Raw genomic sequence first — 288,358 nt, 5'->3', positions numbered from 1 at the left:
ATTGAATTCACTTCCCAAATGGATATCCTCCGTGGTTGACCTCCGGGGAGCTTCACGAGCTGGGCTTGGAGCATCAGTGGCTGCTCAGAGAGACAGTGCCTGAGCGGAAGGATGGCACACTGTCATGCAAAGCAACCACTACTTTAGAATGTGATATGGAGACAGAAAATGGAAGAGGAGATGGTTTTCCTTGGGAGATAGGACCAGGAGATCTTGGTTTCTGGCCTGGCAGGTGATTACCATCCCCAGAGGATTCTGCAAAGCGAAGCACCCTCAAGAGCCTCCTGCCATCGAGTGGCACCACAAACCCTCCTTCTCTTCCAAGGAGATAAAACCAGTCTGCGGACACCATTCGTTTAATCTGATTTAGATACAGCTGGTGTGCTGGGAGCTGAAGGTAATTTATTTCTCTTGGCTGACGATCCGCTCCCTTCCAGGGCTGCGTTTTCCAAGTGCTCTCTGCTTGGCCGCAACGTTTGTACCTCTGACAATTACTGTTATTTTAATATTAAGCTTAGAGCTAATGTATTAGGCTAATATATTAAGCTGGTAGACTCTTTAGGCAGCCTTTTTTGGTGACACATGAAGGAGATTTTATAGATAGGCTGTTCAAACCCAGTTCAACCCTAGTCTGGCATTTAACTGCGGCTTGCAGAATATAATGGCTGAATGCATTTAGCCCATGCCCACAATAACTCTCTTTGACTGCAAAAGAAGTTCCAATAAACATGTCATTCAAATGCGAATGTATTCCAGTAAAAATTAGTGAGCTGATGCTATGAATAACCTGCAGAGCCATAGTGTAGTTTCAATTGCCCTCCCATCAGACGGGACGAAGATGATTAACACCAGATCAGCCATGATATTTATATTGCTTGGATCGTGGTGTGTCATAAGCAAATGCAAAATTGCATACTGTATTGTAACAGCAGGGATGGGAAGAGCCACGTAATGAGCTGGTTTTACAGTGAGAAACAAATGGGATTGTAACACAACCCTGGAAACAAGGGAATGCTTCCAAGCAGGGTGAGGAAAAAGGACAGCGGTGTGTGAGAGCAGTGCTGGGAATTATTCTTGGGTTAAATGAAGTGATTTATAGAAACGCAAGTGTTGCATGAGTGTTTTTTCTTGCAGCAGCTTCGTATGATACAGCAGGCATTTGAATAAACACCGCGAGCAACATACTCCCAGACCTGGCCAGCTTGGGAGAGCATTTCATAAGGTGAGCGATTCCTGTTTGTTTCTACTAAAATCAATGACCACAAGTTTTTCTTTTATTCTCTTTCTATCACCCCCCCCCCCCCGCCCCATTTTATTAATAACAGGGTTCCCTCCTGTGAATCTGCCCCTCTAATGAGTCCCTCCCCCACCTGCGGCCCCTTTCCACCCAGTGCCCTTTTGTAAGATCTCTTGTCACCAGGGCTCTGCGAAGACTTAGGCGTATAATGGGAAACATGTGTCTTTCCCTGGCGCTTGCAATCTTACCCCGAGGAGCTCCAGCGAGGGCTGAAATGGGAGTGCTCTCTGCGGAGCCAGGGAGCTGATGGGGAAGAGCTCAGATCCAGAGGCAGCAACTTGGGTGTTTTTTTTGTTTGCTCTCAGAAGTGCAGGGTCTCACACAAGAACCATAGCAGCAAACGGCGGTTTCTGCTGCGGAGGTGGGGGGCACATTGGGAAATAGTGCTTGTGGCAAGCAGCCTGGAGCAAGGGGGAAATAAATGGGTTTTTAGATGATGGCAACCCCGAAACTGGAGCCTCAGCCTGACAGCTTTGCACATTTTCATGAGCAAGAAGAGAAAAAGAGGAAAAAGCTGAGGGAGACACAGAGAAGCTGGGTAATCACTGGGGCTTTTAGATTATTTTTCATGTCTCAACACCATCAAAAAGAAAAGTGTTTATCATAATACTGCATGCACGATATGTGATATAGAATATACATATATATAGGATAACAGGCCTCATCCCTCACTGTGATTCATTCAGAGTGTTTTAATCCGTAGGTTTCTAGACAAAGGAGACACAGCAAAGAAATCAGTGCACTGCACAAGGACACCAGGCTCAGAGCATGGGTAAAGTTTACTCCAGCGATAAAACCTGCTCATCACCTTGGCTACCTCCTTATATCTTCTAGGGTACCTGGTAGCCAGAAATACAGTCCAGAGCAATGAGGACCCAGACCCGATTGCCATGTCTAAAATCTGAACGTGCCTTGGCCTCATCTGGCTTTGAACACTGAAATAACAAAGCGCAAGGGATCTGGCCGGGGTCTGACAGCCAGAGCTTCTGGGTTTCCAACAGCCAACTTCAGAATAATAAAGTATCAGGCTAAGGCTGAGGCACGTTGTTGTTTCCTTGCGAGTTCACTTGCAAAGGTCACTGCTCCTCTCTCCCCACCCCACTGTCTCTCCCTCTCTGCAAGTCTTTTGTTTGTGCAAGGCTTCAGGAATTAAAACCTCATTTCAAGGGTTATAAGTAGACCACAGCAGCGATACATTGCACTGATTATCAGCAGCAGGCGAGCTTTCCCCTGTCAGCTCTTTAGCTGCAGCAGTGTGCAAGATCTATATGGCTTACACTGATTTTTCCTGCCTGTAAAAGTTTCTTTTCCAGCTAACAGGGACCCCATTGCATTAGCAGAAAAGTCTTACCATGATAAATTACATAGGATTATATTGTTACAGGGAATTGCCATCACCTCAGCAGTAATAGAAAGAAGAGTAAAAAAAGATAAATAGATAAAAACCCTGCAAGAAGAGAAATGGCCCTGGTAGGAAAGCAGATAGATGTCTTCCTCAGGTGAAAAGATTCATTTATGGCGAGAGTGCACTGGGAAATCTTTGTCTGAAAGAGCCAAGTTATAGGAAAGTAGTTGTCTTTGTGGAAAAGGTGGGGGTTTAGGGGTTCCTAGGGGTTTAAGTTTTCAAAATCTGGAGTTCATTTGTTGGTGCAGTGATGGGAACAGCATTTTCAGATGTGGACAGCAATTGGAAATGGCCTCATTTTTGGGTAGATAGATGGAGATACCTTGGAAGATGCTGGATTTCCCAAAAGCAGATGATACCTCTCCATGGAAAGCCAGGCATCTTATAGCAGGACCCCTGAAAACTGACAGAGACCCGAATCACTCAGTGCCTTTGCAAACAGGCACATCACCGATTAAAGGCCTGACAGGAATGTTATCTTTCCTGGCCTCTTGCATAACAGAAGCTAGATAATTAAATTGTATAATCTTTGCATCAAGCCTGTAATTCCCTGATTGCATTACAGTACATCTTTGAGAAAAAGACATCTAAATGCCCTGAGAAGCATCCCGCCTCCCTGAGCAGTCTTCACAGTTGCCCATTAGAAAGGGTTATGATTAGAAATGGTTTAACATTTCCACCTCCCATTCAGCCTGATGTTGTCTGGGTTGAGATTCCAGCCCTGGCATCATTTCTGCTGGCTCAGTGAAAGACTGGTTTGCCATCAGTAACCCTTTCCTTGCTGTAGGGACCATCCAGCTGTGATGGAGCCACCTCTTGCTCTTCCCCTTGGTTGAACCAAGGAGGTGCTCACCCCAGCCAGGTTTTCAAGCATCGTTTTTCACGCGTGCTTCCCTAAACCCCCAATAATTCACCAGTATCCTCTCCAAAGTCCAGCCTCCACGCCAAGCCTGAGCCAGGCACGTTCCCAGCAGTGCTACACACAGTAGCAGCAACACTCGCCTGCTCGTAACGCCAGCCTCTGCCTCTCTTCTGTTTCTCTGTATCATTATGTTGATGTAATAAATATGCAGAGGAGCTCCAGGCACCGGCTGTTTCCTTTGTTTGAAATGTTCTACCACGTTCTCCCAACTGGATATTATGGTATGATTATATACATGCCAGAGAAATAGCTCCCGATGTCAGTGCTGCTTTTATACTGCATCTCCATCCTTCCCTCTGCGTTTCCCATCCCACATTCACACGCTCCCATTACATGGCTAGCCTATATTTTACTCCCTCTGTTCTTGCTGTAGCTCCTCTCGGTAAGGGAAGTTTTGATTATATGTTACAGCCAAATGACTTAAATCATAGAAAAAAAAATGAACACAGAGGAGCATTGCTTTGAGGTCAAAATGAAGTCAGAGCTCCCTGGTCAGGGGCAGGTCCTTGCTGAGAGCTGCTGGGCACTTCTTTTTGCTTTGCCAAGCCTCTGCGTGCCCATAAGGACTTAGCCTCCATCTGGGAATCTCCAACCCCTCCAAGCCAGCCCGGTGTGACCTGGGTGGAGAGCAAACTCGTATACATGGGCTGCAAACTTCGTGCACTGGGAAAATTCCTGCCTATTTCCAGCAGTGGGAAAATGTATGAGTGGGGAAGTCATATTTACTTAAGTCAAGGAAAACGCTGTTTCCTTCTTCGGCAGGAAACTGAAGTTATTCTCAGAGCTTCAGCAAAAGAACAAGATATTAAATAAAGCGCTGGCAGCCGAAACTTGTTTTATTCCTGTGGTTTTACAATCTCCGAGTCAAAATAAACACATTTTCGATCTCAGGAGAATTATTAGGGTATTAAGGGAGGGGGGGAGGTAGGTTATTTACAGGCTCCAGTGGAGTTGTTCAATGAATCATGTGAACTGAAACAACAGATTCAAGGCAAGAAAATTCATATTTATGCAACTGTCTGGTTTGAGTCTTGTGTTATCAGGTGCAGCAGTACAGGACTGGGCAAACCTCTGTGTGTTCCCAGCAGTTTTGCCTGAGAGGGGGACAAATATTATAACGCTGAATGTATTTCAGTTAAGAGTTTTAATGATTTTGATGCTGTTGTCTTTCTTTAAGCCTGGGGTGGACTCTTATGGGTACCAAAGCAGATCCATTGGATGAGGGCTCCCATCCCAGGCATAATAGGGTGTTAATTTTCATTACCCTGTGATATCCAACGAATAAATGCAAATGGGAAATGTAAACCCTCATACCTTGATGTGCTTACCATCTCAGCTACTAAAGTATAACCCAATTTGGCATTGTTTTTTCTCAGGACAAGAGGTCAACAGACCATTGCTAATCACAGTTCTTCTGCACACCTCTTCCAATTCATGCCTTTCCTGTGAACAAACTTAACAGTCTTGCAAATGCAGTTCTTTTGGGGTTGGATCCCTGTCTACCACTATGTATGTCTACATGCCTAAACCATGCAGTGTAAATGAGTGGAAGGGTTAGATGTACATACATATATACATATAAAAGCCTATTCCAGGCTTAAGGAGGGACAGCACCATTGAAATTCATATATACACACATGCATTTCTCATATATGTATTTGATAAATACCTACCCTGCCACTGATTTACACTGCATAGTTTAGGCATTTAGACACATATATTTATCATAGGCATCACATAGTTCTTGGAAGCTGTGCCTACAGCCAGCAAGAGCTGCAGGTACAAAGGCAACCAATGTAATTACAAGAAATAACTACAGGCAGTAGTTACAAGGAGAAGTACAAGAGGTAGTTACAAGAAACAGCTACAAGAGGTAGTTAAAAGGAAAACTAGAAGAGGTAGCTACAAGGGTAAGTGCCAGAGGTAGGTACAAGGCTCTTGCCACTGGAAGTGTGAAGGGTACAGAAGAGGAGCCGGTGTGTGGGTGCCAAGATGGGAATGATGCAATCACAGCAAGGCCTGAAGCTCTTTGCAAAGCTTTTGCCTTTCACTGGGATCCTGGGAGACAAAAGCAGGCAGCAGATAGGTGAGAAAATCTAGAATTGCTTACTCCTTTCAAACCCAAATTGGGCCAGAGGAACGGTTTGCCCTGCACAAAGCAATTCCTAGACTGCTGTTTTAAGGGTAAACTCGGAAGCAAGCCTGTAATTTTTATAAACAAGGCTCATATTTCCCTTCTGGAAATATATATATGGGAATCCACGTCCACACGACGTCTAAGAAACGCACGAGAAGACCACTGAAGCCTCGCTATCTTCCCTTTTGTTCTGCTTTCCTGGTGCTTTTTTAACCCCCCCCCCACCGGTACTGCCTTGGGATTGACTCCCTTTTCCAGGACAAGCTTTTCACAGGGCTGAAGGGCTCTTTGTTCTCGCCCCCACCGCCCCTCGGCGTTGTTTGTTGTGCTGTCCCTGGGGTGTGCTTCTGCTCTTCCAGGGGGCCAGCGGCAGAGAGGAAGAGGCAGAGGATGTGAACTCCCATGTTTGAACACAAAGAGAGGGAGAGGAGGACCTGTTTACTCCTCTGCTAAATGCTCCCCAGCAGACAGGGAGATTTCCTTGTGTTCAGGAATAAAACACTTTATAATAGGAATAGGGGATAGGGGGATGTAACCTGTTGCTGTGCTACGGCGGTTTCTCTCCATGGAGCAACACGGTGCCAGTGATTGCAGACCTTGCTGGTGTTATCACCATCTTGGTGTTTAGGTGAATTCCTTAGATTCACGTGGGAGTCACTTACGGGACTTCCAGGTATAAAACCTGTTGGCTCCAGCGAAGCTGCTTCACATACCATAGCAAGGAACGTAAATACATTAGTGCCGACGGCGCCTGGGAGGGAGCCACGGCCATTCCCCGGCACGTAGGGCTGGAAGGGACCACCTACATCACGGGGCTCAGTCACCAGCTCCTCACAAACACCTTCCACAAGCTGGTCAAGCACCGGCTACTCAGTTATTTCCTGGTTAGTCCTGCAGCTGCTACCCCTCACCTATTAAAAGCTTGGCATAAATATTGGAGTCATTCAGTTTGCCTCCACCGCTTTTTCAGCTAAAGGTTCTTGGAGCCCATTTGAGGAAGACCTAGAGTCCACCCTAAGCATGTTCCATCACATTTCCCTTATTTTTAGAAGACCAGCAATAAAATGCAGCTACGATGCGTATTCATTTGTTGCACGGTTTTCCCAAAACACTATTTGGCTTTCCTTTCTGCTTTCACTCTTGAGAGGGTGGATGTGTTTGGTTGTCCAGCACAAGGAGGAAAGTCAGCAATCACTTCACAGCCCTTGTCTACACGTCTTACGGCCCTGGTGGTCCACAGCTGAAGCCTGAGGACCCCTGGGTTGGCGGTTAGCACGACCAGACAAGGGATTTTGCCTTCTGCTGTCACCCCGGCAGGTTGTTGTGAATGATTGACTCATTAAAGTGAATAATTTGTTGTAATACAAGATCAGCTTAAACACCTGCATCTTCACAATGGTGTTGCCTCCACCATCCCCCTTGCCCAAATCGTACAGCCAAGGTGTGAGCCAGATCTTGGAAATGATCTGAGCTATAATCGATGTTTTTAGGGGGAGACAGAGAGAGTTCATTTGAATGAGGGCAATTTCGCCACAGCCTGACACGCAGTTGTGAAGAACAGGCAAGTCCTAGGCACTGGGAAAGGGCAGGAAGGAGTTTCTTATTTTGTTTCTATTTGCAAGCAAGGCCACCATGAAACCATACTCAAAAGCAGGTATTTCAATGGCCTGTTGTGAGGTTAACATAGTCATAGGATTGAGCTTGAGTGGGTCTCCAGTGTGGGAGCCCTGCCCCAGTGATGGTCCTGGGGTAACAGTGATGAGACCTGGGGGTCCCCATGTCTCAATCTGGAGATTAAGGGGGGTCCTCATCACTCAGGCTGGATGCGATGAGGATGAGGGGGTCCTCATCACTCAAACTGGAATGAATTAACTTGCATTTCTTATGGACTGAGATAAGGACGTGGACAATTCTGCAGAGCAGCCACCACTCAAGCAGACCACTGCCTCTGCCTGGTGGGAACCTGCTTGAGAGGCCATACCCATAGAGAGAGTGGATGGTGGTTATCTCAAGGTCACGCTTGCAGGAAGCAACGAGAACAGCATGAATACTGTGTGAGTGGGAGCTGCTGGCAAGGCTATCGGTGCTTCCCAGGTCAGGCAGGACATACAGGGAGTCACCCAGCGCCAGAATGAAGCAGGAAGAAATTAAGATGGCTCCAAAATTCCTGGTGAGAAGGTTCAAAGTCTGGCCAGAGCAACCAGTCGTTGTCAACAGAAGGAGACCCAAGCTGTGGCAATGCCTTTCTGGAGCTTGCTTCCTCTTAACACAGGCTCACCCCACCTACCCCTACACTCCTGTACCTTCAGCTGCCTAGGTTAGAACTTACTGTTCCATGTGGAAGAGCCCAAGGACAGGTATACAACTAATGGTCCATGGGTGGCTTTTTCCAGTATGTTGCAGGATTGTCCCTGCCCTGTAGAACTTGCCCTGCTGAGGCTGGAATTACAAAGGCCTATGGTGTATTTTTGCTTAATGTTTATGTATTTCTTCATCTGAGAGCATCCTGGTCCACGGAGGAGCTCACAAGCAAATAGTGTCAGCAACTGTAATAAAATCACCATCAGCAGCCTGGATCTTCCTAAGGGTGAAAACAAACGATGATGTGGTTGCACAGCCATAAAATCAACAGCAGCTTTCCAACAAAAGCCAGAGGCCAATGACTTCGCTGGAGCACCAGCCACCATCTTTAAGGGTTAAAGTAGCAAGCTGACAAACGCCTTAATGTTTTAACAGCACAGACATGTAACATACAATACAGGACAATTTGTTCTATTGATGTCTAAAAATGTTTAATGGAGAAACAGGCTGTTAAAATACAGGATACTTTATAGGTTAGCTCTTCTCCATACTTCATCCTCAGGTATTTGCCAAGTTAGCAGAGGATCAGACTTCAAGTCACATTTAGGCTTCTTTAGAGCACTTTTTTCCACTAAAAGCATAGCTAAAAGACATATTAATGAAAAAGAGCCATTTATTCTTGTCACACATTTATCCTCAGAACAGTTGCAAATCAGGCATATCATTTTTTTTTCTAACTGGGGCAAAATAACCAGCTTTTATATAGTTACACAATTGTCCACAGTCCTTCTCAATAATGGAAAAATGTGCTAAAAATGAAAAGCAGGTGGGCTTTCTGCACACCAAGTTGCTTCTTCTGCACAAGAAGAAATAGGCAATATCCCTGTTTTCCATTTGAAAAAGCAATAATCAGTGCATCGTCTAAAAGAGTCCCGTGAGCTGGAGATCTGTTGGAAGTGGTTTTGGTGCCTGTGTTAGCCGTATGTGTCTACAGTTTCTTCTAACCAGACTGACACAATTTTCCTACTTTCATACTGTACCACAGCAGCCTTGGCATCCCACCTTCCCTTTCCATTGCTGCTAACTTAGGAAGTTCAGCAGGTTTCTTTGATGTTGCTGTTGGCTTCGGAGTGGCAAAGCTGAAGAAGAAAACAGAGGACATCTTCAGATGGGGATGGAGGAGAAAAAGTGGAGTTTGTTGTTCAATTAAAAGACACCTGAGGAATGCAGAATACAAGAGGAAGGGGAAAACACTCAATAAAATAATCCCCACTGCAGGACTTGGAGCCTGAATCTCCCTGGTATTTCACTGAGGATTTGCTTCATTACTTCTGAACGTCTTCATTACCTCAGAAGCCTCTTTAGTAGGAATATAGCTGTCAAATTTGGACCACTCTTGCAAGTCCTATTTTTACACCCAGGTGGATCCCAACCAAGCACACGGTCTCACCATTCTTTCAGACATGGGTTATCAGCAACGCACACAAAAATGCAGGGTTAGAGGAGCAGCTTCCAGAAGAAATGTTGCTGATAAACCTGGAAATACTCCTGGACCTCCCGTGGCACAGGAACAGCCAGAAACAGTTGAGCCAAAGCAAAACCCTTGACCTGAACTGCAAATTTCAGACTCATTTAAAACAAAATCTCAGGCTGACCTCAGAGGCATGAGAACAGGATATAAAATTAGGCTGATATTAATGAGGCACCAAATGGGTTTGAGTTTAGTTGAGGGTCACTTTGGAACCTTCCTGGGTTGTCTGTATTTGTTTTTTTTAGGGGGAAGTGCTCTAACTCAGTGAGAAGTACTCAGTGAGCACCTTCAGCTTGTTCTCCACTCAGCAGCATAGCATCCCCCTTAGATAAACTAGTCTGCACCACCCTTATTTACTATGTCAGCTAATGGAGGGATAAAAGCAGATGGGATGGTTCCATTTTGCTGTTTTTTCCCTCCTACCTTTCTTCTTCACGGTCTGTCATCAATTCCTCCCCTATTCCTCTCCCCCATTAAAGCAAAACATCTGCTGCAGTTTTAAGATGCTTTGGGCTTTCACAGGCAGTTTCCAGCAAAGATAGCACTTGGAGGGGAGGGAAGCTGAGCGAAAGCCACAGCAGGTGAAGGGTTTTAATCCCCCTGTTACTGTAATCAGCTGCCATGACCACAGAGCCATCCACGGGAGGCAGCAGTAATGATTTCCAAACCAAAAAGAGAGCTCTGGCAGGCTGGACTGGGGCTTGGCCCCCATCCGTCAGAGCTCTGCAGAGCTCAGCTGGTGACTAGTCGCTGCGTCACTCCTTTCTGATTAAATTCCCATTAAGTTTAAAATAATAATACATCCTTAGTGGAATAAGAAACTATGGAAGAAGAAAGAAAAAAAAAAACAACCACCCTTTGTGGGGTTTTTTGGCCAGCAGTGAAGTAAGAGCCAGCCCTAAAGGAGCAGATGGGAACAAAATGGCTCTAAGGCCATGCTTTTCTTCTGTTAAAGTGCAGGGCTTATCCTTGCATTTGCTATGACCACAAAATTCAGATTCACCAGTGATCTAAGACCCTTTATGTGATTATGACAATAAAAAATGCTGGACAACATACATAAATTATTATGTGCGAACTATAAAGTACAGAAGCGCCCAAGTCTTTCAGCAGACAATTCCTCAAAGGGGTTGATCAAAACAACCTGCACGTTTCTGGCCAAGATCTTAGGTCTGACATTCTATTCTCCCAGCTACCTGAGCCTTTTTTTCATTATCTGTCTGCTCACCACCCTGTGCAGGAGCCAAGCAGACAGAGCAGAAGGGGCCACCAGGTATTTTGGCATCCTCAGTCAAACCCACTCTGAAGGATAAAATAGAAATCAGGCCATGCCACTGCATCCCAGGCCAGGGAGGTACCATTGCCTTTACCACCAAGGTTTGCCCATAAATTCAAGTTACTACAGCAACGATATTAATAATTATACTACACTTACATTAGATGTAAAAATACATCTCAGCTTAATGTTTCTTCTCCTTTAGTCCTTACAGTTCAGTGATCACTGGAGAGAGAATACTGGTTTGTGTCTAGCCCAATGATCATATCTTACTTGTTTTAACACTGAATTGGAGAAACAATGCTAGAAAATTTCATTAGTGGGACAATCTGAAACTGTTGGCTAAATGTGAGATAAATATTTTTACTTCATTTGGGGGCTATATAATCTTTTTGGATAACCTTTTCCTTTGGTTCAAGTTAATTTTTGAAACTGAAGCACTATGAAAAGCAGATCTGAAACATGTGGATGTTCGGAAAACAACAAAATGGAACATTGCAGCCTTTCCATGGCCAAGCTTTGCGTTTAAGAACCACTGATAAAAAAAGTAGGGATATTTCCCAGGGCCAGCGTTCCCTCTTTTCACAGAAACTATTCACCACATTTGAATTCATTTACAGTCCTTCTTTTCCCAAAGCCTCATTTTGAGGGATGAACTTATGGTAGAAATCCCCCCCACCAACCTCTGCAGTTATAACTACCCCAGATGGGGAAAAGATGTGGCTGAACCACTTAAGTCTGCCCTACTAACCCTCCATGAAGCAGCACCTCATCCAGACCCCCCTACATTTTACCTGGTGGGTAGCCATGTGAAGTACATCATAGTCCTGGGGGAAAGTGGAGGAGCTGCTGAAATTGCAGAGGTCATATGAATAGTAACAAGATGGCCCGATAATAACACCAGGCTACCTGATGCTTGAATCCAAGCTGTGTAAATAAGTTGTGGAAGTGTGAACACTCTGGCAAATACCCACTTTTGCTTGTGGTTGCTCATTTGGCTTGCCTATTCAAAGCAAATTCACATCAAAGTCAGGTTACCTGGGAAAGGCTTAAATAAAAGAAAAAGAAAAGGCTGTAAATCATCTGGAGATCAGGTTGAATTCCTTAAGACCACAAGGTTGGGGCCAAAGGCAGGAATGCATCGTGTAATGGCCTTGCTTATCACCCCAGTGCTGTATCCAGCGTTATTAATGGCCTCTGGTGTGCAGTGACAATAACACCAGCTTGAGAAACTACCTAATAAAAGAAGATCCCTGCTCCAGGCAGTGCAACCAGGTCACTTGTAGGCATCATGGCCTCATTCCGGCCTCTCAAAGACACGATGCTGTTCATCTGCTGTTTCACCATATGTTTCCCCATTGATATGCCTAGAAGGACACTAACAGCTCCCATGATGACTTAGCTGAGATTATCAAGGTATTAGAGAGTAAAAGAAAGTTCCTTAAAGTCCTGGGAAACTCTACCTGGCACACACCAAGAAGCTGATAACACCACCCTCTGCAACACGCTGGCAGGGGGTAGAAGGAGCCCAGCTATTAATCTTCTGTAATCTAGCTGGAATTAAGTGACAGTGATGGAGTACTTTGTAATGGACTTCCTGAATCCTCATACAAATGAAGGAAGTGACCACCCTTGACCAGATTTCTGCTCATGCTGCCTGTTTCCCTGCCTGCATTACACACTTTTCCCTTCTGCAGTCAGCTCCGACCCCGCTTTAGCAGGGCTTGTGAATTAGTACTCAGCCAGCCTGTGAGAACGGTGGTCTGGAGGAGCCAGGGAACTCCCTGGAGAGTGGTTTGCAGGGTATCAACAAGCCGAATTCCTCAGTGTAAAAAGGTGTCCAATGTAGCAGGAAGGCCGGCCCCAAGTCCACATTACCTAAGGAAATCTGGCCTGTGGTGTCCCAAAGCGCTGGGTTTTCCTGGGCACACCAAGAAATGTCCTTGGGCTGTTCTGATGACATGGACGGTGCCTGGCATTCCTGGTCCCTCCTCGGCAGCAGAGACATGTTGTTCCACAGAGCCAGCAGCAGCGCAGGAGGCACTGGACCCTTTCAAGTCTTGCAAGTCTTCCCAGCTGTGCTGGGAACAGGGTGGCTTTATTTTTGGAAAGCACCAGTTGAGTTCTATTGTCCCAGCGTCCCCATGTTACAAAACCATGTTGGGAACCCATCCCTGCCTCATGATGGACTTGTGTAACCCTCCAGCAGCATCGGTGTTGAAAAGGGACCATGACCTTCCCTTTGTGGAGCAGTGTTGCATTGCCAGCTGGGAGCTAGCAGACAAGCCCCAGCAAGCTTATGAGCTCCCACCCATCAAGCTGGCCATGAACAGACCCCGAAGGCTCATGTTGAAGAGACAGTGTGAAACAAAAAAGAGACCACAGATTACGGCCCATGGGAGCTTCAAACCACGCCAAAGGCAAGAGCCAATGGACACTATACCCATAGAAGGGAATATTTAGAGGCAGTTCCCAGCACCCCAACCTTGGTTTCAAGCACTGGCTTTAGAAATGGAGTCAGTCTGGCAGCCTGTGTGGGCTCTGCCTCTGGCATTGGGGCTGGCAGGAGGAGGGAACTGCAGGAAAAATGAAGCTCAGAGAAATCCCTTTGCTAATCTGGCGCTGGGAATCTCACAAACACAGGGACAAAGACCCAAGCTGCAATGAGGTGGCAGCAGAGGTGACCTCATGAGGACTTCAAGCAGCATAGTGAGATGTCTCACTGGCCAACCCAGCCCTCATTAATATCTCCAACAAGAACGATATCCAGCCCATCAGGCTCAGCTCAGGTATGGGCTTTGGTTCTTGTATCTTTTCCTGTATGAAACTCCCAGGCACTCTGAGCAGCAGTGGATGTGAAAGGTACACCCCTTGACACTGCTCCGGATTTGGCCACTTGGCCCTGACATGTTTTTAAACAAAAATCACATTACCAGTGTTCTTTTGTTTCCCTCTTGCATCCTGGAGCCCATCACTCAGCAAAGAGCCACCTCTGGTCTTCACAGATGTGGATTCACTCACGCCGCAGGGGAGGGTCAGAGTCAGGCACTAGGATTTGTGCTATCCAATAGTCCCTTGCTATCTTTTTTCATCCTCTTCCAGGCTTCCCTCAGCTGATTAAACCCCCATTTGCTTGTTGCCTGAATCAGAAAGGTCTAAAGCTTTAGTAAAGATGCCCCAGTGCAGTGCTCTTTTGTCACTGACTTGTCTAAACTACACAGGAAAAGCTCCTGCATTGCAAGCCAGGCTCTCCACGGAACGTGTAGAACAGGAGAGGTGCGAATGGAAACCTTGGTGGCATTAGGTGTTGTTTTTCTAAACATTCCCCATCAGTAACCACGCAGGCTCTCAGCACCGCACGGTCCCACCGAGGTCTTTAAATCTTATTTCTAGGATTTCTCTAAAACAGGGGCCTCAAGCTTTTAAACACAAAGGGAGCTGGGGAATGGTTTCTTTAGTGAGAGATTTGAGCAAATCAGTGCTTTTTGTCTCACTCTTTTTTTTTATGGACATCTGCTGGGGTTTGTATTTTTTGAGTCGTGGGGGTGAAGGGGGTTGAGGGGGAAAGAGAGGTTTGCAGACGGGGTGAGCACAACTTATACTGGAAAAAATCCCGGATGCTATAAATGGGAGCCCCCTAACAGTGCAGCTCATCTGAAGCAAAATGAAAATATCAGGCATCCAAGAAACATATGTGCAGATGGCTTAAAGCCCAGTCTCCTTACTAGGGCTCTGCATTAAATAAAATGCACCGGGTCGTGTTGCTATAGATATAAGAGATTACTAGGTGCAATGTGCGCTCCTCTGCGAAACTGCAGGTTTTTAAACAATTGGAAATACAGACCCTGTTTATGGATCAAGCAAATGGCTTCAGTCAAGCAGAACAGCCCCTTTTTGTGCCTTTTTTTTTTGCCTAGGGCCGGGGTCAGGAGGCTCCTACTCTGTGAGGTTTCATTGCAGACACTGCTCCGAAGGAGAGAAGTCTCAACATCGACATGAGAAGCAGAGTCCAAGAGGGCTATTGACTATGACCTGTATTTTTGAAGGCTGATATGAATCAATCCAGAGCCTTGGCAAGACCTCGCGGTTGGGGCTTGTGCTTTCAGCCAATGTCAATTATGTCATTACTGAGCCTGCAGAAGCTATTACTAATGTTACTTTTACAGTTCACTGCTGACCAGAGAAAAGAGTTTTTCACACTGTTGTCGTTTTGTTGGAGCAAGACTATACGAATCGCAGATGGCTTCCTTGCCAGATGTAGCCTCGCAGGACGGCAGTTTGGGGTTTACAAGAGGTTTAATGAAAACTTGGCCTTTTCCCAACTTTTGGCAAATACTCTTGGGCTGTCAACTCACGCAAGCAAGTCAGGATCCTAAAAACGGCTAATGACTTGTTCTCACCGAATAAGGAGGTGAAAAGTTTTACCTGAGAAACAAAACCCAAATGAGCAAGCCAATGCTCTATCGCACCGGGCCTGAGCTCATGATCACTGTGGTTATTGCAAGCTCTCACTGCACGCTGGATCTGCTCCCAAGTCTTTGCTATTGCTCTTGAGGGGTCCGATGTATTTCTGCTGACATGGAACACTGACGATGAGCAGGGGGAAGATGTGACATCCAGGTGTGTGAAAATCACATCATCCTTACTTTGATGTCTACTGCTCTTCTTTTTCAGTTATGACTTGGCTGCTTTGCCCTGGGCTGAGAGTTCATTTGCTGGCCTTTCTGCTTTGTTTTTTTTCTTCCTTGATGATATAAGCAGTTCATTAAAATGGTACTGAAAGAGATTCTCAGGTGTGTGACTTCAGATGTAGGACATCTCCTGTACTCAGCATTCCCAAACGGCATATATATAACCAGCATCTCCAGCTGCAAGCTAGAAACTCTTCACATTATTTCGGTTTTCAGGTATACCATTTCCTTTTCTCCATGAATATGTGCTCAGGGAGACTGGGCACAGAACAGGGACATTTTAAGCATAACTCTTCTTAGTTTATCAGTGTCCCCATTTCCCATTCCCAGCACCCTGGGCTGATACTCATCCTGGTCTAAATTGTCAAATGGAGTCCGCTGCAGTGATTTGGCAGTGAAGTTCCTCAGTTATGGTTTGGATAAGAAATGAGTTCCTATGCCCCAGTAGCCTCAAATGCTGCCTCCTGGGTGCAATGTGTGCACCAGTGGGATGGAGCACAAGAGTGCACGTCCATACAAAATATGCATTTGAGCTGTTCAAAAAATCAACTCCAACAAACAAACCCTGAATCATTATTCACACCATGTCTCAAGGCAATGAGCCTCTCTCATCTGGGGGTCTTTAGCAATCTTCCATAACCAACTGCCTTTGCCTTAACTTGTCTGTCTTTAAATACCTTCATCCTGAATCTAACTTGAATGGAACATTTTTTATCACTGTTGGTGCACAAACCATATGACTGAATTCTCTGGAGGAAGGAGGAAGTAGTGCTTTACATCCATGTGGCAAAGGGATTAATAAAATGGCTGGAGCAGTGTAATCATGGAAATGTCATACTTTTGTCACTGAGGTTTGGATGTAAACTCAATATCTAACCCTCCTTCACACCCCTGTGGGTCTGCTTTCTTCAGAATCACTCTTAAACAGGGTTATTCTGACTCTTTGTGCGTGAAGTGCTCAGAGACTTTACAGAAATTAAGTTCATTTCCCAAGGTGCAGATTGAGTCAACATCCCTGAAACAAAGCACATGCACCATGGGTCTCCCTCATTTTACTTTGGAGGTTGCATGATGGAGTTGCAGATCACATTAAGGAAGATCTAATGGACTGTAAATCTGCCTCCCTCTCCCCCCATCCAAAGATAAACTGCAAGTTTCAGGCTTTTTTAAGTGAGGGTTTTAATTATCTTGAGTTTTATAGAAGGACTTAGGATAAGATCAGAACAAATCAAGTGGTTTGTGATGAGCAGACTTTCCATAGGACATGGGCTTGCTGGCCTGGGAGGGCTATTGCTAATGAAAGATCACAAAGCTGAGTAACACTTCTTACTGTATGCAACACAAAAGTCTAAGTATAACGATATCCTTAATAATAATCACCCCTAATATATGTTCAGGTTGAAATTATATTTCTTTTCTTGGATAACTGTTTTTTTTTCTCTCCAGTCAAATCTTTTCCTTATTGACACAATTATTCCCACAATGTGTAACACCTCAGTCTCTGTTCTGCAAATGTGTCTCTGTAGATGGCTCAGAGATCTGGTCTTACTGAGTTTGGTTAGGGCTGAGCAAGTGCTAGGACTCTGAAGAAGTGGACATGAAGCTCAGACATGTGAGAGAGGAAGACTTAATTCCTTTGTATCCCATAAACTTTAAATGTGGGCCCTCAGCTAAGGCAGTGAGGGCAAATTTCACCTCACTATGCCCAAACTACATCTGTAGTCCATGAAGAGAGGATGAAGTCTCTAGAGCTGCGTGTGGACGTCCACAGCCTGTACCATGGAGGTGCTAGTGCCTCTTCATTGACTGAAATAGGAGGCAGCTCATATGGGTAGCTATGAATAGGTGAGGTGACTCCTATCCCTATAACAAATTCTACTTTCTTCCTTCCTTCCATAAAATAGAAATTAATCTATAACCACCTGACAGAACTGCTCTAAGGGCCCAGACCTTACAGAGAGGGAAGTGCTTAAATGAGCCAGCAAAGCGGTCGTGGTAAATACCTACATTCAAGAGTGCATCGTTGGTAATGTATAACATTCCCTAGTAAAATCACAGAGTTATTAATTTTTCTGCCTTATATACCTCTGGAACGGTAAAAGCAAGAGAAGAAATCTAGCCCAGTGATCCATCATCCAAGTCTTTGACATAGAGCCAACTTCAGTGAAATCTGAGTTAGAAACCCAAGAAGGACTAAAGCAACAAGTGCATTTCACTGAGCAATGATATCACCCTGTATTCGTTTCTAGAGCGGAAGCTGTTTATCGGATATGGAGGGGAGAAGAAAGAAGCAGAAAAGCACACACATATATTTAAATATTCAAAGCTGCCCCAGGAAAGAACTTAAAATCTGAAGTCATTTCCTCGATGAGCTTAAAACATTATTTGTCATCCACACTGAACCAGGAGAAAAAGGGAAATAAAAGGACAGGAAAACTCCGTTGCACCCTTGCCATCTGTGGTTTGAAGGAGAAGGTGCTTAGTTACAATGGCCAGCAGCCAGCTGAGGGTGCCCTTTTGATCTGCTCCTGGCTTGGCTCTAAGCACCAAAGTGGCAAAATTCATGGAGGGGAACAGAGAGACTTGGCAAAGCCATGGTTCCACCTGGGACTGTTTTACATTTCCTTACCATCACAGGCATTTGTCAAAGCCTCCAGCCAAGTGGCCTCAAAGAAATGAACTTTGCTGTGCTCTGCCTGATCTAGGCTGTTTATATTTGGAGGGAAGTATTAAATTCACCCCAGAGAAGGTAGAAAGAGCAGATCCAGCTGACACCTCCAGGAGACTGCTTTAGCAGCACATTAAGTGGTATCTTATTGGGTTTGGGCTTTATTTAACAGATTCCCCTGCTTATCAGCGCAAAGTGGGTGTAATAAGGTGTCAATATAGAGTGTAAATAAGTGGAAAGTGTGAATGTGCCCCTTTGTGATCATTATCCCGGTGTTGATCAGGAAGGTCACAGCTGCCAAGACTTAAATTGGGGTCCAGTCTGCAGGCAGACAGGAACCTGCCCTGTCCATGGAAACAAGAAGCATTTAGGTTGAAGACCTTTAAGATCATCAACGTAAACCCAGCACTTCCAAGCCTACCATTAAGCCATGTCCCTAAGTGCCACATCTAGGTATCTTTTAAATACCTCCAGGTATGGTGACTCCACCCTGGACAATCCTTTTGGTGAAGAAATGTTTCCTAATCTCCAATTTAAATCTTTCCTGGAGCAATCTGAGGCAATTTCCTCTTGTCCTATCACTTGTTGCTTGAGAGAAGAGACCGACCCCCACCTCAATCCATCCTCCTTTCAGGTAGTTGTAGAGAAAGATAAGTTCCCACCCTGAGCCTCCTTTTCTCCAGGCTAACCCTCTCCCCAGGTCCCTCAGCCTTCCTCAATCAGACCTATGCTCCAGTTTGGCTGCCCTTCTTTGGAATGGAATAATCACATCCTGGCCCTGCTGGCCACACTATTGTTGATACAGGTCAGGATGCTCTTGGCCACCTGGGCACAAGCTGGTTCACATTCAGCATCTGTTGTCCAACACCCTCAGGTCCTTTTCTGTGAGCAGCTTTCCAGCCACTCTTCCTCCAGCCTGTAACATTGCAGGGAATTGTTGTGACCCAAGTGCAGGACCCAGCACTGAGCCTTGGTGAACCTCATAAAACTGGCCCATTGTTCCAGCCTGTGCAGATCCCTCTGTAGAGCCTTTGATCCCTCAAGCACTTCAATATTCCCACCCACCCTGGTGTCATCTGCAGACTTACTGAGGGTGCGCTTGATCCCTTTGTCCAGGTCATTGATTATTAAAGAGAAGTGGTCCTGGGCCTTGAGGAGCATCACTTGTGACTGCCCACCAACTCCATTCACCACCACTCTTTGGGCTCAGTCATCCAGCCAGTGTTTTACCCAGCAAAGACTATGCCCGTTCAAGCCATGAGCAACCAGGGTCTCCAGGAGAATGCTGTGGGAAATGGTGTCAAAGGCTTTACTAAAGTCCAGGTAGACAACATCCACAGCTTCCATGATTTGTGTTTTCTTCTGCTCGTGCTGAAATCCCCGGAGGAGCTGTGGAATGTAGAACAGCAGCATGTAAGCAACTGAAAAGTACAGACTAGTGCAGGCATCTGTAGGATGTTCAGCTCTGGTCCTGTTTCATGTATTAGCATGGGTGCAGCTAAGATGTCCTGGAGATGATGAAGCCATAGAAAAGGCATCTTCCTCCCAGCATCCATCCTTTCTAGACTGTCTCCTTGGAAGCCTTTTGCTTCTATTTGAGTTGGCCCTGAGCAAGATGATGAGACTTGCTCTGCAGTGAACTTGGGGTCTGCCTAGAAGCACTGAACTGGCCTTTGGTCTGCAGCTGCTCTTTAGCCTCTGGATTGCACAGCTCCAAACATATTATTGGTTCCCTGTTATCAAGGCCTCTGATTCAGGGCTCAGGAAAACACTGCCATTCCAGACTGTGGAAGCTGTATATTTTTTGCCCAGCATATTTGACTTGAGCCCCACCAGTGTTGTAAAAGATTAGAACAACTAAGAAAAGACAAGAGTGCTGGTTTTTGCATATTTGCCTATTAGAAAAGCTGCATTCCAGCACCTTGTGACTCTGCTGAGGGAAGCTCTGGTGTTTCTTCTTACTCTGTAAAAGAAAATTATAATGATGATAACAACCAGTATTTGAGGTATTTCTCTTTGCTGACACTTGGACCAAGGACCAAAAGATGCTGCACACAAGATGATGTGAGGAGCAGCAAATGGCATCCTTCCCCTTCTTCTGCTGCAGGAGAGCCCAACACATGCTGCAGTTCAGTGGCACAGCTGAATGAATACGCTGGCATCATGAGTCCCAGGAATTTGGAGCGGTCTCTTGTCAGCAGTGCTCTGAATGAGTACATCACAGCCCGATGTTAGGTGACACAGCATGTTAGTGTTTTTGACAGCCTCACCATACTCTAAGCAAGAGCTGCCCTGCCAGGGAAGCACTCAGGCCCTTCCTGCACTGCTGGTGCTGCACAAACAGAGGCTCCCCTTGCTAACATACAGCAGAGGTGGTTTTTGAGTGGCTCCACAGCCTTTCCACACCATGGGAATAGCGCACAGCCATCGGTCCTTGCTGGCAAGTGAGCTGAGAGCAAGTAGTTTCTGCTTGTCTGACTGCCATGTGCACCAGATGGGAAAACAGCAGGGAAGCACTGGCCAGCAAGTGGTCTATAGCATGTCAGCACCAGGAGGTCTGCAGACGTTGTTGTAAACCAATAAATGCTGCCAGTTTAATACTGGCAGTGAGATGAACTGACTGCATAAAGCCATAAGGATGTCAATACTCCCTGGGTGCTCCCCAAGTTCATTTTAGTTCTAATATGCAGCGGAAAAAAGGAAATAATTTCCTTAAAGGGTTATTAATCCATTTTAGGGCCAGAAGGACCCTCCAGTGCAGCCACCTGCCTTACACGGACCATCCAGCTTCACTCAGCAGCATCAGCATCGTTCCATAACTGCTGGTAGAGCAAGCGTCTCATTTTCATCAAATGTGGAAAAGATTTACTTCCTCTATTGGCTTCATCCCTGCTCTAAAATACCATGCCTAATGCTTCTGTGTGTGTGTATGTATTACGATTTTAAAATAACAAAGTGGAATTGCTCAGTAGGGCAAACTTCATCACTAACCACAAACACAGGCCTGGCTGCAGGAAGCAGTGAGCTGTGAGGCATTATCAGGTTGTAAGTGTGAAAAGCAAGAAACGGTGAGGAAAAGTCTGTTTCCCACTCCGTCTGAGTGTGCCAGCCTCTGGTCAACCTTCCCCACCAGATGCTTTGACCAGCAGCATGATCAGCAATGCCCAGCCAGCTATTTGAGTATAAAGAGATAAGGGTGGAGGGGGAATTTTCCACAGCTCATCACTAGTGCTGATTGCATTGCCATAATCAAAACCTGCTGAGGCATCTATCGATGTTCAAAGCCAAATGAAGATTGATTGTGGCAGGCATGACGGGGTCATGAAGTAGACTTGTCACGACAGATGAGCGTATGTTTCTGTATCGGAATGGTATGCTCCTCTTTGCATGCTGCTTTGTTGTCTTCTTTGTACCCCAAGGAAGGTGTTAGAGTCACTCAGGGCGTGATGTACCTTGAGGAATCCCTGCGTTGCACCCTGTGCCACTTCTAAAGGACATAAGGACTCAGCTCACCCAACTCTTGCCCAGCACTGTGGCAAGATGCTTTGCCAATAGCACCCGTAGGGGAAGCATACTCCAAAGAAGACAAAGCCTGCTCAGTAGCTTCCACTTAACATTTCCCTTTGCTTCCCTTGATTACCATGTTGTTATTAACATTTTTTCTTTCTTGGCAACCTCTTTGCTTCTGCAAAAGGGCAAAAGGCTAAATCAGCTGTTTATTTCTCCAGCAGCCTTTCACTCAAAGTAAGTGACACTCACTGCAACACGTCTCAGTCCCTGCCCTGGAGCTGAGTGGGCTTGTCATAGTCCAGAGGAAGCAATTTTAGTTGCCATCTTAAATTAAGTCTTGCAGCCCTGGTAAATGGAGGAGGAGGACTGCATGGCTTTCTCCATCACTCGGAACACAGAGCCCAGGGGAACAAACAGGACATCCGAGAGGCCGATGTCTGCCTCCAGATTTCCCCTGTGCCTCTTCCTTCTTTCTTTTCACCCTTAGCACCCTTTCTCACCGGATATTATACCCTAACACCACACAGACACGTGCTTTCCTTGACTCCAGCAGATCTTCAGCGAGGCAAGGCTTTTGCAGGCAGTTTCCTCCCCCGCCATTTATTTTTCCTGAGACCTGGATGCAAACTTGGTTTTTTAAGCTGACTTTAAGTTTTCCTCTTGTTCTTTCTGTGAGGACAAGTTCCCTGATTATCCTTCATTGAGCCGGTCTTCAGCCAGCCTATGGCCATGTGTTTCCTCCTCTCACTGAGCCCCATGGTGTTTTACTGTGCCTGAGACACCCCCATGCAACATGGCCCATGCTTTGGTTTGACTTTTCTGTCAATAACCTTGGCAGGCTGGTTCTGGGATTTGTCAGGAGAAGGCCATTTTCCTCATACACAGCTTAATACTCTACTTGGACCATTTGTGGTTCATCTCAGCCTGATATTTCATGCACTTTGAGAAACCCAGATGGCCTCTAGTGGAATTAGATAACCCTTTAATGGTGGTATGGGCAGAAGTGCAATGGGGTCAGGGTGAAAAATGTCCAAAGTCAATTTAAACAATAAAACCAACTGTTTTGAACCAACACAGAACTTGTCTGTAGCGTAACACAAGGTTCATCCAGGTTAGGTGTGGTAGCGGATGGAGCACCACGCTCTTCCTCAACTTATCGAGATGATTTTATGCATTCCTCACACAAGGCCTTGGACCCAGTCAGTGCTGCCAAGAGGAGAGATTCCCCAGACTAAATCAGATTTCAGAAAGGCACAACAACCTTGCTTCCCAGATACTAATACTGCAGAAATGATGCTGCGTGCATTTTTCAAGGCAGAAGGCAGCAGCCTGGAGTTCAGTTACATTGTCTGGGTGATTAATGTGTTATTTAGGGAGCAGACAGGAGCAAGGAGCCTGAGAGAGACCTCCTCCTCTCTGTGCCTGCTGTCTACTGCTGCAAAACAAAAGGAGAAAAGGGCAAGTTTAGCTTGTGTGGACGTTGTGTGATTTCTGACTATCTAAGGAGCGCTTGAGGTACACCACGTTCACGATAGGAATGACCCAAACAGTGATTTGTGAAAGCTGAAGACAAGCACTCATGTTAGCTGCTTCATGGCCACATCTTATCAGGGTAAGCATTCCAATGACAAGGAAAACAATGCAAACAAGACCCCAAAGAAACAACAACAAAAAAAGAAAAGATATGTCTGGTTTATCCTTATAGATGCACAAAAAGCAGGATCCAAAGTGGTGCAGGTTTTGTACCATAGACATCAAATTTCCATCCCTATCTCTTCCCCTTTGTATGGCAGAAGTGGCAGAAAGGAGAATGAAATTTATCCCAAATATGAGTGTTTTTTTGATGGTAGAGACCCAGCTTGGGGTTGCAGGGGATAGTCTTGTGTAGTTCATACGTGGGTGCGCTGAATGATGGTGGGTGCAGGAGGAAGCTTTATGATTCATGTCCACATCCAGCACTGGGGATGGGAAGACCATGTGGGGAGTGCCTACTGCCCATTTTCCCCTGGGTACCAGATGTAATACATATTATCTGCACCAACCCTCAGTACTGCCAGCCTCTGATTCCTAAGCAAGAAGTACGGACCTCTGGGTGTCCTTTGGGAGATGTTTTCCCTGGAAATCAGTGCCCTGGTCTCAGACATGCAACCATAGTATGTGTGTTTTAGAAAGTATAGCTATTATCACACAGTTCCCCCTCACTTCATCCACCCTCCTCTCCCCTCAAAGAGTACAGCACAGTGTATGCATTTGGTGTAGGCTGAAATGTATAAATAAACCAACGTTTTGCTGGCTCAGCCCTCTGTTGGCAGCCTCCTTGTACTTTGTCACTGGAGGCCACAACTCCACTCAAAGTGACTATTTTGTCTTGGCAGGACTTGTTTGCTTATTCACTCACTCCTCAGCTCTGGCGTTTGGTGCCAAAGCACAACAAGAGCTCCTCAATTGCCCTTGGCTTCCTCTCTGTAAATGAGCACTGACTGGGGGGCAGGCCATGCCCTAGAAAAGGAAAGGGACAAAATGCTGCTTGCCAGCACCCAAGAAAAGAGAGGAGGTGATATACTCTGTCAAGTCCTATTCGACCATGGCCCATAGGAAGAACTTCAAGGGGTGTTTATAGCTCCCACCATTGGCTTCCACATGGGCTTTAAGATGCCCTTACACAGTAATAGAGATAAATATCTGTTGGCCCTAATGAAGAGAAGCATCTCATGGGACAGGCCAGACTAGTGACACTTTTTGTGTTCAGAAACTGAACGAGCTGATCCCTTCTGCATTCAGAAGTAGAATTGCTTTTTCTCATCGTAACTCTACATCAGGTATATGGGGTTGATCTTTTTCAGTGCTGCATTGTTTCTAAAAAGTGAAAAGTGTCTGCAAATGGAAAAGAAAGAAGTCACAGGTATACGGCTGCTTCCTAGACAAGGGCAACAGGCTCCCCATCACTAGAAGGGTGCTGCTTTGGGCACAGACTCAGCATCCCTAAACATGAGGTCTCTGTGTTTCAAGAGGGAGGTTGAAATTTGGGAAGCAGACTGGCAATTTCAGATGTGTAGGCTTGGAAAGTCTTATTCCCTGAGGATAGTGCTCTCAAAAAACCTCATTCTGATCCCAAGCTGGACATTGCTCTGGAAAGCATCAAAAATCTTGCGTGACATTTCAGAGTGATGTCCAAAACGTTTGCATTTTGTAAACAGGAAGTCACATTGTCTGCAGAGGATATTTTCCCCCTTCAATAGCTGCATGCAGCCTTTTTACATAACCCCTTTTTACAGTATTTCGGGACTGAAAAGTTCATTTCCCTCTCATAAGCACATAGGAGAATGCAGCTGCCACCCAGACATCCTTTAAATGGGACCACATGTAAGCCACTTAGTCTCCAAAAATGAAAGCAAAACACAGTGCTGTCATCACTGCACGGCACCGTCAATCAGAGGCGTTCATAATATGCTGCACCATGAATGTCTCATACCATGTTCATTATAAGCTTAAGCTAATGCATAGTAATAAAGCAGAACATTACAAATGTCAGAAACTCTGGATTAGTAAGTGAGAGATAAGTGGAAACAAAGAAGCCCAGATCCAGTCTCTCTTCTGGCCATAAATGCTGGTGAATGCAAATTATTGTAATACTTAACTGAGGTGCTTCACCCTGACACTGTGTGTGCTGTGTGCCACCTCCAGAAAAGGAGTTTATGGGCATTTTTGTTCGTGTTACTCCACTGAACAATCCCCATCCAATTATTTTACTTGTAAGTTCAGCAAACTGAGTTTGCCAAGGACACTCCCCCATGGTGTGGATGGGAGACACGAAGGTGGGTCATGCCCAGCTGTTTTCATCTCCTCCTTTGTCCCCATCATGTGAAGCAGACAGGCCACAATGGGTTGTTCTGAGGACCAAGTGGACAGGGAGTGTCCACAGTCAGGCCTGGGGCTTCAGGCTGCTAAAAATAGTTCTTCCAGAACAAATCCCCAGATCTTACAGCTGCCGCAAGTTGTAAAGGCAATATAGTCTATATAGCAGATTGGAAAAAGGGGATGGCATCAAGACTCTTCTCTCATTTAGAGGCATGGAAGACTGAGAAGAAAAAAGGATGTGCCCTTCCACAGGTAGAAAGAACACAAAGCAGTCAAGTGTAGATGCATAAGGGGCCAATAAGAGTAAAAGTTACTCATAATTGCACCTTCCCCTTGCTTGCTTAAAGCCTGTCTCATAAGACATAAGGCTTCTTAAAGGCCAAATATTAAAAGCCATTATATTTTCCAGCATAACATCATTACTAGGATACAGGACTTGGCATTGGAAAAGAAAGATCTGGAGAGGGCAAATGATGGGATCATGCTGTCTTGGGAGAGATGCAGAGCATAGGAGGAAGAGGAGGAGGAGATGAGTCCTGCTGAATGCTTGGTGCAGTGGAAAGAAATATGCAAGAAAGGAGAAAAACCCTGGGAAAAACCCAGTTCAGTTCATATCATGGTAGATCTATTGGAAGCATTTTAAAAGAAAATACAAGGAAATTATGAAAATAATTTGGTCATTTGTGTAAAATCCTTTCAATACCTTAACATCATCTGTAGAGCACTTAGAAGAGAGGAGAGAGTTCATTAAGAAACAAGGTTAGGGTAAGAGGGGCCAAGACTCTCAGACGGTGACTGGTGGGTGGGTTGGTTTCTTCATGGGAAGGCATTTCCACTCCTTTCAACAAGTGCTGGGTATAAAAGTAGTCAGAGTCTTAAACAAACCAGCTGGCACAGGCTTCAAATTTTGTTGTTATTCATATGCATCCAAGTATAAAACAAGGACTGTATAAGCTGAATAAACAAACAGACTCACTCGGCTCTGGTGAGGAGGTCTGTGTCGTTTAATTCACACCGGGGTCATTTGCCAGACTGGGAATAAATGGCATCTGCGAAGACTCTGATGCTCTTGGTTTCGTTTACATTCAACGAGAAAGTAGTGAGATATTTGCTATATGTTTGCTGAACCTCAACAGAAGTAATTTAGCTTCATCAGCAGCTCTTAAGCACGCAGTACTTCTATTCTTAAACACCAAGCACATTACAATGGGAGGTTTTAACGCAAGTGATTTTAGAGAAGGCAAAATGCCTTTTGCAAACCACCCATTTCAAAAGTCAATTTGTTTGACAGTCTCACAGAATTCACACCAATTTACCACAATCTGACTTCGCTTAAGTTCCTCTGTGTTGCACTGAGGAAGGCACATCAGCCCTGAGCAGCTGCCTTTGTGGAAACTGTTGGGCTCTATTCTTTCAACAAACCCATTTCGTTATTTCATAAGGGTGTTTCGAATGGAAGAATAATTTGGCTCTTGCTGCAGCTGTCCAGTTCCCCCCACTGCCTGCAGTGGATGACCATGATTATGAGAATGGTTTTGCTCATTAAACTCAATCCTACAAATATTAATAATCTGGGGGAAAAAAAAGCTTAGAGAAGATCACAAATGATCTTATGTGCCCTTATGTGCCAGGGCATCAGGTCACAGCAAAGTGGTTTGGATTGAGACGCAAGTGCCTGAAGGCTACGATCAGGGCTTTGATTGTCTTCCCTTGCTTCCTCCTGAAGCCAGCAAGATTCCTCAGAATACATAACATGGATAAGGGAAGGGGAGCTGGGTGAATGGGACTGCTTGGTAGTGCTGTATTGCTGCGGTAAATGTGCAGCAGCACTTGGGGCAAGAGGGAGAAACTGTGGGCACACTGATCACCCACATCAAAGCAGAGGTGGCAAAGTTTGGGCTCAGGCTGGTTTTCTGCAGAGTAGGGAAGGCACATCACTGGAAAATGTGGCATGCTTCTGGGTCCACGCAAAACCTTTCCCATGTTATTAATTTTGGAATCCCCTTATTATGCTTTCATTAAATGATACTGCTCTTCAAATGCCCTTTAAGCGTTTTTCACGCTGGGGGTTATGCATGGCTTATGCACCGCTCTGGGTGGCATTTCAGGTGCAATGGTGTTGGACTCCTAGAGCTTCTGGCAGGGAAGGGAGAAGAGCAAAACCAGAGAGAGAGAAGCTTTAACTCCCTTGCGTGTGGAAGGTCAGGTGAAGGCAGATGTTTGTGGTCCAATCCTGCTGTTATTGAAATAAATAGCAGGTTTGCCATTAATGTCTGGAGGAGTAGGCTTAGGCTTGGACTGTGATGCAGGCATGGAATTAGAGCAGTGCCTGACTGCATTAATTAGGGGGTGGTTAATGGAAAGGCGAATCCCCAGCAGTGCAGGAGATCATTTAGTGGTGGAGCAATGTGGGTTCGTGCCTTCTGTTATTGGACTGCTCTCATCCCATGTTCAGTCCTTGGCCGTGCTCCTGGCCTCCCAAAAATGCTTGTCTCCAGTGTAAGAAGACAGCGTGCAAACACATTCCTGGCAAATACATCGAGGCTGGCTTAATGCAGCAGCATGACTGGGGGGGGGGTTTCATGCATGGTGACAGGGGAAAAAAGAATTCTGTGGTCCACAGATGTATCTTTGAAGGTAGAACATGGGTCATGTCTTGGAATTTAGGGACTGTCAGATGGGAAGAGTTTAGTGGGCTTTTAGGGTTTCTTTACTACACTGTTTAATAGCAAGATAGATCCTCATCTGCTACCTATCACACATACCTAATTGCACAATAATATACCCCAGGGAGGTAGATTTTTTCTTGATCTTGGCTCTTGGCCTTGCATTTTTCACCTGTCTGATGTAACTGCAGGTATATTCTTCTGCATGCTTCCATGTGTAGATCAGGTTTTCATATCAGTTTTCTCGTATCAGTTTTTCATACCCTAAAAGCATCTCACTCTGATGAATCCCAGAGCTTCACTCTTAGCATTTGCATTTACCTTGACTGTTTGCACTGCCACACAGAGAAGCCCAGACAGTGGCTGATGCAGTTGAGGACCCAGTGCACGTGCACTTGAGTGGCTCAGCAGGGGTTTCCCTCCCATGTATATATTTCCAGGTCTCAGAGTCTTCTTTCTTTTATAGGGTCTATAAAAGGTAGCATCCAGGAGAAACTGCAGCTGCACATTAATCAGCTGCTGAGATTAATGTCCTTTCACATATGTGCATGGAACTAATGAAGATAACCTTGTGGTGTTGTTTTCTGGAAGCATTGTTTTTAGCAATGGAATATAGTATTACTGCACAAAAGGATTAAAAAAACAAATAACAAGGCTGAGTTTTTTCAGGTGATACAGACTGAAGCTGTCAAAGCAGATTAGTGCTATTGCTGGGTGGTGGGAAACATGAGACTCATCCCAGTTCGGCTAGGAGTTCACTCACATCTGCAAGTCAGGCAAACCTGGGTTATGGCTGTACATCAAAACCATGGTAAGTGCTTGTTAAGCTTTGGCTGGTCCTCATGCGCAGCCAGGAAAGCAGGACAGTTTGGCTGGGATCCACTCTGGTTTGGGTTAATAACTCGCATAGATGCTGAGGCATATATGCTGCGACTCAGCGCTGTGGATATAGAAGACACAGCTCAGTGAAGCTGAGTTGCAACCCACCAGCTCTGACAGAGCCTTTTGTTTCAGAAGATTTGATTTCAATATTGTGCAATAAGTGTATTTACTCCTCTGTGTATTTCCCCCCCACAGTGTGGCAGTGATTCACAGGAGTAGTACCATATTATTTACCTTTTTCCTTCCTTTTTTCTCACCAAATGCTGCTTTAGCGTTGCTTCTGCCTGATGGATGGATCACAAGGCTGAAACGCCCATCACATGCTTGCACTTTCAGAAATGATTGCCCTTGTTGTGAGGCTCTTCCCAATTTTAGTGCCCTCCTGGTTGCAGGACAGCTAAATGAAATTGATTCAGAGCCCCATATGGTTTGAGATCCCCTTTGGCGGTTCACATGAGGTGTTTGATCGGGGTTTGGAAACTCTCAGGGGTTTGGGTGGTTTTTGTTGTCAGCCAAGGGCTATTGTCTTTTGGGGTACACATGGGGCCCGTTTGTCCCAGCAGTGGGTGAGTCCTTCATCCTGCTGATGCTCACCAAGAGAGTAGGGCCCTGTTGCAACAGCCCAAAGTCCTCAGGGTTTGTCCAGGCTTGAAATAAGGCACATTTTCCTATTGTCAGATCTAATCATTCAGAGAAGGATCAGAGCAAGCCAAAGCCTGAAGGTGCTGGATAAGTCTTGAGAGAATCTGCCCTTGTCACTGATATATTGGCATTGAGCACTAGGGGTGGTTTGGAGAGACAAAAGGTGTTTGCTTGGTTTTTCTCTTTGCTGGTTTATTAAAAAAAAAACCCCAAACCAATACAATAACACAGAGGAAAATAGATTTCCCTTGTGCTAGAATAATTTGAAAGGACGATGCTCAGGTGATGACAAGGCAAGAGGTGTTGCAAACCCTTTCATGGACAAAATCAGAGCCCCAAATGATCTCGGCAAGGTGAAGCTCTATTTGAAATACAATTCAGTGTGGAAAAAAGCAAACCCTGGTAATTCCCTAGGATAGATGGGGAGAAAAGGCAGAGAACTGGAACTCTAATGCAGAAAAGGGCTGAAGTGGGCTGCAGACTGGGATGACTGCCCCGGAAATGCCACACAGACAGTCCAATACGCCAAACAACTTGTATAAAATGCTGAAAGCTGTCTGGAGAGTGCAAACCAGGGTGCCATATGTCATGCATGTGTCTATCCATCACATGCAGATGTGTACCCCTTCTGTTCTGCTCGGGGCTGGCAAAGCCTCAGGTGCAGTGAACAGTCCAGAGTCTGCAACCCACACTTCATGGAAGGTCTGAAGATTGCTCAGCAAAGACTGATGAGAGGTCTAGAAAATGTGATTTCTGCAAGAAGATGGCAAGAATCAAGCTGAGCAGGGAGAATGGAGGGTAAAGACCTACAATGATGATGGACTCTTCATGAGGGACTGTAGTGATAGAACAAGGGACAACGGTTTCAGACTTAAAAAGGGAAGATTTAGGTTAGATATAGGGAAGAAATTCCTCATAGTGAGGGTGGTGAGGCATTGGCACAGGCTGCCCAAAGAAGTTGTGAATGCTTCATCCCTGACAGTCAGTGTTCAAGACCAGGTTGGAAGGGGCTTTGAGCAACCTGAACTTTTTGAGTCTATTGGGAGGCTATCCTAAGATCCTTTCCAACCCTAACCATTCTATGATTCTACATTGTAACACAAATATTTAAATAGGGAGGAAAATTCATAAACTGGTTTTGTGTTCACTAAGGAACAAGAATAGAAACCACAGGCTTAAATCAGTAGCGGAAGAGATTTAGGTTAAAGGTAGGGAAGTTCTGGTGTGAGTTTTGAGGGCAAGCTGTTGATTTGCCACTGCAGCTTGATGTGAAGGCAGCTGCACAGGGCATCTCCATCTCCAGTGTATGGTTTGGAGATCTTCTGGCACCCAGTCATGCTGTGTGACCTTGTGAGCTTCCTGCCAGCTCCATTTTCTGTGATTTTAAAGTAACAGGAAAATTACACTCTGACAACATAAGAGATGGGATTATTTGTTTTAAGATTAATATAATTAGGCTAAGTATGAATCAGATGTTTCAGCTATTTGCAATTAGAGCACACAGGAGAGATGTGATGCTGTCTCTGCATCAGCAAAAAATCTCTGTGCAAGCACTACAGAGCAAGTGCTGACAGAAACCTTCGTTTCACCCCAATCAAACACAGAAGGTAAGACTACGTGAAGGATTAGGCATCATGACTTTTAAGTCTGTTGGATGGTGCCAGGATGAGTTTTAGTTGTAAAACCATAGCGTTTCTGCAGCCATATATTCAATGTCTTAATTAACATCAATAAATGTTAACACTTGCTGGATTTACTGGGGAGATTTGAATGCCAGCTTAATTGAGTGCTGACCTATCAACACATGAACTCTGAGATGTGATCCCTTCTTGAGCTGTCTATTTTAAGATCACAAGCTCTTTGCTCCCTGCATCTCCTGCAGTGCTGTGTCAAGCCCACTTGCAGGAGTGTAATGATGCTCTGGGACCAACACCCAAACTTGATTGGAAGTCTTCAAGTGATGAAGAGTCAGCCACATCCCCTGGGAGAGCCCCAGTGGATAATTGCACTCATGCCTCAAAACATGTCTGTTTTCTGGCTGGAAGTGTGTTAACTCCAACTGCTGGATGTACCTGGGGTTCTCTTTATCCGATAGATGCCTACATCAGCTAGCAGGTGAGGAAATAGCTGCTTGTTCCCCATGGGTGCACATAGCATGCAACAACCAAGCCAGGAAATTTCAGATGGGCGGATCTGTCACAGAGATTATTCCAGCCCGTTTATTACAGACAAACCATGTAGGCTTTTCTGGTTTTCCCCAGTTTTCCTTCTGGAAGCAGGCTGTTTGGTCATACACCTTGGCACTGGCAGAGAGTTTAGCACAGGGAAACTCCATCGTTGCCATGCAGTGGTCATGTCAGAAGCAAGGAAATAACCTTTGGTTCTGGCCGAGGGTTTTAGTTTGGTTTTGTGACCATTTGAGTGCATGTGAACTGGCAGTGCATTGCCAGCTGTGGGGAGAGCTGCTGGTGCAGTGTGGCAGCCCTGGTGGGACTTGAATGGAAGACTGGTTAAAACCCAGACATGTGCCTGTCACGGTTTTGCCCCTGTTTTGAAATCAGCATCACCCTTCATGTCTATGGTAGTGGATATGCAACAGTATAGACTTAGGAGAGAAGACCAACGCCGTGTTAAGGATGTATATTAAAAGCAGCTTGCTTTACCCATCTCCCCAGCCTATGCACACATGGGTCCTGGAACGCGGCCGATAACACTATGCTAAGTGTTTGGTCTTTCCTCCCCTGAATCTCAGCACTAAAAGTTCAGAGGGCTCTATTTTATCCCTTCCTTCCCACTTCTGGCACAATTCTTACACAGGAGGGGATACCATGCAGCAGACTCCGCCATAACAAGTGTCAGAGGAGGTTTTTGGAGGACTATATTTGAACGCACCAGCCTTCAGCTCAATAACATCATTGGTTTACTGGGAAGCCCAGCACAGCTCAAACTTTGATCAGCACCATTTACACAAAGATCTGGAGACATGCATTTCTCTGACAAAGGCTTCGTTTATTTAAAGAAGAAGCTCCCAAAGAAGTTGTGAAATTGGGTATATGGACCCTGGAAGTCCCTAAAGTGAAAGACAAAAAGGAATGGCCAGGCATCAAACTCATCTGACAATCCTGGCTGGAGATAAGGACATGCGATCCCAGTATCCAGGTTGTTGTTTGCAGATCAATTTAGCAGCCCACCTGCTCAGCCCCTGGTTACAGTGGCATCATTTGTGGTCTATTACCGGGGGTATCATACCAGCTGGGCAACAGAAGCTCATCTGAAATCCACTCTAGCTCAGGAGCTGATGAGCTATTTAGCTAGTGCTTGTATTTGTAATATAAAAGTAGTAATACTGTGGTCTGTTGCCATTAAGGTCTGACATTAAATGCATTAATTTCCTAATAGATCTAAAGCAAGAGTTAGGAAGGCCTTTTATTTTTAATGAACTGAAGACTGCTGTGATCTCATTCATCCACCCATGAAATCCACTGACTGACAAGGTCCCATTTCTGGGCAGCGGGGTTAAATGTGCTTCAGACAAAAGCCAGATTTTCCTTTCTTCTGCATGCCATGGGCAGGATCAAAGGAGTGGGGAAATGGACATTAAAGCACTGGTAATCAGGGACACAGACTCTGACCCAGCATGGGCCAGCCCCCTTGCAGGCTTATGGAAATACCGCTGTGCGTTATTGCATGGGAAGCCTGGGAGCTTCGGGGGGCAAACTGGGCAAGCAAATAAGGTTGGAGGCGAGAGCTGCATGGACCAGGCTCATCTGTCTTCACCAGGAGTTTCTCCTTGGAGATGCTGTGGGAGCAAATATCCCTCGCACCTTTGGTGCTTCCTCTGTCGAAGACTTTCCTAAGGAGCATGTAATATCTCTGGGACTCACCAGATGGTGCTAGTATAGATAACCCCAGAAACAGAGCATGGCAGAATTTGGGCAAGCAGATCTTGGGGGGGGGGGGGGGCGGAAATCAAGAATAACCATTTTATTACAGTCCTTTTTTAGGAGCAGTGGTAATGCACCAGGAATGCTCTTCTCATTAATCACATTTATCTGCAATTGGAACAAGCTGCGGTGGGGCAGCTGGGAATTCATACAGTGTGTGTGATGGAGACCCAGGTGGGTAGTAAGGTTATTCTTGGTTTGCTGTGCAAGCTACATGGACCTGGTTTGGAGGTGACCTTCAGCGAAGGTAAGCATTCCCCTCTTGCATTTTCTTTTGGTCTTGTATTTTAAAATGCCTTGTTCAACCCTCTAAAATAGTCTTGAAAGGAACAGGTAAGGAAGACTGCTGATGTCTCCCCAAAGAGAAAAGTGGGAACAGTTGGTTTTTCCAAGCATATCTGAGTTCATTTTCTTTCCAAAATTTCCATTTATTTTTAACTGGATTAACATCCAGCTAATGTAGATGTCAACTAGTTGGAATGCAATTTTGGGAATTATGGAGGAATTTAGCACTGCTGATATAAACCAAATGTGATGAAGTTGGAAAGCATATGATATTTATCTACACGGGCTTAGTGTCATCACTATGCTCTGCCTTTCTCCTAGGTTAGCTCTTAGGCAATCCAAATGGAAAGAAATACTTGGAATATAAGTCCCATATGACTAATATGATACAGTGTATTCCTTAGCTTAGGTTTAAAAGAAATAATAGGGAGGTTATTACTCAGACCTTCCTTCTAATAAGAATAGCCAATGACACTACATACATATAAAGTGGTTATTTACTTAGTATGCTATTTTGTTTCATTTGTCAGTGTTTGAATTGCAAAGGTTATTGTAGTGCATAATGTTTTGTAAGTACATACATACTAGCATAAGCATGCTAGCTGTCCTTATTCTGCATCTATTTGAAGCATGTTCGATGTAGTTGTTATGGCACGTGATGAGACTCCATGTTGGTAAGTCAGGAAAGGACCTAAACATCTTTAATTTTATACCAACCAAGAAAGGAAAGCTTTTAAATAGCTGCTTCATTGCTTTTAGGGTGTTTTCCTCAACTCAAGCCACAAAGAGAGACCATCATGCCTTGAAATGAACAAGGTCCAATGGCCTTCTCCGTGTTGAAATCCTTCCTCAAGGAAACACAGACAAGGAAGCATCAAAGCTGAGAGGATGATTTGCTCCTTAATCAAAATACTGTGAAACTGTGGTTCTGACAATGTTTTGCTGTTCGGGGTTTGTAGATATGTAGAATGATTGGGAAGCTTAAAGAAAGATGTCAACCAAATGTTTTTCAGAATCACATGCAAGGCAGAAGGAAATGTGCTTCCTAAAGGTCCTGCTGGCAGATTAATATCTTTCTGCAATCATTAAAGTTGTAAAGCCACCTCCCCCCCACACCCAACACACACATGAAAGATGATGGGATTTGCATGCCAGCCAAACCCAGAGTTGAGAATCGGACATTTCCCTTCCAGGGAGCAGCATGCTGATCTTGCAGCAAATACGCTGAGGAAAACCATGCCTTGGACCTGCTCATGTTGAGCAACTTCTTATCCTCTGCCATTGTGCTGCTGTGCCCCAGCACCTGCTAAGCATCTTTGTGCAGGGTCTCCACCACAGAGACAGGGCTGCCCTGAGAGCCAGGTCATTGCTTGTAGCCACTGCCTCTGCTGTGCTGCCTCTTCCCACACAAGTAATAGGAAAATTAATGGAAGAGAGCTTTGGTTGCAATTGTCTCTAAAGATCTACATTTACTGTGTAGAAATGGATTTCTAGACCTGTCCCTCCAGCAGAGAGGGCTCATTACACCACAGAATTGCTGGTATCCATCCTGTTGCAATGCCCTTTCTCTAGATGCTCTGGAGTACCTGAGCAGAGAAAGGTCCCCACCTGCTAAAGGTGGGAGGATTACTCTGTGCCAACATTGTTCCCCACTTCTGGAGCACAACCTCTCCCGCAGGACGTGATCCTGAATCCCACTTCCACAAAGGACCGCTGCCTACTTTACCGCTCCATCATCCATCTATATCTTACATGGAGGAAAATACATCTGGGGATGGTGAGGCTGATGGAGGCTTTTCACATCTTTATTGCCACAGCTGAGTTCATCCAACAGTGTTTTCTCATCCACAAAAATGCCAAACTTTACCTGTGAGGAACCCCTTTCAACAGACGACAGCAACATGAGCGACAATTCATGGGCACCTCCAGCAAGAAGCTAAGGGGATGATAACAGTGGTCTTTGGACTCATTCATCTCACAAGTAGGGCTTGTAGTAACTATAGCAGGTTGTTTTGCCTGACAAAGTAAAAACTTTGATTAATATGAATTTGACTCCCAGTTTCTCAATTCAGACTAAATTTTAGTTCTAATCAGTGGTCCTCAGGAATGCAGAAGGGTGATCTATGGATGATGGTACTGGGAAAATGGTTCAAAATCATCATCCTCCGTATGATAACTCCTAACCTGCTTGAATTTGCAGGAAGCTTGAGTCATTATGGTATTATAATATGTTTAGCATAAGGTTAAATTTGAGGTCACTGTTATCTTTATTAATGTCTAAAAGGCTCCTTGGAATTGCAGGCCTTTGGAGAGAGATGGCTTCTGCAACACAGACTGGCTGAACTGTGGTGGTGGCACTCTCCATGCTTCATATCTGACATGGAGTGCTTACTCTTGTCTTGCAATTAACTGAGCCATTCCCTATTAAGTCCCATGAATGGCTTAAGGGCATTAAAAAGTCTCTTATCACTGACTAATTCCATAATTTTTGGAAACAGAAACCCCATGTGTTTTTGCAATAAGCACTTCTCCTTCTGACAGCGCTACAACTTTCACAAACAGCAAGAATAACCTCTGGACTTTGCCTGCAGCAGTGAAGTATGAAATTTTGAATTCCATGGGTCACTGTTTTTTGCTGCAGCCAGATGTGGATAAAAGGCAAAGGGTGTTTTATTGTTGTTGTTTCAAGAAACAGAGGAAGGTTTGTACTAAGGTACACCCTCTATCCTGAAAACAAGTGGCTAACATGTGGCTTGAATATCACCAATTGCCATTTCAAAAGACGAAACTTTGAAAAAGAAATATTTTGAATTTAAATATTCTGTCTGCAGCTAATAAAGTGCGTTACGACTTTAAATTGGATTTGGGAAAACATACAGGAAAGCTACAACCTTGATGTTGATCTGCGCATTAGCAATGTGGCTCGTTGGTGGTTTTGTTGGCATTGCGGGTACCAACGAGTTATGATGGCGTTAAAGGGAAGCGCTCAAAGGCTGGGAAAAACAGGACATTGAGACCTCTTTGTTCTAAACAGATTGGGTTATTCACTGGAAACAAATTAACAGATGAATCCAATCCCTGTTTACAATGATGGATGAGTCTATAAAGCATTCATTATTGGTATGCAATATTTGCAAACTCTTTTGGCAGCTGAGGCGTGTTTAAAAACTGCTTAGTTTAATTTCTCTGAAGTCCCAATGTGCCACTGACAATTTAAACCCACTGTTTCTTGCTTGGGGAACTGGCTATCAAGTAACCAGGAATGAATATCTCACTTTTGGAATGTTATGAGGAGAGTCATCTTCATGGTAAGTTTTGGTGGACCTCATCACTGGGGAGCACTGCCAGAGCACAGCTGAAGGTATGAAACCCATAAATAACAAACTGAGAACTTCACTGTTTATTTGTTGAGGGGGGAAAAAGGAATTTTTGGGGGTATTACTTAATCCAGTCCTCCCTGCTGCACACACACTGGACAATGTTTGGGTTCCCAGCCACTGTCTGTACAGCCCACCACTACGACATGATTTTGGCTTCCAGCAGTTTCCCCACTGTCTCCTTAAATGTTGTGTTACAAAACCATAGATAAAATTGAGCACACAATAGAAATCATTCCATCATCCTGTAGCTTTGATTGCTGCTGCTTTTAGCCTGGTGCTTGACAGCACGCTTGCCAGATACACTAGTAGCCAAGTTGAACAAACCAGTAGGTTTACTGCTTCAATGGGGATCACTACGCTTAAGGACGATGGATTCTAAATGCTGATAGCTGTGTGTCATGTATAGCAAGGTTTCTCAATGTGGCAAGGGAAATTCTGTAGAAAGTTTGACTTTTCTTTGTCTTGCTGTGGCTGCCTAAGTTCCCCTTGTCAGTAAGATCACAGGGATGGAACACCTTTCCCTTGAAGATGGGCTGAGAGAGCTGGCTAATTGTGGCCTTGCAGTACCTGATGGGGGCTTATAAGAAAGATGGGGACAAACCTTTTAGCAGAGCATGTTGCAATACAACAAGAGGTTATGGTTTTAAACTAAAAGAGGGTAGATTCTGAGTAGTCATAAGGAAGAATTCTTTCACGATGAGGGTGGTGGAACAAGGGAGTAGATTGCCCAGAATGGTGGTAGATCCCATCCCTGGAAGTGTTCAAGACCAGGCTGGACAGGGCTTTGAGCAACCTGGTCTAGTTCAAAGTGTCCTGGCTTATTGCAAAGGGGGGGTTGGATTATATGACCTTTAAAGGTCTTCTCGAACCCAAATTATTCTATGATCACCAGCACTATTAAAACAGGAATCAGAAAAATGCACGCTGGCTCTCAGGCACCACCAGCAGACTTTACCTAAAATTCCTTAAGGTGTCTTTGTGAACACTTACAGATTTGCACTAATTTTATAATGCAGCCAACTGTTGAATGGGAAAAAATGCTTCAGAAAAGGGAAAGAAAAATATTTACTTGTCCATTTGTATGTGTTGAGTGCAACCATCTCTTCTCCAAATTAAGGGATTCCTTCACATGTGCTGTTAGAAGACTTTCCACATCTGTGTATTGCACACACTAAGAAAGCTGATAAATGGGCAGATAAGCATGAAAACAGAGCGTGGGCTATCACAGATGGGAGCATAGGAGGAAAAAGGATTTGTAGGGAAGAGCAATGGGGTTAGGAAACCTTCCCCTTTCAATGGCAGTAGGAGAGGAGACTCCCACAGCCATCTGTGGGGACACAGGTGGGCTACTGCGTGTCTCCGCTCCCCACATGCAAGAGACAAGTAAAAGAATGCCGTTTTTCACCTCCCTTCTCCTTAATCACTCTTTTAGGCTTACTACCATGAGTACTGCACAGGCTGGTCCTGCTCCAAGCAAAGCCTTCAGAGCAGGAACTGCACCACAAAGGATCATGGAAACTCAGGCCCAGCCAAGGTAGTTTAGTGATCTCAATAATTGGAGCACTTTGAGGAGCAGGTATTTTCATCCCTTTCTAATTTGCAACTGAGACCTAGGGCGATTTTTGTTCCTAGAACTTTGGAGTTACTTCAACATTCTAAGCCACAGAACAATTGCTCATGTTCTCGCTCCAGTCATTTGAAGTCTCCCTGTGAAACTGCTGGCCTCTGATGTGCGAGATACCTGCTTCCCACCATTTGGCTTCCACAGCAAGAAGATGACTTACGGCCATGAACTATCCCTTAATTTAACACATCAAAACCGAGTGAAAATAAACAAAGCAGAGTGAAGAACACATGTAGATCATGAACTCACATTCTGCACCTTGCACTTTTGCCCAGAGCACATGTTTTTGCAGCTTATCTCCCTAGGTATCTGTGATGGTGCCTTCTTGTGTGTTTGTTTTCTTTGTGTGGGGATACTTGGCAAGAAACTGCTTCTCCGGGAGAAAAAGCAGTTTTTGCTTCTCCCTGGCCATGAACCAAACAAAGACCATAACTGACACTTAACCACCAGCTTGCTGCAAAACCTCTCCCTATAAGTGAAATGGCTGGCACAGATTTCAGTGGGTATTGAGGAAGGTTATGTCCAGACTATTTTGTCCTTTTGAGCCAAGTTTCCTACCTTCATTTAAATCAGTTTCCTTCCATTTGTCTCTGTAATCTTAGGAAGCCCTTTTACAGCCCCAAATGTGACATAATGTTACAGCAACACCATAGCTTGAGTCTTGCCTCTGTATCTGAGATGGGGACAAGAAGCTTTTGGCAGTTGGGATTTACCCTGGAGTGTGACAGGCAGTGATCTTCACTTCCCTCTGCTGAGTAAGCATAAAAGGCTAATCAGATGTTTCCTACCAAAAATGATCTATTAATTCTTATTTTTATTTTCACTGACTGCTTTCTTTTCTGCTGCTTTTAAGTGAAGGGCAGTCAGCCATTAAGTGAAGGGCTGTCAGTCATGGGCACCTTACAACGTATGGTAATGTCGGTACTTCCCTCTTTGCAAATAGCAGTCAATTTTTCCAAGAATCACATAATCCCAAGTTGGAAGGGACCTCAAGAATCATCTGGTCCAACCTTTCTTGACAAAGCATGGCCTAGACTAGTTGTCCCAACACCCTGTCCAGTTGAATCTTAAAGTGTCCAACATTGCGGAATCCATCACTGTCCTGGGGAGACTATTCCACTGGCTGATTGCTCTCACAGTGAAAAATTTCCCTCTCGTGTCCAATTGAAATGTCCCCAGGAGTAACTTGTACTCATTACCCCTGTCTTTTTCATGTGACTCCTTGTAAAAAAGGGCTCTCCATCGTCTTTGTAGCCACCCTTCAAATACTGGACCATGGTGCTAAGGTCTCTCCTGAGCCTTCTTTTCTCAAGGATGAACAAACCCGGTTCTCTCAAAGGCATAGTTCAGAAATGCTTTAGACCTGCTATGAACTCCAAAACTTGCTGCATCCAGTGACACCCTGATTTTGCAGTCGGAAAGAAGATTTGGTGAAGCTCAGCTTCAAGTTAACTGAACGAGCTTATAGCATCTCCTGAAAGCACTTTTAACTCATTTCTAAATTCATACTCTTCTTTGTACGAGAATAAACAGCATTTTAAGAAGATAGATGGTAAAGAAATCATTCCCCATTTCTGCTGGCTATAGAATAGGAATAGTCCTTCCCATTGAAGCTGGCTTGTATTACAACCCGTCAGTGTCTGAGCAGCTACGTCCCTCACCAAGCAGAAACATCCGGGTCTTCAGCTGGATTTGAAAGTCCCTGAAACCCTCTTTAGAAACTCATTCATTGTCAGCAGAGATCTGCCTAAATGGATCTTCTGGTTATAAGACCATGTGTGTACAGCCAAGAAGAAGGTGTTACAGCCAGTACATTCCCACTGCTGGTAATGAATGAAAATACAGCCTTTTCTGTGTTACTCATGATGAATACAGAATGAAAAGGTCAAACCCAAGAGCTAATGGCTGGTCAGAGATCCAGTTTGGTGAGGGTTAAGATCAAGTCTCATGGAGTCAGGAAAGAGAAAGGCCCCAAGTGTCCTCCAAATTTCCATATGACATTTAGGTATCAATAACAGCATTGTTCAGGAGCAAGAGCTCAGTTTCTAAGAAAGGCAGCGTGCTCTATGCAAACTGTGCTCCCTGCAGCTGATGATGCCAGGCTGCTCCTTGACAAGAAGCTTGGTCGTTCACTTAAATTATGCCCAAGTTGGGAGAGGTATAAATCAACGTCATTCCACTCGCATTAAGATGCACCAATTTAATCCTGTCGAGGACACTGACCTGAAAATGTTTAGTGATGTCAACATTTCTAGGGAAAATTTTTTCTTATGGGCAATTTCCAAAGTTTTCATAGTTTATTTTTCTTTTTAAAAAGCCATTTGCTATATTTTTTTTTTTTTTAGGATTATCTGTTAATCTTATCCTGTTACAAAATGTATTCATAATCCTAGTGGCAGTTACTTAGCAAGTCTTAAACCTGTCATTAAAATACCTCCTCTTGTTACTACAATCAGCAGTCTTAATCCACTGCAAGGCTTTTCTTTTTCCCTTTTTCTCACTTTGTTCCCAAATGGCTTAAACCAAGGTATGACAGGTAGCAAACAACCCCCTCATCTAACTACTTTGAAGAAACAAATAAAGGGAAGGAACATGTTTGTGTGGCAAATTCCTGAGTTTGGAAACTAGAGGAGGCAGGAATGTGCCCTGGGAAATTTTAAACCCACTCCAAAGTTGTGGGTTAGAACAGTGGTGGATTTAGTCCCTGGAAGGCATCAATGGGGAGAGGTACTGCCAAAAGAGGGGGAGGATGCCCTGGGGCAAGGATGGGGTAAGCGTGGTCCTGTGTGGGAGGATGCTCATGGGCTGGATCCAACAAAATACGTGTTGAGCTTTACCTGGAAGTGCTCAGCAGCCCGGTGTGGCTCAGCAGTGCCTCAATCCCTCCCGGCACTGAATCCCCTGGGAAAGCTTAATCTTGGGAGCTGCGGGTGCAGTTGGACACTGGTGAGTAGGAAAACAAGTGGTGGGAAGCAGAAAGGACCACATTTCTGTAGAAGTGGGTGTGAGTATCAGGGAAAAAAAGGGCTGGTAGCAGGATGTCTGATTCATGGGAAAAGCCTGAATTAGAGATGAGTAGAGGAAATGTGCCAGCTCTGCACTACACGTTACTGGAAAGGGAAGAAATAAGGTGTCATTCAGTCACTGCTTTAGCAGGCTGCAGCACTAAGTGCAGGTTAGATGCATCAAACAGCTCCCACCCGTTTGAAGCTCAGAGCTTGTTCTGTACCCGATCCCATCCCAAAAGTGCATCTCTGGCAGGGGAGTATCCACAACTGCTCCTAGATTGTGCTTTCTGTGAAGGATTTTAGGGGAAAACAAGAGCTCACTTTCATACTCCTCAGAGACCTCACACTGTCCTGGGAGCTGCCGGGTAAACACAGTGCTGATTTGAAATCAGATATTGCCTGTTCAAAAGTCTTCAGAAGATAATTAGTCCATGAACTTTTCAATCTAAAACAATGACCACGTTGGGAATAAGGCATTGTGGCCCTTCTTGGAGATCGTGTGTTGAAGCTGTCTTCTTAGCAGGGAGACGTTCATGCAATAAAGGAAAGCATTGTGGCTTGGAACAGCTGGCCTTTTCTAACTGCTTGCCTAAATGTGGGTGATTAATGACCAAAATGCATCCTTGCTGAATGGCATTGAGAGTCTGGAGGTATTTAATGGTATTTTCCTTTTCCCATTTTTGTAAGAGATTTGTTGCGAACAAAGATCCATTGATGTAGGTCCATTGCAGATATGCAAAGTGAATACCGTATTATTGCCTATCTGATGGGTGACAATAATGTTACTTTGTTGTCGCATGTTGTATGCTGCAGGATCCAAAGATGCTCAAAAACCCACTTGATGCTCTTGGAGCCATTCAAATATTTTAATGAGATTTGTTGTCATTGTTGGAAAACACTGCTTCATCCAACCCAAAACATCTTGCAGTGAAATAGTCCCATTAATAACATTTCCATGGGAAAGTTTTCAGAGTTTCTGGGGTCAATTTATAAGCAAGGAAGGATCTAAGTAAAAACCCTGATTTTCTCAATCTGAAAACAGATGTTCCAATGGCAACAACATACCAAAAAATAAACCCATTTGGGGGAATCAGGAGTGCATGGGAAAGCCAAAGTTGATGGCTAAAAGACTACAAGAGATGTCCTCATTTCCTATCAGCCACTTTCAACATCATCCCATGCTCACCAACGTTAAGATTTATGTTTCATCCATCATTAATGCATCAGCAGCGACTTGGGGGCTCTTGGCTGATAGGAGATACATGGACAGGGCAGGTGGATGGATCCATACTGGGGGCTCCAAGTGTCTTTGGGATGGGTTTTAGTTTCTTGTTGTCACTGTGTGCATGATTGCAGGTATCCAATCCATTTGGTGGGAAATAAAGAGCAGCATTTTGACACCAGTCCTGGTCATTGACCCTTCTCTGCCCGCTAGCAACGTATGTGCATTATTGCTGGGTTATTGCTGTGACTAGGGAAGGTATACCTTGGATTTATTCAATAGCCTCACTTACAGGGAAACTTCTTTTCCCAGCCAACATGTTGGCTTTTATCATTCCACAGGCCATGGAATTGTTTTCCCTAACATCCCCTTAAGAAGGATGTATTTTTCAAAATACTGCCATTCCCTTCTCTAAAACAGGTTTTGATGTGGCTACTTCAAATCAAAACCATGAGCTTTCCTCTCCTCACGCCCACCGACTTAAAACCTGCCCCCAATGCCAGTGGTTCAGAACTATCCAAATAAAGCAGTTGCTTTAAGGACTGTTTGCTTTTCCTCTCAGGCTCCTTCTCCCGACGCTATATTGTTTGTGGAAAAAGAGTTCTCTGGGTGGGTCATTTAAGCTGTCGTGGTTAAGAAGCTGTATTTGAAGTCTGGTTTTGTGTAGAAGAAAAACATGTCAAAACAGCCTTGAAAATACAGTTAACTTCTTCCCCCCCCCCCCCCCCCTTGTCAGGATGTTACCTTTTTCCCTCCGTGAAACAGCTCTTTCCCATGAAAAACAGCTTCATGAGGACATGTGCTGGGTGGCTCCAAAAGGCAGTGAACATAACCCTCTTTCCATACCGGGAAAACAAATTACTCCTGGAATAAAGCCGTGCCTATGCAGCTCTGCATTTTATCTTCACTTAAAACTTACTCCTGAATATCTTTATATCAGGGAAACATGCTTAATTATTCCTGAGTAATTTTGGCTGCTGGGCTGCAATCCCTCAAATTAATGCTATGCAGGGTTTTGTTGATGATGATGTCTCTTTCATTTGAAATTGTGCCAAGGAGCAGGTTTCCCTCTTCCATCTTCCCCCTCTACCTTTTGACTTTGAAGCAGATCCTCTGTGTTCCTTAAACAAACACTCCTCCGAGATACTTCTTACAGAGAGTGGCATGTACCCCATGAGCCAAAAACGGCATTAATGCATTTTTCTTCTGTGGCTTTGGAATGACACGCATCTAACGTGAATGTGTGTTGCCTCAGAGAATGCTCTGTTTTCTATTCTTGCATTTGATTTTGTGCAGCTGGGAAGCCACGTTTCACAGGTGGTTGGGAAGCTTATTAGATTATTCATAAATGGGTTTCTTTCTTTTCCTTTTTTTCCCCTAACAATTAAAAACATGTGTCAAAAGAGGCCTGCAATGATTAGAAGCACTGCTGACATCTCCTTCCCAGTTACCTTTTGTTGTTTTCACTCGGGTTCTACAGAGCCTGGAGCTGGTACTTGTATGCTGCTTACACATAGACACAGCTCCAAGCCCCCACTGGTCAAAGGAGCAAGAAGTGCATGATCTTCCTGTTGGAAAGAATTGATATATACAAATATATGGTTTATCAGCTACTGCTGTGTGAGAAATTTCTGTTGCTTTCCTGGGAATGAGCAGTAATCACGGTAATAATTATCATAACGATGATGAATGTTTTGAGCTATTTTTCTGCTGATGATCCCAATGCTGTGACAAACTCTGGGCAAACAACAATTCATCTGAAGATGAATTTCCAATCTATGGCAGTCTCAAAAGAGGCACATGCAGCAGGAAGGGGAAAAGTACTGAGGGAGTCACTGATGGTGAGAAGTTGAGCCAGCAGAATAGGTCAGCTCCAGACCCCGTTAGCATGAATCCCCAGTTGAAATTCAGTCTGGATTACGAGGCTTTGCAAGCCTCCATCAGGATGGTCCCAGCCATGTGTGAGCCAGATAGCAGCTCTGCATCTCCTCCAGAGGATGACTCTGGTAGCTCTCATGTGGCCTGTTCAGCTTCTGGTTCCCAGAGGAGCCAAGGCTGACTTTTCAGAGGTGTTGAGCTTTGACTGGCTCAGATTCAGGCTGTGTGTTACCCCTTGTGAATAGTCAGACACTGACAATCTGAGCTGATTTTCAGAGAGGAACTTATAGCAAAGGAAATTAATTCAGTGTTGCATATTGCACACAGGCTTTTAAAAGTGCTTTTGTTCAAAAAAGAAATAGAATTCATATTTGGTTAAAACTGCTGGAATTTTAAAGGATTCATACATGCAATGGAAGGAGAAGGGGTAAAAAGATCATTATCAGAAATAGTAGCGCTGACAGATGGCAACCACAGCAAGAAGGTCTTGTGGATATACTGCTTTGCTCATAGCAAAGACATCAGTATTCTAGAGTCTTCAAAACTCTTGAACTCCTTCCTGTCTTCAGGGCTGACTCCAGGAGCAAACTCCTAAACCCTGGTATGAGTCCAGCCCTGTTCAAACCTACAGGCAGAGCAGAGAAGCACTGCAAAGGGACTTGGGAGACGTGCCCAGCATACACACAGGCTGCAGTGATGGGACATCTTTTGCCTTTATCAGGTACAGAAGCAGCTACTCATATGCATAATCCTGTGGTCCCAAGTAAAGCTGCTCACCCTGCTCCAGAACATCACTCATCCCCAGAGCCATGCACACTCGAGGCAGAAAGAATTGTCTTTGTCTTCTTCATTCCAAGTGACAACTACATCTCCTTATTGGCTCCCACAGCCACTCAGTAACCCCCTCCTTTTCTTGAACTCTTCTGCTGCTAAATTATTCAGATGCTGAAAAGCTTCCTTTTGAACTGCTCCTGGCTTCTTAGTACCCTTCATGCATCGCAATTGTCTGCATTGTCTCCTCCTCTGCCTTGGGGTCATTTCTTATACACAGGAAACAAGAACAGGATGGCAAAGTTTGCATGAAATATCTATTCTTGCCTGGGAGAAAACGCAGACTGCTGACTCAGGCTATGCTCACAAACAGTCCAAACGCTGCGAAACATATAGCCCCACCGCTCCTCCAGCTGTGCGTTTTCCCACTCTAACCATCTGCCACGACTTGTTTGCACAGCCAGCCTCTTTGGAAATCACCCACCTTGAGGAGCTGCTCTCTGAAAATACCAAGGGGAAAAGACTTTGAAAACGCTTTGGAAGGCAGCGGGTGTCTGAGGTTGGGTACGTACTTACACCTAACATCACCCGAATGCATGCTGGAGTTGTGAAATGTGCTGTCTGCATGGGAAAAAATGGCTCAGATAGCAGCCTTTTGTCATGTGTGGTGGGGACATATGCACTGGTGGAGGCTGCCATGAGCTGTGCTCCTCGGTGACCTTCTCCTCACAGACGGAAATGAACTTCTTCTCTTCATCCTGACATCTGCAAGCAATCTGAGGCCACTCCATACCACACAGCTTGGTTTCCTAATGGTGAGGAAAGATCATGGGGGATGAGTCAAATGGTATTTTCCAGTTTGCCCACAGGTCTCACCTCTGGTTCCAACCGCTTTGTGGAAACCAACAGCATGTCCAGGGGACTGGAGCACCTCCTGTATGAAGACAGGCTGAGGAAGTTGGGGCTGTTCAGCCTGGAGAAGAGAAGGCTGCGTGGAGACCTCAGAGCAGCCTTCCAGTGTCTGAAGGGGGCCTATAGGGATGCTGGGGAGGGACTATTCCTTAGGGAGCGTAGTGATAAGACAAGGGGTAATGGGTTAAAACTTAAACAGGGGAAGTTTAGATTGGATATAAGGAAGAAGTTCTTTCCTGTTAGGGTGGTGAAGCACTGGAATGGGTTGCCCAGGGAGGTTGTGAATGCTCCATCCCTGGCAGTGTTCAAGACCAGGTTGGACAAAGCCTTGGGTGAAATGGTTTAGTGTGAGGTGTCCCTGCCCATGGCAGGGCGGTTGGAACTGGATGATCTTAAGGTCCTTTCCAACCCTAACTATTCTATGATTCTATGTCTATGGTGTATGATCAGAGGAGAAGCCAGATTCACTCAGTGTTTTTTCCCCTAAAGGCTCTTCAAACTTGTGTGAATTCCTACTTTTCAAGTGTGGAGTTAGTGAGAGGGCTTAGGTAAGTAGTCATGGGAACACCTATGGAAAAGAAGCAATTTAACAGCTGACTTACATGGAAGTGAAGGAACAAACCTGGCCACAATCAGGGGAATCTGGAGTAATTCTGGAATTTGATTGTGCAAATACCAGTCTTCTTACCCCTGAAGACACCAGCTTTCCTCTCTGAATGTCTGCTCCTACTGTCTCAGGCACTTTTCAGCTTTTCCATTCGAGTTTTGTCTTCTGAGACATTTCCCAGAGGCTGAGGAGAGGTGGACTATGCTCACAGGTCTGTCTCTGATGGCCCATGTATCCATTGCAGGTCACCAGCAATGTCACTGCCAAGAATACACTTTGTTGGCTTAATCAAGGCCAGATTCCTTGGGAAGACTGGGATGCAGGAGAGAGATGTCAGCTGCATCCATTCAGCACACTTTGCACAGCTTCCATCTCTGCCCTGCCTGGGACTATCCCCGGTAATGATGCTCCTACAGATACTGGGAATAAAGCTCCAATTAACCTCAGTGAGATCAGACCTTGTGCAGCCCAGGGTGATTTTGAATATCCCATTGGTCTCATCTTCTCTGTCCATGGGTTCCCCCAGGATGATATCACTTCCTTTGCCTGCAATGGAGGTGGAAATGCCTTACTGCTTCCTTGTGGTCCTGTAGGATCGCTCCTCAGCACCGGGAGGCACAAATAAATAACAGTGAATGTGCTGTTTATCAGAGTTAAGACTGGTGTTTTAATTAGCTAATGTAAGGAGAAATATGTTAGGGTTTTGTGGGTGGCTGGATTCCTGTTGGTGAAGTGAGAAGAACACCCTTCTGCCAGCAGCTGTGCCAGGGCTTATCTCCTTTCCTCCACTTCTGGTTTATTAATGTTAGATCCTGCTTGATTAGCTGAGCTGCCAGCATTGCGTGTGCTTCCCTGCTCATCCGCACGGATTGCTTTCACAAATGGTGCAATCTCTTCCTTCTCTGGTTATACTCTGCAAATATCATTTTATAGGAGCATGTTTTCCAGTCCTCCCAGCTGCACTGAAGTGGCTTTTCCTGTAGCAAGAAGTTAGTCTAAGGTTTTGCTGAAGCCTTGATGATTACATTGGAGCTACAGGGAGCTCTCAGGCAGACTATATACTTCTCTCATGTTTCACTCCTAGATCGCTCTTTTTGTGCAACTTGAGCTCTTTATTTTCCTCCTGCGGGACCTCCAGTCTCCAATGCTATCCATGCACATCCCAGTTCGCCCCTAGGGCTCAGCAAAGCTCCCCTCACTGGGGAAAAGAGCTGGGAAAAGATGGGACTCTCCTATTAAACCTAAGGAGAGCAGTTTGTGGTAGAAACTGCAGGAAAAAAGCTTTCTCCCCCATTCTCCTCCCCCCCCCCATCCTCCCTGTGGGCTCTGCTGCTCACCCACATCTTCCCAAGTGCTTTCTTGACTTTATTTTCATGTAGTCAAGGAAGCAACCCGCTCTTTGGGATTTACATGCCTTTGAGGTAAAGGCAGAGCAGCTTTGAGAGGTGAATCCTTCTCTCTGCTGCCTGCTTTGTGGCTAGCCTTACAAACCATGGGAGAGGGATTTTGCAGCTTGAACCTTACAGCCTTTTCGTGTCTCTGTTTGAGCTGACACCTTTCCTTTGAAACGGAGAACGTGGTAAGCGGGTTTTGCCCAGTGTCTTGAGTCTTAATCCAACTTTTGCAAGGGATTCAAGGTTTTTGTGGGCAGTTTCTTTTTTATTCCTCCCCTGACCCACTTTGTTGCTGTGCTTGGATAAATAATTTCTGCAGGGTAGGAAGTGCAGCCAAAGTAAGGAGATTAATGTCTTTTCTCAGTATCAGATTCACTCCGACACTAACTTAAAACTATGCTCAGACACATTGGAAGAATATCATAAACAAAAACTGCATGAAGAACCTGGCTCCAAAGTGGTTCCCCAGTTACTTATGCTTATGGAGTAAAGTTGTCCTTTCATTTGGAGTATAAAGGGAAAGCTGGTATTAAATCTGGAAGCACTTTTCACCCAGACTTCACCTGGTGGCCTCATCAATCTTGTATGATCGATTTCTCCCATGTTGTTCTTGTAGAGCTGCAAGCAAAATGGAGCAGCAGATTATTGTTTTGATACCATATCACATTATTCCTGAGGGAGTCCTGCAAGGGAAAAGGATATTATTCCTTGCTGCAATAGCATCCTGGGCTGCTTGCAGGATGGAATATCTCAGGGTTTGCCTTTGACAGACCTGCAGTGAGGGCGGCTCTTGCACACCCAGAGACACCCATCAGTCAGCTCCTGAGACCTCAAGATTTCCCTTATACCTTTTAATGCAAGATTGAGAAATGAAGCCCAAGACCTCCTAGGAGATCTCGGTGGGTTTTGGCTACTATGTAGGCTAGCAATGGGATTCCTGTTCTGATACACAGCATCTCCCCACGTTCCTGCCTAAGGACTTTGCAAAGAGAAAATTAACAAGAAACAGCCGTATCTGAACCAGTATGAAACATGGAGGCACCCAGTGTTTCTCTTCTCTTTTGAGCCCTCTGTCTTTTTTTCCACTTGGTCCTTGGGTGTTGCCATTGCAGTTGAAATTGTTGGGTTTTCTCTTGTCAATGATATACACTGCCAGCATACCGAAGTAGCCCATCTGTAGATCTTAAGCAGCTGAAGTTGTGTCTTTCTTTGCTGACTCCAGATAATCACTTAAAACTTTGCCCATGCCCCAAGGACAGATAATAAAATAAATAGAGAAATTCAGATAAACTGGAGGCAAAACACAACCTCAAACTCATGTTGGGTTGATGTAAATAGAGATGCCATTTTCACGTGTCATTACATTTCAGCCGGTTCAATGTGTTGTCCCACCTTGCCTGTACAGCATTAATAACCATTACAGGTGGTTTTCTAGTGCCTTAAACCAATCTGGTAAGGCAATTTTATTTCTTCTCAGCAGCACCTGTGATTAAAATACTCTCTTCCACAGTGGAAAAGACTGTGAAGCATTTACTCATCTTCCATAATAAAAGCCTTTCTGGGGATGAAGGGAAAACGGTAAAAGTAAAGTTTTCCAGTACTCAGCAAAGATAGAATTTCATATGAAATTTTAATTCATCATATATTTTTAATCCTCGAGATCTGATCTGAGTAGCATGGTGTTTATATATCGTGTATCACACACATACAAAATGCTGCTCAGAAAAACAGGCTTGCCAGGGATTATTTTGCACTTGGCAACTTACTGCATCCACATATTGACATATTAATATACTTATATATTGAATTAGTAGGATGGAATCCTGCCAGGAGGGCACAGCATAGTGGATTGGTATGCTCTGCTGCCATTCAGGCTCCCCTGCGTAGTCCCTCCACCTTGGATTGCACACAGATAGCAGCATCCTACCTGATAAAGCACCAATGCTGGGTTAGGTGAGACATCACATGCCTCCTTTGGGTTTTGCATCCCCTCTATTGAGTCCAGCATGTTTTGTTTCCTTGAGGACGAGAGTTTGGCAGTTCCCTGTGTGAAGATGATGCCTGGTGAACTGAGCCCAGGCAGGTGCACAGCTTGGTGGACTTAAGCCCAGCGCCACCTCTTCTTCCCACGGCTGAGTGCTCACTGCTCTGTCAGCACAGATTTATTTCCGTGCTCCATTTGTAGGAATAAAAGAGCCAGATAAGAAATATGTTTTTAATAGCAATGTCACCAATGAATGCCGAGGACCTTGATAGCAGCCATTAAGTAAAAGCAGGGGTGGAATGAGCATCATTTGTCTGTTGCCAGCTTCTCTCAACTGGCTTTCATTTAGAGGAGGAAACCCCCCCCACCAGTCATTGCCATCCAGGTAATAGTGAAATATATTCGTTGTCAGCAACAGGTCAAAATGCAGAGATATGTTATTCACAGCAAGCTGACTTCACATTTTCTGAGCTAAATGCTGGATCCCTTGCCTCAATTATTCACATATGTTTTCTGGTTTAATAATAACCCACATGCTGTCCCCTAAAGAAAGCTTGCAGCTCACAGGCTTCATGATGTTCAACTAGAATACATAGGTCTGCTCAGCTATTTCTTGTTCGAGAAGCCAAACCAGTGAATCTCAGGATAAAACCAAGAAAGGTGCCATATATATACATACATACATATATATATATAAACAAACAATTTACCCACCACCAAGATCTGATGATGGAGCAACTTACATGAGAAACTAAGCGAGCCTAATGGCCACACCATAATAGCTTCCGCCCTGCACAAAAACACTTGATCATTCAGCATCTTTGGAGGCGGCTGCTACTGTGTTCCAGCATAACACGCTGCATTCCATGGTGAAACAGCATGTATGTAACGTTACATGATAGATGGCTATGCTTGCTGTTTAGCAAGTGCTTGGTAACTTTGATGTATGGTTTTGTCTGGTGTGCAGCATGTGACAGCAGAATTGTCCGGGTAAATGAGGGTGTGCTCTGGTCTGAACAAACACGTTTCTGTTACAAGTGCTGGAGCTGTATGGCAGATGTCTGTCCTTCTTGCTCTCTTTCTTCCTTCCACCCTCTCTGCTTCAGGCCTTCTGCAAAGCAAATCACTTTTCTGCCCACATAGATTTGGACTGCTTTTCTATCAGCTTGGTTGTTGCATTTTCTTACCCCTTCAATTCTGTGTGGGTGGAAGATTTCCTTCACCTTCAGAAGAGCAAAGGCAAAATTAAACTTGCAAGCATGACCTGGCCTTGTGTAATAACACCTCTTTGCTCACTGCTTCAGAGTTACCATACAAATAAATGATCAGATTCATAAGCAGGCTCCACAGATGATCAGAAATAGAGAAATTACGGTCTGTTACACCATACAAAAGCATAAGGATGCTGAGAGTGAAATACATCTAGGAAAAAGGGAGCTCAGTGGCAGTAGGCATAATTGGAGGTAGGTAAGGAGTAATTTATGCAGTTAGGGATGTGCCAGGCAAGAAATGAGGGGTGGGAATGGCCGTGGCCAGAAAGTCCCATTCCTGAACTCTCCTGCTCACATCATCATTCATGTCTCATTCTCAGCTCTGTGACAGCAGGGAGGTGCTAGCTCGGGAGACATCACCACGATGGGTGACACTGTGCTCATCATCATTCCAAATCCTCTTGTCAGGTGCTGGATCCAGTGAACTGGGCTGCTCACCAGTGGGGGTTTCAGTTTCTGATGGGAAAAGCAAACACTGTGAGAACACAGATGGTGTTGATGTAACCAAACCCCATGCTCTCCCTGGAAAACAGTTCGGTGGGAGATTACTGACCAGCACCAAATACACTTTCAACCCAGATAGCTCAGTGATCCCTCCAAGATGAAAGACCAAGGAGTTTCAGATTCCGTCCTCCCATGCGTCACCTCTGGGTGATGCCTCAGCAGTCAGGCATCAGACAGTGTCCTGTGCCTCGTGAGCCCTCCGCCTTCTTAAAGAGATCACTTTCAAGTGTAATGCAGTAAAGCCTCATATGATTTCCATATGTCCTGCTGCCTGAATATTTTGCAACTGAATCACAATGAAAAAAACCTTTATAAACACATTATCTTGACAGGGCCAATTCTAGAAGTGGCAGGAGATACCAGAGCAGAGACTTTGAAAGGAGTTCGTTATTATCCAGTAGCTTTTTTCACTGCATGTCTATGAAATTTATGTCAGTGAGTCACATCCTTTCAAAAGAAAGAATGAAAAGTGCCCTGCAGGACAGGTGAGCTCCTCCCCAAGCCACCCCAGGACTATTTAGCTCCGGAGCTGCTTGCAGCCCTGCCAGCAAGGCTATTAGCTGAACAAGCCACAGATCCAGATGCCTCGGCTGGGAAAGAAAACGATCCAAGCTTTGACATATGGGTTTTGCTACAGCTGTAGCCGCAAGCGCTGACTCCTTTGCTGGAGGACATAGAAGGGCCAGATGGAAAGAAAAGCAATGCCACCGCTGCTGCCCACAAAACCGGACGATTCGAGGCAGGCAGCGATGAAACAGCACGCATACTTCTGACAGCACGTAACGGGCCCTTGGAGCATGGTTTCGGGGGTGACACGGCTCTTGGGAGCTCCAAGTGTTGTGCACAGGATGCAAAAGCTTCAAGATCTGCCGGCCTGAGACTCACAAGCATTCCCTACTGGAAGGCTCAAGTTGTTCTGTTTAAGTTGGGGCATCTCCCTGCTCTGCGCTAAACGACTGATATTGATGCTCAAGATTTTTTTTTCCCCCAAAAGCAATCTGTATTTTTGGTGTCTATTCTGATACTCCTTAGAAGAGCCTACTTTCTGGAGAAGGTTGAACACATGCTTCTCTGCAAACCCCTGCCTGGAGCCCTGGAGCAACTATTACTGCATCACAGACTGTAACTGGGACCCTATCTCTGGAGCCGTTCCTAGACCGGTCCATCAGCAGAGTAACAGAGTTGTGTGCATCTGCCACACCTCAGAGGTGTGGGACAACCTGTGTGGCACAGGGAGCTTGTGAAGCAGCCCAAGTAGAGGAGAACCTGGAGCAGCAGCACCAGGATGAGCAGCTCTGCCCTGCTCATGAAGGCTCTGGCTCCTCTTGCTTCATTCAGTACAGAGTTGACAACCTCAGCTGTAAACAAAACTGATGGTTTATGGCCTCATCTCAAACACAGCATGGATTTCTGCTGCGTGATCCAATCCTGGCTGGACCTGTCTGCCTAATAATGCTTTGCAGATTCTTTTAACTCCTCCTGACTTCGTGCCCCGCTTTCTTCTTATGAAAAGCAGCAAATATTCCTCTCTGCACCTGAATTCAAATGTAAGAAGTGCTCAACCTCTCCAGAACAAGATATTTCAAATACAAATTCTGCGGTGCCCAATCCAGAATTATCCCCAGTAGTGTCCCTAGAATTAAGAGTAATTGCAAAGCTGATGAGCACCTGAATGATGGAGCTAGTGATACCACTTTTGCAGGTGGTATCAGGCTTGGTGATTTAGATAGAGGACTTCAAAAGCTGAAGAACAGCAGACCCTTGGCTTTAGTCACTGGCCCATGGGACACCAATGGATGTGGCTCTTGTACAGAGCTGATCTGCTTGAGTCCAGGTGGGATTTAGTATTGCATTGAGACAGAGCACAGGAGATCAGTTTTCCTTTATCTCTCTCTTTCCTATGTGTTTGCTTCCCATCCGATTGAAGTGCATCCCTACCTTTGACTGCAAATTGGAAAGATAGCTAATGCTATGGCAGGAGTCATTATGCATTAACTGCTCAAAGCACCTGGGAGAAGCTGGTTAGATTGCAACGCTTTAAGTGTGAAGGCTGGTTCAGCTCTTTGTGAATTTGTAGTAAATCAGCACTTAATAATAAGAACAAACGTTTCATTCTCACTTGAAAATTACTACGGTTAGAGGCTTGTAATGTGTAGTTTTCATGCAGGGGTTACATGACGGGAACTTAAATCTGGTCCATTTTCATCTATAATTTAAAATGTGTCATTTTGATCGATGAATTAGTAGAGAAACCCGGGATAATTTCGAAACTACCAGCTTAGTAAAGTTGTCTGACCTTGCAAATAACCTTTCCAGTTTAGAAACCTTTAATAGCTTAACTATTAGCTAATCTCCTGGGAAGCTTTTTCCCTGGGCAAAACTAGTATGGAAATACAACACCAGTAATAAGGTTTCCATCTTTCTTCTATCTTGATCTTTTTAATTAATTGCCGTTCAGTAAAAACACAAGACTGGGAGGCAGGGGATAAAAATCGTTGCAAGAGGAGGGCAGGAGTTAACCGTAGGCTGTTTCTATCCTTTACCTGCCTTTTTTGCATAGATTCATTAGGTGCTGAAATATATTAGCAATTCTTAAGGCATAACTGCTGCCTGATTGCTTGACACTTTTGGCTGAAAGCTGTGAAACAGATCACTTTGTAATGGAAAAAAGCTGCTCCTGCTTATAATGAGCAAACACTTAGAAACCCTGAGTGCTTTGCAGGGCACCTCAACAAGCCCCTGAGAGCCTTTGTGCTGCAGTTGGGTCGTAGGTGATTCCTGGGTTTTGTGGGCTCTTTCTTTCTGGGGATGGGCAGTGGTTTTTCCAAGGGTAACCATGGATTGCAAGTAAGTGATTTGTTAGAGAAGAAAGAAAGAGTGGTGTGTAAGTGAAGAGGATAGGGTGGAAGTTCATGGCCCAGGTGAAATGTGGGCTAACATCTAAAACAGGTCTCAGGTTCCTAAGGGTCCTACTTATTCTCCCAAAGTTCCTAGCGCCATTTATCTAATAGCCCTCAAATACAAGCATTATGTTGAATTGATGAGAGGTTCTCCCTATAGCTTTACCTGGCTGATAAAGGGGTTCTCATTTTACCTTATATGCGTTTTGCACTATGTTTTTCCATGCTCTCTGGGGGGGAAAGAAGAAAATCTGTTTTCTAGGCTAGAAAAGTGTGATCTTTCAATTGCTCAGCTCCCTGGCAGCCCACTTCCAGGTTCAGCTGATGGCGTTCCCCTTGCAGTAAGGACAGGGGCACCCAGGGAGGGCTTGGGTGTCTGCTATGCCTCAGGTGCTGCTATCCCCGCTGTGTTTCACCCTTTTAACCCTATTAACTATTGCTGTTCCAGTAATAAGAAACCAGAGGCATGCAACTGAAATGAAAGCTCCTTTCAAACCACAAATATGAATGCTTCCATTTAAAAAAAGTCCTTTTTGTGTGTGTGTGTGTGTGAGTGAAGAGCTTAGTAAAAAATACATTTATTTGCAAGCATTGTGCATCTTTTGCTGGAACAAAAGTATCCACCACACAGGTCATGGTGCTGTTTATGTAGTAATAAATGACTCCTGGATAAAGGAATATGGAGTTTTGGGGCTTCCTTCAGGCTCATCCGTAGCTGCTGAGGTTTATTTTGCACGTCTACACTTAAGCTTTTTGGCTACATCAGCCAAGTCCCTATCTCAGCACAGTGACACAACCAATATCTACCCTGGCACTACCTATCTGGGTTATTGATCTCCAAACATCTCCTTCCCTGCTGAGACTGTGCAGATTCCAACTGCATAGGATGGAGTAGGCACAGGGCCCCACTCTGTGGGCTCTGTTTATAGTGAAAACGAGCTTCATCCTTGCTTGGTGACTGGTGTTGCCTGGTGACCTTTGAACTAACACTTAAGCCCCCGGAGCACAGAAATTAGACTTCAGTCTGGAAGAGCCCCTGCTCCAACAGATGACCTGTTATTTTATCTTGAGCAGCGGCAGCCGCGCAGGAGCGTTGGCACATAGCTTTTAGAGCTAATCACTCACGCTCTTAGAGGAGAGCAGGAATTTCGCTCCCTCCCCCTCCTGCAACCTGGGACTTTAATGTGTGTCTGGATCATTTCAGGCTGATCCTTCCTTAACTTCTTCTGTTTATTTCCTCCCCGGCTCAAAGTTCTGATACAGTCCCTGGATACGGAGGTTGCTCGCTTCAAACCCTTCCCTACTGCAGGTCCCCATCATCCCCCTCCATGAGCCACCTGCAGTATTCTTCATCCTTCTAGGATCTCCCCATTGAATCCTGAGTCTCCCATCTTCTTGCCTTTTCCACTACTACAATTCATCCCTGATGATGCACAGGCATCAAGCCAAGTGAGAGAAGAAGCATCTTCCCCACTCCCTTTCTCTCCTATGAAGCCTATAGGGAAAGCCTGAGGCTACAACCAAAATACAGAAGGGAATCTCCACTTTTTTCATGCCCTTAGGCTCCTGAATATTTGTTGTTTGACCAGTTCTGCTCTACCTAACAAGGGCTTCCTACAGGGACTGAAGCGGGGGGTAGCAACACACAAGCTTGTGTCATGAGAAAATGACAAATGGCATTGCTAGCTAAGAGCAACTGAGATTGAAACTAAGAGCCCTTGTGGTTGAACTGTGGAAAGCCATGAATAATGTGCCAAATTGGCCTCCCTCCTCTCCCATTAGGTCTAAATCAAGTGTGGGGCCTCTCCGGGGCTTCTGGTCACCACCTCCATCCATCAGGAGGTCTAGTGGGTCAGACCTTAAATTGGTTCCTCCAAGCAAGTGTTGATATCAGGCTCGTTCCAGTACTCTTGATACTGCCATGGGGGCAGAGCTCATAGGCTTCCAGTGGGCAGGATGACACCCCCATGATAAGAGAAGCAGGTGCTGGTATGACCTCCTTGTCTTGATGGCTGTGATAATCAGATGGGATTACTGTTAGAAATATATTCAGAGATGCTCAGCATCACCGGAGACAGAAGAAATGAACCTGTTTTCTGTCCAGAGAGTCTCACATCAGTGTATGGCCAGTATGGTGGCTGTCACCTCCTTTTGACCTTGCATCTCTGGTCTTCATCAGGTTATCCCTGGATCATTTGTATCCAATGGTGTTCAGCAAGTCCAAACACTGGATACACACACAGAGCTTTCGGGGGGGTCCCTGACTTAATGGGACTGTACCTGTCCTGCCAGCAAACTACCCTGCAACCCACAGAAAAGCCGGGTAATGGAAATGGGGGACTGTAAAGCTCTTGTCTGGTTTGGGCCATTGCAACTGCAGAGGAGAATTCACGGCCTCTCGCAGAGGACTGCGCTCAAAGTAAATAATATTTCAGAAAACAAAATTCATTTTCCAGCCTGAACCCAACTGCAACACGATACGAAGTGGAGGGGGGGGGAAGTAAAAACACCTTGCCCCCAGGGCTATTTATTATTTATACACCCCCGTGCCTAGATAAACTCCTCCTTGAAAGAGTAGGACGAAAATAATTCTGCAACGTGGAAACAAGCTACCTATTTAAAGTGATTTTTTATGCCTGAATGGCCTCATTATAAAAACAGTCTGCGCGCAATAAGTTTGTACCTTTTTCTACATTATCCAATGAACTGCTTTTTGTCACTCTCACCAGTTTCAGGGCTTTCATGCAACCACCTTGGTGGAAAGCCTCCGTGGTTTCCTTAGAAACGTCTTCCTTCCTGGATGTTGACCCATGGTGGTTGAGGCAGCTAAAACCCTGGAGAGGTCCTGTTCAAACAGGAAGGAGCAGACAGTTTAATGGCCAGCTTTGCAGCTCTGTTCCTCCACAGTTTACAGTAGTTGGGAGCTATAAAAGAAAAAAATCATAACCAATGTTTCTTTACTGTACAGTCAGCTTTGTGTTGGTGTTCGCTGAATCCGTAGCTCACGGGTTGTTGTCGGGCAGCAGTGGAGTGGAGATGGTTTGCTTGCGAAGTGCTGGTGCTTGGGAGACAGCCCCCTCGTGTGCAAATTGACTTTGTCCTTTGGGAAAATAGATGTTGTTGAGCTTATAGGTGCATTCATAATTCAGTAAGCACAAGGGGGGCAGTCTGAGAAGCTGTAAATACCATCACCTTTCAGGTGTTTTGCAGTGCTTGCACATGAATGCTCTGCAATGTCTCGGCAGAAAGAAGAGGCCAGAGTCCTGTAGTCTATGAGAAAGCTGGGATGTTATTAAACCAGGTTTATCTCCAGCTCTGCTCATGGCCAAACACTCATCCCCAAGGACAGGTATCCATGACTGCCATTGGTATTACTGAACATGATGCTAGCAAAGCTGAAGGAGGCTTCAGAGTGTCCCTCAGGTGAAGGGATCTGGTGAGGCCTTTCTACCATGCACCTCCCACAGAATCATCCCCTCTCATCTAAGACATCAGGAAGAGCAAGCTCACGGGCACGTTATGCAGGTGTTTCACACTTGCTGCTTCCATTTGCTGTTTCCTTGTATTTTTATTCACTTCCAGAGTAGCTTTTGAATTCGATCAGCTATGCTAAGACCTGGGCACTTGGGCTGCCTAAATACTGATAGCATCTTCTAAATGCTGCCTGTTCTCCAGGTTTTGTGGCCTTAACACGAAGAATGAAATAACAAGTGGCAGTTAAATTACCAGCTCTAAGCTGCTTAACACTCCGGTGTGCACTCTCCAACCAGCATAGAACAGGCACAGGCTTGGGAAATCCATTGTATGAAGAAGAGCAAAATACCTCCTATGGTGAGCATGGCACACCTCCTGTCCCCATCCAAAGCAGGAGAAATGTTTGTTAACTTCAGTTCAGAGCTTGGAGTGACCCAGGACCACCTGCAAAACCCATGCAGATCTGGCCCAAGGCAGATGGCAGGGGGTGCTACTCATGTGTCTGCCTCTTTTTTGTGCCCTCATGGGTGCACGTTCATGTGCAGAAAGCCTCTATGACTTAGGTCTCTCTTGTGCTTGCTTAGCTGCTAAATCGATAGAGAAATCTGGGTCGTGAGGCCATAAGCAAAGAGAATCAACCTAAAGAGGCAGAAAAGGGAGAGCTGTAATTAACAACAAAACCAAATTACACCAGAGCATTTCTCTTAAGGTTTTTAATAGCAAACATTGCAGAGAGCAGGTTTTTCAAGCCAAACAGGAAGGAAAACAAATAAACAACTACAGCCAGCTAAGTCACAGGCTTTTCGAAGTCAGGCTATCAACCAGGGACCCACAGACAGGAACTGATGAAGCCCAAATCTCTAGGGAAACAGATGAGGTTTTCAAAGAACACAAACACATAAACCCTAAGATGTATGTGCATTTATACATAAGCCCAGGGAAGAGGCAGGCACCTGATTCCCAGGCTGAGGGTTATGAGCTGGAAGAAGAGTCTGGTGACTTGATCCACACTGTTAAAATCTGGCTGGGGAGGTAATTCGGGTATGTGCAGATCTTAGCTAAGACAGTTACTATTAGTGACAGTGACTGCTGCTGGCCTGGATGTGACAGCAGGAGAGGAGGGAAAAGAAAAGCTGAAGAATGCCTACAAATGTGGAAGCCAAGCATTAGGCAGCTTCACCCTCCCTAAAGGACAGTGATGGATATGGAAGAGCGCTCTGCAGCGCTACACACAGTCTTTAGGGCAGAAACACTGCAATTTAGTCACATCAGAAGCTATAAGGCTCTTGAGGGATCCTGAGCTCTGCTTCAGGATGACCTGTCGTGGGCTGAGCTGCTCTTACTCCTTTCCAAACATCTCTCAACCTCCAGGCAGTTTGACACAGTAATGGATAGGGTTTAATACCTACAGGCAAGAGTTCACAGGCCTCTTGGCGATGTGTAAATTAGCAAGTGGACAGTTGCCCCAGAGCAAAATGGCAAACAAATATTTATTAGTTGTTTCAAAGAGCCCCAGCAGTAAAACTTTGTCATTTGACTGCAGAAGTGTTTGTGTTTTTACTGAAACCAGTGCTAAAGGTGATGGCTTTATTTCTGACTGAGGTAACATCTGTAACACTGTGATTTACTTCCTCCAGGTAACAGAAAAAACCCACCAGAATGTGTTTCAACATACATCGCTCTTGCAGTATGCTAGGAAGATGCCAAGGGGGAAATTAAATATCATTTTACATGAGCAAAATTACTGTTGGTTTCACTAAAACACTGGATTTTGTGACTCCTGGGCAAAGGGCTCCAGCTAAATGATAATGTAGTAGGACAAAATGGTGTGACAAGGAAGGTGACAGGAAGGGCATGAACATTTCTAAACCTACATATAGGTTGCTAGATTGGAACATGGATAGGAAGACACTTATGAAGGATAAGGAAATGATGAAGGCACCTGGGCGTGTGCCATAGCTGAAACTTCTGAGTTTACTCCAGTACATCTTCACTAAGTACTTGAATGAATGAATGGCCTGAGCATATGCAATGGGAGTTAGTGCGTGCACAAATGTAAGCTTAGTGCTGCAAAAAGTTATGGAAACACCCCCAAATCCATTAGTCTCACTGTGTGCCATTCTTATTCCCCCTCAGACACAACAGTAACTGAGGGCTGTAGTTCAGTATGAATTTAAAGATCACAACACATAAACTTTGGTCCAGCCTTTGAAATAACTCTCATCTCGGTGACCCCAGCATCCTGAGTCAACTTGGTTAAGGAAATATGCACTGAGAGGTCATAAAAGAGGCTAGGCGCTCTATAACTCTGTAGAGACTCATCAGTGCCTGGAGACGGGCATCCTTCAGGCTCTGGCTTCCTATGGTTTCTTTATCTCCAGGGATAGTAGAGTCACCCTGCACTCCTTGAAATAGATGGTCTCCAAATGTTTGGCTTGAGGATTAAAACAAAACTCAGGGGGAATATTCTGATGATTTCAAAACACAAAGGACAGTTTGGTGATGACTGCTCTTTGAAAGAATTCCCCAGGTCTGCTGGGAAGCTGGTTTTTAGCTTTTTTGATGGGAAGAGATGTAATTATTGGTCTGTTTACGGTGGGGAAAATACATTCTTTTCAGTACTCATGAGTGAATAGTGGCTGAAGTATTTCACTGTTCTGCTCTTGCTAATGCACCTTTCAGCTGAGACTATGACAAAAAAGAAATGCCATTCCCCAAGGAAAACTTAATTTTTCTGGGAAGACATGAATTAGCACAAATTAAAGTTCTATCTGCATAATTCACTTGGAATTCCACTTGAAAGGCTTTTGCAATCTTAATTACACCATTTGTTCCTCATTTAATTGCGTAACACTATGGAATTGAGTTAAAAAGGAAAAGCTGCTGTATGACTTTCTTATGAGACACCTAAGGCTGGGTAGCTGTTCAGGGGAAGGTTGGAGTATGTGTCATCAGGCAGCTGGTCCCAGCCTCCTAAGGCTATGTTCTTCCTTAGGATACATGAGTATTAACTTGAAGAAGCCTTCCATGCCCCACCAAAAGCCAAGGTGCCTCCAAGGAAGATTTTACAAAATCAGAAGCAATAGAAAGGGAGGAAGAAAAATAACTCCAGGATGATTTTAGATGAGCAGTTATTAATGCTGAAAATTCCTTTATTAACCCCTCCAAACCTGCTCTGCAGGGAGGGGAAACTTCTAAAGATAACTGAAATACATTAAAGGGACAAACTCCACAGTTTGTGTGGAAAGCTGTGACACGTCAGATAAATCCCTATGGACTATCTGCATGTTTACACTGCTTTTATGTGAAGTAAGTGGACTGTCCCCCACAGAGCAGCTCTGCTTTCTAGGAGTGCTGAATCTGGAGCTGAGTGACTCAGTCTGAAAGCTGGATCAGTTTTATGTGTCCTCTAATCCCCCTCAGACTACTTGTGTCCATGAAGACTACTGCTTCGTTAATGCAGAAGGTGAATTTTATGGCAACACCGAAGTCCGCTCTGGTATGTTATCTTTGCCTAGAGAATAGGACTTTTGACATAAACCTGGAAGGTAGTTCAAAGCCTTGCTGCATAAACACACATCCATTTTTTGTACTTTAGGAATAGGTAATGTAAGAGTTGAAAGGTGAAGGTTATGGCAGTTCGTGTTTATTTCACCAAGAGCCAAGAGATGGGAAACATCTGGCACTTACACACCATGCAAGTCTTAAAAACAAAGAGACGTAGACTTTAGTCCGGCTGAGCAAGCACTGGGATAAAAGCTAATGACAGGCTGCTTATTTAAAGGGATCATAATACAGGACAGCCATGTAGGGTACCAGGGAGGATTCAGGAGGGGGAAAAGGAGGGGAAAATTTAGCTTTGTATTTCCAAGTTAAGGGTCAAAGCCTGACTCCAGTTACACTCCAGTGTCAATCCTGACCTGCAGGCCTTATACAGTATGTAGGACCCTCCAGATCTCACCCTTTTCTGGTTTCCAACATGACCAAATACCCAAATCAGTGCTTGAATTGCTGCTGGTGTGTTTCATATGTGACGATGTAGAAGTCCTCAGGACCGACTGCTTTCATGAAGGTGGGAGGAGAGCCTGTGCACACAAGTGAATCACAGTGACTTGAGTTAGTGTGAAAGGTTCATCAGCATATCTTGGGAAGGACAGAGGTGCTCAAGCACATTGCTATGGCTTCCCTGGAGCAGATCTTCACCTGCTTTGCATCTCGTGCTGAAGAAACTGCTTTGCAGAGTGTTTTTTTGGAACAAGCCCAGAGGAGGCCACAAGGATGATCAGGGGACTGGAGCACCTCCCGTATGAAGATAGGCTGAGAAAGCTGGGGCTGTTCAGCCTGAAGAAGAGAAGGCTGCGTGGAGACCTCATAGCAGCCTTCCAGTATCTGAAGGGGGCCTATAGGGATGCTGGAGAGGGACCCTTCATTAGGGACTGTAGTGACAGGACAAGGGGTAATGGGTTAAAACTTAAACAGGGGAAGTTTAGATTGGATATAAGGAGGAAATTCTTTGCTGTAAGGGTGGTGAGGCACTGAAATGGGTTGCCCAGGGAAGTTGTGAATGCTCCATCCCTGGCAGTGTTCAAGACCAGGTTGGACGAAGCCTTGGGTGAGATGGTTTAGTGTGAGGTGTCCCTGCCCATGGCAGGGCGGTTGGAACTGGATGATCTTAAGGTCCTTTCCAGCCCTAACTATTCTATGATTCTATGATTCTCCTTTAGAAAAACTCCAGACTGAACACGTTCATTTATTGTGGCAGCTCCTCTTCCAAACCCATCACTTCTGATCTCCCATCTTCTCTATTCAACCCCCAGAATAAGTTCCTCTCTTCAGCAAGATCCATTTTGACAAGCAAAGTTTTACCCAGAAATTGAAGTGTGATGATTCTTTGACCCTTTCCCCACTGCCCATTGATATTCTACAGGCCATGGTCCTACATCTGCTTGTCCAATGTAGACAGGCTGCATGGTCAACCCTTGCCTCCCCAGCCTCCTGACTTCGCCTGATATCCTATCCACACCCTAGTTACGTGAGAGCTTCACCTCCCACCACTAAAAAAATGCATGTAAAAGCAAAACACGGGATTATTTGTTCATGATGTGTTATCCATGTGTCACTTCTCAGCCAAGAACATGTATGTTCCAGCCATGCTGTTTCATTCACAGTCTCCTACCCGCTGCTTTGACAGCACTGCTAGAACCTTAGAGCTAAGGAGAGCTTCAGTTTTTGCTTTTGGTAAGTTAAGTTTCCAATCCCAGCCCTTCAGCAACACCAAGAATTAATATTTAACCTATCTCCAGGAGAATGAGGAAAAATGGGCCCCTCCTTCTAAGATTTTAAAACCAACTATTGAAAACTGAGCATTCTCTGTAGCAAGCATGCATGCGAGTCCTCCATAATATGTTAGCTTTTCAAGAGGAAAGACCTGTCATACAACTAAGTAGCATAAACCCTCTTGATCCCATAACACGTGATAAGGGAACAATGGTTACTGCCCTAAAAAGTGATTTCCAAGGGCAACTACATGACAGCAGCTCAAGTGCTAATTCTTAATGTTGTGGTTTGCACCCAACTGTAAGATGCGTGGTATCATACCACCAGTGCCGTGTGCCAGATGAGCAACATGCTGCTAGAGCAAACTCCAACTAATGGTTCACATTTGTAAAAGAGAAAAAAACCCAACCAAGAACCCAAAAGCCCCCCTTTATAACAGCAGGTTTTTTAGCATATCAATATCGTCTTAACTTCATGTTGGACCAGCTATCTTCTGCCTTTCCGCACCAGGGGTGCAGCTAGCACGGGAGTATAAAGCTGGTATAAATTCCATATCATGTCCCTTGGCTAATTTGACAAAACACAATCATGTGTCCATGCCTGATCCACATTAGATTTACAGTCCTGGGTGAGCTGGCAGTGCACAGATCTGGTATTAATAAGCCTGGAACCACAGCCTAAATCTATTAGCTGGAAGCAGTTATATGATTCTATTTTGTGTCAGAGCAGATGACTGCAACCAGGACACAGCAGAAATTACATGGTTTTTGCCTGGCTAAACTTGTCCTGAGTCAGAGCTTTTGGAGAGTTCCAGCCACTCCAGGTACTAATATTGAAACTGATGTTTTGGGGGTACTTTATGGGAATTGACCCTAAAAATCTGAGATCCCAAAGGATGAAGCTTTGTCCCATGAGAAATAGCCTCCTTTTACTTGAAAGATGCTTATATCCCATGCAAAGAAATGTCATCTATGCTTGAGAACCCACCATTGGAGCAGGATGAAAGCTTACGTGCTTAACATAATGTGCAAGCATGGTAAAGATTTGGAGCAGTATTCCCTGAGAACTTAATGAGACCCGTATTGCAAGAGTCTGCCATAAAAACACAGCTCCCTTCCTTAGAATGATTTGTTCATACTAAATATCTGAAAATCATTGTCAGGCTGTTTCCTCAGCAATTAGATATTTTTATACGCTACATTTCTTTAATAATACTAAAACTTATTTTTTATTATTTAAAAAAAAAAAAAGCTGTCTCCTTACAAACACATTATTAAATTACAGTTTATAGCTCTTGCAGTGGGGTAAATTATGGGGGTTTTATTAAAGTATTTTAAAGACTGGAGTTTTGCCGACGTGTTGCTCATTGCCAATAGCTGGCCAGGCCCATGAAGGCTGCAAGGCTGCAAGTTGCATCTCACAGAGTCCTGCACACCAGGGGGGAATTGATGTTTGGTTTTCCAAATAAAGGGATATCACAGAAAGCACATCCCAGCTGACTCCGAATCTCTGATGTTTAACACCCATTCTCTATGTTGGGGGTGTCGTATTTTCTCTCTCGCACGCATTGAGGGGTTGTTAGACCCCAGGAGGAGGAGGATGTACCCTGTCACTGTTCTTTTGTTTATTCTTGGTGCATTAGTTTGTTTGCTTCTTTGTAAATGACCCTGCTTCTCCACAGCTGCTGGCCCACCGGGAGCTCCTCAACTTGAAGTGTTCCACATGCTCGCCAAACTGAACATCACAAAGTATGGGCAACATCCAGCCTGCATAAAGATGCAATGAAAATGCAAGCTCATGCCACTAGTCCAGCCATGCCAAAGGACACGTAGGCCTTCAGGACCCGCTTCTCTTCTGTGTTTCCCTCCCTGGGGTTATGCTGATGTCGAATTGACATCAGGTAAAGGAAAATCACATCCCAGGTATTAAACAAACATTTGGGCCTTATTTGGAGTCAATATCACGTTACTTAGAATCATAGAATAGTTAGGGTTGGAAAGGACCTTAAGATCATCAAGTTCCAACCCCCTGCCATGGGCAGGGACACCTCACACTAAACCAGGCCACCAAGGCTCTGTTCAACCTGGTCTTGAACACCGCCAGGGATGGAGCATTCACAACTTCCCTGGGCAACCCATTCCAGTGTCTCACCACCCTAACTTCCATAGGCTTGTATCTGCAACTGATAACTGTGCTTCTGTCATTGTGCTTTCTGATGTTAAACTGCAGTGCAAGAACAGGCTCGCATGTGTATGTGGTCACAGAGCTGAAGCCCCAACAGCCTCGCTGGGGGCTGATCCTGCGGGAGAGCTCCCTCGTCTTCTGCTCCCAGCAATATCTACGCACAGCATTTGGCACTGAAACAGGAAATTAAGGGCTGTAGGAAAGCAACCTTTGCCCTTTAATTCACTTTTTAATAAAATCATTAAAAGAAACCTACTCCCTGCCAGACATTATGGGAAACTGCTTTAATGATACTTTCAAGGCAAACACATTCTCTCGGCTGCATGTAGGGCTTGCTCAGTAGCTTTGTCTCACTTATTTGTGTGGATGCAAGATGAAAATGGTTTGAATTATAAAGCCAGGCTAGAAAATTTTATATGAAGCAGGCCATGATAACAACAAGGGGCCAGGTTCTGTCCATTATACACTGATGTGTAAACAACAGTTACAAGGGTTTGCTAGAAAAGATCAGCAAGTTTGAGCCAAAGATGAGCATCAAAACCACAAAACGACAAAGAAAGCAGAGGGATTTTGTGTCCTCCCAGTCTTTACTGGGAACAAAATGAATGCCATTAACTGCACAAGCGATGAGCACACAATAAACATGCAGTTTGTAGGAGCACAAATTCATCTGTCCACAGCTAAAAGCCTCAGGCTGTATCTCTTAATCAGGCTGCTTTCCCATAGACTTCAGAGTTTGCCATTGCATGTTTGTGTAGGCTTTCGTGAACAAATTCACAGCATTTTTGTACTAGAGAAGAGGCAAATCTTGCTTTATGATTGTTAAATTCATAACTTACCATTTAGGCATATATAAATCTATTTAAGAAATCTTATTAATTGAACCTACCTACAATGGTTACTGAGGACACCTTAAAAATTACAGGAGGGACCTGCACTAAACCAATTTCAGTATTTAGTTACAGCAGCGAGATTTCAAAAGACTGAATTATTTCTATCTAGTGCAAAGTTTGCCCTCATGTACTTTGATTTTGTCTTGCATTTTTCCCATTGCATAGAAAAAATGTTAACCAACAAACCTGGTAGTCAGTTTTCTACAATCAATAAATTCTAAGTCCAAGCCACAGTAGCTTTTATGTCTGTGTGTTGTAAAAGTAAATTTACATCATATGTCAAACATTACACATGAAGACAAAAACAATGCTGATTTCTAGTCCTAAAAGATATATGTGTATCCATAAAATCAGCAAGCTGTGTCCTGAATGCAGCTGGATGATCATACTCTGACCAAATGGCTTTTTGTCTAAGGCTGGAGATCTGTCAGCCTCAACTGTTTTCCAGAGCCGCATCTGTTTCAGGGAGCGTTGGGAAAACACAGGAGAAGCCCCTGCTTTTCTATCAGTCCTGGGGGATCCCGGATTTTCCTGTTTACAGGGATGTGGAGAAGCCAAGGGGTGATACCAGGTTGCCAGAAGTTCCGGAATGGCAAGAACTGAGCCCAGACTGGAGCTGTGCCCTTCTACAGCAGAGAACCAGGCGAAGTTGGGTCACTGGAGGGAAATGGCAAAGGGGGAAAGACTCATCTGTGCTAATTAACACAGGATGACTTAATAGCACCAGTATGATCTTAAAGAAAGCAGATCTGATCCTGGCAAGAGGGACTGAGCGGGTGCAAGGGAGCAGAGAAGCCTTTGCAAGAGGCATTGATAAGACCCCATCGGGGATCCCGTGTACATTGCTGTGCACCTTCCAGGCAAATCCCAGCCAGAAGAAAAGCAGGAAAAGGGCAACTAGAGAGACCAGGGAATATACAGTTTTTCTTACAAGATGAAGCTTAAAACCTATGGTACCTGTAGCCTACTAAAATTAAAATCTAATGAATAAATGAAAAATAAAATGAAATCTAAGAGCGCAATACCTAAGATAGAGGACAAGAGCAGCAGAAAGAAAGAAAACATTGTTTTAAGGAGCAAATGTGGCACAAGAAGGATGGAGTGTAATTTCTGCCCACAATTACATAAACAGACAAGGAGCTCCACCAACTAAAGAATGGTCAGCACAGCTTTAAGGTCCATGGGTTTACCCCAACATGCTGGAAGTAGGAAAATCTTCTTGCAGTGGCCATGGTTTTATTTATCTTTCTTCCAAAAATGAAGATACATTGCTATTCATCTTTCTGTCTCCGGGAGCCCACACCTTGGTGGCCAGGGAATACAGCAGAAAGGGAAAAGAAGGAACCAGAAAAGACCTGTTCATAGGCTCTTTAGCAGTGATAACATCCTCTGTGAAAAAGCACTGCTTCTGGACAATACATGAGAGCACTTCCAGAACATTTTCCACTGTTTTCCAATGACATGACGTTAGTTTATTTGGGTGGACTCCTTTCCTTGGCTTCTTGTGTCCCGGTTCTTGGCTGGAAACCTCCATGGATGAGTAAGGAAAGGAACGCCACCTATTCCCAAAAGTAAAGAGGCTTTTTGAGCTACAGTCTTTAACAAAAAAAGCTCGTTTACCTTCCTCATGGAAGGAATTTATTAGAAAATCCGTAATGAAAATTAATATATCTCTGAAATGAGCTCTTTATCTAATCCCTCACCAACTTTCTGGGAAGTGACTATGTGGAAGCAATCGGATTTCAGGCTGGATCTGGTTAATAGAAACTGCCACCTGGTGAATGCTAAAGATTATTTTTGCCTTCACTAGGTGTGGTCTGGTTTACACTTAGGAGGAGACCTGATCCTCAGATATTGATGTTGTACAATTAGGGGTTGCAACACAAATAGGGATATCATGAAATCACTGCATGACTTTCTGCCAGCCACATTGCACGGAGGTTATGCTAACACAACGGTTCCTTCTAGAGCCCCCGGGCCACAGCACCCTAAAATCAGGCATTCACAGTTCCTGCTAATCCAACTGCTTTTTAATCTGAGGCGCCCTAAGAAGCCATCCTGCTAAACCTGTGCTACCTGTTGGTAACACAGAAATGACAATACTTCCTTACGGGGATGATGAAGGTTGCTAAGGGCAATGCATGAAGTGTCCAAACCCTGTGGTGAGGAAGCCACAGTGGTGTCTAGGGGAGATTTGGGATCCCAGGCTGCAGAAGCTCCTCTCAGACAGCTTGTGGCACCACAGACCTGTTCTCAAGCTTATTGACACTGAAGGACTCCCACTGGCTTTTATCAGCTTTGGCTCACATCCTTGGCATCTGGTTCATGCCTCTTTACTTATAATGTCATGCATATCAGAAGCAGCCTCCCAGGGAAAATACGCCAACTCATCTTCTTGCTCAAAGAAGCCATTTAGCTGTGATCATAATCTGTGATTTCATTGCTAGCCCCTATTTGCCTTCACAGTTCGACTCTCCAGGGATAGAATTTTATTTCTTTGGCACAGCTTAAACATTGTGCTGTGCAAATCTATCTATTTATCTCATGCATGCCTATATAATAAGCATGTGGAAGATGAATAATAAGTACATAGGTGCTATGAGCCTCCTTTGCATTTCTTTGGCACTACTAATAGAATTTAGGACTGGGAACAGCTCTCATTTGTGCCAGCTCTAAGCTGTCTTGATACAGTCCAAGCACTGTAAGGGAGTTTTATTATAAACAGAACATTTCTGAATAATTAATCATTCCGATATAAGACACACATCCTGATTCCAAATGCGTTCTTGGTTGAAAGGGGCAAGTGAAAGATGGGGACAATGGAGTCAAAATAAGGAGCTAAGACACAGAATCCAGCCAGGAAAGCACAGAGTTGGGTTTTATTTTTCCCTTCCTTACTCATACAATTCAGAGCATATTTTCCCTATAAGGCAAACGGGTAGGATATATCCAAGTGTATCTCTTGCAGTATCTCAGCTACATGTGCAACAGTAGGGCATAAAGATGGGGTGCTGGACAATATCATCTGCTATTAACCACCAAGCATGGTCCCAAACAGTAAGCGCCAAGCTCTTGGCACTGCAGTAGTAGACGTGCAACCTGTTAGGCTGCCCAGAGGCATCTGTGTGTATGAGCTGGTGCAGCCAGTCACTTGTTCACTTTTAAGAAACCCAGACAGTTATAAATACATGCACTTTTCATCTTTAGCAGCTGTGGAAGAATTCACCAGGCTGAGATGGTCAAGAAACTCGTGCAAGGCAGGAAGTTTGGTGGTTGCTCATAATTTCAATGGATGTTTCACGGCATTGCATTACTTTTGGGGGAAACATAATGAATCGGTACGCGGCACACCCAGCCTGAAGAGGCTATAGTCCATCAAGACACATCCTACAGTATTACTCACTGCTTGTTGTTCACTGTCCAGCTCATGTTGCTGTTCCTGTCAGTCAATTTGAGTCAATCTGCCTCAAATGAGTGGTTCATTATCATGTAGAAATGGAGTTATGGGATAGTCTCTGTATGGCAAGGTAAGACATAAAATGACCCCAACTCTTTAAACATGAAGCACAGCTCTGATGAACAGGGAAGTGTTATTTTTGCTGGTTTAATTTTACAGTAGGATCATCTTAACAACGAGAGCTAATTTCTGTTTTTTTTCCAGTCACCTCATCTGTTTCCTCTCATGCCACCCGCAGTCTCTCAAATCCAGCCAAACACATCTTTAGTAAAATAAAGGTTGAAAGAGCTTTGTTTTGCAGTCACGTAATGTGAAATTATATGTAATAAATGAAGGTAAAACCAAACAAAAATCAGAGATGGTTTGCAGGAATAATGCATTTCTTCTCTGACTTATACAAAAAGCATTGTCAGTGCACTCCCAGAACCAGCACCTATAAGCGGCCTCAACCTTTGAAATCCTACTGCCATGTATTTCTAAAACGACCATGAGCTGGCAGACCTTGGGCATCATCTTCCATGCCATAAGACGTGGGCTGAAGGTCTGGAGGAAATTTAACTTCTCCTTCCTTCAGAACTCTACCAGATGATGTAATCCCCTCTGTGCTATGGCAGTGTCAGTACGGAGGGAGAGATGGCAGAGATTTACTGTAGTACAATTGTCCGTGGCCAGAATAACACTGTTCTAGTAATGGATTGCCCAGCCTTGCAATTGAAATCCAGATCCAGGATGGGCTCACAACCAGCCATTTGGTAGTGTGATTTGGATTATCCATGCTGATTTGTGCTCTTTGAATTACAGAAGATTGTGTTGCTGGCGGCTGCAGCCTTACTGAGCTGCAAGGAGACATAAATAGTCTAACTATAGCTGAATCTGTCAGAGGAACCACATGAAAATCCCAAGAAACTGGAGTTTGGACAGCACTTCCTTAGACTTTAGTAGCAGTTGTGTGGTATCTAGCAAAAGTTGCTTTTTCTTTTCTAATTCTTTATGATGACTTAAAAGGGAGAGGAAACTTGAGACCCTGACTTTGCAGCTTTCTTTTGGGATTTGGAAGGATTTTTTCCATACTAGCGATCAGAACTTTTACTACAAACCACTCCCAAACCCCACCAAACTCCCACTGTCACAGAGCTGCCATGCCTGAATCATGTTGTGTGCACCCTCAGGGCCCTTTTAGATCTTAACACCTTGGTCCCTGGTGCTAAACAACTGGCAAGCAAAAAACTTGTGTGTTTAATGCCATTATAGCAGGGCAGTTTATTACCACAAGAAAACCACACAAAGCTGTCTGTATTGCAAAGTTATAAATCAGTTATAAATCATCCCCATTTACATAAGTGGATAAGTTCAAGTTGAAGTTATCAAGTATGACGGCCCAAGTGGCATCCTGTACGTCAGACCCATAACTGACTGACCCCTCTTTTCCTTTTGCCAAAGAGACAAATGGTGAGAACGTGTCAAACTTTATCTCTGATTCACGTTTTTAGCTGGGGACATAGGAAATTTTAAGCTGAAAAAAAAAATGCCTTCCTAGGGGTGTGTTAGAACCTCTTCCTGACAAAGTCTTTATTTTTAAAAACAGGGCAATAAACAGAACAACACCCAAATAATGACAAGATTGAACTGTACAGGCACTTTAAGGCATTTGTCATCAAAGAGATACTGAGCTGCTTGTCTCCAAAGGCCAATTCATGAATGGCTTTCCTTGCAGCAGGACAGCATAGCATGCCTTGGCCTACGCTGCTACCCTGGCTGAGATAAGCTCCTGCCAGATCTTTCATCTCTGTCCCACTGACAGAAGGTCCCTGGTGATCCGCCGTTGAAATATCAAAGCACTAATGACATACCACACTCATTCTCCCACCATGAGGTTCCCCAGACCCATGATCTGGTCATGACATCTTATAGAAACCAGCAGTTGCTCTTGCATCAACATGGATGATCTGTGGCTGGGTTAGAGCAGTTCCGTATGCCGAAGTGCCATAAATAGGATGCAGCCTGGTGGAAGATGGGGTCTTCAGTCTTTATGCTCCCCTTAGCCAAGCAAAACTCCCCCTCACTAAAGAAAATAACTACAAAATCAGGAAAACAGCCTGGTCCTTCACTGCAGAGCAGTCAGGTCATGTAATGTTAGTACACATCTCAAGCAGAGATGCATTGCCCTTTCCCTTTGAGTTGGATAAACAGCAGCTTTCCCTTTTTCTTTCTTAAGGAAATTGTAACCGTGTAGTTTGCTGAGTTACTAACACCATTCAGAATCTTTTCCATTAGGAAGCAACCAAACAAACTTGACAGATTGAATGCATGTATTCAATCACTTTTACCAAATTGTGTTTATGTTATTTTTAAAGTGGCTTTAGCATTCACAAAACTGTATCACTTTGAAAACAAAGGCAACAAAAGCTCTTGTTATTCACAGGAAAGGGACAGAAGAAGCACTTTACACATCCTTGAAAGCTCTTTGCTGCTCTTCTGGCTCCTGAGCCAAAAGGGCAGTGAGGCCTCACATGTGGCCATGTGAGTTCTGCTGACATTGCCAAAACCACACTCAGAATCGATCCTTTTCTGTCCCTGAGAAAGTGAGTGGGAAGGTCAATCCCACTGACTCACTCAACAAGCAAAGTTTGGCAGCCTTGTGGTGATGACTGCCAGCACCACCAAACTGGATGTGATTCAGACCAGTACTTGCTCTTCCTGCAGTAGAGATTTAACCAGTGGCTTCAGTGGTCCAGCCTTTACAGGGCCAAAAAGACAATCATAAGCCTCACACCCATCCATTTTAAAGCCTGCATCAACAGCAAACAAGGCGGGGATGTATTTGGTTTCCCATCTGCACCTGGACCCACCACAACAGCTCATGACAGCCATGCGTTTCATCTCATCTTTGGGTTATCCTTCACAAAGCGAGTGGGATTTTATCCAAAGAAATTCCCTAAAGTGTGATGAGTAGTAGCAGTAGCTTTTTGTAAAACATTTCATTTCACACAATTAGGTTCTCAGTCTGCAAAAGTACATTACAGAGAGAATTCCCATTTGCCTCCTGTGCAATAAAGCTAATTAATTTCACTTGACAATATTGCACTTTAAAGTTGGAAATATCCCCTTTTTTAAAGGAAACCTTTCTGATCAGCCAGGCCTCTGGCGAGGCAGCGCCTACTGTTCCTTGGTTGGAAGAGACTTTGTGCCACATGCAGACAAAAACGTGATTATTAACCCTAATCCCTCCACTGAACATTGCACCAACTGCTCTCTCATCCAGATAAGGAAGGAAAAAATTAATGCAAAATACACTGGCCATCAGGCAGCTTATTGTGGCTGGAATTTTCCAACAAGTTCAGCGTCTTTAGCAGGGGCCAAACATTCAAAAGAAGCTCTTCATAGTCCAAAATAAATGTCTACGATTGCAGAAGACAGGCAGAGATTAGGCACTGTCTGGGAAGAGATTCCAGGTTTTATCACTTCCAAGTTTTATTTCTGCACGTGAGTTTTGTCCTTGGGTCAGGCTGAGCTGGAAGAGGAACATGATGCTCTTTCTTCTCTAAAGGGCCAGCCAAGCACGGGTACCACTGATGGCCATATACTCCATGTCTGGTCCAGCCAAAGAGTGATGCAAAGTCAGTATAACCTTAAATCTGAAAGATTCATTAGCTTTGCCCTCTGGAGCATAAAAGAAAAGCCTTGCAAATGCTCACACCCCAGAAAAACTCACACACAGATCGTATCATATTGCCTACTGTAATGCAAGAGAAAATGAGAAATCAAAGACACTGCACACTTTTATTGTTCTTTTTAAGTTCTCTCCCAGCAAATACGGTGCCCATATTTTACAAGGCTACGACACAATAATCCACCACCACCACTTTAACGACCAAGCAGTTGCAGAGTTGATCTATAAACTGATGTTGCCATTTAATGTGGTTTCCAGTGAACTGTAAAATTTATAGCTGCAACTAACACTCCCCCTGCCCCTCTCTCTTTTATGTCCTCCTCAGAAAACAAGCTGCTTCACAGCTCCAAAAGGCAGTGCACAGAAAATCAATGTGTAACCTGAAGTAAGCTAATTAGAATCATATTCACATACCATGTGTCTAGTCAATTAAGCGGAGATTAATGTCTGACACTGAATGGATGAATACCACCAAGAGGAAGGCACAGAAATATTCAGATCCATCCTCTTTGCACAACTCCTTTCATGAACAGTGGCAAAACTGCTGTGCAGAGCAGGGACCCTCGGTGCGCTTTCTTCCATGGGCTTCCCCACCATCCCACTTACAACCTTCTCAGTTCTTTATGGGCAGCCTCACCGCTCCTGTCTCCTCAGCATGATGCCACCACCACCCCTTCTTTGGCAGCTGCCTGGCACGGGCATCCTTCCCCTCATCCATGTGGGTAAGAGCGGGTGTAAGATGAAATCCACTCCTCCTCAGCTGGCCTGGCCCTTCCCACATCCCCTTTCAAGTGACTGATGTGATTTACGTGGGTTCCACCGCATGGGGGGAACTTTGTCCCAAATGAATGTAATGTTGGAAAATCTTCCTGGGCGCGCACGGACCGATTTAAGCTCACTGTTGTGAACGCTTGGAATAAAACCCAGGGGCCTGATCCCAAAGCCCATTAGCCTTTGGAAAGGCTCCCTATGATGTCAGTGGATTTTGGAACAAGCTTTTGATGCTTTTTGGTAAGGGCTGATGGAAAAATGTCTCCAAGCTTAATTGGGATTGGGGGGGAGGTGGTAAGGAAAATGTTTTCAGATGAACACCACCTTTGCAGGGGATGCATTTGCTTGCTCGAGATCCATCGATACTTTCTGTAGAAAGCTCCCATACTGCTTTTGACTATTTCTTTATAAGGTGTAATATTTTTTAGGGGGGGGGGATTAACTTTCTGACCTCATGTGAGATCACATTTAATGTTTTAATCTTCTCAACAGCTTCCTAATGGGAAGGAGGATCCATTTCAAGACTGTATATTCAATCAAAACATCGGCCTCTGCTCCCCTGACACTGCCTTACCGCCACAAGGACGGCTGTCTGCAAGCCCCAGGAGGGGTGATGATGCCATGAGGTATTGAGTAATAGATGCACACTGCCTTCATGGGAGGTTTCTCAGGGGAATGGGGAAACCAGTCCAAAGGGACACAAAGACTTCCTTGGGACATACTGGGAGCTCCTGGAACTGCAGTGTGAGTATATTGGTTGATGAGAGAACACTGAGATCATAGAATCATAGAATAGTTAGGGTTGGAAAGGACCTTAAGATCATCAAGTTCCAACCGCCCTGCCATGGGCAGGGACACCTCACACTAAACCATGTCACCCAAGGCCTCGTTCAACCTGGTTTTGAACACAGGGATGGAGCATTCACAGCCTCCCTGGGCAACCCATTCCAGTGCCTCACCACCCTAACAGGAAAGAATTTCCTCTTTATATCCAATCTAAACTTCCCCTGTTTAAGTTTTAACCCATTACCCCTTGTCCTATCACTACAGTCCCTAATGAAGAGTCCCTCCCCAGCATCCCTATAGGCCCCCTTCAGATACTGGAAGGCTGCTCTGAGGTCTCCACGCAGCCTTCTCTTCTCCAGGCTGAACAGCCACAACTTTCTCAGCCTATCTTCATATGTTCTTCAGCATCATGATTGCAGCACTTATTTAACCACAGCCTTGCTTTAAGGTGGCTTTGTCTGGAGCCAGGGTGTGAGTGGAGATTTGGGGTAAAGTGACCTTGTGATGGTTTTTGGAGAATCATCATGCTAAGCTCATGTCAATGTTGCCATGCTTTTTATTAAACAACAGAGCAAAACCAAAGCAGAGGGCCAGATTCTGATGTCATTTTTGCTAGTAAAGCCAGGCATAAGTCAGTGGGTGATAAACTTGCCACTGAAGAACCATGATGCTGTGCCATGTAACTATGGTCGGCCTCATATAAGTCATTGGAGGTGGGAATGGAAGAGAGCTGACATTTTAGGGAAAAAGAAATTAGGAACTCTAATAGTAGAGGAAAATGAGATGGACAACAAAAAACTGGATCCAAATCCCTGGTTTAGGATGTTCAAAGGTGCTAGATTAATTCCACCCCCCTTCTTTAACTCAATACCTCACTCGCTGTCTACGTTTGCCAAGGGGGACTATCCATGGGAAGTCTCCCCGCTCGACATGGTGCGGTTATACCAGGATACTGTTGAGCAAGGGTGCAGACACAAGGACCCATTGTTTCCTGACAGAGCTGAACGTGAAAATACTGAACCACTTGCAAACCTCTTAGCAGAACTACAGGATATTGATGCAGTCCCACATTGAGTAGCCAGTGTGTAACCGAAGAGCCCATAAAGCAGAAAGAACAAAAGAGCGATTACAAATAGCAACCGATATTATCTCTGTGAATCTGCTCTGCACACTTTACAGCAGGGAGAGCTCAACTCTCCCTTTACTAAACAGCCTGGCAGCTGTGCTATTTATATGTTCACTACCAAGCTTTCATTAATTTTAACACGTGTTAATGGACACCCTGTATTATTTTGGGAGACTCAATGTGAGATTTATTTAATTTCCTTAAATATCAAATATGGGTCAAGCAAAATAAACCACGGATTGTATTTTTTTAAGGGAAAAAAAAAGAAGTGTCAGTTTAACAGAATTCAGACAGAGCAATGTCTGATCATATTTACAGCATTTATAGGTTTGGAAATCTCCAAAGAAATCTGAGGAAACCTAAAGCCAGTCTGAGTATATTGAGTGAAATTCCTTTTGGTAACGTATAAATACTCCACAGGTCTTTACAAGAAAACCCCTTTAACTACATGTAAATATTCCACAATCTTTTAGAAAATCTCCAATTTAAAGGTGATGCTTAAAACAGGCTCTTTTTTAAATTTTAATTTTTAAATGTCGTTTTACAGATCCTATCATTTCCTTTGGATTTCTCCCTTTTCCTGAAAACATCAGTGTTTCCAAACAGCCGTACAAAGGCTTTCAAAACAGAGTCCTTGTGTCGTTTGAAAAAACGCTTTCAAATATGAACTGCATGTAGCTAAATCAAATTGCAGCTACAAGCAAACTTACTTCTCACCTCATCTGGTTCCTTCGGATTTAATGGAAAACTGGCATAAAGCGTGGCAACAGCAAAAACTACCTGCCACAAAAAATAAATCTGTCATACTCGGGAAAATCCATTCATCAAAGGAGGGAAAAATACAATGAAATTGTGAGAAGTTTATGGAATAAATCTGTAACTGATTTGGCTCGAATATTTAATCTCCTCCTGCTACCTTGTAGTGTGATATTGTGTTCACCCTGCAAAACTTGAACATGACAATGGGGTTTTAGTAGCAAATTTATAACTTAATCATGGTATTATTGGTGTGGCAGGACAAAGCCAGCACATTCCCAGTGTTTCTGATTCTAGCCAGAGGGACAGATGCTCAGGGCGGTAAATCAGACATAGCTTGACTGGTAACATATGACTTTGTAGAAGTGCCATTGATTTACACCACTGGTGAACCTGGCTCTGATCTGCACTGGAAAAGGCACCATCAAAGCAAACCCACCCCTGTGCACACCGGTTCCAGTTAAACACAATCCTGTTTTGTCCTGGGAGTCAGGATCTGGAATCTGAGGTTTGTAGTGAACAGGAAAAAGTGCCAGGAGAAACGCTCTCAGCTTCGGTCCTTTAACACAAGAAAAACCTTCACCCTTGCACACCGTGACAGCGATGCTGAGCTTTCTGACACACCAGGCTTCAAAGGAGGGCGAGGGGCAGCTGTAAAGGAGCTGACCTTGCAAAGAGGTTTGTTTTTCAGCACGAACTGGTGCCCTCCTCCAGCCAAGCGGCCAATGGAGTCAAACAGCTTCTGTTCAAGCCTATGGACCGGGGGAAACTGGAGAGCCCATGGGAGGGCTACAGTGCCTGTCTGGAGATTTGACTTTCTTGAGTGACAGCTTGATGAACTCAGGCGTGAGGAGTTGGCCCTCTGAAGAAGTAATTGTGCTGCTGGTCAAGAAAAAAGTAGCTCCGGATTGTGCTGTGCATGTTTATGCAATGCCAAAGAGTTGAGCAGGCGCTCCTTGGGATGGGTGCCACAACAGGGAAGGCATATTTCAAAGAGTTATTTATTCACCGGAGATCCTGAAAGGATGTTTGTTGGATCATGTAGAAGAGTGGAAGCTCCTGAAATCCAGGATGCCGTAACTTCAAGTAGGAGCAGGCAGCAGAAGATTTATCTCTCAAGGCTACTGGGAGCTTGTCACTGCTTCAAGTGCCATAATTACCATTTGGTTTCCTCCCATCGTGACTCCCCAGTGGCAGTCTCCTTTGCGACAACCCTGATGGTGGTTATTTATGTCGTATAAACAACATATGTTGGCATAATCGTCTTTCCCCACTTCCTAATTCATCAGTTTCTCGATGAGCTTTCAAATGCAAAGGGAATGGGAAGGAAAATGATCAGCACTGAGCAAGATAAGGGATTTGTTTGAGATGTGGTCATCCTCATCCTCCTCACTGAGGAAGAGGGAGAGTCTCTGCATGCCACCGTACTGCTGGGTATTTAGGGAAGCACTCTCCTGGCCTTGTCCCTTAGGATGCTGTTGGCTCTCAGCGCTTCTCAGGACATGATTTAGCACAAAAGCAGCAAAAAGGTGCATGTGTGGCTGCTTTTATAACAAAGCATCCAACTTCTACCTTCCTGTGCTGCGTGCTTGCCCTGAGATGGATCCCTCCCCTGTGCCAGTCCCTTGCCTGAATCTTGTTCCACTCTCCCTCTTGTTTTGTCTGCTTTTTCTGGGATAATCTCCTGTATCTGTACACTGCATAGTTTTAATTCCAGCCATTGGCAAGATAACACTATCAGTGTATCACAACTTTTGCATAGGGTAATATGCTCTGTGCTCTTGTGAAAGGCATGCAAGACTGGGGGGGCAGTGCTGGATGTACCAAAGGGATGCTCAGCAGCCATGGCATTGCTGTACAACCTGAAGAAAATAGTCTCAACTATTTCTCCATCTGACACCATCTGTCTGCTTATTTTTGAGAGTAAAGCTGACTTTTAATACAGATAAATAGAGTGCTAAGCATGGGGGTGGACCTTGACTGAATCTCTGCCATCTACTGTAATATAAATCTATGCAATGTACAATACGTTGTCTTACATCCAAGTTGTAGGCAAGTATTTGTTTATAGATAAACTGACATTTTGTTTAGAACATGCACTCTAATTTCCAACAAAGCCTCTAATAAAGAATTATAAAGTGAATTTATTGCTTCACTTCAAAGCAAGGACAAGGTGCCACTTTGAAGGGGTATTTGAAGTGTTAAATCCATTTCAATGATGCTTTAATATATTTTCTGTACCTTTTTTTTCTTCAGTGTTATTTTAATATTATTGTGCCACTCTGTTAAAAAGCCATAAAATATTTTAAAGAGCAATAAAAGTAAACACAAATGCTAAAAAGCCCATTCTTCTCTCTCTGACCCACTGAGAGAGGAAGAGACAGAGGACTTAGGCATAACAGAATTCGTGGCAGCTGTGTAAATAAAATAAAAGAGCACACTGTTTTTCTGTTGATGATGATTCTTAACATCTTGCTATCTAGCAGGAGCCCAAGGCAAGTTATGGGAAGGAAGCAGAAACACCGAAGGAGAGCACGCAATGGAGGGCAGGCTTTGCATCCTTCCTGAAAATGGGAATCAAAAGAACAACAGAGGAAGATTTCCAAGGCAAAGAGCCTTTGTCCAGCAGACTTCACCTGCTGCAGGCATGAACCAGCTGAACCTCATAGCAGCCTTCCAGTATCTGAAGGGGGCCTACAGGGATGCTGGGGAGGGATTCTTCCTTAGGGACTGTAGTGACAGGACAAGGGGTAATGGGTTCAGACTTAAACAGGGGAAGTTTAGATTGGATATAAGGAGGAAATTCTTTCCTGTTAGGGTGGTGAGGCACTGGAATGGGTTGCCCAGGGAAGTTGTGAATGCTCCATCCCTGGCAGTGTTCAAGGCCAGGTTGGACAGAGCCTTGGGTGAGATGGTTTAGTGTGAGGTGTCCCTGCCCATGACAGGGGGGTTGGAACTTGATGATCTTAAGGTCCTTTCCAACCCTAACTATTCTATGATTCTGTGATTCTAAGGGTTTATTACCACCAGTGTTAATAAGGATGTACTCCTTGCCAAGCGAGAGAAGGCTCTGGTAGAACCTCCCCCACCCACCAGAGATAACCTCCCTTCTCCTCCCTGGCTTTCATTTACTTTCTGCAAACACAGTGTTTAGCTCTGTGCTTGGTACCTGCTTATGGTTCACTGAAGATTTAGAAAAGAGGGCTTAAAGAAGATATAACCTGATACACTACATGGCTCTTCTCAGCCCACCCACGAATTTTACTCTGTGTAGGAAGAGCAAGGTCTAATCTAGCTGCAAAACCGAAGCTTAAGCAGGGATGAAAACAGTCAGAGAGAGTCTTTCAAAAACCTGAACAATGAATGCTGATGCTACCAAAAATAGAGACAAACCTCCCTGCCAAAATGGGTTTATCTCAGGGAAATTGGATTCTCAACATCGATGCTCTCTGCAGAAATTCACAGCAGTTCTCATAAAAGAGAATGATCGATTTTTAGCCAACATCTCTCCTTTCTGTAAAATATTCCTCACAAATGTGTTTGGGGTTATTTTCCCTCAGCCTGAGCCAGTGCAGGGAGCACAACACATTCCCACGCTGCATCTGACTGCGAGCGATGGCAGCTCTCACTGGCTCTCTGGGTCCAGGGCACCAGGGAGCTGGCACTGTCAGTTCTTAGCTGTCCTGCCTTATTAATAAATAAGAAAGCAGCATGGGTTATTCTATTTGTGGCAGCTTAAAAGCTGAATTGGCAGCTAGGTCTATAGGTACAAGCTCAGGCCCTGGTTTACTGCTTGGGATGAACGTGAAGCCCTGTAATACAGCTTGTGTTTAGGGTTCAGCAGTAATTATACAACAAAACCTCCCAAACTGCCGTGTCTGTTGCAGTTTTTGAAGACATCACAGTGCAGTTCTGGGGTCCTCAACACAAAAAGGACATGGAACTGTTGGAACAAGTCCAGAGGATGATCAGGGGACGGGAGCACCTCCCATATGAAGACAGGCTGAGAAAGTTGGGGCTGTTCAGCCTGGAGAAGAGAAGGCTGCGTGGAGACTCCAGAGCAGCCTTCCAGTATCTGAAGGGGGCCTATAGGGTTGCTGGGGATGCACTATTCTTTAGGGACTCTATTGACAGGACAGGGGGTAACGGGTTAAAACTTAAACAGGGGAAGTTTAGATTGGATATGAGGAAGAAGTTCTTTCTTGTTAGGGTGGTGAGTCACTGGAATGGGTTGCCCAAGGAAGCTGTGAATGCTCCATCCCTGGCGGTGTTCAAGGCCAGGTTGGACAGAGCCTTGGGTGGCATGGTGTAGTGTGAGGTGTCCCTGCCCATGACAGGTGGTTGGAACCGGATGATCTTAAGGTCCTTTCCAACCCAAACCTTTCTATGATTCTATGATCCTGTGACACTGCTGGTACTAACTTTATTTGCCTTGAAGACTGTTTCACCAGTGAGCTCTTAGAAATGCAGTGCTTCACAGATGACAGCTACTGAGGTGATGGCAGAAGTGAAAAGATATTTACCTTCAAAAGCCAAGGTGTGAAAGGAGGGTACAATAAATGTGGGAGAACCGGGGTTAGGGAAAGCACAGTGAGAACAAAAACTGACTAATGATCTAGTTGGTCCAACAGGTGATGAGCATCATAGAGCTGGAGACCTCCTGGCTTATGTTAGAAAGGTTTCCCAGGTAGAGAAAGGTAGCAGGATCCTGCTCTCAGCATAAGCAGTGAGCAGCACAAGTCCTGATCAGCCTTGGGTATCTGAAAGGACTGCTTTGCAGGATCTCCACCACCCCACTGCACCCCAACCTGCCCCATACTGGGCAGGGCATATGGCTCTCCTGACTCCTGATGAGTCCTCTTCAGTCTGTAACTGCAGCAGACACACACAGAGACCCATGTGTTCCATGAGCAAAGCACTCGACAATGTTTTTCTGGAAGTGACTTCATTTGGTTTGAGACCTTAATGCAGGATTTGGTTGTATTTATTTATTTTCCCCTCTGTTTTCTTGTCCTAGACAACATATTTGCAGCTGGGAAGGGCTGATGACTCCCTTTGCTAAGCAGACTTTCTCCTGAGAGCCTTCTTTCAATGGTCTCCATTATAGTGATCTGGATTTTGCATTTCCGCCGTCGTACTGACGAATGAAGCCCCAGGTCCTGGAGTCACTACAGTGAGATTGGGGCAGAAATCACAGCCAAATTCACCAGCACAGCTCGCTAGCCCCTGATTTATTTCCCTCTGTGACCTCCCCATGGCTGCGATCCAGACGTGAGCCCACGTACCTCTGGAATCCTACACATCATTTCTGGGTCTTTACTCATCATTTACTAGACCATGATCTCTGAGTTGTCAGTACGGTTTCCAGGAGTGAGAGGCTCTCATTGTGCTCAGTGGGGATTTGGACACAGCTTTCCGGAAAGACAGGAATACTGAAAATACTAATGTCCTCCAAGTTACTCACTTCAGTGTGTCTGTAAGTCCTGCATGTGGAAAATTATTTGTCATTTCCTTGCAGGCACTATTTTCAAAGGAGAGATATATCATTCTTCAACAGCACAGCACTGTGATTTAATAGTTTGTTTATCTCTCAGCCCAGCTCTGCTGCTTAAGTTCAGGAATCTAGCCCTGTTTTCCTATCCTTTTTTGTTAAGAGTCACACAGTTCTGGTCTAATAAGCCTTGTTCGTTGTACAAGATCTCCTGACATGAATGAACCCTGGCTACCAAGGGAAATAAGGATTTGCAGTGCTCAGAGGTTCATCCAGCGGGATGCGGTTGTTTGAAAGAGCGATCCTACAGCTGAAGAGATTTAGAGATGGGAATTCATCATACGATTTCATTAGTGAGACATAGTCGTAAGTAACATTGGGGTATAAGGGTGCTGGAGAGAATATGACTGTGGGAGAAGCCTTCTGGGGTAAAGAACCCATGAAAATGGTTCTCCTCACTCCAGTCAGCAGTGTAAGTGGAAGAAGGGATAGAAGTAGCATTTCTTTGTGAAACACCAGCACTTCTCCTACCACCGGCAGCCTTGGGTACCATTAATATCCATGTTTTAATTCCTTTCAGGTCTGGCACACCACTGAGCTACCTAAGAAGGGCAGGTTGCAAACCAGCCCTGGACCTTACCACCCATCCTGATGATGGGCATGCCTTGACACACCTTATGCCCGGTTTCAACCTCTGGGAGAACAAGCACACTTAGATTTATACACAGTTTTAGGATGTACTGAAGCAGAAAGGGCTTTCTGTCATTTTGCTCTTGTTTTTTAAAAGGCAGAATGCTTTCTTTTCTATATTTATCAGTGTCAGTGTTACAGGGAACCTGGTATTGTGACGGCTTGAGGGCACTTTGCTTTGACAGAGTTCAGCCCCAGCATGTTTATTGAGCCCCTGATTTGCTTTGAAGAGAAGCTGAAGTTTTGGCTGCAGAAAAACCATGGATGTAGTCAGACCTCTTACAGGAGAAGTCAAATTACATCTTTGGAATGGGAACCAGACACTGAAAGCTGAGACAGAAATTAATTAGAAATAAAGACAGAAGACCATAAAGTCCAGGCCTGTGAATGGAAGAAGTTAAATAACCTCCCGAAGCACTGACAGGCCAACAGCCCCCTCCAGCAAAGCATTAAAGATGTCTTTTCAAAAAAGATATAAAAAAGTGCATTTTGGGGCTTGAGAGAGGTCTGCCTTCAGGAATCCCTTTGTCCATTTGCCCAAAAGTCTCAGTATCAGTTACAGCCTGTGAAACACTCAAAGCTTTCTGGGGTCCCTTAGCCAGCAGATTCCCTCTTTCTGCTTCCAAGGATTATTCTTTCCCCATAGAGTACAAATTTTGGACTATTTCCCTCTCATCGTGCACAAGTGTAACAGATGATCTCTCACTGAATTATGTTAGAAATGCATTTATGGAGTCTGTTGTCTGGGATAGAGAAGCTCCATCTTTCCTATGCTGTATATTATCAGATATCATTAGCAAGGTCCAAAGCATGAAAGATTGACTTTGCAACTGAGAAAATCCTTCCACCAGTCAACCCAGACACTCTGTTATGCACCCACACTGTGCTCTTAATCCACTTTGTATCCCTCTCAAGTGCATATTGCACATGGAGATATTATTGATACCAGCTAGAGGAGCTGCTACCCCATCTCAGGTGAGAAGAGCTTGTACCTTTTGGTACAAGGACACAACCCTGGCTATGAGCAGCAGTAGACCTCAAGCTGTTGGTGCCATATACTGTTGGGATGCTGCTTGCTGACCTGGTGACACCTTTGTAAAAGTGATGGCTTTCTGTATAGACTGTGATGGAGGAGAAGGGCCCTCACCACATGCGTGCTCACCTTCCTGGTCTCTGGATAGACAGGCTGGTTGTGTCCTGGATCCTTGCTTGGAAGTGACCTGAGCATGGTCTGTATGGTGTTTCTCCTACATGTGCTTGTTTCCTTGGGAAAAGAGGGGGCCATGGGACATTTAATGAGATCCTTTGATGTAGACAAGCTTCAGACATGGAGTAGGGACTCCACCATGCTGAATCATTAGTGTTATCTATGCTTCCACAGTTGTATTGGAGTCAGACTAGGGAAAGTCCATTGTAAGGATTTATTTACAGAGAAAACAGAGAGAAATCACAAACCCACAGATGATGCTGTACAATGGGTATAATAGAAAATACATTGCCCTGAGCCAACTGAATGCTTAAGCTGTAACTTAATGTTCTGTTTGTGTTTGAAATTGTGCATATTCAGGGGTCTGGCCCTAGATGTGGACATCTTAGGCAATTCAGCAGCCCCCCAGCTGCTGCTCGGGACATTCTTTTTGGTTTACAAGAGATCTTTATTGAAGCAGTACATGATGATAAGGATTAATGGAAAGGACATTCCTCTCCCATAACTTTAAAGAGAAGCCATGAATTCCCTTTGCAGAAATGTGTGCAATGTGAATTCCTGAAAGGGTGGGGCAGGAGGCAGAAAGGACTGAGAGATGAAAACCTGGGGGAATGGCATCAAAAATAAAATGTAAGCTGTATATTGCATTATGTAGCTTTAGAGAAGCAATGTATCTTGGTGAAAAAAAAGCACCAATCTGCCACTGTTAGCAGTGTGTCCAACATCATCACCCTATCCTCACCTAAGGTCCCATGTGCTGAACACCATGGATGGTCACCCATTCCTTTTCCCGCTTGTTGTCCTCTGTCTTGTCCCAGCTCTGTGCCTGTTTGTCTCAGATCTGTCTTTCATGCTGCTGCCCTCTCCTGTTGGATGGGCTGAGCATAACCATCCTTCAGTAGGCAGAAAGTGGAGGGCAAGGACCAGAAACGCTTGCAAACATGGCATGGTGGGAATGGGAACATCGCCCCTGCATCAGTTTGCTGCTGTTTCAAGGAAAACCATTTCTATGGGTCATGATGTGAGTGCCAGTCATGAAGCGTAAAGGTGTTGCTATCCACAGGACTAACCCCAGGCTGTAGACACAAGGACAAGAGCTGCAAGACTCTTTACCATGTGTCATCACACATTTCCCTCTACAATTACCTGAAAGGAGGATGGAGCCAGGAGGTGGCTGGTCTCTTCTCCCAAGTGACAAATGACAGGACAAGAGGAAATGGCCTCAAGGTTTAGGCTGGATATTAGGAAAAACTTCTTCATCAAAAATGTGCTCAGGCACTGGAACAGGCTGCACCAGGGAAGTGGTGGAATCACCATCCCTGGAAGTGTCCAAGAACCATGTAGATGAAACCCTTAGTGACACGGTTTGGTGGTGGACTTGGCAGTGCTGGGGTAACAGTTGGATTTGATGATTTAAAGGGTCTTTTCCAACCTAGTTGATTCTATGATCACACTGCGACAGCCAGCCCACTGGTGCATTGAGCCCAGTGCCAAGACCAGGAAGGGAAGAGACAGAGATGTGAGGAATCAGAAAGGCAATTAACCACAGCCTCAGATAAGAGTAAGATATTCCGTCTGTCTTTGTTTTAATGTCATTGATCTAAACCAGAGACGCAACGATTTCCAGTGCAAAAGTTTACGCGCCTAATCTCTGTTTGCTGGTGGAAATGTCTCTCTGTACTTCAGAGTGGGAGCATGCCATGTTGGTGCAGTTTATCTTGTGGTGAGCTAAAGACTTCAAGGAGATCACTTTAACAAGGGGTTAGTAAACTTCACAGTTGTCTGCAATATTTTATTGGAGGTTGGAGAGGCTGTTCAAACATCTGTTGGGAAGAATAAACAAACAGCCTTGCCACGTTGGTTATAGCTGACTCAAGGCTTTTGTGAAGGAGGCGATCAGTGGACTTCAATCACAGCTAGCTCCTACGCTGTGACTTTTAAAGCAAATAAGAGCATAAGGAGGGTGCAGAGCCTCGGTGAGATCGATTTCTGGCCTTCTCCACTGCATTCATACTTGAATATCGCATCCCAGAAGGGAGATGTGGTGGTGGTTGTTTTTCAGACAGGATTCTGTGCAGGACCAATGATTAATACAGCAGAGACCGGGGAAAACATACCTCTGTAAACAACCATGTTTTATAGCTGTGAAAGGACCTGTGTGTACCAAGAACCCTCCGCCTGTATCCGAGTATGGCCCACTCACAGAAACAAACCAACAGGGAGCTCCCTCACTTGGAGGAAAATATTTGGAAGATTTCGTTTCTACAATACATTTCACCTAATCCATATTTCCTTGGGATGAAGAGATAGAATATAGACTTTGGTAGGAAATTAAACAGAAGAGGAACCAAAGGAGGGGTCAGTGAGATTTATATGGTTAACATAATGAAATACATTAGAAAACCTTAACCTCGCTACCACTCACCAAAGAGGAAGTTTAAAATACAGATCCTGCCTGCCACAAATTTCCAATGTAATGTTAGTTATTGTAAGAATGTTGCACATACATATATATTTAGATACATTTTTTATATATATATATATGTATATACACATATATACATCTCCAGAGAAACATAGACTTTGAACACTGGAAAAAATATGTTTCACTTAAATGAAACAGTGAACTATGCAGGGTGCAAAGGTGTTGGTGATATTATCTCTTACCCAAGTGCCAGCCCTGCCAGCAGCTGGGAACACAAGCTCCAGGAGAGGTTGAGGTCAACAGAAGAAGCCCTTATGGGTAACCTAATAGCGCAGTATAGGCAGGAACGATTTTTCACTGTACAAAGGGCAATTTCATGGCCATTTCCCTTGGAAAGCTGGTGGGAGTTGGAAACTGAGCTGCTATTTGTGTCTTTGAAAAGCTGTCCTGTAATATTTAGACAGAATGGTTAAAAAACACCCCAAAACAGGCAAAGGTAAAACCTGCTTTAATTTAATGCTGTCCGAGGATAGGAAAGTGTCATCTGACATGGTTTAGTGGTGGACTTGGCAGTGCTGGGTTAACAACTGGACTTGATGATCTTCAAGATCTTTTCCAATCTAAATGCTGATCCTGTGATTTGAAGAAGAGAAAGCTCTTAAATGTTCACACATGGGCCAATGACTGATTAAACTGACCTTACCCATGATCAGGGCTGCAGGGGAGTCCCTTTAATGTTTGGTGAACCCTCAAGCAAGCTTTCTCTGTTTCAGGATACTCCAGAAGCCACTGACATGGTGCCGGGTGATACATGTAGCTGTGTCATTCATATAGAGACTACTGAAACCAGCAAACTTAGCCCTGAACTTCAGAGGTTTAGCATCCTTCTTGTGTTGAAGAACAAATGGTGTTACCAGAAGAAAACCTCCATTTCTCTTGGCAAGGGTGACTTTGCTCCCTGCCCTAAAAGAAGCAAAGCAGGCAAAGTCCTTTTTCACTGTAAATATTCAACAGACTTCATAACATGCAGTAATCTTATTATGCTTGGTATCTTGTTTTTGCTAAGAAAACAGGCCTTTCCCTCTAAAAGACTTCTTTCAGAGGAAGACTGCTTTGTTCTAAGGAAAAAACGCAAGGCTTGCTTGCACGGCAGCAGCAAACCCTCTAGGAAATTCTGGGTCTGATTCATTCTTCTGGTTGTCTTTGGTGCCAGAAGACATGGTGCCTCATGTCTTCTGTGTCTCCCCATTGTACATCTACATCACCTCATTGTCCCTAGCAGAAGGCTCTCCCCAGGGCTCAAAGACATGGAGGTGTCCCTTGTATCATGGCTTTCCACACTGCTGCAGGAGAAGAGGAAGAGGAGGAAGAGGTGGCAATCATCCATGCTGGGTGAATGTCAGCCACTGGGTTTTAGATTAGTATCTCAAATCTTTCTGCAAATTGAACAACTGGCTTAATAACAGGAAGTGGGGAGCTGGCAAATGGCTGTTCTCATAATCAGAGCAGGAGCCTGAGAGAAGGAGCTGTGTTTTGGCAGTGATACCTAATTTCCACGTCTCATTAAAACAACATGGCTTATTCATTTATTTGTTAAGGCTGTTTTTCATTTAAAGGATAACGGGGCAGGTGTCCCCTTTCTAAGGCAATAATCCACTTTGGCTAAGTGGTTTGTATTGACGGGAGAAGCGGATTTATTCAAGGTGCCTGGGTAAACACAGTACCAGTCATGTATCCCTCTGATACCAGGTCCTTACGGGAAAAGACACGGAACACGTCACGTCCATGGTGTGTCTCCGGGCTCAGCTCCTAACGGCACAGCGGGTGTCCCGGGAGCCCTTTCATCATGCACGTCCCTGCATTGTTTTTTTCCCAGAAGAGGCCCAAGGTTTTGATGTGAGTGTGACTGAAAAGTCACCCAAAGGAAAAATATGGGTTTAGGTTATCAGGGTCCAGGCATGTACACCGCCGTTGTGCAGTGCAGTGGCGGCTGGACCTGGCCCCATCGCCAGCCCACATCCCATCTGTGCGAGAGTGATGTTTCATGACCGAACCCTGAAATAACATCATCAGTCAAAGCCTTTCCTACATTTAGGGCAGTTTAAGCGTAATTCCAGTCTACAGAGACCTTTCTCCCTTCCTTGTTGGTAAATGCCCTACCCATGATGACAAAAGAATTGCTCTTGCAAAAAGAAAATGTATAATAAAGGAGAATTCCTGGGGATATGGTGACTTTTCCCAGCAACAATCCTCCCTCGTAGAAGCACATTCTCCTTCCTACCTGCCTGCAGCCTTTCCAAGCAGCAGGGTGAGAGGTGTGGTGGGCAGCAAAAGTGGTGCACGACTCACAGGGTGTTTTGCAAAGCCAGCTCAAAGGTCTGCACAGAGACACAACGGTGGTAAGATAGAAGTAAGAGTGACCGAAAGCCTGCGTTACCAAAGGTGTGGGTCATAACAGCACTTAAATAGAGTTTCTGGAACGCAGTCTTTGAAGGGATAAGGCTGTATTTTGACTGAATTTGAGCCGAAGATTGTTGTGCTGAGTTCCTTTGCTACTGCCTTAGAATCAGTGGTTCAGCCAGAAGCCTCTTGCTGCAAAAATAGCAGGACTCAAGGCAGCACAATAAGAAACACCAAAAAAATCTGTCATAATGCTTATCCAAATAGGGAATTTATCCTTTGAGTTATGTCTAAAGATAAGTAGAGACCAAGCATGTGTCTTCATAAGGCACTGAAACAAAAAAGTTTGGGCTGAAAGTCCTGAAAAATCAAACTTCTCCAGTTTTATATATGAGTAAACAGCTTAGCCTAGAAGGGAACTTGGTTTCTGAGGTCCAGCACCTTCTGGTAGACGATATATTGACTCTACAATGTTGTAAAATATCCTGTCTGCTTTATCTGGGTGGAACAATAAAGGAAGGAAAGTCACAATAGCTCTCCTCCCTTTATCAAAATAGTCTGTGCCTATCTAAGAATCAAGGATAAATTAATAATAGGAATCCTTTGGGATTTGGGCTGCTGCTAGAAGCCAACAGGCGACACGGTGAATATGCATACTTGAATATCATCCAAGCATTTAACACCCTCTGGTTTGGACAACATGTCTGTGCAGCATCCCTCCAACCAGTTCCTGCGTAGCCTCATAAAATATGTAAACACAGTGCTCTTTTCTTGAAAGCCTCTCCTTCCTTTCATATTCATTTTTTATATCCCTCACATCCTCCACCGCTCTCCTCCCATAGGAGATCCAGCACCTTCCAGCCCTGCAGCCTCCCACAGTCCCCACTGCAGATGGTGATTAGCACGTGTCTTCTATGCAATGTGCTGTGGCCCAGCAGCACAACGTCAGGTTATACCAGCAGAGAATCTGGCCCTTTGTAGCCTGCACTGATTTTTTTCATCAGCTGAAAGATATCCCTGGTGAATGCCTCATTTGCACTTGCTCACATAGTTACTCACGTTTATCTTGCCAGCAGTAAATATTTTTGCATTTCCTGAATTTAAAAATAACACTGCAAGGATTTTCCTTGCCCAAGGAAACAGGAAAAATAAGGATTTGACTTTCTATCAGATTCCTAAGCAAAATAGAGAGAAAAACCTGGAGATGATTCTGTGTTTAGAGGAAGGACCTTAGGAGTGATTGACCATGCCCAAAACAGAGGTGTGTGCACACCACAGGCACACTTCACACCTGCACCAGGACTGGTTGTGCTTTGCCAGGGGCAGACACACCTAAACATGTTTTGTCCTCAGGATGGTTCAGCCAAGCCCTTGGGATGGGTTGAGGAAGGCACGCCAGGTGATGGGTGAAACAGGGAGGGAAAGCTGCTGCAGAACAAGACCATGTAGTAGCTAAGTAACATCTAATTATATTGGACGGTGCCTTTTATGTAGGCCAGTCTGGTTTATTTTATACAGCCAACTTGTTCTTTTGTGTGTGTGTGTGTGTGTGTGTGTGTGTGTGTGTGTGTGCATAAGAGGACCTTTTCTTGAAGGTCTTGGCTGAAGTGAAGCTGATGAGCGAGGCAGGGGAGCGAGGTGGCTGGCAGGGCAAGTTCACAAACGATGTGTTAGCAAAGAGGGAAAAGCTTTTTGTGCAAGTGAGACATAAAACCAGGCTCTTCAGGTAAGTCGTAGGGGCACCAATACTCTTATGAATAGGATGTCAAGCGCTCAGTGGTGGAATATATCATCCAGTTTAAACGATACTGGTTCTGTCTAAATTACAGCAACTCAAGCCCCAGAAACCCCTGGACAAACCTCAGGTGATCTGTAAGCAGGTCAGATGCTTGCTCCACTGAGGGTTAATACTGGTTTAACCCAAATTCTTTGTCATTGCTTGTGGTGTGATGGGAGAAGATCAAATATAAGGATGCTCCTGACCTCATGAAACACAGCCCAGAAGAGAGGTTTGCTCTGCTGAGGACAGTGGGTCTGATATTAACGGATAGTGCTCCACACATTTCCTGGGCACAGAGAGGAATGCAGGGAAGACCCATGCCCCAAAGGAGTGACCCTTCATGCCATCTCCCCTGGCACAGTGCTCTTTTTTACTCCCCACCCCCTTCTTTTGCAACTGATACCATCCGATTCTAATCCACTATGAAGCTGTAACTTGCCCATCGTTTTCTCCAGGTTGCCAGGCAAAAGGGTATAGATGACTGAGCCCTGCATTTAGACAGCAATAGCCACATATGGCTGTTAGTGTTTTAAGGGGGACAGTATCCCAAGAAGGAGAGAGGAAAATATAAGGCCCATTTTCTCATGATTTATGCAACTGATATGAAATATTTGTTATACATTTCCTTTGGGATGTATTTTGGTTCAAAACCTGTGATACCAGCTGATAATGAGTTACACATTTAGTCTGAAACAGTGCAGACCAACACTAATTGGAAGCACGTTCTGTTTGACGAAGCAGGTACAGTAACTCTAAAATATTCACTGTCATTTAACAGGCTTCTGCAATGATATTAATCTGAGCATTATTTCTAAGCTAAGAAAAAGTCAATGCAGCAGTGATCAGGTATGATCCAGAGTACAGCAGCAATCAACCAGGAGCAGCCAAGGAGATTTCTTTTCTAGGACCCTTATGTTTTCATTAAGAAAAACCCAAAAAGCTTTCAACTGGGGCTAGTGAATTTTTCATAGCTAGATGAAAACTTCCAGTGATTGCAGGAAATGTCAATTTCTGCCCCCCCCAAAAAGCAAGTTTTTCTGTAAAAAATAGGTGTTTTAAGTTAGGAGCCTGGCTGGAAATTTGTGACTGGTTTTTATACATGCTCTCTCTGTGCTCTCTGGCGATTGTGTGGCATCTACATTAACTCGCTGTGCTGTGGTCCAACCACACCTATGTGAGATGGAAGGAAAGTACTGCATCCCTTAGAGCAATGAAGAAATGGAGATATGGAGATGCAATGAGGTTATGGCAGCTGCTGTTGCAAAGCCAGAGTAGCTGAAAGCCTGACAATGCTCTTCATCACGATCATTTGCATTATATTATCCTGCACAATCATGTGAGCAGCGTTGAGGCTACAGATTGCAACGGGTGTACAAAGACACACAAGGAGGCTATTATATCTCTTGGGACAGGATTTCATATTACATATAACAGGTCTGTGGTGAAAGTCATTATTCAGAAGAATAATTGACATTCATGGTCAGGAAAGTGACGCACAAGGATAACCCTTGAGATGGCAAACAAAGTGTAGAAAACCACGACAGCACGATGCTAAAAGTACACTCAGCCTTGAAATTTATATCAACAATCTAGATTTTTTCAGATAGCAGAGGGATCTGCCTTTTATCCCTCCTCTGTTTGTATAGATAAATGGATAGAAACTATATATATGAATGTGGATGATGTAGGAATCTTTTCCATGGGTGGAAATGGATTCAGAAAACCACTCAAGAAGCATTACTGAATGCAGTAACAGCTGCACTGAAAATCAGGTTGGTATAATGAAGGTGAAAAAATGACCAGAATAAGATTTTTTGGTGTCAGATCTTACAATCACAGCCCCAAGCTGTTTGTGTCCACTAAAGTTTCCCATCCCTGTCACAGAAATGTGGTTTTCATGATGGCATTTGATGTAGGGAATCATCTGCTAAGTTCAAAGCTACAGCTGGGTTTTTCCTACTGCCACATCTTGCCAAATACTTGGGGAAAAAAAGTAAAAGGGTGCTCTCAAACAGATTTATCTTCATTTTTCAGGTGCTAGACACTGTTTCCTTCTCCAAATATAAGAAAAAATGTGGTCAATTTTTATGTACCTGGCAATCATTGCTTTGCTATCTAATAAGTTGCTGTTGAGTGCTCACAATTGGCTGGAAGCATTTCAGTCATTTCAGTCATTTCAGTCTTCTGGAGAAGAGGAGTTCAGCAAAGTTTCACTCAGGTACCCCAACAGAAAACTTTCCTACCTGGCTATGTTACAAAAAGGGCTTTTCCCCCATAACTAAGAGGAGATTTAATAAACCAGTGAAACTTCTAACCACACAGGTTGAAGGATGAAGACAACGCAGATGGACTTAAGGGGGAGTCAGGGCAGAATGTCCAGGCACAAACACACATGCAGAGAAATTAAGTAAATAGGGGAAAAACTACTTAGAGATATAATTAGATCCTGCGTGAATCTATGACGAGGAATCCAGTGACTGCAAACACCAACCAGGTTGCTTGGTAGTGCTGCACTGGCTCAATGCCTTGGAGAAACACACTGCGATCTCCAGCAAAGGAAATTTCCACGAAACAGAGCCGTGAGGACATCCTGCACTCACTACACCATGGCTTTTTCCAAGGAAAACAGCCAGCAGCCCAAACCAAACCCCAACCAACATAGACCTCAGACACGTAAACAAAAAACGAGCAGGAGAAAGGAGCCTTCGGAAATCTGGGAAAGCAAGGGAAAGGGACAGCCCAGCTGAAGGCACCACAGGATTTGAAGAAGTCCAGCCTGCTATTTGTTCATTGCACCAGAGTAAATGTGATAAAGCTGTCCCTGGGAGCAAGAGATTTGTCTGGCTAGAGCACAGCAACACGCCTGTTCCCTGAAACAGGAGGTATCGTGTGGACTTCATCACCAGAGAGTAGTAATTTTCCATTTGAAAGCCAATGAAGACATTGACCATGATGGTGTAAGTCCTTCCCAAAGAAGAAAGGCATTGTGCACTCCTGGTCCTTTGGACAGCAGATGCAAGTCCATGGGTTATAGTGTCTATATCCAGACGCTACAAAAAGCCACTCCAAACAAAGGGCCCTCTCAATGTGACACAAGCAGTGGTGAGAGTCCGACTGTAAGTGCAGCTGACATCAGAAAAAAGCAGCCTCCAAGAAAAACAGCACAAGCTCAAGTACTGCGCCTTTAAATAATAAGCTCTTCTCTTCCAGATGATTTTAATAAGCCCAGGCACATGTGTTGTAACCCCTTGATGCAGTACAATATGAATAACCAAATAAAAGATCTCTCCAGATTTTAAGATTTACTGTTTGCGATGGGAAAAGGCCAACCAGATGACATCATTATACTTCAAATGTGAATTACTGCCAAGTTGGGTAATACTAAACTAGAGAAATTGATCCTCTATGTTTTTGCAAAAAGCCCCTGATTTTTGGCTTTGGGGGTGATTTTTTCTCTTGTTATTTATGTAACTATAACGTTCATGTTTAGCAAACTCGGATTTTACTTAAAACTGGGGCCAGAGTACCTTATCTTACAGGTTGGTTGTTTCCAGCCATCTGCTTCGCTGGAAATGATGCAGTTTGACAATTTATGGGTTAAAAAGTCAATGGATTCAGTTGGATAATTCACAAAAAGCCAAATCCTAGTTCAGGCAAAACCTTCCTTGGCTTGGGTGGGAGTCTGCCTGATGAGGATGTCAGTATCTTGGTCCCTGTCTGGAAGATATTGCTTTGTTTGCCACTAAGGAACACAAATCCACTCCTATGTAGCAATAACACCCTTTTCATGTAAGACATCTGGATTTCTGGAAGTATAAAGCCATGATACTCCAGCAAGCATGACAATACTATATGACACTTACATGCCATCTTTCTTCAGGGACTTTGCATCTTCTCATGTCTCATGGCTATTTCAAACACCCCCTTAAATGAGGTCCACTAAATACTGCTCAGCCCACTGCAGAGCTAAATAGATGGAGCCCCCAGGAGGCTAAGCCACTTGCCCAAGACTGCAAAGTGATTCACAGGCAGAGCTGAAACCGAAAACCACAAAGCTCTTTTCCCACACCCCTGCACACCACTTCTTTTAGCCTGTTTGTTGATGATGTGAATAACAACAGTGGCAAAGTTCTGCACTGCAGACAACTCCGGTGATTGTTATTGTTTTTAAATCAAGTGCTTACTAAAAACCTTTTTGTTTTCCATGGAAGAAAAAAATTCCGAAATTCCATGTTATGGCAACATTTGCAGACAAATCCATACCCTTAGGGCCAGGAAAATGTTCTATTTTTACAGCATACATAAGTACATTTATTAAAGCAGCCATATGCATATATATGGAATTACATCTATTTTCTTCAGAGAGGAAGCTCCAAGCTGTACAACTGCTATTATACTTAAAAATGTGCAGCATGGCACCCACGTAATGCACTTGGTTCACCGATTATGACAGAACAGGTCTTATTTGAAGTTCAGTGCTGTGATTGCTTCAGAGTATTACATGCTGTGTTCAACCTTTAAATCCCGATCCCCCATCCTTGCTGCTAATGCATGGTGCCGTGACTTGCTCTACCCTCGGGCTGGCACCAGGCAGTGAGACACAGCAGTCCTGCTTTTATTGAAAGCCTGCAGACCACAAGCAGTGCTGCACAGTTGTCTTTTCTTGTTGACATGTGTTGGCAACGGGTAAATCTCTTTGTTCTGGACAAGGGTTTTCTCCACCCTGAGGAAGGGTTGGTCTGAGATGACCTCCTTTGGTAGGACCATGAACTCCATCTCTTCATGGAGGTGATGGTAAGTCTCTGGTGGATGTGGCAGTGGGAAATGTGCCTGGGGCATGCCCACATCCCAGGAACAGCGGCAAGAAACAGAAGACGAGGCCAGAATAAGCACAGGAACGGAGAAACTCCAAAGGGAAGTTTCTGAGGCCAAGAGCTGTTTGGGAATGGCACTTGGCTCTATGAGCTAGAAGAGCCTTTCCGGCTCTTTGATTCCTGGTGTGCTGGGGGAAGTGGGACTTCATAGCTTCCCATGGAAGAAACAGCCCACATCACCACCAGCTCTCAAACTCTAGCCAGGCATTCCTTTTTCCACCAGCCAAAAAGGAAAAGAAAAGAGGGGGGTAGAAAAAGAAAAAGTGCTAAGCGAGCACAGAATTTTGGCGAGCTGCTTCAGCCAGAGGTTGAAAGCCTCTTTGGTTACAGTGAAAACCACTGCTTGAACTGCGGCGAGTTCAAACCTTGTGAGGTTTTTGTAGGACCAGTTGTGAGGAGGATTGGGGTGGAGCAGTTCACACACCTCATCAGGGACCAGTGCCTGGGCAGGAGCTGGGGCCAGTTTTAGTCACACCAGCTAGCACGGAGACACCCAGGGCAGCTGCGTGTGATGCAGCATCACGCTCTTAGACCTTTTCCTTAGAGGTTGGTTTGCCCGAAGATCAAGACTTGAAGAGTTTTGGGTGGCCCAAAAAGCTTTCTGTTGTCAAAACCAAGCCTGGGGGAAAGGTTCAGGGATGACCAACTCTTGGGCATGGAAAGAACTACAGATATTCATTCCTTTTTTTTTTAAATTGACCTTTTTCTGCCCAGTGACACAGACACGCTCCACAGGTCTCATAGAGGATGGAGATCTGGGGTAGGGGAAGCAGAAGATCTCTGCTCCTGCACTGCTTGTTACAATCCTAGGTGTTCTGCTAGTAAACTGTTGATAGATACGGGAATCTGGCAAGCTAACTAACAGCCACAAGCTTTAACCAGAGTGTGAATGCAATTTGTTATTTCACAGCACGGGAATCTACTGTGGGCTTGGCAGAAACGTCCCCATGAGTCAAAAGAGCAAGGAATATATAAAATCCTGAATTCATGCATCCAAATGAAAGGGAACACAACCTCAGAAAACAGAAACTAAAGAATTAAAACAAAACATTTAGTAAAAGGTCCCTGCATTAAGAGATATCAGGGACATGTTTCCACCCACGTTTTGTTTTTAACTTGGTACATGGAAGAAGGAGGCCAGGTTTGCTATCATCGCACACCATATTGGGAAAGGCCATCACAGAAGAGAATCATAGAACCATAGAATAGTTAGGGCTGGAAAGGACCTTAAGATCATCACTTTCCAACCCCCCTGCCATGGGCAGGGACACCTCACACTAAACCATCTCACCCAAGGCTCTGTCCAACCTGGCCTTGAACACCACCAAGGATGGAGCATTCACAACTTCCCTGGGCAACCCATTCCAGTGCCTCACCATCCTTACAGTAAAGAACTTCCTCCTTATATCCAATCTAAACTTTTTCTGTTTAAGTTTTTACAAAGGAGCCAAGGACCAAGACCCTCCCAATGAGGAGGAGATGAAGGAGCTACAACAGAGCTTTCAGAGTAAAGCACTGTTCCGTTCCAATAGCAATATCTTTTATTCATCCTCCTTCTACCCAGAGCAGAAGGGGTCCTCCATGAAAACCATGACATTGCCTTCAAGTACTGCCCAAACCAAAACACGGCAGGGAAGATGAAGGAAGGAAAGGCAGGACAACCCAATATCCCAAGCCAAAGTCCTCACGCACCTAAATTCTGGCTGTGTCACAAAGGGAGGGCACATCTTCGGATAAATGAGTCATGGACCACCATGGGAGGGTGTTTACAAGCAGGAGGATGCTCCAAGTTCCCATTGCATTTGTGCTTATGACAGCTTTTGGATTAATTTTATTTTACAAATAATCATGGCTGGTTGCCCAGCTTTGAACTTCAGTCTGGTGGCATTCTGCATTTCAGCAGAAGCCTTGCATTTAGTGGTGTCCAACTAAAACATGTAATGTGGTCAGAAATGTGTTTTCCCTGTTTTAAGAGTAGCAGCAGAAGGAAACTTGGAGGAGCTTCTGGTCCTTCCCCCCCCCCCCCAATTGGATGACTTGAGAAATGAAAACGAATCTGTTTCTTGTGTGAATGTATCCCTTTAGAGTATTTTTGAAACACATTATTTAGAGCTGTGCAAAGAATGGATTTTTATTTTTTTTTTCCTTTTTTAAAATTTGGCTGCCAAACCAGAAAAATCAGGAAAAAAAAGTTAATTTCAGATTGACTAATCCACTTTGTGTGACTACAAGTGAACGATTCTGTTTCATTTTCGCATTTGGATTGCTGTTTTCTTAGCCTTTAGAAAAGACTTGGAGTTGTCTCTTCAAGCAGGAAAAAAACCCATCGCCAAACTGAACAGGGAAAAGTGTGTATTTAAAAGGGGCAAATAAGATATATTAAAGTTTTTCCATTTTCTCCCTGTTTTGCAGGTGAAACTCTCCAGAAGTTGCCTAATTTATCACCTCAAAAGGTTACTTTAGCAAATTTTCTTTTGAAAGCAAATGTCTAACAATTGCTCAATGTGAGGAGATTGATGGGCTATTGTTTCTCAAATGGATGCACTATTTTAGAATTAAACAAATAATGCAACACAAGTTTTCAGTGTTGCCTTAACTAACGATGGCAAAATACTGAAACCACACAACATTCAGGGCTGGGGGGTGAACCTCCAGCAAAATCTCACCAGCTTGAAATCAAATCATGGCCTGAGTGCAAACCCCTCCTGCAATACAATTTCCTTTTCAGGGCACACACAAATCAGATGCAGATGCAGCAATGTCTCTTTGCCTTTCGGTCTGCAACATGTATTCATAGTCCACCTTGACTGCAAAAAAGGTCAATACTTGAGCCTCAGCATGATCACCTCACGCCATCTGCCTCTCTCATAGCTGTTGTCCAAGCAGTGCATTTGGGAGGAATACAGGGAAAGTCATATAAATCCTCCTAGCATTCTTGAAATCAAATAATGACGTGCACTGAACTGCTACCAGCTTGCCAAAGAGGGTTTTCTTGGAGGTTCCAGACACAAGTCATGACCCAGATGCCTCTTACTTTCTGGAGGCATCGTAGCCCACAGTGGACTGCTCTATATCCTTCCCATCATGGTACTGAAGAGAAAGAATGAGTCCTTTAGACATTTTGAAGATGCTAGAATAGGATTTGGGGAAGAGAGGCAGGTTTCTGATGCAGCCCAGTCATTGCAACCCCGGTCATCAGGGAATTGCGTTTGAGGAATGGAAATACCAGCAACCTCTATCCAAATTGTCTCCATACACGTGACAGCGTCCAGAGCCCTGTCAAAGTACTGATGCTCTGAAACATCATTCGCTCGTGTGAGGTTAGAGTTAAATCTTTCTAACACATTTTTCCTGTCAGCAGTTGCACACAGCCAGAAATGAATATCTAGAGAGAGTGCATATGAAGAAACTAACCGCAATTGGTGTTAATTTGGAAGTGTTAGATTCAAAGGTCCATGAGATTAAACTTCTCCGAATGGATCTCAGTTGTGGCACTGAGTCAAGACAGTGTTTTGTGTGAGCAGTGTGAGCTTGAGGAATTTGAACTAAGAATCACGATGACACTAAGACACCAAAACCCACATAAATGGCTACAAAACTAAAACCCTCCCCTTTTTCCACATCATTTCAGTATGCATTTTAATGGAATTTTGGATGAAATTCAGCTAATGCTTGGAAAGGTTTTGGGTGTTTTACTATCTTAGCCATATGTCAGTACTTCAGTCCTTCCCCTTAGATTTAGGGTGCCTACAAACCAGTAAAGAAGTCTAATCAAGTGTGTCCGGAAAGGGACAAACCCAGCAGCGAGTGACCAACACAGTCCCTTTTTCGTTTTAACTTCCTGGTGTGCTAACACAATTATTGTCCATGGACACGGAGTCTTTATTTCAGGGAGCTCTTGGAGCGGATTGAAAACACATTCCTCATCTTCTCCCTGAGAAAACATTTATGCTTATTTTATGGTTGGGTAGTTGCTCAAATGCCCATGCAATGTGTGGTGTGGGAGAAGAGCAAGCTCAGCTGCTCAAGGAAAGTCTCCCTGAGGGCAAGCTTGGCACTTCTCCCAGTACCATTCTGGGGGGTCCAATGGAGCACCTGACAAGCAGCTCCCATGCCAGCCGGCTGGACCAGCCAGCAGTGGCTGCAGCAGAGACTAGTGGGTGATGCTGGTGGTGCAAGGTGCTCTGGGTACCCATGGCTGACTATAGGTGGCTGGTACCACCCCTGCTTTGGCCATAGGCTGTGCAAATGGAGCCGACAGGGTGCACAGCCCTCACCTCTCCCAGGGTGGCTTTCCAATTTTGGGAAGAAGAGGCTCCTCTGATTTCTTGTGTCTTCCTGGCACAGCTTCCCTTTGCTTTAATTCTCCTTTTCAATTTACCATAAATTAATATTGCTACTATTATTATTAAAATAACATTTGAGCAGCCCAGGGAGGCTATTTACAAGTTGCTGGCAACAACCTGAATCTCACACAACCTTTTACCCTCACATCTGTGCGTGTTCATCAGCCGAAATATGAGTGAGTAGAAATACACGATTTCAAGCTTTTATGTGTGAAAGGACTGGTTGGATACCCATGTTCCTGGGTCCTGTGCCAATTAGGTGAGGACTAGCAGAGTGTTTGCAGCTCATCCATGCAGTACGTGGCATTTCACTGTCTCAGCCTTTCCCCTCTTATAAGGAGTTGTGATTTGGTTGTATAGTTCAGTCTCTGTAAACAGAACGCATGCAAAGTGAAAGCCTGGTTGTAATCTTCCCACTTGATACAGGGCATGACATTCCACTCCTGAGCAAGGAGACAAGGAGAAATTTTTCTGGCAGGTCATGCACATCTTCTAAACACCTTTGTGAGAAACAGCTGAGTGATGACCTGGTGCTCACAGCAATGTGCTGGGGAGGACCTCAGCCCATCCACCTTCATTGGGGTCAATGGCAAAGAGTTACTGGGTCAATGCATCCAAGTTTTAACTAAAGCACATGCAGACTGCTTTGCTACTCCACACAGAGCAGTTGGCATCTGCATTGCAAAGGATCAAAGGGTCCTGCCCAGCACAGCCTCTGTTCCCTCTACCCCATGTGTTGCAATTAAGTCTCTCATTAAGAAAAATACATGGATCCTCTAGACCTCCACAGGATCTATGTCACCTAATTGCCCCCTCATTGTTACTGTTCATCTAACACTTTCTTGTGCACTTGAGGTCACTTAACAAGCACCTTAACCTTGTCATTTCCTATCCTCAGACACACTGTCTCCAAGGATGATGCCATCAGGATGCTCAGACTTGGCTGCTCTAAGTGCTGGGAAGGGCTCAGCTGCTTCCAGCACAGTGATCACTACATCAGCAGTAAGTGTGCTATGAAACATGCTTTAGAGCAACTGCTTGACTCCAGGAGACAACAGAACATCTTCCAGTCTGCAAAGCACAATGCAATCCATCTGCTGTCTTTGACATCACTTTGCTTCCTCTTGTTAAGATGTATTCCCCACTGTCCCTGCACTTGCCAGATACGCTGTGACTCATGTTCTTCCCAGGTACAGCAGTTGTGAATTCCCCACGGACATTACAGTGGTTCTCATATTTTGATGGTCTTCTGCTTCAGTAGCTTTAGCAGAGCTTGATGAATGCAGTTATTGATGTGAAGAGTAAAACAGATGGTTTATTTTGTTATGTGGGGTTGTTGTTTTTTTTCTTCCCAGCAAACAATGATGTTATTTCTACAGAATAAAACAATAAGAAAGCAAAATCCTTCCAAATCTCAGAGCACTGACCTGCACCTTTAGCAGTGTGTGGCTTTCCCTTTAACCCATTAGTAGCCAGGAGGTTAAATATGTGTACAAAACACAGGTAAAACTGGCAGATGTGATGCCAGAGTGAGCCAGATCTTTGTCAATGGATTCACCTCCCTGCACTTCAACCATACATGAGGAAGACTTGCACATGGAGAGATTCACGGGGTCTCTCATAAATCAGTGGAGAGGAAAAGGAGTACTTAAGGTGTGATAACTACTGCAGGGGAAGCGGTTGAGGTCCTTTAGGTGCCTGTGTCTACTCACTCTATGGATGACCAACTCAGGTTTTGACATCAGCATATGGTGGGTGAGATGAAACATGCTGTTTTCAGCTCAAAGGGCAGATTGTGTGCTGGAGTAAGTTTTCTCCCTGACCAATCCAAATTTTGCTGGAAGAAAGCTTATGACCTTTTCCAAACCACAGAAAATGATATGAGGACATAGTGGCATCTCTCCATGATGACTGAGCTACTAACATAGAATATGGCAAAAAAAGAATGAATTGTGAGCTTTGGTGGGAATAAAATATAATAAACCACTAATTCTTGCTGTTCTTTGTGTGCAGCTATACCTTGTGTGTGTGATTATACAGGTGACAGAAGATGTATTGGTTTCAGATTGCTAAACTGATTTAATGCATGAATCTGTAGCAACATTGCTTAAATTCATGACATCAAAGTAGAATGGAGCCTCTGAGATGTTTCAGGTGTCATTTTACTTTGCTCTACTGCAGCACTTCAATACTTATCACTCCAAATGGGTCTAAACCAAGGAAATCTGAGCTGGAATCAGGGCTTCCTAAAACACTTGAAAGATTCTATTTAACTGGTTTGGGGAGGCCCAAGTAGTGATGATTTCTTAATTTTAGTGTCCTTGTTTTAGCATGAAATGAAGATAAATTGCATATCCCATCAGAACAGATACTGAAGCTGCCACACAGACATCACTTGATGATGAGAGAAGGGGAATGGACTGATGTCTCAGGAGCATGAAGGGACACCAGCGTCTTGCAGCAAAGATGTGATCCCTCCAATAAAAAGTCTGAGCTTTCTTTGCCTTCCTTCATTTTCCTCTGCAAACAGAGGAAAGAGTCCTTCTTTTCAATTTGTCTCAAGTTTCTTTTATCAGACGGATGGATATGAAAATACAGGGCTTAGCACCAAGAAGAGATCTACTTAAGCTCTCTCAAATAAGCAATCATCTCAGATTTCCAAAAGAACACAGATAGCTGAGCCTTGCTGTTTGAAAAGGGCCACATTTTCAAACAAAATTGCTTCCAATCCTCTTCTCAACCAGCTGCTTATTTCCATGCTTCAAAACTCAGACAAGGTTTCTCAGATAAACCAAGCAACTGAGTTATATTCCCAGGCAGGGAAGATGCTGTTATTGAATTATGTCTTGCCAAACAGTGTCCAGTCTTGCAGTCTCGGGGCTAAATGAACAAGGATTTCCATGGAAAATGACCTCGGTTCCTTTTCTCCCTGAGCTTTCTGTGTAGAGCTGTCCATTGGAAGATGTGCTGCTGGGAAAATACTACAAAAAGGGTTCCCAGGAATCCTCATTTTAATGCCGTATTGAATGCACTGTAACTGGTCTTACGTTCTTTTTAAGTTTCTCTTTCCAGTAATGAACACATTTACTGACAAGAACAATTACAGAAGCAACAAATTAATGGAAAGAAAATTTAGAATGCAAGTATTCATGTTGGAAACTTGGCACGGAATAGTGAGGCCTTTGATCATGGAATGAAGTTCTATAATGCTCTCCTGTAAAGCTAATGGCTAATAAATAGAAAGAAATTGTATTTGAATACTGGCAAGAAAAAATGACAGATGATCGATTATTTGTGAAGAATTAAGGGGCCTGATGATGTTCTTAGATTATTTCAGATAAGAAACAAATGGGTAAAATTCAGTAACTAATTTGATTGGTGTTATTTCTACCTGATGAAGAGACTTCTGGGGGCAAGAACAGAGTATATTGTGCATCCTCTGTGACACCACCACAGCTAAAGCAAGCAGACATGGGCAACAGTGTGTAGCTGTGCTAAATACAAAGTGATGGGAGCTTTAACCCACGGTGAATGCTGGTTATCCAACACTGCTATCAGACACACGAGGAGAGCCCAGCTTCTGCTCTATAAGCACTCCTGCAGTGCTCCCGTCTCTACCTATTCAGATGGAGATACGGCTATTTGTGGTCTTTATGACTAATCATATGAATAAGGAAAAATCCCACTAAACTAACCAAAAAAGCCAGCAGTGCAATCCACTTACCATCATCATCATAAGGAATAAAAATGGAGACTTAACACCTTAGAAACATTCTTAAGGGCAATCCAGGCAATTTTGTTCATATGAACACAGGGATGACTTCTCAAAAAAACCCAAAACAGGCTCTATAATTAAATTTCAATAGGGTTAAAGTATTTTAAATCTGCTCCATCTATGCAGCCCCATTAAAAGCCTAGCAAAAACACCCCTTAAACCAGCTTGGGTGTTGGAGAATGTCAGTAATTACTGAACTCAACTGGTTAACCTTTATTCCTGCGAGAGTAATAAGTAAGAGAGACACCTATTTGTATTGATAGGAAACACCTCAGTTAGAGGTTTTCTAATTTAAGCTTTCTTTTGCAGGGCCAGTCAGATCTCTGTACTAAATCAAAGACAGAAATTGGGAGTGAGGGGGAGCCTAAGACTTTCTGCAGTTAAAATGTCATTGCAATTTAGTTGGGCAGATGGAAATCATCCATAGCAAAAATTGTTTGGTCTCCAATGGTAGGAGAAGAAATCTAGCAATAAGTAATAGGGGGATGGGTGTTCCTGACTCATCTTGAGACGAATCGAACTCCTCTTTGCTCAGCAGCAAGAAATGGTCCAGATCTAAAGTAACAAATTCCACCTGAAACATAGCATGTCTCTTGATTGTATGTGAAGAGATGGTGATAGAGTGCAGTGTTTGAGAGGGAGGATAAGTATTCACTAAAGCAATTTAAGCTTTCCTCCTTTTCCTATTTGAAAACTGATTCTCTTCAGACACAACAAACCTGAAGAGAGGTTAAGTCTATTAATTTCAAAGGCCATGTGTGCAAAGACATACCGAGAATGCATAACTCTAACTTGTGAGCTACACTTCATACTTACAGTCTGCTATTTTTCCTGAAGGATTCGTGAAATATGTTGAGATTTTTCAAGTGCTTCATTTTTTTTTGCCACTGAGTGGAAAATAATTCTTCAGTTTAATAGATGAGCTTCTCAAACACTTACGCGTAATCTGAAAACCTGCCGGTATTTTCTCTTTTAGCAGATAAGTAGATACTTTTCCTCACAACTTATCTTCCCTATCTTTCCCCTGACCTGGTGGCATATGAAGTAGTGTGCAGAAAAACGTGACGCTAAAGGGAAACAAAAACACTTTGGTGTCAAACCAAAGGCGTTATGTGCCCACGTTTCATTTGCTGACAAGTGAGGGTGCAATTCCTTTCCTGCTATTCCTTGTCCAGAACCTTCCCCCTGCACTCCTAAAATGACCGGCAAGGAAAACCTCACTAAACTGGTTTTCCAGTCTCTTTTTGTAATGTAAATCTGGGACTGCCAGTTAATTCCTAGGGACTGTACACAAAGCCTTTAACCTTTTTACCTCTATCAGATGCCTTTAAATTGCTTTAGAATGCTCTTAAAATGTCACTGCAGCACATGGAAGAGGAAAAGGGGACAATCCTGAAGAAGAAATCATGCATGATCCCGCTGTTTTCTCCACAGGGAGTTGCATATATGGTGCACAAAGCCTAACATCATTGACTCACTACTTGATTTCCTCAGATTTCCCTAAGATTACCTGAGGTTTGAGCTGTAAGTCTTTCACTTCCCCCATCTCCTTCACTAGAGTATCTTTTTCTCCAGACTTTGGGGCTTTTTGGCAGTGAGAACAGGGGAAGTTTAGATTGGATATAAGGAGGATATTCTTTACTGTAAAGGTGGTGAGGCACTGGAATGGGTTGCTCGGGGAGGTTGTGAATGCTCCATCCCTGGCAGTGTTCAAGACCAGGTCGGACGAGGCCTTGGGTGATATGGTTTAGTGTGAGGTGTCCCTGCCCATGGCAAGGGGGTTGGAACTTGATGATCTCAAGGTCCTTTCCAACCCTAACTATTCTATGATTCTATGATTCTGTGATTCTAATTTCCCACGAAGAACCCAACAGCTAACAGGCTGATGTGGACGGCTACGTTTCTTTTCAATATTTGGATAAACTCTGATTCAACTTACTTCTTCAGCATTTTTACAACGTCGTTATTTGGAAAACAGAACAATGTACATTACCAGGAGCATTTGCAAACAGAGATTGAGCAATAAGGACATTACAGGACTTGATTTCAAAAGAATGCATGCAGCAATTATTCCAGACTGCATTAAATTACAAAAATTGAGAAAAGCTGTGACCTAGATATTTCTTCTCTTGAAATATTTTTCATTTCATGCCTCTACCTCTTTTTTTTCCAGGGTCCGTTTTGTAATGAAAGGAGTATTATTCTGTTGGTAAGGTTTTTATCTCTGCAAACCCATTATGCTTTATTAACAGGTTGCAGGGGATAGTTAAACACAACAGAGACATATGTAGTCCCAGCAGAGCAGACCAACAGATTTGGAAACAAAGATATCCTGCAAACCACTGGAAGTTATACAAAACAGACAGGGGAGCTATTTAAAAGAGGAAACCTGATATGGACCCAGTGCTGGGATTGAAAGGCTGAAAAGCTCAAAGAGCAAAATTTGAGTATAAAATGTTATCTGTGCAGGAGGGGATTAACTATGAGTTGAATTATAGTAAAACACACTCTATATTAAGGAGAAGTTCTGATACACATCTTTTCGAAGGAAAATACAGTCAGTTTTCATTGATTCAGTGCTCAGAAAGTGGTATACACAACAAATACAGGAATAACACCTTACACTGAGAAATGAATGAACTTTTTGGTGCAACTGAGTGCTTCAGAAAGGTAGAAAAGGCTCAGACAACATTTAGTATCCTGTCACGAGGTTTCAAAATAGTGTGGAAAACTGAATGAAAGATATCAAACACAAGGACATTGTAATTAGAATAATTGCTCTGATTCAGGATCCATACTGGCTGGGAAAATTATGTGGTGAGTCATTATGGTTTTTTAAACCTGCTCCTAAACAGTGTTTAGCAGCATAGGCACGAGCTCATCTATGAAAGTCTTACAGGATTAATGACTGCTGACTAAAATACTTCAGTAAGTTGCAATTTACTGTAACATTACTCATGTCCACAGTAGTCAAGCGATTACGTCTATACACAAAGAGCTTTACCTGAAGTGGCTTATCAGCTACCATTAATAGTTCCCTTATATGCTCTCCTGCAAATCCTGTTAAAACAGTTTTGCAAATCCTTAATTGCATTGTCATGGGTCAAAAGCAATTTTCCCTGGGACTTTATTGTCCCTTTGAAGTATTAACTGGTAGAAACACTACCCTCTGCATCACACCTAGCAAGATCAAGGTCCAGCAGAAATATTGCCGTATATTTTAGATGAAGACATTCAGATGGGGGCTCTGATGGAGGTTTCAGCACTGCTTTCCTAGAGTTAGATGTGTTCTTGGCTACTGCCACTGTGACTCAGGGTACCCCACATTGCAGGTACTACGTGCCAGTGATGGCACTATTGCAGGTACTATCTCCAGTGATGTAGGGAGCTTCCCCGCCTGCCTCTATAGGCAAGGGGAGAAGAATGTAGAACTAATCCCTGAAGAATTAACCCCTAAACTGAATGCACTGATTTCTTTACAGCCTACCCCAGCCTAAGGAAACCCTTATTAGTGACAGCGAGAGCAACTGATTGCAAAAAGCAGATTAGTGCAGGACACATTTATGATTTACACTAAAATCCAGCCATTAAAAACACTTGTCTTTACTAGAAATCACACATAAAAGGAGAAAGATGCTAAAGGACAAACATTTCCTAGAGAAAGCATCATCCTGATGGCACCAGGATTATACCAAAGGTAGCACATCCGCAAGCTGATCGTGACCTACTTGTGGCAAGCAGAAACCCATCATGATTTTCACTGGAAGAAGAAATAAAATCACCCTATTGAGTCAATTTCTTGTGATCAGAAAATCCAAGCCCTGTGCCTACAGCTCCCCCACAGTTTGACCACCGTAGGTAGGAAATATTTTCCTACATGATGAATAATGGCTTTACCCACTCAAAATAGATTTTCAATATAAATATGTCCTACACGAACTGAAAGCACTTAGATTTGAAAGAGCTATTCATGTCTATTAAGTCAGACAAATGATTGAAATTGAACATTAGAAGTGCTACTCCACACCTTGTACCATTTATCGACAGGAAATTAGGAACAATTAGATCTCTGTAAAACAAGGCAAAGCCATGATTGCTGAAGGTCAGACTTCAGGAAAACCCTGCAGAAAGCTCTACAACAGAAATTCTTTATAGGCATGCGTCTTTACACTTACATTGTACATATGGTTTCAGCAACAATCAGGTAAAACGGACAAAACCAGATTTCCCCCACCAGCTGTAACAAATTCAACCTTTCTTTTACCCCCCTCCTGTTATAAACAAGCAGGACTGTTGCACAGAGCAGACACTCTGGTCTTTTATGGGTGTGATTGTGCTCTGGAATAGAAAGAGGACTGGCAAGGATTGCTTGCAAGTACAAAAATGAAAGGAAGAGAATTAGTTTTTTGCAGCTCGCTACGTGTATTTCTGGAGTTTTAATACTTTCACATTCAGAAAGTTCACAATGAAACACCTTGTGTAAATACTGCAAGCCCCTACCTGGAATTCTCGCAACGAGCTGCCAGCAGATAGAGTTCTGCCTGTTACTTTCCGTAAATGGATATCCTTAAAAACACACACAAAATCACCCACTCAGATCTCATGAGTTCTTTTCTTCCAAATGGACTGACATACTGATTTGCAATGGGTATGTGCACGTTCGGTTAGAAATTAAGGACCATTTCCAAAACCTATGTCTGATTGAAACCAATTCTGAATTGGTTCATTAGGGTTCTGAGGGTTTAAAGTTTTTACACACATGCATTATATAAAGTACATTAGATATATAGGTAGGTAAGTAGATAGATAGAGAGATAGAGAGATAGATAGGCAGGCAAACAGAGAGATAGAGATCTTTTTCTTCTAACTTCCAGTTCTGGCTAGGGCTGGAGCCAAACATGCCAGAACACAGCAAAGAGGACTGTTCTCTTGATACTCCCAGCTGTGGCCAGAAGAAATTATGCCTGAAATCGTGTGAGAAAATTTCAAGACAAATGAGCTTTGGCTAGCTCAACTGTGAACGTTTGGATGCTTATTTAAAGTGAAGTGACCCCAAACTGCAAAGCACTGGATGTTCACTCGTCACTAATTTCTAACAGTCACTCTGAAACAGGGTGAAACAGCCAAGAAAGGGCTATGGGCTCCTTGCTTGCACAGAGGATTTAAGAAGTAAAGGAGGAAAGGAAAAGTACCTGGGATTCGTAGGCAATGTTAATTGGAGAATTTGTGGGGTTTTGGTGTTATGCAGGAGTTTTAATGTTTGAACAGTGCCCAATGCACAAAGGCAGAGAGTGATGGCAGCCATAGCCATCACGGTGGCAAAGTATCTTTATAGGCAAGTTAACAGACATCACTATGGTCTGGCCCTGCTTCACCTCTGTGTATGGAGAAGGGGCTATTTGTGGAGAAAGAGCTGGAAAAGACATCCTTCCATCATCTACAGGATAGAGAGGACAATCCCACTCCCTCTCCTCTGCCACCAGCTTGCCCTTGAGGCACTTCCTCTGCTATGTGTTGGGCCACCTTCATACTCCCAAATGAAGCTGAAGGAGTAGAGGAAATCCCTTGGGAAGCTTATTTGGAGGACTGGGAGTGAAGAAGGGTGAGTGCAAGGAAGGAGGATAAGGAGAATTTGTGGTCTGGGGAGCCTTTTCTGTCGCTGGGCCCTCCAATGAGTGCAGCTGAGATGAGTATGTGCTTTTACAAGCAATTATTTTAAAGTGTGCCCAGAGGACGCAATAGTCAGGCTTTATTGGATATGTAATACACACTGTGACAGTATATGGTGCTTTTGCAGGCCAAAATTACAATTCTGGGACCTTGCAGCTTGCAGCTGCTCAGTAAAACAAAGGAAATCCCACTGAAAGAAAAAAGGGAGGGGGGTTAATATGCTTTTAAGCAAAATCCAAACATAGATTATATGACTTCCCTCATTTCAGAGCTTTTCTGTGCCTTCTGGGGCAGCTGGAGGAAATATGAAAGAGCATCTTCCCTAGAGCTTTCCCTACTGAAGGCTGGGGAAAGCAGGGAAGGGGGGGCACAGCCACTGCAGGCACAGCTCACATTCACACATCTCATACCCAGGAGGGACACTGGCATTAGAGGGGCCAGAGCTGGTGGTGACCCTTGTACTGATAATGCAAGGACTGTGACATCCCTGTTGGTTCCTCAGGGTAGATCTCCAGGATCACCCATGCAGTGCTTCATAGAATCACAGGATCACAGAACGGTTTGTGTTGGAAGGAACCTTAAAGATCTTCTAGTTTCAACTCCCTGCTATAGGTAGTCCATTAAAACATGGTTGGTCAAGAAACCAAAGGGGAAGCATCCAATAGGTTAAATGTCTGCCTAATTGGAAGCAAATAAGATCATGTTTTGGGAGAGGCTTGCAACTAGTCCTGGAAGTTGACTGGAGCAGGACAATGCTTTGGGAACAGAGGCAGCCGAGGACAGAGATTGTGGGAGCTCTCTCCTACCACAGAAACCACACAGCGGATTTTCTCTTTCATGCTGCTTATTACGCCACTGACCCCAACCTGTTTAGTAAATGACATATTGTTCTGCACTCGAAATCATTTCCCATGAATAACTGTTTTGGTAGTTTCTTTTCTTCTCTAGAAGTTACGTTGGTTTGGAGGAACTTTGTTGGTGTATTCCAGAAAGCAGGCTGAGAGCTTCCCTTCTAGAACAGAGTGTGCACAGATGTTGGCAAGACGCATTAGGATCGCACCAAGCACTCCTCTTGCAACCCAATTGATCAACGCAACGGGAAGTAGGATATGGATACAGATCTCAGATAAGGCATGCAAAATATAAGAACAGACAGGGGATGGTTAAGTATTCTTGGATGCTTTGGGCAGGGGCAGCAGCTGCTTTGCATGATATACGGTGTTAATAAAGCCTCAAGAAGCCATGCCATTGCTTTAATGGCAAAACTAAGCGTGGCACAGACCAGACGAAGTTTGTGCTTTATTTCACCACTGCAGTTCTGCTGGGAGCATATTTCCAGGTGGTAAATGCTGCTCAACTGCTAGGGTTCAACTATTCCTTACCTTGAAGCCTTTCTTGTCAGCTAACACCTCATTTGGGTTGCCATGGCCAACTCCACATTGTACACTCAAGAGGATTTGCAGAACAGTAGGTGATGGCACCTATTTGCGCAGAGCTGCTGCAGTGCATGGACCCAGTATGTTCACAGGAGGCAACAGACATGGAAAGGGGATTTGGGGACCAGGTGAGTTGGTCTGTCACTGGGCCCATACACCTGACCACACTGGGCAGCACTGTGGAGGCACCAAAAGGGACTTGTTAGGGCATAGCACACTCAGACTTCACCCAGAGCTGGAACATGGGTATTGTACCCTGCAGTCCAGAAAGGCACCTAAGGACTAATGAAAGCAAAGGCTTTTCAGACCTGTTAACTCAGATGCTGGACACAGAGTTAGGAAGCCTGAAGTATTATATTAGGCAAAAAACCTCCATTAACTCAAGCTGAGTCAAAATATCACTGTTAACCACTATCCAAGTTTAACACAAACCCCCTTCGGCTCCCTGGTTCTAGCAATTTTATCAACATTTGATCTCGTTTGACATCAGAGCTGGCTTCTGTCTCTAGCTCATTTGGTCTAGACTCGGTGTTTACATTAGACTTACCCAGATTGGCACTGTTTGCTTGGCAACCTCCTTGTGAGCGCGTGTATATGCTTATAGCAGCTTTGTTTACGCAGTTTCCCACTGAGTTTGTGACCAAAAATAAACACAGAATTAAACGCGAGCAATACTCAGTGGGACACTAAATGCATTTTATAGGCTTTGCCTCTGAAGCAAAGGATATGAACCGATTTTCAGACATCGACAAAGAGCCATAATCAAACCCAGATCATCAGACAAGAGCGATTGTTTGGGTGAGCTAAATTTCTTCTGCTTTTCACCATTGGAACAATTACTGAAACCTCAGTCATGTTCAATATGTAAAGTGGCAGCAAAACCCAAGCCTCAAAAAAATCTTCAAGGCAGCTTTTTCTGTGTACAAATGCACCAGCCCAGGACCAGCAAGAATCAGTGAAGAGCTGCAGAATCTAGTGGACTTTGAATTAAAGCTGTACAGATGTCAGGTGTTCCATAGCTCATGATGGCTGGAGGCAGTTACACCACCTAGGAAACAGCAGCTTAGGTTTAACTTAGGTTGGAACTAGATGATCTTAAGGTCCTTTCCAACCCTAGCTATTCTATGATTCTATGATTCTAACTTCTTAAACTATGTAGACTCATAGAATCATAGAATGGCTTGGATTGGAAAGGACCTTAAGATCATCCAGTTCCAACCCTCTGCCATTAGCAGGGATACCTCACACTAAATCATGTCATCCAAGGCTCTGTTCAACCTGGCCTTGAACACGGCCAGGGATGAAGCATTCATCACTTCCTTGGGCAACCCATTCCAGTGCCTCATCACCCTCACAGTAAAGAACTTCCTCCTTATATCCAACCTGAACTTCTCCTGTTTAAGTTTGAACCAGTAATAATGGTTAGGGTTGGAAAGGACCTGAAAGTCCTTCCCCATATCGAAGAAAAGGTATGAGGATGTATAGAGTCTTGGATCTGAAAGGCAGAAAACACTTTTATAACTACCCATCTACCCTCCCGCAAAAGCCTTGACTGTAGTATTTCCAAAGGTAATTCCAATGGGCATGTCCAAGTCAGTGTCCTCTAGAGAAACATCTCTCCTTGATTCAAAGGGCCTACGTGACTTTAGCCAGACTTCTCCTCTGTTGTTGCTCTTTGTTATTTGTCCTGGGCAAGAAGAACAAAAAATTAATCATAACTATAAACCCAATATTTGGTCAATGTGACTATCCAGGTCTTGAAAAGAGGAAGTGATGTGAACATTTGGGATATGAGCAAAACTCAGTCAGGGAGCAAAGGAGTTCATGGGAAAAGGCAATGTTTGCTTTCACCCAACAGCTTATGAAACTTTGCATTTTGTTCTGGGTTGTTAGTATTATTTGTTCTAATCAAGTTAGCTATCAAGATATTGGGCAGCCCTGGGTTCTTCTAAGCGCTTCTTCCTGGTCATGTTCCCATGACACACGCTGGCTGCAGCTTGGCTGTTCATGTCTCAAAAATGAGACTTCATTTGTGTGGAAGTTTGTCCAGTCAGAAGGAAACAGCCCAGTGAACAGGTTTTCTGCTGAATCTGATATTGTCTTGAATGGATTTCGCTTTCAGAACACAGGAAAAATACAAAAGAATCCTTTCATTTACTTAGTAAAGCAGTTGTTTTCCCTGGAGCTGAGCTTTCTACGATAGATAGCACCAAATGCTTTGAAAGGTAGGGTTTGCAGCAGATCATCATCATTCCTGGGCTGCTCTGTAGAGCTCTTATTCCTTTCTCAGACTCATTTGTCCTAGCCATCAGTCGCACATGACTTTCCTGCCTGATTGCAGATCTCCAGCAAGACAGCTTGAATGGCACGCACAAGTTACGTATGTATTCGTGGCTGCAAAAAAGCATCTCCTGAGCCAATATAATGAGTACAAGACACAGCTGAGCTGATATGAAGTAATGTGTGGATGTCAATTTTCAGCCAATAGTGAAGTGTCAGGACACAATTGTTTGGCAAGCCCTTTGCCCTCTATGTGTCCAAACCAGCGTGTCAATGCCTTTGTACAGCAAAGGGCTCTGGATGTTACAGGAAGCATTCCACGTTGCTTTTTCTTAGCTCCAAAAAACCCCTTGCAAAACCCTTAGAAATTAGAAGTGAATCACAGGTCATTTCTATTGCAAAATCTCAGCGATAACCCTTGATCATTCAAATCTTCTCTTTCACATGTAACCACATCTTACGAGCTGTGGTGTGATGTTCCACTTCTGTGCATGGAGTAAGAAACGATGACTCACACCTTTTCCCACTTGTACAGCCAGCCTTTCCTATGTAACACTGTGATAGATATCTGATTACGATGATAAGAGGTTCATGTATGTTTTACCTCCCTGTGTAATTTCCAGCCTGTATTCTGGAAATAAAGCGACTAGAAACCCCCAGCTTGTCCAGTTGGTCATAAAATAAAGCATATTATGGGCATCAGTGGATAATGTATAAGCCAAGTTTGTTAGGAGCATAAACTTAGAAGCCCATAAAAGAAATTTAACGTCAAAATTAATGTGCAGACCCTGGAGAGAACCTTGCTGGTGTCCAGATATGCAGAATAACTGAATACATTTGCTCAGATCTTCATGCAGTCTTACATCTAGAGCTGCCTGAAGCAGAATCTGTTAATGCAGACACGGAAATCTCAGGCTCCTGAGGGGACAGGCAGCTGACCCTCACACTGCTTGTGAGCTTATGGACTGCTTTCCCATGGCACTACAGTATTTACTTCACAGGCACCAATTAAGACACAAAATAAGGTGGGAAAATAATTCTTCTTCACCATCAGATTGGAAGCAGGTAGAGCTGATGAGTGATTTGACAATGGAAACCTGACAGCTGTTGCACACAGAAAGCCTCCTCTATTCACCTGACCCCTAATTTGAGGGACTTAGAGGGAGCTTAGGGGAAATGAGGAAGTATGGCAGATTAAGCATGATGATTCCAAGAACAACTGTTCCCAAGGTTACCTATTTTAGGCTAGCTGGGCTTCCCAGGAAGCCCTGAGAGAGTTTCCTAGCCGTGATGACCAGTCACCTTGCCTGCACAGCAAAGCATGGAGCTATTCATGTCCCACCTTACCGCTACAACAAGCTCTTCCAGAAACCTGCCTTGGAGATTTCTGATGGAGATAAGCAGCAGTATTTCTTGAGTAAGGGCCACGGCTTTTGTACAAGAGCAATCATCACACCGATCTCCTGTGGCAATGAAGTCCACAAGCTAACTATAGGATGCCTGAGGAGCTATTTCCTGGTATTCTTTCACTTTCCACCAGCTGCTGTTGTTATTATTTAACTCATTATTAGTTTCAAGTACGATGCAGCATCAAGCGGTTGTTGTTCTTATTAAGGGAAAATAATTGGCTGTCTGGCCTCTACTTGGACGAAAGCTCATTTCTCCCTGGGGAGTTTTCAGCATTAGCCCATCTCCAGCAGCAAAAGCTGTGATATTAGCAGCCTCCAAAGCACTGGATTACTGTAACAGTGGAAATTGGGTAGTGAAGCAAAACTCACTGGGTTTCCCATGAGGGCTTCTTCATACCGATAGCCAGCAGGATGGTCACTGCTGAGTGCAAGAAACACTAGTAAAATAAACACACCCTCCGAACTCGCTGGGCTCTAAATCTTCCTGCTAAATTTGATTACTACTTAAGTGATTTAGAAAGCGAGATCTTCCCTGCCTTATGAGAGTTTATTCACAATGTCAGCTAAAAGTGATAGACACTGCAATAATTCAAACCAGAGGGTGGGGGGAAAAGGAGTTATGAAAGCTTGGCTTAGGCTGGAGACCAGAGAAGTTGATGGAAGAGCAGCATTTTTGAGGGAAAAGTGAATTGAAGGAATGAAGTTTTGAAATTCCTGTCTTTCCTGCCTGCCCAGCAAGCAGGAGGATCCAACGTTCACTGGCTTCACATGGAACAAAGCAGAGCTTGAAGGTTTAAGCTTCACTGCTCCCACTGGCTGTGCCTAGATGGCTGCTTAGCATGAGCTCCTGCTTTTGGTACAGCCCAAAAAGGCTCTGGCTTGCTCAGAGCTGAGCCTGGTTTGTAAAATAAGGCTCTCCAAAAGCACTGGACCATGTCGATGGATTCAACGTTCAGTAGCAGAAGGAGCAAGGCTTGAGTGCTGAGAAGAGCATCTCCTGCTCATGGGAAAGGCAAATAGCTGCTGCACACTGGTTCTCACAAGCAGTGAGTTAAACCACCTGCGGATCCGCTCAGCATTGCCCCTTCTGCTGACCTTGCTCCCTGATGCAATCTCTCTTCCAAAACATGCACATCCTGTGCCTACTGCACATGGCTAAATTATGAATGGGAATGAATTTTCCAAGCAGACACTGACGTCCCAGCTGATATGACCCAGCCTGTAAGCAACCATCACAACAAAGAAGTGAGAGGAAAAGACACCATCCCTCCCGCATGGGATCTGCTGAGCCACACAGCTCTGCACCAAATCCCACATAAGACTTCCAGAAAGCCTCAAATAATTAACAGCATGAAGTTAACTGTATGTCAAACATTTCACGGCATATATCCAAACTGAAAATGAGTATCTGTTAGAATTTTACTTGGAGAAGAAAAACAATAGAGAAAGATATATCTTTTTTTTTCTTTTCATTAATGTTCTAACATATTTCCTTACCTATCTCTCTGCCCAAGAACTTTGGCAGTTCAGTATCCCAGTGTGGGCTCGGCACCATCCCATGTATATCCCCTTTGCCCATCCTTAGCGTCAAATAAACTTTGAAACAAGAAAAAGTGGGGGAAGCTTTCAGCATATCACATAGATGGAATAGAAGTGGGAACGATCATCTTATGATTTCCTTCCATCTGGTAAAATATAAGAGAGTAAGAGTATATACCTAGAGACGTGCTCTGCCATGCAGGAGGCACAGAAATGTCTGCAAAAGCCTGTGCAGCACTAAGCCTGTGCCTTGTTGCCCTTAGATTTCCAAGAGAAGCTCCAACAACTCCAACCAAAGAGTAACAAGAACCTCATGCCACAGCATGGAAAAAGAAGCCTGTTGGACATAAGCATCCATCAATATTAACTAATAATCTTAAGCGAGTTGGGTCAAGATTTCAATCACAATCCCAGGAAATGGGTGAGCTGGGGATCCTAGGCCTCCATGTGAAGGCGTTGCATGGAGGTCTTAGACCTTCAGTGTCAAGATTGGAGATTCACACTGATCCAGAACAAGATCTGTGGGTTCAATGTGAGCAGCCTCAGATATTTAACAACCTCAGATGTAAACTGGGAATTTGTGTCTTGGTCAGCAAAAGGATTCATGCTTTTGGAACGCTTCTTCCAATTTTCTGTCTGGGACAAGAAAACGGGCAACCTGATTAATCTGCCATCAGAAATGTCTTAATAAAGACACTCTGGAATGGTACACATCTACAAAACCAGGACATGCTGCGTTTAACCTGTCAGCCCTGGCATCAGCCCAGCCCTGACATCACATTTCAACTGCTCTTCAGCATGTGAACTGCAGGACCTAAAGGCTGGCACTCACATACACAGCTTCATGTCTTTCATTGGAAAGGTCTGACTCCTTTTCCTGCAGCTTTTAAGTATGGCCCTTTGAGCATAATTAAATAAGACAGAAGCAAAAATCAAGAGGCCTCTGCTTTGAAAAGAGACGTGACACTCGCTGATTGTTAACCACAAAACACGGGCCTCTTTCCTTTCTTCTTTTTTTAGTTTTTCCTTAGTGCTAACTTCTCATTTTCATTTCTTTTGAAGTACCTTGATGTTACCAGAGCCTAAAAACCCAAAATGTCTTCAGCAGCATGTTGGGGCATCACTCCTTCAGGGAGTGGAGCTACCAAGTAGCCCCTGGGATAACGCCTGCATCCTGACAGTTTTACTGTCATCACAGCACCACCAGGCAAGCAGAAGGCCTGTTTTTACCTGCACTAAACACCTTGGTTACATTTCCACTTCCTATAATTCCCATCCACCTGCCATACCACACTGTTACCCACAGGCTGCAGCAGAATTTCCCTCAACCATACGTGTAGAACATCTCCTACAGTCTTATAGCAATGAAAACGAGCCTGGTCAGCCCCATCTACAACAACTGCAACAGACTTTTCAGACCATAACTGCAAAAGTCTTTGGGGGTTACATGTCTCTGCAGATGGACTCTTCTATCACCTATATGAGAACTGAGTTTTGCAGTGCTTATTGTCAATAGTTACCTACTTAATGCAGATCTGTGATTATAAGGACAAGGTGGACTGTAATGACTGGCCTTTGTCATCTCCTCCCCAGCCCAAGCATGAACCTCCTGTTGCATCCTCCTGCCCAACCCAGGCATGACCCTTGTCCTAAACTAGTTTCTCTACCCAGTCCCTGGGGTGTCTCTGAGTCATGCTAGAAGAAAACAACCCAACCATGGCTTCTGTGACGGAGAATTCTACAGTCCCATCCATAAATCAAACCCTTATTAGGTATCTTGTGCTTAAGTACATTCACCATTAAAATCTGTAATTGTGTTTCAAGCACAGATCTGTCTGGACACTGTTACAGCCACTGTAACTTGTTACAGCTCCTTTAGGCATACAAAGAAGATCCCATTCCCAAATTAATTTTGTTCAAATTTTCAATTTCATCAGAAGTTGTTTTTTAATTAAAATTTAAGAAGATTGGGTAGTCTTTAATGAGAACGGGGAAAAAGCACATTTCCATACTACTGCTTTGTCCTCAGCAATGCCCAATCCTGAGGCGAAGAGTGATGCTGTAGCAGCATAGGAATTGTACTATAGCGTGAACCAGAATCCATCTACTCTTCTCACTCAAAGAATCACCATTTCCTTAACTCTGAAAGCATCATAAAATAAAACATTTCTTGGATATTCTCTGACACATGAGCAACAGTTTCTCAAAGTCAGTGGGAGCTTCTCCACCTCCATTAGTGGGCATTCTATCAAGTTCTGCTTTCTTAAGTGCTTTTTAGCTGGGTTGAAATCTCCAAATCCTACAATAATTTGAACTTTACTGCCTGTGCGAGAGAAAAAGCAGCCAAAAAAATCCCACAAATAAATGTATGGAAAAGAAATAGCAAAGCAAGGTTTCCCCAAACGGTATTTACTGATAACAATGCAGCTTTGTGATTGCTTTCATATTTTTTTTTATGTATTTCCAAGACAAAACCAAAGGGAAATATATGATTTCTCCAAATTTCTGCCAAAAAGGCAGTTCCCAGAGTATACATTTAACGACAGCACCACAGGAAAACAATTTTTCCCACCCTAAGTTCCCTGCCCGCTGCAAAAAGGACATCAACAGGAAGAAATCCCACACAAGGGGCGGGTGTAAGGACACGTCTGGTTAAAGTGAAATAATTCTTTCTAGCTGAGATGGTTTGAAAGGACTCTGGTGAACAGCGTGTCATCTACTGGAGAGTGCCCAAATCCGAGGTCTCAATGGGGCTCACTGAAATAGGCTGTTCCCTCATTAGGCTGATAGGAGAGGGCCAAATATCTGTCCCCAGAGGAGTTTCTCATACCTGATGAGATCATTGTCTTCTGGGGGGTTTGGGGGATGATTTCCCCTTTCCAGGTTAGAAATGGAGAGTTTTATTTCTTTGGAAGGAGAATTTGCAGAAGAGCAGGTTATCTGGGCCCCTGGCCATCATGCAAAGCCAAGCTCAAGCTCCATGGAAAGCAGCAGTGATCCCTGCCACAATGGGAGATTAAGAGGTGATCTAAAGTGAAGGAAGGACCACCCCTGATGCAGCACTTCCAGTTAAACTAAAGGAGAAATGCATGCTATAAGCAATGTAATACGTGTAAACTTCATTTGTACTTAAAACCAGGCTTGAAAAAATTACTGGTGGAGAAGAAACACCAACAAATTAAATGTGGCAGAGGATAAAGGGAGGATTTCAGAGGGGTCTGAACAAGAACGCAGGCTCCTATAGAAGCCCAGACATAGCACAGCCATCCATGAGCTCACAGGAACATCGCCCCAGCAAGGGAGGATTTAAAGAGCCAAATAAGTCCATGAAATTCAAACAGGGCCTTAAGGGATGGAAGAAATATTATGCTTGAAGAGACACATTCCCCATTCAAGACCACAAAAACCCTTAAAATTATCAGGCGAGTTGGTTCAGATTCTCTGGCAGGATTTCTGCAGAGCAGCAAGATGTACGGTGTGGTGGGCTCTGATAAATCACAAGCCACTGGGTGCGTTGCTGATGCAAAGGAACGAGATCCATCAGGCACCAGTCAGCATCTTTCCAGGACAGCATCAGGTTGAGATGTGATGCTGGGACACCAAGTGTCTGACCGAGGCTTGACTTTGGCAGTGACCTCTGCATGGTGTTGGAGAGAGGGAAGCTACCGGGAATTGTGCTCTTGATGGAGACTTCCTGGGGGGAAACTGGAGAAATCACTCTATTATCTTGGTGGAGCCCAGTTATTCCTGGATGGGCTTCCTCACTAGTCGCTATTTCTGACCTGCTTTTGGCTAAGCACTGCAAGACTGCTGTCTAAGTCAGAGCAAATAGCCTTAAAATGAGTGATCACAACTTGACTCACTTTTAATATCAAAAGGGAAGTAGAGCTGGAGGAGTCAGGGAGGCTGGAGGGCTCAGTGACTGCTATGATAAAGGGGGTTGGAATTTCTATTAGGAAACACACAAAAAGATGCCTTCAAATATATCTTGCTGAAAGAGGAAGGTCTCCTCACTGACCTACATGGATATCTTCAGGTGGCAAAATAGGAGTCTTATCAACTGTGCAAGAAAGGATGCAAATGCAACAAAGGAAGCATCTTAGAGGCCGAGGAGAGGAGAGATAAAATAAGAACTATTAAAGTGAACTTAGCTGGGCTTTTTAATAAGGAAAAAACCCTCAGATATTTTCCAGCCCCAAATATGGAGAGGGGAAAAGTGTTGTGGTGCACTAAAAATGGAGCAGAAATAGAACTGAGGATTACTTCAACCATCCTGCCATCCTCCCTTTGGTGCTCAGTGAAGAGCTGCTGCAGAGTGTGGGGCAAAGGCAGGGTGGCAAGTAAGAAGGTGATGTGGAAAGGATGGAGCTGGGAGGGCGTCACAGCCATAGCATCACATGGGGAAGTCTGGAGAGACAGGGAAATCTCCATTCTGGAGAAACTGCAAGTCAGAAGCATGGATCTGTAACCCAACAACTGCATTAAGGGAAAGGAGCAAGGATTAAAACACAGTTTGGGCACTGGGAGGCCACTGATCCTGAACTGACAACATGGGGAGGTTCCAAGACCTGTTTGTGCAAGAAAAAGTTAGACATTGTGAATCAGGCTCTGCCTCCACTCTTGTTTCTTCCAAGGAATGGGTCCCAGCTCTCGTCTGGCAGTACATGAGTCATTTTGACCACCCTCAGTGAAAGTCAATCGTGTCCATGTGGTAAGAAGAAAGCCCCTGGCACATACTACAGATGTTGCATTCCTGGGCATCGTCTGGGTAACGTACTTCAAGATGGAGCTGCCATTCATTTTTTGGCAAATGACTAATAATGACTTGCAAAACTTGCTACTGTGCTTTTCATCACAGCTGCTCTGGGGATATGTTTCTGGCACACAAAGCACTGCTACCATTGTGACAAAAGCAATTATACTAGTAAAAAAAGCAGGCCAAGAAGATATAAGGTTATAGTCAGGGTGAGGGCAGGGGAATTACTGAGATGACTTGTCTACAAAATAGCTTAAGAGAGTTGATTTCTTATCATGACATCATGAGTTATGCTGGCTCGGTTATGATGAGTGATAATCACGACAAGAACTGCTTTAGCTATGGCCTTGGGAGATGAAAATTGAGGGGAGGAATTAGCAGGGGGTGGGGAAAAAGAAGAAGAAATAATATTAAGTCACAGGCAACAGAATGAAAAGCTTCAGTACACACTAAGCTACTAGAGATTGGTTTAAGTTATAGTGTCTGAGTGGAGTAGAAGGAAAAATAACTCCACAAGAGCAGGACAAGGATTGTTTTATAGTGTGTACCTATATAAAGGCAGGCTCCCTGGGGGAGGATTAGGGCTCAGAGGAGTCCTGACAGGGCAAACAACCCAGAAAAGGTGCATGGTCTGCAGGTGGAGGGGGCATTTAGGTTGGATTTAGCATCCTCAAGGATGAGGATTGAGGATCCTCAAGATGCTGTGCATCTTCATCGCATAGCACTTTTTGTAATGCCACCTAATATCCCTATAAAACCAGAGGATTTTTATACCTCCTGAAGTGCTCAGAATTGCACAGTTCTGGATGTCAGAAATCTGTCCTTTTTCTCCTAAATCTCCTTATTGTAAAGCTATATCTGGACATTGGGTGTTCTCCCTGCATGATCCACTCTTAGGATGCTGCAGAGCTGTAATACCCCTGGGACCTCCCTTTTCTATGGATAACCAAGCCAGCGTCTCTCAGTTCCTTCACATCAAATGGTCCTTCCTCTCCCTGGGGCTTTGGGGGCTGCTGAGCATATTCCAGGTGGGAAACCTGATCCCCCAAGGCTATCTCTGCCCTGGAAGTTGGGGGTAGCTGGGTGCTGAGAAACCCATCTCTGAGGAAAGGGCTAAAAACAAATAAAGCCGTATGAGAGCCAAGGAAAGCTGAAAGTAAGGAGATGGTTTGTGTAAACTAAATTGAGCAAGTTCCATGCAGAAGGCTCAAGTTACATTCTGAGGGCAGGGAGAGGTAAACTCAGGCACAACAGCAGCGGCTTCAAAGCAATACAAAGACGATTTCTTCCCCACTGCCCCCATGCCACCCTCCACCATCAGGAAAAGCCGGGCAAACAGATCCTTTCAGGTACACTAAAGTGAAGAAAAAGAGTCAAAATATCTAAGCTGTCAATTATGGGCTGTTGGAAACAGCAGAGTATTGGTGCCCGGCGCACCAGTGGATGCCTTCTGCCTGAGCATATGTACAAGGCTAAGGCACCGGCTGTGCTCCCCTACAGACCACCCAGCACTGCAGGTCAGCGCTCACATCCCATGCTTATTCTCCCTCCGGTATCTTTGGGACACCCCAGCGTGGCGAGGGACCAAGAGCAATTATTTGAAGGCCAGACAAACATAAACAGAGGCAGGTTTAGAAAACAGGAGATAGAGATTTGTGCGATAGAGCTGTCGCTCTCGAGAGCAAGACATAACTATAAAGTCCAAGTGAAAAACCTGTCTGGCTCAGGAGCACGGAAAATGTGCTGAGGGCAGGAGTTATGGAACATGGCAAGATGTTTATCAGCTCTGGGGTTTGCACTTTTTAAAGCGAAACTGGAACTGAGAGCTGGGAAGGGGGAGAGAAAACAGGGGCTCCTCGCTCCTTGGGTTTCAAAAGCATGACACAGAGACAGCAATAGTGGCAGAGATTTAAAAGGAGCCTGGTTTGCTCATCTGACTACCCCCAAGGAAGATTCAGATGTGATAATGGTGAGGGAAAAAGGGATAGACCCTCTCCCAGCCAAAAGCTCTTATGGCAGGGGGGCTGGAACTGGGTGATGTCAGGGTCCTTTCCGACCCTAACTTATGATTCTAATATTAAGCCTAACATAGTCAGGGCTCAGCCTGAGAACAGGGTGCTCAAGCGCATCTCTGCCGCACTTGGAGGAATGGGATATTGCTCCTGTCTCTGAGCTCAGCAACACCTTAAGAAAACGCCTTTTGTGTGGGATTAAAACTAAACCCAAACGCTGCTGCCTGTCCAAAGCCAGAGGAGATGACAGCCGAGAGGTTCGGGTGAAGTCGGGAAAAGTTCGCATACAACACTTGTGGGTGGTAGAGTGATGTAACCCCTTAGGTAGCTCCCAGCGTTCTGAGGTTAGCTGGCCATTTACTTTTCCATTAAAAACCTGGCAGGCTTCACACAAGCATTGCAACACCTGATTTCCGTCAGGCAGAGAGGATGCTGACCCACAGGCTGCCCCTGCGCCCTGCTCCCTTGGGTGCACAGGCGTTGCTCTGAATGTCAAGAGCCAGAAGCCGCTTCGCTCCTGGAAGAAATGACTCAACACCAGGATCAGAGACATTCCAGCGTGCAGGAAAATAGCTGAAATGCGGAGTGGTCTTGCAACATCCAGCCACTTGACAGAGTGAAGCAATCACCCACATGAGCTGGTTCTCAGCTCAATTAAACCCATGTCTGTCTGCAAAGCACAAGAGTAACCAGGATCGGATTTGTTTCTCCGTGGTTTATGGAGAACCCAAACCCAGAGTGGACATCAGTGCCCCTTTCCACCCGTCATCTCAGTGCTGGCTGTGTGTTGGGCATCCCTAAAACAGAAAGAGCCTCCTGTGGCTCTTGGTTTGGGTAGAGAGAAGCATCAAAGCTTCCCTTCGCAGGGATGCAAAACTGCTACCCTGGGAGGATGAAGCACCTCCTTCTCCTACATCCTTTATACTCAGAAACAATGGCATGGAGATGCTTGCATTTTTGGCACCTTAACAGTTCTGTTACATCTGGATGGATTGCTTTTCTTTAGCAAGCCTGGGAAATGTTTATGCTCTAGGGAAAATATTAAAGAATACAAAAGAAAATCAACCAAAAAACCCCAAACAGCAGAATTGAGTGTATGTTTTCAGTGGCAACAAGGGTACTTTATCAAAGTTTCTAAAGCAAAACCTCTGTAGTTACAATTCAAGCAAAACCTCTGTAGTTACAATACATTCGTATTACAGAAAGAGTTATGAGAAACCACCGTTTCAGAGCTAAAATAAGCTCAGCCCCAGCAGGTGTTTAATGATGTTAACAGAGCCAAGCGAGGAAAACATCTACCCATTACAGATGCAATTATCTGTTTGAACCAAAAACAGGAACCTTGGAGAAAACAGCAAAATGTTCAACTTCCAAAATATTTAAGTTATTTTGAGCGTTTGACCAGTAGGAGGGAGTAAAGCAGGGACAAAACTACTCGTGTGTGCTTCAAATGTACATATACTATCCACGCTTTTCATAGCTGAATGGTTAACAACAAAGACAATTACATTCTTGCTACAGCTGATTAAACAGTTGATCCCACGGACCCCAGGCTTCTCAGGCACGGTGGTTTGCCGTAAGCATAACCAACAAAACAAAAACAAGGCTGAAGCGGAGATGTTCATCTGCGATGGCTCGCATTCAGGACAGCAATCCCAGCCAGAGTCATGCATGAATAAGAAAACACGTCCTGTTTATACTAAAATTAATGCAATTTAACCAGAACTTTATAGGGTTGGGATTGCGGGGGTGTGCTGAATGAGCTACGGTCTCAATCGTCCCTCTTCTGCTGTCACCAAAGAGCTGAAGTTGCCAAACCTCATGTACAGGTGTCCTGGATCCTTCTTTTGTTTAGGGGTTGACATCCCAGTGTTCTTGGCTGTACCTAGAGTGTCTCTCCAGCCCAGCTGGGCAACTCTAGATGATGTCTCAATCACACAAACAGCTCTCGATTTGGAAAAGCTTTGATTCCTGTTGAACCTGTGCCACAAACACATCACCCGAGTGCATTCCCCACCTACAGCTGCTCCACCAGCTCATCGTGGGTTATGTTACACTGAATACCTGACTTCTAGAGAAAGAAGTCTCATTGAATTTCAATGATCTATCATTTCAGCAGGCTTAGACTCAGTCCTTGTTACATTCCTCAAATGCCTCTTAAAATGATTTTACATTCAGCTTTGCTTGTCTTTTCTGGAAGCATTGCATATTGTCTCCTTACTGTGCCTTCGCAAGAAACAATTGCATTTGTATTGGCAATCCTTTTTTAAAGATATTACTAGATCTCCAGCCCTTTCCCTGTGGGATGACAGCAGTTGGATAAATAAGAAAGCTGGCTTCTGACCACTTTTTGCAAAAGAGGAAAAAAATGTGCTTTACTATGTGGCATAATAGACAGTATTTCCACATAGTGAACCTTTTCTGCAGAAAAAAAATCACTGCAAGTCTTTCACATTTTAGCCTAAGTGGAGTACTCTTTCCAAAACAAAAATGCTCAAAATGTTCTAGAAGTGAGCCCACATTTGATATTCAACATTCATCAATCACTTCGGTCTCTGTATCATTTTTATTACAGCAAATCTTAGACCCTGACTTATCTGACCTTTTTGGTACCTCTCGGTGCTCTGTGGGCTATAAGAAAACACTTCCCTACATTTCCATAGTGATAAAGGAGCTCCAGTCCTGAGAAGTTTACAAACAAAGGAAACAGAAGCAGCTGTCACCACTAAAGAGCTGGAGACCTGGAGCACAAGAACTGAGACAATGTCCCATTGCAGGAAGCATGTATCAGAATGAAGAGGACCATCACAAGCATGAGCCTATAGATGGTGCTCCTATTGAGATATCTGATGTCTTACTGTAGAGCAATGTTTTAACCTCTGAAGAAATGCCATGTTTCTTGGTGGTTTTGGTGAGGGAACTCTAGCTAGGCTGAAGAGTTTTGTTGTTGACCCTGTACTCCCTAAACAGAGTTGGTCCCTACAAGGCTTGCTCTTAACCCTGAGAGAGGAGACAGCCTATTCCAGAAATGGCAAAACCCAGTATTTCACAAATATATCTGCACTAAGGATGTGCAAGCTTTTTTTCCAAGCTATCTCCACACCCCTGGTGCAGTGGACCTGTTTTGGTACATAAAACACTGCGTAAGGCACGATGAGAAGACACACGAGCATCCTTTAACGTCAGTACAGACCGTGGAGCTGGCAGTCCACCCAGGCCTGCTGCATGACGTGAAGCTGAGAGTTACAGCCAAAGCAGCTAATAGGCACCCGCCACCCAGGGACGTGATCTGCAAGGTCTTGTGTACTGGTGTTTCTCCATCACTAAGTACCTCTGAAGCTGTAACTCCGTTTTATATTTAGTTAATGGAAACCAACTGGAAGGATTCCCACTGACTCCAAAGAGCCATGCCTCAACACATCATGTATTAATGGAATAAACCGCCCTGTTAAATCATCACAAGTCATGGACAGACTCGTTCCTCAACCCTAAACCCCTGTCCAGATGATACAGCTTCTCTTTAAGGGAGGAACAAGAGGAGTTAATCCCAGGACTAAAGACTGGGCTGCTGAAAATGCAAATTACACACTCCCTCCCTCAAAACACCTCTGAACATGCAAAAAGGGAAAATCAGAGCTCAGTCCCCAGGGCCAGACCAGAATGAGCCACCCTGATCCTGTGACCATCCCTTAGCAGCCAAATCCTCCCCTATGTACCCCAGGGGGATCTGGCTACATAGGTAGTAAGGAATGTGCGAGAAAAGGCTGCTGTTGCTCATGAGAGGGCGAGGATGAAAGTGAGAAAATAGAATCATAGAATCATTTAGGTTGGAAAAGACCTTTAACATCATCGAGTCCAACCATTAATCCAGCACTGCCAAGTCCACCATTAAACCATGTCACCAAGTGCCACATCTACACAGCTTTTAAATAGGCTTACTCTGGAAGGCTGGATTTTGCTGCCTGGGATACATCTCCATACACTCAGCCCGGCTCGGAGCTAGCGAGCCCTGCAGCTCTTGGAACCTTCTGCTGCAACTTTCCATCCAAAAACTCCACGTGGACTCACTTGTAAATGGCAGGAGATTAGAGAACTTCCTGTCGTCATCACTTATCCACGAAAAGTTTGGAAAAATCTTGCTTTCCGCAGGAAAAAAAAAGAAGGATCGGATCCTGGGGGGAGGGGGAATAAAATGTTTATAGTGTGCATTACCTAAAAAAATAATTCATATGATGAATCTTTATCTTAAAATCTCTGGCCTAAAAACAAATAAATGAATCATTCAAATTATCGTGGAAACAGCCATGTTTCGTGTTATTTATGTGTTTAATGCTCCTTTTAGGCTTAGGGGTTTTTCTTCTTACAAAGAAAGGCAGTTTTATTAGCATTGCCGTGAATACCAATGTCAAATTCTATTTTAAAATTCTATTTTAACATGCTCAGTGATGCATGAACATCCCAAAGGCAGAGTTTTTAAAACCCTCAACCCATTTGTTAAAGAGTAACTGGACAAGTGGAACAGTTTTCCTTTTCTTCTCCTGCAGACTTTACAAAGACAGGACAAAATACGGCTTCACACGGATGGTGTCTGTGCCAATCCCCTTTAAAATTAACAGGCATCTTTTCACTGACTTCATCTGAACTTTGGATAGGAACCATAAAAGTCTTTTCCTACTGGCAATCAGTCTGTGTGACCAAAACTATTGGTAAGATTGCAGGGAGCCAAAGTATTTGTTCAATTCAATTCCAACCAGATGGTACGGTACATTCCAGTTATACTCCAGAGACCATTAAGCTGCCACCTATGGTGCGAGATGCTATTGGCAGAGGAGCAGGGATGGGACTCCAGTAGTTGCTCCCAAGCAAAGGCAGAAGATGTATCTTCTTTTGGAAAAGGAAGAAATGAAGGGAACCCTGCTATGCAAAGGAGAAGCACTGTCTCAAGTCCAGTCATCTTTGGGGAATAGCAGGTTTTGTTTCACCAAGACAGCAGACTCATATTTGCTGGGTCTTTCCTCAAACACATTACCCAATGCGAGTCTGTTCCAAAGGTATTCCTGCTCATCCTCTGCTGCGGTATTTCTAGTTTCATCCTTCCACATTTAGTTCTCAAGGCAGGAATTCACCTCCTTATTACACACCACCTCACCTCTGTTTTTCTTTTCCATACCCATACCATGGGTGCAATACTAGCTCTGCTAATTTGGGCTGGGTTTAGCTACAGGGTTTTTTTTTCCAGCCTACAATAAAATATGAACAAAATTATAATGTTCATTTAAAACCCCCAATCTGCTCGCTGGCCCTCACATCTACCACTTGCAGAGGGAGCTGGGGACACCAGTTTGGTTACATTGCCACCCTATGCCTCATTGTAAGGACTGGTGGGCTGAACCCAGGACATGGGGACAAGGTGAGCAGCAACGTGGGGAAGGGGTTGTCTAAGCCAGCAGTGACCTGGGGGCTGCTGGGGCCAGCAGGTCCTAGTCCAGCATGTAAGGAGCATTGCTTTCAAAGGCAATTGAGTGTGAAGGATGGATGGAGGGTCAAGCACCTGAGGAGAACAGAGGTAAAGTGCTGTGAGAGCACTTAGTTTTGCTCTTAATACCTCTGAGGTACAACAGCATCTTTTCTTTAAATGATTCCCCAAAATACTCAGTTTATGGAGTACCAGTGCAAAAAGGTATGATGCTGACTGCTTAATCCTGGGAGGAGAGAGGCTCTCTACAGGATGCTTGGCCAGTGTCAGTGGACTAACATCAGCTAAAGACACAGCCCCCCCATTTCTTTGCATAGATTCAGGCTGCTCATTTGAACAAACCCTTTGAATGAGCAGGTGCAGGTCCAATTAGCATCATTAACCAGCTGTGAAACAAATGAGTAGCGTGCTAAAATCCTCTCTTCAGATGCATACCAAAAAGATTACACATATGTGAATAAGCATGTGCTGAGGATCTCTGGGAAACCATGTGTTATGGAGCTGTGGTCTTTGGGATTTGGCCATTTATTTGTATCAAGGGTACACTTTAATACTGAGTGTGGGTAATGACAACACAAGAGATCTGCCAGTCTCTACCAGTGCTCTTCTGACTTTCCTAAAGCCTCAGGATGTGAGTGGGAATTACATTATTATTATTATGAATAATCATAAAAGAGGAACACCAATGGCAACGACAAGAATAACCCAAACCGTGTCAGACTTGTTAAAGCAGTTTGGGACCTAATTTGTTGAGAATAAAATGTCAACAGCGTTTAGACCTGTGCCTCACCTGGCCTCAAGCTCAGCGAGGGACTTACGTATAGGCCTAATTTTAAACACATAATTCATGTATGTGATTTAATGGGTGCATTTTGTGAGTTTAAAATTACACCTATTTAAGAGCACTGCTGACTCAGGGGATATATTCTTGTATTTATGTTGTAGCTTCAAATTCTTCATAATTACATTACCCCTCCTGCTCTCTTCAGATATTTCCATCTATCCTCTGTGTCAGGAAAAGTCTCTCTTTCACAGTTTGTTAATCAGTTTATGATAACACAATCTTCATCGTGTTTTCCTTGGCAGCATGCCTTGGACTGAAATTATTTAGTGATCTGAGCAGTAATTGAAGATTAAGGTTTGTGGTTATGTGCACTTGGGTCTCCCCCTGAATATGAACCCAACAGAGCGGGAGACATCCATCCTTTTCTAGGATCAAGAGCCAAATTACTAAGAAATAGTGAAATCCAGCAGGTGGGTGTCATTGTGGTGCTGCTTTGTACAGGTTTCACATGGCATCTAGGTTTGTATAAACATCGTCCCAAGGAAATCAGGCAAGTTTAGTCCCACTGCCCTATTCTCACATGCACGTACGCAAGGCTGGTGCAGAGAGCCTATAACATAGCCTGAAGTCACTTCTTGCCTGAGGTTGCCCAGTATCTGAAGGGGGCCTATAGGGATGCTGGGGAGGGACTCTTCATTAGGGACTGTAGTGATAGGACAAGGGATAACGGGTTCAAACTTAAACAGGGGAAGTTTAGATTGGATATAAGGAGGAAATTCTTTCCTGTTAGGGTGGTGAGGCACTGGAATGGGTTGCCCAGGGAGGTTGTGAATGCTCCATCCCTGGCAGTGCTCAAGACCAGGTTGGATGAGGTCTTGGGTGATATGGTTTAGTGTGAGGTGTCCGTGCCCATGGCAGGGGGGTTGGAACTAAATGATCTTAAGGTCCTTTCCAACCCTAACTATTCTATGGTTCTATGATTCTATGATTTGCCCTGCAAGTCCCAGACTGAGCTGTGGGCCTGTATCCCCAGCAACAAATGGTCCTGAAGGAGGACACACTTATTCCCCACTGTTGTTGTGATTAACCTGTGACGGTCCTCCAAGTAAAACCTAATGGGACCTAGCAGGATTTTCCCACCATAAGCTACACCTTTCCCCTAGAGTTATTAGAAGAATTCTTTATTCTTTTACTACACTTTTTGGTTGACAATCTTTAAAGGCAACCACAGCTTTTCAAAAATCCATTTAATATTAATAAAAGAAAGAAAATCAGCAGTAAAAGTGCTTTAGGAAGTGGAGGTGATGGCTTACTGATTCTTTTCCATAGAGCAGGAAGACACGTGGTTCCAAAGCAAATGAAAATATAGACCAAGGCAAAAAAAAAAAAAAAAAAAAAAGCTTCAGGAAAATTGTAAAAAGAAAATAAATGAAACAAAAATCCCAGTCTCCCCAATTAGTTAAAGGAGGGAAATGAATGCCACCTGGACTGCAGCAGATATTAAACTGTTTGGGTTTTCCAGGAGAGGAAAAGAAATTCACTTTTCTCTCCCCCTGTGTCCCCACTTTTCATCTGTCTTAATTCCTTCACGTTATTTTGTCAGACGTCTGCCCAGCTCCAAGTCAAATAACCTTCTCCTCCTGCCTTCTGCAGGATAAAACAGACCCAAGCAAGGGAATACAAGGTGCGTATCTGAGCAATCTTGGCACTTGGGGTGTATAAACCCAAGCTTAAGCCTCGCTCTCAGTTCTAGTTTGTAGGTCATCCCTTTAAAAACCTGCTGAAATACTTTGCATAGCCGAAATTAGCCTTGTAAATAGCCAGCTCACTGTGCCCAAAAAAAACCCAGCTACGGAACTCAGGTTTCCACTGAAATACTGAATCATTTTGTTATTCCCTTATATGCAGCTCCTGCCTTTCAAAGAGCAGGTGGCCCTAGTGCCGATTAGTTAAACAAACATAGAGAAAGGAAGAGTTAGTCTGGCAGAGGGAGGGAATAAAAGCTAATATATCTTCTTGCTGAGGTCCAAAGCGTGTGCCTGCGTACATACAGACAAAGCGCCCGCAGGAGTTGTACATCGTTTTGTGTTTTACATGGTGACAGGGATTTACCAGCTGGAAAGTAAAACCAGAACCCCATTCAGGGGCAAAGCCTGGCTAAAAGAGCAGAACAAATTGTGTCTTTCCCTCAGGAAGATTCTTGGGGACACAAAAAGGTAGTAAGAATCACAGGCATCTGTGATCAAGCATTGACGGCTGAAGACACATAGCCATTGTCAGGTGGGAGAGGGGATGATGCCTAATAGCCACTTTTGATGGTGATAAACAGAAGAAAAAGCTAGGTTTTTGAGGGGTGAGAGGAGAATTAGTGTCTAAAGCAGAAGAACCGCTGCCTAAACTACATAGCATGAGTTAGCCAGGTGCTAAGGGCTAAGGATTTGAATTTCTTTTAAAGGAGCAAAGCAATTCATGCAGGGTTTTCTTGAGGGGGAAGGTGGTAAAGGGAAGGAGGTAAGGGAAAAGGGGAGGAAAAGTAGGAAAAACATAATGAGAAATATCACAGTAGCAAGGAGAGAAGGCAGCTGAAAAAGTCAAGGATAACTAAAGAAGCACATGAAGCATGACCTTGAAATGAGACTGATGAAGTGAGCTTTTTGGGTTGAGTGCTGGCTGGAAAAGGGGGCTTGGACTGCTGCCCAAGGAAACTGCCTCCCGCTATTTAATTCCTAATGAGTTCAGGGAACAAGGATCTCGCACAGCCTTTGAAATAAACAGGATTGTGCTAAAGAAATACTTGAGACCATCATTAATTTCTACTTCTAGTGGAAACAAGCCATGAGACCCCACATCCCGGCTAATCACTTGGATCGAAAAAGTAACATAATGCGAGTTTCAGAGCTATATATTATTTTGTAGGGCCAAATAATTCTAGGTGTTCCTTTCATGCCTGTGCATTTTGGGCCTTCAGAAGAGAAGGGTCATTGCTAATAAATTATTGTGTTAATTGTCTGCTGGAGGAATTCAGTATTTGAGTTTCTTACTTTTCCTTGCTTCCTGTGCCAATTTTTCCATCTCTATAATTGTCCTTCCTGTTTATGCAATTCCATATGCACGGTGGCTACTAAAAGTCAGCTGCTAAAACTGTTTACTGTAAATATTTACACTGTGGCCATTAGTGAAATCTCTATCTCTGAATGGATGATGGATGGCAGAGGGTCTAATCCAAGAGAGACCCTGTGAGATAAACAGGGGAAAGTCATGTGCAGAGGCTGGGAACACCGCTTCCCATTCCCTTCAAGGCATAAGAAAATGATGTCTTATGCCTGGGACAATTGCTCTGAAACATGCTAAGAAGCACAAGGTTATTTACTGATGTCGGTGGCACTCAGGTGCCAGAACACGTATCAATTAATACTGAAAGCATCCAGGGACGGGAACAGAGGGCTAATGGGTTACTGCAGTTTATAATCTAATGAAGGTTGGATTGTACATGGACCAGGCTAACAGTACATATTGCACATCTCAAGGCCATGCTGTGAGCATGGAAGGCAGGAAAAGCAGAGATGCTAAAACACCAAAAAAGCCAGTATTTATCATTAATGGGAGCTGCAGAAATTAGGTCAACCCCGACCTGATGCCAAGAAACATCAACATATGCTGTTCCCCCTGACACCCAGGTTTCAGGGCTCTCTTTCAGTGGTGTACATCAAGCAAGGCTGCACTTACGTGTCCATCCTATGGCACTGTACAATGAGCTGAGACTGCTTCTGAGCCCCAGCTGGACCCAACCTGACAGCAGAGCCCCAGAGGAGGCAAATCCGAGAACCATGGTGCATGGGTGTAGGGGATAGAGCTGTCTTCCCACCACGGCATCCCAGCTCACACATCCCATGCCATAGCTCTATGCTTCCCACCACTGATATTTCTCTACTTGGATACTAGGTGTCATTTCCAGTTCTTCACCTGTGCTTTTTTCTGTGCGCTCTGGTTCTGCTTTTAGGAACATGACCCATTATGGATGCCCTTCTCTTCATGGCATGCTGGGCTCTGGGCTGCCAGCAGCCCCTGGATGAACAATGGGCAGTCCATCGTCCTGCAGAAAGGATGGACCTCAAGTGCCTGTTCTGCACACTTTTTGTCCCCAGTACTCTTTCAGAATGAACTGGTGTGGCAAAGCACACATCCTCATGAAAGAGAGACACTGAAAGATAACAAAATGAAATCCCCTCCAAACACTGCACTATCTGGGAACAGCAAATACCAGCAGGTATTTGATATTAATCAAATATCACTGCAGTAATAGTTTGGACTTCATTCAATGTTAGTGGAAGTTCTTCCATCTAGTGCTGCCAGATCATCCCTGAAAGAAGAATCACCTCATGTAAGTCTGTGCACACCTCTTTCAGCCAAGCCTAAAATCCCAAGAGCACAGATGAGAGAATCAAGAAGGTGACGTTCCCTGGAAACCTCCAAATAGACAGGTCATTATATCTTAGGATAGAGACGAGCCTCATGCCATGGTCCTAAACAGAGTTACATGTATTGTTTACAAACCAGGATAGAACATAATCTGAACGCACTCCTTTAAGCCCCCTGTTTAAGCCGCAGCATGCGTTTAGATGCTGTTTGCAGGGATGGGCTGTCCTAATGATCCATATGATATACGTCACGGAGCATGTCCTGTGGGGACATAACTTGGCAGTTTACTCTGGATTTAAGATAGGACTTGTGAGCACGTGAAAACACTGTATGACTTATGCCTGCACGATGTGATGGCTTGGGAAATGCTGCGCGTGTTATTAAACCCGTATGAAATTAGGGCAACTTCTCTGTTGTCATTTTAATTCCTAGACGAAACTAAAATCCACAGGGAAACAACCAGGCTAATAACACTGATGTTCATGGATATTCATCCTCATGAACAGCGTTTTCCCCAACTCATTAGCCCAAAGGCTGAGTAAAAGCAAGCTGGAGGATAGCAACAAGCATGGAGTCTGGAGTAAAGGAAAGGACAGGACCTTCCTTGAGCACTGTAGCAAGAAGGAGATGGAGAAAAGCTTTGTGGTTGACACAGGATGTCACCTGAGGACCGGAAGAGAATGGATGTAGACAACACGGTTCCAAATCCCATTGAGGAATCTGGATTACCAAAGAGTCTGAGTCAAGGAAGAGCTAACAGCTAGTTTAGGCAGTCATTTGGTTGGCATTTGCGGCTGTAGGCAGAGGAGGCAATCCACAGGCTTTCCCTAAGGGTGACAGAGGGGTGACCCAGGGCCACGCAGCAGCACAAGGGGATGAGCTTATAATGCTCAACATCTGCCCAAACAGAGGAGCCACTTTTTGGTGTCATTTAGTGTGAGAATGGAGCCAGGAGGGGGCTGGTCTCTGCTCCTAAGTAACAAGAGATAGGGCCACAGGAAACTGCCTCAAGCTGCTCCAGGGGAGGTTTAGACTGAAGATTCGTTCCCCAAAGGGTGCTCAGGCATTGGAACAGGGTGCCCAGGGCAGGGCTGGAGTCACCATCCCTGCAAGTCTTCAACAATCGTGTAGATGAGGCCCTCAGTGACATGGGTGGCCTTGGCAGTCCTTGGGTAATGGTTGGACTTCATGATCTTAAATGTTGCTTCCAACATGGTTTATTATATGATTCAAACCCTGCTGACCTGCACCAGATGTACAGCAACGCTCATCTTCCACATCCACACTGGCACACCTGCAAAGGGAACTCCTAAAAGCTCGGTTTTGGTGAAAAGTCTGGTCTCTGTGGGCTACAAATCCATAAACCTCCATTTTCCCCCTTGCGGCACAGGTGCCCCTCTGATCAAAGGGAAAACAAGCCGTGTCTTGAATACAGCCTTTCATTTTGCAGAAGAGCCTTCCTTCCCACACCAGAATTAATCTCGGCACAGGTAGTTTTCCATCTGAAGCTCAACCTTCCTTGTGGGAAAGCTTATTTTTGGACAGCGGTACAAACGCTCAGCCCAATTAGCCAATGCTGCAAATGGTCTTTTAACAGCAGCCAGGGTGGGATTAGTCATTCCCGGGTGGGAAGGTTTGCTCCATGCATCACCTGCCAAGCTCCACACAGCCCCTTGCTGCAATGAACAGGAAATGGATGGGATCTGGTGGTATCATCTTTGATTTCTCTCTCTAAGGTGTTTTATTTCTGCTGGCACTCCCAGAGCTCAGGCTTGGATGTGTTTATGACACGGCTTGATGTTAATGCGAGTTTTCCATGCTCCACCATTAAATTCTTACTCCTGAGTCCCCCATGTGTCACACTGCTCTGACCTACCGCTTGTATTTCTCTTTTCCCCACCTTTGGAGTTTATAGCAAAAAAAGTCATCACACGGAGCAACAGATGGGAAGATCAGAGCAGGAAACTGTCTTCTGCTTGGCACAGAGCACACAAAATGGGCTTAGAAGACCACCGGCACACATCTGGAATGGGTCGCCCAAGGAAGTTATGAATGCTCCATCGCTGGACACATTCAAAGCCAGGCTGGATGGGGCTTGGAGCAAGCTGCTCTAGTGGAAGGTGTCCCTGCCCATGGCAGGGGGTTGGAACTGGATGAGCTTTAAGGTCATTTCCAACCAAACCATTCTATGATTCTATATCTGTGTCTTATTGGTCCTCCCCCGGCTGCTAGTGGACCACATGTGCCACAGTGAGCACACTGCAGTCTGCCCTGCAACAACTAATTAAACCGAAATTCATTAACTTCAACTCAGCTGATCCAAAGCTTACACTGCAATGCGCTTTCAGGTTTGGCAAATGAACCCGACCCCTGTTGACACCTGACCTTCAGACACAGGTTTGAAGGCCAAAGAGCTGCATAAGCTCATGGGATTTTGCTAAAGCCACTCTTTTCCTCAGTCTGGTGGGGAAACCGAGGCCAGCTTCCCACAACCCCAACTAACTCCTTTGACACGTGCCTCAGTTTCCCTCAAACAAAGACAGCCATGGCTTACAATGAGTGCCATTGAAGAGATAACCACACTCCACTCCCTGTTACTGACTTCAGAGTGGCATTTCCTCTATCAAGAATGAGTCCCACAACAAGGTATATATACCTGGCTGCAAGACAAGCTTGCTTTTCACCCATGCCTGCTGCGCATACCGCACAGAGGTGTTGGGAGGATTAATTACTTAGCGTGTGCAGAGGGCTTTGAAGATAAAATGTGCCAAGTAATTACTATGTGTTTTACTGATTTGGGCATGCATGGACACTTTCTTGCTTAATGGTTTGTTGATTCTGTTGACTGGCAGCACAGCACAAAGCCCTGTTTCTTGTGAGGTTTCTTGTTCCAGTATTACTTTTAATAGGCTTTTTAATTGCAGTATTTACTTTAGTCACCTCTTAAAAAGCTAATTACTTGTGATCCTGTTTACATTTTTGTTTAGCACAGACAACAATTACATCTTTTCTCCCACAGCCCACAGTTACTCTATGACATGCTGGGCTTGATCTATTTCCCCCCGCCTCTGTAAACAGGACTTTCTGACCGCAATAACTTATTTCCCTGGTCTTGCTCCATAAGGTGGAGTAGAATCTTGGTAAACGCTCTCTGGTTTGCCCATGATGAAGGGAACATGGCAGAAGCTGTATTTGTTGTATAAACATGATAGGTTCACCCTTTGTATCATTAAAAGGTGTAAATGGGATGTGAATGCAAATAGGAGAGAGGCAGCACAACAGGGTAGGGAAAGAAAATGTATGTGAAATTCAGTGTTCTGCTGATTATGGTGCCAGTAATTCCATCCAGGGAGGGCATTAGGCTTTAATTTTAGGAGGACAAGCAAGTAGTCAAGTGGGACAGCTGGTGACACTCACTCTGTTTGGAGCTTTATGAAAGGCACCGATAGAAACATCAGCAAGGAGGCACAGCAGAGGGTGTTGCATTGAGGGCAACCCAACCGGCTTCGTGAGAGCTGGAAAAGAGGAGCCCAGCCAACCACCCATGCACCTTCTCCTTGGTTTGATGTCTTCCGCGGTATTTAAACTACCATTTCCACTTCCACAAACACCCAATTAAAGGCAAAGACCTCATTAGACAGAATCTGGCAGATCACGCCTATGTTACTTCCTCACCGCTTAACGCCAGCGTTAAGCTCCTCTGCAGCACACAGGCATCTGTGGAAAGGTCAAACCTAGCTCAGAAACTGCTACCACCAACCACCAGACAAGAAGGGTTTTCTTGTGCCCTTAACCTCCTTTTATTGCTGCTCAATAACCTGCTGCACAAGGATTTCCAAGTTGAGAAGCTTAGAGCAGATTACTTCTCTGCCTACCCTTACCCCCAGCCTTTGAAAGGACACCTAGTCCCGCAGGCGGAAATGAAGACCTTCCCAAGCACTCAAAGTGGGAATTAGATCTCTTCTTGATGAGATGACCTTTGATTTACACTTACCTCCTCCTTCCTTCCCCATGGTTTGTTTCTGCATAGACAGGCTGCTGGGAAAGCAGTTTCAGTGAGGGCTAAAAAGGAGGAGGTCAAGGTAAAGCGGTGAAAAGAAACTCCTGCTATCTGCTGAATTATCCACGTTATCTGTACTTCAGCCAGTCACCTCAGCTCTCACTTTGTGTTGTAAAACTCAAAGTCCCTGTAGCGCTTTGCTCCAGGAGAAACAAACCCAACCAAACCCTTTTGTGCCAGCTCAGACTGATGAGGGAAAATGGTTTAAACACTTTCCCCCATCTCCGTGGTCCAGGGGCCTCAAGACACAGCCTCACTTGCTTGCATTTGCAGAGCACAGAGGCCAAGGGAGATGTTTCTCCCAGTGCATCTCCTTTAAGATACAAGCCAAAATAGAGTTAGCAGATGGAAACACTTGATTTGCCTCGCAGTGATGCCATCCAGAGGCCAGAGAGCTCCAAGGGGAGATCCTGACATGCAGAAAGAGAGCTGATACAGCTACTGCACAGGGATCTTAGGGGCTCATTCAGCCCTGCCTCTGTATTTACTTTTCACAGGTTTTATGTGCATTGCAACAGCTTTTTTGCCCCAGGAACTCCCAGCAGGTGAAAAACCATGGAGGATGCTCACAAAGCCAGGTTCCAGGGAAAACCTATCCACCTCTGCCTGTCCTGCCATCTCCAACTGAGGTCAAGGCAATCCCACTGATTCCTGCATGCATTAAATTCATTACAAGAGCAGTAAGTCCCTCCAGGAGTCCTGCAGTCAGGTACAGCATCCTAAACCTTGCAGGGCAGGCAGGCTTCAGGAGTATCATGTTTTTCCAGGCAGGGTATTGAAAGCAACAGGAAAACAACTGTCTCATTGTTTCGAGCATCCCTAAATATTGCCAGTAAAGATCTGGTCAACTTTCCACAGTCTGCTGCTTTGGAGATTTTTCCATCAGGGCGATTTATTTCATCAAAACAGCTCAGAGGCCACCAGCTGTTAAAGCACTTATGGAAAGGGCCAACTCAATTCTCATTATTCACTGCAGGTTTCCCTTAATAGAATCAAACTGGTTAATAGGTGCTAATACCGGTAATACAGCCCTCTGTACTTTGACCTAAATTCTCCTCCGGTTCCCGAGGGGGTGGACACAGGAGGAACACTGCAGGATTTCCTCCAGCGCAGGGACAGACAGGATTAACCCATACAGGCAACCCTCATCCACTGTGGTTTAGGAGCATTTTGGGGTATAGGCTCCTTCGGATTGGATAGTGTGAAAAATCCCATCCAAAACCTCTGATCCCAAACTGCTTGCGGTCCATTAGCATCCAAACTGCTCAGTCTCAGCCCCTGTTCTTCACAATGACCTTTCCCTGCTGCATTGAACCAGTTCAGAAAGTCAAAATTAGGTTGGTTTTCTTTAATAGAAAGGTAAGATGTGGCACAAACAGTATTCTAAGCTTGGTAACTGCACTACCAGCTTGAATACAGAGCAAGCAAGCAAATATTACTGTGAAATTAAAGGGGAGGGAGGGTGCCTTCACTTTTCCTTATTTTTTCTCCTCTGGGAGAATATCCAGAAAAATACAGATTGGTGCAAACACTGCAAATGCCACTGTGTTTTTGTCAGGTTCATTTGGCAGGTCAGGTTCAAATGAAAGGGTTCCTTTAGTTGCTTTCATTGCCACGTAAGTCAAGTTGTAGTTTCAAGTATATGAACCACATGTGCTTCTCTAGGATATATATGCAGAGCTGTGACAAAAGCAGCTCACACAAGCAGGTGGAGAGCAGAGCATGGAAGGGGATCTGGGGTGAAACGAGGCAGTTTTACTCCTAATGGTCCCAACCCCAACAAAAGCATGTGCTGTCCCCCAAGGAATTGGCCCTGAAGTACTCCTCAAATAGGAACAGGTACCCTTAGGCTTCAGAGTTAACGTTCCAGGGTGTTGACTGGGGCACAGTTTACACCTATGAGCCGGTGCAGTGGTGTGCAGCATTACCACGCTTCCTTTTCCTGCCTCAGAGAGGAGTCTCAGCATTCCCAACACTGACCTCCTGCATGCTCAGCCTGTGCTCCCCAGATGAGTTTTGGCAGTGAAAGGGAGGAAGGAAGGAATGTAGACTCCTCCAGCCACCAAGTTAATGGGTTTCAATGTGTAATTAGTGTCGTTCTTGAAAACCCCTGTCTTGTCATCACTCTGAATGTGTTTAGCTTCTGTTTCCTTGTTATTTTGGGATCTCATTTTTCCGCTAGATTAAGGAGATGCTTCCCCCTCCATGTGAGTGTTCATAGATGATTAAGACATGACTGGAATCCTCTTGGCCTGCTCTTTGCATGTGAAACCTTTGCCTCAGGAAGGGCAAATATCCACTATACAGTTTGGAAGCTTGACAAGATCTGGTGTATTCAGCAGAGATTGATAGACCCCTGATCTGTATCTAGCCCTGGGTACCACACTTCTTTAGGACAACGTATGCATAGTGACCATGAAATAAAGGCTAATTTTCTTGTATTGGCAAGAGTGATTTCATTTCAAACAACCCTGAAAATCCTGAAGTCACCCCAAGGGAGCTGATTTAGGAGATGGTTCAGCACGTGCTCTCATTATCATTACTGGGAAAAAATAGGTACCTTGAGAGGTAAAGTCAACTTTGAGTTAGTTGGTGGGGAGGGATTCTCTCTTCTCTCCACTATTCCTCTCCAAATCAGAGAAATACCATCTCATTGATGGAATTAGGGAATATAACTTGACATCTCTGCCATTAACTGTAATATATGATGTTTTAAACACAGGTATTGGAGGGTACATGGCCTCCTGCAGCCAAGGCAGTGTCCAAAGTCCCAGTGCCTGCACCCACCTCTATCCCAGGTAGAATGTGCATCAGTGACGGGCTTCAGGCACACCCAGCTGGGTTAAGTTAAAGATGTACATTCAACCCTGCAAATGCAGAGATCTAGAGTTACACACTACATATTTCTGCTCTCTTACCCTATTTTGTTCTGTTTTCATATTTATTTGCGAGCCAGCACAATTGCAGAGTTCTGAGGAGGGATGCACTTACATTCTCCTGCCTTGAGACAGATACAAAGACTTAGGAAATGCCACAGAAATAAACTCTGCTAAGAAAATGCAAGAATTGAACAGTTCAGCTTTCAAGAGTCAGATAATGGCAAACAGAAGGTTGAACTTTTCCCCTCGTGTGCATATGCATCATGATTCATTGCATACTCCTCTTATGCTATTCCTCAACTATTGCAGTACACCGTAATTTGTCTCAAGAGGCAAACGGTAGTTTGCAGAGCTGCATACTTGTCTCGGAGCAGCAGGGCAAGGCTGAGTTCACAGCACACCCTGTTCGCTATGCCCAATGCACTGTAAAGAACGACAAGCTTGCTGGTGTCAGGGAGAAGCAAGAGCAGGGCTGCTCCCTAAAGGAAAACCCAGGAAAACCAAGCAGTAACTCAGGAACAGGGCAAGGGGCAGGCTCCAATGTAGCTCAGGTTGGGCTGAGATCGAGTGGGGACCAGCAAAGGTCCAAGGTGAGGCTGGTCAGAGGAATCAAGGTTGGTTAGCACCCTCAGGGCCCCATGCTGGTGCATGGATGTCCCCAGGATGTGGACACTTGACTTGTGGCTTCAAGCATTGCAAGCCCTGAAGATGGTCCTCAGGGTACAGGCTGTGTTATGTCAGACCAAGTGGTCTGCTCCATGGTTAAGCTGAAAGCTGCACCGTGCTCCAGCTGTGCAGGATCTGGCCTTGTGAGAGGACACGAAGTGGTAGATTTGAGTCACTTTTGGCAGCAGCCTTTGAGGAGTTCATCATCCCCAAAGCACAGCTCTAGAAGGAGCTCCATTAGAAAAAGGGAGCCCGAAGCCATGGCTTTGTGTCCACATATCCACATCACTGCTTCTCTGTGGCCAGTTTGGACCAGTGAAGTCTTGCAGACCAGTAATGCCAATACCTCTAAAGCAGGTCCCTGAGCAGACGTCTGAAAGAAGTCCAACCGCAACACTGACGCCACTGAGGTCAGCATAACCCCGATGTCAGTTGAGCCTGCTGCCCGTGGAGCCTGCCTGTGTGCAGGACACACACTTCCCAGCGCTGCACGCTGAGTAATCAGCTATTCCCATGCAGATGAGCCCTGGGAGATGAGCAGCAATCAGCACTGGGACTCGCAGTTCTGGGAAGCGCAGACCTCTGCTTTCAGAAACATCTCACTGCAGGAGTAATAGCGCTCGAGTCTTGCGAGTCATAAAAAGTAATGGGAAACAGATGCTGCCGTATCTTAGATTAGAATCTCTGTTTAGATTTCCAAGATAATTTTTATCTCCGATACTTTGGCTAATGTAAAGGCTGATATGATAAATGGATTTTCTATGGAGTCCGAAAACAGCGCGCCTGCTTCAGAACGCAACCTGATACACGCTTGTCTTAGGCAGGGAGACAGAGATAAGAAACAGAATTGGCCTGAATGAGGGTCTGGATGGAGGATGTGTTATATGTATGAGGTCAAATGACCCTGGACTGGTGCTGGAAGAGGAGTCACATCTCCCCTCCTGCCTGCCCTAAGCAGGGGCTCTTTGGAGTGAAGGGGAGCATCCCCTCAATCCCTCTCTGCAACCTCCCACCCAAGGGCATGATCTTGGAATGACCCTGGGATACCTGTCACTTCTGCAGGGAAGTGAAACCAAGGTCTTCAAATCCTAAGCTCAAATACCCCGTACACCGAGTTAAAATCAGCCACTATGGAGAGAGCAGGGTACCACACTCCAGCAACCATATTTCCACTGGCCTGCAGTGCTAGGATAGACTTTAGACCTCCCGGTACATCCACACTCTCCTCAGCTTACTTGCACTGTGTTTTCTGAAGCCTTCTTTTTCTCCATAAGTGGACTGATGCCCTTTAACATCCCCTCTTCCCATCACCATGCCTCTACTGAGGCCAGGCACAGTTTGCTGCCATGCTGCTATCACCTTTTCCCCACCTCTTTTTGACCATCCCTTGGACACAATGGACACAAAGGGTGGATACATCCTCTCCATGCCAACAGGCAACGGCAAACACAAGAAAGGAAAAAGAAATCTAAAATGGGGGGAAATTAAGATTTTTCCCTAAATTATATTTTTATTATTATTTCCCCAGCCTAAAACCCTTGGCAAAGTAAAACTCATCAGTCCCTTCTAGCATTGTAAGCGGAGGTTATGTAATATTTACAGTGATATTAATGCAATCAATCAGCGTCAGCAAGTGGAGATGTGGGAGCCAGCTATACACACAAGAGAAGTGGGGAAAAGGAAAGCACAAAGGGGTCCCTGTGATGGCCAGGGAGGGATGCCAAATACTTTCCCTGCTTTCTAAAGTAATAGGTTACAAAATCACACAATCTGCTTTGGCCCAGTTCATTAAACATAATTGACTTCCCCACAGACCCAAAATGCCCACCAGTGCCCAGGGGTTCACATAAACACCTTTCCTCCTCCTGTTCCAAGGGGAAGACTTCGCCCAGCCCTGCTGCAGCTCAGTCCCAAATGATGTCAAAGGAGCCCTTGTTGGATCATGGGTTACTGGGAATGGTGAAAGCATCATGGATCGAGAGCTTGCACTGAACAGAAGGGCTTTGCCACTGCCCCATCCACTTGCAATGAAATGCCAGGGGCTGAAAAGAGGCCATTCTTCTCAAGGCGTGTGCCTTCCAGCCACCAGGCAAGTGACTTTGCAACCCTGAAATCCACACAAATAGCTACTTCTGCTGCTTTGTTTTCTTTTTTAGGTGGAAACGTTAAGGTCCAGAGGGGATTGTTGCCAGGGCTTCATTTCTGCATTACCATCAGAGGCATTTTTGGCAGCAGGGAAGAGGCACCGATTTGCTGTACAAGAGTTGGAAGTGGGATCTGCAGACAGTTCTAGAAAGGCCTCAAACCCAGCCCAACCAGGCAGCCCAAGAAGGGGTCAGCAGTTGGCCTGCAAGAAAGTGGGATCATGCTGAAGAGCAACAGCTGGGACTGTGCTCTCATCCCTGTCTACCAGCATGGAAACACTGCAGGCATAGCTGAACCATATCTTGGAATAAGTGTTCCCTAAATAACTGCTATTGATGTTTGGAACACAGCCTGCAGTCTGGCAGAGGCCAGTTGTGGGATTGATGTGGACCATCACAAGCTCCGACGATGCTGGGACTAGGGGTCATTGCTGCTCTGCCTCTTGGACCACTCTCACCAGGGGAAATGGGCAAGTCAGTTCAGAAGAAATTCAGGGCATATATTCACAAAAGCATGAATCCTCCCTTCAAAATAAGCCAGAAGGGATGGATTACCTTGTTTTCTTGATCTTAAGATGTTTATGCAACTGTTGAGATAGTGGTCAGATGGTTCTCACATGTCAGTAGACCTGCTCAGTTATTTCTGCTGGAATTTTGCAGCCAAATCTGACTCATCCAAGAAATGTAGATCTGCTCTGGATGGGTCACTGCCTGTTGATGTGCTTGTCTGAACTGAATAACAGCAGCTTCCAGAATTCACCTTTGCATGTTATGGAAAGGAGAAAACTTGGTGTCTTTAGAAAGGTGAACATCACTTGAGAAACCTAGGCAAGGACCCCAATATAATTAAGAAAACTTCAAGTGCTGGCAAGCATGGAGATGCCTAAAACCCTACAGCACTATCTTCAGAGGATTTGTTTGACCAAGAATTCCGTTTAACCTCTAGAGTGAGGAATTCCAGGTATGCTTCATCAGAGGGAGGAAATCCAATATAGAATCATAGAACAGTTAGGGTTGGAAAGGACCTTAAGATCATCCAGTTCCAACCCCCTGCCATGGGCAAGGATGCCTCACACTAGACCATGCCACCCAAGACCCATCCAACCTGGGCTTGAACAATGCCAGGGATGAAGCATTCACAACTTCCCTGGGCAACCCATTCCAGTGCCTCACCACCCTCACGGTAAAGCACTTCTTTCTTATATTTAACCTGAACTTCCCTTGTTTAAGTTTGAACCCAATCCATCCGTGCAGTGAAACAACAGAAGGGACATGCCATTTTCCCATGTTTATGCCTGTTATGTTACCCCAAAACACAAAGCCAGAGGCATGCTCAGGTCACAGTCAAAGACTTCCCCCCACCATGGGCCAGAGAAAGCCAGAAGCCACCACAAGGGAACTCTTCCACCTTCAGAAAGAGTTTACTGACACCAACTTGGTTAAGAGGCAAGGGACAGCTGAATGGCAGAGCATCAGCTGCTGAGCTGCTGACCCTGGTGCAGATGGAGATAAGGCTCAATGACTCCTTTGACCCCGAGTTTGGAAAGAGCTGTTGGCCCAGCCAGGATTGAGAAATGCCTGCTCTCCGGAGGAAGATGAGCACATGGGTAGCGCTGAGCTTTCCAGGAGCAGACCTCCCCAAGCATCCACTTGGCAGTGAGACCCAGTTGTCTTTGAGCAGGCAGTCAACATGTGATCAGTTTGGGCTCCTTCCCATTTACAAGGGTGACTCTTGAGGAAAGCTTAACATCAGATTCTGCCCCGGTCAGAGAGTGTGAAACTGTCCGAGGCCAAGTTCTGTGCACTTCTGAGCCAGGATCTCTCTTCTCCTCTGACCAAGGGAGTCTATTTCAGGCTGAGTTCCCAGTGACATGAGCAGGAATTCCTAGAATAAGACCCTTGCGCACAGATGGAAGAGCAAACTTTTGACCACTGAGCAACCACAACCACAACCCACTTCCATCAGCTCCAGCCTTTTGCTCCAGCTTTAGCTTTCCTTGTAGATGCTTGGAAGCTTTCTTCTGGGTGAAGGTCAGTGTTCTCTGGGAAAAAAAAAGGGTCCCTTTATTGTTGTGGGGACCTGTCCCTTGCACCACGGAGGTGCCCACGAGATTCCCTGGAAACCTTTGTCACTGAGGACCTTCATCACTGGGGGCAAAGGAAAAAGAACGCTTGCCCCAGACAACTTTAATCATGTTCTATAAGCAACTATAGTAGGCGTCTGATCTTCCTTCAATCTCTTTTTAATCTCTGTAGAGAGAGATCTTCCTTACAGTGAGCAATTCAGAGCAGGAATTAGCCTCATGTGCAGGCAAGAGCCTTACAGAGTTCACCTTTCTCTCTCCCCTGTATACAGGGGTTGATGACCAGCCTAAGCTACGTTAGACACCTTAAGCAGACACCTGGAAATGGACAAGATGAACACTTCTCTGGTGCTCTTCCCTTTGTGTCTCCATCGCAGAGGGCAAAGTCTCATCTGTGCTTCCCAATCTAGACAACACCTTTCTCAACACTAAATTGAGCAAGGATTGATACTGGGTAGAAAGGTGACCTGAAGCTCTTATTCCAGGGGGTCAGAGAGGACAGCAGCAGTTGCTTTCTCTGGTCTGTGGTGGTATTCACAGCTTTCCCTGTATCTCACACTGAGGCAAAAATTACACAATGCCCTGACCATACATTTAGCCACACTTCTGATGCTTCAGCAATCTGGTTTCTCAGCTAGAGAGAGAGCCAAAGCATATTAAGAAATGAGCCTGTGAGTTGAACATATGCTATCAGCAAAGTCTCATTTTATTGTTGCCACTTACTATTTCCTAACAGGAGGAGAATGCACATGGGGCTGGCTTGAGACAGCAACGATGCAAGGCAAAACCCCAAATTACTTTAAGCCTTCAGGCCACTTGCTGTCACTGGTCTGCAGCACAAAGGCGTCCAGTTTTGACCCACCAGATAAGGCTAATGGAAGGAATCACCATAACAAAAACACTTCAACAGGACCTGAGGTACTGGCAACCACCTCACCACCACATTGCAGGCTTACATGGAATAAGAACAACTAAGCTGCAGATGAGCTCAAGATGAAAGATGGCTTAGGGAGAGCAGTTCACCCCAGTCCAGGGGAGCCATGGGCTTGGCCAGCAGTCCCTGACTAATGCCGAGTCCATCCTGTTTGGTTATAAACACAGAGCAGCACTTGGCCGCTGCTCTCGTCTGCATTTCCATTTGTGCTGATAAGACACATTTTTAAGGCGATGTTAATTGCCACACGAGATTTATTAGCATGGATATTACCCATCTTTTCCTTTCACCCCTCCCTCTCTGCAGCTCAATCCATCATTTTTATGAGAGGGCGAGTTGAGGACCACACCTCCTCTGCTTCCAGGGGATGGCACTACGAACATCAGCATCATCATCGCCCATTGACTGGAGTTCATAGAAAGCTGTGGTTAAATCACAGAATCACAGAGTGAACTGAGGTCTGAGAAGCCAATTGTATCATTTTCTCCTGATAAACCCTGAGCAGCTCAAGGTGCCAATAACATTGCCTCTAGTTTGCAGCAGGGTAATGAGAACAAAGAGCTTTTGGGGTGGAATCCAAACCACATCCTCCTATCAAACCCCGCCGAGCAAGCACACTAAAATGGCTGAGCATGCAGCATGAAGCTATATAAAGCTGCAAGGATAATAGCCATTGTTTGGTGCCAGGCTTGAAGCTAAAGCAAGTTTTACAGGAGGAAGGTTACAGGCCTCTAATGGGATGTAAACTGTGTTTCTGTGCACGGCAGAAAGTGTGCGCCTGGTGTCTGTGCGGATCCTTGCAAATTGCATCTTGAAATGTAAGCATTGGTGGTGCCAAGCAATTACGATGTTTATAGAAACTGATGGCCTACATCTGTTTAAAATACTTCCCGGTGTTTAGACTGACAGAACAGAAAACATGCTGCAAAGAGCAAGCACAAACGGCGTGGTTTGATATATTATTGTTTTCAAGTGAGAAGAACTCGCACAATATTGATTACTCAAATTCATTAGCACTGGAAGCACTCTAGAGTGAACGCATGCCACAAACCTGCCTTCCTGCATGACAGAATTAGCAAACTGCAAGGAAACTCTTCCCTAGGGCAAACCCTGTTTGGGACTAGACTGAAGCAAGAACAGTCTCATATCCCAGCACCATTACAGCCTTCCTGCTTGATCTTAAGCAACACAAAACTCTCTCTCCATTGAGAAATCAGCTTTGATTTCTCAAAGATCAGAAATCTTTGCCTCAGCTCCCAGTCTCTGCAACAAAGATCCATTCTTACTCCAGTTTAGCTATGTACAGCCAGACCGAGCAGAAGAGCAAGCAGAGATCCCACCCTGACCTACTTGCAAAGGATAACTGGACCGGTTCAGTACACAGAGAAGCCTGGCCAAAGCCCTTAGCTTTGTCTCACCTGCCTCACTAACACTGTCCTTTATTACTCTGACTCCTTTCAGCAGGCTCTGCAAACTGTGCCTCTGCAGAGTCAATGGTCCCTCCTCACACCAACAACCTGCTGGCACCATGATGCACCCTTTTTAATCCAGGCAGCTTTGGACACGAGCAAAATACCCAGGTGCTTTAGGGGTGAAAGCAGCAGAGATTTTGTAGATCACAACCGTGAAAGCAAAGAGAGCAGAGCTGTATGGTGCTGCTCCAACAGCCCTCAGTGACACAGTGGCCCTTCAGGGACCTCAACAAGCCAACACAAACCAGAATCACCTCCAGAAAACCTGGGATTGCAATAGCCAAACCCCAGGACATCCTGGGCTTTGCAAACCACCTTCCCCAGCCACAGCAGCACTAAGCAGTGCTAAACACACAGCGATACTCCAAGCCTTGTACCCGTACCCATAGGCTTGCTTGTATGGCCATCCTTATGTGCTGTGTTGTAGTGCTTTGCCACCTGGTTAATCAAAGCAGCCTTCCTTCCTTAGTAGCTTGAAATCCTGCTATATATCTCCCCATAGGATCACTCTTGGGTGACAATGTTTCAGAACAAAGAGCCCCATTCATCAGACAAGCCGTTGGAGCTCATTTGCTGCCTTTTAATGTTAATCTTAGAGGGGGTGCATTGCAAGTTTTATGGGCAAAGCACACAGATAACCCCAGAAGGGACACCCTGCTCTGGAACTCGTTATAACCAAGTCCCCTTGGGCATGGCTGCTGTGCAATAAGTAGGAAGGTCTCTCCTCAATTACACTGAAAACAAATGTATGGCAGAAAAAAAACCCAGCTCTGGAGCTTTCCCATAGTTAAGTGTCAGGATTATTGTGGCATCTAAGCAAGCTTAGTAAAATACTTGCAGTTTCCATTCTTCTTTTCCTCCCACCCAGTCCCTTGTATTTAAGACCATTTATGTCACACACATGAAGAGGCAGCCACATCAAGCACATCATCACAAATAGGCAGAGGAGGAATGAGAGCTTGGAAGAGATGGAGGCTGCCTATGGGCTGTACATTCGTGTGTAAATTATGTAAACCAGAAGCACGTGCAGGGGGGAAGCTGTTTTCCCTGGCACTGGCAGCGAGCCCTGTGTAAGCACTGCAGGCTTCAGAGCAGCGGCATGACCACGGATGTCTCCTAGTGAAGCACTGCATCTGTCACAGCAGCTCTTGAACCAACACATGGGGATACCCCAGAGCAGCTCTCTGCAGATAAGCAAGGAACAAGAGCCATTCTTGCCCTGCACAGCCCCAAAACACCAAGCACACATTCTAAGCACTGCATGAGTCCAGCTTGGGGCAGGCAGATTCATGCAGGAAGCTGCAGAAGGACCACATCTCCCATGAGGAAGCTCTCTGGGGCATTGGGATGGTTTTAATGTTGCAGCAAAGCTACTGCAAAAGCTCTGCATATGCTCAGTTCCATGACATTGATGCTTTTTGCTTGCTTCAAGTACAGGGCTTGTGCGTGCTCCCATGGGAGAGCATCCTGTCCCCTCAGCAACAGCACTGTCCATATGGGGCAATGTGTGCTGTTCCAGCACTGCTGTCTCTCCCCCAGACCCTGTGTAAAACATGCAGACATTTTCATCACTTAACTTATGGCTGCCCTGAGGGAATGTGCATAAGATTACCCAGTGATCTCTAAATCAGTCCCAGAACAACCTTTCCCAGCCACTGCCAAACAAAAGCGTTTCCAGCAGAGTTCAAGTCTTCTTTTCTCTGTAAGAAACCCGCTTTTCAGACCAGCTCAGCTGTTACTCTTGAGTGTGAGCTGGTGGAAACACACACAAATACCTGCAGCCTCACTGAAATGAATGGTAAAAACGGCTATTGAATTCTGGGAGAGCGGAATGGGGTTTACACCCATCTAAGGAAGGAAGGATGGATTTGTATAGCACCTGCAATGCATGGGGCAGGTAGGTGCAGCATCTACCAAGCATCATCTCCAAGCAAATTCTCAAGGGGTAGGGTGCTTCTAGACCTCTATTCTCCTACCAAAATAATTCAGTCACTGACATCTCAGAGTGACCTTCACAGGGTAAGGTTATGCTATATCCTCATTTGGTTCAATGAGGACTAGGGGATGCTCTGTTCTGCACCCACTCTGCATTCATTATCACCAGTCTATCATCAGAAGAGTGCCCAGGCTCTTGGGAAATGAAGATTTTTGTGCTTCAATAGAAGCAAGCCGCTGTTAGAGACCTGTTTGCTCTGTTCTCCCTCTCTCCTATTCTCTTACCCATAACCACAGCCCCACACCAGGCAAATGAACCAGAAACACCAATAGCACATGAGAAGGGGCATCCCTGCCAAGTAAGCAAGTGCTATGAATAAGCAGCACTTTATGGCCCCCCTTTGGAGTGATATCTGTTTATACCAGCCTACAAGATTGTTCCTTCCACCAGCATGGATGGGTGGATTTCAGGTGAAGCCAACCTAACGGCTCTGCTGCTACCTCTCAGTCCAGCTGTGCAACCACCTCCAGATGTCTGACATGATCCCACACATGGGAGCTTTTGAAGTTCCTCATTAATCACCTAGGACTAATTAATGTGTAAGGCCCATGAGGATGCCCAGCATGACTGTGCACCAGAGCAAGGCCAAGCCAATGCTACCCATTACACAGGGACAATCCTGAGGACACCTCTAGCCAACGCTGAAGGACCTTAGCAGCTAGATTAGCTTCATGTGAAGGATATGGCATTGCCATCTGTGTGAGGAGACACATCAGGGTCAGGGCTCTGAGGTAACAAGTTGTCCCTACACAGCCAGTTGTTGGATCTGCTATGCGTTGGTATCCCTACACAACTAGACTTGGAAGCTGCTCACATCAACATTCAGCTGGAGGAAATCCCAGCCATGAGCCCACCGGGATCAGGGGAATCAAAGTGTTACTAATACAGAGCCATTTCTCACCCTCCCAAATCCACGCTCCCAACAATAGGATGCAAGAGGGAGGATTTCTCCTAAGCTGAGCTGCTCCAGCAGGAAATGGCACATTTAGCACTTCTTTCATGACTGACTTTTCACCCCATCCTTTTGTGCCCTCTCCCAAGCTCTACTGATGGTGACAGCAGCACAAGATCCCTTCATCTTTAAGAGAAGCGCCTTACACTTGCACCAAAGCAACCCAGACCCAGGGTGCCAATATATACTTTCTACTTAGCTGGTTCTTAGGCCACAGTTGTGTCTCTCCATCTTAGCTCTACAAATCACAGTAGCACCAGATCAAGCCTTTAGCTATGTTATTTCCTGAGGTTTGCTCATCACAAATGTTGACAGTAAGGATCAGCTTTAAGTAACAAACCAGAAAAAAAAACAATTCCCTTCCATATATTCAATCAAATCCTGTTGGTTCCTTCAGAAGAAAACATGCTGCACCATGTTATTACACAGGCACAAGAGGAAATCACTCTTTGGATTTGGAAAGCAGATATTAATGGGCTCAGACTGCAATAGAGGCCACGTTCATTTTTCAATTGAGTTACTTTCTCTGATACAGCCTTGATTCTATTTTCCTGGCAAATTGTGATTGCTAATAAACTGCAATAACTTTGAGTTTACATTATGACTCACAGCAGATTATCTTGGGCAGTAATGACATTCCCAAAGCGGAGGGTCTCTCCAGTGAAATAGCTGGCATATGGAAGCAATTGGGTATTTACAGATTCCGATGAAACCTACATATTACTGATGAAGAAACCATGTTTTGATAAGATAACAGGCAGCAAGCTGACAGACGTATTTCTTAAAGGGAAGAAAACATGAAGCTCCTAACATCTGCTAGGGAGCCAGGCTTCACCCAGAGCTCATGGAAGCCAATAGGCTGAGTCCTCCAGGCTTTGCTGGGGTTGATGATCAAGTCTTCACCCTTTCTTGGAACAGGAGCATGTTCTGGGTCAGCTCACTCCATCCCAGAACACTTTATCCTACAATAATATTCCAGCCTCCCGCTTATTCTAACCTGGAATCCGTTTATTTCCTCTAATACCCAACTCTCGGTGTCTCATTCCGAAACCCCCGGGGCACCTGAAGTGGGAGCTTTAATCTCATTGCTCTATTAGTCAATCTTTCTCCTTGTCTTCAAACCCTGTTTACACGGAGCAGCCTCCCTCCCTCATCCCTTTCTGCTTTGTCTTTTGCTTCTCAAGGCATTTCCTAGCTGCTGCGCTGGGGCTCCACCTTGTCATGTAAATCCAATTCAATTTGCACAGTTCTGCTTCACTGAGGCTGCTCTCTAATACATTCAAGCTCCGTGAAAAATTCCAACCAGGTGAAGCACGCAGAGGCAGCAGGTCCTAAGGCAGGATGTGGCAAGGCTCTTCAAAACGCACTCCAAGAGCAGGCAGGTGCTTTTGAGGGCTGATTTGCTTTACTTCTAATATTGACTTTTAATTGCCAACAGCTAAACTTTGTTGTTCCCATATGATCCACGCTGCCACAAAATCCGTTTTGCCCTGGGGTCATTGACACAGTTGGAAAACTTTGTGTTTACTTCGTTTGGGGAGAAAATGGTTTCTTTTTCATGCATTAATGTCAAACCGTGTCCATGCTCATACTGCGAGCTCTGATTCTGCTCTTCACTAGGCTTTGGACTACATACCTATGCTTAGTATGGAGATGTCTTCCAAAACCTCTAGTGCAGAGATGACAGCGTGCAGGAAACTAGGGGGAAGGATGAGTTTTATTTCATGGTTTTACATCTTCTTCTCAGTAGGTGAAGTTTTGGGAACACTCGGTATTGCTCTGCCTTGCTTCCAAACCAGGTTTGATCCCCTGCAAAATACCTCCGAAACCAGCAGCATTACAGAGCTCAGGTACGAGAGGCCAGCTTGAGGTTTAGGTGGCATTTCATCTACTCTTCTGTGCAAAATAACCCCAACAAAACCCCCAAAGCCACAACAGATCCCCAGCTCTTGTTCCACTCGGGCAATAAAACTGAAAAACGCTCTTATAATAGCTTAGTAAATAAATACAGGGCACCACAACAGTTCAGGTGATTTATTGGCACTTCACATTATGAGGGTGACAGAAAGCACTGCAATAGTCAAGCACCACGGTCATGGCCATTATAAACATTTCTCTTAGAGGGGTTTATTACAGAGCTGTAAAAGTAAGCTCTAGGCTAGAAGCTGGCATCTGAGTTGCCTCTGCCTTTGAAGTATTTTATTGCCATTAGAAATTTGGAAGGGTAAAAAATAAATCCATTTGGAAACCATGGTTTCATCAGCCACTGCATAGCAAGAGTGAAAAGAGCAAGCAGATAAGGAAGAAGAGAGGGAGCAGCGCTGTTAAGATGAGTAACGTCCAGCAGATCACGTACCAGGGCGATGTTTTCAGTTCACCTTTTCCCATCCATAAGTGACTCAAGAGCAGTGATTTCTACAGAGTTTCTCACTCTCTCCAAATATTTGCCCAGCCATTTCCATGCAGTTATTGGTGTGTAATTTACAGCTTCTCACAGCAGGGAACGCAAGTCGCCCTGGGGTACGGCATGCCATTGAGTGCTGCTGGGAAAGCTGCAGCGCTCGGCCTGGCTCCCTGTCTTCATCAGAAGAGGAGGAATTTGTATCCAAGTGGCTCAAGCCCTGCCAGGTTACACATTGGCAAGAGCAAGTGGTAAATCCCACCTGGCCTGATGCTCCAGCTTCAGAAGCCTGGGCCAGGCAGGAGGGGGCTGCTTTTCCATTCCAGACTCTCCAAATGGAGGTTCCTCTCAGATTTCAAATCTAGAAAGGATCATTGTGAGCTTCCTATGCAAGAGAGCCCATTCCTTTTTCTGGTTAAGCATATTTGGTTGACTATCACCACAACATTGCCCCTGCTCATTAGTTACCTGCGCAGCATCACTGTGCCATGAATAGGGCTCTTTGGAGCATCCCTGGGAAGACTCATGCCCAGCGATACCTTTAAAACCCATTATAGAAAAGGGTTGCATAGAAGACACTTGGGAATGGGTTTACCACCCAGGAGGACAGTATGGGAGCACAAACTTCTCCATTAGCCAGATTGGACAGGGGTTGGAGCATGCTGCTCTACTGGAAGGTGTCCCTGCCCATGGCAGGGTTTGGAACTGGATGAGCTTTAAGGTCCCTTCCAACCCAAACCGTTCCATGATTAGCACCAACCAGGGCTGCACTCTGAGCATACTGCAGCTCAGGATCCCGTTTGGATGGCTTGTGTGTACCCTTGGTGCATCACAGAACCCAGTTCAGAGAGACAAGCAGCTTTCTTCACCAATTGCCTCATTCCTCCAGGACAAACCTCACAGTGAAACCTATCTGGATAGACGAAGCTATCTGGAAAATCAGCTTGGAACATCTCAAACCCAAACTGTAGGGTTTGGTGAGGATGAACCACCCCAAAAGCAGCACAGGAGAGGAGGCACCCTGATTTACACCAGCTGGCAGCCTGGCCTTACACCCTGGGAAACAGGTGCTATTTTGGTCTGCCCTTTTCACAGCCACGTTCACCACCGAAATCCTCCCAGATGCTGAATTCCGGGCTGGATGGATGAGTCCAGCTTGGAGCAGATGTTTATCTCATTTGCTTCCACATGCTTTTAAACATTTCACATGTAGGAAAAGGATAAATGCAAGAAGATTAAACATGGATGTCCAGAGTGTAATTAACATCGCCACTGGAAAAGCTGGGTGTGTTTTATCTTTAACACAGAGTGACACCAGCTTCCTCTGTAACATGCATGAGTCCCAGGGAGGGGGGGTGATCAGAAATAACACATTGATGTTGTTAAGAATCATCTACTATTAGTACTGTTACAAAGCTGGGGTGACTCAACTCAGTGAGACCATTACAACCTCTGCGAATCAGTTAAACTCTATTTTAAGGTCTTGAATAAGACTTTGATGGGACCGAGTGCAAAAACCTACATAGGGTGAGATGCAAGTAAGGAATTTTGACAGGGGCATTTGATTGACCCAACAAATCCATGCATCAAGCTGTCATCATCACCAAATGTGCATGCCTCAGATTTTCCAGTTCAGCAAGCTTATAGAACATTGGGGCTTTTAATATATTTAAAACCATGAGTTAAAATATAATTATAATATAAAAATGTTATAAAATAAAAAGCTTATGTTTTATAAGCTGGCCACGCTGGAAAATATGAGGCACAATCATCTTCTCTATAGCGGTCTCCATATTATGGCTCCAAGTTCCTCACACCTTGTAATACAATTAAGCATCCCCCTTCAGGGCTTCAGGTTTTGCAGACTACCATCAGAAGCGACCAACCAGGCTCTGCTCTCTCCAGCCATCCCAACGCTTGGTGGCTTGGAAACAGATTACTCCAAGAGCACGTATGAGAAGAGAGCCCTAGGGGTAGCTTTGGCTCTATAAACTCCCTGCATAGAGAGAAAGAGAGAAAGGACACAACTATTCTCTTCCCAGATGCAAATGGGCAGGCAGGTGCCAAAGGCTTCTAACTACATGACTTAATTCAGCCTGGTGACAACATAAACCCATGTGTAGGAAGATACAACAGCTCTAAGCAATAGATTAGGGTGTTCAGTTTAAGCAAGGCCTAAATGCACTCTATCAGATAGGAACAGTGTTAATATATATATTCTTTAATTATATGTTGGCCCTGAGGTCATGCATCTGAACTGCTTTCTTCTTACTATGCTCATATCCTGCATCTCCATTTCCCACATAAGCATGGTCCATGCTGCCAGTCCTGTGGCAAAGCGGTATTAGCACCTCATGGCCATTTAACCATTCTGTGGATCAAAGGCTTGCACATCTTTGAACATGAGGGCTGAAGAGGTTAAGGTAAATCAAGACAAATGCAACTCCTGATAATTACAGGAAATTCTGGACACGGAGATTCTTTGGCTGGGTGATTCATTAACAGGTTGCAAGAGGTGCTGTGCTGGTTTTGGCTGGGAGAGGGGTAATTTTCCTCGTGGTAGCTGGTATGGGGCTGCCTTTTGGATCGGTGATGGATACAGCATTGGTATCAGGAATGTTTTAGCTACTGCTGAGTAGAGCTTACACAGAGTCAAGGTCTTTGCTTCTCATGCCGCTCCAGCAGCGAGCAGGTTGGGGGTGCATGAGGAGCTGGGAGGGGACACAGGCAGGACAGCTGACCCAAGGGATATTCCACACCATATGGCATCATGCTCAGCATGCAAAGCTGGGGAAAGAAAGACAAGGGGGAGTGATGGCATTTATCTTCCCAAGTAATCATTATGCATAATGGAGCCCTGTTTTCCTGGAGATGGCTGAACATCCACTTGCCATTGGGAAGTGGTGAATGAATTCCTTGTAGTGCTCTGCCTGTATGCACAGCTTTTGCTTTACCTATTAAACTGTCTTTATCTCTACCCAAGTTCTCTCCCTTTTCCCTTCTGATTCTCTCCCCCATCCCACCAAGGCAATTGAGCAAGTGGCTGTGTGGGGCTCATTTGCTGGCTGGGGTTAAGCCACAGCCTTGCCTGTCAAAATCTCTCCAGTTATGAGCGCATGGCTTGCCTAAAGGAGCATAGAGGATGATTGGAGTATGGATTAGATCATTCTGCACCATAAGGACACCCTGTCCTCCCTATTTATTCTTTCTGCCTGGCGCTATGGGATGGATTATCCAAGCAGAGTACAGCTGCATCTCACAACTTGTGATCTATAGTTGTGATGAAATCAGGTTTTGAACTCTCAGGGACTGTATGGGCCATGATGTTGACCTGGGAACCAAGGGATGAAGAGGAGAAAGGGACAGAAAGGTGGTGCTGTCCTGCCCAGAGAAGGAAGAGACTAAAAATGTCTGACTGTGGGGCCAGGGAGCCTGAGTCCTAGATCCCAGCTAAAACCTTGTATGTGTGCTGACTCCATACCACTCCTCCATAGGCTTTGGTTGTCTTTGTAAGGAGATCCAAGAAGCTGGTCAAAGAAGAGCTACAAGAGGCTCCATTATGCCTCAACTTCCGGATGACGTCCTGTGCTATGCATTGGCTGTACCCCTTCTTGATCCAGACCCAAATGAATCTGAGACAGGAGGGACTAGAAGGGTAAGGATCATTCCTAGGGACAACTTAAAGGGTGGACACAACACTGCTAATGCAGCTGCAGGAGGCTGGGCGAAGCTGGGTGTACTATGACAACTTCAGGTGGATAAAAATAATCTGCAGCGTGTCCAGGGCTGACTCTTAGGTGTTAGGGAGGACCATAAGGAATGGTACTTAGAGTTTGGAAGGCTGAGTGGAACGTTCCAGTTCTTCCCAAAATATACAGTGGAAACACTTGGGCTCAGAGAGGATTACTATAGCCAGGACAACAAGAGAAGCAGCAGTGAGTCCGAGTGCTGGCAGTGCTAGGGAAGCTGAGAGCTGACTCAGACATTATCTTCCATGCTGCCGATCCCAGCGTCCTCGTCTGGCCTTTGTCAATGCATTTCACTAGTGCTCTGAAGGCCAGATCCCCAGCTATGGGTCAAGCCAAAGAGAATAGGCTTGAACGTGGGGTGACTGGCAACAGAAAAACTTCTCCAGACACTTACTGTGGGCCAGAGGTGAGCTGATGTGTGATTGTTATTGCAGGCTGGGAGGCGTGGTGTGTTTGGCAGCTGCTGTTTCCATCTGCCTGCATGGCTGGATAGGGAAAGGCAAAGAGAACTCATCCAGGCTGCAGGCTCCAGCCACCCATGGGCCTGTCAAGGATAGTAGCCTTATGAATAGGTAAACCTCCCAGTGGGACAGTCTTTCCTGGTTTGCTGTCCCTTTGACAAGAGGTCACTATTTCCTGATGAAGGATTCCTCAAGGACATCAGGAATCAGAGGCCAGAACTGCTTCATTTTCCCTGTTGCTTATTCTGTTCCACCCAAACCATCATATGGAGTTTCTTAGTGCTTTGCCCAAAAACTTGGACAAAGGTTAGTGGACTGCTTCCAAACTGAACACGACTATTGATGATGCACCTCTGCTGAGTTTATTTCAGGTTGTCACCATAAAATGATTATCTACTAATAATCACGATGTTACTGCACTTAAACTAACAAGCAGATTACAATTGGCATCCCATCAAGTGCCGCCAACTCCCACCAAGGCACCAAGGAAGGCAAAGCTCCTCCTCATATCAGTATCAACACATGTAGGTCCAGTGGCATGAAACTACATGAGTTATTCCTTCCATTTGTGAGCATTCAATCCAGGCATCAGCCAGACCACCAGCAGCTCTTTTCCTTTTGCCCTTCACCATATCTAAAGACAGCTTAGCAAGAGGAATTTCAGCCTCATTACAAAGGGACACTGTGTTTTAGGGCACATCCCACAGTACCACCCTTCTCATCAAACCAGGCCAACAACTGAAGCAGGACCAGAGCTGAGTTTAGGGCCATGAGTCCAAATTCCCTTCCCATAGCAACCAGCCATCAAGGAAAAACAGAGTCAGCGTGCATCCAGGGAGCACACCCAAGTCCCACCATGGGAGTGCTCCAAAGAGATGTCGTGGTGATGCTATTAAAGAAACAAGCACTGAGTTTTCCCCACCCTCACTGTTCAGTTTCACTCTTTACGATCATGAGGCCGGAAAGCATAAATAAATCCCACTTAATGTCACTGTCATTTTTCAAGCAGGAAGTGTCACTGGTTGACACCCAGCCATTAATTTGACATGGGGTAGTAAAATCATTTGATTCTGCAAGTAGGATTTTATAGGAATTAACCAGCCTAAAGATTTATGGCCAACATAACTGCTTTCACTGTAAAGGCTGGTATTAAAGAAAAGAAGCATCACGATTACTTATTGTAAAGGGTTTTTTGACAATGGAAACAGTCACTTAGGAAACCTGTTTTTTCTATAGAAGCACACACTAATTTTACTCACATTCTTTAAAGAAATGCCACAAAGGTATTTTAGGAGAAGCAGATATTGTGAGAGGCATAGAGAAATAGATGGGGTTTTAGTGGAGTGTAAACTTTGACCCTAAAGAACAAGCGCATATGCTGCAGCCAAAGAGATGATGGTCATAGTTTACCTCTCAAAGGGTTTCTAACTGTCTAGCTACCTGATAAAACCTGAGATCATAGAATGGTTTGGGTTGGAAGGGACCTTAAAGCTCATTCAGTTCCACACCTTCCACTAGAGCAGCTTGCTCCAAGCCCCGTCCAACCTGGCCTTGAACACTGCCAGGGATAGGGCATCCCTACTTTGGGAACTGCAAGATGCACCCAGCTGTGAGCCACCTTCAGCACAAGGAGCACCACAACCGATGAATCCAAATTGGACATCCACAGCACCTGAGCTAACACCGTGAGATCCAGCATTCATTATTATGGACATAGCTGTGCGTTAACAGGCTCAGGTGGCTTCTGGCTTGCATCCCATCACCTTGGAGCAAGGTGGAGCCATTCCTGACCCACAGGCAGAGCTGCAATCCTACTGCTGGTGTCTGCATTGCCTCTGCAACACCTCACAGCCTCAGCCAGAATTCCTGCACAAACCAACCCACAGCAAGAGGGCCTCTGCACCAAGGAGATTTATATGTTCAACAGCAGGAGACTGTAGGGGAGCAGATGGAGAGGAGGTCATGCAAGGTCATATTGGAAATACATGGCAGAAGCAAGAACTTTCACCCAGTTGAGCTAAAACCCTCGCTCAATGGCAAAACCATGAGACCATCCTTGCCCTTAGAAGAGTTTTTCCATGCCCTAACAAGCCTGGTGGGGAACTTAATGACATCTGCGTGCTCTTGCCTGAGCAAGGACCTCATGATTTGGCTGGGGGCCATGAAAAGAGATGTCCAAAAGTTATGAAAATAAAGGTATTTATCTTCATTGTTAGAAACAGAGCCTGAGCCTTTTATTTCCCTCTCTTGGAGGATTAAGCTCACAGATTTACAAAGAACTGGTTGATTACCAAAATAAATACATGGCCATGCCAATTTATAGGACAGAAACGTAGGAAACCCATCCAACCAAATCAGGCAAAGTGTAATTCATGGGAGAGCCCTCAGCATGTGCAAAGGGCACAGTGCATGTGGAACAAAGTACATAGGGAAAACATGCTAGAAACCTCTATCTGCAGGAACAATTCCCAGCACAGCATACAATGGAGTTATAAAATAAATGGCTTGGCTCTCCACTGGAGGCAAAGCCCAACTGTTCTCAATGAGAAGGAGGATCATGTATCTTTATAATGAGAATTCAGTCATTTTTAAATGTTGGCTTTGCTCATATCACCACCAAATCTGTCTGCAGAGCTGACAGGCTGCAGACTTCATTTGGATTTCTAACTGTGATTATACATGGCAGTGATGGATACCACAGGGTTTCCAGGGGCTTAGGGTTTAGGGCTGGTTTTTGGTTTTCAGTTGTTTGGGGCTTGGGATCAAGGGGGCTGTTGGGGTATTTTTAGTGCCACTGTCCAATGAGGCTTAAAGAGCTCTTTCCTCATTTTAATAGTTCTGATAATGCACAGAGATGAAAGCAGACCCTGAACAAGTTCTTCTTTATATTGGCAAAGCTGCCCCTTCTGCAATGAAACCCAAGAGCAGTTTCTGCTTTCAGTGCTCAGTGAGATGGAGCAGAACATGCTTACTGAGGCTGAACATACCATTGCCCTCAGAGGTGTAAGCACCGCCCTTAGCAGCAAAGGTGATCCTCAGAGCACTAAAACATCTGCTTGCTCAGAAACAAAACAACCCCATAACCACATGAACATAAAGGAGCGTGGCACGTTCAGGCATTAAAGGAACTTTCCTTCCTCACAAGGTAGAATATTGTTTTATAGACAATAGCACATATACAAGCGATGCGTTTCACAATCAGATCAGCTCCTTTCACAGCCCAACCTGAAGAAACAGTTGAAAATGAGGAAGCCTTCATGCAAGGCTTAAACCCACATTTGGAATCAATTCTTTCCCTGTCCCACCAAGGCTACAGACAAGCACAGCACTTGCATTACGGTGGGATGCAAAGCAAGAGACTCTGTTGTAGCCCCGTGCAGCAACATCCAAGGCTTTACAGGAGATGGGCACAGTTGGGTACTCAATTTCTCCATATCTTTGTTCCTATTATTAAGACTGAAGAGCAGAAGATTGTCCAATTACTGCTCTGGAAACCAAGTAAATGTTATTATCCCTAGGGACTACAGCCTGGTCTCCAATGGGAATAGCAACAGGAATTTTGACTTCTGTAAGGCTGTTCTCCACATCCTGAGGAGAACGTCCCTGCATTTGCAACACAAGACATTTAGAAAGCAGCAACCCACATATTAGCCTGATTTGGGGCACATGAGACAGACTGGAGTTTAGGCATGTGGGCCAAGTGGTTAACTGCTGCTTTGGAGACAAGTTAAATGCATATAAATCAGCAAGCTGGTGACATTTACCGAGTTCACAGCATGTTCTTTACAAGTGGACACAAAGCAGGGCAAAGAACAGGTTCAGATGAGTTGCTGATAACAAATGTGCTCATCTGAGCTAATCTCGCACACCACAGGGCTTGCTCCCAGCAAAAAGGATCTTCCCCATACTTCCAAGCACCACGAGGTCCACAGCATAGAAGTTCTGCACAGAAGCTGGATAACACCTTGGGCTCCAGGCTGCTGTGGACTTCAGAGCAGCAGTACATGGCCAGGTAGCATGAAAGCAGCTCAGGAAGATCTAGACCACACCACGGTCCTTGCAGTGATGGGAACACACCGAGATGCTCTTTGTTCTTTGCACAAAAGTGGAAGGTTGGATGCAATTCCTTTGGGACTCCCATCCCTGCAGTGAGCAGCATCCTGCCACTACATTGATAGCGAGTTTAAAGGTGATAAGGACAAGTCCACACTTCAAAACTGAGCCTAAAGCACAGATGCCCCAAAATCCAGAAGCAGCAGCACCCAGTACCCCAGCTAAGTGCTGCTGTGGCATAGACCAGCTGCAAAGTGTTCATAGAGCAAAGCACAGAGCAAAGCCAAGCAGGGCTCCGGCTCTCCTCCTCATGCCAATCCCTTCAACCCAGCACTCCTTCCTGAGCTTTCGCCATCTGTGCACAGACCTCGAGGCCAAAATGAGAGGAGCCTTCCCAGTTGCAGCCTTTGGAGCAGGCCAAAGCCTGTACATGGTGAGCTGTGAAATATATGAACCCCCAGGCTTTACATGAGCCTCACTCTTCTGTGCAATATCATATGGCTTTTGGATTTGTCTGCCCTGTCCACCTCTCCCATGTGTTTCTGATAATTGCTTACATATGGAAGGGTTTCTCTTGTTTGCCCTTAGAAGGGACACGCTGTTGTTCCTCCTTCTTAGATGAGGCTACAGGCGTACACATCACTTTTATGGGTGTATTTTATTGCCCCTACTTCTTTACAGCACATGCCACTGGTCTCCCTAGCCTTTCCTTTCAGTCCGCTGTTTGCCGTTGCCTTGCTGTTAGGTCTCCTCATTCCCCATCTTTCTTAGTCAAAACAGGGGCCCCTAATTAAGAGAATGCCTTATAAATCTCCCTGCATCCAAATAAGATCCAGAGCCTTGCTGGGGAGACAGATCTGGAGACAGCGGGTAGGTCTGGCATTCCTCATGCTGCACACAGGCTTCCTCTGGTGATGCTCTGCTTGGCACATGAGCTTGGGTATCTGCACTGGCTCCTGGTGCCCACAGCTTATAGCAAGCATCTAAGAGAAGGATGGGCTGGAGACCATCCACTCGGGCCCCAAACCTTGGTTATACAGAGCAAAGACCCAAAGTAGGATGCTGACCCTGCAAAGAGGCAGTCACCTTGTCTAGGGCTCCTTCACAGGACCCCATGGCACACAATGGTAGAGGAGGGTAGCAATCTCTCCCTACAAAAGCTGGAGATTCACTGCTGGGGATTCACACGGCCACCAGAGTGTTGGGTCAGGGGGCAAGCTGCATTCACATGTTGCTCTTCCTTAGTCAGGGCATATCCTACCCTCAAAACTCCCCAGACCAACCCAAAAAGCCAGGAGGGAGGGTCCCGTTATGAAGCCCTGCCTGGACTTTGCCCCAGTTTCACACTGACTGGTACAAGGCAGTTCCCACCTCAGCATACCCATCCCATCCCTCACCCATCACCCCATGGAAAGGCGGTCAAGAAGCTCATCATGGTTTAGGTCTCCTGGGTTGCTCTCTTCTCTTTCCATCAGTGATGTGTGTGCACAGGGAAGACAGGTCTTAACCTGGGCAGGATCACCCTGATGAGACAGCAGCTTGTGATTTACACATTGCACCACCCAGCTTATGTGTCCAAAGCGGAAGGCCTGGGTATGGCCCTCAAAACTCACAGTAACACCAAGCACCGTACTGAAAACCTGCTCCTTGTGGAAGAGTGATGCTGGAGGCACTATAACCCCAAAAGCACAAAGGACAGTGGTGGCCTGAAACAGAAATCACCCCACCCCACTAAATCACAGCATTACCTTTGTCTGTGCTTGCCCCCAGCCCTGACTTTTGATCAATACTGTGCCTGCCTGGGGATTTAAGCTCAGCCTCCAGTTGTGTCTCTGCATTACACTCGCACACAATAATTTCCTCAGTGTACACGTTGCTGGAGAAACAGCTGGTGCCAGAATTCCCCAATACCAAATCCCTCCTTGGGCCAGTGCCCAGTACTCTGAAAAGGCCGTCAGCATCTGGAAACAGTGATACTGCACATCTGCGAGACCCTCGGAATCACAGGATGGAGAGAGAACTACCTACAGGATGACTTATGTGGATAATTAAATCCCAGCTAGGAGGACACTATAGATGTACTCACCTTCCCTAACACCGTAATGCTTGAACTACCACATGACCCAAACGCGATGCTGCTGCCATAAACAACCCTTGGGGTAGAAATAGATGTAAACTTTGCTTGCCCTTACAACGGAATTGCAGCTAGGGAGGCTAAGCAGGTAGGATAAATCTAAGCAAGACATGCCTAATTATCAAGGGACTGATTCCAAGTCTCTTATTCACACGGAGTAGTAACAAAGCACATCATTGCACTGGTTGTCAGCATGACTCAGCATACTAGATCCAGGCTTTAGCCACAACCAGGACCTCTAGGACCAAACTAGGGGGTCATATAAAGATTCTCCTGGCTTCCCCCAGACTTGGGAAACCCATTTTCCCACTTAGGTTTCACAAAACATGGCTAGAAGCAAAATACCTTCATGCTTCTAGTACATTGGTTTTCTGGGTGCCTGGTATGGAGGGGCACAGAACAACAGCTTGTGGTTTTAGCTGGGTTGGAAGCATTCCTTATTCATAATTCTGGTACAATTTATTCCACAACATACAAGATACCTTGCTCCAAAACATGCGACACTCTATCTTTAATGCATTTTCTTCAAGTCATTTAGGTTTTTACTACTAATGAAGTCCTGATTTCAAGATAGGGCAAGAAGGACCATGAAGCCCTCTCCTCTATTCCCCCATCAGCATCACCCAGCCCATGCCATGGCAGAGAGGCTCAGCTCACCCACCACACCACGCATTGCAGCTCCAGCCTGGCCAGCATTTTGCAGACACTCACCTACCCACATCACTTCACGTGCATGAGGAGCCCCACTGAAACCAGTGAGGCTGATGGGGCACCTGGTGCTGTTTGCTGCACTCATGTTTCAGGGATTGAAGAAAGAGGTTTTACCAAGTCACCCAGAAGTCAGAGGTGTTAGAGTCAAGAACTTACAGAAGGATCTACTTCAGCTGTTGCATTTGTGTACTAACACCTCCTGCTTGGCTCAAGGACCATGCGAATTCAAAGAGGCATTACTTAGTCTGTGTATGCTTTTCCATTCCGTTTACATTCTATATGCAGAAGTCACCCCTTGATAGTCAAGACCCCGGGTCTGCATCACCCCAGCTGCCCTAGAAGCTTGGAGGCATGTTTCCCCATGGTGATTCTGAACAGAAGAGCCATCTACACCAACAAAACACTCAATACAGGCTCTGAAGTAGCAGAAGCCACCTGTGCACCCTCCAAGAGCCATCCTGCTGGACAGGATACACACACTACAGACAGATAACAACTTGCACAAAGAACAACATTAGCAACCGTAACATGAAACACACAGTAATGAGGGTTTCTGACACTTATCCCTTTGATCCGAGACCTAAGCTCATTGCAGTTATTTTCTAAGTCATCACAGATAAATCCTGCCATGCATTTTCCATGACCCCAATCAAAAGCTTCCCCAAAATCAGCAGTTCACAGGCCCACGGTGCAGTAGCCTTCAGGAGTGTGTTTTGGAGAGGATGAGGGCAGATTTTTGCCCTTTTGCTAGTGAATAAACCTACTCTGTGGACACCCAGTATCGAAATGATGAGAGATCCGAGTTCAAAACAAGGGTTTTGTTTCGCTGTAAATCCTATTTATGGCTTAGGGTGCAGCTGATACGCCGTTAGCTTTTATTTCATTGATAATTCTGTGATTGCAGTTGAAACCTCGCAACTTAATGAGCTGATGTTATTACTCATACTGTGTGGCCATCTGGAACCAGTTTGGTCAGAGAGCCCAAAGCACCAAAAGCCACCTGTAATGCATTAAGCCTCAGCCCAGTACCAGCTCCGTGGATTTGAAAAGCCAGGCCTGCATAAATACTAACCTGTGAGAATGTAATTGGAGAAGTGATATTTAAGAACTTAGAGTTTGCCAGAAAGGCTCATTCTCAGGGGAATGCATGCAGAGGCTTAAAGTTTAAAGCCAAGCGGTTTTTAGTTTCAACATTGTGAATCAAGAAAAACCATTGCATATGGATGTCGTTGGAGTGTCCAAACCGCTAGGTCTATCCAAACAGACCAAGCTATGCCAGGGCTTTTCAAGCCCAAGGCTCCCTTCCTAGCACCTGAGCCTCACATTGCACATGTTGCTTATTACCGAGGTACTATCTCCAGACATCGCTCCAAAGGGACTGAAGAAACAAGAGGTCAATGCTTCATAATGATTCACAGTCACAAAGCCCATGTGACTGCCACAGTCGGCAAAGAAACCCCCGAATCATTATAGAGCAACCATGTGTACGAGAGGTAACACAAAACAAATCGCAAAGGCACAAAACAGCATCAAAACATCCCAATAAACACCAGCATCAGAACACCCCAACCACAGAATCATCACAGAATGGTCTGGAAAGGATCTTAACATCTTGTTCCAACCCCCCTGCCACAGAAGACCCAAACCACTCTACTAGATATTGTGATCAGATATAAGCTGCCTCTAAGCCAAGAAAAGAAGAGGAGCAATTGCATTACCTTGAAGTCCCTGGTGTGTCCTGAGCAAACCCATCCTTGGTGGCCTTCAGGGAGAACACATGAGCTGGTGGCTCTGGTACTGGGGCACCAGAAAGGTAGGCTGTGCTGGCAGAGACATAAATGAGCGTGGTTCCTCTGTGCTGGTTAGCCCGGTGCTGATTCACACCAGCTGGGGGGTGAGTCACTGCTCAGATTGCAGAGATTTGGGGAAAAACCAATTTGAGGAAAACACACATTTTTCTTCGGGGATTTCAAAATTCTTTTGGCATTTCTAGGGTACAAATGTATATTGGGAGTTGGTTACACATTACCTAAAGCCCCTGGTTGAGTTAAAGGCTGTCGTGGTTTAAGGCACACAAAGCTCTAGTGCTTCCAGGTAGGAGTGCAAATCCGAAGGGATAGAGATGGCTCAGCCTTTGCAAGGGTTTTAATTCCTTTTATTCCCATTTATCCCACAGAAGGGGACTTTATAGAGCAAATATAAGTGGTTGTCTTTCTTCTCACACGTCTTGTTCTTCTACCAAGCTAACACTGAGCAATCAACTTCTCGCTCCAGGAAACACAGGCCTTTCTGAAGACACAACTGGATGCATGGGCATTTTCCCTTAGAGGAGAGATTTAAGTGTTTCACAAGGCCCATGTAAGCATATAAACATGGTCCTTGTGTGAAAAGCAAGTTTTATTCAGCATCGTGTACATTTTACCCACTTAAGATACACTGCAAGGCCTCAGCATGGCCAGCACCATCCAAAGCTCAACTATCACATCCAGCTGTCTTGCCTGGAATTAGTTTGTGCTTTATTTATTATTTGCTTAATGCATTTTGGTGACAGGAATGAATCCAGTTTAGATGAAGGCCTCGAGTACCATTTCCCCCCTCCCTGTGTAATCCTGAAGTGCTTTGAAATTCACAAACAGTCATAAAACCAGGAAAAAAGGGCCAAGGAGAATTCTTTCTGATCTGGTTTTGATATAAGTGATGCGATGCAATATAAAAGAGCATCTACAGAAAGCCCACAGTAACAGCGAAAGCGTGAAGAGGTTTGATTTTAAACCCCAAAGTGTGGTGGATGTGTTAACCAGGAGTTGGGGAGAGGTCATGCATTCCTCACACGTCAATGTTTTCCAATCCCACCCCTGCCTGGAAAACAACCCAACCCTTTCCCCTCCCCATCCCCATGGCCAGGTAGGGGCTGCAGTGGAGGCTCATGGAGAAGCGGGTTGTCCCCTGGCCATGCTGACCAAAGCCCCACCATGGAACATAGGGAATAAAAGCTAACCCCAAAAGGAGGGCTGAATTTCCACATGGACATGCAAGAGACAGATCTGGCAGCCGCTTGCTTTTCACTCCCTTGCTTTGTTCTGTGTCAGAATATATTAAACAGGGGAAGTTTAGATGGAATATAAGGAGGAAGTTCTTTCCTGTTGGGGTGGTGAGGCACTGGAATGGGTTGCCCAGGGAGGTTGTGAATGCTCCATCCCTGGCAGTGTTCAAGGCCAGGTTGGACAGAGCCTTGGGTGAGCTGGTTTAGCGTGAGGTGTCCCTGCCCATGGCAGGGGGGTTGGAACTTGATGATCTTAAGGTCCTTTCCAACCCTAACTGTTCTATGATTCTATATTAGGACACAAATCTTTCTGGCTCACAGACATGAAAGCCTATTTTGTGGGACAGCAGATACTTGTTTCTTCGTGATCCTTCAGACTCCTTCTTCTCTTCTGATTTCAGCAGATTCTTCAGTATTTTGTGGTGGGGGGTTGAGTAATTCAGTGTAAAACTGTCCAAGCAAATCTGCTCTATAAGAGCTCTTTGTGGCTTGACTTCCTGAGAACAGAACACTTGAGAGCTCCATCAGAAATGCTGCTGTCTCTTCAGCCGGGTGAGGATTGGGATGGGAGGATAAAAGCCCACAAACCTTTGAAGGCTTCACAAAAGTATTTAGGAAACGTACTGAAAATTCCCCAGTATTTTCTAGGAATATTTTTTTTTTTGGTTAAAAATATATATTCCACCTCTTCCCTGAAACGTATTTGTGGCTTGGACTGCAGTAGGAATCACTCTTGCCAAAGCTTTATTAGTCCGAGCATTCATAATTCCATGTACATAGAGGCAACAGGATGAAAGACCATATCATCCCTTACAATTGCTGCATGCTGTAAGAAACCTTGGGCTTCCTTTGAACCTCCAGTTAAGTCCCATTTATTCCCTACTTTTTATTTCAAATCATTTTCTTCCTCTGAAGCTTTTCATTTTTCCTTGACACCGTATCTGAGATGGGAATCCCACCCATGCCAGTATGCCATTTCCCTGACCATGACTGCATCCTCCCAACCTCCTCCATTTCTATTCCACCCGTGCTGCTTTGATATATAAGATCTCTGAGGTTGGGATGGAAAGATTTTTATTCCAAATTTCTTTCACACTTAATCAGCCTCAGGACAAAAAAAAAAAAGAAAAAAAGAAAGAAAAAAGAAGGAAAAAGCAGGATTCTTGGGAAGCTCAGCTTGGAAAACATCAATCACAACTCCTTGAAGGCCTCGCACTCACTGATAAATCTGACAGTGAACAGTGCCACCAACTCACTGCTGGTGACAGCTCTGGTTCCACATGGGCCCCACAGTGACAGAGCTCCTTGCAGTCTGCTCTCTGAGCAGGTACCTGGTTTCCTGCAGGACAAGGATGCCCAAGCACAGCCTCCAGCAGACGTGTTCCCATTGCAGCCAGGAGCCACGCTCAGAATAGGATCCAAGAGAAGGTGCTGTTTGCTTTGCTATTCTATCTCGTATAAACCCCTTGGATTTGCTCTAGGAATAACAAAAATGCCTTGCTGCTTTGTTTGCATTTTATTCATTCACAGCTAGGATTTCCAAGAGCTCCGAAGTGTGGGCACACAGACGCTGCTCTGCAGTCAGCCCAGCGTTTGGCTGTCAGGAGAAAATTCAACCTACACTCAATGCCTACAAGGCAAAAAACATAAGGAAACCCATCGAGATTAACTGGCTCATTCAGCATCCCACAAGTTTTCATTCACAGCTTTCCCTGCCAGCGTCGCACCATTACAAATTGAATGCTTCAAAGCTTTGTTTCTCCAGAGGCTTTTTCCTTTCATATAAAATAGACGTTATTGCAATGCATCCCCATGGCACCGTGCCAGGTAAGAGCAGGCATCTGCACACACCAGAGCAAGCAGCTCGCTTGTGCTTAGCCAAGAAGAAAGGGGGGGGAAGTTCATTCATGGACCACACAGCGTTAAGTTGGGGTACAGGGGCTGTATCTGTCCTGGACGCCTGCTCAGGGTCACCTCCAAGCCTCAGCAGCATCTGCGCCATCCTTCACTTGAATCCATCCTACACTCTGCTGTGTGTTCCCCCAGCTATCCCAAAAGCCAAAGCAACCCCCAGCTCCACGCATGAATGCCTCTTCCAGTGGCAAAACCAAACCTCTGGGCTTGGGTCTCAACAAAGAGACTAAATGGGGCTCAGCTCTTCCCTGTGGCCTTACCCTGTTACACAGTTTGCACCTTGCTCCTTTCCCTCGTGTAGTGCAGTAAAAACTAGGAGACAAAACCAGCATCATTTTATAAACAATGTGTGCGAGGACCAAAATCAAAGCCCAGAACTCACGTGACATATCCAATCCATGGGCTGCTCAGCAAAGAGAGGCTGAGAGATCTGGGCATGTTCAGCCTGGAGAAGAGTGGGTTCCTTAAGGGGAGACCATAGAGCAGCTCTAGTGCCTAAAGGGGCCAACAAGAAATCTGCAGAGGGTCTTTTTACAAGGGCCTGCAGTGATGGGACAAGGGGGAATGGCTTTAACCTGCCAGAGGGGAGACTGAGATGAGCTCTTAGGCAGAAGCTCTTCCCTGTGAGGGTGCTGAGGCACTGGCACAGGGTGCCCAGAGAAGCTGTGGCTGCCCCATCCCTGGCAGTGTTCAAGGCCAGGTTGGACACAGGGGCTTGGAGCAAGCTGCTCTAGTGGAAGGTGTCCCTGCCCGTGGCAGGGGTTGGAACTGGATGAGCTTTAAGGTCCCTTCCAACCCAAACCAGTCTGGGATTGTATGATTTTCCCAACAGTTTACATCTTTAGACCCTAAATCACCCATTGTGGATCTCCCCACACATATTGAAATATGCCTGTAGAGACCTCACTGGGGAGAAACCCTTTATTCAGACTGGGGGTGAGCCGGGCAGAGATTTCTACCTTCCTGTACTTAGCATTTCAAATCCTTTATTAGTGATACAAAGCAATAGGAAATTACAACCCCACTATAACAAAAACCAAGCACCATGCTGCAGACCAGTGAGCATCTACCCAATCCTGCTCTGGGCTTACTGCTCCTATTCATTCACCTGCCAGAAATCTCCACTCCCACTTGAAATAAAGAGAGTAACATGAAAAAATCACAGCATCCCACATGCAAAACCATGTTTATTTGCAAACGTTAAAGGTGAATCCTCAAGACAATGGGGCAAAGTGGTGAGTGGTCAACAATCACTCTTATTGCTTCCCAAAAGCTGACAATTAAGGCCTTTCTCCATCTGTCTCTCATAAGGAGTGTTTCTTCTTGCTGTAGCCCCTGTGCATCCCAGCGCTATGCGCTTGACACACTGCTTGACGTTTAATGGGACTTTAAAACCAGCAGGTGTGCAAGAAGCAACCCCAGGTCAGGCGGTGGGGATGAGAGGCTCCATCCAGTGCAACAAACCAAAGCAAGCATGCTCTTTTTCATGGCTTACAGCTGGTCACAAACAGGCCGGAGCACCGGAGCCCTCCCTAACCTCGGGGTCTTCTGCGGGCAGCGGATGGGAGGGGAGCGGGTGCCTCTGTCTCCATGGAAGTGCTTATCAGGTGGAAGGAAGTTATAATAAAATTTACTGCAGTTCCACAAAGTACCACTGTTTGCGTGTTATTAATCACTTACACGGGTCCCCGTCAGAGGAAATGGAGCCCCGACAGTGATTTATATGCTATTTAGATAACCTGGAGAGCATGTTCTGAGCTCTGTGCCCAGGCTGTTGTCCACTGAGGGGGTTCCCCCTCCTTCAAACCCCCTGGGGTCCCCCCTAGAGCCTTCCTTTTGCCTTCAAAGCCACCGCTCTCCTTATCAGGGCCACCGCCAAAGCAGGCGCTTTCCAAGCGCGTCCGAACGCAGCAGCTTTTCCCATCGCTGCGAGATCAAACAGTCCCTCCTGCCTGCAAACAAAAACCTGGCTGGAAAACAAAGTGGCTTTCCCCTCTCTACGAGTCCTGAGGGACACCAAGTGCAGGCAGATGGTGATGCTGAGGATCCCACCCAGTGCTGAGCTCTTGCAGGGCAATGCCCAGTACAAGTCCCATCCCCTGCCTACCTCAGCATGAGAATATCCCATTGGGATGTTCATTTTGCAGTCGTAAAGGGGTTAATAAAGGGACGTCAGTGTCCTGTCAAGAGTAATTTGCATAACTTTTCATTTTAACATACATTTTCATAGTATAGAATCATAGAATAGTTAGGGTTGGAAAGGACCTTAAGATCATCCAGTTCCAACCACCCTGCCATGGGCAGGGACACTTCACACTAAACCATGCCACCCAAGGCTCTGTCCAACCTGGCCTTGAACACTGCCATGGATGGAGCATTCACAACCTCCCTGGGCAACCCATTCCAGTGCCTCACCACCCTAACAGGAAAGAATTTCCTCCTTATATCCAATCTAAACTTCCCCTGTTTAAGTTTTAACCCATTACCCCTTGTCCTGTCACTACAGTCCCTAGTGAAGAGTCCCTCCCCAGCATCCCTATAGGCCCCCTTCAGATACTGGAAGGCTGCTATGAGGTCTCCATGCAGCCTTCTCTTCTCCAGGCTGAACAGCCCCAACTTCCTCATCCTGTCTTCATACGGGAGGTGCTCCAGTCCCCTGATCATCCTTGTGGCCTTCCTCTGGACTTGTTCCAACAGTTTCATGTCCTTTTTATGTTGAGGAAACCAGAACTGCACACAATACTCCAGGTGAGGTCTCACAAGGGCAGGTGAGGTCTCACAAATGCAGCCTGGGGTGCAATACACACAGGCAGCAGAAGCTGTTTGGGTTGCAAGTGTGTCTGAAGCACTGGCCTGGGCTCCAATCAGAGTCCCACAGTCACTGGACCCCATGTGATGCAAGGGAGGACAAAGAGAAGAGTCCTGCTCTGTTTGCTGTCACTGACACCCAGGCTAACCACATTATAGCCCTCCTTTTCTCCTCTTGATTCCTCCAGGAAAGCTGCTCCTGCTCATCACCCTACAAGCTGCTCCATGCTCCTGTAGGACAAGATGTTGCTCTGTGCTCCACTCTTGGAGACACAAGAAAGGACTCAGTGGACTCAAACCTGCAGGCTGGATGTGGCTCATTCTTCAAGAAGCTGCAAAACTTCTGTTTCTTCCCCCCCACACATACACCTTGCTTTCTCATTTTGGTAACTTCAGGCCTGATTTCAGTCAGTCCGAACCTATGTATTCTGCACAGGAAAGCCCTCAATTCTCTCTTTCCATCCTGATTCGTTTTCTCCTGTGATGTGGAAGTTTCTGCATCCTTGAAAAATCCACATCCCTGTTTCTGAGGAAGCAGGTCGGGGGGACGGGGCAGCAGTAGGCTAGTCTCAGTTTCAGTAGAAGGGTTATTTCCCTTGCTCCTAATCTCTCCTGCATATCACATTTCCTCTCTGTTTCATAAATGAACAAATTTATTGTAATCATTAGAGTTTTACTTCAAAATTAAAGGCAGGCTAATACAGAACTCTGCACGTATTAACTCTGACTTTGCTTTTGTGACATCAGATGTTTCTTAACCAAAACCATATTGTTTTGTGAAGTCTAGTGATTTTAGGCACCTTCAAAACAAGGGAGTTAACCTCCCATTAACTGTTAGCCTTTCTTCATCATAAACAACCCAGCTCCAGATCAATGGTGGTGACATTTGCTTTCGCAAATGCAAGTGTTTGTTTCTCTCTCTCTGTAAACAGAGGTAATGTCTTCATGGCCTTTTCGGTTTAGTTGACATTGAGAAACACACAGTGTAAAGACACAGCCCAGAAAGCCCTGGCTGCAGGGCTGGTTCTTCTGGGAAGGTCCGGAGTCTCATGCTAAGGGTGGCTCTGAGGTTCAAGCAGAGCTCCATGGGTTGGTGTGCTTGAAATCCAGAAGCTTTCTGAGAAGTTCATTTGGAACTCCAGATCTGACATTTGGCCTCTGCATCATTTCAGCCATGCCCCAGGCAAGCCCAGGACTCAGGACCATACATTTGGTGGGGCAGATGCCCTCACCTCTGCCTGTACGAGATAAACTACGTTGAGAAGAAACAAGAGTGGCTGGAGCCAAGCACTGGAGAGAAAAAGGCCATCTGCTGCCCACAGAAGCTGTGGCTGCCCCATCCCTGGCAGTGTTCAAGGCCAGGTTGGACACAGGGGCTTGGAGCAAGCTGCTCTAGTGAAAGGTGTCCCTGTCCATGGCAGGGGGTTGGAACTGGATAAGCTTTAAGGTCCCCTCCAACCCAAACCATTCTATAATTGCTCCATGGTACAAATGCTGTATTTGCTGGAGCTTCTTTTGTCCTAGTCAGGTCATGGGAAAGGGAAGACAAACACTGCAACGTGAAATGTGTCCTCACATGGGTTCTGTGAGGGAGCAATAGGGTCGGAGTGGAAATACAGGAAGATGCCAGAGAAAGGATCCTTCCCATTCCCTCAAAACCTATTGGAGAATAGGCTGCATGCATTTCATTGTTTTCCAGTCTAGAGGTTGCACCTGGGGTTGTTGATACCAATGCCACTTCTTCCCACTTTTCCCCTCTATCCCATGCTGCAGCTCGGAGCTGCTGTCTGAAGCAACCACTAGAGAAAGGATTTAACAGCCCAGGAGACCCAGCCATGGCATCTCTGTCTGTGCTTCAACCACAAGCTCCCACACTGGCCACAGGGCTAAAAATAAATGGGAGCTATTTAAATCGGAAAGCAAGATGTACTTTTCCTTCAGTCCTGCAGGTCTGAGCAGGAGCAGCTAAAAGAACAGAATGGTTTTGTTGTTTTCCTCAGCTTATTTTAATCCTCCCATGGATAAGTTATGAAATTGTGGTAGCACATTTATTGACTCCAAGCATTCATTCAGAAGCTGCAGACCACCGAAACCCACAATTTTACTCATGGAACAATCCCTCTCCCAACAGAAGCACCAGTTTGAGGCTCATAAATAACAACAGTAGGGAAAGAGGAAAAGCCTAAATAAGATGGGGAGAGAGGGTTCAATAACAAACACAGCTTGCTTTTCAAAACAGCCTTGCAAAAATGCTGTTTGTACCACAGGTCTCAGCTGGACAATACAAGGAATGTCAGGAATCTTATTTCTCGAGTCCATTCTTTGGGGAAAAGGCAGTTTTCAAGAAATACCCGATGATACGATCCTGAAAACAGTTCTATAAATCACAGCTAATTCAGCCCCAAAACTGCTATTTTGGAGCTCCAGCAACCATGGCACGAGACGTGCACATATCTATTACTTCTGGTCTGTGTTTCTTTCAGGACGGTTTATTCCAAGACCTAAGTGCTTTGCACGTATCTTCTTAGAATCACAGAATCCCAGACTGGTTTGGGTTGGAAGGGACCTTAAAGCTCATCCAGTTCCAACCCCTGCCACGGGCAGGGACACCTTCCACTAGAGTGGGTTGCTCCAAGCCCCTGTGTCCAACCTGGCCTTGAACACTGCCAGGGATGGGGCAGCCACAGCTTCTCTGGGCACCCTGTGCCAGCGCCTCAGCACCCTCACAGGGAAGAACTTGTGCCTAAGGTCTGATCTAAACCTACCCTCTTTCATTATCATATTTTTCAGTTTCGTGTTTTAATCACCTCCTCAGCACACAAAATAGCTGCTTTTCCTCACTGACTCCTCCCCATGCTCCTGTGGGGCAGCAGCGCGCATAGTGGCAGCTTCACCAGCATGGCTGACAGCAAGCAGAGGACAGAAACTACAAGAACTAAGCCCAGTTTCCCCCATGGCATTGCCTAATTGGCAGTGTCAAGAAGCAGAGACGCAAAGGCATCTACTGCCCACCAGAACCCCCCAGGTCATGGGATCAGCTGTGTGTCTACACTCACTGCATCAGCAAGGTATCAAAGGAGACATCCAGAGTGAATCTCCAGACCTGCTGGATGTAAAGCTCTGTTCATTGCGTGCCTGTGACACAGAGCAGAGGCGTGACACAGGAGCGTCCTGAGGATGGATGGGCTAGTTAACACATTGGCTGTCTCTGTGGAGCTGCTTGGAAGGAGGTAGCTTAAAGGATGGAGGCTTGATGGGCAGGCAGGGAGTCTGTGTGCTTCTTTGACACACTGCAGTAGCAGTCTTTTGGGTGGAAAAATGATGAAAGCTTTGGAAACAGAAGAATCATTCCAGGGAAGGTTGAGAGAAGATTTAAAGTAAATTGGGATGGTGTCTGCACCAGGATGCCAGCGCTGCCAGGCATCCTGAGGGGAGGCCACCCTTGGAGCCCATCTCCTTCCCGGAGGAGGTGATTCCCTGGCCATGAAGCTGAGGATTATTGAAGGTTACTGGTCTTACCACTTTCCCCAGACAAGGAAGATGAAATGGCACCAACAGAGCAACTGAACAAGGCTGGGAGTTGGGAGACATCCTCATCATGGATGGCCTGTGCAGGAGCAGCATCGCAGCACAGCTCAGCCACCTTCCCCTCCTCAATGCCTGTCTGTAACCCTGTAACAGGGCAGGGAGCAGAGGCTGATGATGGCAGTAGACAGATTCCCATTCCCAGAAAGTCAGGGCTTCACAGGAAAAAACACGTTCATAGAATCATAGCATGGTTTGGGTTGGAAGGGACCTCAAAGCTCATCCAGTTCCAACCCCCTGCCACGGGCAGGGACACCTTCCACTAGAGCAGCTTGCTCCAAGCCCCTGTGTCCAACCTGGCCTTGAACACTGCCAGGGATGGGGCAGCTACAGCTTCTCTGGGCACCCTGTGCCAGTGCCTCAGCACCCTCACAGGAGAGAATTTCTCCCTAATATCCAATGTTCTCCAGGTACATCTCATGTCTACCAAATGCCACAGACCTGTTCCCTTGCTCCACCATTAGCTCTGTATGGACAGCCTCCACATCGACCTTGGTGGTACCCAAGTTCATCCTCCCTCCCTCCAGCCCCAGCTGCAGGGCACTGGGGTGTCTCAGCTGGTGCTGCCCCATATCCACAGTCACTTTGGCCCTGCTACCCGCAGTGTCAGTGGCTGAATTCCCCTCATTTGAGTGCTGCCCTAAGTGATTAACCAGACAAACACCACCCCACAGCAGACCAGCTGGACGGGTGACTTGAAAGCAGTTTTGCTCATGACACGCTTGGACTCTGCCTGGCGAGAGCGAAGGGTGAAGCTAAAAACACCATCCAGCAGTGAGCACATTTTTGCATTTCAAAGAAAAAACAATTTTACTTGCTAATAAATGATTTGTTTATTTACCCTTTCCTCCCAGAGAATGGCTTCATGGCTGCAAGTCCAGATAACTTATGCTTCTATTTAACCCACGTGTGACTTTGAGGTCATCCATTCAGGGAAGTGTAGCATTTCTTACCATGGTATGGAACAAAAATAGGGCTGGACTCTTGCCAGATGGGAGGTTTGTATCTCCCCATGCAGAAGACACCCAAGTGGCAGTCTGGCTGGTGGCCATGCATAGGGGAGAGGTCAGGAGCCATCCATCAGGTTGGGTCCTTTCTGGGTGAGCAGAGCCGAGTCAGTAAGTAGTTAAGTCTCCTGCTCCATGCCTGGAATTGGAAAAGCCATTGGGAGTGGTGTTATTTTGCTGTGCAGTATAGCACAGAGTGTCAGCTGGTTTGTTTTGTTTGCTAATGTAGCCCAACAAGTGACTGGTGGGTGAATTTAATCCGCTGGAGAACACACAGTTCCTGGATAGGTTTTGAGATATGCCCAATAGTGAAGCCATTTCCCTGGACACCTCCAAGGGTTGGGGTTGCGGGTTGTTTGCTTCCCCTTTGCTTTGTTTTTAACAGAGAGCAGACCTCATTTATTGTAACAGGAAAACCAAGTGCTCTATTAAAGTCATGATTACGCTGCTGCCAAGTATTTGGGATGCTGGAGTTAGGATTTTTCCTTCACTAAGAAAAATCTCCCTGATCCCCTTCACAGGTAAATCTCTACACACCTTTCAAAGGTCAGTTTTTCTTCATGTTCCCCTTGTGTCAGTATCATTTGTTTCATACTGGTAAGTTTCAGATGAAAACAAGAATATCTCAGTGATTCAGAACTGAAGCACCCCAGTTCAGGTTTGCAATAGAAAACAGCTTTCCAATGAGACATTTGTGTGTCTTCAGGAGCTCCAACCATTGCCCAAAGAGAAGACTGCAGTGCTACAGATGCTGTCTAATTAATCCTCCCTGCACCTTTGGTGTATAGAGGGTATTAACCTCAATTTACAGATCAGAAATAGGAGGCAGGAGGGAGATGATTGACAGCTGTAATGAGCACATTGCTTCACTCAGCCAAGGATTACAGCTCATGGTTCCCAATTCCCTCATTAGTAAGCTATGCAGTTCTTCCAATGGACCAGAAATGAATATTGGGGAATAAAGCAAAATATTTGCCTTTAGATGTTTGTGTTCCTGCAAAATATCTTGCTACTGAAGGTGATTACAAGCCCTGCTTCTGCCACTGTCACCTCTCCTGGCTTTGTTAATGACAAATTCATCTTGAGGGAGGAAATATCTGCTGTCACACCACGTCATAGGAGGAAGCATTACAGAAATGTAACTATTCAGCAGTCTTCAGGGGATCTGGCTGTGCCGGGGGCTGTTCTTCACATGCTGATTACGGCTCCCATGCTGCTTTATTTGCTGAGTGTTTAAGTCCTGGTGCCAATGGAAACCCAGTTTCATCAACAGTGTTTTCTGGCAAGAGAACATAAAATTGATTAAAAATTAATTCAAATCACCTTAGTAAAATCTTAGAACTTTGTATAACTCCAACAAGTGAAAACCAACACTGCTCTGTAGATGACACAGCTTTTTTACATACATTGGGGCTGCTCAGCCTGGAGAAGAGAAGGCTGCGTGAAGACGTCAGAGCAGCTTCCAGTAGCTGACAGGGGCCTGCAAGGATGCCAGAGACGGACTCTTCATCAGGGACTGTAGTGATAGCACAAGGGGTAATGGGTTAAAACTTAAACAGGGGAAGTTTAGACTGGATATAAGGAGGAAGTTCTTTCCTGTTAGGGTGGTGAGGCACTGGAATGGGTTGCCCAGGGAGGTTGTGAATGCTCCATCCCTGGCGGTGTTCAAGGCCAGGTTGGACAGAGCCTTGGGTGACATGGTTTAGTGTGAGATGCCCCTGCCCATAGCAGGGGGTTGGAACTGGATGATCTTAAGGTCATTTCCAACCCTAACTATTCTATGGCTATATGCAAGCAGCAGGCCAGGAAAAATCCATAGGAGAAATCCCAGTGACTCCAAGGCATTGCCCCGTGACAGTTGATTTCACTATTGCATCTCTTCAACAGTACAGAAGAACAGATCACAGTGCCACGGAGATGCTTGTGGATTTATGGCCTCATCCTACCTACTCAAACCCCTTCTATACCTCCTGTCTATGGACTTTAAATCTTAAACTTCTGTAGGCACTTTGGGTTTAACAGAGAGGTTTTTCCAGAATAAAGTTGTTTGGGTTTCCCCCCACACTGGAAAAGAAAGGGTTTTCTATCAAAATCTGTGAGATTCATAATTGTGCTGCAAAAGGTATTCCCATTTTCCTGAAACGGAAGGGTTGATGCCACTCCGACTGGAACACCGCAACTTTCCCTTTTGCTTGCAATACAATGATATAATTTCTGAGAAGGGAAAAACACTTTCATCAGTGAAAAAAAAAAAAGACAACAGTTTATTTTTGGTTTTGAGATTTTCTTCCCATTTGGAAACTGTTTTTTTTCCCTGTCATTCCAGAATGTGTTTTCTCTGATTCCAGATTTTTCCATAAATAACAAGTCTGATTCCTGCCCTGCTCTGTTGCATCCTTTCTGCAGGGTCCTCCCAGGAATGGCATGCCTCAAGGATTAAAGAGATGTAATGTTTGTAGAGAGATAAAGATTAAGTTCACTCAGTTCTTAGACCTCATGCCGGGTCCGAGCACGAGGCTGGATTTCACTTTGTAGGAGTTATCACAACTGAAACTGCTCTTCAGTGGAAACCACTATGCAACCATCCATTTGCAGTTGTAAAAGTCAATATATTTAAGCCTGCAGTGCATAACAATGACCCCTATGGATCCTCCAACGTTTTTCTTGGATCTCTATAAGCCTGGTTTTAATATATTACTCATCTAAATTGTTCCTGGGACTTGATTATTTGCTGGAGTTAAATATCCAATCTGAAAAGATTTTTAAACATGTGGATGCTGAATTCCCCACTGCACTAAGCTTCATTTAGCTCGACTAAAACTGCCATGCCATAAAAAAATGCTTAAAAACATCTCAAACGAACTGCTCTCCTGGTTGGTGGAAGCTCCCCAGGCAGGATTCCTTAGTGATGATAATCTCTGGTTTTGGCTGGCTCTGTTTAGTTCCCTGGAAGAATAAAATCCAGTTTTCACTGAGCTGGATATTGAGGTGAAAACAGAGGGCACAGCCATCCCCTCTCCCCTGCAGCGTCCTTCCCCGTAAGTACATGGATACTGGATGTTCCCCAAGGAAAAAAATGTGGCAAGCCAAGCGATCTACAAAACAATATTGATTTATGCTCTGCCTCTGAAAAGGGGATGAAATCACCCTTGTTTGCATGCGCAAGGGCTCGCTGCATTCCTTCCAGTCACCGGGGCTGTGGAGAGCCCTCCTTGGTATTCAAAGGCAAATCCCTGCAGATCCATCCCAGCACCGGGCAAGTCCCTTTGTAACCATCAAGTGATGGGGCAAAGCCTGCTTAATTCAAAGCAGATCAAAGCCTGTTCAGCCTTTGCCTGGTTTGCTTTCCAAGCGCCAGCTCCTTTTCAGGATGCTGGTGTAAATTAGGGGCCAGTCTGTTGAAGGAGATGGAGTTATAGGAGAAAAGAACTGGCTCAAAAACCAGAGAAGCCAAAAACCACTGCACAGAGTTCAGCAGGCGAGTTTCCTTCCCTATTTCTTCTGCAAAGAAGGAGAACTGGGTCATAACTGCATAGAGCCCAGATATTTCCCCCTCCTCTCCTTTTCTATATGGAAGGGCAATTGGGCAATCATGCGAAGAAATGCATAAAGCTCAGCACAAGGTGCAGGGATTTTTTCCTCCTCCTCCTTGGAATAATCTTCCCTTTCGCTCTACAGCAATGAATACTAACAGGGGGGATGTTTTCAGAGTGTTAGGATGGTGTTCAAAGGAAGCACCACACATTTATTCCTAAACCATCAGGTTTGTTTGCCTTTGTGACTCTGAAGTTTGGGGGGAAACACCCCGATTTATGCACCTTTGATTGATACCTGTGGAAATTCAGAGTGTTTTTATCTCAGCCATGCAGTCAGATTTCTGCCGGTTTGGCCACAGAGCCTCCCTCCAGCTTCAACAACTTGATATCCAGAATGAATGAATCTGATCTGTGCATGCTTTTACAACCCCCTTGTCTTATTCCCCCCCAGGGAAAAATATCATCTGCCCTATTGTTGACTGCTGGGATTTACCCCCACAGTATCTCTCCCATCAACATGTGATTAATCACCCTAATCCAGCAGGCACCTCTCAGGAACTCAAGACCTTTTACAAGCCTTAATTAAGCCTTGCAACATCCCCGTAAAATAGGTTGAAGCTGGGGTTAAATGATTTGCCCGGGGTGACAGAGCAAATCAGAAGCAGGGATAGAAATCAGAAGGAAAGCTGCTGCTTCTGAACTACATGCATGGCTCCCAGGATTGATGCAGGATAGCAAAGCCTTTCTATTTCTCTTTGGAGATGGGGTCCTACAGCCACCAAAGCCATGCAGCCACGCAGGCAGGCTTCCCCAGCTCTCACCCACTGCCTCCATCTCTTCAGCCCAGGCATCCCCTGCAAGCCCAGCCTCTCCCCTTGCCCACGGTCCACGTTCACAGCTCACTAACCGACTACTTGTACAAGCTTTAAGTGCCTGTAAACTGGCAGCTGAACCCTGCCCCGGAGCTGACCATTCTTCATGAGCCACCTCTCCTCATTTGACACCCAAATTGGAGTCAGACCCTTGACACTTGGCACATCATCAATTGCAGAGAAATCAGAGCCAGGTGTGAGGATGCTGGGGAATGGGAATCTCCCTCATGGCCTCTGTAATCACAGCAAGGATGGTGGATCCAGGGAAGCCTTAAGGGAGGCAAAATTAGCAAAGGGGGGAAATGCATAACCTCTTTTCATGGTTTGGGAGCTCCTGACACCTTGCCAGGGGACTTTTGTGGGATCACTTCTTTTCTAGACCCAGGTATTAAGGAGTCTCATGCAGGTGGCGACAAGGGCTGACCATGTGCTTGCTTCTTTCTCTCCATCAAGTTGGGAAACACAGTTGTGGGTTTCTGAGGTTGGTTTTCTTCTTTTTCTTCCCAGGAAAAAATCTTTGCTTTGTTTTCCCTTAATTTGCCCCAGATTTTCATAGCAGACTGTATCATTAAACAAACAAACCAGCAACCCAAAATCAATGCTCTCTCAGCTGGCTTAGTGGTTTCCTCAATGACCCAGCAGCAAAAGCAGACTGGCAGGGGAAGGAAGATCTCTCCCTGTGGTACCCACCAAAGTGGGATCTGTTGGGAAAGACAAATACCTACAGCTCCAGGAAAATGTCAGTTTTCCTTAAAGAAGAGGGTTCCTCTATCCTTCCCTCCACTGCTTGCGCAGCTTCTTCAATGTATTCCTAAAGGTCATCCAAGGAAACATTATTCCTAGAAGACTCCTCCTCCCCCAGCACTTTACATCTCCTCTCACAAGCTTTACACAACTTGGCATAACATTGAATAAATCAACTATAACCAATTCTATGAGGAAATGATGGTCTGAGGCCCTCACGCATGCTCTGCCTGTGAGAAGGAGGGAGAGCATCAGCCCTTTACAGCACTGCTGAAAGCTTTAATGAAACATGAGAATAAGCAAAGCCACCAGATCCCCACTACTGTTTGGCATCTGCCTTATCTATTTTCTTGGGGGCCAGCTCATGTCTTTGGCATATATCTAGCCTGAGGGACATCCTGGCAAAGGGATTAACTATTCAAACAGAAAGCATTATCCACTGATGTGATCCCCTGAACACACAGGACCTCTCCAACCCAGTGGCCTTGTCTACCATGACTCCCTGGAGACACCCTCTGCATCACAGCATCTGATGGGGACAGAAAGCTGGTAGAGCCGGTGGCCCCATGCAGCATCCCTGGGGATGCTCTCGCGTGCCGGTCCATGTGGGTTACTCCCAGGAACAGCTTGTCTCCAGGTTTGCTTTGGTGTACACATCTGGGCAAGTGGCATACCGCAGCGCTCAGGCATCTCTGCCTCGAGAGGTCCCCTGGGAGCTGCATCAAAAGTACTCCTCTTCCTTCTTCACTTCTGCTCTGCAGTTGTATCATCCACCCTGTCACACACATGCTGTGCACAATCAGCGACTCCAACCATCCCTGTCCGATGCGCTCGGTCTGGAAGCAGTTAATACACAAGGTGCCAGGAAATGGTGCTAAAAATAAGCTGCATGGCTCCTCCATACAACATGCCATGCCTTACACGTGGCTTTTTTAGTGTGGCTCTTCAGAGCAGCCCTTTACAGAACATGCTTCTGGGGTTGTTTTTCCTACACCTATTTCGACATCCCCAGCAGAGCCACAGGCAACGGGTGGGTTGCTCCCCCATTACATCCTCTTGCGAGGCCAGTGCTCCCAGCTCCCTCAGTCCTTCTGGCAAGTTTTGCAACATTTGGCTATTTTGAAACCTTAAGATAAATTTCCAGGGCTTGTGTTTACAGCAAAAAAGCTTGAAAACACGGATCCTAAACCCCAGAAGACAAACAGACACAACTCCTCATTTCACTGTTATTCTAATCCTAACAATTTCAGTGAAGTACTTGGGTTCTCGATAGGATTGGGCTTTTTTCCCTGCCTTTCAGAAACACTTCCAGAAATACAAGTAGTCTCACCAGCTGGATGGGAATATGGGGAATCAGGAAGTGCACAGAAAATGCTAATTAAAATGAGCTGAAAGCTCAGCATTTTCCCTGTCACCCTCCCCTGTCTGGACTGGCAGCTCCGAACTCGTCTCTCCGTGATGCAAGGGGAGATGAGCGAGCATCCTGTTTCAAACCCCCAAAGCTGCAGGTCCCTCTTGCATAGACCCCATTGCTGGGGTATGGCCTTAGGCTGCAAGAAGCCTTGCACCACCCATTTCCTTAAGTCAGCCATGGTACTGCTGCTGTTATCAGCTGAGTAAAATAGCACTTGTTCCACAGAAAGCAGCCAGGAAACAGTTAATCCCAATTAGTTCAAACCAGCAGATATCATTCTTTATATTTTGGCAGTTCTTGTTTTGAAGGAAAAAATATGTTTGTGTTCTTGGAGTCGGTCTGAACAATAAAATCGGATGCCAGTTTTCTGGTCTAAATTAGGTGAAAGACCAGACTTTTTATCGTATGTGTGTGTGTCTGTGTGTGTGCTGTTCTGGTGCATGTTTATTTTATCCCTCTCTATATTTACCATCAAAATCACAGGCTGCCCCAGAGCATGCCGCAGCGTGGCAGGGAAACACGACAGCCCACTTCATTTGCTGAGGTTGGAAATGGAACCTGGTACCAGGAAAACGTGAGCCGCTATCAACTGCAAAAGGAGATTAATTGCCAGAAGATAAACATTATAAAGTCAGTCCTTGTCAGCATATCAAGTCAAAGCCTTTCCAGGGTGTGTGAATAAGGGTTTTAAACTTCTGCACTGGTCGAGGTGTTTTCATGTCTGATTTTAGTGTTTAACACTGAAAAATATCAGAACTCTGGGCTTCAAAGAGGCTAAAATCAAAAGGATTAACAAGTGGTAAAATGCCATGGTCAAAACAACCCAAGGCTGGCACTTCTTGTCCATTGTGAGCCCACAGTCAAGGTGCAGGCACCACTGCCCCATCAAATGGGAAGGAAAAGAAAAAGTGCTAAATAAGCACATTTTCAGCTCTGCTCCACACGCTGTTCCCATCTGCTGAGATCAGCTATAGGAGCCCAAGCAGCGGACAGCGATGCCGTGTTACCACTTCTCACCGGCCGTGTCACAGGGCACACAGAACCCAACCTGTGTGATCCACCCGGGAAGGCTCCAGTTCCCGTGTGTTTCTTTCCATGCAAATGAGCTTTTCATAATGTTGTTTTCATCCCTCATTGTCTTCAGATGTCACTAATTTTCAGGACAGGCAAGAGGATGCCAGACTCGCAGTCAGCACAGACGCCGGCACGCAACGGAGAAACTATTCCTGCAGTGGAGCCCAAGATACAACACAACCCAGCCAAAATGTGCCTGGTTCGTCAGCCAGCAGCAGCTCAGCTCGCAGCACGACCCTCCCCATCCAAAATCCCTCCAAACCCTGTCCTCTAGTCACCAGTGGAGGTGCACAGCTATGGGGAGAGCTCGCTGACATCTGGTTTCTGCGCACTGAACTAGGAGAGCGCCTTTGACATTAAATCTCTGACACCTTGTTTACCTCCTTCTTATTGTGTTTGCAACACTAGAGGGAGACAGGTTTCAAATCGGGTTTTGCAATGAGAAACCAAGATTTATCAATGATGGAAAGCATCCAGATTTGCTTGCAGAGCCCAATGCACCCAGGAGAAAGTAGGTGCCACCTCTGAGCACGGCCAGCTGCAGTCTGAGCAGCCCACTTCCAAACAGGGATTCAAGAGTATTTGGGGCATTCGACTCAAGAAATGCACATAAAAGATAAAATTTGAGCACAGGCTTAAATTTAAGCCCATACTGTAGAGCCTTCTGGCACAAGGGCTCGACCAAGGATTAAGAGCCACACACCGTATTACTCTTAATTGAGCTACTGTCTTCCCATATGCTTTCCCCTGGGGAGATCAGTGGCTGGCTTATGAGTTCAAGCAACAACACCAGTTAAAAGACTATTTGAACAATTGCAGTTGGCAGTTCTCTGAATAATATGAATGTTACAGAGTGTCGGAAAATGTCGTATCATCAATTTTCTGGTTTCCTGCACTCATTGCTTTTGATCTCCACTAAAAGATTTATGGAATGGCTTTCATTTTTACATTAACCTACTCCAAATTACACCAATTGAGAGCTGGGTTGGGTTTTTTTTCCTTAAACATCCAAAGAGAGGTTTTTAAAGCTGAGCCTTTTCATTCCTTCCAGTTTTGATTGTTTGAAGCGAAGGGCTGTTTTGGCAGGTTTATGGGATGGCGTCTGTTTTGCTGACAGACATGCCTGATAGATTGCTGTTTCATGTTTTACTTTTGGAGCCGTTTGCAGCGTTATCTGCATTTGAAAACCAATTTACTTTGACTTAAAAGTTAAATCAAATATATGGAAATAGCAGCCTTGCTTGCAATCAGATCTTATATCTGTCCTGTTGAGCATCTTTGCCTCATTGTGGATGAAATGCAGTGATGAAGAAAGTGATTCCTTCCCCTCCAGCACTGCCCACATTCAGTCATTATTGCTCATAGGCAAGGACTAATTCCTCCCCATGAGCCCCACAATGCCTTGAAATGTGAATAAGGGCACTTCTTGCACTGCCTGGCTAACCTAAAGAGGCTATGGATGAGTGTGAAATTAAAACATTCCTTAAGAAACAAGGTTACAGCAGCCAGGACATTTGACGTAGATGATCTCGCGCAACAGTGAGTTTTAGAGTGACCACAGTGTACATGAAGGATTATTTCCTTTCATTTGTACTGGGTATTCAATCATTTGGAGCCTTTGAGCTCGGCCTAGGAATTGCATTCCAGGAATTTGCTGGTGTTTAACAAGACTATTTTTACTAACCTGTGCCACACCAGAAGTGTGGGGTGAGATAGAGAAAAAACCCTGAGAACTTCTAGTGCCAACCCCTCTATGCAAGGCAACTTGCAAGTCAGTGCTCTACCTTCAGTTTTAAGTGATACCATTCACCATCCTCAGGGGTCTTACAAGCCTTGCTAAAAGAAGAAATGGATCTTTCATTTAAGCTACATTAAATAGAGATGCCTCATGCAATGTATTGAGACCTTCAGCGGCAGATCTGGAAAACACGTTTTCCTCCGCTGCTCTTTGCTCTTGGATGGACTAAACATCTTAAACCCATGAGCCAAGTTCACCTCCACAAAGTCCATCTGTGACAGCACTGATGAGCTTGGCCTCGCTGACACTTCTTGAAACAGCCTCCAGGCCCAGAATAGCCCTGCACACACCATAGCATCATTTCCTGAGCATGAATCGCAGGGACGAGGCAGGCAGGGAGATCTGTGGCAGCTCCTAACTGAACATCAGGTTTGAGGATGGTCCAGTTGTCTATAAATACAGCTAAACAAGGCACTCCTCTCCCACTCTGGATACTTGTTTTCCCTTCTCCTATCTCAGCTGAATTTTCCTACCAGCTTCCTGAAAACACTTCCCGATTTCACACCATAAACATCCTCCACTTTTATTTGACCAACACTTCCTACACTGCGAGGCCTTCCGCCCAGCTCTTCCAGAGCTGCTCCCATGTTTCCCCTATCTTTGATATCCCAACAATAAATGAAAAACAACCTTTCCTGTGCTTGGTACTGGCATGCTTTTGGCATTTATTTATTCCTCCCCCCTTCAGCTGAGTGGTGAGGTTATTTCATGCCTGGGTTAGCCAACAGCCTGCTTTGCAAGAGGCAGCAACGGTGGTGGAAGGACTTATTGCTCCCAAATCAAGGATGGGAGGAGCATCACGCCCGAAAGGAGCTGACGTGGTGCTGGAGGTTGCTCCTGTGCTGCAAGGACCCTTTCAGACACACATCAGTGAAGGCACACTGGGAATGGGACTGTCCACTACTGGAAGGCGGAAGGTCACAGACAGCCCGGTCTCCACAAGGAGCGCTCCCTCCAAGCCGCATGCCACTGTCCTCGGATCACCTCCTCCTCCTCCACTGGGGAATTCCCAGAGCTCAAGCCAAGGCCAGCTGAAGGCAAGGGATGTTTGTGTTGACCTCAGCAGCCTTGGACAAGGCTTCCTAGAAGAAGAGCTTCCTGGAAAGCTGACGGACAGAGAGATACTTCCTCGGGAGCCATGTTGCTGTCAGCCAGGTAAGATGCCACCTTTGCGCTGTCTCTTCCTCCTATGGAGAGCTTTAGCCACTGGTGGGGACTGACCATGCCTTATTTTATAGCTCCTCTTCAACTTGTTCAACACATGAACTCCCCAGAGCTCCAACCATGTACAGCTCTCATTGGAGCCATGAGCGCGCCCAGCCCTAGCAAATGAGAGGCATGTCCTCCACCACAGGCAGCTCACGAACACCCAGGACCCATTTTGTTTGGCTGATGAGCACCAAATGAAGCTGGAACAATCATGTTCAACCAGGCTGGAAGTCAGCCTAATGCCAGGGCTATGGTAGTACATAAAGGTGTGGTAGATGACTCAGCATTTGGATGCCTGAGCTTTAGCAGTATCGTAGTAGGATCTGCAGCATCCAGAAAGGGGTTGATTTTTGGAACTAGCATCACATCAGAAGGGTGATGCACTCCAAACAATGCAGCTCTGATTTAAGGAGAGGCCGTGTAACCTCAGCTTCTGCAAAAGTCTTTACAGAGGCATTTGGCTGGTGCGGTTCAGCAGCAGCTTTGGGAAGATCTTCTGACACATGAGAAAGCAAAAGAATGCGCCAGGAAAACTCGGCTGAGGAGCAGCAATGCGTATTTATGGACACCCTGTAAATGGGTGCTCTTAATTCACCACGATTGTGTTGGAGCCACTGGTGGACAAATGCCCTGCTTGTGATGTAAAAATGAGAAAGCGAGGATCAGTTGGAGAACTGTCATATTTTGTTTCAGCCAGGCTTTTTTAGTATTGGGTGCAGCCAGGGATATACTACCCTCCCTCGGAGTGGCCAAAGATAACATGCAAAGCTTTGCTAGAAAGGATGACTACAGAAGATGAGGGAGTGATGGGGAGGATGCTGCAGACATGCACAAAATACCTGTCCCATTATACGCATCACGCAGAGCCTCCCCCCTCAAGCAGCTGTATTTTTTCCACCCTACAATTCATAAGGGATTCTCATCATTAGATAGCATTTGACTGCATCTAGGGCTATTTCTTTTTTAACAAATGGGGTAAGAAGCTGAGAGCATCCTTTGTTTGTTAGCTGCTTCTGATTTGAAAGCAGGGAGGCAGCAGCTTCTCTGAGTGTCCACATAACATAGGAAAGGTAGCAAAGGAAACCCAACAGCTTTCATTAGAGCAGCTCTGGATATATTATTACAGATAAAGCACATTGTTGAGAGGAGATTAAAGCTGTGAGAGCCCTGGGATGCCGAAAAAAATCCTGTCCATTTCATTTGTGTTTTACCCTGTTGCTTTTCCTTAAAGGGAAAGGACAAAGAAACCATCTCACAGTGTTCCTTTTGGGCAGGATTTCAATCCACCTTCCATCACTGTAAAAACTGATGAACAGAACAAGAAATAGCAAAGTGGTGGTTTCATAATTCTAATTTCTGCAGCATTAGAGCATGATAAAGCAAATCAGAGTTGTCCTTGTTTAGTACTTACAAGACAACACTTATGGAGATTTTGTTGTGATGCTGTAAGAGTCAGGACACCTGTGTGCACAGTTTCCATCCTGTAATTTAAGTGTACACTGCTTAAGGCTGCCAAACATGCAAAGACCATAGCTCAGAAGAGACAGCTGGGTGCAGATGACTCCTCCTGTTTAATCCTCACATTTGGAGCTGAGGGAAGCTGAGCTGAAGCAACACTGACTCCATCCTACCCAGGGGCACCATGCTCTCAGCAGCAGGGCAAACCAGACAACACATAGCATTTGTTTGGTCTGCCATGGTGCTGTAATTTAATTGCCAACTGCCCAGCCACTGTGAGACAAGTAGGATTTATTAGGATCTATATACTATAATACTTTGTCTATTGGTAATATTGTGTTAGGAATAGGTTTGTGTGCAAGTATAGATATTGCCTATATATATTTTATATGTATATTTAAACTACACAGAGATATGCAAAAACAAAGCAGTAAAGAACTGAAGGCAAACATTACACAGCTACAAGCCTCAGGCTCAGAAACACGACAAGAGCACACAGCAAAGGCAGGTCCTGTCTCAACAGTGCCTGCAAGCAAGCCCAGGCCAGCCCAGCTGGATGGGGAGTTCAAGGCCAACAGGAGAACACAGCACACACTGGATGAACTTTGCCCAGGTCACAGCAGCTCCATCAATGGTTTTATGCCTGTATCACATGAGCAAAGAGCTTTAAGGAGGGACTTACGGCCATGTCCACACTGAGCAAGCTCTGGGGGCAGGCGGCTGCCCAAAGGAGGTTGGCAAGTAACGTGGCCACGCATGACAGTGGTGATCCACACCCTTGAGAGCAGAGGCTGCTCTCGGCTTCCCAGCACCACTCCAGAGATGACAACAATGGAAAGCTCAGCCTCTGAGAGCCCTACAAGCCAAAACATCTCTAAACTCCTTTTTCCTCCAATCAGTTTTCACTCGTGGCGAGAATCACTGGAGAGTTCAGTTATTTGTTCCAACACACATAAAGCAGCCATCCGGCCCGATGCCTGTGCAATATCAAACAAGAACAAAACAAAGGACAAACTTAAAGCTGGAGTCCCCCAGGAACGGGCCAAAGGAGTCCTTGGGAACAACATGCTGCCATGCACAGCACACCAGGAGAGTTCTGCTGATTCAGAAACAATGAGCCCCTCCATGGCGAAATACTGAGGACAGGACTCCACCTCTCCAGCATTGGAGATGCATTCAGTACACACCATAGCTCAAGTGCTGGGTGAAAAAGAAAAAGCTATTATCACTCCAAAACAGGCAAACAAGACTCTCTTGAGAAAACAGATCTGGGGAGAGTCAACAGGGCACGGGTAAAAATATAACAACAAACAAAACCCAAATTCTCTGTTTTCCAGCTTGTCCTTTTGGGCCAAAGCTTTCCAGGTGCTGAATGAACAAACTAAATTCATACCTTGGAAAGCCTCAGGGGCTGGGTTTTCTTTTCAACAGAGAGAGTCGGATTCATCTTCAGCCAATGCTGCCCATCAGGGATGTTATGGGGTGATGGATGTCCCTACCCCATTGGTCTTGGGCCCCCACCCCAGCTCTGCAGAATAAGGAGAGAGGATGGACCACACTGTAATCAGAAATCTGTTAAGCAAAAGGAACAGCAACATCAAGAGGCTCAGGCCGACAGCAAAGACACCTTTGTCCTCTGCACACCATCACCACTGATGTTCTCCAGATCATTCACTGCCATCTTCATCTCTCAGTGAGCTACCAGCTCACACACCAACCTCCAAAAACATGAAGACCTGGAAGACCATTAATCCCAATGGGGGTGAACATCTTCTGGCATCATTAGGCACAGCGGGTTTTGGTCCTCAGTGCAGACAGTCATCCCTGCCTGATACGCCATTGCTCCCATGTCCTCCCAACACAACCAAGACCACCAGATTGAGCATATTTGTCCCAGGCCAACTTATTAGCTCCCAACAGCTTGCTGTCTTATTAAAGACCCTTTTTGTCATCCAGGCCCTAAACACCTCTTGGGAGCACTTGTTAAAGGCTTGAATACCTGAAGGTTTCTTTGGGGGAAGAAGAACTCACGCTTCTCACAGGAGCTCGGCCAAGAAGGCTGATAATCATCTCGTGATCACAAATCACTTTTCATAAGGACCATTTATGAGGTAACAGTTGGCATGCGGAAAGCATTGCATTTCACCAGCAGCTCACTGCAAACGAAACACGGTGAACCCTAAAAAGAAACTGTGACTCAAAGGCTGCATTCTTCTCTCCCACAGTGACCCCTTTGTTTGGTTCTACCCGAAAGTTTCATTACGAAAGTCTGATACAGGAGCCTTATTAAATTGTGATTAAATGACGTGTCCACGGCGAAGCCTGCTCATTCCGCTGTTGATGTGGGCTGGTTTTCTTAGACTTTTAAAACACACAGGTTTATGAAATAGCTGTAATATCTTTCCCTGTGATTGCAAGGGAATGGAGGGTCTTTGCTCCCACTCTGGTTGTACCTGGCCTCGCTCCAGAGGATAACATTTTCATTAAAAGTGTATTAGGTGCACAGTTCACCACGCAGCCATCCTGACGAAGCGCCTGATCCAAAGCCCATTGACCTGGCTCAGAAGCCTTAATGGGCTTTGGTGAACTTTGCTGGCCGCTATAAAAACAGAATCACCCATCACTAGAGTGACTTTGAGCTGTTTTACCATCAGTTGGATCCATTGCTTTCCCCCTAACTCCTTCTACACTTTGGGATCTAAAAACCAGTAGAATAAGCAGCATCATGGCTCAGGCCAGATTGCTGATTAATATATTAGTTCAGCAGGGTTGACTTTTGGACACCTAAGAAAGGGTTAAACAGTAGAAAGTCAAAGCCAGTGACCTCCCCACCATTCCTGACCAAGTATTAGTTCTGAGCCTTGAGTAAAAGCTCACAGGAGTGATGCATCTTTCCCTACAGATGACTCACTTTAAATGGTGCCCAGTGATTTACGCACAGAAAAATGTATTCATAAATACAGAAATGCACAAATTCATACATCTTAAGGGCAGGGGAACAGTCACAAATGTTCACTCTGACCCTCTGGAGACTGCAGCCTCACCCAGCAACTTCTGCTTGAAACGCATGGCTTCTGTTTGAGTGAAAGCATCCAAATATCACAGCGAAATGCTTTAAAGTACTTTCCTCTAATAGCTGTCAGAAGGGATGTTGTAAAAACAGAATCCTCCTTTTCCTGCTGCTTCAGAAAATCCAAGTCAGGGTAGGGATGCTTAGAGGATATTATTATTATTATCATTATTATCATTATTATTATTATTATTAATAATCAGTATCCCTTAGTGAGATGCTGTTTCCATATTCAGTGCTGTGCAGCACAGGGCTTTGGGGCAACACTGGAAGCTCCCAGTCTATCGCACCCCTTCAGCACTGCCACAGGCAGCCCCACCAGCCTGTCTCACCCAGTCATACCCATCTATTCCACAGGCCCTTGCAAACAACAGGATACTGGAGTAAGTTCACTGGTTAGCAAAGCCACCGCTTCATATCATCTACAGCTTCCTCTAGGCAAGAGCAACACTGTGTTCGTCCAGCAGATAGTAGATCAAGCTACGCAAGAAAGGTGGCAGAAGATGGCCAGAAGCTTTTATGGCAATATGGGTTGTTTCTGGGAGATACTGGCAGCCTTCTGGCTGAGTCAGCAAGAATTCTCCATGGGGCATGTATCGTGGGCTGGCCTCCTCACAACCCCAGGACCAGAGGGCTGGATCACAGTCATCCAGCAAAGGCAATTTAAATCATGCATCACAAAGTACAACTGTGTGTAAATATTTGTGTAAGATAAGATCGGTGAGCAGCCTTGCAATATTTCAAAGGGCTGAGCAAGGACAAAAAAACAGATTATATATACTGCCTGAGAAAAATAAAATCAGGAAATCCAGCAGTGTGTTTATGTTAGGGTAACATTTGCTCTGGAGCGGGTTTCTGTCAATGGATGTCCTACACATGGAGCAGGCAGCGCAAATACGAGGGCAAGGCATGCAAAGAGATTTATCTGAAGATCAGACCTGAGTCTCATGAGGGACTCCTAATCAAGCCATCCACCAGCCACACGACATCAGAAGACTTTCAGGAAAGGTTGGTGGACCTGTCAAGTTGACATATGGAGGCACAGGCAGCTGGTTGCTAAGTTGTATTTTATTCAGAGCAAACACACAGTGAGCATCTCTGAGATAGGATCATAGAATACCTAGGGTTGGAAAGGACCTTAAGATCACCCAGTTCCAGCCCCCCTACCATGGGCATGGACACCTCACAGTAAACCATGTCACCCAAGGCCTTGTCCAACCTGGTCTTGAACACTGCCAGGGATGGAGCATTCACAACCACCCTGGGCAACCCATTCCAGTGCCTCACCACCCTCACAGGAAAGAATTTCCTCCTTATATCCAATCCATACTTCCCCTGTTTAAGTTTTAACCCATTACCCCTTGTCCTATCACTACGCTCCCTAAGGAATAGTCCCTCCCCAGCATCCCTATAGCCCCCCTTCAGATACTGGAAGGCTGCTATGAGGATTATCTGCTGTGAGATAATCAGTCTCTTCATATTCAGGAGACAAAGTTTGCTAGCTGAAGTAGCTGCAATGCTTTCTGACAAGGATACATTCCAGATTTCTTCCTTTTAAATTCATATTTTTTTTATTAATACTTATAGCCCAAGCTCAACACCATCACAAACCATTCTGAACTGGAGGCTTGGAGATGTGCCATATGTGCCACACCACCCTGTCACTCTCAGCAAGGTAATACTGCTAGTGCTGACCCGTGACGCTCCAACACAAAAGCAGAATCTATTTCCAGAGAAGGCAGAAAAAAGTCTGCCTATTTTATAGGTAGGAAGCAGTCAGTGCCAGCCTTTCAACTGGTTTAGGCCAGAGAATGAATAGTAACTCTCAGCTTTTCATAAAGATACTCCCATTTCCCAGGCATGAGCAAACTGCAGTATCAGATGTCTACAAAAAGAACTACATCGTTTGATAAAGACTTTGTACCTGTCAGTTGCATTTTGCATCAGAAACCAGATTCTCCGCATCACTTAATCACTTTGCCTAGCACGTTAACCTCCAGCAGTCAACAGTTTCTTCTGCCACAGCCACCTATATAGGTAGAATCCTAGAATGGTTTGAATTGGAAGGGACCTTAAAGCTCACCCAGTTCCAAGCCCCTGCCATGGGCAGGGACAGCTTCCACTAGAGCAGCTTGCGCCAAGCCCCATCCAGCCTGGCCTTGAACACTGCCATGGATGGTAATATGTTGAGACAAGGAGCTTATATGTGACTTCAAGAAGCTGGTTGGATTCCTGACCCCATCTCCACGCTGGGAGTGAGACCACTCAACTCTTCCCTGTCACCCAGCACTGAAACCACACACGGACAGCACAAGGTGGTACGTAACCACAGTGCAAGGACTTGAGCTTTCTAACTGTAGCCATCCGATCTGAAAACATGACTTGGGCAAGGAATGAGGGAGTCAAGCATGCAACCACACTCCAACCACCAGACAAACAACTGCCCCCCTCATTTTGCAGCCTCACTTTTCTCCTCCAGATGCTTTGCATTTCCCCTTTCCTCTGCCAGGTGTTTTTAGCACATCAATGTTAAAAATTTCAGCATGTTCTAGGATCCCAGCCTGCTTTTAAACAAACTACCACAGACCTGTCTTTATGGAAGATGTTTCTTGCCAAAAATACTATTTAATTTGTAAGCATTTTATGATTTTCTAAGAGTTATAAAGTCTAGAATTAGGAAATAAATGGCCAACGGAAAAGATCCCTCCTGGTAGCCAAAGTGACCATATAATTGATTTTTTATGAACAGCATCTGAAGGAATGAGTCACAACCCATACGGCTATTTTGGAATCTAGATATACATCTCCTTTTAAGCCTCTCAGAAGACTTATCCAAGTTTTCCACATATAATCAATGGTGATTAGACAAGGATATGAATCATTACAGTTCCTAAGGCCTAGCACATGTTTGCAGGGTGAAGGATTCACACGTTCTTGCTCTATAAATACCCATCCAAGGTTGTCCAGAGCATGAGAAACTCAGAAAGTGAAAAGGTATGGGCAGAGCAAAGTGCAGACTCATTCCAGAACCAAAGGCCTCCTCCCTTAGATGGGTGTAAATATTATTAACTTAGGACATGGTTCAAACTGCAGTTGAAGTCAGATGGAAAAACTTTACCTCTAAGGCGGGCTGTGTATCCTCTTTCTCCATGGCCTTACCCGTTTTCTCATAGCTTGGCCCAGCCGGTGAGGAGCTTAGGTTACAGATTTGCTCACTCCGCTGTGATGCTATACAAACAACACCCACACAGTTCACATGTGCACACTCTTCCCATGGGCATCTGGGCTGTCCAGTGGTGCAGAAACATCCTTCCTATGGGCCCACATTTGCACAACCACACACATGCACACCTCACACAGCTTTACACACCCAGACTTCCTCCTGGGTGCTGCATTTAGCTCCACCATTTAAGCCTGCACTACCTGTCCCATTGCCAGAGGATTCACATTCATTCCATGCCATGGAATCATGGAATCACAGAACGGTTTGGGTCGGAAAGAGCCTTAAGATCATCCAGTTCCAATGCCCCAGCCATGGGCAGGGTCACCTTACACTAAACCATCTCACTTAAGGCTCTGTCCAACCTGGTCTTGAACACTGCCAGGGATGGAGCATTCACAACTTCCCTGAGCAATCCATTCCAGTGCTTCACCACCCTTACAGTAAAGAACTTCTTCCGTATATCCAACTTTAACTTCCCCTGTTTAAGTTTAAACCCATCACCCCTTGTCCTACCACTACAGGACAAGACAGAACTGCATCCTGCACCTTCTGAAAGATGCCGAGAGCCCTGTTTGCAGTTGCTCAGGACTTCAAATTCATCCAACAGCAGTGTTGGGAATTTTGCTCACAATGACAGCAGATGTAACAGGTACAACCCCCTGACCAATTCAACCCCTGCAGACATGACTACTAAATTCTATTGCCTTTTATTCCAGCCTCAGGTGCTGGTTCACAATACCCTTCCTCTGCCCATGGCATGGAGTACTGAGCACCTACGTACAACAGAGCACACTTGATTTTAAGGACTCCCAGAGAAGGAACGTCTCCCAGTACAAAACAGACTTCTTGTTACCATGTAAGTCTAAGCCAAATAAGTATTTTGCAAGTTCATATGCCATGGAAGAAAAAAAACCCATAAGCCAGGATTTATGCATGATCTTCACGCATCATAACTCCAAAGCATCTTTCCACCCATCAGACTTCCAGCACCCAGAATTGCTGCCTACAAATACTAGAGATGCTCGGCCTAGATTGCACATTTATAACTTTGGTAGACTTTTAGAACCAGAAGGGACTGTTATCAAATCCCATCCAGCTTCCTGTGAAACACAAACCAAACAATCTCAGCTGATAATTTCTGTATCGAGCCCTGTGACTTCTACTTGAATCAGCACCAGACGCACTCCCAATGTGCTACAGCCACTATATTATATACCTCACAGTTCCTGTATTCCTCCAGGCAATGCAAAGGAGAAAAGGGAGCCACAGTCCCTTTTGCTGCCTCTTTGCCCTGATAAATGAGCAAGCAAGCTGAGTGCCGGCAGTATTTTTAAGAGCTGTCTCGTCTTGGAGGCAAGTAAAGCCTCTGCATTCCTTGAAAAGAGACGACGGGGTGATAGAAAATAGACCAGGATCCATAATGTGTTACACAGCTTTAACTTCATAACACTAGCACACATTCAGATCCTGTTTTAAAGGGAAGCTGAAAGATTAACATCGGCTCCTAGGCCAAGCCTGTAGTAATGAAACCCTTCCCTATAGTTCGACAGAGGCACTCACGGCGTCTTTTACGATGGCTGCCAAGGGAAGTCTTCAAGACAGACGAAAACTTTGAGGTTAAAATTTGAAAGGAAGACAAACTTATTCTCGTATTCATGTTACAGCTCATGATAAACTATTCCAGAGGGGATTCTTACCAGGATGCAAAAAGAAATTTTATGGAGAACTACAGCCATTCATCTAATGTGAGGATGAAAGAGTAACGTATTACCTAGGAGGACACAAAGAAAGGTAATATTTCGCCTTCAATTTTACTGTGTTTCTAAGGCAATTCAGTCAGATAAAATTTGCAAAGCCATTTGAAGATGAAAAGGCCTTTACAATAACCAGATCCAGAGGATCGTGATTTAAGGAAATATTATGCCAGTTGTAGCAAAAGTAGAAGTGTTCATATTTGAGTTATTTCACGTTATTATGAAAGATACCAAGACTAGCATTCTTCCATCAGAAGATTTTCCAGATTTCCCACCCACATCGAATCTAAAATATCTATATAAGGAGTTTTTCCCTACTTCACACATCAAAGCAACCTTCCCCATGTTGGCAGCTCAGCTAGAAATAGGGCTTACATCCCTCAACATGCACTTCAACATCTTTAGTCTTGATTTAGCCTCTCAGTTAACCATTGCAGCAACAAGGAGACACTTTGCAGCCCGCTCTTACTACTCTTTGACTAATTGCCTCCAGAGGACACATCAGTTCTTCCGAGCACATGGAGGAAGATATGATTGCTTGAGTACTAAGAGCATCTACCTGGTTGATTCCCCAGGTAGCACAGATGATTAAACCACCCCTCCAACACAGGAGAATTGAGACTGGGAGGCTCTGTCCCCTCTGGTGTAGCAGGAGCCTTCATGGTGCCGAAGAACCATGATGAACACAGCCAAACTCACAGCCTTGGAACAGCTCCTGCACCAAGAACAACAGTAAATAACCCACTCTCAACCAAGAATGAAGGTTTCCAAGCTCAGCTGGGGCCTTTTCCCTTTTCTTTTTTCCCCCCATTTTTTGCCTGAGAAAAGTCAAAAAAGCTCTGAGATGCCTTGGAAATGTAGCCCAGCAAGTGCTGCTGAAGGGGATGTTTGCAGGGAGCCCTGCCATGACCTCAGCTTTTCAAACACTTCAATCAGAAAGACTCAGAAGTCATGCCAATGCCAAATTATCCCCATGCAATACAAGAAAGGCAGCTAATCCCCGCTTCTTGATGATAATTAGCACAATAAGAAACACCTTTCTGACATGATTTAGCTCAGAGCTAAAGCCTAAGCTGGCTCAGAAGAAAACTCGTTCGAAGGAGCAGATGATGACAAAGCCTTGAGTGGTGCATTGCACCACACGGGTGGTGGTCATAGAAACAAACCACCTGGCCTTCCTGGCTCATCTGCTGCATCTGGCCATCAGCCATGCCTTACCTCTCCATGGTTTTGGATACAGGCAGGAATTTCTTCTTCTTCCCAGTGGCCAGCCATATTTGATTTTCTAGCCATTCCACCAAGGAAGTAATCCCCCAGGTGGTTATGTGCTACAAGACTCCCCACAGTGACTCAGCCCTTGTGGAAACGACTTCACAGGAAGATCTGGAGGAAAAAGAAAGTATATTCTTAGTGAATGTGACAGTGAATAGATGTGGTAATGAAACTCGAAGCAGATGCAGGTTTAACTCCCAGGTAACTTTCCGTGTGCCTACCCTCATCCCCAGGCCTGAACTGGCTCTTGTTAATGGAAAAGCCATCACAGGAATAAAATCTTCCATATGGATAATTTGTAGGGGTTGACTGGAGTTCTGCTACTGGCACCTACAAGAGGACAGGTGAGGGTTTCAGCAACAGTGCTGCCAAGCAATACTGGGAAGATGATTACATCAAAAGAGAGCCCTGCCTCAGACTCAAAACCTCACTGCTGCTATTTCTCAAAGGGTTTGAGGCTGGGAAGCCAGAGCTCCCTCAGCAGCAATCCTTTCAAGCTATGATCCAAGATATGGGGCAGGGGAAAGATGATGCTCCATCCCTGGCCATCCATGGCCAGGTTGGACAGAGTCTTGGGTGACATGGTCTAGTGTGAGGCTTCCCTGTCCATGGCAGGGGGTTGGAACTGGATGATCTTAAGGTCCTTTCCAACCCAAACCATTCTGTGATTCTATGATTTCCACTAAGATGCCTTGATTGCCTCCAACCCATTAAATTGGTAAAGAACAGCAGGAATCAGAAGCTTTAAAAGGTCCTGGAAAGATCTGGGAATGCTTCTGTTATGTGCAAAAAGCCCCAGGTGCCAATGCCACCCCGCATCTCATCAGAGCACAGATGCCACCTACCGCCATAGCCAGAGCAAGGGATGAACCCTTAGCCCTGCTTTCCCCAGCACAAGCAGTGAGCAGGGAAGGAAAAACTTGCAAGGAAAATTAGAAACCCAAGCAAAAAAATCCTGTCCAGAAACAGTTCTCCTCTGGGGGAGATAAGACGAGAAAGAGCAAATCATTTGTGACAGATGGCAGGGGTGGTGGGGAATGCACTAATGGGAAGCACACACATCCCAGGAGGATGAAAGCACTATAAAACCTTATGAAAAACCAACTGCATGTCTCATTGGGCTGCTTCACTGTGGTGTCTTTTATAAAAGATATATTCATTCAAAGGCAGATCTTGATTTCTGTCATGAGCCCATTATTACACAAGTGTTGTGAACTGGTGTTAAAGATACAGTAAGTCTATATACACCCACATGTATATTGAACCCAGATTTATACAGCTACAGGAAACTAGGCACTCTTTATATTAAATAAATGCGGAATTCAGTGCATCAGCAGCATAAACTGCAGTGAGACTAAAAGCAAGGTGCTGACTGCACTGCAGCATGACACCACTGCTGCATACATTAGCTCTGTTTAGAGCCATTGTAGCTGGGTCAAAAGGCAGCACTTTCTTTCTCTCTCTTTCCTAGCAATGCCTAAGATCAGCATTATTACAGGAGTGCTGCCTCTCAGCAGTGTTGGTACAGCTTAGATTTCACTTGTAGATCCAGCCTTAATCCTTTGTCACCGTGCGGATGCACCGGTTTGATGGAAACCCCTTTCCAAGCCCTTGTGCCCGCTGCTCCCCGCACAGTGATTCCCAAGTGATGCATTTCATTTTGGTTTCCTTCACTTTGTATCCTCCAGTTATACACCCTGCTCCAATCAGTGTGCCTGCTCAGGAAACATAACATAAATACCAGTGCTTGGTCAACAGGACAAAAGATCAGCAGTGAGAGCACCACGGAGTGAGTCCTCCTCGGTTCTCTGCATTCAGGGCAGTGCTTAGGCAAAGGCTTAGCTTTAAGCAATATTTAATCTCATTTACTTTATAAAGCCAAACTACAGGATAAAATTCCCAGAACATTAATCCCATCTAACACTGGTGAAAAAGTAGAAGCGGTGGGTAGGAGCTCCAAATCTACACAGCCTAGTAGCACACTGCACAGGTCCCCCAGCCAGCTCCAAGTGAGTTAACAGCACACACAAAGCCACAATAACCTGGTATTGTATTTGAGTAAAAGACATAGAGATACCTATCTTACATCTCAAAGCTAGTTATCTATCGCAGACTCCTACCCCAGCATGAAATACTGCCTCTGGTGTAAGCAGGGTGGCAGAGGTACATACTCAGCATCCTTCCAGGCACTACCCACCTCCTTTAGGGTCCCTTCCAACCCAAACCATTCTGTGATTCTATAGAATCAAAGAATAGTTTGGGTTGGAAAGGACCTTAAGATCATCCAGTTCCAACCCCTCTGCCATGGGCAGGGACACCTCACACTAAACCATGTCACCCAAGGCTCTGTCCAACCTGGTCTTGAACACTGCCAGGGACAGAGCATTCACAACCTCCCTGGGCAACCCATTCCAGTGCCTCACCACCCTTACAGTAAAGAACTTCTTCCTTATATCCAACCTAAACTTCCCCTGTTTAAGTTTTAACCCGTTACCCCTTGTCCTGTCACTACAGTCCCTAATGAAGATTTATTGTTTGTGATTTATTGTTTGTATCTTCTGACACAAACACAGCCAGTACCTGCTTTCAGGATGGGCAGGCATCCCATCAGGCTGTTAGATACAAAAAACTATCAGAGAATACTGTATGGAGATATTGCATTCCAACCCTCAGGGGTATGAAGGACAGATTTCATTCCTGAGATGCAGCCCACTGCTTTAAAATAGCACATGCTGGTTTTATGAGATAGTCCAGAGGAAAACACCCAGGACACTTATCAGCTGAAACCCCAGGTAGCACACAGGGAAGCAGATTAAGGGAATAACATGTTTTGCACAGGCAGCCGTGCCCTACGCACACATGAAAAGCCCAGGGGACAGTTAACCCTGAGTACAGCTGCTAGGGTTTAGTACTACAGACCCACTGAAAGATTTATCTCTAATGCTCAAACAGGCAGGAGTTTGGTAGGGATTCAAGGAAAACAGCAGTGTGACCCTTTCCATTTAGCATCCTGAGCAAGCCTGGATAGAAGAGAAACTTCACCATGAAGCAGCTACAGGTAGGGGATGCTAATTCCTTAATGAAGCTCAGATCACAGGAGGTCAGTAGTAAATCATGCTTGTCACCCCATCACAACACAGGGAGACCAGCCCAGCCAGGGTGCTCAGGAACCCTGAGCTGGCAGCAGGCACCAAAACCAAAGATTTCGGATCATGAGAGCCAGGAAGTTGATGGAACCACCTTCCACTATAGGAATTGGGGTTGAGAAGATAGAAACAGCTTTTAAGATGGTTCTTGACCAATTTATATATAAAAGATCCAAGATGTGGCCTCCTCGAGCAGCTCAGGACAGTGACCCAGGACATCTCCCAGTCCAAACAGCCAAATACTTGTGCTACTCACAGCAAAACATTTTGGGGTTAGATGTTTGCTGGCCCAGCTCCAAACTGTTGTCCTAAACAATTTCTGTGATCCCCACTGTAACGCATTGCTTTGTTTTTGCTGTTGTGTATGAGCTTTCCATCTCTGGGTGTGCCTTACCATGGTGAAATCTGAGTCTGCCACTTAATTGATACCATAACTGCACACTGGAACGGCGTGCCCTGTGCTGAGCGCCATCCGCACACTCTGAGGTATTTGTTACTGCAACAAGGGAATACAAAGCTTTACATGCAGGAGATGGAAAAGGTTAAAGTCAATATTTTGGCTGGTGGAAATATTTATGGAAAGAACCCATGAATTAGTGAGCTGTATTCATTCCACTGACATTTCCTAACTGCGTTAACCTTTTCTATTTCTTGTGGTTGGCTCCTGTTTAATATGTTCTAATTATATGAGAACCAGGAAGCAAACGAACGGCTGAGATTAAAGTTAAACAACAGCCACAAATACTGCAGGACAGATCCTCAGCACTGAGCCTCTAGATTCTACCTCCAAGTTCAATGTCTCGCAGATGAGACACATAAGCCTATCAGATACATGTGCAGAGCTCATAGTTTCTTGCCCACTCCCTCATCTGTGGGCAGAGTTTGTTCCTTTGATGGCACCGTGTTGATGTTTTATTGCGCATGTAGTAAAGCATGTGAGTTCATTCAAAGAGGGTTCACAAAGGACAAAGAGCTGCTGCAAAAATCACCATTTCCTCTGGTCTTCATACAATGAGAAAGGCAGGAAAAAGGGATTCAAAAGCCTTCACTTAATGATGGGCAGATGTTCACAGAGGCTTCAGCCAACCTTAAGCACCGATCAGGTACTACTGCATTCAGTGTGTGCAGTAATAGCAATTCCATTTAACGTGAGCAGGCAGTCATCCGCAGTGATTTATGAGCACAGCAATATCTGTTACAAAACACACAGGATTGGAATAACTTTCTCCCAGCAAAACGTTACATCACAAGCGAATGCAGACAGTTGCAGAATTCAGATCCACAAGTGGAAGATGCTAGCAATCTGTTCTAGTTCAGTTTGATGCACGAAAATGCCAGATGGCTACTCTGCTGTTCACCACCTCCAGAAGTGGATCATAGAATCACAGAATGGTTTGGGTTGGAAGGGACCTTAAAGCTCATCCAGATCCAACCCCTGCCACAGGCAGGGACACCTTTCACTGGAGCAGCTTGCTCCAAGCCCCTGTGTTCACTGAACACTGCCAGGGATGGGGCAGCCACAGCTTCTCTGGGCACCCTCTGCCAGTGCCTCAGCACCCTCACAGGGAAGAGCTTCTGTCTAAGAGCTCATCTCAGTCTCTCCTCTTTCAGTTTAAATGGAAGAGGAGGAAGAGGTTCAGGTATGCAAGTTGCCCCTTTTAACAAAATATAGTTGAAGCTGGTGGACAAGGAAGTACCAGCAACTTGCTGACACTGTCACAAACTCACCAGGTCAAAGATCGCTGGTGATGCTGACCTACGGAATAATTGCACTTCTGCTGGAGAATCAGATGTGGCTTCAGCATGAGGCACCCAACCTCATGCATTCGGGGGGTTAAGAGTGACAACTCCACTATGCCAACACTTACACATGGCCAAGGTGCTTTCACAGCCTGCAGTCCCGATCACACTGCCACCTACATCTGCATGTCAGCTTCCTTTGACTACAATGGGATAGTAAAGATGCTTATGGGTTGAGCAAGAGGGCTAATGAGATTACATGGGCTACTTTTGATCTAGCGACCTCCTGCCTCCTCGCAGACAAAGCAGGGATCCATGCAGAGCGACAAAGAAAAGGCCACCACCTTTTATCTATTTGGCCTGTGTGAATGTGTGTCCTCTCAGCACTTTGCTCTCCTCTCTATGCACGGTCCAGATGACTGTTCAGTATTCCTAATTGTTGTCTTGTAGCACAGCTTCCGATACGATGCAGCAACAAAGGGATTCGTGCATGTGGTTACAATTAAATCCCTGCTTAAGCACTTCACTGCAGCCAGGCGTTCACTGAACTGCAATTGTTGCTGAGGTGGGGGCCATCTCTTCCTATATGATGCCTCACACGGTTTGACCCTGATTGGCCTCCTCTACCCCACTAAAATAAAAACAAATAACTAGGAGTAATAACAATAAATGCTGTCACCCTGGGAGAAGTTTATTTCCTTTGTGTTTCCAAGAAGGGTACACAAGCTTCAAGGAGGGACGTTGCCACCTCCTACCACCAACAATGCCAAAAATAAATAGAAATTAAGTGAAAGAGTCAAGTTTCTAGCAGCACAAGTTCAACCACAGCAAATATTTTGTGGGGATGCGGTACAGTTTAGACTCCAACACGTTTCCTTATGGTCTATCTACTTCCTCAAATAATATCAACTATACTCACTCTACAACAGCCAAACCTAACAGAGCGTATCAGCTCAGCAAACAGCTCTATTCCGCTATTGCTTAGGGGCGGAAGGGATCCTAGAAGGTTTGTAAAGGATTTTTTGACAGCAGACTTCTTGGCTGATCTGTTAAAAACCACTGTTTGCTTTGCCCAGCACAAGCAGAACCTGTTAATAGCCCTGACAGCCTCTGCTTTTCTTTTCAGCAACTCTGCTTCCCTCCCCATGCACCTTTTTGTAAATAGAAATGATTGAATATAGTGATCTTGGGTATTTCTTGTAAGTACATGCATACGCATATATACATATATATGGTGCCTCTGCCCCAACAGCCTGCATGCGTTAGGCAACCCCTATGGCTTTGCATGGGGAGGAATTTCCCCTTTGCCTGGTAGCTTTGCAGTCTTCCCTTTTGTAAAGCCAGTGTCATTAGAGACCTGAAGCACTTATACTTTAGCACACTTTGGGGTAAATAGCGTTACATTAGCACAGGTGCAAATAGCTTTCTAATTCTTATTAATGTAATAATACGGTGCTGCTGGTCCGCACTAATTAAATCCATCTTGGTCTGTAGTAGGGGAACAACACAAGGAATTTCCACAGCTGTCAGCTGCTGTCTTCTCTCAATTGCTATGGAAAGCAAACAAACCATAAAGGCAATTCATAATTATTATAAACACTCCCTAACCTAAACCACGTTGACGTTTCTAAATCAGAGTTGCATGCTTGCTCTCGGCTGTGGTGTCAGAAAGGGAACAGAGCCAGCTGAAGGAAGGACAACCAGCTATTAGATTTGAGGGCCCAGCAATTAGTTTGATTTTAATGAGCTGCTTTAACACGCAGAAAGTGCTTCCCCCATCGCTCTGACCAACCCACCCCGCCTCTCACTCCATCAGGTTGAGCTTAGCTTGAGACAGCATTCGGTTTTCTGCTGTTTTCCTGCAAGGTAAGTGCTGTTCTGTTTGGAAAAGTGCTTGTTTAGAATGGCTTTGCCATTTCCATCCATGGGCATTCATTATCACCAGCTGAAACAAAATAGAGATCCGGTTCCCTGTGCCGAGTTTTCCTCATAAACCCATTCCAAGAACATGGCTCAAGCACTTAAGTGATATTGAAAGGCCTCAGCATGAGGTTTATGGCTTCCAACGTCTGCTGAGAATGTAGTTATAACTGACAAATTCAGAGGCAGGTATTTGGAAGCTCTGCCACAAATACATCCCTATAAAACAGATCTCAACTCTGACATTGACCAAGACGTCATTAAAGTGGTTTAGTAAAAGCAGCTGACTGACAAAAACAGGTCTACACACAGAAGAAAGCCTACAGGGCTGAATCTGCCTTTCGAGCAGAACCAGGGCGCTCTGACTCTCCATTGAACTGTGTATCACACACTGATTTTGCCTGGTTTAATTTAAATTGCCAGCTTTACCTTCGAAGAGAGGAAATCCTTGTTTGCTGTTTCTCTTATATATTATGGTTTCATTTAGATTTCATTTGGTTTTGATTTGTGGTACTTCCTGAATGTCTTCTTTGTCTTCTATTTAATCCCCGAGAGGATGGTCAGAGCTGACAAGCTCAGGGATCAAGAGGCTCTCCCAGGGGGACCTGCATCCCCCTGCCTGTTGCATCCCTGATGGACAGACATGGCATGTGCAGAGGGATGCTCAGAGAGGAGGCTGCCAGGGTCAGCCCGTGCCAGCCTCAAAACTGGGGTGACCCCATTTCTCAGACTCATCTGGCCAACTCCAAAGGGCACTCCACAGGACTCCTCGAATGCAGCAACACCAGAAAGCAGGAAGGGACCAGAGCAACATATCCCAAGAGAATGATAAGAAAAACCCCTCAGCCATGCCGCACAGGAGCACCCAAGCAAGGACTAAGGCTCATTCACATACTCCCAACTCTCCTGCGGGCAGAAATCCCAACCTGCAAAAGAAACCCAATCTGAAGTTTAACCTTTTTCTGAACCCTGGGAAGTTTGCTCTGACATAAACCAAGTTATTCATAACCTTCAAACCATCGCTGAATTTAGGTGGCAGGAAGGGCTTTGCAGAGCCCTTTTAGATCCTGTGAATTCTTCAGAAGCCAATTACTTTACCAAGGTGAGAAATGCCAGTAAGGAGCTGAGCCCTGCTGCATTAGGAGCAGCAGAGTTTCCCAGCCTCAAACAGCTGATGGTTTTGATCACCAGAGTATGCCAGCATCGAACATCAATGGCAATGTTCACTGGAGTCAAGGCAAAAGTTGTCACAACTCCTTTAGCGTGGCACCCAAAGGCTCAGTCACATCCAGGACCTGCACTGCACAGAGTAACAACAGACACGAGTTTTCAAACCTGCAGGACAGAAAGGATATCCACACTGTGCAATACAAACACACCCGGACCAACAACAAACAAGGGACATGTCCCCATGGACACTGCACTGGGAGAAACCCATTTGTGCCTTTCTCCAAAGCTCTCCCTTTGTGCTGAGACAACACTCCCCCCCCCCCTGCCCCCAGGGCACTGATATGAAACTAGGCTAAATGAAAAGTGGAACTAATCTGAAGGATTATGTTTCACCACTGCAAACCACTTGGCTGCCCTCAACCTCCAGCTCCTCCAAGCCTCACTGATGCTGAGCAGTTTGGCTGCCGCATCCTAAGGGAACACTTTCACCTCCCTGCACTGGTGTTCAAGTTGGGCTCAGATGGGATGTGCTGTAAAGCTCTCTTGCTCTAAGTAGTCAAGCAAAGAGGAGTCAACCAAGATGACTCCTTAACTGGCCTCTTCTAATCACCACATAACCCTTCCATGTACTGCGCAGCCACTGCACGTGCGCGTTGAACACCAAAATGAGCTGCCTCATTTGGAAACTCTGATTTCTTTTATATTGCACCGTGATGTTTGAAACACCCTGGTCAAGACCTCCTATGCATACAAAGCATGCTGAAAAAGACCGTATTTTCCCCACAAGCTAATTCCTACTTTGAACCAAAAGGCATATAACATGTTTTACCTAGGAAATCGGATATGGTATACTCTTCTCACACTTTTACTAGGTCTCCACACAAGCATCCAAGTTTGACTTTCCAGCCAAGACCAGGTGGGAAAGTCCTGCTATTAAAACACTAACAGGAAGCCGTGGGGTCATTCAGCATCCCTACCCTCCAATAAAAGCTCCTCTTCCACCGGCATGTAGCTGGGGGCTCTTGCTTGTCTTTCCTCAACCACAAAACCGGGCTGGATGTTAATGTGAAACAGAAAACGTACCCAAACGTGATGGTAGTGTATTAAAAAATATAGTGAACTTAATGTAGTAAACTCTTCTTAAGTACAAGAACTGCATGGTATAAACACTGCTGGTACTCATAAAGCTTCAGTTGGCTTTAACAGCTTTTCTTGCAGCCTAGCATAGCCTTAGTGAAGGACATCTTTTATTTCATTGTGATCACAAGGAAACATCTTTCTTTAACAATGTCACCAGAAATAAAATAAAATCATGAAATAACATAAAATAACATAAAATAACATCAACATGCATCCCTTGCTGTTATCTTTTTCAGGTCATTATGTCCTGTGTAAGATGTCTCAAGGATGACTTTTCTTTACCTGCTATAGAGTGGAGTTAAAAACATTCACCATTCTAGAAATGTTGCTAAGGTTTTTAACACTGGCCCTGGTTTAGGAATAGGGACCAAGCAAACCAAGTTCAGCCACAGTTTACTGGATCTCCTTTTTTATCTGGGGATAACGCCAGCGTAACTAAGCACAGGAAGGTCCATTTCCAAGTGTGCCCCCTGTACCTGGCCAAGCCATCCTTCTTTAAAAACACCCCAGAAATACAGCACGAGTAAATTGGAGATGAATGATGCTGAGCAACATTTTCCTGCCAGAGACAGATCATTTTGGGCTGTTGGGGCATTGGCACAAGTTGCTCAGAGAAGCTGTGGCTGCCCCATCCCTGGCAGTGTTCAAGGACAGGTTGGACACAGGGGCTTGGAGCAAGCTGCTCTAGTGGAAGGTGTCCCTGCCTGTGGCAGGGGTTGGAACTGGATGAGCTTTAAGGTCCCTTCCAACCCAAACCAGCCTGGGATTCTACGATTCTATAATTAATCAGCCACAGTCTAAATGGCTTCTGTCTTAAAGGACTTCCTTCTTCTCCTAACGTATCCTCTGTGGGTCAGAAATGCCAGCGCAGTGTTATCATTCTGTCTTTGCATTTCAAATACTAGCCACCATGCTGATGAAACAGACCTTTATTGAACTTCAAAGACCCATAATTACATATCCTTTCCTTCAGCTTTGATATTTTAATATTCAGCTGGTGAAATTATTATCTATTCTAGCCACAAAGCATTTATTTATTTTGCTTGCTTTATCTCTTGTTATTTCTGCAGTGGTAAGAGGCTGAGGAAGAAGCCCCCCTGCTTATTGGCAGCAGCAGAAAGTGGGAATTGAATGTACCAGGACTTTTATCTCCAGCAGCTGAAGAACGAAGTGTTTGAACTCCTTCTCGAACCCTAACGGGACTCAGAAACCTTTCCCTGCAGCCAGTTCCTCTCATTTATGCTTTTCAAGAGCCAGCCAATTTTCCTTATATAGGTTTCCCTGTGCCATAAGGGAACACAGGGGAGTCAAGAAGACACCAGTCAGCACTAATGATGTATGATGCTTGTGTTTGCTCAGCTCCAGCCTCACTAAGGTGGATGCACATGAAACAGGGGCAATGATACTTTATGTATTCATGCAGTCCATAGAGCAGCAAAATAAATACACACAGGTAGAGCACAGCTCCCCTTGCCAGCTACCAAAACAAGGTGGTGTTTCATGGATCTGTATCCCTCATGAGAGCAAGCCCCATGAACGTTTCATGCCCTTCCTCCAGGGAGTTTCAACAACAGAACAGAGCGGCATAATTCAGAGCCAAACCTGGATTTCCCAAGCTCAACCCACAGTCCTGGCCCAAACCTTCAACAAAACCAAGTGAAAAGTGCATTTACATCACCAGAAGGCATCAAAATAGGGTGGAAAAACCCCTGAGTACCTCTGCATCTCATTGAAACAGAGCTGTAGCGAGGAGGTGCTGGAAATCACATCGGAATGATGCTAGTGATAGCCTACAGTGCAATTTCTAACATAAATCTCCTTGGATGTGTCTGGATCTCTCTCTGGGAGAAACAGGCTGATGCTTGATCCTGTGCAGGCATTTCTCAGGAGACATCACAAGCCCTTTCTCTCTGTTGGGTCATTTCCAAATAATCCCAAAATCAAACTGGCGTTAGATGAGCCCAATATCAGCATATGGCTTTCATCAGATGATTTCCCAGCTCTTTAGGAACGTGACTTCATTGGACTTCACAGCAGCCCCTGATGGGTTTCAGCAGTCTTTGCTCCGCCTTGCTGAGCTGGAAACTGAGGAAAAGGCTCTATGTCACCTTTCCAAACTCGCAAAGCAGAAGTGGCAGAATTATCACTGAGAGACCTGAGCTCTTTGTCTCACGCTTCCTGGGACAGGCTTTCCAAAATCCATCTCTTTAAGAAGATATTTCCCCACAAAGGCAACTAAAGGAGCTAGCCAGTTGGAATAGGCCATTAATGCTAACACGTTCCATAAAATCACAAGCCTTCACTTAATTGAAATGATAGATTCTTACCATGAGCTTTTCCAGCTTTAAAACCAAAGAAGCTCTTGCGGCAACATATGGGGTGGGTGTCCAGGCCAGGAACCATCTCGTTCAGTCCTGGGAATCCAACCTAATGATATAGGACAAGGACATGAGATATTGATAGGACATGGGGGAATGGGTTTAAACTGAAACAGGGGAAAATCAGGTTAGATTTAAGGAAGAAGTTCTTTATTATGAGGGTGCTGAGGCACTGGAACAGGCTGCCCAAGTGGTGAATGCCCCATCCCTGGAAGTGTTCAAGGCCAGGTTGGCCAGAGCCTTGGGCAACACGGTCTAGTGTGAGGCATCCCTGCCCATGGCAGGGGGTTGGAACTGGATGATCTTAAGGTCCTTTCCAACCCAAACCATTCTATGATTCAATATGGAAGAGATATTAGAGAACTGGATTGTAGTCTATAGCAGAGGTGCACTACTCCCACATGTGGCCTCGCATGGGCTGTGCATGTGGCTGCGCTGGCCACCTCCAGACACCCCCTATTCAAACCTGTGCTCACCAGTCAGCTGAGGGATGCTCAGCACAGGAGAGATATAAAAGCCTCTTAAAACCATATTGGGTATGTATTTATTTACCAGGAAATACGAGGAGAAGGAATGGGGGAACCCTATAGAGCACACTCTTTTTGCAAATGAAAGAACTTGGGATTTAGTTTACAGTTGTATTAGAAAATCTGGGGGGGGGGGGGGTTATTTGCAAACTTTCATACAGAAATGACTGTATTCGGAAATGTTAATGCCTGACTTCCAGCCCCTGAAAAGATGCAAAGGAAATGGAAACCTAAACGAGTAGCATATGCCATCCCCTTGGCTCCAGCAAGGAAAATATTTGGCTTCCACTTGCAGCTAGCCTAATCAAAAAGAAGTCTGGGTTGCAGGAATGTAAGTCGAAGTGAATGTTACATTTACATTAGCCATTTGTTAATTAGCCAGCAAATGAATCACCCCCCTGGACTGGCATGGTCCGCACAATTTAAAGCAAACACTGGTTGTGTCAAGTTAAACCGATGCCCTGGAGTTGGCTAAGCAGAAACATTCCCAAATGTAATTATTAATAAGATTTTCTTGTATTATTAAAACCATCAAGATTAAAATACCACGGTGGGTATTTACAGGCAGGGAAGTAGGAGGGAGACTCAGGTGTTTATTAAATCCATTTCCACATATATATCCACCCGTGGTGTGCTATCCGTTTCCCTGCAAGCAAAAGCCCTCTTTCACCTAGTGTCTACCCCTGCGGGTACCTCTTTGGTTATTACAGCATGATTTGTTGGCTTAATCAATATTCAGGCTAAACAATCACTTCTTTTAGCAGGAAGGAACTCTGTCACCCTTCTCGGTGTATCGTGCCAACACATCAAGGGACCAAAATGTTTCCCTGGGGTGTTAAAGGAACATTCCTGAGACAGTGGCTCAGTGGGGACTAGAATAGCTCTTAGTGCTGGAGGGCTTGTATCATGCACAAAGTCTTGGCTATTGATCCTTCCTCTTCCTCCTGAAGTTGCTGACACCTTAGAAAAGGCTTTGGTAGATGGAGGGTTAAGGAATCACTGCAGCCTCAGTTCCTGATCCCACATGGTTTCTCCACTGGGTTTTCTCACCAGCGAACAGCAGAACAACCCAAATAAAGCTACTGGGGAGCCGGCTTTCTTATGGACACTGAGACCCTGGTAAACTTTCCTGTACACTAACATCTGAAACTCAAGTGCCCCAAGACCTTCAGAAAAGGATATCATTCTTCTTTTTTTTCTCACTTCCTTTGAGCTTAGGCCAAAAGCCAAAGTCATAAATGGAAACAGTTATTCTGGGCTCAATATCACCTTTTGTGCAATGACAAAAATAATGTGTTGTTGAACTGCTTGGCATGACTGCCCGAGCATGTGACAAGAAGCTAATTACTTTTGAAGCCAAATCCACTCGAGAAAACAAGAATCTAACTTATAGCAATTCAGTTTTTGCCATTTCTTGCTCCTCGAATGCATAGTTTCTTTTTTCCTCTCTCTCATGACACCCTTTCGTCCTCTTTCAAATACTAACACAGTTTGTAGCTGAACTTGCAGACTGTCCTTCTCTCAGTCTTGCTCACTCCATGTGATAACCAAATCCTTCCTGCAGAGCTGGCCTCTTTTTCCACCGCCACACAGTACATTAATTCACTCAACACATTTGTTTGCAGCTGTCTTCCATCACCAACCCCACACCCGGCTGGCTTCTCAGAGGAGAGGGAAAACTTAATTTTCCACTAATGAAGGCATAAAGCAGGTAGTTCTGAGTCCTGTGCTCCCCAGAAAGATTATGCTTCATTTTACTGGGAAAACAACAAATATACTTGGGCTGCTAGTTCTGCTCTTAGGGTAGGTGATCAAATATGAGCCTCTCCAGAGAAGGAACAGCTTTCAGATTCGTAAGTTTAGCTAAATCCAACAGTGTCTTCTTAACACAACCTGCTCATTCCTATATATATGTATTCATATATACACATATATTCCTATATAGGGACAGCTACTGATTTGTTACGAATGATCGTATTAGCGGCTCCTTCCATTGCTCCCCCCAAACCAAACCCTTGCTTATTTTCACCTATAAATGCTAAGGATAAAACCAAACCAACAGCAAATAAAAAACCCCAAACCCAACCCCAACAAATGAACCAAACCCCCAAAAAACCCCCAAAACCCAAACCCCATCAAATGGACAACCAGCCATCTCTCATGCACAAAGGTTAGCAAGAAGATTTGCTCTAAGTGATGTTCCTAAGACTGAGTCTGCAAACACAGCCCTGCACCTGATATTTCAGAGGCATTTTCCTCTTTTCTCGCTCACTCTTCAGTCCTCCCTTCTAATGTCAAACACAGGCAGTAGCTTTGAAGCTTTTCCAAATGCAAATGCCAGAAGAGTCCTGGTTTTCCAGTCCGCCTGCCAACTCCAGCAATCATTAATTTTATGTGCTAATTTTAAAGTTGATTGTTTTTGCGTCTTTGACTTCAAAGGCAACTCCAGTGAAAAAACCTCAAATCCATTTCAAAAAGGTAGAAAATTATTCTGTTGAAATGTCTTTTCTTGCAAAAAAAAAACCCGTTCTTTTTATTTTAAGGAGCACAGATTTCTTCCCTGTAGCATAAACGCTGCAGAAGATTTTCATGCCAAACATTCGGTTGATTCCAAAAAGGCCTTTAAGAAAAATTAAGAGAGTTAAAGAAATCACATTAAAAGTGTTTTCATTGGTTCCACTGGTGGCACTGTGGATTTTACGACCGAAGTGTGCACGTAACATACATGCAGAGCAATTATGTTTTTCAGTTACAAAACACTATTCATTAGATTAAATAAAATGACAGAGATTTTGGTCTCTTTCTGCCCTCAGATATTATACAGTCACTTGACTGGAGTACAATTTTGACTGTTTTCCCAGATCATCAGCGCATTAAAACCAGCTGTGGGTCTCCATAAATTGTTTCAGCAGAACCCACTGAAAATATCTGTATTTTCCTTCCTCTCAGCCCAACAAATGAAATTTGGAGGTCATTATGGTAGTTTTAATTATGATTTGGTAGGGATGTCCTTCACTGAAATCTGTAGTTCCATAAACAACATGCTGCTTCTAATATGACATGCTTCTGTCATATTAGATTTCTTTATTTCAATTGTAAAGTCACAAAACCATGTGCTTCCCATTTTAGCTCCTGGACCCCCTGCTAAACTTATACACATGAAGGAGCGGTAGCAAAGGGAGAGCAGCAGCCAGAAGTGTCCACAGCCTTATTCCTGCTTGTGAAAAGATGTTTACTCCTTCTGCAAACAACAAAAGAGGAAAAAAAGGGGGAGAAGAAAGAAAACCAAACCAGAACTCAACAGAGCAGGAGCAAAACCAGACTGGTGTGAAGGCGGGTGCAGAGACAGAGCTCCAGCGTGATAGGGGTTTGTAAATGTACAACAACTGCATGAGCTGCGAGCCTCATACATGGCTCTAAAGTGGAACCAGCTGCCAGCGCCTGGCTCCCTCACAGCAGAAGCTCTGGGACACGTCAAGAAAAGCTCCCCAGTGCTGCAAACAATTACAGTGGGTTTTTATTTGTTCCATTTTATCAAAGCTCTTAGACTGGAGAAAAGAGAAATGCGAAGGGAAATAGGAACAACATAGTGGAGAAGGTGGAGAAGAGCTTCGCTTGGGTTTAGTTTGGTCTTGACTGGGTTAAATGCAAGAAGAGGTTCCCATGTCCCACTCCCATTTCTCACTAGTAGAGAAATTTTAAGTCCCTCCTCAATCTGCAGTAGCATTTAGGCTGTATTTTAACAGAGACCTTAAATATGTGCCTAATTTTAAGCACCTGATTTATTCTATTGACTGCAAGCCTAGACTGCCGGTGGGTAATGCACAATGTAGATAACACTGATTTAACTTTATTTGGTAACTCTCCGATAATTCAGGGCCCATAATATAAAGATGTCATTACCCTCGTTTATTGCTTCTACCACATGGAACATGTTTGGTGTCCTGGACACAACCAAGTGGTTAAAGTGCTGCTGAGATAGGCCCTTCCAATTAGGAGAACACTGGGAAAACATTGACAAACAACTGTCTTGAACAGAGCCCAAGCATTCCCTTTGACAATGTGCACTGCATTTAGAAGATGCATTTTGGCTGGAGAAGGAATATTCTGGCCAGGTATTAAGCATATCTGTGAAAGAGAAATGCCTGTGGAAACCTGAGAAGGTGGTTTTGCGCTGAAGAGTTCACACAGTTGGCCTGACCTCATACTGATTCCCTCCTAGCTTCATATAAACATCTTAATTATCTCATCACAGGCTGGAAACCATATAACGAAGGAGACATTTGTATCTGCCCCACCACAAAACATCCCTCGTGATAATGAATTTCATGTTTGTCAGATGAAGACTTTAGGAGACTAAGTTGAAGTTTGGGAAATAGCACAAAATGTCCAACTTTTCGAGGGCAAACAAGTTCTTGGAAACCACAGTCAGGAACAAACCAAAGTAGTAGAAATTCCAGTTGAAAATGTTAGACTGGTTCCCTGCCTTCTGTTGGCAGTCGGATTTTGGGAAAGAACAATTAGTGTAATAGGTTCTGGGAGCTACTGAGCCAGAAACTGAGAAAAATGGAAACCCAGAGAAACAGCTGAAATATCTTCTCATTCTTATTTAGATTGCGGTTACAGCAGCTGAATGGCTATTTTTTCTGGTCCACTTGTGTAATACTGAAAACTGAGGAGGGGAGGAATTGTCCCAAGTCGACCTCACGGAACAAAGGGGAAAAACTGTGGGACAAAAAGCAAAGAGGGAAAAAAAAGGAGAAAGATTTTCTTTGGAGAACGGGGAAGCGTGCAGTGTTTCCTGTTGGGATGGATCAATGGCTTTGCTCAGCCCCAAAAGTAGATTACTTATTTTCTTTACAGACTGTTTTTAGAGGGGAGGCAGGAGAGGTGTTTTGAGATGTATAAGCAAAATTGAAGGATGTTCCAGGAAAGAAAAGAAATAGTTCAGATTGAAAAGCAGAATTTTTCAGAGGAGTTTAAAAAGGAATGTTCCAAATAAGAAAAAGAATCAAGTTTTCTAATTCAAACTTGTTGAAATAGTGCTCTTTTTTTGCCTTTTTTTGGTGGCAATTCTGTTTTCATGGGGAAAAAAAAATAAGGTATTTGACATAACTTTGCAAAGCAACCAAATTAACCTTTTCTGGAGGGAAGAAAGGAGAAGGCACTGTACCTCACCTGGGGTGGATGGTGGGGCCTGAGCCCCAGCACATTACAGCAGAGCCCAGCATGGGTCCTGCTCCAGGGCAGATCTTCTCTGGAGGTGGGACCAGCACTAAGACACAGAGACCCCTCTTCCACCTGCAAATGTAGGATCTAAGGTCTGTGAAGCCCCTGTACGATGCCACCAGCCCAGGGCAGAAGCAAGGCAACATCCATGGGGTGCTGCAGGTGAAGAGAAATGTAGGGCTTGCAGGGTAGGGATAAGACCTGAGTGAGATGAGTCCTCACATCCCTCTAAAGAGCCAGGAGAGGAAAGGCAGACATAAACCAATTCCAGCCAGCCAGGTGCTGGTGCCACAAAGCCAAGCAATGACAACATCTGCCTTTTGAAGCACAGAGATTTGTTACCTGCCAAGTTTCTGGATGCATGCACTCGTGTTCCAGGGGCCCAGGCATGATAGTTAGACTATAAAACCCTCCCAGACCATTGCGGCTCTAAGGGTATTACTCAAAAGTTCTTTGGGGCGTGCTCTGTGTTTCTAGTATTGTCTTCCTATAGGATAGGATTTTCCTTTTGTCCAAAAGACATAGTAGATGGCGAGTGTTGAGCTGATGGATCTGGCCAAGAGAGATTTCCCAGGATGAAGACCTGCAATGGGTACCATTTAGCTTTCAGCGTTTGATCTAGACTAGTTGCAATCAATGTCCATGAGTAGGGTCCAGTCGAGAAGGACTTACAGTCTGAGTCCTTGAGGCTCTCATCGCTTGGGAGCTCAGCGTAGCACAGGGCTGCACTACCATGTGAGGTTAGGGGAACAGCAGGTGTTTGCCATCCCCATTTCACCCTAGAGGCCTTTTACAGCATCCCCCAAGATGATGCCCATGTGCCTCAGTGGCATTACTGCATGCTGAGCCCTTTTTATTGCTTATTTCAACTGCTGGCATTTTTAAGGATGCAAGATATAGCTTTCTCAGGCCCAGGTGATAGAACCAAGCCCTCACCACCCTCCAGCTTTACAAAGCAAATTCTCAGAGATCCCAAATCTGGTGTCCATGAGCAAGCCCACTTCTCCAGCCCACCGTGCTGGTCCTGCACATAGCCAAAAGCTGTTCCATGTGGGTTTGCACTTCCAGCTGCCCCAGGGGAACCCACTCATCAGTACCTTATTGGAGGCCTAAGACTCCTTTATGCCCCAAGGGACCTTCATACACAGACCCCATGGGAAGTGGTAAGTTGGTGTCAAACAGCTGAAGGAGCTCAAGAGCTTAATTTCAAGGAAAATTGGTAGTACCTAAACTCCCTTCAAAAACTGAACTTGCTTGAACAAGTTTAAAAGTCCCATTGGTGCATTACGGAACAAGCAGAAGGAGTTACTTGTACCACTGGAAAAACCCCTACGGTGTAAGCAGAGTCCTCCCCTCCTCAGAAACTCCAGCTGAGGGCACTAAAAATATCATTTGTGGCACAAGGAGAGGAACCCATACATGATCTTTCCTTAATCCTGACTAAAAGGCAATACATTATGTTTCCAAATGGTGGTTTTCCCTTGACGTGCTAAAATAGACTCAGATAACAGGGTTAGCAAGGGTCCATAGCCAATATGAGGGACATACCAGTGGGGTCACCCTTCCCTTCAGCTGCTGCTGTCCCCTGATCCAGGCTGCCTGCTCTCTGCTCTGAGCACACCTGTAACTGAAATGGGGGATCCCTTCAAAGAGGGACTTTCCCAGTGGAGAAGTGCCAAACCAAGACCTTCGCAGCACTAACAGTGAACTCAGATGCTTTCTGGTTCTCACGGTGGGGTTAGACACAGCTGTGCTCGGACCAGATCTGGGGCCAAGGGCTTTAGAGCTGTTTTAGATACTTTGGCCTTCCCACGTCTTTGAAAAGGTTGTCAAGGCATTCTGTGAAACAGCTGAAAAGCTTTATTAAATTCTGCAGAAAGCTCCAGAATCTCACACAGGCCATTCGGCGTGTATTAAATGGTATTGTCACTGACTTCCCCTGCGCTCGATCCCAGCTCACACCACTAAGCCCTGACATGAGGAGATGTGCTTACTGTGTGAACTGGAATCATGCACTGGGCCAATTCAGTTTTACATCTATTCCCCCTTGATTGTAATCCTAAAACACATACCCCAGGTGCCTTATGAGATCATCATTTAACAATAGCATCATCATGGTTTGCTGAAGCCCAAATAGAGGCAAAGTCACGTTCTAAGGACTGAGTTTCTTCTTTCATTTGGAGGAGGGAAAGGCACAGAGCTGAGAAATCACAAGTGTCTTCCAAAAAGCAGCAGTGCTGGTGGACGAGGCAGGGAACGGGTACATGGATTGAGGAGTAAGGTCTAAGGGCTGCTCTTACTCCCTGCTTCAATGCAGCGCTGACAACAGCTGGTGTCATGCTTGGGAATTTCACCCTTGGAGCAGCTTCTCACCAGCTCTCCCCAGCTGTGCTGAGGTCCACATAAGGACCCCCAGCCAGTGCCAAACCAGGAAATGTCCCAAATGCTTGGCTGCGTGCTCTCCATTATATCTGCCCTACCTCACCACTGCGGCATCTGTGCCCTCTGGCAGCAGAGAAGCAAGTTGTGCTGGGGGGCTGTGAACCACCAGCCTTCTGTGGTCATATTTCCATGGACAGGAGATGTGTCTTCACTCTGGCTCTTGGAAAATGATGAGACTAAAGGTGTAAAAAAGGTGTGTAAAAACACAGCGTTGCCCCTGCTCCAACAGGAATTGAAGGCAGATTCACACAACCGCAAAAGATGGGAATCTAAGATGCAGGGGTAGCTTGAGAGCCAGGGCTATAAAACAAACCTAAGCATTACACATTCTTAACAAAGGCGCGATCTGGGCTCACTGCATTCTGTTTTTGTTATGTTTCCCCCCTGTTTTATGCTGCTTTAACCTTCGATTGTTGCTGTTGGAATCCTTTTTTGCGCTGTTCCACTTGTCATTCTTCTTATTTTTATTAGAGACACTTTGGCAGAAGACTTATCAAAATGCGCTGAGCTTGTCAACGAACGTCATTAGCAACGAGTTGAAGCAGACAGTGTAAGCAGGGAAAGGGCATGGGAAAATATGCAATATAAAATCTTTTTACATGTCAAAGAAACGCAGCGGAATAATGGCAAAGGCCTTGCTGTGAATTATTTCTGATGTTACAGATGTAAGTTCCCACTATTAAGTGATTTCTAGCCACGTTTCAAAAGGTCTGCGCAGGGGACCAGATGCTCTTCTAGAAGATAATGGCATAGCTTCATCAAAATCACTGCACACTCTGTGTGCAGTGTAATCAGGTTGAGATTACACTGTCCACATCCGGTAAGCGACAAATTAAGGACTAGATCACCATTGCTGGCAATCAAAATCAGGCCACTGGCATAAATGTAGCTGTATCAGATTATGCCCAAATCACTCTTTCTTCTGGGCTAATACTACTGGTTTACCCAAGTGGCCCACACATTCAGCATCGTGCTGGGGCTCGATCTCAACATGCCAAGCTGTTTGTTACAGGGCTAAAAGGCTGCCCCTCTCTCAATCCCTCCTTTGAAGTTTCCTCAAAGACATTTGCTTACTTAAGCTCATGCAAGAGAAGGTGAAGCCTGACCCCACCAACCACTGGTGGTGTCCACTTTCATAAGGGTATGAGAAGAAAAATAAATCACTGCAAAATGAACGTAAGCAAAGCCTCACGGTGTGCTTACCTAATTAGGTGTAAGGTTATATTGCAGGTTGTACTGGACTGAACAAGAAGGGCTGGAATTCAGTAGGCTTAGGTTAAACAAAATAAATCATAAGGTCAATGGTAAGGTGAAAAGAGAAAGGCATCCCACCCACCACAGTACAGCAGCAGCAAGCAAGAAAAGTGCACTCTTGGCATCCCAAAGGCCAAGGAAGACATATGAGCCTGTAAGGTTTAGTCCCTTTGGCTGCAATTGCTGATTACAGCTCTTTGGAGATCAGCTTCTGATAAGTAAATAGGTCAGACTGCTCCTGGCCAAGGGTAATGGTCAAGTGATGTTATTTAACCTCATGTGCTTCCATGGGGCACTGGAGCCGGATGGAGAACCACCACAGAGGGTCACTGAACATGGGTGAGCACATCAATAGGAACACAAGTGAAGCCCCAAGGAGAAGAAATGGCAATAACAACAGACCCTCGCAGCTGCACCAGCACAGGAGGAGGGGAGCATGTGGTGGCTCATAACACATCATAAACACTGCTGGCTGCAGCTCATAGGGAGGGACAGGCAGGGCAAAGGTACAAAGGAGGGGAAACTTGGAAGAAAAAGCTGATTAGAATTGGAAATGCTTTAATTGATCACAACCTTCATGTCTTTGATATCCCTCCAAGTGTGATGGGGTCTAGCAAGCTTGCTAGACCACACGTGGGAATTCTATCAGAGAATCATAGAATTAGCTCGGTTGGAAAAGACCTTTAAGATCATCACGTCCAACCATTACTGCAGGACTGCCAAGTCCACCACTAAACCATGTCACTGAGGGCCTCAATCATCTCACATATGGAGCTGAAGACCTGCACAGGGCAGGGAACTACTCTTCCATCACTGCACAAACTTGTGCAGGTTGAGCAGATGTAAGGAAGAGGAGTGCAGAACAGGTTTGCAAACCTGACTCAGCCTTGATGGGAGCTAATGCGATTTCAGTGGGCTGAACATCTTTCAGAGCCTGCTTTACCGCAGGGAGCGTTTTTATGGCCAAAATAATATGTGCCATATGGAAAATCCCTGCAGAAATTAATAGAAGTGCAACCAGTAGGACTGAAGAGAAATGAAATAATCTATGGAAATGGCTGTGTAATCTTTAAGGCTTGATAGAGAATGATTCCCTCTCCCAAAGACTTTTTAAGACATTCTATAGAATTGCTATGATGTAATTCGCTCTTAAATCCTAGTCAAAAGTTCCAAAGCCTAAGAATGGTTATTGTTTTCTGATTAAATTCTGTAAGACTTTTGCATAAAGAAAGAGCTGGTATTCTCATATCTCTGCTATCCAAATCTGAAGGAATACAAGACCACTGGATTTAATTATATCAGGCATATAAATGTCTTCCAAACCATTACATATATCTGTGTGCATGAAAACACTCATTCATACAAATTAGGTGCCGTTGGAATTGATAGAGGTGAACCTGCTCTGATGGGACCAGCTACTGAAACAACTACAGTGACTGACATGCTTTTAAAGGCCACAGAAGGGAAAGGGCTGGAAAGCTCTTACAATACGTTTTTGGAGGTGGAAAAATACCAGTGCATTGAGATGGAAACTGTTTGGAGGAGCACGGTGGGTTTGCTCTCACTCCTTTTGCAAAAAGGAATTTCTGGTAGTGCACAGAAAGGGAGTATGTGCTCACCCTGGTCCAGGGCACCCTGCGGCCTGGGGTGGGGAGGCCATCTGGGATGTGAAAGGCTTTAGAGTTGGGAATTGAGCCTGGAGTGCTGGCAGCCCTAATATTTCCCTCACCAGGGGACTGTAAGGTATTTGTTCTCCTCCTTTCTCTCTCCCACTCATTCATTTCAAGTGAGACCTATTGGTTCACAGTGAGATGGAGAGGGAAAAACAACCCTGCAATGACAAAGCGCTGTTGTGAGATGGAAAAACTGGGGTTTACCCAGCTCTGCTCCAAAAAACACCTAAAGGAAGAGATGAGAGTGGCTGCCTGAAGCCCACCTGTGGGTCATGAGGTTCTGCACACTGCTGGAGCATGCCTGGGATTCCTTCACCAGGATGCCAAACAGGCAATTGGAACTGGATGATCTTAAGGTCCTTTCCAACCCTAACTATTCTGTGATTCTGTGATTGCAGCCAGGGTGAAGTTGCTCAATGTTGTGAAACACAGGAGGAAAAATGATATATTAAAGTAATAAAGGCAAGCAAAAGTGCTCTCTGTAAGGGGGCTGGAAGGAGGGGAGATCTCAGTGTGTGGTAAACCGGTGCGAAACGCATCTTGGCATCATTTTCTGCACTGGAGGAAAAAGGGACATAAATAGATGCAAAAAAATCTTATGGCTGGCTGGTAGAGTATACATGGACATGTCGTTAAGGAGCTCTGATCCCTGATTTAGTGAAGTACTTTAGTGTATGTTTAATTTTCAGCATGTTAGTACTAAAACGGGTCATAGAGCACTAGTGAAAATGACTGGTGTTGGTCTAAAACAGATGAAAAATAAGCAATGATGAAAGATACATATTTCTTTTTAAGATTTCTTGGGAAAATTATTGCTTAAAAATAAAAAGCACTTCAATGGTTTTTAAAGAAACTTTCAAATTTAAAATTCCTATTAAACTCAACTCCTCTTCCCAAAGGAACGTAGGAAAAGATCCAGCACACTGGAGGGTTTTCCTGGAAAATGCTTGGATTTGCCATTTCTTTTAAAGGCAAACATATGGCTGTGGATCTCCTGGCAAGGTTCAGGGTTGTACCAAGATAGCTCTTCTGAACGGTAGAAACAACTACAACATACATATGAAAAAACTCAACGTGAACCACTCACATCTACTCCCAACACCAACAGCCTGGTCCAGGGAGGCGGTTCTGCCCCTCTGCTCTGCTCCCATGAAACTCACATTCAACTCTTGGGGCTTCAACACAAGAGGGATGTGAATCTGCTTAAGCAAGTCCAAAGGAAGAGCACAAAGATGCTGTGAGGGCTGGAGCAGCTCTGCTCTGGAGCCAGGCTGAGAGAGCTGGGCTGGGTCAGCCTGGAGAAGAGAAGGCTCCTGAAGGGGAGACCTTAGAGCAGCTCCAGTGCCTGAAGGGGCTACAGGAAACCTGGAGAGGGGCTTTGGACAAGGGCCTGTAGGGACAGGACATGGGGAATGGCTTTAAGCTGCCAGAGGGGAGACTGAGATGAGCTCTTAGGCACAAGTTCTTCCCTGTGAGGGTGCTGAGGCGCTGGCACAGGGTGCCCAGAGAAGCTGTGGCTGCCCCATCCCTGGCAGTGTTCAAGGCCAGGTTGGACACAGGGCTTGGAGCAAGCTGCTCTAGTGGAAGGTGTCCCTGCCCGTGGCAGGGGGTTGGAACTGGATGAGCTTTAAGGTCCCTTCCAACCTAAACCATTCTATGGTTCTATGACATGAAGTAAACTTGCCTCAACTTAGCTTTTATTATTCAGTTCAAACAATGGTCCCTGAGGTGGACCAAATTTCAAACAAGTCTTGGTTGTGCTTCAAGGGAGCAAGGGCCACTCCTACAGCTTCAGGTGCAAAGACTCCGTGACTTCCTTTTTCACATATATTTGACAAAGCTAAAATGTGACAATTTTAGCCCCACTGTGGGAATCTTCTCAAATCTCTGCCTTCTCCAAGGCCACCTGTCAGAGGATCATACCCTGAGCCTTTAGGCTGCTGTGATTTATACTCTATTATTTTATTGTACATCAGGAAAGACCACAGTTAGAAAATGAATAGTATATCATCAGTGCAAAAGTTTTTCTTTAGTAATTGCATTCAGCTGTCTTTTCAACAAAGGCAGTCCAGGGAGAGGCAGCAATTTTGCTATATTGGCCTAAATCTTAATTAAAAATGGGACCAGAAAGGGCAGAAGAAAGCCAGAAGTTGTTTTTCTTTGTCCAGTAGCCATCAGAAGAAAAATCGCAGTTTATGTTCTGGATTTTATCACTTCTGCAAACTCTGCATGTTGTGTAAGACCAACCTGTCCCCAGTGAGGCTGGCACACTCGGTGATGCCAGAGAAGTGTCCTGCAGATCACAGAATCCAAAATGGTTTGGGTTGGAAGGGACATTAAAGCTCATCCAGTTCCAACCTCCTGCCACAGGCAGGGACACCTTCCACTAGAGGAGGTTGCTCGAGGCCCCGTCCATCCTGGCCTAGCAAATAGTCACCTGGGAAGGGACCAGCCTCTCTGATGACCCTCTCATGGGAGAGGAGATAGTGTTACATGCAAGGCAAGGGGCTGTTCAGACACTGTGAAACCTTGGAAATCAGACTGCCCTTGTTCTTTGGGAGCACACCCAATGCTTTTTGCTCCCAAACTTACAAGGCCATATCATAACCAGGGCTGAACAGGCCCCCTCAGTAGTCTGTAGCCCCGAGGTAGGGTGTTGGAGCAGCCATCTGACGTGCAAAGGTCTTTGTCAGCCTAGGGAGCCTTGTACAAGCACAAACGCATTTTGACTTCCCTCTCCCATGAATGACCTCCTAAGAGGCAGTGGCAGCTGCCTGGGACCGCTCTTGCTGGCAGAGCGTGCCGCAGGTGGCACCATCTGCACCAGAAAGGCCAAGCCAAACAGCTCATTCCCAGCTGCAGGGAAGGGCCGGCAATGGGATAGTGACTCCCAGGCGGGGTGAAGGGTGGCTCACACACTGGCTCCCTTGTGGAGGAGGAACAGGCGATAATTAGCACCTGTAGGCAGCTCCCAGCCCCTTGCAATAAACACAAATATGTCTCCTGGCATGGCCAGCTAGGAAAACACAAGCTGAAAAAGCCCCCCTGTGCCAGACACATTCCGCTGTACGTGTGCCACTGCTGCGTGCCAGCTGCTTCCTGCGGGGATGTGTCCTGGAAAGCCAGCAAACCCGAGCCTGCTCCATCAGGAAGGATGGAAGCTCTTTCCCCCTCAGCTGTTTTCACATGCTTAGCAGCACGCATGGGCTTCAGAGCTACTCTCAGCTTCAGACTTTCTTTCAAGATGTGACCCCAAATGGATTTATGCTATTATTTTATGGAATGTATGTATAATTTGTCTAGTTGCTTCAATAAGAGTCATGCACACCTTCCTACCTCCTTCTCACCCCTCCTGCACGCACACTGCTGCAATGTAGATGTTATGGCATGAGGAGCTGCAGATTGCTCCATCCCTGGCAGTGTTCAAGGCCACGTTGGACGGGGCTTGGAGCTACCTGGTCTAGTGGAAGTTGTCCCTGCCCGCGGCAGGGGGTTGGAAATGGATGAGTTTTGAGGTCCCTTCCAATCCAAACCAGTCTGGGACTCTATGTGCAGCAGGCACAAAAAAATAACAGTACCAGCCCAAGACATGAAAAAACCCCTCTCACAATGGATATGGAATCTTCTCAGATGCCCAGAACCCATGAGGTTTATGGGATTTGGGAAAGACCTTGACCATGAGGGATGTCATCACAGTTGACAGTCCAAGCATGAAGGGCAAGTAGGCCCTCTGGTGATGGCAGTGTGGGAAAAACACATCCAGCCCTACACCCAGGGGGACATTCCACAGTGGGTGGCCATCACCAGGCTCCAAGAGGACGCGTCAGGCAAAGAGAAGAGACGCCCATGACCTTCTGCCACCAGCACCCCAAGAAACGAAGGCTGGACGTGGGAAGCTCCCAGTGACCACTCACCCCAGTCACGGAGGGGGTCTGTTGGAGGGGCTGATGCTGCCACCAGCACAGCTGCAGACACACCAGGCCCAAAGACAATAAACAAAAGGACTTTGCTCTCAGAGCTGGGGCTGGGCATGAGGTTATGTGATTTTTGGAAGCCTTGCAGAAACTCGTGTGTGACAGATGGAATTCAAAAGCCCTTCGCGTTGCACGGACGCCCTGGCGCTACGAGCCAGCTCTTGCTAAGCACTTTGCTAGGTGGCTACCTGCTGTGCAGCTCCATCTAATCAGCACCGACCATCTCCAAAGGAAACAGCTCTGAACACTTCCATTGTTTAAAGTCTTCTGCTCTGGGCTCACAAAAGCCTGGTGCTCTGCTCTCTCAAGTGTGAAAACTGACTATAAAGCAGGTTGGACTCAGCTGGGGCTTAGCGGGCAGCGTGAGCTGCACACCAGTGATGGGTTTGCATACAAACCACTTGGCAGAGCTTCCAGGACAAGTCAATTCCTGGAAGGAAAAGTGGCTAATAGGTATGAAATACACTTTGCTTGTGTACCAGTTAAGTGCTAAGGCCAAATGTCTGACTGTCAGATTGATATAAGTCATAAAGCATTGACTATTGACAAGCTTCCTGCTCCTGAGCAGTCACACCTGAACCTTTGCTTCTCTGAAATTCATCTCCTTGATCAAAATATACTCTGGGGCTCAGCAGCTGAGATGTCCTGGGGCACAGAGCATCCATTAGTCACAGTTTAGCTGAAATTCCTGCTGGCTTCCTCGCTGTGCCAATTTGGACCCTGGGTTTACCTGTGCCTGGCCGGGGTAAGTGACTGACTCCTGTTATGTATTTCCCCACGTAAAAAGAGCATTTGTATTCCTTCAACCAGTGTGACTTTTGGTTTAGATTCAGGGAGAAAAGCAAACTTTTCCTAACAGGGGCAAAGAGCGTGTCACCTCCATAACATGCTACATAAACAGTTTCCCTTCTGGCAAGCAAGACCCACCTGAAATACAGAGGAACAGTGCTGAGCAAACACACTTAGAGGTGTGATGGAGCTACTGAGGGCTGCCCAGTCAGCAATGCCTGCCCTCCAGCAACCCCTTGTCTGCTTTAACAACCAGAAAAGTCAGTGTGGATAGGTATGCAATGGCCCAAGCTGTGGCTGTGCTCTAATTCCCAGAATCATAGAATGGTTTAGGTTGGAAGGGATCTTAAAGCTCATCCAGTTCCAACCCCTGCCACATGCAAGGACACCTTCCACTAGAGCAGCTTGCTCCAAGCCCCTGTGTCCAACCTGGCCTTGAACACTGCCAGGGATGGGGCAGCCACAGCTTCTCTGGGCACCCTGTGCCAGTGCCTCAGCACCCTCACAGGGAAGAGCTTCTGCCTAATGTCTAATCTAAATCTCCCTTATTCTCTCTTATTAAATCTCCCTTATTGCTGGGTTGCACTTGAAGGTGCTCTAAGGTCTCCCCTTCAGGAGCCTTCTCTTCTCCAGGCTGCCCCAGCCCAGCTCTCTCAGCCTGGCTCCAGAGCAGAGCTGCTCCAGCCCTCACACCATCTCCATAGGTTCCTTGGGACTTGCTCGAGCAGGTCCACATCCTGGAAGTTCAGATGATGTTCACAGCTTAATTCTTCCCACTGTGACTTTTTTTCTCTCATTGTCCCTATCACCCAGGAAGAAGTTAGTTTGATTTAGGTTCTTGTGTTCAGCAGCCTTACCAAGCTCAGAGATAGCAAGAAAAATATTCTACAGAATAAATACATTGCAAAAGAAAATACAGGAAAGCTCATGTTGTCCTGCATCCAGGAAAACAACAGCAGCAGTGCAGTTTTAGTATGTCGAGTTTAACTATTTGATATTTGTAATCAGATAAATTTGGAGGAGAGATGGCCTAAGGATTTGAGATGGTGAATACCCTAAATAAGGAATGGCGATCTTAATGGGTTATAAAAACCTCCAATGTACTTTTATGTTTTCTCTTTTTCACTTGCTGTGATTAATGTTGTGCCATTGCTATGATCCAGGTAATAACCACATCAGAAGGAGCTCCTGTATTCATTTACAGATAGATCTGTCTTATAGTCATAGAATCCTAGAATGGCTTGGGTTGGAAAGGACCTTAAGATCATCCAGTTCCAAACCCCTGCCATGGGCAGGGACATCCCACATTAGTCCATGTTGCCCAAGGCTCTGTCCAACCTGGCCTTCTCAGAGACTCCTGAGAAAACTTGTCCAGTTCATGGTCAGTTTCCCCCCCTATTTTAGCACAAGCATCTTCACCCTGCCAAGGAAGGACTGCTTTAACAGGAAAGGGGTGACTTCCTCAGTGACCACCATGACTCTTTGTAGATGCCATAGTCCGTTGTCTATCCAGACCATGTGGAAAGGCACAAAAAAGGCAGCCAGCCCTGCTGCTCGCAGAGAACTTAGTGCTAATTCATGATTCCACCTGGGCTGAAGACTTAAATTTCATTATATGCTTTATAAACTTAAGAAGTTTAGAAATAACATATAATATTACTGGCTCAGAATGAATTTCCATCTAAAGGCAAAGCTTTGAAAGGGATGTATTAAAGCCAGGGAAATTCTGCTTCAAAAGCTCCACACACTTCTGAACATAATATCCCAAAGTCATACTCCAACGTTAAAATTTGATAAAAACTGGAAATTACTTGGCATCCCAGACTATTTGGAGATACTGAGTAATAAAATGGATAAGATCTGTGCCAAGAATAAGATTAATTTTCCCCATTGTTGGAATATTTGAACTATAAGAATGAGAAAGTTCTGCTCAATATTTTAATGTGGCAGATTTTTAGTGGCATTGGTTTATACATCTACCTATTTCTCCATAGTTTTTCCCTTTATGTTCAGTGTAGGTAGCTGAGATCTCATCTGCTGAAATCAAGGTTTGGGTGTACAGCCAGAAACAGCCACGTAGGAGATACTTTTAATTGATTTAATGAATCTGCCAACCAGCAGAAGTCTTTTCCATGATCAGAGTAGATTCCATGATTCAGAGTAGACTTGTTATTTATATGACATTAGATGTTGTTCACTCCCGTCATCCTCGACTCAAGAATCATAGAATAGAATCAAAGAATAGTTAGGGCTGGAAAGGACTTTAAGATCATTCCATTCCAACCCCCCTGCCATGGGCAGGGACACTTCACACTAAACCATGCCACCCGAGGCTTCGTCCAACCTGGCCTTAAACACCACCAGGGATGGAGCATTCACAACCTCCCTGGGCAACCCATTCCAGTGCCTCACCACCCTTACAGTAAAGAACTTCTTCCTTATATCCAATCTAAACTTCCCCTGTTTAAGTTTTAACCCATTACCCCTTGTCTTATCACTGCAGTCCCTAATGAAGAGTCCCTCTCCAGCATCCCTATAGGCCCCCTTCAGATACTGGAAGGCTGCTAGGAGGTCTCCACGCAGCCTTCTCTTCTCCAGGCTGAACAGCTCCAACATTCTCAGTCTGTCTTCATACAGGAGGTGCTCCAGTCCCTGATCATCCTCGTGGCCTCCTCTGGACTTGTTCCAACAGTTCCATGTCCTTTTTATGTTGAGGACACCAGAACTGCACACAATGCTCCAGGTGAGGTCTCACAAGAGCAGAGTAGAGGGGCAGGATCACCTCCTTCGACCTGCTGGTCACTCTCCTTTGGATGCAGCCCAGGATACGGTTGGTTTCTGGGCTGCGAGCGCACACTGAAGCCGGCTCATGTTCATTTTCTCATCAACCAACACCCCCAAGTCCTTCTCCGCAGGGCTGCTCTGAATCTCTTCTCTGCCCAGCCTGTAGCTCTGCCTGGGATTGCTCCGACCCAGGTGTAGGACCTTGCACTTGGCATGGTTAAACCTCATGAGGTTGGCATCAGCCCACCTCACAAGCGTGTCAAGGTCCCGCTGGATGGCCTTCCCTCCAGCTTGGTGTCATCGGCAAACTTGGCAATGGGCACACTCAATCCCATTGTCCATGTTACCGCCAAAGATGCAATTGCTTCTTTCACCAGACCAACTAAAAGAATCCTTTTTGCCATTTCCCTCCCTAAAACATGATTTCTCTCAAAATCTGTATTTTGGCTTCCTTTGTGCTGTTGTGTTGTTTTTTTCATGTCCTGTCTTCTCTAGGGTGATAAATACCCAATATGGCAGGCCCAGGTTATTGAAAACAGAGCAAGATAAATACAACTTGGGGGGAAAACCATGTTTTCTGGGGTTTGTTTTTTAGGGGGAGTTTTACAACTGGAAGAACGAACATTGGTTCACTTTGTTCTGAAGGCTACAAAGGAAGAAACAGTATCTGAAATAAAGGGCTCTGCCTGGAACAAAACTGGGATTTCTTCGGAAATGCCTGCTGAAAATGAAATATGAAGGAGATGTTATTAGATGTGTTGGGCAAGGTCTCTTCCTAAGGCCGCTTCAGCAAATAAAGGCAACTGTGGATTTTAATAGCCACCCTGGGGAAGGGAAAACCAAATGTATTTGGCTCATCAGCATGTAACAAGAGTAATTGGTGATTTAGAAATAGGTGTGGCAACGAAACGGGACTGACAAAACGAATCACACATCAAGAATATGGGAAACTTGGAGGAAATCTGGAGAATCACCAACAGTGTTGAAACAGAGTATGCAAAAATAGCTGTGCTCCTACTCGCTCAGTTAACCCAGAGGTGATTTATGTGTGTAGGCAGTGGGACAGCCCACTAATCCAATCTGCAGGAGCAGGTGGGATTGGATTGAAGAAATCAATGTGATTGCTCAGTCAGAGGAGCAGTCTGGGATTGTGGCCAGTGTTGGCAGAGCCCAAGCACCTCTTTGCCCTTGGATCTTGGGCATTATTGTGTTATTTAGTTCCTTTACAGCTCAGTTTGCTTTTACATCTAAACAAAGTGAAATATTTAGTTATCACCTCTGTAGCACTTCATTCATTGGTTTATAAAATGCTTCTGGAGGAAAGACGTGAAGAATGGTTATCAACAAAGAGTCTAAAATCCTAGAAGCCAAAAAGAAGGGAGCAATCAGAGCCTCAACACGGCTACCATCAGATTCAGATGATGTTGCTCATCATGGAGGAGATTCAGTCTCTGATTCTGACATCACTATTTACAATCAACTCAGCTCATGCAGCCTCCGTTCTCTCTTTACGAGAAACCACAAAACAAGTTGCATGAAAATCCCAAGTTGCTGTGGGACAGCATCTCCTATTGTAACTCTTTTTCTTCTTCTTTGTTATTTGCAGTGACGTTGAAGAGTCACTGACATGAAAATCCACCTCCAATTTAATGCCATAACAGAGACAGATGCATTATATTAGGAGTTTGTACCGCTCTGCAGAGATGAGAAAATATTTACAGATAGTTCAGCTGATCTTTTCAAGTGGCATGATTTGATTGCCTATGAATAATTATTATGAAAACATTTGCAAGGGTTTTGTTACCTACCTCCCCTTCTCTTTAGAAGATGTCTTTCTGGAAAAGATTCTTCAGAAAAAATGGGGCGTAATGTAATACATGCCTATAACATAGATTGTTAATTTTTAGTGTAGCTGAATCGCAGCATGCTTTGATTGAGAGGAGCCAACACAAACATGCAAAATATGTGCCTCTTTGAACAGGATACACCACATCCTGCATTTGGTAGCCAAAGGTTCCAGTTTGCATCACAAATGTAGTCCAAGATCTCTCTCTCCTTGAGGTATGTACCTCGGGAAGTGCCAAATCTGCAAGACACGCTGCCTTTTTTTGTGTGTGTGTGTCATTTCTTTCATTCTTTCCTAGTTAGTAAAAAAACACAACAGTTGAATCATTTGCTTGTTTGGGTTTTAGCAGCGACCCAGCAGGTGATTGAAAGAGAGGACTGCGTTGTCAGGAGGGACTTTGATTAATCAGAGACTTGATCGCTTGATTAATCGTCCCAGAAAGAGCTGACTCCAGCACAAGTGCCCCAGCCAACATGTAAACACGTCGAAAGGACATTTTCGAAACACAGAGAGACAAATTGCAGTTCAAAGCTCCTCTTACTGGCCTGTTGATTTGACTGCTCGAAACAAAAGCCTTGCTGCCCGCTTGATAGAAACCAGGCCTTCGACGGGAGGAAACAATTGACTTCAGGTCCTTTCAAATGTTGAAGAAAAAGAGCTTGACATTTTCTTTGTTAATTACTTTTTCTTTTTTGTCTTCTCGTTCTTGTTTACAGTAATAAATTACAGCCCTTGGTCTTTTTATAAGGAAAGTTCAGTTTCCTCTCGTTTTCAAGCAATTTATAACACATGGTTAAGAGCTTCAGTTACGCAGGGTTCTGCAGAGCTTCCCAGCAAAGCATAAATTAGCACAGTGAGGTAGCAACCAAAACATCATGCTGTGCATTGTCCACTCATCGTCACATCTTACCTGCCATTTCATGCTACCCACTAGGAAACCTTGAGTTGGAAAGGTTTCCAACTCAAAAAGCCTGCCTGATTGACTAGCAATCTCATGTAAGGAGGGGGAAAAAAAGGGGGATTTCAGTTGTCTCTCAAGCAAGTGGAGGTCATAAAACCTCTTTCTTGTCACGGAAACACACGGTAGCAAGCTGTGTGGTGCATGTAAGCACTTGACAGTGTTCCTTCTCAAGTCCAGGAAAGCCCATAGACACCCTGTTCAGAACGGCGCGTGAGGAAAGCCAGTAAAAAGCAGAATTAGTATTGCAAGAACTCTGGGGAGGGTAGGAAACAATTTCCTTTCCAGAGAAAAAACAAAACTTTCCTACAGATTGTGCAAACAGAGAATATAGGGAGAAAATTGAATGTTTCCAGTGGTCAAGCCAGAAGCGATGGGTTTGGTCTTCACCCCACTCTACCTGGGGAAATCCCCTATTGAGGTGCTGTACCCTCCCTGAGCTGCCTACACAGAGGCCATAGCCTGGCAGTCACCAGCTCAATTCCTTCCCTATCCAATTACTCTAAGTGGCTTAATTGATGTTTGGTATCAAAGGCCTCAGACCAGGGTGAATCAGGAGCTTTCCCTGTCATCAGCAACACAAGAAAAAACCCAATGAAAAAATTTGGTTCAGGTCAAACCAAAACAGAAACTACTTTGCTTTTGCCAATGGACACCTGAGACCTCCCAGGTCCATCACCAGTAACCCAGCAATAAGGGAGATTTGATAAGAGAGAATAAGGGAGATTTAGATCAGTCCTTAAGCAGAAGTTCTTCCTTGTGAGGGTGCTGAGGCACTGGCACAGGGTGCCCAGAGAAGCTGTGGCTGCCCCATCCCTGGCAGTGTTCAAGGCCAGGTTGGACACCGGGCCTTGGAGCAAGCTGCTCTAGTGGAAGGTGTCCCTGCCTGTGGTAGGGGTTGGAACTGGATGAGCTTTTAAGGTCCCTTCCAACCCAAACCAGTCTGGGATTCTGTTATATGTATGTTGTGAGACTAAACAAGTCAATGAAAGTTAAAATAATTTCTAATAATGCTTTTGGACACTTCCAAAGTAAAGTGTTTCACTTTTCAAAACTCTGAAATATTGCATCTTGACTTTTACATTCCTTCCATGGCCACCACCCGTGGTTTTGACATCCAAAACTTGATTTTGAAATGCTATTTGCCATTCCCGAGCTGTAATTTTTAATACATTCACTATTCCAGCTGCTTGTTGGTCACAGCTACTTGTTTCTCATACCAAGTGGGGTATGAGCTTGACATGTCTTGACAACACAAAAGCACAGTGCAGCACTTTTTGTGAAAGCATTAAACAAAACCAGTGCATCCAATCTGAAAAGATCTGAAAAGAGTCCACAAGCTGACAGTCTAATTGCTTATTAATATTTGCTGAAATATAAATAGACAAAGAACCCTATTCCCCAATGTTTTGCTAACAAAACGGAGACATACTAAAACATATTGGATGCTTTTGCAATAATTGATTTGTAATATACATATTTTTGCTTTGGTTGGCTTTCTTTTGCTGTATCTTATCTTCACCATGTTTTATTTATCATTAATTAACCCAGCTTCGTCAAAGACCTTGAATCTCAACCCTGAATTCTAGCAAAGCACCATGGAGAGCTAAAATTACCAGCCTCTCCTCCCTTCAGCTACAGAGCCAAGAGATGCAGATCTACTTCACCTCTTACAACTTCCTTACTGGCAACAGGAATCCAAAGGATATTCCTCCCCTCTTTTATACATCAATCATAAGTCCTTTGTATTCATTCTCATTGCCTGTACAGCCATATTTTAATTAATGAAATCAAAAGACCATCTACTAAAATAAACCAGACTTAATGAGGAAAGAAAGTCAAAACAAACAGGCTCTGTTTACTTCCTTTGCACTGATTTGCCAAGAAATGAGCTCCACATCCAACATTATTGATTCATGTCAGAAATATTGCCCTCTCGCAGCAGCATGAAGAGTAACATCTGGATCGAAAGGATGAGGGGGAACAGGCGTGCAGTGAAATGAAAGCAACATGACATTGGCTGCATGGCTTGGCAGATATCTTCATGCCCACAGGTAGCGTTTATGTCCTGTCGATCAATACCGCAGAGGGAAATGTGACATTCAAGGTCTCACATTTGGTTGTGGCTCCATCTCTCAATGGAGAAGGAATGGGGACTTCCAAGTGCATGGTGTGGCCTCCAGAAAGCACTGCTCTGAGCCACAGCTGGAGTCCCTGGCTCATAACACTGAAAGATGTGGTACCATATGAGCATAACAGAATTCAGCTGTCACTTACTACTGTGAAAGAGCTTGGGTTTAGTGGCCATCACAGCAAAATGTGACAGCTGTTCACAGGACTCAGTTTGTAAGGAAAGGAGGCATCCGACTGTCCTCAGAGCAGGTGAAAGCATGCAGAAAACACCCGACAGAGAAAACCACAGAAAACATCTAATCTGAGAGTCACCTTCACTGGTTACAGCTCTGCATACAAACAAACACCTCCACCCTTTTGGAATATTTTATGTGGTTTGTTTTCCCGAAACCAAAAGATTCAGTCCAAAAGTATCATTTCAATCAGAAGACCTTTTCCTTCACAGAAAAGGATTTTAAACCAAAATCTAATTGGGCTCTAAGTAAGGTTTGTGTTTTTAGAAAATTGAAATGTTACAAGCTTTCGTCCTCCCATCTTTAATTGATGCTGTTCCTCTTTCATCCCTACCCCACCTTCCTTTCACCACAGGCTTTTGGCTGGTGGCACTGGCTTTCTTCCCTTTCCCTTGACATCTTCACACTATGCCTCCAGCTTCTGCAATACACAGGGCAGCGGCGTGAAGCCCTGCAGGACCCACCTTCAGCTGTGGTACCACCCTGGGAAACAGAAACAACATGAAGGGCTGCAATTTTTCTTCATAAACCCCTTGTTTTCCTCCTTTTCAACTGGCTCTGCAAGTATCGCGCGCGGATCTTGCAACACTGCTGGATTTCAGCAGCGCTCTTTGTTATGCCCCCGTTTGCCGACGAACAAAGAGGGAACTGGATGGCTTCTGCAAGTTGGAGCGGGATGTTGGCTCTCCACTCCCTCCTTCAGATTTGAGTCTCCTAACAATGAACAATGGTAACACACTGACTCCCCGTTGCTTTTGCGCTCCATGTGGCGTGCGAATGAGGCCAAGGGCATGGACATGGCTCTGGGACAGGGTATTTTGGTTTCCTGCCTTTTTTGTCCAGCACATAGCTGAAGCCAGAGCATCCACAGGGGTATTCCCTTGCTACACTTGGTGGCATCTGCCCCTCAGGGGCTGTTTTGTCGCTGAGAATAGTAAGAGCATTAAACAGAGGCCAAGGAAGACAGCAATGTGCAAGTGTCCCATTAACTCCATCCAGTATGATCAACTCCCTTCTAGTGGCAAACAGCAGCACAGTGTGCTCCTGAAGCACCTTGGTCTTCATACCTCATGCTCCAGGAGCCACAACTGCCCAGAGGATGGTCCTGGCCCCTGAGCATGGACTTAGTGACTGGATATTGCTTCTAGGAGTAAACATCCCATCAGCCAAGCCACTGGCAGCTCCTCCGTGTCCAAATGGGTAGACAGGCACTAGAGCAGCGGATTTAGAGGTGGCCTTTCCACTTGGGGTTAAAACCTATTGTCAGTCTGAACATTTGCAGCCCTGTGGATAAACACAGGCCTGCCCGGAGCCAAGCATTAAATCCACGCTCACATGCAGAATAAATAAAGAATTAAATGTGGTGCATAAATAAATACAAATGTTAAGCAGCATGGAAACTAACACAGCCTCCTCTGTGTCCTCACTGGAGGGGCCTTGGCGCAGGAGCCCGCCCCGTCTCAGCTCAGCGCCAGGCTGCTGCAGTCAAAGCTGAAACGCAAACGTGCTCTTATTTTCTTGGGCTTTCCCCCCCCCTTTTATGCAGATCTGGTCCCTAAATTCTCACTTTACAGAGCTGACAGAGGTCAACACAGCTCAGAGCCAGGTGTGATGAGTTGGTGCAGAAACAAAGCCAACTAGGACAGTCTAACGCGTTGGTAAAGTTGTAACGAGAAATGCTGACTCTCTCGTCCTGATTTCCTACCCCAGATTATAAAACACGCAGTGATTTATCTGGGTTTCTTATCCCATATTCACTGGTATGTTTACTTCTTCACTGCTGTTTTTGGGGGTTCTTTTCCATTTTTCCTTTCACTCCCTTGACTACAAGCCAGGGTGTCAGCTGCAGATTTTGTCTCTGTTCATAGCTATATCTATATCTTATATCTATAGATACAGATATCTAATCTATTTCTATATCTGTATCTATATCTGAAAGGATCTCTATACGTGTCTTTACAGAAATGCCTTTCAAGTACCAGCCTTCCAAGCAGAACTAACTGTCCTCCAAAGCACTAAAGCAAGTGAGCAACTAGACCACACCGGACTCCCCTCTGATCTCACACCCGTCATATCCATATAATGCAACCCATTTTGATGACATTGACATGAGAAGTTATTTCTGATTTGCTTGTGTGTGTGTTGACTCAAACTCAAGCCTCTCTCGCTGATGGGGGTGGCCAGATTTTTCCATGTTATATTTTGACTAAGAAACTCAAGCAATAGAATCATAGAATCGGAGAATACAAGTTGGAAGGGATCTCAGGGATCATCTGGTCCAACTCTTCTTAGCAAAGCATGACCTAGACTAGATGTCCCAGCACCCTGTCCAGCTGAATCTTATAAGTGCCTAGTGCTGGGGAATCCACTGCTTCCCCAAGGAGATGATTCCAATGGCTGATTGTTCTCATTGGGAAAAATTTTCCTCTTGTGTCCAGTCGGAATCTCCCCAGGAGTAACTTGTACCCAATAAACAGCTAAGAACCAGCTGCTATACAGGTCTTCAAATAAGAACGTCAGCACAACACCAAACACCACAGAGGAGCAGGCCTGGGCCCACTGGACATGCTGGATCTACCACCTGAACCTTACAGCCCAAGGGTGCTCTCTAAAGACCTCTTTAGTCCAGACCTCCTTGTTCAGCGGAGACAACCAGAGCCTTGACATGTTATTCAACAAGGAGTTGGACCAAGCTTTTCAATTTGGGCTGCCCAAACCTTCCTAGTCATTCCAATGATACTGAGATATGGCTCACACCTAAGACTAGGCTACAAAACTGATACACAGAATGGCCTATTCAGATGGGAAAGGGAGCTGAAGCTGAAGTTGCACCCTAGTCCCTGGCAGTTATGGCCTTCACACTCTGTTCATGGCACAACTGTTTCCCAAAGGCAACAGGGCTGAGGATAGCCCCCCAACAAACTCTGCAAATGCCCCATGGCCAGGAGAGCCAGTGGTGCCTTCAGAGATGCAGCTGAAGGTCTTTGGAGTGATGGGAAAGCCATGCAGACTCTGCTTGCCTCAGCACAGTTCCTTCCAACCCACCCTGTACTGCCCCAGCACCTCGAAACCCTCACCACACAGGCGCCACGGGGGAACCTCCATCGTGAGCATGAAGACATTTGTGGATTTTTAGCTGAGTAATTCTGGTTTTCCACCATTTGGAGGATGAATTTTGAACCAATTAGCTATCAGATCTGTCACCATTCCCCTAATTGCCTATGAATTTCACAGTGAGCAACATGAAAGCCATTAGTGGTCAGAAAGTTACAACAGATTCAGAACACATTTCCAAAGGGAAGAATTATTAACTAAGATTTGTCCATGATGACATCTAAGCTCCACTAACAGCTTCCCAAGCGCTCAAGAAGGGATTGTGTCTATTTGGACGCATTCAAACTCCAGGGGTGCTATATCTCACAGTTAGGGTGGGGGCCTTTGGCCCACAGGCTTTTGACCACATCGTATGCATGTATCTAATAAAACTTGATAATAATTGAATAAGCCTTCCAGTATCTGAAGGGGGCCTATAGGGATGCTGGGGAAGGACTCTACATTAGGGACTGTAGTGACAGGACAAGGGGTAACGGGTTAAAACTTAAACAGGGGAAGTTTAGATTGGATATAAGACGGAAATTCTTTCCTGTTAGGGTGGTGAGGCACTGGAATGGGTTGCCCAGGGAGGTTGTGAATGCTCCATCCCTGGCAGTGTTCAAGACCAGGTTGGACGAGGCCTTGGGTGATAGGGTTTAGTGTGAGGTGTCCCTGCCCATGGCAGGGGGGTTGGAACTAGATGATCTTAAGGTTCTTTCCAACCCTAACTATTCTATGATTCTATGATTCGAAGATGAACTTCCTATTAATTGCTAAGCAGCACTCAAGGACCACAAGTGCTGTCATGCCCCACTTCTCTACAGGAATAAAGGAGCCTTTCCATGGGTACCACATGGATGCTGCGTGATTTTCAGTGTGCAAGGTTATGATGTGCACTGCATGCAACCAAACAAGGGAATTGAAAAGGCCAAACTCCCTCACTGCAGCAAGGTCTCTGTTTGGTGATTTCATAACTCCAGCTGGTCCTTTTTTGGCAACAGAGAGGATTTTTATGAGGGAAAATGCTTTAAATCTGCTGTCACTGAAGGCCATCAGACACCATGTGGCATGTCCATGGTATCACCAGTGTGCGCCAGTTTTAAAACAGAGGTTTTAGCTATAAAGCTACCAACCAGGAAAACCCCATATGAGAGCAATGCTGAACTTTTAGCAGTGAAACATCCCTTTGAAAACCCTTCTTCCTGCTCCTTCTCAACCCCAAAGCTTTAGAGAGATAGAGAAGGGGAAAATGAAGGGTGTATGCTTCAACGGCCTGTGATAAACATCCCAGGATTAAAACAAAGCCAAACTGTGTGTCCCGTTTCTGAGCAGAAACAGCTGTCACTCAGCAAAAGTGTTTGCTTAATGACAAAGGAGCCAAAAACCCCCAAACCCTTCCTTAAAGAAGGCGAGTTTCTGTCTTTCATAATGTTCATTTTGCTCTGCCCTGAGTTAAAAATCAGGAGAAATCAGTGTTACATGCCAGGTAGGAGTCAGAGATGGAAATCTAGCAGGGTAAGTGTGAGCTACACAGCTATAAATTGCTTGCCTTAACTGTTTGTGACAATTGGTAGCAGACAAAAGTTATATATCTCCAGCAAGCGTTTCTGCAGCACACAGCTTTCCTTTCTGCTCCAGTTCCCGTGGTCTTTCTCACCACCTCCTTGTGAGAGATTTTCCCTGCGTATCAAGAAAACGCTCCAGGCTGGGAGGAGAAGGAGCAGGCAGAGCCGAGCCAGGCCACAGAAACCTTCTGACATGGCCTATAGCAAACAAAGGCAAAACATAAGAAGCCTCAGGGGAGTCGGAGCTCCACGAGGCAGAGATTTTGTGCATTGATACCTGCAGACAAAATCCCGATTGTAGACACCAGTTCAGTGCCAGAACACTTTTCCACTAGGAGACGTCAAATTTATGCTTCTAGTAGGGTTGAGAAGTTCACAGAAAGGTCATATTTGTCTGCTGCTTTGCACTGTAACGCAATATCTCTCCCTGTGATTGTAATTAAGACCCTCACAATTAATTTGTTCCCCCATCACATTTGAATCTTCACTTCTTATAACAAGGAGGAGAAATGCTGCTGCAGTCGCTGCCTTCCCTACCAAAGAGAAAATGAAGACTCGTTACTTCTGTCAATAAATAAAGGGCTACTCACCCTACCCCCATGACACCCTGTGTTTTTGCACACAGGCTGAAGGTAATTGCTCATTTCAGCTGCATGATGCCCAAGCATCTTTGATTTTGGAGCGTTTGCCTTGTTATCCCACTGCCTGCTATTGGAGCTCCAACCAGCTGGCTGCGTGTGTGCAGAGCAAATGTTGCATGTGTCAAGGTGTGGGCAGGTGGGTGAAAGCAGGAGAGAAAGGGGAGAGCAATTTTACAGTATTGGCATCATTTATATGGCATCACAACTGCAGAGGAAGAGCAGAAATGTGATGTTCACATTTCCCACTGAAGATGCTGCACAGTTGAGATTTACCCAACTCTTGATTGAGTAAAAACTGGAATATTTGCAACTTGGAAGATAAAGTTACTGTGATTGGGAAACTCTTCTAACAATGAAAAACACAAAAGAAGATACTTCCTGCCTATTTGGTTATGTGCAGGGTAAGAACATTCAGCTCCTAAATTGCATTCAGGTTTCTTTCTGCTCCTACACAAGGACTAAGTTTTCTAACTTGTTCACTTTTCTCAGTGCATGGGTTTGTGCAATGCAAGTGATTGGAAAGATTACAGAATTTGACCTTAAATTAGCAGAGAAGTTTAAAACCAGTCTTTTGGATTCAGGCACAAACTGCATTTTATACTATTGCCCTGATGCATAGGCACAGGTCAACGGATGTCAAGGAGCTTGTAGATTAACCCCAGGCACAGGACAAACCAATGGGCTCTTGCCATGTTGCATGGACAGCTCATCACTTTGGGGTTCAGAGACATGCCTATATATTCAGCCAGCAAACATCCAGAGGCCTCCTGGGTGCACAGCTAGCATGCCATGTAGTGGTGGTGACCTGTCCAAGCTCTCTGTGGGCTCCTAAGGAGAGAAGGACCTTTAAATCATTTCAAATTGAGCTGATGTAACATTGTCACATTATAGTTTTTCATCACTCTTGTCCTGCCCTGTAAAAGTCTTACTCGGGTTTCTTTGATTCTCCCAGATGAGTAATGATGTTGAGCTATACAGAAAGCTTGGAAAGCAGCTTTGGATGGAGAACAAGACATGGACAAAGTTATGCGGTGCATGATCCGAATCTCTGAAACGTGGGGGTAGAACAAATAATCCCTTCTCTTACATAAATACCAGATTCATTCATCTGTGGAGGATTCATATAAGGCACGAGCTGTCTACAAGGCTACAAGGAATACAGCTACTTGAGCCCTTTGTGTCCAGGATGGGGATAAGCCCATGTGAAATCATACAAAAACTCCAGAGGGTTTTCCATGAGGTCACTTCAGAGCTGTCCTCACCGAAGGAGGAGGATGTGTGAATTTTAGCACTGCCAGTGTGTACCTAATGGTAAATGCTGAACATCTTTAACCCTTTCTGGTAAATGGATGTTCCTACACTGGGCAATGAAGCAAGGAATGGACATACCTGACTGCTGTCATTGCAAGAAGGCTGGGTAGTTTGGTGCTTACCATAGTAATCAAGGTCCTTCAGGAGCAAACTGGGTCATCACCAGAAAAAGAAGAGGCTGCAAGTACTATGTTGGAGCTCTGTAGAGTAGGCAGCAGTAGGATTAAGCTCAAAAGTTGGGTAGACAATGCAAATGAACTGGGCACATTCTTAACACTGGCTGAAATAGCACAGTCCTAGGCTATCTCTGAAACCATCACATCCAAACGGCAGAAGAACTATGTGTTGATCTGTCAGTTTGGCCCTAAGGATGAGAAGGGACTGCCTAAGCACATTGAAACATGGTGAATGAGGTTTATAACACCACACATTTCCATATTTCATGGATCTGAGGAAGGGAAAGAGATTGAACCTAAGCAACTTCCCAGGCAACCTACACAGTTTGTTGACTCTTAAGAAGAATACCTACCCTCACATCAACATTCAGGTGTTTGGTGGTGGAGAGGAGCAGATTGCAGCCACCACCCAGCACAATTCCCAAAGGCCAACTGGCATCAGCCTTCTCAACCTGAAACTGGAATTACTCGGTCAGCAGCAGAGGCAGTAAGTGCAGACAGCTGGTTGGCCTTCAGGATGAAAGCCGGCTCCTATTCCTTTGGACCAGTCCTTGTCCATTGCTCCACTTGTGTGCTCTACTGTGTATATGTCTTCCAAGTCTTTCTCTAGCATTGGCTCTTTAGAGGTGTCCTGCTCTTAAAAGGTATTGGCCCAGAGAGGTATTCACTGCCAGAAATACAAGAAACCAGCCAACACAAATCAAGATGTCAATGCAGAGAAGAAAAGAAAGGAAAACAAAAGAACATTGTGACCAAAAGCCAAGCCTGATCTACCTCAAAGCAGAGGATGCAAAACCAGTGCATACGCATTGATGTTGTTAGGCATGCTGCTACATATCAAAGGCCAAACACAAGTACCTACTGTTGCAGAAGGTAGTTTGAAGCACAGTCCTTCAGACACTTTCAGGATACACTCAGCCCTCCATTATCTGAGACAATGAGAATTAAGGATTATCCAGACAATACAAAAATGCAAATGATACCTATTATTTCTGGACCACTCTGGTATATTACAGAGCCAACTGACTCTGCAACTCAGTTCTTGTGGTTCCAGGAATTATAGAATGGTTTATGTTGGAAGGGACATTAAAAACCATCTAGTTCCAACCTGCTGTCATGGCAGAGACACTTTCCACTAGATCAGGCTGCTCAAAGCCCCATCCAACCTTTTAAAGGAAGGTTTATTAACTTTGCCACGAGACTGCACGCATGTAGAGGTGCTCCTGGGTGCTGCTGGGCCCAGACTACCTCTGGAAGCAGTGAGGTTGCAGCTGAGCGATTCTGTTCCTGGGCTAATAAATTCTATAGATGTAAGATCACTGTCTCAGTAAGACATTTACTTTGTTGCCTGTGGCTAAATATATTTTTAAGCAGTTACCTCAATAAGTATGCTTTAAAGAAGCCTATGTTTGTGCCTGCCTGATAATGAATATATTTCATATATTTGCTTAGGTTTGGCATCTTCTGGTGGGGTGCTCATAACGGTCCTCCCTCTCACAGCACTGCCCGCACATGACTCCCTGCGTGTCTGTGTTGCTACCAACAACCTAAGACAAGCACTTGACCACTCTCAAATCAGGAAAGTAAAAATAACGGTGCATGTAAGCCCCACAGGGCGTCATCTTGGACCATCTTCATGACAGAAGGTCTCAACGCTGCAAGCATGTCCTAAGAAGTCAATCTGAAGATCTAATCTGGCCTACAACAAGAGTCTGAAAGAGTACATGACCACTGCAGAAGCAAAACGGTGCTCTGAGACAGAGTAAAGACAAGGAGATGGGAAGAATATGACCATCTAAAGAAGGAGTTGTTGAAGATCAACATTCCTAAAGAAAAAAACCATCTGGAGGACCTAATGGGTCAACTGTCAATCAGCAACAAAGATCATCTTAGTTCCCAGGGTAAACTCTGAACTTGCAACCTCCAGGCTCAGCTAGTAAGCAAATGTTTGCACAAAAAGCACAATAACAATTGTTTCAAGGAAAGATGTAGCAATCTACATGAAACTTTTGAGTAGGAGATAAAATTTGCTCCTAACTATTTGCGGTTCACAACACTTCAGATCTATTGTAACCATTTTATGACCATGAAAAATGTCATGTTGTCACTACACGAAGCCCTCCAGTCATATTCCAAAGGCATGATCCATCACTTGAGTTGAAGAAAACTGTCTTCTAAGGTTTGGCACCATGAGGGTCATGACACATATCCTGTCTCAGAGAAGATGGTGACACACATACTCACCAGCCACGCTACTACAATATAACAAACAGTCTGAGAGAGTATTTCAAGTCTTGCTTGTTTTCAAGTTTCCAAGCCTGAAAGTGCACCAACTGAATGGTTCTTCTAAAGTGTTTTTTCCCAAAGTAGCATTCAAGCAACAAAAGCAACATGGCACCTACTTTGTCAAACTATATCCTGATACTTACAACAGAATCACACTGTGGCTGAGAAGTGACACTGCACAACAGACAGGGCATTTTGCTGTAGGCAAGTGTCCAAGCAGGAATTAACTGGTCTGCTTGAGTGGCTTCAAAAAGAAGTGCAATACAAGGAAAACATGCAAAATTTGAAGGCAAATCAGCCTCAATCCAAATGCAAATCTGAAATTTTTGATGTTGGCCAAACTCTCTTTCTCAAGGTTGTTAATGCTGATGGTGCATATTTCTTCTTTCAGAGTGTTACAAATCATTTAGCATGGTTTTAGTAAGAGACAGCATTACAATTGTGCAATATTACTGCTTTATCTTGCATTGCCAAACTTCTCTCCTCCTTCAACCTCCATTAAAAGAGGTCTCTTAATAGTTCTTCCCCACTGGTATTGAAATGCCAGGTTCTGGGAGCTGTTTTAAAGGCCTTCAGGTTGGGATGGAGTTTGAAGTTCAGCATTTGACAAAGCAGCAAACAAATCAGCATCTCAGGTATTTATTGGTGGGATGGAGAGTATGTTCCTTAGCAAACTCGAACATACACTACTGAGCAGAAACTTTAGATTTATGTCCAAAAAGTTATTTCTTTCCTTGAGCGATCACCAACACTAATGGTCATCCAGTGACCTGGAAACTCTGCAGCTCCCTGAAAGACAACAAAACTCCTCTGCCTTAAAATGAATCAAACAATAGCAACTAAGCGCCAGCTGTGCACCACGGCCCAGCACTATCTACATTCCGCACGTACTATTCAGCACACCAGGTTTGGAGAAGGTGTGAGTTGATTTTGGGACTTAGTTTTCAAGTCACAGGACAGATCCCATTGTGTGAGTCTGCTATGGTCACCTAACTGGTAATTTCATCTTCCCTGGAATGAGTATTGTTAGAGGAGGGTGCAAGGCGCTGCAAGCTGCTCCCATTCTGCATGGGTTCAACACAATACAGTCAAGCAGATGAAAACTAGTAACAAGTGCTAAGATTTTTCACAAAGGTCTGCTCTAGTCTGTATCTTGTATTCAACCAAGAGGAAAAGCAAAGCCCAGCAGTGAAACAAGGGCTAAACACAAGTGAACAATGTCAAAGCTCTCCAGTGAAATGCTTTTCTGTAAGCTGCATTACATGCATGATAAACTGAATGAGCTCTGAATTCCTGCTCCAACTGGATACTAGGCAGGGGAGTAATTAAAGCAGCATAAAACAGTCGACCGTGTCAAGAGTAATCAAAATTAACAAGCTCAGTCGATAAAGATTGGGGTTTTTCTGGAAGCTATAAGTAAAGCTATCAGAGCATTAGAGGACACCAACAAGTATCTCAGCATTCTCCCTTCGTTTACACAAGAATTATTCAGACCTACCAAATATACAGCACTCTGTCCTGGCCTTGCTGGCAGATGGCCCATTCGCCACGAAAAAAACCCACACAAAGATCTCAGTGTACAGAGCCCCAGACTGTGATGGTGTGAACTGGAGAAGCACCAGGGACCGAGCAGGGGTAGGAACTCATAAGACCTTATGGGTCCTTAGGCCGTATTGCAGCAAGCAAACTGCTCAGAAGGACAAAAAAGAGCCCATGAGAATGAGTCTGTGTCCATTAAATATGTTTGTTCTAAGGCAGAGTTGTACAAACTGTCCCTCTGCTGCCTCCTCGGAGGTGCTGAAGCCAGCCCAGATAAACTAAAGTGAGTAAGAGGGCAAAGGGAACATTTGCTGTCTTTATTGCTGGCTTCTATTACACAAATTAAGTCTTATGAAAGACAGCATCATGCTGAGGATATAAGATATCAAGTGGAGGCAGCCTAAGAAACAGGATTTTCCTAAAGCCAGATTTTGAGGTTTTCAATAGGAACAAGTTTTGTTTGGTTGCTTATTTAAAATTCCATTTTACTCAGAATTACTTTTCTTCCGGGAAGACAAAAAAAAAGCCCAAAATATAAACCAGAAAGAAACAGCAGTGGAAAAATACGGAGCAGATCTTTGTTCTCTGTTTGGTTCCTGGTTGTACATACTCTGGGAAAACCTATTCTGTATTCTGAGGCAGGTGAATTCAAAGCAGTGGGATGGAACAAGCTGGGTTAGACATGGAGCATGAATAACCATGGAAAACGGGTGGGTTTGATGCCTTGAAGTTGAGAAAATGCTTTTTTGGAGGTTATCTTTTCACTAAGACACAATCAGCTGGTCTCCATACCAGGTTAATCAGTGAAATCCAGTATCTAGTGGCTTGATGATGTCAGCCTGAAGATCCAAGCATTAAGTCCTAAACTCTACGACCCAGATCTATAAATGAACCATGTGAGGGGAATACAGCAGAACTTCACTTCTTGCCTTCAGTAACAGGTCCTCCACCAACCAAAAGCATCATTCCCTGTCTCATACTTCACCCTGAGGTGCGTGCACACCACAGAGTCCATACCTTTCCCTTACGGGTTGGGGCTCAGTGTCTGGAGAGGTTGTTTTAGCCTCACCACAGTGTGTTACACCTCTGTACCAGCCCTGGGCCTGTCCAAGGTTCATCGTGCCAGCTCCACAGCAGCTCAGGCATGGGCATCATACTGGCAAGAAAAACCAGGGGTGCAGAAAGACCCTTCCATGCTGGGCTTGAGGGCTGTCTCCATCTATCAACTGTATTTGTGTTGCAGTAGCACCTAGTGGCCAGGGCTATGAAAACACACAGCAAAGGGCACACTCCACTCCTGCCAAAAACCTAAATACAGTTAAGTTTAACCCAGAAACAGCAGGTGGTCATGTGTGACTGATGCAGCTAGCACAGGGTAACTCAAGTTGATTCTAAAGGCCTAATTCTCATGTGAAAGTGAGAGTAGAAATAATTTCCATCCTGTTCTTGCTGGCTCAAGAGACCTCAGAATAAATGAGAATCCAGTCCCAAATCCTCAATGGGATCCTGGCTTCAAGAAGGATTTCAGCTCGAGAAGGGGTCTGGGTTCCACTCTGCAGTGTGTGAACAGCTGAATGGGCAATTCATATTAGTTTAAGAAATGTCATGATGGGTTTGGTTTGGTTTCTGCCTTTAATAACTTCGCCTCGCTTACCAGGCTGTAACCAGGGGACCTGTAAAGACTGCTGAGCTAAGATCAGCACGGATCATCCCACCAGAAACACACAGTGGAAAACTGAGAATGCAGGAAGAAGAGGTGTTGCTGAAGAGCACGAACTGCAAGGAAAGCTACCTCTGGGAAAAACACCCTTTGTTGCATCCTTCCTGGGAAGGTGGAGAAGGACTCTTCATCAGGGACTGTAGTGATAGGACAAGGGGTGATGGATTCAAACTTAAACAGGGGAAGTTTAGACTGGATATAAGGAGGAAGTTCTTTACTGTAAGAGTGGTGAGGCACTGGAACAGATTGCCCAGAGAAGCTGTGAATGCTCCATCCCTGGCGGTGTTCAAGGCCAGGTTGGACAGAGCCTTGGGTGACATGTTTTAGTGTGAGGTGTCCCTGCCCATGGCAGGGGGTTGGAACTGGCTGATCTTGAGGTCCTTTCCAACCTAACCCATTCCATGAGTCTATATTTAATTCAGGCATGCAGAATCTAAAAGCAAACTGAGATCAGAGAGCTTCATGGCAGGAATGCACCTGGGGGGTAAATTTCCCTTTGCCTTTTCATTGTTTGGGCAGAGCAAGGGGAAATAAGTGTCATGTGGCAATGCACAGAAGCAGGTCCTGAAGTCCCTTTTCTCTGTTCCAAAGAGGTCTTGCTGAACAGGTCTGGACTGAAAAATGAGAACTTTTCCAAGTCAGTGCATGCTTCACTTGACACTATGGGCTCAGTTTATGTATGCTCTTATGCTAGCTCTGGGCTGGAAACCACACTTGGGTCCAAGACTGTCATATTTTGCCTTGCTGTCTGGATGTTGTCTGGATCAACCAGTTGACTGTGGGGTGGGGAAACCACACAACTTGCATTCAAGATCTGTCCCCATGGAAGAAAGGGATAGGAGCCATCGGCAAACCCAAGCTCAGAAACATCTATCAGGAGAACAGTTGTAGTCAGTGATGAGAAAAGTCATCACTCCTTGTCCTGCCATGCATCAGCCTGTAGAAAGAGGAATTATGGGTCTTTCAAGCCCAACAAATAGATTTCCATGTAGAAATTCCCTCCCACAGACAAGATAAAAGACAAGAATTGATGACAGGGAGTTGGAGAACGGAAAACAGTCAATGTCAAGGGCAGTTCTATCGCAAGGGGATGAGCCAGGCTAAGATGTACAGACAGCATCACAGTTCTGGGCCTACAAGGGAGTTAAATGTGTAAAATGGATCAACACTGAGATAACTGGAAAATGCACTTCAGGAATTAGTGCAAGAATCTACTCTCTTTTGCTCTGGTTACTTTCTTCCAGTACAAAAAACATGGAGAGGGATAAAACCCCACATTTCTTGCAGGACCTCTTTGGATTAAGCTTTTTTCATTAGAGATGAAAAATGTTCAGAGGGAAATGAGCTCATTTCTGTCATCTGCTGCCACCATCTGCAAACCCAGAAGCAACATCTTTGAAATGCTGTATTAAATCCACCCACTTCTTTTGTTTTCGCCTTCCCTCCCAATGGGATGGGCAGTACAAGCCAGTAAAAAGGGAAGCTGGCCTGGCAGAAAGGACCCAAAAAGGGCCACCATAAACCCATGCTACTGCTGGCATCTGCCTGCCCCATGAAATACATCAATTTTTCCTCCATTTCTTCCTCTTCAGGTTGGCTAAATTAACTCTTCCTCTGTGCAAGGTTGATGTGTTACTTTAGAAATATGGTGCTGGAGGGAGTGTGGTGATCCAGGGGGAATTATACAGAAGCAGAGCCTGGTTTTAGAATCATAGAATAGTTAGGGGTTGGAAAGGACCTTAAGATCATCCAGTACCAACCCCTGCCATGGGCAGGGACACCTCCCACTAGACCACGTCACCCAAGGCTCTGTCCAACCCGACCTTGAACACCACCAGGGATGGAGTATTCACAACTTCCCTGGGCAGCCCATCCCAGTGCCTCACCACCCTTACAGTAAAGAACTTCTTCCTTATATCCAATCTAAATTTCCCCTGTTTAACTTTGAACCCGTTACCCCTTGTTTTGGTAGATGATCAATGGTTTCTGATATGTGAGCCGCTCTGCTGCTGAATGCAGAGCTTGAGAAAGGAAGATCACATAACAGTGTGAATGTCCAGGCTGGGTTGAATCCTCCAGTAAAAGCTTCTAAAACAAATACTAGCAATCCAGCATATTCTTTCATGCCCCACTGGTTCCAACTAGGACTGGGACCAGATGTGCCAGTTTTCAACAAGAAAGGCTACTCATGCTATTCTTGGCACAGCTTGAAGCAGCAAGTACCACTCTTTAATATGGTGCCTAAATGCCACAGACCCATTTGTTCGAGTTGCCTCGCTTGGTTTTTCAAGTTCAGCTGGTTCTGATAACCATCTGACCTCCAAGGCCCAGGTCAGCCACAACCACCCTTCACAACTGCACCCATCACTAATGTTTTCCTTCTGGAAATGGGTTTCTTCCTCTGCCTAAAGATTGCCTTGAAAACGAAGTTTGCAGGGACAAAGTGCAGACACTCCGCAATTTAGGAGTTAAATTGCACTGTGGTTTTAGTACTCAGATACAGATTGTGAAGCCTTTTTTAGGGCTTGGAGGCATGTTGGCATTCCAGATTAGCAAACTGGGCATGGGTGCTACTGACAGATGTTTAGCAAACTGTTCACATAGCTGGAGATAAGGGATTTACTACCCTGAATGTCCATGAAAATGAAGAGAGATACAAGCGTATCCAAGTTGTGTAGATAATTCATCCTCCCAGGGACATTTGTCTTAGAGGAAACAATTTTACAACATTCTTGGTGAATGTAATATACATGCACAGTTGGGGAATTGTCTCTTTGAAAGAACCTTACACAGGCTCTTATGTTGTGCAAAGTTTCACATTATATGGGACTGATGTGCCGGAACTCAGATATAGAGCAGAGTAAATCCCGTCTCATACTCAGCTCCGAATGATTACAACATGTTACCCTGCAGTCCTGTTCCTTTCAGTTTAAAAGGGAAAAGGTCATTGAAAACAATGTAATTTATAGAGAAGACAGACTCTGGACAGGCCTTCAGTTTGGAAAAGGCCAAAGTACAAAACAGCCTTTTTCCCTCTGTCTTCACCAGTAAATCTTTCTGCTAGACCACTGCACAAAACAGATTTGCTCACAAAAGAAAGGGACAGCCAAGAGTGGAGGAGCAAGAAGTCAGAGACAACTCAGGGTAGGTATAAACATTCCAGTAATAGAATCATAGAATCCCAGACTGGTTTGGGTTGGAAAGGACCTTAAAGCTCACCAGTTCCAACCCCCTGCCACAGGCAGGGATAGCTTCCACTGGACCAGGTTGCTCAAAGCCCTGTCCAACCCATGGAGACGGATGGTTTTCATCTCAGGGTACTAGAGGAAGTGGATGATGTGACTGTTAGACCACTGTTTATTACCTGCAAAAGATCACAGTGACTGGGAGAAGACCTTAATGGCCAGGAAAAGGCTGACATTACACCCACCTACAGGAAAGGTGAGAGAAGTATCTCTGGCAGCTGGGTTCTTTCCATCCCTGGAAGGACCGTGGAACACATACATTTCCACATCCCATGGGAAGAGCTAGAATATAAATAGGGAATAATGAACACAGATTTACCTAGGGCAGATCACACTTGACCAATCTGACTTCCTTATGTGGTGAAATAACGGGCTATATAGACAAGGTGAAAGTAGTGCTGTCAAGATACTTCGCTTTTAGTATGGCTTTTGTCACTATTTCCCATGTAAGCTGAGGAAGGATGGACTGGATAAACAGATCATTGTATGGGTCAAAATGGGCTGGACAGCTGGACTTCAAGCGTGGCAATCAAAATGATCCAGGCGCTCATTCCCAGCTGGGGAAAAAGATGGGGTAGAGGAAGAAGGCTTGTACAGTCTGAAGAAGAGGAAGCTAAGGAGGAATCTAACAGCCACCTGCAACTACATGGAGGAGGGTGACAAAGGTAACAGAGCCAAATGCTTCTAGGTAAGGAAAGTTAATAGGTGCAACACAAATTGCAGTATTAAGGAAGAAGTTCTTTACTGTGAGAGTGATGAGGCACTGGAACAGGCTGCCCAAGGAAGTTGTGAATGCCCCATCCCTGGAAGTGTTCAAGGCCAGGCTGGACAGAGCCTTAAGCCTGGGAGATGTCCCTGCCCATGGCAGTGGAGTTAGAATTAGATGCTCTTAAACTCCCTTCCAACCAAACTATTCTAGGATTCTATATGGGAAGCTAAGCTTGAACATTACAAAACTTTTTACTTAACAAGGTAGTGCAGCTCTGGAAAAAGTAATCAAGAGATGATGCTGCATCTGCATCCATGGTTGTTTTCAAGCCATGGCTGATCTGATCTAGTTTTGATGATAATCCTGATCCAACTGAGAGGTCCTCTCCAACCCATTTTTCTGTAATTGTGTGATTCAGAAGGTACCTCCATTGAGGAAGGAACTGAGCTAGGAAGTAAGGCAAAAGCATGTTAGGACATATCCTGGCTCATCTATCACTCAGTCTCCCATACAGAAACAGGACAGGACACAGCTAGTCCCAATGCAAGGGGTGGACGGGACATTATCTAAAGGGGACATGGCCACCTGGCTGGTTAATATTAATGAAAACAGTGAGCTATGAAGTCCCTTCTGCCTCACTTCTTCCCCCTTCCGCTCCCCAAACCTGGACTTGATAGCTTGCTGGAAAGAAACTTCTTAACATGTGAAAGGAGCTCCACTACTACTGCCATGAGATGAATAAATCACAGAAGAGAGAAGCAAGGCCAGACCAGCTTTCATAGTAAATAAAAACAGTTCTTTGTTGTCAAAAGGAGGACTGGATCTTTGGCAGAGTCTGGTGACAAAGCTAAGCTCCATATGTAGGAAGAGAGCTTCAAGAGCCTAAAAGCATCTGTTCAGATATGCCTGAGGAATAATTTGGTGCTTATTGTGACCAGTGATGGTTCAGGACAGAGCACCCCACTTTACAAAGAGGTACCTTGATTTGTTCCCCATTGTGGGGCTACTGAGATGCAAAACCTTGTACCCACGTGATTTCAATCATGTTTTGGCACATGTACTCTGTCCTCCTCTGGCAGAGCTGTCACTCAGCAAGGCTGCCTCTGCTTAAGGCCTCCTTTCCCACTCCCCCACCCCCTGTTGTTACTAAGCAGGGCTTTTCTGTTTCGTCTCACTTCGCTTTTATTATGGCAAAGCCCTATAAAACTATCAAGTAGAGCTGGCTGAAAAGCAGTGTTTCCAGTGCCTTGAAAATGTAAGGGTTTAAATATATATATATGTATAAAAACTTGGGGGGGATCCAAATGGAACAGAACCTTTGTTCAGTTGTGTGTTTTTGAAAGGAGAACAATTTCCAGGAAGCCAGAAGCTCCCCAGACCCTGCTGCAGCCTCCCAGGGAAATGCACGTCAAAGCTTGTCAGTCTCAGTGGGCAGCTGCAGAGCTCCAGCATCCCTGGCCTTGGGGCAAATCCACCAGGTGCATCCGCTCGGGAGCCAGGGACTTGTACACACTCTGTTTCTCCTGTCCTGGAAGAGATCTGCCAGGAGTACAGGTGGGTTTCCTCAAGCTCTCTTCCTCAGGCATAGGGAAAGTCAATTGTGCTTAGCGCAGTTCCCAGCATAAGAAGCCATGCTCAAGGAACGATGTTTCATGGGAACATTTCTGACCAGCTCAATTCTCTGGGATAAAGCATCAAAGAAGAAACTCGTTGGCTGAAAGAGCATTTTCACTGTGAGGATATCTGATCCATCTGCAACGTGATTCGCCTCGCATGAGCGTCCAGTCGCAGGGATCCTTTCCATTTAAGCTGGCTGCCAACAAACATGACTCCATATGGAAATGTCAAGACAACGACCACCCCACCAGTGCTAATGGTCGCTGGGGTGATGTCAGTGGATGACAATTTGGAACATCGAAACTGCTGCTCTTTAAAAGCAGAAGATCCTGGTACTGTTTTATGACCTCGTTTGGGTGTATCTTCCCTTCATGCACTTAGGCCCGGTGATGAGAATGGCCATAAATTGTTTGGATGACTTTTAAATGGATTCTTCTGAATCAGCCCATATGGATATGACAAGCTGGTGAAGCGTACAGCATGCTACAGCTTGGCATCACGCCTGCAGCTCCTTCCCATAAAATGGGCAGCTTTTAGACCCGTTTAATCACACTTAAACAAGCTTTTTATCTCATTTGTTCTGCGTCATAACTCTCCCTCCAAACACTATAAACCACTGTGGCAACATCACAAAGTAGAGGCCAGCCCCACATTTTAGAGTCATCTGCCTGGCTCTCGCAGTTTGTTTAAATCAATATATCATGAGGAATATCTCTTCTCTGTGGATGTTTTTTGCCAACTCGAGGAGGCATAGCCCTGCCCTAAGTTCACTTTCTCATGGTAAAATTGCTACCCTTTGCATCCACTACATCCTTGTTGAAGGCTGCACGTGCAGTGCCAGTGCCTCCAGATGTATGGAAATGGTACCTAAAGGGACATGTTAGGATTCCCCCTGCCTAGGAGATCCTTCAAATGTGGCACAGACGGCTTTGTGTTACCTGCTCCTCTGCACAGAGGTTATGGGAAAGATAAAGATTGGTTTGACTTCTTTCTTTCCACATTCAGCCTCCCTGTACAGCCCAAGTGTTTCAACACTCACGTGGACAGACCCCTGCTCCTCGCTTAGATGCAGTGGCTGATATAAAAAAGCCCCACGATGATGGGTGCAGAGGGGAAAATGCACTTCACATTGACAAGCAAACCAAGCAAGCAACTCCATGAGAACATCTGCCATGGGGGCTTCAGAAAGGGACAAGGACACATCCACACAGGTATTTATAGGCCACATTTTCCCTTCATTTACATGCAAGAAACCCTAACAATGGCAAAACTTCCCTTCTATTTTTGCCACACTCATTTGCCACACTCAGTTTCATGACAAATCCCAAGGGCAAACCAGGATCAACTGGATGCCCCATCTTGTGCCTCACAGTGCCAGTTCCCTTTGTTCAGTAGATGGTGCCTATCACAAGACCTCAAGAGTTAAAATGCCCTGATAAGCTTTAACCTCCTGAGGGAGAGGGAGAAAGACATCTGCTTTTTATTTTCACAGCCAAGCATCTCTGTGCTCCTCTCTGAAAAGCCTGCATTCCATATAAACAGAGAGAAGCCCTCATAATTTATGCAATGATACACCAACACGTTAAAAGGGATATATTTTATTCTAATGAGAGAAATAAGACATCATTTCCTTCACATGAGGAAGGAAGAGTTGTCATAATAAATGCCAAATGGGCACCCCTTAATTTCCTTAGGAGCAAGGATACTGGGACAGAAGAGACTTGGAGCTGTAGCTACCTATTAAACAGATCTTTCCCGAAACAGATGTTGACCCTGCAAGGATATCCCGGGAACTAAAGGATGCAAATTTATTTGGATAAGCTTAATCAGGAGAAAAGCATGTCTGAAAATCTGTTGTGTATCTGAAGAACTCATTGCAAAAGGAATCCAAATAGAGCAGATGAAAAGAGCTCATCCTGCCAGACCCTTTATGGCAGAGGGAACTGGGCTTTTAACTCTTTTCTGAGCCTCCCATCAAAATCAAATGACAACCCTGATATGTACATTTACCCACACAACTCCTTGCCTCACCGACTGGTATTAAGTGTGTGCTTCTTGGATGGACACATGAGAGCAGTCACATCTGCACTGCAACAAAAGCCAGTGATGGCCATATAAAATCCACAGCTAGAGGCTGCTCTGTCTTTTGAGGGGGTTCATGCTGTTTTGAGAGAGTGGAAACATGAATCTAACTTTGTCCTTTGTCCTTATTCCTTCATCAACAGGAGGGAAATACAATAAAGTCTGCAGTTCTGCCCATCTCTGCCCTGTTTAGAGCATCTCTTTCTCCATACACCAACAGGGGAGAGCAACGCGATGCCCAGTGAAGTGGCTGCATTCACCTTGTTTGCTTGTGCTGCCTTTTCTGTAGTTGTCATCTTCCCCTCCCTCTCAGTGTAAAACCTTTTTCTTGGCAGCAGAAGGACTAGGAAGAAAGGCAGAAAGGGGTTTCATCCACAGACAGGTATGAAACTGCAAAAGACCTGTGTAAATATAAATGGTAAGAGAGCCTACAGGTGAAGGAGTGAGATCAAACAGCAGCAGTGTAGGAGAGGATGTTCTGTTCTTTGGATGAATTCCCATGGGGAGAATATAACTTTTAGACAGCAAAAATAAATGGGGATCTTCATGTGTGCTGCGGTGCTAAACTGCTTCTAGCTACTGCCTGGGCATGCAGACAACCAAAGGAGAAAGGTGTGTCTGAGTGGAGGTAACAAGCCAAATGAAGAGCAAATCACCTCAAAACATACCCTGATCACGCTCCGGAGCCTGTACAGCTATAGATAACAGGACAGCCTTTCTGTGCAAGACAGTGTTTGTCCGTTTGTTTGAGCATTTAAGCAATTTACCTAAAGAAGGCCTCTAATGTATGAATTTCAGTAGGATTTCACACAAAAGCAAAGAAGCTAAACTAATAAAAGGCAGCACATTGAAATTCATTTTAGAAAGACTTTGAAACAGGAAATAAGGACATAAAGGCAAGATGGAATTCCAGTTCCACTCTGCAACATTGTCTTAGAGATCACTACAAAGGGCCATTCAGCCTGAGATCACACTTGCGCTGGAGGAAGTCCTCTTTATGCGCTGTTAATTACTTCAACCATCTATAAAATTAATGGCTGAAGGAACCACATTTATAGAGATGATATTTCAGATATTATTGGCATTTAACAGAATAGTCTTTGTTACTAATTACTCTATTTATGAACTGTTTGGAACAAAACAGGACCCACCCCAGGGAACCTGCTTTGATCCCACAAAAGCACCACAGACACGGATACACATCCTTCATTCAGCTTGATGCTGCACAACTGCACTGAGGGAGAGGCTTTTCACTGCACTTTGCAGTTGTCCTGAATCCTGCATTTTGTGCTCCTGCAAAGGAGGCAAGGGAGGATGCTCCATCCCTGGCAGTGTTCAAGGCCAGGTTGGACAGGGCCTGGAGCACCCTGCTCTAGTGGAAGGTGTCTAGTGGAAGGGTTGGAATCGGATGAGCTTTAAGGTCCCTTCCAACCCAAACCATTCTATGATTCCTTGAAAATAATGGGAAGAAAACACAGTATCATCCATTTCTTAAGATCCTTGTCACCATATCCAGCCCCTGTTGCTCAGAAGTTCGGGGAGACAAGGTGGTAGTCTCATTGCACTTGGAGAAACTGATGCATGGAATGGGACGAAGCACCCGACCCAAGGTCAAGGGGGATGTTTGTCCCCAGGGAGGAGACTGAGACTGAGTCTTGCAGTTTCCCCTGTGCTAAGGTCTGGCTCAGCTTCATCTTTTATAACACAAGCTTGGAGCAGACTGAGCAGAAAGCTTGTTTTCACTATCATCTCCCCTATGTGAATGCAGCATCACCCTCCTGTCCAATCCCAGCCAATGCTATTGGGTTAGGTGCTTGCCCACTTCAGGTCCCCAGGGAGGTTACGCACAGATTGAGGAGGAATCTGCAAACCCCATCCCACCATAGCTGCAGGCTGAGCCCCAAAACAAGCTCTCACCTTCCTCTGCAGTATGCTGAATGAGTACTGTACAGTACGTGATTTATGGCCCTCATTTCATCCTTCTTCCCTTCAGATCAGTCTGAATGCAGCACACAATTTCTCCTTTCGCCTCAGAGAGCTTTACCATGTAGTTTTGTCCAGCCAAAGCATCCATGTTGTGTTTAGGTCTGGCCTGGTTTGGGGAAGCTGCCAAATTACTTCCAAACTATATATACGCCCCAACAGCTTTTAAACTTGGTTTCCAAATGTAGCTACGTGACCTTGAAATTAACATTGATCAGGCTTCCAAAACAGTGAAATTAGCACTTGGATATTAGGAAGTTAACGCCAAATGGGCACAGATGGACTAAAATGACATGAAAAATGGGGATACCATGTATGCATGGTACATTCAGCCCTGGTCACTGCATCAGTCCTGCTTCCATAAACCCTGTGTCAGCAAGACGAAGAGCAGAGAGCAAAATGAGTAATGCTTTAAGGGCCTGGTCCCTATAGCTGCATTTTGGGCCCACCACAGAAACCTCACACAGAGGCCACACAGTAAATAGCACTGTGCATCTTTTTACTCTGATATGAACTGCGTTATGTTATAGGGATCTGGGTGCAATTTAACCGCACGCTGTATGTGGTAGAAAACCTGGATAATCAGTGCACAGTGCTGTGCAGGAACACTGATTGCCTTTAATACCTGTAACGAAGGATAAAGCTGGCAAGGGCTGGGAGGGGACCTAAGAGCTGCTTTCCAGGCACTTAGGAACGTTTTGCTTCACAGCCCAACCTGGGGTGGATTTGTGTTTCTGTGAGTAAATCCAGACCTGAATGTGGGTGTTCTGAGTAAAGCTTCACTGCTTTCAGCCACCAGCTCACGTCATCCCTAAGAAACGCTGCTTTCCTTTCCACGTGAAGTGTTCCTAGAGCACTGTCTACACTGAATTCATTACACTTCCACCTACAGAAAAGCATATATACACGAAGGCTGGAATTAGCTCCACAGTTGGTGGTGCCTAAGAGATGGCCACATGCAGTCCTGGGGAGCCAAGTCAGTCCAGGGGTTAGATCCTCGCATCTGCCACCCCTAAAATCAATAGCAGGTCATAGAATCATAGAATAGTTTGGGTTGGAAAGGACCTTAAGATCATCTGGTTCCAACCCCCCTGCCATGGACAGGGACACCTCACACTAAACCATGCCACCCAAGGCTCTGTCCAACCTGACCTTGAACACCACCAGGGATGGAGCATTCACAACCTTCCTGGGCAACCCATTCCAGTGCCTCACCACCCTTACAGTAAAGAACTTCTTCCTTATATCCAATCTAAACTTCTAGCATTAACATTTTTGTAAGGCTAGGAGGGCAAAGGGATCCTGGCCTGAGGGCAGAAGGAGACATCCACCCAGGTGTTCTGATGTCCAGGATGTACATTACCAAAAGGCCTGGTCACCCACTCCTCTTTATAGAAACTTCCAGCTAAAAGGAGTAGAGAAAGATCCTCCTAGGGGCAAGGCAAAAACAAAACACTTTACATTTAGATCCCTTTCTTAAACCAAGAGAATTTCCTCCTGCTGGCCCGAAATCTTGAAAGTATTATGAACTTCTTCTGCTATCTCTTCCCCCATCCGTGATGTAGAAGTAAATCTTCTTCTTCCTTAAATCTCTCTCCCTCTTGACTCATCTCATACATTCCTTCACTTGGAAACCCAGCCTCTCATCCGTTCCAGGCCTCTTTCCATGCCAGACTCTTTGGGAAGAATTTTCTTCTCTTAGTAAAAGCCTGGATTTCTCTCTTCTCCTTGCTTTGCTTTCCCAGATCAAGCCCACACCTTCCTGTCGGATCTGTTAATTATCCTCCTGTTGCCACTCTCCGTGTACGTTCCCATTTCCCTTCTGTTGCATCCAGGTTTCCACCTGCCAGATTCCCATTTCGGACAAGTTTATTTAGACTCGTTTTACTCTTTACCCATATTATCCTTCCTCTTCTCTTTTGGCTGATCTCACAAACCACCCATCTCTTTCATAGCAAACACAGGCAGGTGTTTCACATGTTTTACATAAAGCTGTGTGCATGTGCTTGTGTTTGTATGAACAGAGATGTAGTAACAAGCCAAAACGTGTGTTTCCAAGCCAGAGCAAAAGCATGATGATAAATTTCCCCTTTTCACATCCACTCAACAGTGACTCCACTTAAAGAATAATAATTTAGGGAGAAAATGCATAAACCGACTCATTTTTCTTCTCATATGATGGGCAAAATGGGGAAACACAATTCCTCCCTTCCTCGTTTGGGCACAAAATGCCATGGAGAAACGTGACCCACACACCAACTTTGACTGAGAACCACTGAGGTGAATGACAGCTTCCCTAACTCCTTCCCATGGCCCTAGGTCCCACCCTGAATGCTTGGACCTAACCCTGCAGTGTCCAGGTGCCTTTGGAGACCTCTTGGCTCTCCTCACTGGGGACAGGACCCAAGAGGCCAGGTAACTTGCTCTCCAACCTGCTTGCAAACACCACTCCAGAGAAGTCTCTGCTGCATCTTAAGCACCAAGATTCACTTTTGGACAGAGATTACAAATGGTTTGCTTTAAATCAGCAGGTAAAATCAGTTATCATTCATCATTTTGAACAGCACACAAGGCTTTAAAACAGCAGTCACAGGAAAGAGTAATTAAAGACATCAGTATATATGGGAACTGGGATAGAATACAACTTTGGGATTTGCCAAAGACAGATATTCATTTCATCTGGCTTCTTTGCTAGAGATTTCCTAGAGGACACACAGTGAATCCAGTTGATCTGGACTTCAGTAAAGTATGTCATACAGGGCCACATGGAAAATGGCTCTTTACAGGAAAAAAATGGGAATTTGCACAAGATCTAAAGAGTGCATAAAGTGATGATTTGTATGACAGGAAGCGCATTATGTGAAAAGGAAATTCTTTGGCTAAAGGGAATTACTCATGGAGCTCTTCAGTGTTGGGTCTTAGGAATCCTACCCTGTCTTCTCATTAATGACCATGGCACGTAATGTAAGAAGTGCACTGACGAGTTTTGCTGATGACCCCAATTTCAGAGATCCTCGAAACAGGGAGAACAAGGAACTGGATAAGAAGTCACAGAGAATGCACAGAATTTGCGCTGCAAGGCATGAGGCAATGCATCACTGTAACCTCCATGAAGTGGAAAGACCTGGGAGCACTGAATAACACTTCCAGTAGACAGAGGGAAGTGATAACACCGTCGTACTGGAGTGTTGTGCCCACTTCTACATAAGGAAGGTAAATTCACAAGGCACCATAGGAAAGACCGGGATTAGTAGAAGAGGGAAGCACTGTCAGGAGCAGAAACAGGCAGAGAATTGCCTACTTACAAGGAGAGTGAGGACACCCCTTGACTGCACTCATCATGCTTCTCCAGTGACAGGAAAGGAGAGAATAAGCTAAAAACCAGCATTAGAGCACAGGGATATGAATGGGCTGAGAGGAAATCTGGGCTAGAAATTAGAAGGCTCAGTGGCAGCTTCGCTCAATGCACGCACAGGCAAAAATCCTGATTTCAGGATGGAGCTTGCATGGTTAGCGAACGTGTGTGGGATTTCATGGTCTAAGATAGCAGCCGCCTGGGCTGCTGACTGCTCTGCAACAGCTCAGTACTCAATCTAACTTCAATATGGAAGTTACTCTAAATGAAATGTTTTGCCTTTGCTTTCTTAATTGTCTCTTCTTCTAGACAGACCTCCATAAGAGAGGAAAGGCCCCTCTCCATGTGTGAAACCAACTGAAAATTGCACTTCTTGAGTCCCACACCCATAATGACCAAGACATTAAAACAACCAGGCAAGTCACTGAGGCAGAGGAAACAGTAGTAAGCCACAACTGCTCTTCCTGCATAATGAGAGCTGACTGATTTTTGTGCCCCAAATCAAATGTGGTTTAAATGAAACAATAGGCTTAAAGTACATTGGCCAGAAAACCTTGCAGAGCCTCATGCTCTGCTTTGGAATCCCAGACTGTTTTGGGGTGGAAGGGAGCTTAAAAGCTCATCCAGTTCCAACCCCCCTGCCACGGGCAGGGACACCTTCCACTAGAGGAGCTTGCTCCAAGCCCCTGTGTCCAGCCTGGCCTTGAACACTGCCAGGGATAGGGCAGCCACAGCTTCTCTGGGCACCCTGTGCCAGTGCCTCAGCACTCAAACAATAAGGCAAAAGCTCTAACAGGCTGCTAAACTCAATGATACTTGTTTTGGTCATCAGCCCATCAGTGAAGGAGCAGAATCTCCTCCCACTGATATCAGCTATATAATGGTCACCTGAACCCAGGCATCACCTGCATACTCTCTGTTAGAGATGCCCCATGCTTCAAAGGTGAGAAGCAGCTCTGGGTAGGACATGCAGCACGTGGCCAGGATGAGCAGCCTGGGAAACGGAAGGTGTTGCAGACCTGGTTTCTAAGATGTCCTGCTTTCTAAAATGCCCTGGTGTCTGAAACGGTTCATGAGAGGTGCCAACAACAAGAACATGTTGAGGCTCCATGTCTGCAGGCAGGCAGCTGTCCAAACAGCCAGGTGAGCATCAGTAAGTGACAGCAAACATAAGGTACCCCTCAAAAGCCATAGAGTACAGTAACACTAGCAAGATGTTCAAATCAAAAGTGAGCGGTGTTGTGAAAGGAGGTGGTAAGAAGCCAAAACAGGGTGAGGTTTCTACATACGGAAGAAGTCCAAATCCCCATCTTTCCATGCTTTGACTTCTTAGAGGGAAACAGACTTTTTTTTCTGCTTGTAAAGAAGAAATATTCCCTGCAGTGAACGCAGCCTAAATATCCCAGCATCCTGTTGTTGTATTCAGTCCAGGAAGTGAAACCAAGGCCCTGGGTCCATAATTGAGGCCACATGGACATCCCCACGCTCGTGCTGAAATGTTCTGGCTTCACCAGCCCAGCCAGGCTCCAGGTGAGAGCTGAGCTGAGGTACCTGAGCTCCTGCAGACTCTTTATCTGAGGGCCCCATCTGCAAAACTGGGGTAATCATCCGGCTCTCATCTCATCAGCACGGAAGATGTGTCTTCTAGATGAACGTGCAAGAGGGCCCTGGTTTTGGCTAAGATAACTGAGTGCTACAGTTATACATGTAATAGAAATACAATTATACATATAAAATAGAAAAGATGGTCATATTATAGACATTATTACAATCAAGAATCAGTGGCTCTTCTCCTGAAAAGTCCCAGCACTTCGAGTTTTTCATGGTTTTGGTTTTGGAACAGACTAATCACTTTCACATCATAAACAAATAATGGGTTTAATAGATTCCACATTTGTGGAACATTTACAGCTAACATGTAGCAAAGCTCTTGTCCTCCCTAGGCTTTCTTTCCCTTTTTTTTTCTTCTTTTTTTTTTTGCTGAAATAGCAAAATATATTCTGTAGTAAATTAAGTGCGATTCATGTGGCACGTTGTAGGAACACGCTGTGGATGTGGCCTATGAAACAAGCTTTGTTAGAATTCTGTAGCCCTTATGTTCCAGTTTTGTGCTTACAATTCTCAATCTGTTTCTGCTGCAATTCCATGTAAGGAACAACAGGGGAGCCTTTCTCTGTCTCATGTAACACCTCTGAATCCCTATCAATGCAACTAACAGATGGGAAGGAGTCGGATGCTGCCCCGCCATCCACACGGGCCGTGCGCTTCCACCCCGCTCGAGGGCAGAGTAAGTGACAGCAGGAGCCAACCCTCTTAAAGCATGTATAATCTTTCACAGGAGAGTTCAAATCCTGATGAACCTTCTGGGATCATAAATTAATGTCTGCTTTCCCGGGCTACCCTGCCTTTTTCCCTGTTGTGCCCATATCCATCCTCGTCACAGGCAGCATCTGCCGAGCGTGCAGGAGGCAGTGATAATCCTTCAGTGGGATGAAGCCTGGGGATGCTGGAACTGTTCAAGGCCAGCATGGAGCAAGCTGCTCTAGTGGAAGGTGTCCCTGCCCGTGGCAGAGGGGTGGAAATGGATGAGCTTTAAGGTCCCTTCCATCCCAAACCATTCTATGGTTCTATGAACTCCTGGGACTGAAGTGGCTTCACCCCGTACAAGCTCAGTTCTCCCACTGAACAACCTTACTACTATTTTTGCTGTATTCACTATATCTGCATCTGTCTGAAAAGCCATCTCTCTGCAGAAAGGCTCAGCTTATAGCGACTCAGCCCAAAAGAAAGCCTCTGGTGCATGATTTTCCTTCTCAAGCCCAGAAATCCCAGCTACGGAACCTCTGCTGGTAAAAACCCACTCCAGTCCTTGGAGTCGTAGGTGTCTAACATAAACCATACTGGCCTGAGAGGCCCGGAGAAAGGTGGTGGAGACAAGATTAATGGTTCCAACTGGGAGTGAAATCCAGTAATTAAGTAGTGACCCATGACACTGGAGAAGCAGTAACAGTTTGTTGACCACAAGAATGATTGCTCTGAGCGCCTTCTTGATGTTGTAAATGTGAAAATGATTTACAGCACAACCAACAGGGGAAAGAAAAGCGCGCTTGCGAGCAGACACGATTGACGTTAGTAATTGTTCCTGACTGCACGCATATGTGGAGGTAAGAAAGTAGAAATCCTTTTGGTGCGTAGCATGGTAGCAATATATCAAAACTGCTAACAGCAAAGGGCTCAAACTCCTTGAGCTGAGATGATTAAAAAGCGTACAAACACCATTCATAACACTGAAACAAACAAGAAGCATGAAAGGGAGGAAGGCTTTGCTTTTCAGTAGAGCTTGTTTGCCTCGGATCTGGAGCTGTGAGCGCATCAGGGCCTTGCAGACAGACAGAGTTAAAAACAAATGATTGCTATTCGGTATCTGTCAGTGCTGCTCTGCTCCTGAAGAAGAAGTGGAAAGGCTCTCAGGGGATTTCAGCAGCATCTGAAAGCATGAGTCATGTCAGATTTAGCAACAATGAGATCTAAGTGGAAGTCAACTGAGAACTGGCAAAGAGAGAAGGACACGATGCTTGTCCTCCAGTGAACTTCACTCACACAGGGGATGGTGAAGTTCAGCCTTGCAGTGGCACCTTTATGGTCCTGAGAGAAGATGTGAGCATCAGCATATCCCAGCTTCCTCTTTGCTTGTAGATGAGGAAGACAATCAAGCCTTCTTCCCCTTGGCCTCAGGGGAAGTTCAACCAGGCAGGGATGATCTTCTCCAGCACAAGCCAGGTTCTGGCAGTCTCAACAAGCAAGATGGAGGCTTCTTTTTCATCCCATTACTTTGTGCTGCTAGCGGGGGAAAGAAAGAGGGTTTACGCTGCCCAGGTGTAAAGAGATCTGCTCTGTGCTGGTTTGGAAAGATTCCTTTTTTGGTCAGAGAAATGGATCTGCAGACTTTGGTAAAATGGTGATGTTTCATCCTTTGTGAACAGGAGGAGGACTGGAGAACAGCCTCATTTCCAGCCACTGTTTTGCTACCTGAACCCCAGGTTTTCTTTTCCTCTTGTGGCTGATCCTGGGTCAAGGCAAAGAAGCTTTATGAATAGAGTGGGGCTATTCAGTGCACCCCAGGGAGACACATCACACCCAGGCACTTCCAGCCACCAGCCCTTGAAATGGCTCACCCAGATTACATGCAGAAAGAGACCTTACCGCATTTGGGTTGAAAACCATCTGCAAAGACCCCAAAAACTGTCACTGTTCAGACTTGAGGTTTTATGCAGCCTTTAGCCAGGTCATCAAGACCAACATCAGCTGATGACAAACGCACAGTGATTAAAGGAAACAGGGTCTCTGACCCAGCCAGCTGCCACAGGATCACAGAACTATAGAATGGTTAAGGGTTGGAAAGGACCTTAAGATCACTTAGTGCCTTGCAGTGCTGAGACCCCCTTCCCCTGCATGTCAACCTGAAAGGCAGTGGATTGCCGCTCAGCAGCCCCAGCCCAAAGCTGCTCTTCTCCCTTCTCTAAAAAGAAGATGTAGAAGGAGCAGGGGTCATAATAAAGCTGAGCAGAATAAAGAGCATGGCCTTCTTTCAAATGGAATTATTTTCATGCTTGGCTTTTTCAGCATCACTTAAGCCCCCAGTTCTACCATCTCCTGTTAAAAGCTGGTAGATTTTGTTGTGTTTTTTAATATGGTCATAACCCTATTTTATATAGAAGGGAAAATGCTGGCTCCCCGTGGCTTTCATGTATGTTCATATTGGTGTAATTCAAACAATATGATGACTCAACTTGACGTCGTTTCCTGGCTGCACTGGCGCTTGTGGTAATCGAGAGCTTAAACTTTATTGGGGCGCCTGACGGAGCAGCAGCAAACACCACAGAGAGCCCTAATGAAGGCCAGCAGTGGACAGGCTGCCCACCTCAGCCCAGCAAGGACACGTCTTACCCCGGGTAGGCGTCATCTGGCCAGGTGAGCACCCAAAAAGCTGTCACCTCCACCTGCGCAAAGGGCCGTGCACAGAGACCGAAAAGAAGCCAACCCCACTCCCATTGCAACATGCAAGAAGAAAGTAGAGGTATGAAGCATCTGTGCTACTACCCTGGAAGTTGGCCTTGTGCCACCCCAAATCCATTGTGAATTCTCCTCTTAATAATAATTCTCAGAGCATGAGACGAGTCAGTGTTTTGTTCCAATGAGGACAAGAAGCATTCACAGCCTGGTTTGAATTACAACTAGAGGAGGAAGGACAACCAAAACTTGAAGAATTAAGGTTGAGGACAAAGAGGTGAATAAAAAGTGGTGTCTTGGAAGCGCAGGACGTCGGTGTGCCATTGCATTTGTGCGTGTTTCCAGCAGGAAGCATCTTAACACAAGCACATGTCTTGGTGTCTGGTACATGCACATCCCTGTACATGAACACATCTAAGAGGCAGGGCTGGTAGCACAACCTATTATTAAGCTTGCCAAACATTTCCAATTACAAAGCCCTGTTTTCAATTGCTAATAACTTTATTAAACTTAAACCACTTGGGCTGCAGTTTTCCACGCCAAGTGTCTGCCTTGGGATGAATTTTTTGTTATGCCTTCTTTTCTTATTCAGCCACCAGCCAAAAAGAGGTTCAACTGTTTCAGACAAGATGGGTAGGGAAAATACTGGGGCTTGTAATGCAAAAAACCCTACCAACCTTGTCTTGCAAAGGTCTATATCCCTCCTGCTTTAGAGAAGGGGCTGGAAATCTGCAAGTAGTGATGAATTTCGTCAAATTTGCAGAGAAAAACTGGCCTGAAAACTCTTTTTATATTCAAGCAATACATCTTACATCTCTGTGACTCCATGTTTCCTGGGCACGCTTTTAGCCTTTTGCTCTCATGGCATTGGAAGAACCATTTGGGATCACTCTGTCACAGCCCATCTGCACTCAGAGAGAGGCAGAGAACATGGTTTCCTTTCAACCCAACTCTACTATCACCATCATCCTTCCCTTCCCAAAGGTGGCTGTCTTTGCTCCAACCGAGCACCCCATCTCCATATTCCACACGCTGCATTTGTCAATCCCAACAAGGAATGCAAAACAAGGCACAGGGTATATAGCCCTTCCTTATAAATCCCATGTGATGGCAAAGATGTGTCTTTGCCCTTTCCTCCCCCCATGCAGCAGTACCTTTAGGATCCCTGGAGTTTGCCCACTTATTAATACCGCTAACGTTCACATCTGTTTCGGATTGGTTTCTGTGGATGGGATTTAATAACAAATATGTTCTCCATTAATGCTAGCCTTGCTGTGCCTACGTTCACTAACAGGCTTACGTACTTTCTGATCAGATCAGATGTTCTCTGTGGTTTGTTTGTCAGGTTTTCTGTTGGGTGACTTTCTTCTAGCAAATCAGGTCTGAAATGTAAAACATGCAGAGGGTAGCATGGAGCCACCAGCACCAGAAGGTTCAGAGAAGAAACAAAGCCAGACAGAAAACCCACAGCCCCACTCCTCCTGGATTGACAGACTCCTGGCCTGATACATGGCTATGCCAGAACAGCCTTTGCTGCCTCATGGGAGGTCCACATTCCCCTTGGCATTGCACTCCCCTCGAGATGTTAGACATGTGGCAAATGACACTTCTGTATGAACTTAAGGTCCTTTCCAACCCTAACACTTCTATGATTCTATGGTTCTATGTCTGGGAATAAGAGAGGGATCCAATGGCATTCATCCAGGCAGGTGTGTGAGGATTTCAGCTTGACAGGACTATAGGCAGAGGGTGCAGAGTTCTCAGTAGCTGTGTTTCTTAAAAGGTGAAGGAATCACTGAAATAATCCAGACCTAAATCCTTTACCATCCACAGAAAAAATCTAGAACAATGCCTACAGTTCACACAGGGTATTAAAAATGGAGATGCTGCAAAAAGGCCAGGAAAGGAGGAAAACTGATCTTGTTATGGCTTTTCAGGTGATGCTTCCCATGCACAGGTCTGGAAAGAGCTGGACGGAGAAGTGGTAAATGCCCCATCCCTGTCAGTGTTCAAGGCCAGGCTGGACAGAGCCTTGGGTACTATGGTCCAGTGTGAGGTGTTCCTGCCCATGGCAGGAGGTTGGAACTAGATGATCTTAAGGTCCCTTCAAACCCAAATTATTCTATGACACAATGTGATGGTTGCTGGCATCAGACAGGGGGCTGGAACATGAGGTTTAGCCTTGAGTCAGTATAGCTCAGGAATATTCAAGACACAAAATAAGCAAGATATGGGAAAATCAGGAGCCCTACAGTGGGGCCAGAAGCTGGTACATATGAAGTGGCAGTGCAAACACAGTGGCTTCCAGCAAGGCAGACATGCTCTTAGCAATGAAGAATAATACATCAGTGGGCCGAAGGACAGATACAGACACAGGTGCTACCACACTACAGCAAGGATAAAATGCTAAAGCTCATTCGGCGTTCTGGGGAAAAACATCTGTTTTTTCCCATGCTGTATTAAAATGACAAACTGTGGTTGTTTTGAGAGACATCACCGACAATCCCTTTCCCACAGACAATCCCATGTAATTGCTGAGAAGATAAACTTTCAACCAGGCAGAAGAAGCCCAAAAACATGTATTCTGAAGAGAAAAACCCACTGTCTTTTGAAGCAAATCATCTACCCAATGCCTGTCATTGCAGCAAGGGACACACAACCCCCACCACAGTAGCAGCACAGTTCAGACAGAGGCAAAGCCATCAGCTCCCAACTCATACATTCAAGAGGCCCAGAGGAAAACCCACAGCAGGTTAAGACACTGTAATACATAGAATCACAGAACAGTTAGGGTTGGAAAGGACCTTAAGATCATCCAGTTCCAACCACCCTGCCATGGGCAGGGACACCTCACACTAAACCATGCCACCCAAGGCTCTGTCCAACCTGGCGCTGAACACCACCAGGGACGGAGCATTCACAGCTTCCCTGGGCAACCCATTCCAGTGCCTCACCACCCTCACAGCAAAGAACTTCTTCCTTATATCCAATCTAAACTTCCCCTGTTTAAGTTTTAACCCGTTACCCCTTGTCCTGTCACTGCAGTCCCTAATGAAGAGTCCCTCTCCAGCATCCCTATAGGCCCCCTTCAGATGCTGGAAGGCTGCTAGGAGGTCTCCACGCAGCCTTCTCTTCTCCAGGCTGAACAGCCCCAACTTCCTCAGCCTGTCTTCATACAGGAGGTGCTCCAGTCCCCTGATCATCCTCGTGGCCCTTCTCCGGACTTGTTCCAACAGTTCCATGTCCTTTTTATGTTGAGGACACCAGAACTGCACACAATGCTCCAGGTGAGGTCTCACAAGAGCAGAGTAGAGGGACAGGATCACCTCCTTCGACCTGCTGGTCACGCTCCTTTTGATGCAGCCCAGGATACGGTTGCTTTCTGGGCTGCGAGCGCACACTGAAGCCGGCTCATGTCCATTTTCTCATCAGCCAACACCCCCAAGTCCTTCTCCTCAGGGCTGCTCTGAATCTCTTCTCTGCCCAACCTGTAGCTGTGCCTGGGATTGCTCTGACCCAGGTGTAGGACCTTGCACTTGGCATGGTTAAACTTCATGAGGTTGGCATCAGCCCACCTCACAAGTGTGTCAAGGTCCCTTCCCTCCAGGGTATCAACCGAACCACACAGCTTGGTGTCATCGGCAAACTTGCTGAGGGTGCACTCAACCCCACTGTCTGAAAGAGATGTTTTCTGTTTCTTTTTTCAGTTCAAAAGCTGTTCTGTCTCCAGACAAGGTGTGCTCAGTGATCCAGAAGGATCATGGAAGATGACAGCTCCAGTGATCTCACAAAACATGGCTGGTGAACACGCATTTCTGCTTTGCTTTTTAAGCAGCTAATTCAGGCTGTGGGTCAGAGCTTGCACACCTGTTGGAGTTGCTCAGCTTGTGGGTAACCCAACTGATGGAACTAGAGTTTCTTGGATAAGTTCCTTGCTTTTCTAGACTCATATCTACACAGGCAAAAGCAAACAGACCCAGATTTTCCCCTTCTCACCTTCTGAGTTGACCAAACACAAGCCAAGACTAATCCAGAACTCTTACAGCCATCATACCTTGGACGCTGCCTCAGCTGACCACCTCTGGCCAGACCTGGCTATGGACAGGCTCACTTTCCCTGGGTGAAGTTGTGCTGATCCTCTATTTCACTGTTCCAAAGGGTATAACTGGAAATCAGGGAGAGCTGCTGTTCCCCTGCAGATATTACAGCTGGAGACCTTGCATGGTGCAAGGTGGAGACCAGCAGAGACTGAAACAAGCTCTGCAATGAGAAGCCAGCACTGAGGGCCCCGGTGCTGACCAGCATGATGTGCACGGATGCTCCCACCAAAGCCATGTGCCCTACAATCCACAGAGCAACTCACGAAGAGCATCCCATCGGGGTTGCTGCAGACAGAAGAATGCACATGACCACCACGAGGGAGACTTTAACCCAGCTCCCTCATCCTTCAAATGCCAGGTGGGAGGTTTGACCTTGGCCAGCAGATCCAGGGCCCGTCCCATGGCGCAGACACACATGTGCACATGCAGAAGAAGATGAAGTGCTTTTGCCCCTGACCCCAAGCGAAATGGCAAGCCCCAATCGTGCGGGGTATTCCAATGGCCACTTAGTGTTTGTAAGCTGTCCTCTGGGTAGGATTTCCAGGCGCACAGAGTCGTATCTTTCACACCTTCTGAGCAGGGCTATAAATTACAGCGAGAGTCCCTGTCACTTGAGCCCCAGCACTCCGTACTCCTGGCGCCTGCTGGGTTGTTGTTGTTGTTACAGCTACAGCTCTAAATGGGGAGCGGGTGATGTATGGCTGGGAAGGGACTTCTCCAAGTGCTCAGCGAAGCAGTCACAAATAGGAAGATACTGCAGTTTCCTACAATATTTAGCATTATATAGGCCCTCAGCAGTGCCACACTTTACTTCTTCATTTCTAGCATCCCCCTTTGAGAGCTCTACCCCACTTCATCATCATAAACATGTCAACAATCAGTCCCCGTGGAGGGCTCTGCTGTTTTTTCTTTGGCTCACATGGAGAAAGCATGTCCCTGCTCCAGCCCCCAGCACACATTTCTCTATGCTCAAAGGGGCCGGAGTTGGAACGCTGCCATCCTGTGGCTCCCGGACCTTGATATTTAAGGCAAAAAAAAGAAAGGAAGAAGAAAGCAAAAGCAAGGAACATGAACTTGATAAATACGATCAGCTGCCGGGAACGTGCCTGAAGCCTCCTGCTGCTGCTGTTGACATCAGAAAGCTGCAGAGCCTGGGAGATGGGAGGAAGTTTCATTGTCTTGCTCCTACCAGGAGCACGCGATTGCCGCTCCAGCTGCTTGGTGCTACCCGGCGCGTCTCTGTCACCGGGATAACAGGACATCAGTTCTCACCTCCTGCGTCTGCTGCCTCTCCCAGAGCCTCGGAAGGACTTTTTCATGGAAAACAGCTCCAGTGTGACATTTTCCCAGACTAATCCTTTATTACACCTGAAGCTTTCCCATTATCCGCCTGACAGCTCTGTGTTCTGCAAGGGCTGCCAATGGGGCCCAATCCCAGGGTGCATCTGAGCACTGGGAGAGGTACCACTTGGGTTGTGTGTTTATGCTTTTTCTTGGGTGGCTCTAGGCAATCAGCAGGGCAGCCCCGGTTGAAAGCTATTCCATGGTTTAGGAAGAAAGAGGATCCAAACTGCTGTCAGCTGGCTTCTTTGAGTCCACGTTTCCCTGTCCGAGCTTAGCAAGGAAGTTCAGGCTTCCTTCAACTCCACTAACACAGCAACTTGGTCAGTCAAAGGCGCAGGAGTGAACTTCATTAAAAGTGATGGGGAAGAAAGCAAGCCCATTCTAGTTAATAGATATATGATCTCAATGCGAATTCAAGTATTTGAATTAAAAGACATGAAAACTCCTTTGGGATAAAGGGAATCTGAAGCATTTTAGCAGGGGCATGATGAATAATTTCACAGTGACAAGTCTCGAATATATGTGATGAAGCCAGAAATACCTGAGAAGATCCTACACAAATGCCTTTTCAGACCTTTGTCATCCTTCTGTTTTCTTCCAGTGTGCAATGCTCCCTCAATCTTTCAGGTCCATGGCATTAGGTATGGTACAGGAGGGAACTGTTTTGCTCCATACAGGGAGCTTAGGCCCCCTGAAAGGGGCTGGCTGGACAGTTATGAAGATGTAAGCACTCTGTATATACCCTGAACAAACTTCCCTAGTGCTTTGCTATAAAATATGGTGCAATGCTTGGCTGGATGAAGCATGGTGAAAGAGCTCAGGCTTCATGGCTCATTTAGCCTGGGACTTCTCTTCAGGGACAGCCAACAAGAGCACTGATTTTGATCGCTTTCTTCTGCTGTGGAAAAAGTTATTCTGGGGTTGGAGCTGAGACTAGCTCCTTTTACAGGGCTTTTAAGAGGCTTCAAAGTGGTCACCTGGAGAAGACAGCTTCCAAATCTGTCCCACTCCAAGCCAGCCAGATCCTTTCTCACATGAACTTACGGCAGTAATGCATTTGGGAAAGAAAAACACCCATTCAGGCATGGGGTTTAAGAACTGTTTGTCATTCGGCTACGACTGCAAGGCAACATCTCCTCCTCCCAAGTTTCTAACCCTTTTGTAAGAAATGTTCAGATCTCTCTTCAAAGTAAAATGATATTTTTTTTTTAATAAAATAGGGATTTTTCTTCTAAAAACCCCCTTCCATTTGGCAGAAACAAGACAGTTCCTCATAAACACCACGGGGTTTTAATGACTGGAGCCCTCTTGGTGTTCATTTGCCCAAGCAGCCCTGGTGTAGGAATGTTAGGGGCACTCAGGTGTGAAGGTGCTGAGAGACCTGTAAAGCATTTGGATCAAGAAACAGAAAGAAAACACAAAATGAAACCTTCCTGAATAACTGAAGGGTTTCTTCTCTTCCAAAATCACTGGAGAACCCTTATTCCAAACTCCTCCTCCTCCCTCATTATCCCAGAGACAGATTTAAACAGCACTCTGCTTTGCAAAAGAGTTGTGAAGAGCCCTAGAGCCAGCCAATGGAGATAAAAGGCCACAGCTGAGTGTTTGTGTAAAGACAACAGTTGCACCATGAGTGACAGATATTTTGTTATATTGGCCCACCACACCACACAGATCTGTAAATGGAACGATGATGGCTTTGTGCAACCTATCACTGCTCTTCCCTGCATCAAGAAAGCTCCAGGGAGACCTTAGAGCAGCTTTCCAATAACTTAAGGGGGCCTATAAGGAATCTGGAGAGGGGTTTTTTACAAGGGCCTGTAGGGACAGGACAAGGGGGAATGGCTTTAAACCAAAAGAGGGGAGATTGAGATGAGCTCTTAAATAGAAGTTCTTCCCTGTGAGGGTGCTGAGGCGCTGGCACAGGGTGCCCAGAGAAGCTGTGGCTGCCCCATCCCCAGCAGTGTTCAAGGCCAGGTTGGACACAGGGGCTTGGAGCACCCTGCTCTAGGGGAAGGTGTCCCTGCCCGTGGCAGGGGTTGGAACTGGATGAGGATTAAGTTCCCTTCCAACCAAAACCATCCTGTGATTCTGTGATCTGTGGCGCACAGGGCTCCCCATGTAGGTCACCCTGCTATCTGGGATGGTCAGGACAACAAAAGGCACAGACATCTTTGCTTTGAGCATACAGCCTCTCCCTCCTAATGTCAGGCTCCATTTGTATCAAAGAGTGGAATATGTCCCTGTGCTGGTTCATATCACAGGTGCACAAACCTGGCCCTTCATAAGTGCATTACTTATGACCCCTCCGTGCACAGCAGCCCCATTCAGGGAACGTGACAGCTCTCGGCACACTTTAATCCCTGTCTCACAACTCAGCAGCTGCCCTAAATCCCTGTGAGTGATCTCCTGCAGGACAACCCCTTGCACCTGAGCACACACCTGCAGAGCATAGACTCATAGGACCATCGAATGAAGAAAAGACCTTTTAAGATCACCAAGACCAGCCATTATGTTAGGTTGCAGGCAGGCACCTGCAGTTTTGCATATGCCCCTGCAGGAGCCCTGTACCTAGTCCCTAAACCCTCTCCTGCAGTTCCTGAAACAGCCTTTCCTATCATTATGAGGCTGAAAAGAAAATAAACTTTCATGACCATTTTTATTATCCCGTTTAAGAACTGTTTACCACCTGTTTCATTTCCATGTTAAAACATGACATTCATTTGGACCCAGGCTCACCTAACCCCTCCTTTTGTCATCGAATAGCTGTACTCAGATCGACTAAGACAGACTTATTATTCCTACATAAATCTGCTTCCCTCTCCATGCTGGCCATGGCTTTTGGCAAAGAGGCTTAAGAGGGGAGCTTGGAGGAAATGAATGATATTTTTCATCCTAGAGAAACAAATGCCAAAAGTCAATTTTGCAAAGATAATACAGCTTCAACTGACTCATGTGTTTGTCGAGATGCTGTGACCCTGCAGAGCCCCGGTGAAAGGAAGAAGCTGTGATTTCAAACTGCATAAACTGTTGATCTTTTGCATTGTTCGGACTTTTGCAATCAGATCTCTGCTCCAGTTAATAAAACGAAGGCAGTTACTCAAGAGGTTTTATATTCAGGGCAGTGAGCAGACCAGCTCTTGGAGACACCAGCCAACTGCCTCTAGTAAAGCCCAGTTGAATGCAATCACATGCAGCTGCTCTCCTCTGTCTCTGTGCAGCATTCCTGCTAAAGTGGTTCTCCCTCACTTAATCCCATCATTAAACCTGAAAACCAGATCCCATTGTTTTAATTCACCTGGCAGCAGCTCGCCCTGCTTTAATTGCATACCACTACAAATTGATATGAGAAAGGGAACCCAAACCCCATCTCAAAGCTGTCAGCAGAAACACAGTGTTCAACAGCCCTGTTTGACACACAACTCTGTGTTATACCTCTGAGCTTCCAGGCCTTAACTAAGCACAACACTGTAAGGATTTAAGGTCTCACTAGTAAAAGCTCTATTTACTCCCTGGGAAGTCACACACAGGGTATTATTTTAGTGGTCTGTCAACACAAAGCTTCAATCTGAGTGGGGTTGTGCCATCCCCAGGCAGATATATTAATGAATCACTCCAACAGAAGCCGTAGCATCCTAATGCATGCATCCTTTAAAACAAGAAAAGCAATCAGAATTCAATGTAAACCGCAAAACCAGCAAGTGGATATATTGTTAGGAGGTTTTGATTAAAGCTTTTGAAATTAAAAGGATCAGACTGAGGATCAGAGAAACATACCGCAAAATCATCAAAAGAAGATGAGGAGCAGATTTTGTAGCCCTTGCTCTTGAGGGAGATAAATCAGTGCTTTCTATTTTATGGAGGGAAGGGGTTGCAAAGCTTGGCCTTTGCTACACAGAACATGTTCTTAACTGATCTTGAGCCCCTGAAGCCAATTAGTCCTTTGGTGTTTCCGTACAAGGAGTCTCTGACAGGAGAGAGGCTTCTTTCTTGTCACTTGGCTGGATGTGTCAGGGTGACTTTAAGCACAGCACCAGCACGGTAACAAACAGGCAGATGCTGCAGCTCATCCACCTCTAATTCCTGGAAGCAGAGAAAGCCTTTTACAAAGCACCAAGTGAGAGAATTGCTTATATTGCCTGACGGGTACAGCTTAATGCTTTAATGTCATAAAACTCCTTGCACTGCATTTCTCACAGAGTACAAGCAGGGTGCCATATCCTGTTTTTTACAGGAAAACTTCAGCATCAACATCAATTTTTGTTTCCAGCCACACCAAAACTGAGGGAAGATCATCAGCCCGTAGCCACCTCAACATGGCCAAACCCTCATCCACCCCGAATCCCTACTGAAACCCCATTCTAGTTCTTCACCAAACCATGTGTTTCTAACGTAATTTTGCCTAAAATTTAGCCCTTCCTTGGATGTGCAGGTATAAAAGCTGAGCATTGGATATAGACTTTGCATCTAAGTCTGTATGTGCACAATCAGAGCTGAACGCAGAGCAATGTAACTGCCCTGTAGCAGCGATTCCAGCACGGCTTGTGCAGCGAAACCAGATAAAAAGAGATGCTAAACCCAGATGCTAGTTTACAGATAGGCTTTCAGTTCATTTACAGTAAACTTCTCATTTTTTAGGCTACCCAAAAGCCACAGAAATGAATCCCCTTTTGCACTATGCCTCTGCTAAAGTGAACCCTGCTTAAACACAGGCTTGGAGAAGCCACCTGAATTTTTCTCTATTGGCTGCACGTTTCCAAGTCACGTTTATAAGTGACAGAGCAAAACAAAGCAAAACCAAACCAAAAAGAGGTTCTCTGCTGAGAATTTATGTGGCAAGCTTTGCCCCGCAGTGTGGTTTTATAGCCTGGTTATAAAGCCCTGGAAACAGAAGGGGATAGAATGGAAGTACTGACAGATCCTTACCTAGAATATGGCAAATGAGCACACCATAAAAATGACTAATTACAGATACTGTAAACCCCAGCTTAGCTCTCGGGCCCAGCTTCTGGGCTGGAGGGGAGAGATGCAGACAGTGATAACAGAGGGCTCAGCCTCTGCTCCTGTTGGCTTTGCCTACATAGACAGGAACTTCTAGTTTTGACCCTTCATTAGTGGCCATGACCACAACAGGAAACACTTACAATGTTGTGACCTTAGTGGCAAGAAAGGTGTTTGCAGGTTACCTGGCTTGAAAAAAACCCTGCCCTTATTTACTGCCTGCAACAAGTGTCTGGCATATGTCCACCCATAAAGTCCCAAGCAAGTTTCACCTTATTAAACCTCACCTTTCTACTTCAGATGGGCTTGAGGATGTCTTAGACCATACACCAAACCCCCAGATTCCTCTAAGTGAAGAGGAGGGGAGCTCCTCAAAGGCTCTGAACAGCAAGAACAGGAAGACAAAGCGAGGAGCTGAGAGCTGCTGGATGGAGTCTGTCCACAGAAGGACACACAGGGATTAGGTGGTTATTGCACTGGGATTGGCCCTACTAAAACAAAAGAGACCAAAACTATATGGAGACTTGATAACACTGAGCACCATGCATCAGCAGGGGGAAGGTAATTTGGCTGCCCATGTGGAGAAGGCTAGTTACTGTGAACAATAGTTTCTGCATGATTGCAGGGATGGTGCACACACTGTCATGTTGTGGAAGGGCTCTGCACAGCTATTGCCTGCTAAACTGGGAAACAACCTGAAAGCTGCTGTCCCTTGGGAGCTGCTCCTTTGCAAGTATTAAGGAAGACCCTTGCATCCTTTCCGCCCATGCTGCAGAAGCTAATGTCAGCTGGCAAAGTGGAAGGCAGCAGGCTGGGGGAGAGCTCAGAGAAGGACAACCTCCAGCATTCCCATTTCCTCCTGTTCTCCTCCCTTCTGCTGGGGAACCACCCCGCTTGGAAGTGATGCTACCTCCATTGTCCTCCAATGCTTCCATCACATGTATGCTGGGTGCTGCCTTCAGTGCTTGGCTGCGCTGGCCACAGATCCCTGCACACTGTCCCTCTAATGCTCCCCAGGGTTACAGTGAGCTGATCTCTCAGCTGTATCCATTAGGAAACCTAAGTGGAGCCAGTCAACTTTACAAGAGATGGTTGAATTGTTCTTGCACCAGAGGGGCCCGCTATCACAATAAAGGCCTCAGCAACAACAAGGGACAAACCCTGGCCATGGACACCCCGAAGGCCTAAAGATAAAGGGTTGGATTACACAAAGCAGCTTCTCATTATCCTCTCCTTGATACTGGTTGGGAACCTTGTTTTGAAGGAATCCCTTAATTAGGTTTTACAGTGCATAGGTTAGGCATTTTCCAGCAACAGCTTTATTGTAATGGGTTGCACATGTTCTCATACTGTACACTGAAATGAAACTTAGCTACAGGGCATTTCCTTCCGCTGCTCTTGCAGGGGAGCAGCTTTAACCTCTTTGCAGACACAAAGCCATATTTCACTCCTGAGAGGCCGCAGCAGTTCCCCACTCCCCATCACTTGGGGTCATTTCAACCCTTTAACTGTGCCATGAACTCACAAATGTGCTGCAGGGAGCAGTGGCAGGGAAGAGGTGAGGCAGAGATGGAAAACACCCAGGAGGTTAAAGCCCAGCAGTGCCCCAGAGTGTCCCAAGGAGCCAGCCCACAGTCCTCAGCCATGCAGCACATACCTGGTGGCCACATCGCTGACCATTGCTGGTAGGGGAATCATCTGGAGAACCTCCTCTGGTGCCAGCAGTGCTGTATTTCTGTGTCATCGAAGTCAGGACTGGTTTGGGAAAAGAGAAGAAAAAAGCAGTTTTAAGGGAATGAAGACACAATTCATAGGTAAAGGATAAACCAAAGATTGGAATGGGCAGATATATGGATAGGATTTGTCTGCAGACATCAGCTGCGGTGAGATGTTCTCCTGGCCCTGGACTCGAGACGAGTCACTCAGAGCAACCGGAGCTACTTCTTGGGCTGTAGGGTTTTCTTCAGCTGGAGGTTGCTGTGACACTAAAGAAATGGGGAGCATGAACACTGCTAGGTCACAGAAGTGACTCAAGGATTCCTCTATTCAGCTCACAAAACTGATGGTGCAGCATGGCCATCAGAAAAATCTCCAGATATGGCTTGAAAGAGCAGAATTTACCCCAGGTTTTGTGAACTAACCCAAAACTTGGAAACTTGTGACTATCTACCTGTTCAAAACAGTGAAAATAGGTCAAAAACAGCTGAAAGAGGATAGATTTAGATTAGCTATAAGGAAGAGGTTCTTCCTTGTGAGGATGCTGAGGCACTGGCACAGTGTGACCAGGGAAGCTGTGGCTGCCCCATCCCTGGCAGTGTTCAAGACCAGGTTGGACAGAGGGGCTTGGAGCAAGCTGCTCTAGTGGAAGGTGTCCCTGCCCGTAGCAGGGGTTGGAACTGGATGAGCTTTAAGGTCCCTTCCAACCCAAACCAGCCTGGGGTTATATTGAAGGGGGCTTCCACATGGCAAAAGGAGATTTGTCTAGCTTCCAAATCAGACAAAAAGAGACACCTATACACACAGCACACAGGGAAGCAGTGGGATTTCTTGCCACAAGATGTAGTACAAAACAGTACATTTCCATGCATTCAAAGGGCAAGTAAACAAGTTCTAGGAAGCAAAAATCCTTCTAGGTATCCTAAGTACCAAACCACACTGTGCCTGGGTTTCAGTCTCACAAACAAGGATGTGGCAGCTCGGTGCTGAAGTGACACCTGCGGAAGTGTTTCTAGGAACAGGAATCTGCTTTCTGTGGTAGCCACTCCTACTTGCACTTGGACCTTTGCAAATCAGGCTTTGGGTTCACTCACACTGCACACTGAAAAAGGGAATTTGTGTCGTCTTTAGGCTTTAAGCCTGAATCTGTCCTGAGGGAACAGTAGCAGAAAAAACAACCATTTATTTCTAATAGACACCAGTGCTGTTACTTAGGTTTGGTGAGCTTAAAGGATTGAGAGGTGAATGAGATCATTAAGGAAGTCATTTCTTTCTTTGCTTCTTCTTTTCCTTCATTTAAGAAGAGAAAAAGATCCCACACAGGAGTACAAGACCCATGCTATGGGTTGGGAACGCTTCCCCTCAGCCCTGCAGACCTCATTCATCTTCTCTGCTGTCCCTTCCCCAAGGCACAAACTTCCCTCTTCAAGGGGACAGGCACCTTTTGTGCACCCTCATCACAACATGAAGCAGGTGATGGCAGAGCCGCCTGCAATCCCCACATTCCTCTCTTCCCAAAGGATGGAGAAGCCCGTCTCTCAGCACAGGAGAAGTCAGGATTTATCTACAGTGACAGCCCCCCGGTCATGCAGCAGCAGGGAGTGGGGCCCCCCATCTTGGACACCTCGGGGTCACCACAGGCCAGCCACAGCACCTCCACTTGGCTGTGACCTTGCGGGAGCCCTTGCAAATCACATCTGGAATGTGTTTCGGCTTCAAGAGCAATAAATGCAAACACTGAACACAACAGGGTCGAGGCAGCATTGTTTGAAAGGAAAGGTAATGCTTTGACCCTGCTTTGGCCCATGACATGCCTGGTTATTCCACCAAGAAGTGCGGAAGTGGGGCTGGGGATGGGTAAAGGATAATAAGCTATTTTGCCATAAAATAAAACAATTCATTTCAAGCTCCAGTGGCACCCCAGAATGGGAAATGGGAGAGGGGCTTTTTACAAGGGCCTGTAGGGACAGGACAAGGGGAATGGCTTTAAACTGAGAGAGGGGAGACTGAGATTAGATGTAAGGAAGAAGTTCTTCCCTGTGAGGGTGCTGAGGCACTGGCACAGGGTGCCCAGAGAAGCTGTGCCTGCGCCATGCCTGGCAGTGTTCAAGGCCAGGTTGGACACAGGGGCTTGAAGCAAGCTGCTCTAGTGGAAGGTGTCCCTGCCCATGGCAGGGGGTTGGAACTGGATGAGCTTTAAGGTGATTCTGTGTGACTTGACAGAGGTTACAGGGAGAACACAGTGCACCACAAGCAAACAGCTCCACGTTTTCACTGCAGCAGTTTCAGACAGCCTCTCACTGGCTTTTCCTGCCTGATCTTTGAGTTTAAAATGCATAAAAAGGAGCCTGAGCACCCTCTCACTGAATAACTGGCTTACAGAAAGCTGCTGCTTTTTCTCCAAAAGGACTGAGGAAGAGGGGCCTTCAATATCTTCTTTGTGCAATTTGATTTTGCAGCTTCCAGCCCAAGATAGCATTTCCTGACCTGTGAGGATATGCTGCCCTCTTCCAGCCTTGGACACTGCAGCTCAGCAGTGCCATTGAGACACATCTCCATACATCTGCAGGATTAACCGAAAGAATCAGTAATCCTCCACTTCCACAGGTTTAGTTTCTCTTAGCGGTTAGGTAATAGGTTAGACAGAATCCATTAAAAGCATTAGGGACTAGGACTGTGTTCGAGCAGGCTCTTCCTGCAGTCCTGCATCCAGCTCTGGGGCAACACAAGGATGTGAGGCTGCTGAAGTGAGTCCAGACAAGGCCACAGAGACGCTGCGAGGGCTGGAGCAGCTCTGCTCTGGAGCCAGGCTGAGAGAGCTGGGCTGGGTCAGCCTGGAGAAGAGAAGGCTCCTGAAGGGGAGACCTGAGAGCAGCTCCAGTGCCTGAAGGGGCTGCAGGAAACCTGGAGAGGGGCTTGGGACAAGGGCCTGTAGGGCCAGGCCAAGGGGAATGGCTTTAACCTAAGAGAGGGGAGACTGAGATGAGCTCTTAGGCAGAAGTTCTTCCCTGTGAGGGTGCTGAGGCACTGGCACAGGGTGCCCAGAGAAGCTGTGGCTGCCCCATCCCTGACAGTGTTCAAGGCCAGGCTGGACACAGGGGCTTGGAGCAAGCTGCTCTAGTGGAAGGTGTCCCTGCCCGTGGCAGGGGTTGGGACTGGATGAGCTTTAAGGTCTCTTTGAATACAAATCAGTCTGGGATTATATGGCTCTTGACCTCACATCCCACATCTGCCCTCTCTCCCGCCCAGTTTGGAATGCTGAGCCCCTTCACCACCACACAATAGTCCCCAGCACCTCTCCTTATCTGTCCCATCATTCGCATCTAAAGAATCCTGGAAAGAGCAATATCTTTTATTAAAATACCATCACCTCGGAGCCTCCACCAGGACTTTGAATGTTTTGGGATGGACAATAGAGATGAGTGAGCAGGAGAGAGCACCAGGAGCCTGCTGTATGCATCTATGAGCTGCAAGCCTGTTTCACCCCTTTGCAAAAGGGGGATGGATGAGGACTTTACAGCCCCAGTGTGACTCCAGGTTGTCTCACCTGCTGCTCTCACAGGTGCCTGTGTGCCGGGACATCCCCTCCAGCAATTCCTGCTCTTATCAGCTGCTGAGGATTAGAGGGACCTTGGAACAGAAACTTCAAGGAAAAAGGGGGAATTGCATTTCAAAGAAAGTGCCTTGAAAGAAACCTTTGAAGGACCCTATTCAAAGGTTCCTGACTTGATACAACCATTTTAAAAAGACATAAATTCCTGTTTGGATTTGGGATTGGCTCTCACCCCAGCAGGACAGAAAAGCTGCTTTCTTTGTAGGAACACAGTCCCAGCACAACACAGGAGATGAGATCCACCTGATAACATCTTCTATTACTTTCAACCTAAAAAATCCAAAGGTAATATATTAAAGTAAGACCTACTCTCACATATGCATGAGGAACTTCTGTAAAGAGACACGAACTCGCTCCCTGAAGCTTTTAGGTAGTCTAAAGAGAGCTGAATGTTTGCAGGGCTGTATATCAGGTATCCCAGTGAAAAACCATGGTCAACATTTACATCTCTTACTGCTGGAACGTATCCACCCCAGGATTAAGCCATGGTCGTCACTTCCCAGCCAGCACAGCAGCTAAATCAGATGGCCATGCTGAACTGAAGCCCAAACAAGACCAAACCTTGGGCACAGCTTATCTCTTTGGTGGGTCCAGTCCTTACTTATCCCCACTAAGCACACTTCTGGCAGTAGCATCACTACATGAGAGTCACCAGGCCTGACAGAACCAAGGTGCCTTTGGTGCTGGTGAATTGTTATGAATGGGTCACATCAGCTCACAAGCACAAAAATACTCCGTCTGTCTAATTTCCTGATGTGCTGTTTCCTGGTGGGGTTCTTCTGATGTTTGGAATATTATTTCTCTTGGAAGAGAAACGTTTTATTTCTAGATGTACCAAGGAAATAGCTGATCTTATCTACTCTATTCTAGGTGACATCTTGAGTGATGCACAATTACGCAAGCCTTGGTTCAGCACAGCCCTTAGCCCCTGTGTGGCACAAAGTGTGTTTAATGGGATTCAGCAGGATGTATTTTTAAGGATATAGTCAACCCATTTGCTGACACAGGGTCAGGGCTCTTACCACTGCCCCTCTCAGCCCCTTCTTCCTCTTTTGCATCATGACTTCAGTATCTGAACCTGCATGGGGAGACCTTCCTTCACCCTTCACACTTTCCCCAGCAGCAACCCCTCATCCTGGCTGTGACCTCTGCTTGTTCCTGCAGTTCCTGTAGGCAAACACAGGAGTGCCCTAAGGATGCTGGGCAGTGACCTCATGGGGAGCAGAGGTCTGCACATAGAAGAGTCCGAGGTCCCTGCTCCAACCTTCAGAGCCAAGATAGCTGCACAAGGATGCTCAGTGCTTGAATGCTGGTGGCAAACTCCCCTTCAGGTGCTGGGCCGTGTTGGCAGCACCAAGGAGGAGCAGATGGTGAGAGGTTCAGGCTCTCCCCTGCAGTATCAGCATCTCTCGCAGGGCTGCACTAGAGAACCAGGCAGAAAGCCAGGAAATCTTGAGTTATGCTCTTGATGCTGCCATTAATTTCTTCTATGGCCTTGGGCAACTTGTATCACCTGCCAGTTTGGGATTTTCCTCAGATAAAGTAGGGAAAATAGTTAACATTGTAGATTTATAGAGCTTAAAGCTCTACAAAGAAGAGTCTGGTCTGGCTTCTCTATATCAAAAAAAGCTTTAATTTCACTCAGTTGTGCCTGAATCGAGGCCAATTGCTTATGTCTGACCAATACATATCTCTCCATCTCATACAGAAGAACAACTTTTTTTCATCTAAGACATCAAGAGATGGCGCAAAGCCAGCACTTCCCTTGGTATTTTCCCCCCTGTGATTAATTCCCATCCCTACTGAGCATTCAAGTTTCATTTCCCATTCGAATTTGGGGGGATTCTTCTTTCAGCCACTACTTCTAACAGGGTTTTTTTTTTCCTGCCAAATGAAAGTGTTTGCAGGATTCTGTATTTCTCCCCACGGCTTACCCACACTCGTTGGTGGGCTAAGGGTAATAATGGCAAAGATGATTAAAATCTGCCCAGTGCTTTGAAATACTAAGCTCATCTCTAAGGCCAATTACCCTGCTCAGTGTCAGAGGTACCACCAACGAGTACTTGACTTCAGCCTTTCAGGCGGCGCGCAGCTGCCAGAGAAAACCAAGAGTGGAAAAGTACTATCCCTTCACAAAACCAGATGTTGCAGCTCCTATTTGTCTTCTGCCAAGACAAAGGAGATGCACTAAATTGATCTTTTGTAAAGGATTTTGTTTTGCTTCCAAGATTAATATCACAACAAACTGGGAGGCAGCACCATTCCTCAGGGTGCAATGTTATATTGCAGAACTGAGCCTAAATACCCATGCTGAGTATAATTTAGTTAGCCTGAAACTATGTCTGCAGAGGGGGAGATAAACTTTTTCCATCCAGTAGCATGTTATCTAAATAACCGCTCTATCTCAGAATACAAAGGCTGCTAGGCAATAGCTTCTAGGCTTGATGCTGCTCCCCATGGAATGCCAGTTGTGGTCCTCAGAGCCCTTGCTGGTGGCCTTCATGGAGCTGCTTGGTCACATGGAAAGAAAGAAGGACTAAAGGGATGGGAATAGCGACCTGGGCCATCCTGTGAGACGTTAGGAGGGCTCTGACTGGAGCCAGAAAACCTCATCTCCCCTTGTGCAACTGTGTAAAGGACATCCATCCAGGGCTCCAGCTTATGGGGCAAGTGACTTCTTAGCACCTTTGTCATCAAGGATGCTCTCTTTATCCACAGACCAGAAGCACTGCAGTTGATATGCTTTCACCCAGGAGGCATGATGTCTGCCTGTCACCGTAAAGACAGGCACCGCGGCATCCTCCTGCAGTACTTTTTGCCCCTTACACAAAGTGACAACCCCTTTCCCAATCACACTGGTCCCAGACGTGTTCTTCCTTTGCTGATGTGGACCATTACGTGCCTTCACCAGCCACTGCTGTGTTTCTCCTCAGCAGTACTTGCACACTTCAGCAAAAGGACTAAAGGTCCCTCTTTTACAGCCTGCTCAGGATGAACCCCCTGGATAATATAAACACACTGATTCAGAGCTCCTTTAAACAACAAATTGCTCCTGATTTTTTTACACAGCATATCTAATTAACAGATTGACACAAGCACAATCATCATGATGATGCTCTCTTTCCACACTTCTTCATCCACCTCAATAGCCGCAAATAAATCCCATGTACTTGTTTCACCAACCCCCAGATTTGTGTTATGGCAATCTGTGACCAAGGTCTACACGCACCCCCCAGGGTATAATAGATCAACACAAATGACTGGACAAAACTGGGCTTTTAGGATTGATTTTTTTTCTCTGCACTGTGGGAAACCTTTTACAAGGGTGGAAAACACGTGTAATGTACTACCTCAAGACAACAGCAATTCTCACTGGTGCGTGGAAGTGCTCCTGAAGCAAGCCGACCCCTTTTCTGCAAGGGCTAGTCTACCCAAGGAAGTTTTGCAAGCCTCATTATGTCAGCTCAGAGCGTGAAAAGACAAACACATCATCCCTACAAGAGAGAGAGCTACGCCAACAGAAAGCCCTGGTGTGGATGCTGCAGTATATCTAATTTCGTTTGGGTAGCTCTGATAAACTGCACCAGCAAAAGAAACCTCTTGGCTCGAGTAACTGTGTTTCCAGCGTAGGTTGCCGGTCCGGTGCTATCTGTGTGTCAGCACATTCCTCCTGCTGGAGAGGAGAGACTAGTGCTGAATTCTCTGAAGTCTTTACCTGGGATAGAGGAAGGCTAAGGAAGGATCAGAGCATTCAATATCTAAAAGGACACCGAGACACAGTGTGGTGAGGGGGGAAGCATTGGCAGAGGCTGGCCCGTCACCCAGCGCATTCCTGACTGACACGCGTCCTCTCGGCTGCAAAGTGAGTTTCTTGCTGGAGACGATCCCCATCCTCTGTGATGACATACAGTCACTCCTGGGCTCCTGGGCACATCGGTGGCAAGCTTCTGCTTCGTGCGGGGGCTTAGAATTGGACTTCAAGGGCTTTGGTCCTGCCTGTTGTGGGCAGAACGGGCTGTAAGATGGCTCCCCAAGGTCATAGCTACACAAGGCTCTGGGAATGTGAGGGCAGAAAGTGTTTCTTCTAACCTACACTCAAATATGGGTTGAGGATGAAAGGAGGATGGATCAAGGAGGGGCTGGTCTGTGCTCCCAAGGAACAAGTCATAGGACAAGAGGAAACGGCCTCAAGCTGTGCCAGGGGAGGTTTAGACTGCGTGTTAGGAACAATTCCTTCCCCAAAGGGTGCTCAGGCAGTGGAACAGGGTGCCCAGGGCAGTGCTGGAGTCACCGTCCCTGCAAGTGTTCACACACTGTGTAGATGAGGCCCTCAGTGCCATGGGTCAGTGGTGGCCTTGGTAGTCCTGAGGTGAGGGTTGGACTTGATGATCTTAAAGGTCTTTTCCAGCCTGGTTGATTCTATGGTTCTATTTGGAAACTGCAGACAAGGTGCACTGGACATGCTGAGTACGTGCAATTCATCTTTGCCTCCCACTGCTACTGAGATTAATGTTTGCCTAATGTGAGCCTGATGTCTGTTCACAGGCTGGCTTCCACTACAATAATCATGTGGCTGATACAACACAGCCAGAGTCACCTTACAGGGAAGGCTGCTCTGAGTGAACCCCATGCCAGGTATACACCACCACTCGCTGCAAATGGGCACCTGATGGGGCAAGATGAATTCCTCTCCCCTGCCCTCTTCTGCAGCCTTGTGTAAATAACCTGTAAGTACCCTCAGCTAGGACAGTTTGAGACCCTTTCCATCCTTTCTGGTCTGACTATTTAGCTCCTCTCCAACATATGAACTCTGCCCAAGGAGGTTGTGAATGCTCCATCTCCGGCAGTGTTCAAGGCGAGGTTGGACGAAGCCTTGGGTGAGATGGTTTAGTGTGAGGTGTCCCTGCCCATGCATGGCAGGGGGGTTAGAACTGGATGATCTTAAGATCCTTTCCAACCCTAACTATTCCATGATTCTATGATACTATAATGGGGGATTCCAGAGCTCTGTTTAACAGGGCTTCAAGGCTGTGGCCAGGGCCCCTTCCTTCGCATCCTCTGGAGCAGCAAGTCCCACCTTTTCCTTCTTGCAGAGCTGCATTGGCTCATTGCCCTCACTAATCCTGGAGGGGGGGGGTGTTGTTTGTTGGGCTTTTCTTCCTTAATCAAGCCACAGAAACTAGCTTGCATGAGGCTTTGTGTTTCAGCCCAGCGAATTCCACCAGCAAGGTGTAAAAGTCATTAAGGCGCCAGGCTTCGGCTTTCTGATGCTGCAATCAATGGGCTGTCCCCAGGCAGCCACCTGCACAATGAAAGCACAGCGAGCACGGGGAGGAGAGGGGGAAATCTAAACCCCATGGCTTTTAGAAAGCCACATCATTTCTCGCTCCGGCTCCCCGGGGGCCAACAGATAAACAGCACTGCCCCAAGGAATTTCCTTCCTCTGAAGGTGGGAACTGCCCGGGAGCAGCCTCGGCCTCCCATCCTCCGATGACATCAGCTTCCTCGGGTGGGGGGAGAGGGCACTTCAAAGGAGGATGAGGGGAAAAAGCCCTCCTGTGAGAAGGGAGAAGGTTCTGCAGGCTGTATGGCAGAGCCCCCTTGTCAGGGCTCACCCCAGCACGCCCCAGGGAGACAATGTAAACGGGAAGGAAAGCGCTAGCGCAGCAGGGGCAGCCACGCAAAGGCGGCTTTGCCTTCCAGTTACTCCAGTAAATGGTCCCAACACAGCCCCATCTCTGAGCTAACCCACGGGCCTGCCTTGCCAAGAAGGACACCAACCTCTTGGAGCTCGTGCCTCTGGGCTGAGCTCACTGTGAACTCTCAGATGCCAAGTCCAGGTTAACCTTCAACGCATCTAATGATGCTACATGCGCTTCCTTCTCCCTACAGCTTCCTCTACCTTTACATCTTGAAGAACTGTTAACATCTTCCCAGTCCCCTGCCCTATCTGAAGTTTTGTTGAAATTTGGCCAAGACCTTCCTGGGGGAAGAGGAAAGAGAAGGGCCTGGCAGGCAGACACGGTGACACTTATGTTCACATAAGCTTCATTTCCTTAGGAAACCAAGCTAAAAATAATAGTCCAAAATGTTGGGCAATTGCCTTCAACTCAACATCTCTCCCTAGACAGGAAGCAAGGAAGGAATTAGCAGACTGGAGGTTATATTTCAGGGTTTGTCTACATGATTTGAAGCCTAGAAATGAGAAATGAAATGAAGAAGATATATTAGGTCGTCTTGCCCCTCCTTGGGGGAACAAACCTACAGCTGTTTCCCTTAGCATATATTTTAGTGAAGTGTGTAGCCTGGTTTCAAATGATCCAAATGATGGAGCTTCCATCAGTTTTCAACAGGGAGCCATTCCTTTCCTTACAGAGCTTTCCTTTTCTTGCTTTTAAACCAATTTCAGCTTTTTCATGTGTTGACCATTCTCCACCTTACTGTTTCTAACACACCTCTAAATTGTTTTATATACTCACTAGAGTAGGAAGGTACATGTAAGTACCTAAGCATGCCACCTACATACTTCAAAGAGCATCCCCAGGTTCATTTCATGCTTTTGGCTGACTGAGAGGCTCTTATTTGATACAGATTAATGGTTTTAGCTGTGTTTTTCCTAGGAGAAAAGAAAATGGGTTTGATTAATAAATTCCAGGGGTATTTTTCATTCTGAGTTTTTCAGACTTCCCACCCTGGCCCTGTCTCAGCTTGAATTTGAAAGGCCCAACCCACCCAAGATATTTTCTACAGGGTTTTGACACTCTCCTTGACTTTTCTACTTTAGTTTTCTGGTCTATAATTCAAATATTTGAAAGGGAAAGGGCTTACTTTAATACGACATTATTCCAAGAAATAGCTCTCCTTTCTTAACACACAGTTTCCCCTATCATACAATAAATTGCTGCTTTTCGGCAGAGTGAGCCCTATAGCTCTGGTGACATTGATCTCAAGCCACAGACACAAGTCCTCAAAGGGAGGAGGTCACTGTCTGTGTGCCGGCTATCAAGGCTCTCTGGAATCACAGAACCCCAGACTGGTTTAAGTTGAAGGGACCTTAAAGCTCATCCAGTTCCAACCCCTGCCACAGGCAGGGACACCTTCCACTAGAGCAGCTTGCTCCAAGCCCCTGTGTCCAACCTGGTCTTGAACACTGCCAGGAATGGGGCAGCCACAGCTTCTCTGGGCACCCTGTGCCAGTGCCTCAGCACCCTCACAGGGGAGAGCTTCTGCCTAAGAGCTCATCTCAATCTCCTCTCTTTCAGTTTAAATCCATTTCCCTTTGTCCTGTCCCTACAGGCCCTTGTAAAAAGTCCTCTCCAGCTTCCTTGCAGGCCCCTTTATGCACTTGAAGACTGTACTTGAAGGGCATTAACATTCAGGGAAACCATATTTCCCAGGGAACAGCATGCTCCAGACCCAATTATTAACCACTGAGGTTTAGGCAGAGGAGATACCACTTTGCTGCTCGCAGCAGCCCCCTCCACAATAAACCACAGCGCAGTGTGCCCAAGCCTTCATTTCTCCCCAGCAGTGCCCATAGCTCACATGGTCAGAAGAAACCCAGTAATGGTCCAAGAGCACCATCTGCTGCCCCCCCACCCCTGCCAGACAGAGCAGGCAGCAGGCAGGACCCCACACAGGCCAGGTTGGGCAATGCCTAAGGCCTGGAGGGCGTTAGGACCTACCTGGGGGAATTAGGATGCAGACACATCACTTGTCTAGCTGCAGGACAGGAAGTTGAATTAACTTCTTCTATCTAAGCTATGTCTGAATCCGGCAGTACAAATCCAACCACTGACCCAGCAC

At 45.3% G+C, this 288,358-nt stretch overlaps 3 long non-coding RNA genes across 5 annotated transcripts; 2 read left to right on the top strand and 1 right to left on the bottom strand.

Annotated features, from left to right (window-relative positions):
* The first annotated feature begins 69 nt into the window (after positions 1 to 69).
* LOC130599099 (uncharacterized) lies at positions 70 to 2,301 on the top strand. The gene is made up of 3 exons (XR_008972156.1): positions 70 to 397; positions 1,135 to 1,222; positions 2,001 to 2,301. It is a non-coding gene; the product is annotated as an uncharacterized LOC130599099 (long non-coding RNA).
* A 52,076-nt stretch (positions 2,302 to 54,377) lies between these two features.
* On the top strand, positions 54,378 to 64,187 carry LOC130599093 (uncharacterized). Of its 2 annotated transcripts, none has more exons than XR_008972153.1 (3): positions 54,378 to 54,404; positions 61,940 to 62,410; positions 64,072 to 64,187. It is a non-coding gene; the product is annotated as an uncharacterized LOC130599093 (long non-coding RNA). The 2 variants fall into 2 exon arrangements; XR_008972154.1 differs by lacking the exon at positions 54,378 to 54,404 and adding an exon at positions 58,855 to 58,906.
* Positions 64,188 to 177,487: 113,300 nt separating this feature from the next.
* LOC130599092 (uncharacterized) lies at positions 177,488 to 276,954 on the bottom strand. 2 transcript variants are annotated; one of them, XR_008972152.1, is made up of 3 exons: positions 276,881 to 276,954; positions 178,282 to 178,965; positions 177,488 to 177,825 (listed from the first exon to the last, which is right to left on the bottom strand). It is a non-coding gene; the product is annotated as an uncharacterized LOC130599092 (long non-coding RNA). The 2 variants fall into 2 exon arrangements; XR_008972151.1 differs by lacking the exon at positions 276,881 to 276,954 and having other exon boundaries at positions 178,282 to 179,118.
* Between the last annotated feature and the right edge of the window lie 11,404 nt (positions 276,955 to 288,358).

Source organism: Pezoporus wallicus, unplaced genomic scaffold, assembly GCF_028554395.1.
Source record: "Pezoporus wallicus isolate ANWC-B61680 ecotype Strahan unplaced genomic scaffold, APGP_CSIRO_Pwel_v1 contig_8108, whole genome shotgun sequence".
Lineage (NCBI taxonomy): Eukaryota > Metazoa > Chordata > Aves > Psittaciformes > Psittacidae > Pezoporus > Pezoporus wallicus.
The sequence above is the reverse complement of the archived record's forward strand: the minus strand, read 5'-3'. Positions and strand labels throughout refer to the sequence as shown.